At 37.3% G+C, this 266216-nt stretch overlaps 4 protein-coding genes and 2 long non-coding RNA genes across 6 annotated transcripts; 5 read left to right on the forward strand and 1 right to left on the reverse strand.

The window, feature by feature from the left end:
* Nucleotides 1–23034: 23034 nt before the first annotated feature.
* LOC103104377 (uncharacterized) lies at nt 23035–95745 on the forward strand. The gene is made up of 2 exons (XR_457372.3): nt 23035–23746; nt 95382–95745. It is a non-coding gene; the product is annotated as an uncharacterized LOC103104377 (long non-coding RNA).
* Nucleotides 95746–105297: 9552 nt separating this feature from the next.
* Nucleotides 105298–127099, forward strand: MED6 (mediator complex subunit 6). The gene is made up of 8 exons (XM_001368548.5): nt 105298–105449; nt 115171–115330; nt 117853–117944; nt 122772–122854; nt 123192–123300; nt 124397–124512; nt 125974–126001; nt 126703–127099. The coding sequence occupies exons 1-8, from the start codon at nt 105428–105430 to the stop codon at nt 126831–126833; spliced, it is 741 nt and encodes a 246-aa protein (XP_001368585.1). The 5' UTR covers nt 105298–105427; the 3' UTR covers nt 126834–127099.
* A 6219-nt stretch (nt 127100–133318) lies between these two features.
* Nucleotides 133319–136192, forward strand: LOC100025197 (disintegrin and metalloproteinase domain-containing protein 30-like). Its single transcript, XM_007472899.3, has one exon. It carries the CDS (start codon nt 133715–133717, stop codon nt 135896–135898), a length of 2184 nt encoding a protein of 727 aa, XP_007472961.2. The 5' UTR covers nt 133319–133714; the 3' UTR covers nt 135899–136192.
* A 4095-nt stretch (nt 136193–140287) lies between these two features.
* LOC100025219 (disintegrin and metalloproteinase domain-containing protein 20) lies at nt 140288–142804 on the forward strand. Its single transcript, XM_001376193.5, has one exon. It carries the CDS (start codon nt 140487–140489, stop codon nt 142617–142619), a length of 2133 nt encoding a protein of 710 aa, XP_001376230.2. The 5' UTR covers nt 140288–140486; the 3' UTR covers nt 142620–142804.
* Nucleotides 142805–178005: 35201 nt separating this feature from the next.
* Nucleotides 178006–197141, forward strand: LOC130456314 (uncharacterized). Its single transcript, XR_008914984.1, has 3 exons — nt 178006–178437; nt 183551–183636; nt 196938–197141. It is a non-coding gene; the product is annotated as an uncharacterized LOC130456314 (long non-coding RNA).
* Nucleotides 178823–181314, reverse strand: LOC100025236 (disintegrin and metalloproteinase domain-containing protein 20-like). Its single transcript, XM_001376203.4, has one exon. The coding sequence runs from the start codon at nt 181197–181199 to the stop codon at nt 178944–178946; it is 2256 nt and encodes a 751-aa protein (XP_001376240.1). The 5' UTR covers nt 181200–181314; the 3' UTR covers nt 178823–178943.
* Nucleotides 197142–266216: the final 69075 nt, after the last annotated feature.

Genomic DNA, 266216 nt, shown 5'->3' on the forward strand with positions numbered 1-266216 from the left:
AGAATTACTTAGAGATGTCTTTTGTAAATTTGAATTCACTGTTTTAGCTATCTATACTCTGTGTAAAATATCCATTTTGCCTCAGTGCTATTAAAAGCATAAAACATTCCCCTCTAAAGACTGAAATAGCAAGGATTACCTTTTAAAATTTTAAATAAAGTCATTCTTTACCTTTTAATACTTCACTCTACTGGGGGAAATAAGGAGGAGAAACTTCCATTGGAAAAGATTATAAGAGACTTGGAGTTATATGGGCAGATCTATGTTTTAGTTAAAACAAGGAGGTAGAAGGCATATTAGATCTAACAATAATTGGAAAATTTGAAGCTGCAGGGCTTTTTTTTGGCTAATAGAACAGGACTTCCATAGAATATAGTAGAATGGGCTATATATTGGATTAAAAAATTAGAAGTCTTTTTGGGGAAGGGTTGTTGTTTAGTTGTTTTTCAGTCCTGTGACTCTTTTTAATAGTTTTCCGGCAAAGATTCTGGAATGGCGTGCCATTTCCTTCTCCAACCCTTTTTACAAATGAAAAAAATTGAGACAAACAGGATTAAATGACTTGCCCAGAGTCACATAGGGAAGTAAGTGTCTGAGGCAAGATTCAAGCTCATGGGGTTGAGTCTTCTGGACTCTAAGCCTGGTACTCTATCCATACTCTATCAATTATCTGTGGTGTATGAATGCAATGGAATATTGATTTGCCATAAGAAATACAGAATAAAATTCTGAAATATTTGGGGAAACTTGCATGAACCTGTATGATATAACCACTCAAGATGTGTGGCTTGCTCCTTGTAGCACATATCCAGTGCCAGATAACATTCTTCCAGGGAATGCTATGTAAAGGGAGCCCCTTTCCTCCCAGTGTCATGAACTCTCTGCTCATCAGAGCCAGTCCATTAGTGTGGCTGGAATGCTCCAAACAGAAGTCACGGGTTAAGAGTCCTAGGAACATGACTCAGAACCAAGGGTTACAGGTTCGGGTCAGAGGAACTTTGATTAGTTCCTGAGATGTGATAGACTAGTGCACAGGGAAAAGGAAGTGACTTGTAGAAAGAGGATTATAAAAAATTAGATGGTAGAGGAGATTGGGCTCTTCTCTGGAGGTCTTTGGCTGAGGGTCTTTCTGTGATTTGGCATTGGTGGCTTGGGTAGAAGACATTCTTGTGGGTTGGTAAGATTAGGGTGGTAGGTTAGGAAATATTTTTTATTTCTTTCCCTCCTTATTTCTTTCTTAGACTATACTTATATTAAAATTAAATTGTTAAAAGCTACTATCATCCTTGGGACTTAAGGTTTAATTATTTTATAAATGGTGACCACAATAATTTTTTTTATTTCCAAACCAATTTTTAAATATTACATTTAGCATATTATTAATTTTCAATATTACAGTGCTGAGTAATGTAAGCAGAACAAGGAGGCCAATTTATACTTTGATCACAATAATGCAAAAGAAAATAACACTGAAAGACATCAGTACTCTGATCAATACAGTAATTAATTTCTTTCTTTCTTTCTTTTTTTTAAATAAACCCTTACCTTCTGTCTTGGAGTCAATACTGTGTATTGGCTCCAAGGTAGAAGAGTGGTAAGGGCTAGACAATGGGGATTAAGTGACTTGCCCAGGGTCACACAGCTACGAAGCATCTGAGGTCAAATTTGAACCTAGGGCGTCTAGTCTCTAGGCCTGGCTCTCAATCCACTGGGCTACCCAGCTGCCCCTGATTTTTTTCTTTTTAAAAACTCTTACCTTCTGTCTTAGAAGTGATACAAAGTATTGGTTTCAAGGCAGAAGGTCAGTAAGGGCTAGGCAATAGAGATTCAATAGAGAAAGAAAACTAGATCATAGCTTCACATTCCATTATAATTTTTTTCCCTCTATCCCATGTAAGATTAGAATTTGCAAAAGAGAGGAAGATGCAAAAGAAGAAAATCTGATCCAGTAAAGCAAGAAGCAGCCACGTGGGGGAAGGGCAGAAAGGAAGAGACCCAGGATTCCAGGGTGAGAACAAAGGCTGAGTAGAACTCAAAACTTCCACTTCAACTAACTCCTTCATCCGAGAGACTGGCAAGAGGATCTCTGAGGCTGGAGATCTCTCTCTGGACACCAGCTGCTTTCTAGTGATCCCTAGAAGTCTTTTGCTCATCTCAAACATTGTAGATTAGACTTTGAAAGAAGCCATCTACTGAGAAAATCCTCTCCAAGGATTTCCTCCACCTCTTTATCCCCAAATTGTCCTGAACTCCAGTAATTTAATTAGATTAGCTCAAGAATAGGGACAACCAGCAGCTGACCAGAAGAGGGGTCGGGGCCGAGAGTCTGGACCCCTGAATTTTTTGGGGGGGTCAGTCTGCCAGTCTCTAGAGACTTCTGCTACCCACTTTCCTTACCCAACTTTCAATTTCCCTTTCCTGTGTGGTTCTCTATTAGAAGTGTTATTAGTTAGATCAAGTCTGCCTACTTTCTGACACCAAAGAAGGGGACTGAAGATTTGGGGGAACCATACCTCTCCCCAAAGAGGAGGACTAGCTCGAGAACAGGGCTGAGGAGTGAACTCAGATCTTAAAGGGAAAAGTGGTAGTTGGGGTACTGAGAGGATCCAGAGGTAGGAAAATCTATCCTGCCTCTCAACAATAGCTAAGATCTAGAAGGGAGGCAGTGGGTCATTTCCCTAAAGCCCTCTCCTCCAGTCCTTAACCTCCACCTCCCAACCCCATTCTCTGAGGAGACATATTCTGTCCCTCAGGGAGTCAAACTCAGGTTGTTTTCACCAAGGGGAAGAGAGGGGAAGATCAACCTCTTCTCCACTCTCATTCTCTCAACGTTTTTTCTCCCTCTCCCCAATTCACCAGAGAGATGGGTGTAACCTCCCATATTGGCCTATATTACATCCATCTACTAGAAAAACAGAAATATCTTGCCATAATTACACAACCAATCACCAAACATTTGTTAAGTTCCTAATATGTGCCAGGAATTGTATTGAGTCCTGACAAAAGGAGGCAAAAGACAGTCCCTGCCCTTAAGGAAATTATAATCTACTGAAGAGGCAACATACAAATGCAGGGGATCAGTTACTGGTCTAAGATTAACATTGATTCCAGTTGAAAGACGAAATGACTGGAGAAACAAGAGTTTGAGCTGCCAAGCATTTTAATTTATTAAGCAGTGCATACCAATTACCTAACAAATTGGGTCCAGGTCCCTTCCTTGTCTTAGGGCTAAACTGTAAATACAGGGGATGAAAGATCTGTAAACATTAAAAACTATCTAGTAAGGCCAATTAATTAAAAGAAGATATAATTTTAGGTAATCTGCTTTCTAATTGAAGGAAAGATTAGGAATTTTCTAAGTGAACAAGTACAATTCTTTGAACTCAGAAAAAGAAGTGTCCTAAACAAAACCAATGGAACTAAGATTAGAAGGAAACAAAAACTGGGAAAAACATTTTATAACAAGTATCTTTGACAAAGGCCTCATTTCTCAAATATATAGAAAACTGAGTTAAATTTATAAGAATATGAGTCATTTTCCAGTTGACAAATGATCAAAGGATATGAACGGGGAGTTTTCAGATGAAGAAATTAAAACTACTTTTAGTCATTTGAAAAAATGATCTGAATCACTATTAGAGAGATGTATATTAAAATGACTCTGAGGTTCCATCAGACTCCTATCACACTGGCTACTATGATGAATAAAGGAAAATGAGAAATGTTGGCGGGGACATGGTAAAACTAGGACACTAATACACTGTTGGTGGATCTGTGAACTGATACATTCATTCCAGAGAGCAATTTTGGAACCATGCCCAAAGAGCCACCAAACTGTGCATACCCTTTGACCTAGCAATACCATTAACAGGTCTGTACCACAAAGAAATCAAAGATAGGGAAATGACTTAATTGTTCAAAAATATTTGTAGCAGCTCTTTTTGTGGTGAATTGGAAAATGAAGGGATGTCCATCAGTTGAGGAAGGGCTAAACAAATTGTGGCATATGTCTGTAACAAAAAAACATGCTATCATGTCTTAAACAAGATGATCACAAAAAACTTTGGAAAGACTTATATGAAATGATACAAAGTGAAGTTAGCAGAAGAAAACATTGTATACATTAATAGCAATAAAGTATGAAGATCAACTTCAAATGACTTGGCAATTATTAGCAATGCAAGGATCCAGGACAATTCTAAGGGACTCATGATAAAAAAGGTTTTTTACCACTGTAGAAAGAACAGTAGTCTGAATGCAGTTTAGAACACATCACTTCCCTCTATTTCCTCCATGAAATTTTCTCTAGTGTCTTCTTTTGCAAAATGATGAACATGGAAATATGTATTGTATAATAACACATGTGCAACCTATGTCATATTATTTACTGTCTTGGGGAGGGGCACAGATGGGAGGAAAGGAGAGAACACTGATCACAGCCCCCTAAGCTCTTTCCCCAATTTCCAGGCCACCTCTACCCACAACATCCTCTCTTACATAAGAACTTGATTAATTTTTGTAAAGCATAGCTCTGACATCACCTCCTCCAATCAGTTTTTTGAAATCTTGCCATCCTTCAAGTCTTAGTTCAAAAGCAATGTCCTCCATGACGGTCAGTGAAGTTGGATGGGAAAAACAGTACATCTTACTTTTCACTAAGCTCTAACTGAAATGGAGGATTTCCTTCCATTATAAATGTAGGCAACAAAACAATATTCTGAGAATAGTTCTATAGACTTCATTAGCCTTCCAAAGGGGTCCAGGCCATGCCAAAAAAAAAAAAGTTAAGAACCCCTGACCTATGGCCTGTGGCAGGGTTAGTAGTAGATGTAGGTCAAGTAGTGTAATGAAAGTTTGGTGAATGGTCAGACCACCTAAAATGGCACCATCCATTTGGAAGATTTGGGAATTTCTTCCTATTATAGGGTCTGTTGCTCTCATTATTTTGTCTCAGTCTGTCAGTCTCATTATTATTGGTTTAGGGGCCTTCCAGTGTCTCAGGTCCACTATTGCCTATTCAATACAAATTTCCCAATATAGTTTGCCTGAAGGAGCATGCTCCCATTCAGTGAAAATACCAATTCTGTGTTTATTTTATGTCTACCAGAATGGGTATGACCTCAGCTTTACTCACAGATGAAGTGGTATTTCTGGGTATAATTATGACATCCAGTTTCTTTATCACAATGCATCCTGTGATTGATTAGGTGAGTTCCCACCTCTTCAAGCAATTCTTCATTTTCAGAGGGTGTTCTAGCATGAAATTCTCAGCATCAGGAAGGAGATCCTTATTGTTTTCTGTATGGATGATGCCACCTTAGGTGCTCTGGGCATTTGCCAAATCAACTCCACCCCTCATGCAATCATGGAGCAACAATGCCCCAGGGTACAGAAGCTCCTGAGAAGCTTATTCCCTTCAGGGAATCTCTCTGTCAGAACCTAAAGTACTTGTTCTTAAGGTTATCTTTTTGAACTAAAGTATTATTATCAGAAAGTAGCTTTAGAAACACTAACATAAGAAGTGAGTGAGGCAATGTATATATCCCCAACTTAGTATCAATCATTATTTTTTCCTTCTTTGAGAAAGAAGGGATGGGGCAGGGGAAGCAAAAGATAAAACTTCCTCAACCCTGGTATTTCATGATGTAGAGAACTCCCAGCTTGGAAACTGCCTCCAGTAATACAGATGTGCTACTAATCTATAACTTTCAGTGTTAGTTTCCAAGGGTATTGAGTGGCACTGTGATTTGGTCAAGATTACATAGCAAATATATTTTACATCAGAGATGCCATTTAAACTCATTTTCCTAACTCCAAGGTTAGCCTTCTATTTGCTAAGCCATCTTGCCTCGCCAATCCATTTTTATTTAATGGTAAAAGTATTTGTTAAGCTCCTTGCCATTACTACATTTTAATGACTCTCTCAGATTATCTAGGAATGGGACTCAGCACAGGCAAGTTTTGATAGAGGAGGGTCCAGAGCTTGAGGAGGAGTAAGGACAGACCTTGGGTAGCCATTTACAGTTTGAAGGAACACTGGATATTTGAGGAGGTGAGAGGAGGCTACCAAAAGGGGTAGCGAAAAGGCACCAAAAGAGGAGATGAGACTCAATTTTCACACTTACTCAAGTTTCCTAACTTTGTCTAGTTTCCAAAATGTAAGATTAGTCATCAGTGAAGCTCTACCTCATTCCACACCAAAATCACACTCATACCAACTTTTCTGCAGTACAAGAAATGAGATACATGAGAGAGATGCTGGTTCCCTGCTGGGATGAATCAAGAGAGGTCCAAGATTCCCTTTTGATACTGGAAAAAAGAACACTCCATCCCTCCTTGCCCCAGGTACAGCATAGGAAATAAATGGGATATTCCATGAAGAGTCAGAGCTTCTAGTGGTTAAGAGGATATTCAGCAGTTAGGTGGCTCTGTGGCTAGAGAGCCAAATCTAGAGATAGAAGGTCCTGGGTTCAAATATGACCTCAGAAACTTCTCTAGCTGTGTGATTTTGGACAAGTCACAACTCCCATTGCCTAGCTATTTTCACTCTTCTATCTTGGAATCCATATACAGTATTAATTCTAAGACTAAGGTAAGAATTTTTAAAAAAGGTATTTATCTAGCTATAGACTCCTATATCACTTTGTCAGTTATGATGCTGGCATAACCAATAAACCTGATATAATCAATAAACTTATATTCTTACTTCCCCTCCCAAAGGAGAAGGCATTAGGCCTTGAAAGTATTTTATAAGCAGTGGAGTGGGCTTCTTGAGAATGAAGATTTGCCCTATGTAATAAACAGGCCTCCACAGAACAGTATTGGCAGTAAACAGGGAAATCTGGAATTAGAAGTTATAGAAAGATGGGCTGCCAGCTAAAATCTTCATCAACAAGCCTAATTTATCTGACTTAAAATCTTAAGGTCAATTATCTGTAGAATGCAACAGGAAGCAGCTAAGTGGCACAGGGGATGGAGTGCCAGACCTAGAATCAGGAGGGATCATCTTCCTGAATTCAAATGTGATCTCAGACACTTACTAGCTATGAGACCCTGGGTAAGTCTCTTAACCCTGTTGGCCTCAGATTTCTCCTTAGGAAAAATGAGCAGGAGAAGGAAATGGAAGACTTCTCCAGTATCATTGCCAAGAAACCTTCAGATCACAAGGAATGCAGTAGATGGGGGAGGCTTTTGCCCATTCCTCAGATGTTGTTGACTACCCTCTCCTCTGAGAGAATCCTTCCTTTCTGGGTTTTCCTGACTGTTCTTTCTTGGTTCTCCTACCTCTCTCATCTATCCTTCTTGATCTTCTTTGGTGAATCATCATCAATATGCCTCTCCCTATGTCTTGTTTCTCTCTCTCTCTCTCTCTCTCTCTCTCTCTCTCTCTCTCTCTCTCTCTCTCTCTCTCTCTCTCTCTCTCTCTCTCTCTCTTTCTTAACTCTTTTTTCTTGATGGCCTCACTGGCTCCCATAGGTTTAATAATGTTTGTCGCTTCTAGGTCCATCTTAGTAAACACACTTAAAAAAAATCTAGTTGTGTTCAGAACTAAACTATTATCAGCAAAATAAGGTTCCAAGAGAACCTCAAAGGACATATAAAAAATGCTATCCATAACCAAAGAAGTAACTGTTGGAGTCTGATAAATGAGCAAAGCACACCATCTTTCACTTTATTATTATTTTACTGATTTATAAATTATTCATTTTATTTATTATATATTTTATTATATATAATATTTATAATATAAATGTAGTAATGTTATATATTGTTACAATCAAGAGTTTTCTTATTGCATGTATAATGTGTCTTCTGTCATAGGATGAGGACTATGGAAACAATGTATTGCATGAAAGCATAGTGTTAACCTATTTGCTACCTTGGGTAGGGGGAGGAAGGAAAGAATCTAAACACAAGAAGATATGTGGGTATTTTTTAAAAGAAAATGTTTTCAGAAGAAGGAAAGGGACTTGGGTCACTATTTTATCAACTGAGGAACAATGTTTGGGGAAGGGAAGAATCAGAGTTAGCTGACCAAGGGTATAAACATTGGGGCAATTTAGGAGAATGTGGTCTCTCTCAGTCCACCTCCTTGTATATATTTAGTCTACATTCAAGCTATTAATGCATGTGGCAATCAAGAAATTTGTCATTAATTAGAGATAGTTTCTGCCTCCTCATTTTTGTGACCCTACAAGAGGAATAGACTTCCTGGATGGACTTGAGACAGAACAGAAACATCCTGTAAAAAAGTAGCTACTTTTGAGGGCAGCTAGGAAGCTCAGTGTATTGAGAGTCAGGCCTAAAGATGGGAGGTCCTGGGTTCAAATGTGACCCATTTATTTACTAGCTGTGTGATCCTGGGCAAGTCACTTAACCCCCATTGTCTAGCCTTTATAGCTCTTCTGCCTTGGAATCACTACATAGCATGAATTCTAAGACAGAAAGGTAAGAGTTTATTTATTTATTCATTTATTCATTTATTCATTCATTCATTCATTCATTCATTTATTTATTCATTTATTCATTCATTTATTTATTTATTTGTTTGTTTGTTTATTCATTCATTCATTCATTTATTCATTCATTCATTCATTCATTTATTCATTCATTCATTTATTTGTTTATTCATTCATTTATTTATTTAGTTGATTATTTATTTATTTATTTATTTGTTTGTTTATTTTTTAAGCCTCAAACCAGCCACTACCAAGCAGGAAAGTGATTTCTATCTAAAAAGTCTTCCATGGTTGCTCCTGTTCTGCCAGCCATGAAGAGAATCTAAAGGAACTAAATTCCACATAAGAGGCATCTGGGCTTATTATTACATGTGCTCAGGGGATCTGGACAGTTAAAGGGACCTTCAGGGACTCTTCTAGAAGAGATGATTTTGTGTTGCGAAATCCAAACTGACCTTTTCCTATGGCCTCATTAATCAAAGGGAAAATGGTATAAAGAGAATGAAACCTTTCCTGTGGAACTTTCAAGGACTTTAATCAAACATAGGGTCTCCCTCCCAATTTAATAAGCAGCAATTGTACATGGAAAGGTGGTGGAGAGGGGAATAGGTAGGAAAGAAAAGGCAAGGAGACAGGGCAGTTATAAGTGCGAGGCAAAGACTGGAAGCCCAAAGTTGCTGTGGTTCAGCAGTTCTTCTCCATTAGTGGAGTGGGCTTAAGGCCCTCTTGGATGGTCACCCTCATTCTGAGTCACTCACTTCTGGAGACCCCCAGCTGCTGACAGGAAACAAGTATCATTGAGGGGGTACCTACCCTAGCCTTGAAGTACTGAGGGGCAGTCCAACCCAGGGGCCTCAAGGACAAGATCCATATCATAGAAGGCAACCAGGGTAGAATTTTAGGAATTCTTCTCCAGGGCATCTGCATCTCCATATCCTTCCCTGGGGGTACAGGCGTCTAAGGTACTCCCTGGAGTGAGGATGAAAGGGCAGGCAGAAGAGGGGACTTGAGGCAGGCAGGAGCAGCGCCACAAAGCAGCACTGACTTGACAGTTCTGGGGTGACTTGGAGGAGGTTAAGGATGGATACAAAGCTGAGAAAGGCCATGGGATAGTAGAGAAGCCCACTGGCAAAGATGAGCCAAACCACATGCCAATGGCACAGTCCCACACAGCTCCAAAGAGTAGAGACTCTGGGAAATGGCAATAGTTTGATTTATTGATTGATTGATCTGCTTATTTATTTGTTTATTTACTTATTTTAGCTTTTAAATTTTATATAATTGAATAATTAAGAGAATTTCTCCATAGTTACATGATTCATGTTCTTTCCCTCCTTTCCTTTCATCCCCTCTCCTGTAACCAATAAGAAATTCTACTGGATTTTACATGTGTCATTGATCAAGATCTACTTCCATATTATTGATATTTACACTAGAGTGATCATTTAGAGTCTATATCCCCATTTATATCCCCATCGACCCTTGTGATCAAGCAGCTGTTTTTCTTCTGTGTTTCTACTCCCACAGTTCTTTCTCTGAATGTGGATAACATTCTTTCTCATAAGTCCCTCAGAATTGTCCTGAATTATTGCATTGCTGCTAGTAGAGAAGTCCATTACATTCAATTGTACCACAGTGTATCAGTCTCTGTGTATAAGGTTCTCCTGGTTCTGCTCCTTTCACACTGAATCAATTCCTAGAGGTTGTCCCAGTTCACATGGAATTCCTCCAGTTCATTATTTCTTTTAGCGCAATAGTATTCCATTGCTAACAGACACCACAATTTGATTAGTCATTCCCCAATTGAAGGGCATTCCCTCATTTTCCAATTCTTTGCAACCATAAAGAGTGTGGCTATAAATATTTTTGAATGAGTCTTTTTACTTATTATCTCTTTGGGGTATAAACCGAGCAGTGGTATGGCTGGATCAAAGGACAAACAGTCATTTAAAGCCCTTTGGGTATAATTCCAAATTGTCATCCAGAATGGTTGGATCAATTTACAACTCCACCAGCAGTGCATTAGTGTCCCAATTTTGCCACATCCCCTCCAACATTTATTACTTTCCTTTGTTGTCATGTTACCTCATCTGCTAGGTATGAAGTGGTACCTCAGAGTTATTTGATTTGCATTTCTCTAATTGTGAGATTTAGAACACTTTTTCATGTGCTTATTGATAGTTTTGATTTCTTTATCTGAAAGAAATATTTGTTTATCTGAAAATTGCCTATTCATGTACCTTGTCCATTTATCAATTGGGGAATGGTTTGATTTTTTATTCAATTGATTAAGCTCCTTATATATTTGAGTAATTAGATCTTTGTCAAAGGTTTTTGTTGTAAATATTTTTTCCCAATTTGTTGCTTCCCTTCTAATTTTGGTTGCATTGGTTTTGATTGTACAAAACCTTTTAAATTTAATGTAGTCAAAATTATTTATTTTATATTTTGTAATTTTTTCTAACTCTTGCTTGGTCTTGAAATCTTTCCTTTCCCAAAGATCTGACAAGTATACTATTCTGTGTTCACCTAATTTACCTATAGTTTCCTTCTTTATATTTAAATCATTCACTCATTCTGAATTTATCTTGGTGTAGGGTGTGAGATGTTGATCTTTACCCAATCTCTCCCATACTGTTTTCCAGTTTTCCTGATGATTTATGTGGGTTTATTTTGTATCCTGCAACTCTGCTAAAGTTATTGATTATTTCCACTAGCTGTTTGGTGGATTCTCTAGGATTCTTTAAGTAGACCAACATATCATCTGCAAAGAATGATAGCTTGGTCTCCTCATTGTCTATTTTAATACCTTCAATTTCTTTTTGTTCTCTAATTGCTACTGCTAGTGTTTCTAGTACAATGTTAAATAATAGAGTTGATAATGGGCATCCTTGTTTCACTCCTGATCTTATTGGGAAGGTTTCTAATTTATCCCCATTGCAGATGATGTTTGCTGATGGTTTTAAATATATATTGTTTATTATTTTTAGGAAAGGCCCTTCTATTCCTATACTTTCTAGTGTTTTCAATAGGAATAAGTGTTGTATTTTGTCAAAGGGTTTTTTCTGCATCTATTGAGATAATCGTGTGATTTTTGTCAGTTTGCTTGTTAATATGGTCGATTATGTAGATGGTTTTCATAATATTTAACCATCCTTACATTCCTGCTATAAATCCTACTTGGTCATAATGAATAATGACTCTCATGATCATTTGCTGGAATCTTTTTTTTTTTAAACCCTTACCTTCCATATTGGAGTCAATACTATATATTGGCAGAAGAGTGGTAAGGGCGAGGCAATGGGGGTTAAGTGAATTGCCCAGTGTCATACAGCAGGGAAGTGTCTGTGGCATATTTGAACCTAAGACCTCCCATCTTTAGGTCTGACTCTCTATTCACTGAGCCACCCAGCTGCCCCCGGAGTCTTTTTTGCTAGTATCCTATTTAATATTTTTGCAGCTATGTTCATTAAGGAGATTGGTCTGTAATTTTCTTTCTCTGTTTCTGATCTGCCTGGTGTGGAATCAGTAACATATTTGTGTCACAAAAGGAATTTGGAAGAAGTTCTTCTTTGCTTATTATGTCAAATAGTTTGTAAAGTATTGGGATTAGTTGTTCTTTAAAAGTTAGATAGAATTCACTTGTGAATTCTATCTGGGCCTGGGGAATTTTTCTTATGGAGTTCTTTGATGGCTTGTTTAATTTCTTTTTCTGATATGGGGTTATTTAAGTATTCTATTTTTCCTGTTAATCTAGGCAATTTATATTTTTGTAAATATTCATCCATATCACCTAGATTGCCATATTTATTGCCATATAATTGGGCAAAATAGTTTTTAATGATTGCCTTAATTTCTTTTTGATTAGAGTTGAGGTCTCCCTTTTCATCTTGGATACTGTTAATTTGGTTTTCTTCTTTCCTTTTTTTATTAGATTAACCAGTACATTTTCTATTTTATTTGTTTTTACAAAGTATCAGCTTCTAGTCTTATTTATTAATTCAATAGTTCTTTTACTTTCAATTTTATTAATTTCTCCTTTAATTTTTAGGATTTCTAATATATTTTTATCTGGGGATTTTTAATTTGTTCTCTTTCTAGTTTTTTAATTTGCATGCCCAATTCTTTGACCTCTGCCCTCCCTAATTTGTTAACATATGCACTCAAGGATATCAATTCCCCCCCTGAGTACTGCTTTGGCTACATCCCATAGATTTTGATAGGATGTCTCCTCATTGTCATTCTCAGCAATAAAATTATTAATTGTTTCTATGATTTGTTTTTTAGCTGATTTTGGAGAATCATATTATTTAATTTCCAGGTAATTTTTTATTTGTCTCTCCATGTACCTTACTAATTATTATTTTTATTGCATTATGATCTGAAAAGGTTGCATTTAGTATTTCTGTTCCTTTGCACTTCTTTGTCATGTTTTTATGCCCTAGTACATGGTCAATCTTTGTGAATGTACTATATGCTGCTGAAAAGAAAGTGTATTCCTTTTTGTCCCTATTTATTTTTATCCACATATATATTAACTCTAATTTTTCTAAGATTTCATTCACATCTCTTACCTCCTTCTTATTTATTTTTTGGCTTGATTTATCTAGATCTGATAGAGGAAGGTTCAGGTCTCCCATTAGTATAGTTTTACTATCTATTTCCTCCTTAAGCTTCACTAGTTTCTTCTTTAGATATTTGGATGCTATACCATTTGGTGCATACATGTTGAATACTGCTATTTCTTCATTGTCTATATGGCCTTTTATCAGGATATAATTACCTTCCAGATGGAAGAAACCAATAAGAAGTTTCAATGGCTGAGAGGGCAATGCAGCAAAACACTGTGGAGTGCTTAGGGCGTGTTGGAGCACAAAAGACAACATGGCCATCCAATGCAGCTGAGGAAGTCTCCAGGTGTAACGATTTTTCGTGCCAATGGACCCAGGCTTCCAACACCGAGAGAGTGGGACTGACTCTGTGCACCGACTTTTCCACTTAAATCTCCTTCACGCACAAGTGTTTTTGTGCACACTCATCTACATCACAGATGAAAGCGCACAAAGACAATCATCATCCTTGGTTACCAAGAGACTACTACTACTAATTACCTTCCCTATCTCTTTTAATCAGATCTATTTTTACTTTGGCTTTGTCAGATATCATGATTGCAACTCCTGCCTTCTTTTTCTCAGTTGATGCAAATAGTTTGCTCTAGCCTTTTACCTTTATCCTGTGTGTGTGTGCCTCATGTGTGTTTCTTGTATGGTTTGGGTTTTTTGTTTGTTTGTTTTTTGGTCTCTAATCCTATTTCTGCTATTTGCTTCCATTTTGTAGGTGAGTTCATCCCATTCACATTTAGAGTTATGATTACCACTTGTGTATTCCCCAACATTGTGATTTCCTCTTCTAGTTCTGCCCTTTTTTCTTTCACTATTTCCTTCTACATCAGTGGTTTGCTTTTAATCAGTCCCCCTAATCCCTACCCTTATTTACTTCCCATTCAGCCTCCTCCCTTTTTATCCCCCTCTTATTTTTTAGAGTCTATTAAATTTCCTCATCCCTTTTTTCCCCTCCATTTTTGTACTCCCCACCCCACTCCCCCTACTTGGCTTTTCCCTTCTCACTTTCCCGGTAGGGTAAGATAGAATTTGATACCCCAATGGATCTAGATTCTCTTTCCTCTCAGAATTGATTCCACTGAGAGTAAGGCTTGAGTATTACCTATTAGTACTCTCTTCCAATCCTTCTTATAAGAGTATTCTTCCCCTCCCCCTCCCATGCACCTCTTTGTATGGTATAGATTATCTTATTTTTATTTTTTTTTCACATTTCTCTTGGTGCCATTTTCTATTCCCCCTTTTTCTTTTCTTTTCTTTTTTGCATATCATTTTAAACCACTTAGGACCCCAAACTCTACCTATGAATAATTCTTCTAACTATTATAATAGTGAATATAATTTTTGAGAGTTACAAATAATATTTTTCCATATAAGAATATAAGCAATTTGCCCTTATTGAAGCCCTTAAAAAATAAAAATAAAAATAAAATTTCCCCCTCTCTTTTTTATTTACCTTTTCATGTTTCTCTTGATTTTCATATTTAGATATCAAATTTTCCATTTTTAGATCTGGTCTTTTATTTACAAATATGTGGAAATCTTCTATTTTGTTGAATACCCATACTTTCCCCTGGAACTATATAGTCAGTTTTGCTGGGTAGGTTATCCTTAGTTGTAGACTCAATTCTCTTGCCTTTCTGAATATTTCTAAGCCTTGTGACCCTTGTAAGGATAATTTTTAGTGTTTTGACTTAAAATCTAAAATAAGTGATTGCCATGGGAAATCCCCAAATATGAAAATATCCAAGTCAGCTGGGATTTATAGAGATTTTAATTAATAAAGAAAGAAGGAATTAAAGGGAGAAGAGAGAGAGAGAGAGAGAGAGAGAGAGAGAGAGAGAGAGAGAGAGAGAGAGAGAGAGAGAGAGAGAGAATTAATTTAAACTGCTGAGCCAAGCAGTAGAAAAAGGCCTAGGCCAAAATGGCCTAGGCCTGAGCCCAAGGGAGAGTGAGTCAGTCTTTATCACTCACCACAAGACCATCTCCAAGCTGGGTTCTTCCACTCTGAACTGAAATTACTCTCCAAACTGAATTACCTTTTGTTCCTGACTTTTTACCCCTTCCTTTTAAAGAAATTTTCTCTTATGTCACCTCCCCTAAATTTTCACATCTACCAATCACAGTAGACGCTTTTCCCCAGGACTGCCCATTCTTAGTTTTCACCTTCTTTGGTTTTCACCTTCTCTGGTTATATTAAATCTTCTGAATACTTCACACCTCTTTGTTAAGCTTGCCTTTTGTAAGTTACTTGACCTTTTTGTGATTAATCTAATTTTTATAGGTACTTAACACCTTTTTGTATTAGATCTAAAAATAGACCTAACTTAAGGTTCTAGCTTTACTATAAAGTATGAGTTAGGGACTTTCAGTGTTCAATCAGGAGTTTACAACTTTATCTTCTCCTAAGGCACTGTCTGAGAAGGGTGGAGTAATTTCCAAGTTCACACCCTTTAGTGTGGAGGCTGCCAGATCCTTTGTTATCCTGATTGGTGCTCCTTGATATCTGAATTGTCTCCTTCTGGCTTCTTGTAATATTTTATTCTAAGCTTGAAAGCTCTTGAATTTGGCAATTACTTTATGGGGGATTTATCTTTTGAGGATTAATGTAGAGGGTGATCTATGGATTCTTTCAATATCTATTTTGCCCTCTTTTTCAAGAATATCAGGGCAGTTTTCTTGGATATTTTCTAGTAGTACAATGTCAATATTTCTATTTCTGGGTTTTCAGATAGACCAATGATTGTTAAATTGTCTCTTCTAGATCACTTTTCCTGGTCAGTCATTTTCTCAGTGAGATATTTCATGTTTCCTTCTACTTTGTCATTCTTTTGACTTTGTTTTTATTAATTTTTGCTGTCTTGTGAGATCATTAGCTTCTACTTGCCTAATTCTGGTTTTTAAAGACTGTTTTCACCTATGATTTTTTTATTTTACTTTTTGGTTTGGTCTGTCCTGCTTTTCATGGTTTCCAGTAAGTTATTTCTAGTCTTCAATTTGCTTATAATTTCATTTGATTTCTGGACTTCTTTTTCCAAGTGGGAGATTCTGTTCTTTAAGCTGTTATTTTCTTTTTGAATTATTTCCCACTTTTCTTGCCAAGTTTCTCCTATCTTTTAAATTTTGTTTTCAAATTCCTAGCTTATTTCTTGGAGAGCTTGTGATCAATTTCCATTTTGGGGAGAAAGCTTGGATATGTTTGCTTGTTTGTCATCCTTTGCCGTCTGCTCTGTAGTCTGAATTTTTTCACCATACAAATTATCCAGGGTCAATGCCTTTCTTTTGTTCTTTTTGGTGTTTGTAGATTGTATTTCTTGGGTGGCCATTGTTTGTTGGTTTTTCCTTCCCTTCCCAGCCAGAAGTGTGAGTGAGGAGGGCAAGCTCTTTGTGTACTGAGCTAAAGAGTCATTTTTGCCCTGATGCTATTTTTTCAAGTCTCTGTAGCATCTGTTATGTGTAACCCTGCCCTGTCTCTGAGCCCAAGCTCCATGTTCCTTAGCCTTCTGTGGTTCCAAGTCTCATTGATCTTAGGGGTAAGTCTATGGTGACCCAAGTCAACCCCTGAGAACCTAGAGATTTTTCTGCAGAAGTCTGAGTAAGGCCGGTAGGCAAATCTTTGTATTGATTTTCAGAGAGATTTTTCCTTGAGGCTATTTTTCAAGTCTCTGCCACAGAATCTGCTGTATGCAGCTCTGCTCTATCTCTGAGCCCAAGGTCCCCATTCCACAGCCTCCTGGGGTCCCAAGTCTTGCTGCTATTGGAGGCAAGTTTGTGGTGTCCTCAGCCAGCCCCCAAGAACCTAGAGATTACCCCACACTTGTTCTGACTCTGGCACTGTAGATATAGTGGGGGAGGGGTGATGTGTTCATATTTTCCTGGGAGTAATTTTGCCCCCTTTTTAGCATGGAAATGCCCCAAACTCTTCCTTCCTTCAATGCTGTACCCTACAGTAGAGTCCCTTCACTCATCTGATTTTGGTTTTGTCCTTTTGAGGTACTTTATATTGGTTGGTGGAGAGTAGAGGAAGAGCTTTGCTTCTCTTCTGGGATCATCTTAACTCAGAAGTCTAGTACAGCTTTGATTTAGGCACCCATGACAACAGGGAATAAAGTGAGTTCATCATCCCCGAGGCCACAGAAAGACCTAGGGTTGCTGGTCGACCCTTAGGAAGGTGTAGGCCTGGCAAAGAAAAAATGACCCAAAACAATGATGCCATCAGCTATTCCAGCATTACATAATCCAGGGAACCAACTTGGACACTGCTAAGGAGGGAGATTTCCCAGACACTTAATCACAGGAAATGGAGATGTTTTACTGTATAGCAGCCAGAGTGAACAACAGTGCAGAGGCCTTGGAGGCAAATACAGTCAGGAAGCCTGTGGCACTGACAACCCAGTCCAGTCTTTCATCATGCCCCATACTGGGAAACTGGCCAACTGTGGCCAGCAGGCCACAGGAGATGCCCATGAGGGTGTTGGCACTAGCAATGACTCCCACTACAAACTTGACAGTTGTCAAAAATGATTTCTACATGCAATTGAAAAAAATTAAAAAGTTAAATAAAAAGAATCAAAAGCTAGTTAAGTGGGACCTAGGTGGCTCAGTAGATAGAGAATCAAGCCTAGAGGTGGGAGGTTCTAGATTCAAATCTGACCTAGATACTCCCTCGATTACATAACCTTAATGCTTCCTTACTACTCTTCTGCCTTGGAACCAATTCTTAGTGTAGATTCCAAGACAGAAGGTAAGGATTTTTTTTAAAAAAGCAACTTAAGAGGGTGAAGTCAAAATGTTAGCCTAGCAGTAACAAAACTGGAAACCACTCTGAATGTCCTTCCATACCAATCTTGTAAAAGTATTTCAAAAAGACAGGAACCCCAAACCCAATAACAAGACAGAACCATGGGGCTCTCCCACTAAACACAATTTGAAAGGTAGGCAGAGAGAGTCAATTTTCACAGGATAAGTGGGGGCGGGGTGGAAGAGGGAGACCAGCAACAAAACTACACACAGAAGTGCTGGCTGCCCCCTAACTCCCCCCCCCCAACAAATACCCCCTGCACCTACTGAGCTGGGTTCTTTTATTAGGCATAGGCTGACTTTGGTATCCTGAGATGAAGGCTTCTCTGTAGAGGAGCACATCAGTCACACCCCTGGAGGTCCTGAGCTCTGACAACAGGTGTCAGGGAGGACCAAAGGTCCATATGACTAGGCACCTTTGGGTCTCAGTAGCTGATGGCAATGAAGAATTATCCCCACGGAAGATTAGCTCAACTGTCCTAAATTCAGTAGACCAGTAGAGGAGAGAGATTCAGCAAATTTACAACCCACAGGCAAAAAACAACAATAAAAGGCTGAGAAAATGAGTAAACAACAGAAAAAGAAGATATAACTATTGAAAGCTTCTATAGGGGAAAAGAGCAAAGAGAAAAACCAGCAGAGGATTATGGGAGCTGTGAAGATTAAATTAACTCTCCCCTTCCCATTTTTAGATTTAATCACCAAAAGCATATTCACTCCACGCACTTGAGTGAGGGAGGTCTGTGACCCACATGTGACATAGTGGGTGACGATTCAGATTCAACTGACTGTCCCCTGGGAAGTCCTAAGCAAAGCTATAATTGGCACATGTCAAATGGAAGAAAGTCACAGGAAGTGACGAAGAGGAATGATCTTTAAAAATGCCAAGAACTTCCTGTGAGCTCTCTCTTTGGTCTTTCATCTTCAACTTGACTTTGGAGGAGCTTGAGACCTTGGATTGCTCTTGAACTTAGAACTACCATGTGGGGTGGGTGAAAAAGACCTACTCCTTTCCTGGATTTTCTGAAGGGACTAGACTCAGGAGAGACCTACCCTCTTGAGAGAGGCTCCCTGTATCTCCAGGTCCTTGGTTCAAGGTATAGGCCTCTCCTTCTAGGGACTAATTAGCCCTGCCTGAGTTGAGCCCAGGGCCAGAGCAAAATACTTAGTGCTTAGGTTAGATATCATACCCTATCCTTTCTCTGATTTTCTTACTTTCACTCTTTTATATTTTATAAATAATTTGTTAAAATAAATCTCTTTGGAATTAATTAAAATTCCTGGTGACCCTATTCTTGAAGAATCCAGTCCAACCATTTATAAAAACCTTACATTTTCTACCCCTAACAGAGCCAAAGAACTACAAGCAAAACCTCAAAGAAAAAAGCCCTGGGAATTGGGTTCATGCTCTGAAAGAACTCAAAAAAGAATTTAAAATCAAATAAGACAGGCTGAAAAAAAACAGGGAAAGGAAAAGAACTTAAAAAGCAAAATTGGTCAACTGTAAAAAGAGGCACAGAAATCTAATGAAGAAAAAAGTTTCTGAAAAACCAGAAGTGACCTACTGGAAATAGAGGCAAAAAATATATATAATAAAAAAGGAGTGTCATAATAAGAAGAATGGACCAACTGGAAAAGGACGATCAAAAGGTAATGGAAGAAATTCAGTCTTAAAAAATTAGAATTGAGCAAATCATGAGATATCAAGAAACAATAAAACAACAGATGATTTCTAAGAATTCCTGAAGAAAAGATCAGACAAACAGAAAATTTGATGTCCAAATACAAAATTCAAGAGAAGCATAAAAAGGTAAATAAGAAAGAGAAAAAATTTAAGTGCTTCAATAGGGTCAAATTGTTTATATTCCTATATGGAAAGATGATATCTGTAACTCTTAAAAGTTACCATTATCATTATGGTTAGAAAAAGTATAGATAGAGATTGTGGTAGTAAACTGTTTGGGATGATATGTCAAAGAGATACAATTAGGGGTGAAAAAGAGGATAGCACTAAGAGAAATGTGAAGAGAGAAGTAAAATGGGGTAAATTATATCACAATGAGAGGTGTGGTGTTGGGGAGGGAGATGACTAATACAATGAAAGTGAGGAAGAGGGCAGGGACAGGTAATATTTAAAGCTTACTCTCATTGGAATTGGCTCACAGAGGGAAGAACAGCCAGATTCATTGGGGTATAGGATCTAATCTTAACCTATGGAAAAGTAGAAGGGCAATAAGAAGGGAGGTGGTGGGAAAGGGAGTAAGAAAAGTGAGGGGGAAGGGGAAACTTATTAAAAGCAAAACACTGGAGGGCAGGGAAAAAGTGAAAGGAGAAAGCTCAGGATTAAAAGAGGAAGTCAAAATGGAGGGGAATACATAGGTGATCATCATAACTGTGAATATAAATGGGATGAACTCACCCATACAATGGAAGCAGATAGCAGAATGGATTAAAAATCAGAACCCTACCATATGCTGTTTAAAAGAAAGAACTGTTGGAGTAGAAATGCAGAAGAAAACATATGATTTATCACTTGTTTATATGGGTATATGATTTGGGGTTTTGGTTTTAAAAGATTATTATAAAAATGAATAATATGGAAATAGGTTTTGAGTGTATACTGTAAGGATAATTTAGGGTCATGACCTAATCTAAATTTAATTTTGGTCACCAGGGGATATCCCAAATAAAAATGCCCAAGTAGATTTGGAAATACATGGTGGTTTAATTGATATATAGGGAAGAAATCAAGGAGAAGAGAGAGGGAGAGGGTGTAGGATTTCTCCCGCCTGGGGTGTGCCTGGGGGAGTTTAAAATCCTCCACCACAAGGTTTCTGAAGATTAGAGGCTTCTAAGTGGATAGTGTTTGGAAGGTAAAAGAGAAAGAATAAGCCTAAAACTCTGAGAGATCTCAGAGAAGATGCTTCACCAAACTAGGTTACTAGGCTTCCTTCAGTATGGTATCAAGGAAAACTTATCACTAAACCCAGACAATAGCAGCCGCCACGCCAAGATGCTGACATGCTCAGCAAGCTGCCACCAGCCACCTCTCTACTGTCAAAGACAACTGAGAGAGGAAGTAATGTCAAATATATAGACGGTTTTACGTCACTTTCCTGTATCTCACATGTGCCAATGATATTTTAGGCTTGACTTAGGACAGCCCAGGGGTCTGTCAGTTGTTTCTGATTTGTCATTTGCTAGCACATGTCTGTCATAGGCAATCCTCCTAAATACTTAATCCATAAGTAGGGGTGTAGACATTCCTTATTTTGTTATACTAAGTAAGGTAGAGTAATCTAAAGTTCACAATCCCCCTTGATGATGATTGGGAGACTAGCCTCCCCAATTGATCACTAAACATAATCATCCTGAACCTTCAAATTTTCTAACTTCAAGTGCATACATAATTTCATCTTCTAAGAGGAAATTACAATAGTTAGAAGAGGGAAATAGAAGAAAGACAGACAGCAAAACCAATGTTTGCTGGGCGCATTGACAAAAAACAGTTAGGGGGCAGTCCCCTTTTGGCAAAGGAGTATACATTCAAATAAATGTTCAATCAAACTTCAGTTCAATCAACCACACCCAAAGTTCATTCTGGATCTTCTTGATGTAGTGTAGGTTTTCTGGCATCTTTCTGCAACAGTTGATTCTCTGGATTTAGGAGTTAGCAAGCTTCTTCCTTAAAGATCTTTTCTCAAACAAAATTTCAAAATCTTGGATTTTTTTATTAAAATACAATATATGTATAATAACCCAGTGGAATTTCTTGTCAACTCTGGGAGTGGAGAGGAAAGAGGGGAGGGAGACAACATGAATCATGTAACCATAGAAAAAAATTAAAATAAAACAAAAAAAGTCAACACATTGGTGGGGGCTCATAAGCAATAGTTTTGAATTACTGTGACCCTACAGATCATTTTAATGTGTTGTAGCTTTTCTAGTCACTGTTGTGAAAAGGAGGATCCAAAGTACCAAATAAAGAAAACTCAAATTCTAAAAATAAGCAATGGACAGCCATGTCAGGAAGCATGGTGGTGGGGGTTTGTGAATTATATAGCATGCATAATAAAGAACCCCCCAACATTTTTAGGGTGTCCTTAAAGGGTGTCTAAGGGAGATGAAATCATTATGCCCTAGGTACCTCATGTGTTACAAGTGTTCTGTAATTGTAGTTTTTTAAAACTCTTTAGTATGCCATGGTAGATTGATGGCCAGATCTTTTGTATATTTTAGTTATATTGAATGGGATTTCCCATTCTACTATTTCCTCCCAGGTTTCACTATTATTATATAAGAATGTTACTGATTTTTGGAGATAAATTCTACATCCTATTATTTTGTCAAACCTATGGCATGTTTCTTTGCTGATTTTTTTTTATTTTAAAGCAAACCATCATTCAATACTTTTTTGAATACCTACTATGTGCTATGTACATTCATCACCTTATGCCCAGACTTTTAGACTCTACTCACACTGATAATAGTGATGGCTCCTGTTCAGAAAGTCTCAATGACTCCTGATTACAAATAGGATAGACTTTATGCTCCTTGGAGTTGTATTCAAAATTGTCTACATTCTATTTTCCATCAGAATTTCCTATCTTTTGTGGTTCTACTGTTCTAGCTAACTAAAGCACTGGCCCTAGTCGGAATGACCTCCTTAACTGTCCTCTGAATCTACTTTATACATTTGTGACTCTGTTGAGCTATCCCTTTTTCCTATTCCATTTCTTATTTTATTTTGCTCATTGGATTCTTAGCATCTTTCAAGAGCCATCTTGTATACTGACAGGTGATACTGTTATAGTTGAATGTACAGGGGTAAGGAAGGGCTGGTAACAGGGAATGGAGGAGTTGAAGAAACAGAGGGAATATGGAGGTTGGTGAGGTAAAAGGAGAGGTTATAATAAGGAACGGAGGAGAAGGGACAGAGGTATCCACTGGGGCTGAGAGACTATCTTTGTAATTTCCTCACACTCAATCCACAACAGAGATACGCCTGGGTGAGGTTAGGTTAAGGATGATAGGACCAGTGTTTTGAGTGAACTTCTGGTAATGGGGAGTTTACTCCTCAAGGCTTGTCTGGTAATTAAACCCCCCCAAGTTCCCCTTGTCAGGCAGACAGACTGTCACTTTTGGCTTTTGTTGTTTAACCAAGGCTAATATGTAGTTTAGCCACCAACCTCTCTTTCTTTTTTCTCCCTTCAATATGAATCTGACTGCAACCTTCTAATTTTAAGTAGTTTAATAATTATAGTAAATCAAGAAAGGGGACAGGTAGGTGGGAATAGGAGACCCTTGCTTTTTCTTCAGCTGAGTCAAAATGGCTCAACTTCAGCTTATCTATCTTCTTAGTCACTATCTCTATCTCAACTAAACAAATGACAAGCATCCTTCTTTGGAAGGTCAAGGGATGGAAAGGATCTTCAGGGTGATTCCCTGGAGTTAAGGGATCAGCCCCTTTAAACAGCTGTAGATGTTTGGTTCTTCCTCTAATGGATGCTCTCAAACAAACAGGGATCTACTTCTTCAGGGTAAGGGGAATGGAGGCACGGTTTTTCCACAGGTTGGGATCTAGAGCTCCTGGTCTTTGCTTCACACTCAAATGAGTCCAGAGGGCAAAGACCCTTTCTGTTTATCAGTTTCTCCCACAATTCTCTTTTCTCACTCCAACTGTCACTCCCCCTCCCATCACATTCCAAATGATGTCTGTTCCATCTCAATGGGAAGAAATGTAAAAGCTTGATTCACAGTTTTCCTTTCCTCAATACTGACACAAATTTGGGGGTCCCAGAGGTGAATCAGACATGTGAGAAGGATGACACACATCAGGAGGACCACTGAAGCTGGTAGCAATCAGAGGTGAGGTTTATTGATCACAGGTAGTATTTTATAAAGTGACATAGGCTAAGTTTTTGCAGGAACAATGGTTAGTAATGATTTACAAGATAGAGACAATTGATTTAGATTACCTCAGTGGCTCTAAACAGAGTTTTCTATAGGATAATAAATCTCAGGTAAATATGTAACCATCTAGTTCAGATTCTCAGGGAAATATTTGCTTCAGTGGGTTTTTTTCTATAACAGTCAGTTATTTACCAAGTATATCAGAGAGGGGTGGAAAGGAGGGGTTTGGGGGCCTCATGTGAATAGTGATTCTGGCCAGACCATGACTTTGATTTTACTGGAGTCCACCATCACTACTGGGGGCTACAGTGTACCTTTCAGAAAACTTGCTTAGTCAAAATCATAAAACTACATAATAACAGATTTAGTTGAAGAATATATTAAAGACCACATAGTTCAACATGTAGCTGCCCAAATTTAACTCAATGATCTGCCTGTCCAGGTACAATTCACAGTTTGGCTGACATGCCTTTTTCATCCACTTTGTCTTCCCAATGTGGACTTTGGAGCAATATTTATTACTATTGCTCTAGCAACTGATACATTTTTCACTAAGTAAATGAATGCTCATGGACTTGGTATGATTAGTAAGCGAAGCATTTGGAAAATTTCACCATCAATAAAAATTTCTTTTTTGTTTAGACTTTTAAATGGCTTCTTTGGAGAACATAAATCACTATGTTCTATATCTTGCTTGATGTTAAATTAACTCAATGGAATAACTGATCAAAGTTATCTCCACATTTCCATCCCAGAAAATCTTTTAATACTTGTATGGGAAACATTTTCATTGCTCTTTTTCATTCTACCCAGTCAAAAGTTCTTTTAAAAAATAAATTGATGACTTCCGGTTAAGATGGCGGCTTAGAGAAAGCTGAAGTTCAGATCTCCGGAAAACCCTTCCCGACCGATCTCAAACTAGAAGCTCCTAAGGCGCCAAAATTCAAAACGATCAACAGCACAGACCCTGGGAACCCTCCTCCTGGACCTGGACCCGGTTCAAAAGGTACGGCTCCCCTTAAAAGCCAGAACCCGAGATCCCTCGGACCTCAGGGGTAGGAGCGCAGAGTCCAAGGCTCCCGGAAGCCGCAGCCTCGCCGGGCTCAGAGAGCAGGGTCTGAGGAACAACAACCCTCAGGGTCTTCTACCCAAGTCCCAGTCCGGGTGAAAGTTACTGCCTGGGGCTTCCGCTGCAGAGAGCCCGTCGGTCTGGGTGAAAGTTACTGCCTGGGGCCTCCGCTGCAGAGAGCTGGTCAAAACAACAGCAACTCTCAGGGCGGGCAAGACAGCCTCACGGGCTGGATCCTGCTATCCAAGTCTCAGTGAAAGTCTGTGCTCTCGGAGCTTGGGGAAGCGGCAGCCCATCCCCCCGCAGGCCGACGAAACAGCCTCACGGCCAGGGATTCTGAAGGCAACTTCCGGAAATCGAGCCAGGGGGAGAGTGTGGCCTCGTGGTCCGACCCTTCCATTCCAGTTCCAGTGAGGCATATTCAGTTTAACCCAGGGAAAGTCATAGAACCATCTGCCCAGGACTAAAGCCTCTGATCACCAGACAAAGACAAGAAAAGCCAATCCTCCACGTTCAGAGATGACAAACTCCACAGAAGCACAGAAGCCCCAAAATACCAAGAAAAATAAGAAGAAAGGGGCGACTCTGGACACATTCTATGGAGCCAAAATACAAAATACAGAGCAGATAGAAGAAGATATACAAGAAAATTCTCCAAAATCTTCCAAAGGAAATAGAAACTCTCCACAAACCCATGAAGAATTTGAATCAGAAAGGACCAAAAAGATGGAAGCCCTCTGGGAGGAAAAGTGGGAAATGATGCAAAAGAAATTCACGCATCTACAAAACCAGTTTGACCAAACTGTAAAAGAAAACCAGGCTTTAAAGCAAGAACTAATAAAGCAAAGCCAAAACACCAAGAAATTAGAAGAGAACATAAAATATCTCACCGACAAGGTGATAGATCTGGAAAACAGGGGGAGAAGAGAAAATTTAAGAATAATTGGACTCCCAGAAAAGCCAGAAATAAACACCAAACTGGACATGGTGATACAAGATATAATCAAAGAAAATTGCCCAGAGATTCTAGAACAAGGGGGCAATACAGCCACTGACAGAGCTCACAGAACACCTTCTACACTAAACCCCCAAAAGACAACTCCCAGGAATGTAATTGCCAAATTCCAAAGCTATCAAACAAAAGAAAAAATCCTACAGGAAGCCAGAAAAAGACAATTTAGATATAAAGGAATGCCAATCAGGGTCACACAAGACCTTGCAAGTTCTACGCTAAATGATCGTAAGGCATGGAACATGATCTTCAGAAAGGCAAGAGAGCTGGGTCTCCAACCAAGAATCAGCTACCCAGCAAAACTGACTATATACTTCCAAGGGAAAGTATGGGCATTCAACAAAATAGAAGACTTCCAACTTTTTGCAAAGAAAAGACCAGAGCTCTGTGGAAAGTTTGATACCGAAAATCAAAGAGCAAGGAATACCTGAAAAGGTAAATATTAAGGAAAGGGGAAAAATGTTATCTTCTTTTACTCAAACTCTCTTCTATAAGGACTACATTTATATCAACCTATGTATACTAATATGTGGGGAAAATGTAATGTATAAATAGGGGGTAAAGAAAGACCAAATAGAATAATGGTTCTCACACAAAGATTCACAGGGGAAGGGGAGGGGAAGAAAACTCCTATAAGAAGGAGAGGAAGAGGGGGGGGGTTTACTTAAACCTCAATCTCAGGGAAATCAACTCTGAGAGGGAAAAACATCCAGATCCATTGGGATCTTGAATTCTATCTTACCCAACAAGGGTAAGGAGAAGGGAAAACCAAGGGGGGGAGGGGGAGAGGGAGAACAAAAAGGGAGGGAAAGAGAGGGGGGAGGGGGAGGGAACAAAAAGGGAGGGACTAAAAAGGGAAACATCAAGGGAGGGGACAAGGGGGACTGATTCAAAGTAAATCACTGGACTAAAAGGTAGAGCCGAAGAAGAAAAGGTTAGAATTAGGGAAGGCAATCAAAATGCCAGGGAGTCCACAAATGACAATCATAACTTTGAACGTGAATGGGATGAACTCACCCATAAAACGTAGACGAATAGCAGAATGGATTAGAATCCAAAACCCTACCATATGTTGTCTTCAAGAAACACACATGAGGCGGGTTGACACCCACAAGGTCAGAATTAAAGGATGGAGTAAGACCTTCTGGGCCTCAACTGATAGAAAGAAGGCAGGAGTGGTAATCATGATATCTGATAAAGCCAATGCAAAAATAGATCTGATCAAAAGGGATAGGGAAGGTAATTATATTTTGTTAAAAGGGACTCTAGACAATGAGGAAATATCATTAATCAACATGTATGCACCAAATAATATAGCACCCAAATTTCTAATGGAGAAACTAGGAGAATTGAAGGAAGAAATAGACAATAAAACCATACTAGTGGGAGACTTAAACCAACCATTATCAAATTTAGATAAATCGAATCAAAAAATAAATAAGAAAGAGGTAAAAGAAGTGAATGAAATCTTAGAAAAATTAGAATTAATAGACATATGGAGAAAAATAAATAGGGATAAAAAGGAATACACCTTCTTCTCAGCACCACATGGCACATTCACAAAAATTGACCATACATTAGGTCACAGAAACATAGCACACAAATGCAAAAAAGCAGAAATAATGAATGCAGCCTTCTCAGATCACAAGGCAATAAAAATAATGATTAGTAATGGTACATGGAAAACCAAATCTAAAACCAATTGGAAATTAAACAATATGATACTCCAAAACCGTTTAGCTAAAGAAGAAATCATAGAAACAATTAATAATTTCATCAAGGAAAATGACAATGGCGAAACATCCTTTCAAACCTTTTGGGATGCAGCCAAAGCGGTAATCAGAGGCAAATTCATATCCCTGAAAGCTCATATTAACAAACAAGGGAGAGCAGAGATCAATCAATTGGAAATGCAATTGAAAAAACTCGAAAGCGATCAAATTAAAAACCCCCAGCAGAAAACCAAATTAGAAATCCTAAAAATTAAGGGAGAAATTAATAAAATCGAAAGTGATAGAACTATTGATTTAATAAATAAGACAAGAAGCTGGTACTTTGAAAAAACAAACAAAATAGACAAAGTACTGGTCAATCTAATTAAAAAAAGGAAGGAAGAAAAGCAAATTCACAGCATTAAAGATGAAAAGGGGGACAGCACCTCCAATGAGGAGGAAATTAAGGCAATCATTAGAAATTACTTTGCCCAATTATATGGCAATAAATACACCAATTTAGGAGAAATGGATGAATATATACAAAAATACAAACTGCCTAGACTAACAGAAGAGGAAATAGAATTCTTAAATAATCCTTTATCAGAAATTGAAATCCATCAAGCCATCAAAGAACTTCCTAAGAAAAAATCCCCAGGGCCTGATGGATTCACCTGTGAATTCTATCAAACATTCAGAGAACAGTTAACCCCAATACTATACAAACTATTTGACATAATAAGCAAAGAGGGAGTTCTACCAAACTCCTTTTACGACACAAACATGGTACTGATTCCAAAACCGGGCAGGTCAAAAACAGAGAAAGAAAACTATAGACCAATCTCCCTAATGAATATAGATGCAAAAATTTTAAATAGGATACTAGCAAAAAGACTCCAGCAAGTGATCAGAAGGATCATTCACCATGATCAAGTAGGATTCATACCAGGGATACAGGGCTGGTTCAACATTAGGAAAACCATCCACATAATTGACCACATCAACAAGCAAACTAGCAAGAACCACATGATTATCTCAATAGATGCAGAAAAAGCCTTTGATAAAATACAACACCCATTCCTATTAAAAACACTAGAAAGCATAGGAATAGAAGGGTCATTCCTAAAAATAATAAACAGTATATATCTAAAACCAACAGCTAATATCATCTGCAATGGGGATAAACTAGATGCATTCCCAATAAGATCAGGAGTGAAACAAGGATGCCCATTATCACCTCTACTATTTGACATTGTACTAGAAACACTAGCAGTAGCAATTAGAGAAGATAAAGAAATTGAAGGTATCAGAATAGGCAAGGAGGAGACCAAGTTATCACTCTTTGCGGATGACATGATGGTCTACTTAAAGAATCCTAGAGATTCAACCAAAAAGCTAATTGAAATAATCAACAACTTTAGCAAAGTTGCAGGATACAAAATAAACCCACATAAATCATCAGCTTTTCTATATATCTCCAACACAGCTCAGCAGCAAGAACTAGAAAGAGAAATCCCATTCAAAATCACCTTAGACAAAATAAAATACCTAGGAATCTATCTCCCAAGACAAACACAGGAACTATATGAACACAACTACAAAACACTCGCCACACAACTAAAACTAGACTTGAACAATTGGAAAAACATTAACTGCTCATGGATAGGACGAGCCAATATAATAAAAATGACCATCCTACCCAAACTTATTTATCTATTTAGTGCCATACCCATTGAACTACCAAAATACTTCTTCACTGATTTAGAAAAAACCATAACAAAGTTCATTTGGAAGAACAAAAGATCAAGGATATCCAGGGAAATAATGAAAAAAAACACATATGATGGGGGCCTTGCAGTCCCAGACCTCAAACTATATTACAAAGCAGCAGTCATCAAAACAATTTGGTACTGGCTAAGAAACAGAAAGGAAGATCAGTGGAATAGACTGGGGGAAAACGACCTCAGCAAGACAGTATACGATAAACCCAAAGATCCCAGCTTTTGGGACAAAAATCCACTATTCGATAAAAACTGCTGGGAAAATTGGAAGACAGTGTGGGAGAGACTAGGAATAGATCAACACCTCACACCCTACACCAAGATAAATTCAAAATGGGTGAGTGACTTAAACATAAAGAAGGAAACCATAAGTAAATTGGGTAAACACAGAATAGTATACATGTCAGACCTTTGGGAGGGGAAAGGCTTTAAAACCAAGCAAGATATAGAAAGAATCACAAAATGTAAAATAAATAATTTTGACTACATCAAACTAAAAAGCTTTTGTACAAACAAAACCAATATAACTAAAATCAGAAGGGAAACAACAAATTGGGAAAAAATCTTCATAGAAACCTCTGACAAAGGTTTAATTACTCATATTTATAATGAGCTAAATCAATTGTACAAAAAATCAAGCCATTCTCCAATTGATAAATGGGCAAGGGAAATGGATAGGCAGTTCTCAGATAAAGAAATCAAAACTATTAACAAGCACATGAAGAAGTGTTCTACATCTCTTATAATCAGAGAGATGCAAATCAAAACAACTCTGAGGTATCACCTCACACCTAGCAGATTGGCTAACATAACAGCAAAGGAAAGTAATGAATGCTGGAGGGGATGTGGCAAAGTAGGGACATTAATTCATTGCTGGTGGAGTTGTGAACTGATCCAACCATTCTGGAGGGCAATTTGGAACTATGCCCAAAGGGCGACAAAAGAATATCTACCCTTTGACCCAGCCATAGCACTGCTGGGTCTGTACCCCAAAGAGATAATGGACACAAAGACTTGTACAAAAATATTCATAGCTGCGCTCTTTGTGGTGGCCCAAAACTGGAAAACGAGGGGATGCCCATCAATTGGGGAATGGCTGAACAAACTGTGGTATATGTTGGTGATGGAATACTATTGTGCTCAAAGGAATAATAAAGTGGAGAAGTTCCATGGAGACTGGAACAACCTCCAGGAAGTGATGCAGAGCGAGAGGAGCAGAACCAGGAGAACATTGTACACAGAGACTAATACACTGTGGTATAATCGAACGTAATGGACTTCTCCATTAGGGGCGGTGTAATGTCCCTGAACAACTTTCAGGGATCCAGGAGAAAAAAAACACCATTCATAAGCAAAGGATAAACTATGGGAGTGGAAACACCGAGAAAAAGCAACTGCCTGAATACAGAGGTTGAGGGGACATGACAGAGGATAGACTTTAAATGAACACTCTAATGCAAATACTATCAACAAAGCAATGGGTTCAAATCAAGAAAACATCTAATGCCCAGTGGACTTACGCGTCGGCTATGGGGGGTGGGGGGGAGGAAAAGAAAATGATCTATGTCTTTAACGAATAATGCTTGGAAATGATCAAATAAAATATATTAAAAAAAAATAAATTGATAAGTACAGCAGAATCTTATATTCTTCATGCTGCTGTCAATTGTTTTATTGTGAAGATGTGGTTTCCTTTAATATATCATTCATGAGAGTCTGTCTGCTCCCACTTCATATTGCATTAGTAGTTAACATTTATATAGTATCTTAAAATTTCCAAAGTGCTTTACATATGTTCTTATTTGAATCTTATTTCAGCCTTGGGAGATAGGTGTCATTATTATCCACATTTTACAAATGAGAAAACTGAGGGAAACAGAGGTTAAATGATTTGCCTAGGATCACATAGAGACTAAATATCTGAGGTAGGATTTGAACTAGAACTGCTTAACTTCAATTTGATACTCCATTCTCTTCATAATCTATTCTAACTTGTACAATGAAAGTGTGAATCTTTGTCATAAAGATTTTAAAATAATAAGAAAGTAAGTACCTAGGCTGATAGTTGTTGATATGCACAAAGCCACAGAATTGTACATTGGAACTAGAAAGGAACATTTGATATTCTATAGTCTAACTTTGCAGCTAAAAAAACAATAATCCAAGATTCAAATGGGAGAATAGGGCAGGAACTCTGAGCTCTCCCAAATTCATCTCTAAAATAAATTTTAAAAAATACTTCAAAACAAATTTTAGAGTGGTAGAATCAACAAAAGGATGTAGTGAAACACTTTTCTTTCCCAAGACAACTTAGAGGGTCTGCAAGAAAGTTCTATTTTACTGAGATAAGAGGGAAGTACAGTCCAACAAATCACTATGAATTAGAAGTAAGGTTTTGACCAAGCAATTACAGGAGCCAGATTCCTATATTCCCTAGTTGTGAACTGACCAAATGTTCTGGAGAGCAATTTGGAACTATATCCAAAGGGCTAAAAAACTGTGCACATTCTTCAATCCAGCAATACCACTACTAGGTCTGTATTCTAAAATGATAAGAAAAGCAGGAGATGATCTATTTGTGCAAAAATATTTATAATAGTTCTTTTTTGTAGTGGCATAGGATTGGACATTGAGAGGATGTCCATCAAGTGGAGAATGGCTGAAATTGTGGTATATGATTCTAATGGAATACTATTGTGCTATAAGAAATGATTGGAGAGAGAGATAAAATCAAACTACATAAATCATCAGCATTCCTCTGTATTACCAACAAAGATCAGCAATAAGAGATAGAGAAATTCCATTTAAAATAACTCTAGAAAATATAAAATACATAAAAAACTCTAGAAAAAAATAAAATGCCAAGACAAACTCAGGAATTATATGAACACAATTGCAAAACATTTTTCAAACAAATAAAGTCAGATCTAAACAACTGAAAAAATGTTAATTTCTCATTGGAAGGCCAAGCTAATATAATAAAAATGACAATTCTATCAATCGAAATTAATTTACTTATTCAGTTCCATATCAATCAAACTGCCAAATAACTATTTTATATAAGCAGAAAAATAATAACAAAATTCATCTAGAAGAACAAAGGGTCAAGAATATCAAGGGAATTAATGGAAAAAAATGTGAAGGATGGGGGCCTAGCAGTACCAGATCTCAAATGACTGTAAAGCAGTAGTCATCAAAACAGTCTGGTACTAGCTAAGAAACAGAATGGTAGATCAATAAGAACAGATTAGATACACAATATACAAGGGTAAATGACTTTAGTAATCTAGCTTTTGATAAATGTAAAGATCCCAGCTTTTGGAATAAGAACTCATTATTTAAAAAAAAAAAACCTGCTGGGAAAAATTGGAAAACAGTTTGGTAGAAACTAGGTATACACCAATATCTCACACCCTAAACCAAGTTAAGATCAAAATGGGTATATGATTTAGATATAGAGTGATACCATAAGTAAATCAGGGGAATACAAAATAGTTTACCTGTCAGACCTATGGAAGAGGGAAGAATGTGTGAACAAGTCAGAGATAGAGAGCATTATAAGATGTAAGATGAATAATTTTGATTATATTGAATTAAAAAGCTTTTGTTACAAACAAAACTAATCTAACCAAGATTAGAAGAAGATTAGAAACAACAAATGGGAAAATTTTTTATAATTTTACATTTTTTACATTTATAAATTTTACATTTCTCTGATAAAGGTCTAATTTCTCAAATCTATAGAGAACTAAGTCATAAGAATACAAGCCATTCCCCAATTGACAAATGGTCAAAGAGTATGAACAAATAATTTCAGATGAAGAAATCAAAGCTATCAATAATCATATGAAAAAATGTTCTAAATCAATCTTTACTAGATAAATACAAATTAAAATAACACTGAGCTACCACCTCAAAACTATCAGATTGACCAAATTGGATAGCATAGTGATAAATGTTGGGAGGGGATGTAGCAAAATTGGAACACTAATGCATTGTTGGTGGAATTGTGAACTGATCCAATCATTCTGGAGGGCAATTTGGAACTATACCCAAAGAACTATAAAACTGCATACCCTTTGATCTTGTAACACCATTACTGAGTCTGTATCCCAAAGAGAGAATAAAAAAGAGGAAAGAACCTACTTGTACAAAAATATTTATATAGCAGCTCTTTTTGTAGTGTGTGCAGGTGGAAAATTTGCTACTCCTGAGCTACATTCCCAGCATCTTTTTAAGTTATGTTTAAGTTAACTTTAAGTTAAGTCCTCATTTATATAAGGAGGCTTGGGAGATAAATTTGGCTGAGACCCATGCTGAGGGGCTCTTTTTCAGGAACTTGTGCTTTTGGTAAAGTGCTGCAGGCGTTAGTCTCTGGCTCTCTTTGCTCTGCTCACTTGACTGAAAGAATCCTTTTTTCCCTCTCTTCTTTGATTATTATTAAAAATCCTATATATTTTTAAATACTAGAAGTATTTATTCATTTTTACTTCTACATTTTTTGGCAACCACATAGGAATTTCAGAACTAGAGGAATCAGATTTCTTCTCCTGCCTCCCTCTCCCCTCCCCCTTCATCCTTCATCCTTCTCCCTTCTCCCTTCTCCCTCTGGGAAACCCTTCAAAGCTTTTTCAGGCTCATTGCCTACACCTGCCCACCAGGAGAGACTGGGTCTCTCCCTAACAGAGACTGTTCCTGCTAATTCCTTCTGTTATTACTGCTGCTTGCAGTTGCTGCTACTTATAAGCTTTAATCTCCCTGCCCCAAATCCCAGCCCAGCAGAGGGGGATCCTTTTTCCCTTTTCAGGGGGTTACTGGTTTTCTCTCCTTAGTCCTTTTCCAAAACACTCCACCCAGCTTCCTATACTCCCTCTTAGCTTGAAAACCGTTTCCCACTCCAGCTAAGAGGAGCCCTCACCCCTAAAACCAGCCCATAATCCTTGACTTAAACCTCCTCACCCCTGCCAGTAGAGGCTAGTATTGAGCACCCAGTTTTGTCTTTTTTATTGAACTGCTACTCCACAAGAAACCTTTCCTTCAATTGGGAAACTTAAGTTTTCAGAATGCCTCATTCTCCTTATGTTGTTAGGAAGTTTTCTTTATCAATTCTTAAATATTAAGGCACAAAATCTCATGATGTACAAAATGCAAGCTAAAATGCAAGCTGACATTCGATTTCAACTGGATGATTTTAAACATCCCTTAAATGGTCCAGTGGAAAACAAAGATTCCATCCAAATTATATCTGATTTTCCCAAACCTGTTCCTGAACTACCAAGAGAGGAAAATTCTATTTCTACTGAAATAGAGATGAAAGACCTCTCTCCTATGTCTCAGATGGAAAACCTCCTCTCTCGTATTGAGCAACTCTTGGCTAAACCTCCCTCCCCTGCTCCTTCTCCCAGTGCCCTGTCCTGTTCTGTCCCTGTGAAAGGATGCCCATTATTTGGGGAATGGCTAAACAAACTGTGGTATATGTTGGTTATGGAATTCTATTGTGCTATAAGAAATGATAAGTAAGATGATTTCAGAAAAAGCTAGAAAGATCTGCATGAACTGGTGCAGAGCAAAATAAGCAGAACCAGGAGAACATTGTACAAAATAATGGCAATACTGTATGACAATTAAACTATGAAAACTTGGATATTCTTAGTAATACAGTTGACAGGGCTAATTCTGAAAGAATTATTATGGAAAATGCTATCCACCTCCAGAGAAAGAACATTTTGAATCAGATGGATGACAATCAAAACACACTCTCTTTCACATTAGTGTGTTTAGTTTTATTTGGGGTTTTGTGTGAGTGTGAGTGTGCTCTTAAGTGTATTTTGCATGATAATATATGCCTGTCTGGCCCAGATCAAATTGCTTACCATCTCTGAGTGGAGGAAGGAGATGGTTTGGATCTCATAATTTTGGAATCTTTATGTTAAAAATTATTACATGTAATTTGAATTTTAAAAATAGAAATAATGGGAGAGAAGGGGGAAAATAAGATAGATTTTTGGACACAGCTAATGTGAGAATTTGTTTATGTTGGATACGCATATTTATTACAATTTATTACATACTTATGACAAATTATATATGTGTATATATATATGTCTATATACATGTATATTTATATACATATATTATTTTTTTCCTGAAAGAATATTCTCAGTTTTACTGGATAGATGACTCTGGGTTATAAACCTAGATCATTCACCTTCCTGAATATCATATTCCTTGCCTTCCAATCCTTTAATATGGATGCTGCTAAGTCCTATGTGATCCTGATTGTAGCTCCATAGTATATGAATTGTTTTTTTATGCCTGCTAGCAGTAGGTTCTCTTGGCTTGGGGAGGTTTGAATTTAGCTATTATATTTTTGGCAGTTGTCATTTGAGGACTTTCTGGAGGTGAACTGTGGATTCTTTCAATTTCTATTTTATTCTCTTGTTCAAGAATATCTGGGTGGTTTTCTTTCTTGTATTACAATATTCAGGATTGTTTTTTTAAACATGGTTTTCAGGTAGTCCAATAATTCTTAAATGGTGTCTCCTGGATATATTTTCCAGGTCAGTTATTTTTTTCAATAATATATTTCATGTTTTCTCTTTTATTTCATTCTTTTGTTTTATTGTTTTATTGTTTCTTGATGTCTCATGTGGTTATTAGCTTCTAGTTGCCTAATTCTAATTTTTAAGTAATGATTTTCTTCCATTGCCTTTTGAGTCTCCTTTTTCTTTTGACCCATTTCTTCTTATATTTCCTTTATTTTTCCCCATTTTCCCTCTGCCTCTCATAATTGATTTTTGAAATCCTTTTTTATCTCTTCCAGAATCTGAATCCAATTCATATTTTTCTTTTGGACCTTGTATGTGCTTGCTTTGCTTTCACTGTTCCCTTCTGTCTGCCTTGTTCTCTGTCTCCATAAAAATTCTCTATGTTTAGATTTTTTTTAAATGCTTGCTCATTTCCCCAGTCTTTTTAAAGTTAGGCTTCATTCTCCTAGAGGTTAAGGCACCCTCTTAAACTTTAACCTTTCCTGGATGCTACTCTTAGTCTTATTTCTGGGTTTTGCAAATTTCAGTTCTTCCAAGATGGTATGATGGCCTGTGGACTAGGAGCTCTGAGAGCCACCTCCAACTGCTGATTCAATTATGCACTGAGATTGCTGATAGCTTAAATTCTAGCTTCATGCTTGGGTAGGCTTTTGGTCTCACTCTGGGCTTGATCAGGTCAGACACCCAGAGCACAGCAATGTGTCTTGCCCTGGAGTTGCACCTTGAGCTTTGGCAAGGGTCAGCCAGGCTCCCTCAAAACTCTGGGGATTGTCCCTGTCAGAGATGGGATCTATGTCCTCACCACAAGGCCATGTTGAGACTCCTGGCCTTGCTCTTGGCCCACACAGATCAGGCTATGTACAGTGCAGATTGCCCCAGTTGAAATTCCAGACCTCACTGCAGATTTTCTTGGAACTTTAATGTATGTGCATTGGATTGGACACCTATTGGCCCAGATAGGGTTTCAGGGTCTGGATATTGGCTTGGACCCAGTTTCAGGACCTTGGACAGTAGATGTGGGTTGGGGGTGGAGGGCTTGCTATTGGCTTGCTGCTTACTCCTTGCTGTAGCCTCTTACTGGCTGTGCACCCACTTACCCCAATGCCTCAGATATTCACTGCCTACCTTTCAGTTTGTTCTCTTCTTGAAAGTTGCTTCACTCTGTCTCCTTGTTGATTCTTTCACTCCTGTGTTTGTTTTGTGGTATTATTTTAAGATTGGTTGGAAAGGATTTTCTTGTTGGTTTCAAGCTTTCCGGCTTCTACTTTGACATCTTGGTTCTGGAACCATAAATCATTTTTTATTTTTATGATATATATTATATTATGTTTAAATATTTATAACTAATAGTAATTAATAATAGTAACTAAAAAACGATGAACAATATGACCTCAGAAAAGCCTAGAATGACTTACATGAACTGCTATGACATAAAGTGAGCAAAACCAGGAGAACATCCAGCACTGTCAACCTTGAAAAACACAGAACCACTGAAGTAGTTAGAAAAAACAAGTCTTTAATCAGAACAAGGAAAACAATGCTCTGGTCAGTCACTACATAGAGTCAAGTGCTAGATAACCACACAGAGACAAAGCTCTGAGACTCTGGGAACAATGTCTCTGGGGGGGGGGGGGGGGAAGAATGAGCCAAAGAACTTGGGATCTTATTTATCTTTTGGGGAATAAAGAACAGGAAGATTCAATTGACTGGCTTTAGAATAGATACAAGGGAAGTAGAAGTCTAGCTGGACTACCTAGGAGAGGCCTCTGACACAGTGGGAGAAAATTCCAAGACAAAAGGGTACTTACGATTTGATTATATCTACTAATTCTATCCAAGCTGAGACCATTAGGTACTTTAAAGTTTATTATTCAGTTTAAGTTAAGATCAGTCTGGGACTTCTCTTAAAGCAAGTTCCCAAGGGACAAAGGCAAACTTGGGGGTTCCATAAAAACAAGTTCAACAACACAGTAACAGTAACATTGTAAAATCAATTGTAAATGACTTAGCTATCTCAGCAATACAGTTATCCTTGACAATCCCAAGGACTTACCCTACAATGCTGTCAACCTCCAGAGAAAGAACTGATGAAGTCTGAATACAAATTGAAACACACAATTTTTCACGTTATTTTCTTGGTGGGTTGTTATTGTTATTGCGTCTTTTTGATATGTGTCTTCTTACACATGAGTAATATGGAAATATGTTTTGCATGAATACACATGTATAACATATAGTATCAGGGAAGAGGAAAAAGAGGGAGAGAGAGAGAAATAGGAACTCAAAATTTTAGATAATGAATGCTAAAATTTTTTTAAACATATAATTGGGATAAAATAAAAATGTTAGGGAATAAAAAATAAAATTGAACCCTGAGTGAAAGACAAGACAAAATGAGGACCACAGTAGCCTCTAGGAATTTCCACTGAACCAGGAAAGCTAAGATATCTATAAAAATAAATGGATTATAAAAGATTATGATTAAGACAATAAATGAGTAGAGGCTAGAAAATTGAGGCAAGATACCTACAAAATAAACTTTTTGTATTATCCTCTTTTTATATTCCATTTCTTCCTTTGTAGACCTTCCTCTCCCTCTTCTCAGGCAGCTATCACATCAAAGAAGACATTATCAGACAGAAGACTGATACTGTCACTATGTTTCCAATTAGAAACCAGATCATTTCCACCTAAATCTCTGCTAGTTGGAAGGATTGATTGAAAGTAAGGCAATATTGATCTAAAGTGCCTAGGTGTGAACACCATTGTGAATCCTGTGGCCCATAATTCTGAAAGAGATAAAAAGTGATAGATAATTAAATCTCTTGCAGAGTCTAGAAGTACTTTGGGACATAGGAATCATCAACTTTGGTGGGAGGAGTAAAGGAAAGAGCTAAAAGGGAGAACCTGTTTTAAAAGGTACCAACAATTCAATTCTAAAATCTTTACCTGGAAGAGTCCTGAGGAAAGCACTAACTTTATCATGTTTCTGTGTGAATATCTGAGAAGAAAAAAAATCAGAGGTTATGTCTCTTTAGAAAAAATTTAAAAGGAAATTGGTAGAATTCCTTCTTCGCTGATTTTTCCAAATGGTTTATGTGGTATTGGAACTAATTGTTCTTTAAATTTTTGGTAGAATTCACTTGGAATCTGGTTCTGGGGCTTTTTTCCTAGGAAATTTACTGATGGTTCATTCGATTTCTTTTTCTGAAATGAGGCTTAAATATTCTGAGCATTTTTCATCTGGGTAATTTGTATTTTAAAAAATATTTATCTATTTCACTTAGATTGTCAGATTTATTATCATGTAATTGGGCAAAATAATTTAAGAATTGCTTTAATTTCTTCATGGTCATGAATTCATTTTCATTTTTTATATTGGCAATTTGTTTTCATTCTTTCTTTTGATCAAATTAATTGGTGTTTCATCTATATTATTATTTCCCCCCTCATAAAACCAGTCCCTTGTTCAAAGGTTTTCTTATTTTTAATTTTATTAATTTCTCTTTGATTTTCAGAATTTCAAATTTGGTGTTTAATTGGAGATTTTAAATTAATTCCTTTTCTAGTTTTTTTAGTTCCATGTCCAATTAATTCTTATTATATATTATTAATATATTAATATTAATATATATTATTAATGCTTATTCTCCATTTTATTGATGTATTTAGAAAATTTTGGTATGCTTTCTCCTTGTCATTCTCTTTAAGGAAATTATTGGTTCTTTCTATGGTTTTTCTTTGATCGACTCATTCTTTAGGATAAGGTTTTTTCATTTCCAATCAATTTTTAGTCTCTTTTTTTTTCTGCAGTTCTTTGTTGAGTGTAATTTTTATAGAATTATGGTTTGAAAAAGATGTTTTTAATAGTTTTGCTTTTCTTCAGAAGGGGGGAAGGAAGAAGGGCACAGAGAACATGAATAGCAAAATATCAGAAAACAATTATTAAAATTGTGTTGTCATGTAAAAAATTAAACAATTTAAAAAATATTTTAAAAAGGGCATTTTGGTCTAATCACTGATAAGGGATCAAATAACAGCAAGGGGGCAAAAATGAGAGCCTGAGGAGAAAAATACTTAAATTTAGTGCATATGTTTGTTATGGAGGGAGGCAGTTTGGAGAACAGAGAAAATAATTTGAGATTTTCCTTAACTCATAACATCAGAAATGCAATTGTCCTGAGGCTTTGAAATAAGATCTGGTTGTTCTTAATGAACCAATAAGGTAGACTAAATTGGAGGGAGATCTTTGGTACTACCAATAGGATGTAAAGATGTTTTCTGCAAGAGATGGTGATGATGAATTATGGGATAAAAATAAAGGTCAGAACTCTCCCCTATCAGAGAGACTGGAAGCACTATCCAAAAACAGGGGTTTTCACCTATTGTGGGTGGTATAAAGGGCTAAGCAAAAACAGATACATATTGTAAAAAGGAAAAGGGGGAGACCTTTTCCTTCTTTAAATGAAGAGGGGTTGAATGGTTTGTCTCACTGGAAAGATGTAAACTCCAGTGAAACAGTGGAGGGGAAATGAGGTAAGGAGAATATGGATGCTGAGGTGTCAGCTGAAAGTAGGAAGGGAAAGATGGCAAGATCTCTCCCTCCCTGAGGTTAGCTGACAACAGAGCTTGAGGCAACCTTAGAGCAACAGAAAGAAACTTTCTATCTCTCTTCCCAAAGGATATTTCTACAAACTATACCCTTTGAGTCCTAATGTGAGTACCATTGCAGGGAAAGATGTTTATATCCCAGACAGCTGTTTCAGAGCACAGGATTTGTAGTCAAGCCCTCTTTTATGGAGATTGGTGGCAAACAAGGTCTAGTTTGCCACAGATGGAACAGGAGTTAGCCTTTGGATTCAATTCCTTATCACTCAACCCCTTTCTGTTGATGACAATGGGCCAAATCCAGATCTGACTTAAACTAAAATTTATTTTGGGAAAAGGGAAAGGACAGTATTGATGGAAAGGGGGAAAGGATGCTGGACAAGCTAAGCCCCCCAATAGCCAGGTCTAGAGGTTTGAGTCCGAGTCCCAAAGGACTTTGCCTCCTTCCAGCTGTCAGTCTTCTTATTTTCTAAGTTAATATCTCTTATCTTTCTAAGTCCAAGTCAAATTCAAAGAAGGCAAAAGGGAGACCCAGAAAGGGGTATGCAGGCTGGCTCTGATGGGAGAATCCAAACCAAACTCTTCCCGAGTCAAGGGTTCTTGTAGGCAAATGGAGGAAAGGTAATAGAAAACTCCTTAATGGAAACAGGTTCACAGATAGACAGGAGAATCTGGCTCTTCTCCCTCTCGTGGCTTCAGATCACCCTCAGCCACCCAGGAAAAGAAGTCCTAGGGCTGGCCAGAATTCTCCTCAGCTCCCAGTTCTCTATCCACAATCCTTTGCTGTCTCTCAACTGCCACCAAGCTGCTTGTCCATCAAACGTGCAGAGTTCTGCCAAGCTTCTCCCTTGCTATCCTTACAACATAAAGACCCCAACAACTCAATATTATTCTCTTTTCCTGCCAGAGCTCAAGTAAGAGCTAGCATTTGCTATGCTGAGAGAAATATCTGAGACAAAGGAATCAGAACATGGATGCAAGAAACTTAATTGAAAACCTCAAAGCAGTTCTCACTTGCTCTGTCTGCATGGGTTATTTCATTGACCCAGTGACTGTCAGTTGTGGCCATAGTTTCTTCGTAGTGTCTTCTCCAGTGCTGCGAGGGAGATAATGCAAAGGTTACATGTCCAGAGTGCCAAGGAGTCATCAACTACAGAGATTTGGTGCCCAACAGGAACCTGCAGAATTTGTCCATTACTGGCAAAATGCTCAGACCTTTTTTTACTACAGAGTATAAGCCCGACCACCTATGATCAACATGGGGGAAAAGAGAAACTCTTCTGTGAAGAAGACCACAGAGTCCTCTGTGATTCCTGTTTATTAGGTCCAGAGCACAAAGATTGCTGAGTCTGTATCTTGGAAAAGGCTTTTTCCAAATTCAAATTCCAAATTCAAGGACAAGCTCTGGGAGATCCTGAATATCTTAAAGAAAGAAGAGAAATTTAAAATGGAATTAGGAGTACTGAGAGGAAGAGAAGCACAGTGTAAGAAGTTTTTGGATACTTGGAAACAGTTAGTTATTTCTGAATGTGAGAAAATGCACCAGTTCTTATGGGATGAAGAATATCTATACCTGCAAAGACTGGACCAGGAATCCAGAGACAATCTGACTATGCTCAGGGAAAACAAGTCCAAACAGTCACTATGAATCCACAATCTACAGCAAATGGCATTAGAAGTAGAAGAGAATTTGAATAGGGTGCCTTTGGAGATGCTCCAGAATTGAAAAGGCATTTTGGGAAGGAATGAGAAGCTGCTACATCAAGAACTGGTTATTGCTTCCCCTGCCTGGACCACCTGCTCCATCGCCGGCATGAGAGAAATGCTCATGTGTTTTACAGAGAGATATAACTCTATGCCCTGAAACAGTCAATCCTCATCTCATTCTGTCTGAAGATTTGAGGACAGTTGCATATAGAAGTGTCCCACAGGATCTTCCTGACAGTGAAAAAAGATTTTACTCTGCTCATATTGTATTGGGGGCCCAGACCCTCACCTCTGGCAAACATTATTGGAAAATGGAGGTAGGAGATATGGAAGAGTGGGAAGTGGGTGTCTGTAAAGATTCAATCAGCAGAAAGGGGAAAATCTCCTTACTTTCTGAGAATGTAAGGACACTAGCAAGCTTCAAACATGGAAATCATTTCTTCCTCTGGAATTCAGAAGATAGTTATTCTCTGAGCCAGTGTATACAGAAAGCAAGCATTTTTCTTGACTATGAAAAGAGACATATAGTATTTTATGTCACAGACAGAACCTTGTTTATAGTGCCTCAAACATAGCCTTCAAAGGGCCTCTTCACCTTTAACTCTCTCCTTGCTTTCCTCCTGAAGAAAGCATCTCCTAGATCACTACTTATCTATCCCAAGAGGAATCTGTAGAGGGCCATCAATGATGCTAATTACTCTAGAAGACTCAATAAAGAGTAACTGAAAATGGCAATGAAAATGACTTTCTCTTCATTTAAACTCAAGTTAAATTGATCAATAAAGTTATACTGATGATCAAAACCAATGAGAATTAGGTCTCTCTCTTTTTTGTACTTGTGTGTGTGAGTGTGTGTATGTGTGTTTAAAGAATCTAAGCTCCATAGTGTTCAAATAACCTGGCCAAGGTGACACATGTAGTAAATGGAAAAGCCAGCATTTAAAATTAATTCCTTTGACTAGAGGTCAGACTTTCCCCCGCTCTATTGGGGTAGAGAGGATTGTCTATGAACTCACATTGTTATTGCTATTATTATCATCATCTAGAGTCTACTGCACACGAAGTCTGACCTGGGTTATCTCAAGTGCAAGGTCCTTAAACTCTGTATTCAGCAATAAAGGTAATGATCGCTTATATAGGGACATTAAATCCATTCACTTCCCTCATAGCATTTACCTAGTCTCATTATGCTAATTATACTAACCTCACCTCTAGCCTTCTATGATATGTTCAGTTGCTGATACATCTCTCAAGGGCATGTGCCATTGTAGTAGAAAGACCTCGCTCAGCTTTAACCACCCAGAAAAGACTATTCTTATCTAATTGCTGTGAAGATTAAAATTCTCTGTAGACTGTATCTTAATTTATCATTTCTTATTAAGTAATAAAAAGCAGGCTAGAGAAAAAGAAGGCAGCAGCCATATGTGTCTGGCTGTTCCCTTGGCAGCCACCTCTGTGAGATGGCTATGGCAGCTTCAAAGCCAATCCTCAGGCACACTGGTGCTCCCCTAGGCAGCCATGAGCCAGATTTCCCATGCTGGCACTCCCAATCACTTCCCAGAACCATTTGCACAGCTAGTCCATGGGTGCCCAAGGCAAGAGACCTACTTCCTTCCCCTACTCCCAAGCCCCTCTGATTTGGTAGATTCCTGCCTTAGTTCAGATAAGGGGTGGGTTTTCTGGTTGTCAGGAGTCACCACATGGTCTTAGTCTTTAGAATGGCCATTGGTAAAGCATCTCCCAAGATGTTTGGGAAGACTCCATCCATTGCCTCAGAGAGATATCATTCAGGGTTTAGAAGTAAAATCCTTTGCTTTAAAATCCAAAGGTTGTCTTGGGGTGCCAAAAAAAAGGGTACAGATTTGTGCTAAATTTCCACATTGCTTATAATAATGAGACTTAATTCACAGAGGAAAGCACACTGATGGGGGCTCATTAATTACAACATTAGAAATCCATTCTCAATATCTCTGGGCTATCCCAAGAGCCCAGAGAAGCTTTCTTACCATTTCTCAGTGTCCACAAATGCAAAAAGGAAAGAGTTGAGGAAAATGAATTGTATGACAGACAGTTCATTTTCTTCTATAGGAAGAGATTGAAGTTTACAGTGAACCTAGAATGCTGTAGAGGAATTACAAGTATTTTTTAAAAGAAACTTTAGTTTTAATGAAAGATTTAAAGGATAGTATATCCAGCAAATTTGACTATTTGAGCTCACTCATTGGTACAAACAGGAGCAAGATTTTAAATTCCTGGTTGACACCATGCTTATGACCACAAAGTGGACTGCAGTGACTGTCATCTGGAGCCTTAAGCACATCCTTTGCATATTTGTGTCAAATGTCTTATTTTATATATATGCTCTCTAGCTCATGTATAAAGGTTAACGTATGATTGTGTACATCGGTGTTTTGGTCAGGTTTAGGATTTTAAGGAATATATATGGTTTCACACTCATTTATTCTAAGGACACTCACTAAGGCAGAATATTCAAAAAATCTTATTGAATTTGTGAGATAATTTAAAACTGCATTAAGATTGTTGGAACAGCCTGTATGCAAACACTGTGGGCACACTCATAAAAGAAGGGCACATAAATTCATCTGTGTTCTGCTTCATTGTCATCATCATTGGGCCTTTGTCTGGCTTAGGGAAATGAAGTCACAAATATAACTGCTCCCAAGAAGTGAACTCTGTCAAAACTATTAGTCCTAGCATTAAATGGGTCATAGATTTTAGGACCAGGGTACTTATATGTCGAGATAGGAGCTGAACCTTTATTTTAGAATTATACCACATCTTAGGGAAAGTAGACCCCAAGGACTTTTGAATACAGTAACCATAAATGTAGATCAAAAGACAACTAAACAAATTGCTTTCCAAAATGGCTGCATCAATCATTGCTCCACCTGGCAGCCACTTTTCTCTTTTTCTAGTCTTATTTTGATTCATCCCAGAGAGCAGAACTAGAACAATGATAGAGTTGTAATGGTAGAAGTTTTAAAGAGATAAATTTAACCTCGATGTCCAGCAAAACTTCCTAATGATTAGAGTTCAGAGGAATTAAAAGCAGAGGTTGCAGAGGTCATCTAGTCCAACACTTTCATTTTATACACTAGGAAACTGAGATCTCAAATGAAGTGATTTGACTGAAATCATTAAGAAAGGTCAAGAACTATCAACTACTGATCAACTGTGAATGACCTAGCTGTTTTCAGCAATGCAGTGATCCAAGACAATTCCAAAGGGCTCATGATGAAAAATGTTATCCTTTTCCAGAAAAAGAGCTGATGGAGTCTGAATGCAGATCAAAGCAAACTATTTTTCATCTTGGTTATTTTGCCCATGTTTCTTTTTTTGGTCTGCATTTTCTTTCACAACATGACTAATATGGAAATATGTTTTGCATGACTGCACATGTATGACCTATATCAAATTGTTTACTCTCTTAGGGGGAGGGAGCAAAGAGAGGGAGAAAGAAAATATGGAACTTAAAACTTGAAAAAAAATGAATGTTGAAAATTGTTCTCACACTTTCTTTACATTTTAGTGGAGTTATCAAATACCTGAACCGTTTTTCAATCTCATGTCTTCTGTCTCTAAGTCTATTTTTTCATTGCACTGCTCCCTCTTAGTGAAAGAAAAAAGGATACTTTAGCCCATTTGTTTAGTGATAAGTGAGTAGAGTAGCTTAAATCCCAATTTGTGGTGAGGTAAGAACAAACAGGACTATTGGACAACACTATCACAGGATGGTCATTCCCCAAATAGTATTATTTACAATGTGACATCATATGAAACAGATCCAGGAAAAGTCAAATTTTGGGGGTGAGGCTTCGGTATAAGTCCCCCTTTTATCACAGTGTTAATCCATTTCTGTTACCAACAAATTCAATAATCTATCAACTTACGATGTACTGCATCTCTATAAAGAATGTCATGGAAAAGGAAATGCAAGATACCAATTTAGCAGTCACAAAACTTGCTTCATGTTTTCATGTCTTGATGTTGTAAATATCAAACTCCCAGAAGAATATAATTGTTGCTGCTGTTTGTTCACATTTTTCTGTCAACGCATATTTAGGATCTTGTGTGTGTTAGGCACTTCTTTTGTGTGGAGGAAAAAATAGCTTCTCACATACTTGATCTATCTTGTATATTGAGTACCTTTCTATTTCTCCTTTTGTAGAGACCCTAGACTCGAGCCAAACCTAAGCTTTAAGTAATTTTTCTTGGGGCTCTAGGGAGGGGTATAAAAAGCCTGAAAGAAAGAGACAAAAAAACCTCACTCCTCTCTTTGGAGATTATGATCTTTTAAGTCTGAATGCAGTTCTAGACCTTATATGAGTCTAGAGCTAAGAAGAGTTAGTGGATCAGAAGAAGGCACAGTGCCTTAGCCCTACTGAACTCAGCACCAGTTATTATTATACTTGTAAATGTATGCACTGTCTCCCCAGTTTCAATGTAAGCTTCTGAAAGGCCCCTGGATTTTTACCTTTGACTTTGCAACCTTAGCACTTAGTACCGAGTTCAGTACCAAGGATTCAAAGGACATAGCTTGATCATTGATTGGTTATGTTTCTATATTTATATATTTAAAATATTTTAACATCAATATTCTTCCAGTGATATCCTATAGCTGTGTTACAAACTACCATAATCTCCAAGGAATGAAAATTGAGGATCATCCAAATGGCAGTGGAGAAGTATATGTTGAGTGTAAGTAGGCTGCAACATATTCCTAATGGAGAACTATGCAGAATAAGCAGTGTTATAGATAACATCAGAGAGATAAAGGACCAGAGAAGCTTGGATAGATTCTATAAAGCATATGCATTATGTAGTGAATGTAAAGAAGGCTGAGGAAGGCATTCACACCCCAAGCATATAGAGTATATACTCTATGGATTTATGGGAAGATGTGAATTAGAGAAACAGACATAAGATGAGAAGGTTTGGTTGGGTAGTAATCTGCACCATGGAGAGAGTATCCACATCAGGATTAGAGCATCAAAAGGTAGTGGAGGTGGAGGTTAATTAAGGGATTACTGATCTGTTGAATTTCCTCAACCCATTTGAAGACATTATATGATATAAGGGAGAGGTAAGAAAGACAAAAAGGTATTAAGGTTTTTTTTCCCTTTCAGACTCTGAGATTTACAGGTTGTAAAGTGCATGAAATCTTCAGTGACTCATACCCTAAGGGACCTACGTTCAGACTGTAAAGGATTCATCCCTTTCAAATTGATGGAATAGTATAAAGGAAGGTAAATAAATATAATACTTTATTTCTTCAGAAAGCATGAATCAGATTTGAAGGAATTAAAGGATGGTTAGCCATTGGCTGGCTGAAGGATCAGCAATCTCTCTAGTGACCTTTCAAAAGCAAGTTTATTGGCTCCAGTCTAGACAAGAATAATTCATAGTCAAAGAGAAAACAGGAACCAGCTAAGGAGAAAGGACTCAGCCTTTGAGAGGGAATTACTCTACATTTTATCCCTTTTGCCTCTTTTGAAAGTCCAGGAGAAGGAAGGGAGTTTCTCTCTTTCCTTCTCCCCCATTTTTACTGTACTTCTAGTCCTAGTTCCCATAAGCTTAGAGTCACGATTGACTTTTCTCTCTCTTTCCCATTACTGTAATGAAGTAATTTGGATCATTTTTTGTTGATCCTGCCTCCTCGATATCTCTCACATCCAACCCCTTTTCTCTATTCATATTTACAATATCTTAGGTCAGACTTGCATCACCATTGGTCTGCTGTACCATTGCAATAGCGTCCTGATTTGTCACCTTTCATTTTTCTCCCTTCCATCTATTCTCCATTTAGCTTCCAGGTGTCCATTTATCTACTGGTATGTGCATATCACTCAAAAATCTTCAATGATTCCCTGTTGTCTCATCTCCTGATCTCCTCATTCAGGGTTCTCAGTTTCCTTGGTCACCTTGAGTTTGTTTATCTTTTGACCTATTGTATCCCTACAGTAAAATATAAGCTGGTACTTTTTTTTGGTCTTTGCATCAATAATACTTACTATTGTGCTAGACGCATAGAAAGTATTTAATAATTTTTATCAAGTTGGACTATTTCTAAGTTTCTCCCCCCTCTTTTTTTGTATTTGGTTTTATTTTATTTTTCCCCCCTACACTTACATATAAAAATAGTTTCCAACATTTCCCAAGGAATATTGAGTCTTGAATTACCTCCTTCCTTTCCTGTCTACCCCATCAATATCCTTCTCCTTAAGAAGGTACAAAATCTCATGTAGATTTTACATGCACAACCATATATAATATGTTCCTGTATTAAACTCTTTGGGAAAGGAAATTCAAATAAAAAACTAAGAGAGGAAATGAAAAAGTTTTCTTTGACTTGGATTTAGATTCTATCAGTTCTTTTCCTCTGGTAGATATGGCATTTTTTATCATCAATTCTTTGGGATTTTGGGTTTTGGATCATTGTATTGCTAAGAATAACTAAATTATTCATAGTTGTTCATTGTACAGTATTCCTGTCATGGTGTACAATGTTCTCCAGATTCTGCTTAGTTCACTCTGCTTCAGTTCATGTAAGTCTTTCCAGGTTTTTTTGGAGCTCTTCTTGCTTGTCATCTCATAGCACAATAATATTCCATTACAATCTATATTATAACTTACCCAACTATTTCCTAGTTGATGGTTATCCCCTCACTTTCCAGTTCTTTGCCCCCATAAAAAAGAAATGTTTTAAATATTTTTGTACAATTAGGTTTTTCTCCATTTCATTTTTATATTTTTGAGATACAAACCTAGCAACAGTATTGCTAGATCAAAGGATATGCACTGTCTTACAGCCTTTTGAGCATAGGTCTAAATTGCTCTCTAGACTGGTTGACTTAGTTTACAACTTCCCCAACAGTGCATTCATGTCCTAATTTTCCCAAATCCCCTCCAAGTTTTGTCTTTTCTGTCATAATAACCCATCTGATAGGGTTGGTGTGGTACCTCAGAATTGTTTTAATTTGTAATTCTCTAATTAATAGTGATTTAAAGTATTGTTTTTGCATGACTAAAGAGATTTAATTACTTTTTCTAAGAATTGCCTGTTCATATTGTTTAACCATTTATTAGCTGGGGAATGGCTTGCATTATTATATATTTGACTCATTTTATTATGTTTTTGAGAAATAAGGCTTTTATTAGAGAGACATGTGCACCATTGAGATTGTTATGTATTACTACTCTCCATCCTATTTCCCCTGTTTAGTTTCTGTCTACTGTCTCCCCTAATTTACTCTCTTTTCTGTGAGCCCCACTCCACTTCTCTTATTCACTTCCCTTCCTGCTTTTTTGTAGAGTAAAATATATTTCTATATCCTATTGTGTGTTTTCCCCCCATTGAGCCAATTCTGATGAGAGTAAGGTTCACATGTTCCCCTCCCCACTTCTCCCATTTCCCCTTCCACTGTAAAAGTTCATTCATGTCTTTTATGTGAAATAATTTGCCCCATTTTATTTTTCCTTTCTTCTCCTTCTTCCTAATGCATTCCTCTTCCACATGCATTAATTTTATTTATTTTTATATCATCCCATTATATTCAATTCACACCCTTGTCTTCTATGTGTACTACTAACTACCCTAATAAGGATACAGTTCTTTGGAGTTACAAGAATCATCTCCCCATATAGGGGGGCACATAGATTAACTTTATTGAATGTCTTTTGATTTCTCTTTTCTGTTTACTTTCTATGATTCTCTTGAGTCTTGTATTTGAGAGTCAATTTTTTCCAGTTAGCGCTGGAATCAGCATCCTCTATTTCATTGAATACCCATTCTCTCCTCATAAGGATTATGGGCAGTTTTGCTGGGAAAGTGAGGTCATAGCTCCTTTGCTCTCTGGAATATTATATTACATGCTCTCTTATCCTTTAATGTAGAAGCTGATAAATCATATTATTCTGACTGTGGCTCCATGATATTTGAATTCTTCTTTGCTATTTGAAATATTTTTTCCTTGATTTAGGAGTTCTGGAATTTGGCTACAATATTCCTGGGAATTAACCCTTTAGGATCTCTTTCAGGAAGTGACTGGTGGATTCTTTCAGTTTCTAGTTTGCCCTCTTATTCTAGAATATCAGGGCAGTTTTTCTTGATAATTTATTGAAATATAATGTCTAAGCTTTTTTTTATCATGGCTTTCAGGTAGCCCAATAATTCTTAGATGATATCTCCTGGATTTATTTTCCAAGCCAGTTGTTTTCCCAACGAGATATTTCACATTTTCATTCTTTTGACTTTGTTTCTTGATGTCTCAGGAAACATTAGCTTCCATTTGTCCAATTTTAAATTTTAAGGCATGCTTTTCTTGAGTGGACCCCCCCTTTCTATCTGGCCATTTTTTTGTGATGAGTTCTTTTCCTCAAGGAATTTCTATACCACTTTTTCCATATGGCCAATTCTAGCTTTTTAAAAGTTCTTCTATTTAGTGACTTTTTGCATATCCTTTAACATCTGGCCAATTCTCTGTTTTTTTTTAAATGAAATTCTTCTCTTCTTTGGATTTTTGTGCCTCTTCTTTGGCCTATTTCTTAAAGATATACATTTCTTTGCCATATTTTTGTTTCCTTTACCAAACTTTTGACTTTTTTCATGTTTTTTCCTTTATCACTCTCATTCTTTTCCCCAATTTTTTATCTATCTCCCTTATTTGATTTTTTTAAAACCTTTTTGAGCTTCTTCATTTATTCTCTTTTGGCTTAATAGAAATTAGTATTTTTCTTGGAGATTTTGGATATAGCAGAATTGACTTTGTTTTCTTCTTCTGAGTTTGTGATTTGATCTTCCCTGTCACTAAAATAAGTTTCTTTTTTGTTGTTTGCTCATTTTCCAGCCTTTTTCTTTTCTTTTAATTTCTAAAACTATTAAAGTTGACCTCCATAACTGTGGTAAAGGGAACACTGTTCCAGGTTTCAGGTTCTTTGTGCAGTTGCCTCCAGAGCTAGCTCTGGTGCTCTATCTGCTTTCATTTCTTCCAAGGTGGTATGATGTATGGAAAGGTATATTTAATCCTCTCTTGGCCTTTGCTCTGGTTCTGTGAGTAACCACAAGCACTCTTTTACCCCTTGGAATTGTGACCAGGGTCCCCTGCTCTCCTGTGGCCTCAAGTGTTGGTGTATGTTAGTGCTCCTTTTCACCCTGAAATCTCACCCAGGATTGTTACCTGAATCTGTGTATGGACAATACAACGAGTCTTTCACTGAGCCCCGACCCCAGCCTTTACTGTCTGTAGCTGAGAGCTCTGGAAGCCTTTGCTGCTGCTTCAGCTGGGCCCAGCACCTGTTGCCTTGGTGGTGATTGCCCTGGCATGCTGCTTTGTGCTCTACCTCCCCTGGCTGAACTAAATTGCTTGTGCCAGCCTTATAGGTTATACTGGGCTGAGAAATTACCGCACTCCATCTCTTTGTGGGTCATGCTGCTTAGATTTCATTCTAAGGTGTTATATCATAGGTTTTTTTTTGGAGAGTAATTTGGTAGAGATCAGATGTGTCCCTGTACCTTCTCTGTCATCTTGGCTCTTCTATCTCCCCATTCTTAACACAACTTTCATAGAGGGAATTGCAGTCTTTCTAGCACTGAAAGCCAAAGTCTGGCAAAGGGCTTAAATGCTTTAGTGTTGTGTACTTAAAGACCCAGGCAAAGGAAAAACAATAAATAAATCAGACTTAGATGAAGCAAGAGATTGAGAGAGATGAGAATGAGGAAGGGAGGGGGGGGGAAGAGAGAGAGAGAGAGAGAGAGAGAGAGAGAGAGAGAGAGAGAGAGAGAGAGAGAGAGAGAGACAGAGAGAGAGAGAGAGAGAGAGAGAGAGAGAGAGAGAGAGAGAGAGAGAGAGAGAGAGAGAGAGAGAGAGAGAGAGAGAGAGAGAGAGAGAGAGAGAGAGAGAGAGATTAAGGGAAGAACAAATGTATAATAATAACCTGGTTTCTCCAGAATATTTTCTTTACCAGTAGTAGAGGATGAATGCTGAAATTATGAGTCATTTGTTGATGGTTCACAATTATCAAAATGAAGATCTCTGTGCAATTACCTTTAATTGCTATTACCACCCTCAGAAGCTCATGATAGAAGTAACTCTTCCCACACAATTTCAAAAAGAAGCAAATGTTGTTTAGACCTGAGAGGGACATTATAGATCATTAGAGGGACAACCCTCATTTTATAGATGAGGAAATTAAACTATAGTAGAGTGAAGTGACTTGTTTGTAGCAGACTTACTTGTTAACAGCAGAGTAGGATTTGAATTCAAGTCTTTTGACTCCCTAACCTGAGAATATGTTGTTTCCTTTATTAAGTCTAAACATGGATTTATAAAATCTATCCTGGTTACAATTGGTGGGTAGACACTGGTTTATCTTTGAACTTCCTGATGAGTAGAATAGGATAGAATTATGCTCTGCAAGACCATAAGATAGAATTGTTGGACCTGTGGGAGTTTCAGGAATAGGTGATATCCTGAGTGATGAAGGGAGAGGTTTGGGATATAACAATCAGAATTCTTCCACATTTGGAAAATATAGGCTAATATGTAAAGGGATTAAAAAATGTTTTCTATTATTTATATAATGCCTTTTAACACCTCTGATAGGAAAAAATGTCATTTTTATTTCTGAATTTAAGACACCAAAATAAGACCAACTAATACAATTTCCTTGTTGCATCTGATTTTTGTTGGAAAGTCAATTGTTTGCCTTTCCATTTATCCATATGACTCTGGGGGCACTTCTATCAAGCAGGATCAGCCTGAAAAAAATATTTTTTTATACCTAACTTGACTCATTTATAAAAGTAGCACAGAACTCTGCTGAAGCCTTTGGTTACACGTAGACAATGTAAAGGCTATGAGAGTTCACAGTAACCTGAGTACATGTGGTATTGAGATACTTGAGATCCTGGTTCTGTCTTAACAAGTAGGAGGTGTTGCCACTTAGTCGGTGTCTATTTCAAGGGAGTTGATAATTGGCAAAGGTAACCTGATCTAACAATTATCAAGGCTGCCAAAGGGTTAGGACTTTTTGGTACCATTTTCAGTTGGGCAACCAGTGCCTTGAGGAACAATTCTGGTTAATATTGGTGTTTCATCAGACTCTCAATTGTTAATTAGATATTCATGTTTTAAAATATGATTCTATGACATTGGTAATAGGCTGCAGCCTCTTTTTTACCTACCATACACCCCTCCATTGCTTTTTTTAGTGACTTACAGTTTTACTTCTTCTCAGACTATGATATTTCATATTTGATAGCCATATAGCATCATAAGAAAAATGTTTCTGTTAAAAAAAAATAGTAATGTGATATAGTAAGAAGAGCACCAGCTCCAAAATCAGGGGGCTTGGGATCAAATCTGTCTAGTAACTGTATTACTTTGAACAAGTCATTTAATCCCTTGGACTTCAGTTTCCTTATCTGAACTGAACAGTTTCTGAAATGTTAACCAAATTAACCAAATCCCTCCTATTCAACTCTGAACCTTTTTATTTCCCCTACACATAGTATCTATCAAAGATATGTGTGCTGATGGATCATTATAAGGACTGTCTTTTCTACTGCAAGTCATCATCTGGACAAGAGTCATTCTTCATCTGCTTGGTATTTCCTGTGTGATAGGGCGAACCTTTTGAATAATCCCAGATCTCATTTGGATGGCTATGGAATGCTGTGGGATTCATTGTAAAAGGGGCAGTGTTATCTAAGAACAGGGGTCTCCATAGAATCTCATCAACTGTAGAGAATCACCACTCCATTTAGACTCCATGCTGGGCATCCTCAGTAATAGTGGCAGCATTCTCCATAACAATGTCAAATATATCTGGCTAGAGTAACAATATTCAGTGGGGCAGTTAAATATACCTCTAGTCCACTATCCCTTCTCTCTGAGAAGAACAAAGTATCAAGTTTTTGGTGCCAGTTTCCAGCTTTCCTTCCTGACTGGTATCCATTTTCCTTGGAGAAGGGAAAAGGAAGAGTTTCTAAAGATATCTATTCATGCTTCCCTAAGAGTCACATGTAGATAGTCCCATGTGGATACATATAACCTACATGTGCAAAACATAAACATTATAAAGACTCATCAAAGCAGGCTAGATGAGGACTCCTTCTTCCCTTTGTCCTCTAAATCCTAATGGGAACCTGAGAGTCAAACAAAGCAGACTCTTTGTTGCTGTCTGTCCAACTCTTCCAGATTACACAAAACTCTTTTCTCCCTACAATTTATCTAACAATACCCTCTTCTCCTGTCTCCTTCTCCACTGGATGCTTAAAGAGTTTTTTGATAATTGCTCATTTTCCATTCTTGACTGTTAACAGCTTATTTAAAGAGGTCATGTTGGAGTTTTAATTACTTGTCATATCTCATTTTATTCTTTCTTTTAATTTGTATCAATCTTAGATTTTGTTCAAACAAATCAGTATCTAATTGTACAGAGACAGTGGAAAAAGTGTTTTTGGACTGAGAGTTATACCCTGTCTGTCATAATAGAATAAATTTTGACTCCTGGTCACATGACCAACAAAATGAAAGATTTGTTACTTTTCCAGGTCCCTTTAAATATCTAACCCTAAAAAGGGTGGGGATTATGCCCAGATCTAGGACAGTTACAGCCAAATCTACAAGTCAAAGGAGAAAGTAACCCCACCAAGGTAAAAACCTTACTATGATGGTAGGGTTGAAATCACTCCACCCCATTTTATAAACTTGATATCTTAACTAGGTGAGTGCATGTCTCATTCAATCACTCATTCATAGGTCTTAGATTTAGTATGAAAAGCCTTTAAAAGCTATAGGACAAAATAAAACGATGCCACACAGGAAATTTGTTCTAAAAGCCTGGGAAAATTGCTCATACCTCTAGGAATTGTCTCTAAATTACCAAGAAAGTTGAGAACAGAGAAACTTTTGCAGAAATCAGAACATTTCACTTTCTAGCACACTGCTGAGTAGGAATTATTTCAGATGAAGTCTTGGCTTTAGCTAGGGTTCTTCCTGCCTCCCCTTTCAGTCAGTCAGTCAGTCAATGTGTCAGGCACTGTGCTAAGGTATGGAGATAGGAAATAAGTTAAAAGACAGTCCCTGCCCTCAGTGAGCTAACAATCTAATGTAAGGGACAATTAGTTAATACATATGTATAAGCAAGCTATATACCAAAAATAAAAGGAAATAATTAAAAGAGGCACTAACATTTAGACAGATTGGGTCTAGAAGATGGGATTTTAATTGGGACTTGAAGGGAAATCAAAAGATGGAGATGAAGAGAGATAGAATTCAGGTATGGATGGCAGCCAGGAAAAAAAAATGCCCAGAGCTAAAAGATGTATGATCTTGTTTGAGGAACTGCAAAGAGGTCAAAGTCACTGTATTAAAAAGTACCGGGAGGTGAAGTAAGATTTAAGAAGCCTGAGAATGTAGGAAAGAGAGATTATAAAAGACTTTGAATGCCAAATAGAAGTTTATGTATTTGATCCTGGAAATGAAAGGGAGCTACTAGAGTTTATTGACTAGGGAGGGTGACTTGGTCAGACCCATGATTTAGAAGAATCACTTTGGTGGCTGGATGAAGTATAGAATGGATTGGGAGAGACCTGAGGCAAGCCAACTGACACCAAGGCTACTCCAACTGGGAGGTGTTGAGGATCTATAGATCTTGGGATCTTGGGTTCTTGGGATCAACAATAGGACAGTAAAAAGGTTAATGCCTTTCGTGGTGCCTGTCATTGCCAGGCATTTGCTTTATTTTATAATTTCATTTCACTTTCTTCAATGAACAAAAATTTTCTTTTCTTTCCGTTCTCTCCTCCAGTTTGGGGGAAAAATCAGAATCCTTGTGCAAATATGCATAATCAAGCAAAACAAAATTCTTTCTTTTGCTATGTCCAAAAAATATGTCTTATTCTATATCTATGTCTAACACTTCTCTGTCAAGAGAGTTCTAGTTCCTTGACACTACAAAAATTACTAAAAATATTTTTTGCACACATTGATCCTTTTCCTCCAGCTTCTAGTCTTATTTATTAAATCAATAGTTCTTTGACTTTCAATTTTATTAATTTCTCCTTTGATTTTTAGGATCTCTAATTTAGGCTTCATCTGAGGATTTTTAATTTGTTGGCTTTCTAGTTTTTTAATTTGCATGCCCAATTCATTGACCTCTGCCATTCTTAATTTGTTAATATATGAACTCAAGGATATCAATTTCCCCCTGAGTACTGCTTTGGCTGTATCCCATAGGTTTTGAAAGGATGTCTCATCATTGTCATTTTCTTCAATGAAGTTATTAATTGTTTCTATGATTTGTTCTTTAACTAACCGGTTTGGGAGAATTGTATTGTTTAATTTCCAATTAATTTTTGATTTACCTCTCCATGTACCTTTACTAATTATTATTTTCATTGCATTATGATCTGAGAAGGTTGCATTTATTACTTCTGCCCTTTTGCACTCATTTGCAATGTTTTTATGCCCTAATACATGGTCAATTTTTGTGAATGTACCATGTGCTGCTGAAAAGAAGGTATATTCCTTTTTGTCCCTATTTATTTTTCTCCACATGTTAACTAACTCTAATTTTTCTAAGCTTTCATTTGCTTCTCATACCTCTTTCTTATTTATTTTTTGGTTTGATTTATCTAGTTTGGATAGAGAAAGGTTCAGGTCTCCCACTAGTATAGTTTTTCTGTCTATTTCATCTTTGAGCTCCTCTAGTTTCTCCTTTAGAAATTTGGATGCTATGCCATTTGATGCATACATGTTAAGTACAGATATTTCCTAATTGTCTATACTGCCTTTTATCAGGATGTAATTACCTTCCCCATCTCTTTTAACTAGATTTATTTTTACTTTGGCTTTGTCAGATATCATGATTGCAACTCCTGCCTTCTTTTTATCAGTTGATGCCCAGTAGATTTGGCTCCATTCTCTTACTTTCACCCTATGTGTATCTATCTTCCTCACATGTGTTTCTTGTAAACAGCATATGGTAGGGTTTTGGATTCTAATCCACTCTGCTATTCGCTTGCATTTTATGGGTGAGTTCATTCCATTCAAATTCAGAGTTATGATTACTAGCTGTGTATTTCCCAGCATTTTGATTTCTTCTCCTGGTCCTGCCTTTTCTTCTTTCACTATTTCCTTCTATACCAATGTTTGTTTATAATCAGTCCCCCTAGTTCCTACCCTTTCTTATTCCCCCTTATTTTCCCTATAGTTTTTCTAAAATTGCCCCCCCTACCCTCTCCCTCCCTTGTACTGCTTCCCTCCCCACCAACCTGTTTGTTACCCTTCTACTCCCCTATAGGGCTTAAATCTATTCTCTTCCCCAATGGATTGGATTGTTCTTCTCTCTTTGGGTCAGTTTCAAAGCATGTAAGAATTGAATATTTCCTATCTCCAACCTCTTTATCCTTCCAGTGTTTTGATATTCTCCCCCATCCCACCATGAGCTTCTTTGTGACATGTAAATTTACCCCCATTTGTATCTTTTCCCATTTTTTTAGTATTAATCTCTTGTTTTAGCTCTAGTTGTATATATATACATATATACACACATGTATATGTATTTATGCATGCATATATCTATATACCTATTTATGTCTTGTCCTTTCATCCTATACGGTTTGTCACTGTTCCCTCTGTTAGATTTAAAATAGTTTTGAGCGTCAAATAGTTGTAGATAAGAGAGTGGGAGTCATAAACTGTGATAATTAAAATGGTTGGGAGAAAGGAAATATATATATCAATTATGACCGCTGAAATATGTTTTCTACTGTGTCTTGGTTTTATATAAATATAAGATGGTCACCAGGGAATATATTCCCAATTTATGAATATGCCCAAGCCAAGTGGGTTTTATAGAGAAATTTAATTTATAATACACTGATTAATCAATAGAAAAAGAGAGAAAGTAAGAAAGGAATAAGAATGAATAAATCAGTCAGTTGGTTTTATCACTCACCCAAGATCTCTCTAGGTAAGGCTTCTCATGCCAACCTCAGGCTCCACCTTCAAGAGAGCCTCCTTTCAAGAAATGTTTCCAGAGAATTCTCCTCCTTCAGAGCCAGCCTTCTCTCCTGGTCCTCCAACAGAGCAGTCCTCCTCAGTCCTCCTTCAGAGCCACCTCGCTCAGAGCAAAACCTCCCAGAGCAAAAAACTCTCTTCTCCCCCTGTCCTCAGACCCCGCTATCTTTAAGGAAACCATCTAAGTTCCCTCCCCTCAGTTCTCACATCTACCAATCACTGTCGATGTCTCCCCTGTGCCAATGGTGGCTCTAGTTTAACCCAGGACCGCCCAGAGGTCTGTGGCTTTGCACATGTCTGTTGAAGGTCATATTCTCAAATAATTAAATCTTGATCTATGCTGCAGCCCTTCCTAAATCCTGTTAATCTAAGTAGGGCGGAGATTGTATTTTCCAAGACCTGGTTCTGTCATTCCAAGTATCTCTATTGTATCAATTCTAAAATCAATCATGACTCAAAGAACTTCCTGTTCTATGCTTAAGCATAGGTCAAAGCCCTTTCCATTGTTTATCAAAAGGTTTCTGTCCTAAAGTAGTCTTAAGTAGGGAGGAGAAGGATCCTCCCATGCCAAGGGGGTTCACATTCCAATAGAGTTCTTACTATCAGTAGGAAATTTTTTCCAAGTATGAAATTTTCCAATGGTGAAATTTCCAACATTCATAAGTCTAAGAAATTTTAAGGTTTATACCTCTGAGTGTAATTCTTCTAGCTGCCCATGTGATAGCAACAATTTTTAAGAGTTGCCAATGACCTCTTTTCTTATAGGGATACATATCATTTTAACTTATTGAATCTCTTAAATTTTTTTTGTTGTTTTGTTTTGTTTTGTTTTTCTTTTCCCCCTCTTTTTAAATTACGTTTTGATGATTTTCTTGAGTTCTGTGCTTGGACATCAAATTTTCTGTTCAGGTCTGGTCTTTTCTTTATGAATTTTTGGAATTCTTCTATTGTGTTGAATGACCATACTTTCCCCCTGTAAGAATATAGTCAGTTTTGCTGGGTAATTGATTCTTGGTTGTAGACCTAGTTCCCTTGCTTTCTGGAATATCACATTCCTTGCCTTTTGGTCATTCAGTGTGGATGCAGCCAGATCCTGCATTATCCTCACTGTGGTTCCGTGGTATCTGAATGACTTCTTGGCAGCTTGTAGTATCTTTTCTTTGGTCTGATAGTTTTTGAATTTGGCTATAACATTCCTGGGTGTTGTCAATTGGGGATTAAATACAGGAGGTGATCTGTGGATTCTTTCAATCTCCACTTTCCCACCTTGTTCGAGGATATCGGGGCAGTTTTCCTGGATAATTTCCTGTAGTATTATGTTCAGGCTTTTTCTTTTGTCATGGTCTTCTGGTAGACCAATGATTCTTAAATTGTCTCTTCTTGAACGATTTTCTAAATCTTCTGTTTTGTGAATGAGATGCTTCATATTTTTCTCAATTTTTTCATTCTTTTCATTTTGTTTTATAGTGTCCTGCTACCTTGTGAGGTCACTTAATTCCAGTTGTTGTATTCTGGTTCTTAAAGACTGGATTTCATCCCTGGCTTTTTGGTCATCCTTTTCCTTCTGGTCTGATTTTCTTTGAAGGTCATCTTTCATCCTCTTTACCTCATCTTTCTTCTCCTTTATCTCATCTTTCATCATCTTTGCCTCATTTTTCATCTCCTTTGCCTCATTTTCCAGCTGGTTGATTTTGGCTTTCAAGACACTATTTTCTCGTTTTAGTTCAAGTGCCTCTTTTTTCCAGATGACTTATCTTAATTTTTAAGTTCTTTTCCCAATTGTCTTCAGCCTCTCTTAATTGTGTTTTGAGTTCTTCCACAACCTGTATCCAATTCGCTGGGATTTCTGATTTATCATTTGCTGATCTCTCCCCCTCTGTTCTGTTTGCTGAATAGAAGCTGTTTATTGTAGTTTCTTTCTTCATTTCCTGTTGTTTGCTCATATTCACCCCTTCTTTACTCCCCATATTTGTCTGTGATCTTGCTCCTCTCATTTTTTTTTGTTTTGGGGGCTTCTGTCAGTCTCCCCTCTTGGAGCTTTAACAGAAGATCTCTCGGTGTAGTCTCTGGGGCAGGGTTGTTGGGGGTTTGAGCTTCCCGTCCTCTGGAGGCTTTTGATTGGATTAAAATCCAGCAGTCAATGAGGATTGGTGTGGAGCCTGGGCTTCCCTGAGTTATGGAGACTTTTGATGGGATTAAGTTCAGCTTAGTTGGGCTGGGTGTGCTCTGAGTCCAAAACCTTCTGGAAGGCTGGAGCAAATATGGAAGATCTCCACAGCTCTGGCCAGTCTGTCAGGTCTATGCTCCCTCTTTAGCTCCTTCCTTGCCATCTGTGTTGGACGCTCTGAAATTGGCACAGCCCTTACCACAAGGTACACCCTCCAGACCAGCTCCTTTGCCCACCCAGAAGTTCCCACTGCCACTGGAGTCTCAATGCTCTAGGTGGGGGGGGGGGGGGGTCCTGGGACTTTCCTTCTGTCTTCCCTTTAAACCCGCATGTTCTCAGATTCTGGCTTTTCAGGGGGCGTATCTTTTGAATTAAGTCCAGCAGGAGGGTTCCTTGGCTCTGTCTTGTTTTTAAGTTTGATTTTTCAGTCCCCTAGGAGCATTCAGTTTGTGATCGGTAAGGAAGGGTATTCAGAGGTCTGAACTTCTGCTCCTTCTAGGCCGCCATCTTGACCTGGTATTTTTATTAATGAAACAACCTCTTGCCTTCAGCATTGATTCCAGATATTGTCTGTTTTCCATTAATGGGCTTAATCAGTGAGAATTACTTAATGTTGATAACCTACTGTAGGCTCACTAATATGGTAAATTTTAATTTTTTTCTTGATGTGGGCTTCAAAGGGGATAAATTTTGTCATTATTTTAATAAGTTAAAAACTCTGTACGTTTGTGTGAATTATGTGGGAAAGAATGAGCAGAAGACCTCTAGAGTAGTAGATGGAAAACAAGACTACATGATCTGAAGCAGGTCCCAGCTCCAGCAACTACAGACCACTCTTTTGTATGCATGAGTCTCACATATCTGGATGCCTGATCTCTTCCTGTGTACATGTGTTTTAATATATTATTGTTTTTGTGGTTTCCTTTACTCTGTTCAAAAGTAGCACTGTCAAAAAAACCACTAACACTTACGGAAAATCCTGCTGTAGTCTTGAATTGAACTGTAATTTGGAAAAAAAAAAAGAAAAACAATGTCTTTATTTTGTGGAATTCAGTTTTGGGGCATTCTGAAGCCTAATGCCTAGATTTCCAAGTGTATCACCCACAAGCAGATTTGAATTACAAACAAGTTCAGTAAGAGTGTCAGAGTAAACATTTGTCTTCCCCATGGTTTCCTATCTTCATGCAGGTTTGTATAAATGCCTTCCTCTCTCACACTATACCTGCTCTCCACTCCAGTGGTCACTCATTCAACAACCATTTATTAAACATTACTTTTTAGGCACTATGCACTAAGGATACAGAGAGAGGCAAAATCTAGGGTCTGCCCTCAAGGAACTTACAATCTAATAGGAGAGACAACATGCAAACAGAGCAAGTTATATGCAGGACAAATAGGAAATAAAGCTTTTTAAACCCTTATCTTCTGTCTTAAAATCAATACTGTTTATTGGTTCCAAGGCAGGAGCCTAGTAAGGGCTGGACAATGGGTGTTTAGTGACTTGCCCTGGGTAAAACAGCTAGGAAATATCTGAAACCAGATTTGAATGTAGGATCTCCCCTCTCTAGCCCTGGTTGTCAATCCACTGAGCCACCTACCTGCCCCCAATAGGAAATAATTAACAAAGAGAAGGCACTAGAATTAAGAAGGACTGAGTAAGGCTTCCATATAGTCATTCAAAACAACAACTAACTCTTCTAACACATCCCATCAGGAACATATCCAGGAGTTGGATCTAGGACCACCCTACCACTTGACCATCACATCACCAGTGTCAAAAGAACATCATAATGCTGTTATTTACCTGAGGATATGTGGTGGCAATGGTAGTGCTGATGGTGGTGGTAACTCATCATTGTGGACAGTTATTTAGGTGCTCTATCCTCCTGGCACAACTCCATGTATTCCCTCCATTGATCTTAAACCTAACGCCACTGCCAAATTATTCATGTTAATTTCATGCTAGTGGTCAGAGAGAACCCAAGTGGAAAGCAGAAGATGCAGAGTCAGGGGAAATGTAGATTTAAATACCATCTTTGAAATGTACTACCTTTTTGAATTTCAGTTTTCTCATCTGGACATATGTAATTTGAGATACCTCTTGGGCATGAAGTTAAAAATATCTAATAGACATTTGGTGCTGTGGGAATGGAGTTCAGGAGAGATACTAGGGATAGGCATAGATATCTGGGAGTCTCCTACCTGGAGATGATAACTGAATCCAGAGGAATTGATGAAATCATTCAGTAAGAGAGTTCAGAGAGAGACTAGGAGTTGGCCCAAGACAGAACCTTGTGAGGATAATAATATTCATACCAATAAAATTCATACCAAACCTTAACTTTTTGCATAAATGTGAGTGGTTGTTGCAGCTATCTAATGTAGTTAGGAAACTGGCATTTAGGAGCTCCAAATTCAAGTCCTATTGTTGACTCCACTACAATCTGTTGTGGGATAGAATCAGGTCATCTGATTCTCAAGAGCTTTAGTAACCCATCTCTAAAGCAAGAATAATCATACTCATCACTGACTACCCTATACAAAAGACTAGGCTCCAGTGATGAAAGCTCTTATGCAAATGCATCCCATTGTTATTCTGATTTGTCTATTCAGCCTAGCGAAAATCAACATTCCAAACTGAAAAAAAGGAAAAGGAAAATCCAGATGTACACCACAGTATTTTAGATAGTCTAGTAAAGCCTCCCAACTCTCTCTTACTTTCTCCCTTGCTTTGTCTACAGAATAATGTGACTAATTTTGGCTGGTTGCAACATGATTGTGCTATAGTTACATACAGAGTGACTGAAGTACAAGGTACCAGACAAGGATTCACTGCACAGCTTTAGATTATACAAATGAGGTTCTGCGCGAAAAAGAGTTTTAGTGATTTTCTTGGAAGATATCATACTGCTTTGTACAGGAAGTTTAAATAATTCCATACTTTCTGAAATTCTGGCTGAAGAATACTAAAGGATGACTCCCCATCTGCATTGGCAAAGAAGAACCCATGGCCTGGAGCTTCAGTGACACATGGCATATTCAGGAGGAATGGAAGCCCAATTAGTTGCATTTTTCCCCTCTCACCAACTAATTATATTCTATGAAGAACATATCTATAGGCCTATAAGTAGGGACAAGCTATATTTGGTCCTAGTTCTAGGATAATAGGAGTTCAGGTACTTCTCTCAATGGGATAGTCCACTAAATTAATCTACCTATCTCTACATCATAATGTTTTTTTAATATTTTGATGGATCTGAGATCTCACTGAAATAAGTGCTTCTCACAATGGTACAAATCATAATGCATACATCCCTTCTTTATCCACATCTACTCCTAAACCTCCTGTGTATGTGTGTATGGATGGGGATCCACCCAATGTGCTGGAGGTTTTCCTCTAGTTCCCTTGATATTGCATCATTCAATGCATGAATAGTCCACCTCCCTTTTCCAATTATACTTCTCATTGATGATATACATCATTTCTCCTACCCAGTTCTTCATATATTGTAGCCAACTTATGCCTACCATTGTGCCTCTTTATTGCTCTTTGGGTAATCCTAAATTTAAATTCTTCATAATTCATGACAATAGATAAATAGATGGATAGATGATAAAAATTATAAGATAAAAATATGTATATAGAAGACAAATATATATATGTATATATATGTATATATATTTATGAGATAAATACAGAGATACATGAATAGATAGATCTTGCCTGGGTTCAGACCTCAATAGCAAGAGGACATTAACATGGTTTGTATTTGAGAAACCAAAAAATGATTTCAATTTCAAACCCATTGATGCAAAGTTCAATTTCCTCACTTTAATTAAACAAATACAAATTACACATTACTTATAATATTCAATGAACTCTTGTACTATGAGTACACAGAACAAAGCACTGTATTTAAAATCAATATTTTCCTGGTAAAACCATATGACTGGAAATCATGGAGCACTGTGATATCACAAGAAAAAAAAACTGTAGATGAACCAAAGGAAAATGGAAAGATTCATAAAGATTTTAAGTAAATTGTAGAATTTTATTAATATAACCCTGCTTTCTAAGACTCCCAAAAGGACCAGGGTAAAAAAGGTTTATAGAGATTTATATAAACTAGAAAATATGTACGTGGATATATTTCTCAGAGTTTTTAGGTTTCCATTTCCTTCATCCCTGGAGGGACTTCCACACAGAATTTTGGGAGATTTGGAGCTCAGAAAGGAAGAAGTTGTTTCCTCATATCACGTTGAACTGGGCATGCTGCTCCAACAGCTACAAGCAAGGAAAAATAGAAAGAGAACTGAGGTCACTAAGTGAAAATGTTGATGAACTTGGAGCAGAATGGAGCAAGTTGAATAGGCACAAGATGAGGAGGAGATCAGAGTAATCCAGCAGCTGCCATTGGAATTCTAACAGAATTCCAGTCCACAGTTTCTTACTCCCCTCTCTCCTCAGGATTGTTTGTTGAGGAAGCACATTAACTAAATTTAGACCTGCCTAATTTTTGTCTTTTTCATGTTATGGATAAGTAACTTTTTTGCTTAACGGTTAGATGGTTACATGTAGTGTCTCATTTCATTTCAGTCACAAACCTAAGCCATGCAGCACCACATCACGTGTGGCCCACAATAGAGGCCACGATGTGAATTTTCTCCTATAGACCTGTAGTCTCTAGGGAGCTCAAATGATGTATAGATTCACACCACAATAAAGCAAGCCCTAGATCTATTCAAAAGTAAACACTGAATTTTTTTTTTTTACAGATGAGCTCCCACAATGTCCTTTAGGTGAATTGAAGGACACCATTATTCTAGGGACACATCCTCCATAATAATAATATCAGTTTCCACACTTGCAGCATAGGTAGTAATTCAACATAAATGAGTATCCTTAATATTTAACTCTATAAAAGTTATCTCAAAGAAACTTGTCTGACTTTTAATAAAACATACTATTTTGTTGAATGCCCATACTTTCCCCTGGAAGTATATAGTCAGTTTTGCTGGGTAGTTAATTCTTGGTTGGAGACCCAGCTCTCTTGCCTTTCTAAATATCGTGTTCCATGCTTTGCGGTCTCTTAGTGTGTTAGCCGCTAAGTTATGTGTGATCCTTATGGGAGCCCCCTTATATCTGAAGCTCTTCTTCTTGGCTTCTTGTAGGATTTTCTCCTTTACTTGGAAGCTCTTGAATTTGGCAATTACATTCCTAGGCGTTGTCTTTTGGGGATTTAGTTAAACTAGACTTGAACAATTGGAAGAACATTAACTGCTCATGGGTAGGACGAGCCAATATAATAAAAATGACCATCCTACCCAAACTCATCTATCTATTTAGTGCCATACCCATGGAACTTCCAAAAATTTTTTTTACTGATTTAGAAAAAACCATAACAAAGTTCATTTGGAAGAACAAAAGATCAAGGATATCCAGGGAAATAATGAAAAAAAAATACAAAGGAAGGGGGTCTTGCAGTCCCAGATCTCAGACTATATTACAAAGCAGCGATCATCAAAACAATTTGGTACTGGCTAAGAGACAGAAAGGAGGATCAGTGGAATAGACTGGGGGCAAGCAACCTCAGCAAGACAGTATATGACAAACCCAAAGATCCCAGCTTTTGGGACAAAAATCCACTATTTCATAAAAACTGCTGGGAAAATTGGAGGACAGTGTGGGAAAGATTAGGCTTAGATCAACACCTCACACCCTACACCAAGATAAATTCAAAATGGATGAATGACTTGAACATAAAGAAGGAAACTATAAGAAAATTAGGCGAACACAGAATAGTATACATGTCAGACCTTTGGGAAGGGAAATACTTCAAAACCAAGCAAGAATTAGAAAGAGTTACAAAATGCAAAATAAATAATCTGGATTACATCAAATTAAAAAGTTTTTGTACAAACAAAACCAATGTAACCAAAATCAGAAGGGTAGTAACAAATTGGGAAACAATCTTCATAAAAACCTCTGACAAAGGTTTAATTACTCAAATTTATAAAGAACTAAATCAATTGTACAAAAAATCAAGCCATTCTCCAATTGACAAATGGGCAAGGGACATGAACAGGCAGTTCTCAGCCAAAGAAATCAAAACTATTAATAAGCACATGAAAAAGTGCTCTACATCTCTTATAATCAGAGAGATGCAAATCAAAACAACTCTGAGGTATCACCTCACACTTAGCAGATTGGCTAACATGACAGCTATGCAAAGTAATGAATGCTGGAGGGGATGTGGCAAAGTGGGGACATTAATTCATTGCTGGTGGAGTTGTGAATTGATCCAACCATTCTGGAGGGCAATTTGGAACTATGTCCAAAGGGCGATAAAAGACTGTCTGCCCTTTGATCCAGCCATAGCACTGCTGGGCTTGTACCCCAAAGAGATAATGGACAAAAAGACTTGTACAAGAATATTCATAGCTGCGCTCTTTGTGGTGGCCAAAAATTGGAAAATGAGAGGATGCCCTTCAATTGGGGAATGGCTGAACAAATTGTGGTATCTGTTGGTGATGGAATACTATTGTGCTCAAAGGAATAATAAAGTGGAGGAATTCCATGGAGACTGGAACAACCTCCAGGAAGTGATGCAGAGCAAAAGGAGCAGAACCAGGAAAACATTATACACAGAGACTGATACACTGTGGTACAATCGAAGGTGATGGACTTCTCCATTAGTATCAATGCAATTTCCCTGAACAATCTGCAGGGATCTAAAAAAAAAATACTACCCACAAGCAAAGGATAAACTGTGGGAGTAAAAACACCGATGAAAAGCAAATGCTTGACTACAGGGTTGGAGGAGATAAGACTGAGGAGAGACTCTAAATGAACACTATAATGCAAATTCCAACAACAGGGAAATGGGTTCGAGTCAAGAACACATGTGATAACCAGTGGAATCATGTGTCGGCTATGGGAGAGGGAAAGGCGGGGGGGGGGGGGGGGGGGGGGGGAGGGGAGGGGAGGGGAGGAAAAGAAAACAATCTTTGTTTCCAGTGAATAATGTATGAAAACGACCAAATAAAATAATGTTTAAAAAAAAAGAAACTAAAAAAAAAAGAAATAAGTCAATATTTCAAAAGAGCTGGAATTTAAGTGGGGTAAAAACTACAGCTGTATAGATCTCAGCCCCTTAATGTATTAGTAGATGGTCCTTGTAAGTTGTTGTAGACAAGTTACAAAAGGATGCTTAATAGCTTCTATTAAAGTCAAATAAATGAGTTGGCAGAAAAAACAAAACAAAACATACTAAAAAGAATCAACTGTTAAACCATAGTGCTAAAACAAAACAAAAATTCTGATTTTTCTCTGGTGGTGTTCAATTACAATTTATTGTAATACAAGGGTGTTCAAAAGTACAGGATGAGACTTCCTTTACTGATTTCCTAAAAATGTAAAAGGCATCCCAAATGTACTTCTGATATCCCCTCACAATGTATTTCTTTCTATTGGGCTACTCTCTGAGTCATTGTTAATTTGGTTCTTCAATATATTTGTCTTTATGTGTATGTGGGGATGAGGACAGGGCAAATTCAAGGAGGGAGGAGAGATTAACTATGCCCAGGATCAAAGTACCTTTTGAGGCCATGCTACACATATGTGAGGTTTTTTTATGTAGCAAGAGCTGTGTTCACAATAGATCAGTGAAATTTCTTTTCACAGCTTTAGTGTGAATTACTGAATATGTTTAATTTATATTTCAAGAATGACAAAAAACTTCTAACTTTTTAACAAGTATCAAATTTGTTTTGAAGATAACTACTTTGTGGTATAATTTGAGATCTGGTCCTGGTAAGTTTCCTTCCTTCCATTTTTTTCATTATTTCTTTTAAGATTCTATTTCATTTCATCAGATGAATTGTTATTTTTTTGTAGTTCAATAAAGTGAGGAAACATTGGTAGTTTGATTAGAATAGCTAATATGTTACTAATTTAGATATTACTGTATTTTTAATTAAATTATCCCAGTTAATTCATAAGCAATTAATTCTTCCCTAATTAAGTCATTATTTCTGTAAAAAGAAATTTTGTAATTGTATTCATACAATTAATCTGTCTGTCTCAGTAAGGAAAGTCCTAGATATTTTACACATTACAGTCTGGAGAATAGGAAAAAAACATAATCTGACACCCAGTGTTGAGACAGGAACTAGGGAGGGAAGTGGCTAAACAATATGCTCTCTCTAGGGAAGCTTCAAACTTGATGGTGCTGCTTGTCACTGATTCAGCACAATGCGCTAAATCAGAAGAAATTTTTCTTTCTTTCTTTCTTTCTTTCTTTCTTTCTTTCTTTCTTTCTTTCTTTCTTTCTTTCTTTCTTTCTTTCTTTCTTTCTTTCTTTCTTTCTTTCTTTCTTTCTTTCTTTCTTTCTTTCTTTCTTTCTTTCTTTCTTCCTTTCTTCCTTCCTTTCTTCCTTTCTTCCTTCCTTCCTTTCTTCCTTCCTTTCTTCCTTCCTTCCTTCCTTCCTTCCTTCCTTCCTTCCTTCCTTCCTTCCTTCCTTCCTTCCTTCCTTCCTTCCTTCCTTCCTTCCTTCCTTCCTTTCTTCCTTCCTTTCTTTCTTTCTTTTGTTCCTTTCTTCCTTCCTTCCTTCCTTCCTTCCTTCCTTCCTTTCTTTCTTTTGTTCCTTCCTTCCTTCCTTCCTTCCTTCCTTCCTTTCATCCATCCATCCATCCATCCATCCGTCTGTCCATCACCGAAAGAAGGTGTAGAGAGGGACAGTACCATGCTAGAGTGAGTTCACTTTGTTTTTTTTTTTATCCTTCCCTGCTTCCTCCCAGCACCTGAGCCTTTTGTTATTGTTCAGTCATATTTGACTCTTCATGACCTCATTTGGGATTTTCTTGGCAAAGATACTGGAGTAGTTTGCCATTTCCTTTTCTAGCTCATTTTACAGATGAGGAAACTGAGACTAACAGAGTTAAGTGATTTGCCCAGGGTCACACAGTTAGCAAAGATTTGAGGGAAGATTTGAACTTGGGAAGATGAATCCTCTAACCCCATGCCCAGTGTCCTATACACTGCACCACCTAGCTGTCCTATATGAGCCTTACCATGTCCATTTCTGATATGGTACTAAATTAAACATGTATACTCTATTCTTGGGAATCGTACATTTTACAACTTATGCATAGGAAACAGAATAGATTCACAACCTGAGAAAAGGCATAAAGAAGAGCCAAATTTAAATCCTCCTTCTATTATAAAGACTTGTTTGACCTTGAGTAAATTCTATAACCTACCTAAACCCTTATATCATTTGTAAAGGAAGGTGACTGTAAAAGTAACATAGGAAAGGCATTTACTCACTCTATGCAGAATTCAATTCATACAGGGTCTTGAGTTGAAATAAACTGGATTGTAATTTGGAAAAAAACAAACAATAACCCAATTCATTGAGGTATTATGAAGGTAAGAGAGGTCCTGGACCTTTTATTTTCTCTCAAGTCTAATATGCATGTTTTTATATAAGCATATTATACAAGGAAGAAGGAAAAGGAACCATTTCTAAATGGGTTTCTGGGAGGAAACACATATACATGATGAAATATAGATTAAAAATTTTTAAATGCAAGAATAACAAGGCAGGAAACATTTATTAAAAATATGAAAGCAGGTAAAATTAGTAGGAGAGAATGGCAGGGATCAGGGTTACCAAGCAACCAGCCCCCAGAAAAGAGTCATGAAAGGAGAATGAGGATGGAATCATCCAATCATTATGCAGCCTGAGCAATTAGGTGTCTGAGCAGGAGATGAAGTGAATGTATTACCACTGCACAGAGGTTTAGGAAATCTAATCCAACAAGTCAGCAGAGAGGGGACTGAGGGAGTGGGCCTATTTGATTACAGAGACATTCTTAACACCTCCAAAAATTGCACGTTCAAAAAACCATCAACACCTGGAGGTTATTCACACAGATAGAATAAGCCAAAAGGGAAAACAAAAAGCTCATCTTTATTCCTCTTTCCCCTCTCTCCCTTCTACTTCCCCTTCTCTGATAACACTGCTAATGGTTTAATTTCTTTTTCAGCTATGAAAGTGAAGCTAGATATGTCTGCTTCATTTTTTCTTCCCAATAGATTTTCTTCTGTGAATTTTTAAGCATAGAAATTCATCCATTCAACAAGTATTTATTGAAAAGCAAATGTGAGAGGCAATGTGTTATTGTGTAGCATCTGTCTAACTTCACAGCAAGAACTGGAATCAGATCTCACCCTTGATATTTATCAGCTGTGTGACTATGAGCAATTCATTTAACCTCTCTGAAGTTCTCGTTATCTTTTTTGTACAAAAGGGTCCCTACCTCATAGGGATGTAGTGAGGATCAAATGAGATAATATATGTAAAGCTCTTAATAAATGTAGTTTTTTAAAATGTGCAAAGCATTGAGACAGGCTGTGTTTGGAAATAAAAGAAGTCCCTTAAGCAGCTTAAAAATATTATCAGGGATATAAAATATACACACATGAACCATCAGAAAAATAATCTAAAGCAGGCAATTGCTAAAGGAGTGTTAATCCAGACAATACATGTGGCAGGGATTATTCTGAAGAGAATTAGGATTGGTTATCATCATTTCTACTGAAAAAAATAGGATTAAGCTATTATTTGAGAGATTTAAAGGAGACATAAAATTTAATTTCCTGATAGTGAGACATATTAAACACAGGAATTGGTTTATAAAAGAGTTTATGGTTTCTCTTTCTCTGGAAGCCCTTAAAAATGGGACAGTTGCTTATTAGACTGGAATGATGGAGGGTTCGAAGTGATGGACCTGTTAAGATACTTCCAGAAGACTCCTCTGTATGTATGTGTGCATGTAAAATTTATTTTGCTTGCCTGTGCATTTTTGTCATAAACTTATTTTTCTATATATTTCCTAAATGAATGAGGTGAGGAGAGAAAATACATTTTTATTCATTGAAATGAACAGTTTCAGTTGAACATTATTGATCAATTAAATGTTAATTTCATAGGCCAAAAACAATAACTTGGAAACAAAGACAGTGCCCATCAATTGGCAAGTGCTGCATAAATGTAATATTATTGTTCTAAAAGAAATGACAGAAACAATACAGGACTCAAAGATCCTGGGAAGACTTGTACGAACTGATAAAGAGTGAAGTGCACAGGTACTGGAAAATAATTTATACAATGGCAAAAACATTGTATAGAGAAACAAGTTGGAAAAACTTAAGCATTTGTATCCATGCAATGAACAACAACGACTCCGATAAAGTGTGACAGAGGTTGTTGAATTCAAAATATGGAACAAAACATACATTTCTGGACATCGAAAATTATGTGGAATTTTTTATGCATGTTCAATTGTTATAAGGCTTGTGTTTTTTCCCCCACTTTGCTGAGGAGGGTCTGAGTAAAAAGAGAAAAAGCACCATTGAAACATTTTAAAAATACACATTAGAGAAAAGAAGGAAATTTAGGAGGAATCACAGATAAGCACGACAAATTTAGCAGTAAAATATTGAAGTCATATATATATATATGTTCACATATTATATCTTTGTGATATCTATATGCCTATACATCTTTATCTGTATGGAACAGCATACATATTGATGGACAACTCTCACCTCCAATTGTACTAGGCACTGTTTTTGAGTAACATCATCAAGATGTCATCACACTGCTTCCCCTGGGTCTACTATCTACTATTCTTAGAGTCTCTGCTGTACAAACAGATGCTGATGTGGTAGATGCCACTTGCCTGTAAGTGAAGGCTCTAGTAGGCACTGATCAGAGGGATATGTAGTTCCTGATACATATTGCTCTGCTGAATAGGTAACACTGGATACTGTTTGGGCTTAGTTGCAGCCCTTGGCTATTTCTTCCACCACAAAGTGTGAAAATTCTTGGTATTTGTATATTATGTGCCTGGCACTTAGTAGACACAATAATTATTGATTTGTTGATAGCATTATGGTTTTCCCCAGCTACCTAGGATCAACCCAAAGTCTCATTTCAACATATGATTTATCATTTGTTTATTTGGGTATGTGTTTTGGGGTTTTGATTTTACAAGATAATTCACTTACAAAAATGCGTAATATGGAAATGTGTTTTGTGTGGTAATATATTTATAACCCTGAAAAAAATGTTTAAACTTAAACAAGGTCTTATTTCAGATTCTACCTTGTTCTCTGAGTTCTGGCTACTGCTACACAATCTGAAGGGAGGAAGATAAAGTCTACTGAGTAGGTGGACCTTCTTGGATCAGTGGCCAATAATACCCTTTGACACAAGGACCCTTGTCACTGTCACAAGACAAAGAGACCAATGAGGGGATTGTTTTAAGATCCTAAAGAACAAGTCTTTAAGTACTGAGCTATGTATGTGACTAGAAGTGTCCAGGTAAGCATAGCTCAGTTCCATGCATGTTCTAATGGGTTATGCTCTAGCCAAAGGATATGATAGGGGCCCCTGATTATCTCTATCACATGATATTCCAAAATTTCTTGGTGGAAAAAAGTTTTATTCTTTTCAATGGGTAATTTTTAACTTATGGACAATTTATAGTAGTTCACATTATGGAAATAAAAATAATTTAATATTCCTTTGTTGGGGATATTTAAGCACAGAATGGACATGCATGTAGTTGAAGGCAATTTATATGGAATGCTTCTTTTTTTTAATCAACTGTTTTCAAGAGATCCATCCAGGCAGTTAGATGGCACAGTGAATAGAGTGCCAGGTCTGAAGACTGATCTTCTGAGTTCCTGCCTCTGACAATTATTAGTGGTGGAACTCTCTGCAAGTCGCTTAATCCAATTTGCCTCAGTTCCTTATCTGTTAAATGAATTAGAGAAGGAAATGGCAAACCACTCCAGTATATTTGCCAAGACCAAACAGGGTGTCAAAGAATTGATTATGACTGAACAGAATTTTAAATTTTAAAAGAGTTCCTTCTGAATTGCCCCTTCCTGATTTGTGGCAAGGTCAACTAAAGTGAGGTTTATAATATATTCCATGTCTTGTCTCCATGTCTCTTTTCATAATAAATATAGCTATATTTGCTATTTAGAATTTTTGCAACTACAAATTCCATCGTCCCTCTGTGAATGAAAGTAGACTAATATTATTTGCTAGACAATGTATTCATGCATTTGCATCTTATTGTAGCCATATTGGTAAGTAGAGGTCTTTTATTCCCTAATATCAAGTTTCTGAAGTTTTCCCCTTCCCATGTTGTTTAGCATTTATAAATAGAATCCAGGCTTTATTGTGCTCCACCGAAGATTATTCATCAAGGATATTTCCCTTGGCAATGCAAAAGCTATTTATAAGATAAAGAAAACTTCTTAGAGTACTTGATTATCTTCCAGCTTACCTACTTTATTATCCCTTAGTAATTTGCCTTTCACTCCTAAAATGAGAAAGATTCCTCTTTGCTTTCTGCAAATTACAATAATGCTTATCTTAGCTCAAATGGATTGTTTTTATCAGAGGTGTCAAAGGAGACCTCAGGCCATCAAAAATCCAACCCCTCTCATTTTACAGATGAGGAACCTGAGGTATTAAGAAGCTAAGGGACTTCCTTAAAGTCATAAAACTAGTAAATGCCAGAGATAGAATTTTAACCTAGATTTTTCAACTCCAGTAGTTTTTTTTTTAATAGCAGACTAGTCTTTATAAATAAGTGATTTTTTCATAGTAAACTAAGAAAAGCATTTTAATTCTATGCAGACCATCCTATGTAGCCAATAATTTACCTAGAATCTCTAAGAACAAGAAAAATAAAATGCTATCAACCTCCAGAAATGGGACATATTCAGCATAAGAAGGGAGCTTTATTAGGTATCTTGGGTGTTGGCATCCCATCTGGAGTGCTACCACCCTCTTCTAGCCATCAGTGACTGCTATCATTCAATTTTTTGTATGGGAACTCCCTGGAACTGTCAAGGAGTTGCTTCCTTCTCATTGCCTTGTAACACAATTGGGAAAAAAGAGCAGTGAATAAAACTACCATTTAATGTCCTTAAATTGCACCTTTAAAACTTGGCAGAAGTGTAATTCTTACTAAATAAGAACAGAAAAAAAAATCATAAGAATTATGTGGTTTCAAATGAATAATTATATTATGCTTTGTTCATTCTTTAAAAACCAATTTCCCTATTATTTAAGTTCTAGCTACGATTGCTAATAGAAATATATCTTTATCTTTGTAGTGGGAGTTGTATCCCATGGAACATGTGCTGAGTTCATATGGTGATTTCTGAATCATGTGTCAGTGCTAGATTTGAGATGATGAAGCAATCTCATTATTGGTTACCAGGCAGGAGCCATTAAGTCAGTGGCTTCTGTCTCTCTTTCTTCCCTCAACTCATTGTGTAGCAAATATTTTTCTTTTTTAATTATTTTTTAATTTTAAAATATCTTTCCATGTTTCCATAATTTATTTTCTTTCCCTCCCCTTTTCCCTCCACCCTCCCAGAGCTGACAAACAATTCCACTGGGTTGTACAAATGTTATCACTTGATACCTATTTCCATATTATTCATTTTTGTTATAGAGCGATTTTTTAAAGCCTAAACCCCAAATCACATGCCCATATATACATGTGATAAGTGATGTCATATATTTTGCTTTTGTGTTTCTACTCCCATAGTTCTTTTTCTCAATGTAGATTTTTTTTTTTACACAAGTCCTTCAGGAGGGTCCTGGTTGGTTGCATTGCTACTAGTAACAAAGTCTATTACATTGGATTTTTCCATAATGTTTTACTTTCTGTGTACAATGTTATCCTGGTTCTGCTCCTTTCATTCTGCATCAGTTCATTGAGGTTCTCCTAGTTCATACAGAAATCCTCCAGATCATCAATCCTTACAGCACAATAGTATTCCATCACTATCATATACCACAATTTGTTCAGCTATTCCCCAATTGAGGGACACCCCCTCATTTTCCAATTTTTTTGCCACCACAAAAAGCATGGCTATGAATCTTTTTGTACATGTATTTTTCCCTATTATCTCTTTAGGGTACAAACCCAGCAATGCTATGGCTGGATCAAAGGGTGTGCATTCTTTTAAAGTCCTTTGCACATAATTCCAAATTGCCTTCCAAAATGGCTGGATTAATTCACAACTCCACCAGCAATGCCTTAGTGTCCCCATTTTTGCCACGACCCCTCCAACATTTATTATTTTCCTTTACTGTCATATTGGCCAATCTGCTAGGTACAAGGTGGTGCCTCAGGGTTGTTTTGACTTGCATTTCTCTAATTTTGAGAGATTTAGAAAACTTTTTCATGTGCTTATTGATAGTCTTGATTTCTTTATCTAAATCCATGTCCCTTGACCATTTGTCATTTGGGGAATGGCTTGATTTTTTTATACAATTAACTTGGCTCCTTATAAATTTGAGAAATGAGACCTTTGTCAGAGGTTTTTGTTATAAAAATTTTCTTCCAATTTGTTGTTTCCCTTCTAATTTTGGTTGCATTGGTTTTGTTTATACAGAAACTTTTGATTTTAATATAATCAAAATTATTCATTCTATATTTTGTAGTGTTCTCTGTCTCCTGCTTTGTCTTAAATTCCTTCCTTTCCCATAGATCTGACAGGAATCTCAGCTAATTTGTTTATGATTTTCCTCTTTATATTTAAGTCATTTACCCACTCAGAGTTAATCTTGGTATTGAGTGTAAGATGTTGAACCAATCCTAATTTTTCCCATTCTGTTTTCCAATTCTCCCAGAAGTTTTTGTCAAATGGTGGGTCCTTGTCTCAAAAGCTGGGATCTTTAGGTTTATTGAACACTATCTTGCTACTGTCATTTACCCCAAATCTATTCCATTGATCCGCCCTTCTATCTCTAAGCCAGTACCATATGGTTTTGATGATCACTGCTTTATAGTATAGTTTGAGATCTGGTAAAGCTAGGCCTCCATCCTTCACTAGCAAGTAGAAAATATTTTTCACTAGTGGTCTTGGGCTTCTAGTAAGGGGGATGGAGGGAGTTGCTCTTTCCCATTTTAGCATCATGTCAGCTAAAGAGCATGTGTTGACCAAGGCAAACCACAACCTAGACCCTTGGCTTCCTCTCCTGTTCTGAAATATTTATTTAAGCATAGGTGACTATGCAGTAGTTCCTTGGTGGATGTTCAAGATCTTAAGTAAAGTCTTAGGCAATTTTGTGAGTTAGAGAGGCCTAGAGATTGTAAATCCTTTCATCAGAGTTGATTGGCAGCAAAAGGACTTTCTTCATAGGAGAAGATGGTGATAGGATAATAAGCTCTATCTCTGGCCTGATTTTTATCAGGACACATAGAACTGGAGGGAATTGTTTAGATGATCCAGAGCTGAGGTGAAATGTGAAATATTTACTCAGTAGCCCCATAATCTGCTTCATGTTTTGATACTTTATCAGTCTCCTGGGATAGTATAACCATATTTATTAGTTAGTTATTCTGCTTTAAAAATTCTCTTTCAATGTATGCCTCTGAGTCTTGTGTAGAGAAAAATAAATAGTCTTCATATTTGATTTACATTTTACATAAAAATTTTCAGGAGATCTTAGACATTGATCCAAAATCTAATTTAAAAAACTATTTACTTTTTAAAAATTCAGCCCCACCTTCTTCTCCCCATACCATAGAAGGCAACATCAGGCACAAAAATTCAATTTTAAATAATTTACCTGGTGGTTAATTTTCTTTCCTCAAGGGGTTTTAAGATGAGTTATGAGAAGAACCTAGTCCCTAAGTGTCTGGATCTAGGGCCTATTGGTAGAGAAAGAAAAGCCAAGAGTCTCAATTCCTCTGTACCAAGTTGTGATTGTGTTATCAGGCAAAAGTAAGTCAATAACATTTTGCAATCCATGTTTTCTCCCCCCTTTCTACCCCTCACTCCTTCCCAAGAAGGCAGACAATATTATATTAGCTGTATATGTATTATCAGATAATATATATTTCTATGCTTGTCATATTGTGAAAAAGACAAATATTGCTTACATTAGAGAAACATTCAGGGAGGAAATAAAGAATGGTATATATATATTTTAAATAAGTCAATAATCATATATTAAGAGCCTACTATGTGCCAAGTATTGTACTAAACACTAAAGATAAAAAGAAAGGCAAAAGATACTCCCAGATCTCAAAAAGTTCCCATTCCAATGGGGGAGACAACATGTAAATAACTATGTACAAACAAAATCTATGGTAGATAATTGGAGATAATTAACAGAAGAAAGGCACCATTATTAAGGGGAATTGGGAAAGGGTTATTGAAGAAGGTGAGGTTTTGTCTGGGACTTGAAGGAAGCCAGGGAATCTGGGATAGGGAGATGAGGAGATGGAGAAGAATTCCAGATATGGAGGATAGCTGGTGAAAATGTTTAGTTGGGAGATGGAGTATCTTGTGTGAGAAACAGTAAGGAGGCCAGTGCCAATTCATCAGAGCACATGGAAATATGACTAGGTTTGGATGGAGGGAGTAAGATATAAGAAGACTAACAAGATAGGAGGGGGCCAGATGATGAAATGTTTTGAATACCAAATAGAGGATTTCAAAATTTGATTTTGGAAGTGATAGGACATCATTGGAAGTTTATTGAATGGGGGAGGCATATTCAGACTTCTGCTTTAGAAAGTTCAATTTGACAGCTGCTAGACTAGAGTGGAGAGAGATTTGACAGAAAGAAACCAACCATCAGGTTGTTGTCATAGTATATGCATGTGATGATGAGAGCCTGTATTAGAGGGGAGAAGGAGGCATACAGAAGAGATGTTACAAAGGGAAAATTGACAGGAGTTGGCAGCAGATCGGATATGTGAGGTGAGAGAGAATAAGTCAAGGCTGACATCTAGGTTATGAGCCTGACTGACTGAGTGGATGGTGTTGCCCTTTACAGGAACAAAGAAGTTGAGAAAATAGGAACACAAGTCCAATTTTGGACATGATGAGTTTAAGATGTATATGGGACATTCAGTCAGAGAGGGAGTTGAGGTTAGGAGAGAGACTAAGGATGGATAAGCAGATCTGAAAATCATCTGAATAAAGATGATAATTGAATCTATGGGAGATAATGAGATTAGCAAGCAAAATTTAAATTTATATGTATATATATATATATATATATAGAGAGAGAGAGAGAGAGAGAGAGAGAGAGAGTTGTATAGTGGTAAATGTTTAACAACTGGTTCTCTTGGGGGAGAAATGTACACTTGATATACTTTTAAGTTTAATTTGCATCATTAACACTTTCTCCATCATTTTCTTAAGTGTAGACATCAGCCAAACAATAAATCAAGCCCCAACTTGTAGCATTCATTGATTTCCAACGTGTAAATGAAAATTTAACAAAAATAGTATCTGGGGAGAAGAGGGTCCAGGGTAGAGCTTTGGAGTGTAAATAGGTACAACCTGGATTAAAATCCAGGAAAGGAGAATAGAAAAAGTCAGGTGAGGAGGAGGAGCACCAAGGCAGAATAGTGTCATGAAAAACTGGAGAGAAAGAGTATCAAAAAGAAGAGAGTGATGAAGACTGTCAAGAGGTGTGGAGGTCAGGAAGGATAAGTATTGAGGAAAAGCCATTAAATTTGTCCTTTAAGAGATATTTGGCAAATTAGGAGAAAGAAATTTCAGTTGAATGTTGAAGACAGAAACCAGACTGTAGAACGTTAAGAAGAGAGTTAGAGGAAAAGAAGTGGAGGCATGACCTCCTCAAGAAATTTAGCTTTGGAAGAGAGGAGAAAAAATAAGACTATAGCTATTGGAGATGGACAGATTAAATAAGGGTTTTTTGAGGATAGGAGTGACAAAAGGGCAACGGAAAGCAGTCAGGAGGCAGGGAAGGATGGAAGACAAGAGAAAGAATAGAAATGATAGTGCTAGAGAAGGTGGGAAGGCATGAGATCATTTACACATGTAGAGGGGTTGACCCTCAGCAAGAAGAACCACCTTGTTATATGAGATTGTGGTGAGGGAGGAGAGAGTGGCCAAAGGCTTCTGAGTAATATGAGATGAGGGACAGGGGGGAAGTTGGACCTCTTCACAAGTGGCCTCAATTTTTTTCAGCAAAATACGAAACAAGATTCTCAGCTGAAAGGGGGTGTGGCCAGAAGAGGATTAAAAATATTTGGAAGAGGCACTACAGTGTCAATTAGAAGATGTGAAAGTATTACCTTGGCACAATAAAAGTCCAGTAGAGATTATGTAATGTAAATTTGTAGTTGACCCAGTCAACACAGTTTCAATTTTTCCTCCAGCTTTGTTGAGAGCACTGAGTAGAAGTGAAGGCAGAGGATGGTGGGAGTAATCCAAGGCTGAGTCATGACAGAGAAAGATAAAGAAGGATAAGAGAGCAAGGGATTTAAGAGTACAACATAGAACTAAACTGGTTTACCAAAAAGTCAAGGTAGGAGGAGAGTGTAGCCAGTTGATGGTTAATGGACTGGAAAGAAATGAGGGCTTGGAGGTTGTGGTGAGAATGAAGGACATGGTTTAGGATTTCAAGGCAGAGGTATACTGTTAAATATGTATTATCTACATGTTATTTATTCTTTAGGATTTCTCACTTGTACTTGTAAATTTTGTTATAAAAACACTTCTTACAAATGCCAACATGCCTAGTACCTTGAATTAGTTGTCCCTAATTTAAGAAGAAGAAAATAATTTTTTCAGAATGAAAAATAGAATTTACCACAGCTTCCTTACTAATAGATTGCTTTGGCTCCTCATTTATTCTATTTTCTCATGGAATTTTTAATGTGATCTGGTGACCTTCAGAAGGAAGCATGTTTTTGTGGCCTCAACAGTGATCGGATTTTGAAATCAGTGCCATGTCTACTGCTGTAGTCTACTACTGTCCCCAATGGCAGCTTCTGAATTTGTACCCAAATGAAGCAAATTCTAAACCAAGTAATGTTTTGTGATCAGAATCAATAAGAGAGCTTGAGCCAGCATTGCAGTAAATCTTAGAATACAGTTTATCATAAATAAAAATCCCCCAAAGTTTCACAAAACCTATTAATTTGTTACATTTTGAGTGAATTTGAAAGAATCTTAAAAGTTGGGAGGATTAGCTACCAAAGGGGATGAATTAAATGATTCAAGCACATGTAAGTAATTTGTTCTAACCTGATCTTTCTACTTCTTAAAGCAGCATCTTTAAAATGTGATACAGTGGGTCTTCTTTCCTATTTGCAGATATGAAAAGGAGACAGGTGCATTCCTTTCAAGGACAATTCTGAAACACCTATTGCATACTAGGGAGAGAATATTGAAGGCTCACATTATAGTGATAGGAGGATTTGCTTTCCATTATTAAAATGGTCTCACATATGAACGATCCATTGTGCTTGGACTAGTCTGAATTTGAGAATTACAATTGTGACATTTCCTAGGAGATTATAAACTCGAGGTTAGGGACTGGGTTTTTTATTTTATTTTATTATCTTTTATTTTTTGCCATTTTATGCTTTGGCATAGGCAATGTCTTAACTTAGTAGGTTAAGCAACCAGGTGGTACAGTGGGTTAGAATATAAAACTTAAGAGTCATGAAGATTCAAATTCAAATCTCTCCTCAAACACTTAGCTAGCTGTGCTCTTGAGTTAAGTCACTTAACTCATTTGGCCTCACCTTCTGAATTTAGAAAATGGGAATAATAATAGTACCTACTTCATAATGTTATTATGAGGATCAAATAAAGTAAAAGTAAAATATATATGCTTTGCAAAACTTAAAGCACTGGGTTGGTTGCTGTTCTTTGCACTCCAAAAGGAGGTGATATCTACCATGCAGTGTATGATCTTGGCATCTTTAATGTGTGTCCAAACTCTATGCATTATTAAAAAGGGCTTGGAAAACCCTCATATCAGTGGTACTAGTCTTCTCTGACCATTCACATACCCTCTGTGTAAATAGGTGCTTAACAAATGGGTTTTTTTACATTAAACTAAAGCTTATCACAACCTGACTTCAATCTCCTTCACATAGTCTTTGGTCAGTTAAACTAGTCTTCTTGCTGTTCCTCTCATATACCATTCCATCTCTTATATCCATGACTTTGTGTCTTACATGCTTAAAATATATACCTTCCTCCACTTTGTCTCTTCATATTCCTAATTTTCTTCTATAGTAAATATTTTCTTCACTCTAAGTTGGCTATTAGGATTCTGGGAGTATCACTTAGGGATTGCCAAATGACTTGAGCCTCATTCTGGTATTTGCCACTATCACTAATCCCAGGTCCATTGAACCAAGTGACATCAAAAAGCTTTTTACAAAGGGATATTTGCTTTGAATATATAGCAAGGGCCATTTAGGGAGGACTAGCACCTTTGTGGGAGGGTTTGCTGAGCCCTTTTCAGGGATGCTCATGGACTTTTGGTGTCTACTTTTCAACCAACTCTCACCTGTGGCTCCAAGAAGCTGAATCATTTGAAGACCAGACACACTCTAGTAAAATGGTCTGTGAATTTTACATTTACTCCACCCTGCTTAGTCTAGCAACCAGGAATGTATACACCCCTATTTGAGAATTAAGTGTTGAGGAGGATGGCCTATGACAGACATGTGCTAGCAAGTGACAAATAAGAAACAACTGACAGACCCCCTGGGCTGTCCTAAGTTAAGCTTAAGATACCATTGGTACATGTGAGATGCAGGAAGAGATGTAAAAAACAGTCTATATATTTTTCATCACTTCCTCTCTCTGGGCTCTCTGGTGGAGAAATGGCTCTCGCTCTCATGCTCCTTTGTGGAGATGTGGCTCTGGCTCTTTTGTGGAGACGTGGCGCTGGCTCTTTTGCAGGACGTGGCTCTCGCTCTGTCTCTTGCTTGTGAAGACGTTGGTCTCTATGGGCAATGTGGGGAGTGCTGGGTGGCATTTGGTGTCTTGGGTCTTGGTGGCTTGGTGGCTTGGCGTGAGCGTGCTAGGTGAGTGAGTTTAGGCTGATTCCTTTTTCCTTTACCTTCCAAAACCCTATCCTCTTAGGAAGCCTGTCTTCTGAGGAGGCCTTGTGGCTGAGTCCTCTGAACTTCCCTTGGCTTAGGCTAGGCTGGAGAAATCTTATACCCCTTTCTCTCTCTCTTCTTCTTAATTCCTTCCCTCTATATTAATTAAACCACCATAAAATTCGCAAACTGACTTGAATACTTTTATTGGGACTTGAATTAATCCCTGGTGACCAGAAGAATAATATATTCAGTAAAAAACAAACAAACAAACCTAAATTTACCTCTTACAAGTCTTGGCAGATGGCAAAATCAGGTTGAGGGGAACTAATAGGTCTCAAACACATAGGTGAGTTAAAAAGGATGTCTACTCCAAGCATGTGAAGACTTTCTCCAATGGATGAGTAGAGAAAGGTGGCTGAAGTAGGCACTGAGGACTGTTTAGAGCTTGGTCAGTCACTGAAGATACCAAGGTCAATCAGTACATTCTGTGCTATCGCCAGTTGTCCTACATTTTGTTTTGCCACTGGATTTTGATGACTTTGGAAGAGAAAATAAGGCTGATGACTGTGCAACTCTGTCTCACTTAAATCTAATTCACATGCAAGTCAAGATATCACTCATAATTTCACTGGTTCTCTTTGAAAAATGGAGAAACAATAATATAGAAGACTGTGTGCCCCCAACATGCTCCCCTAAGTAGTCCCTGAGAAAAGTAGGCCCTCATTAAATATAGTTTCTACATAGTATTGGTCTCATCAAGTTCACATGGAAATTAGGCATCAATGCCAAATGAATCCTCCTCTTAGCTACCACTGACTTGGGTTCCAAAGGTTGCTTCTTCAATTTTGAACTGGATGCAAAACCCAAAATGGCCTCAACACTCAAGAGGGTAAAGGGAGGAACGAAGGCCTTATTCTCCTGTCTTTTGAAACCCATAAAGTTATTGACTCCAGGCTCATTTACTTAAAACAAAAGAACAGTCTGCCAAGTCATGTGAGCAACAAGATGGAAGACTAGACATATTTTCAGAACCTTGAATCCTTTCAAACCTCTCCAGAATAGAAACTATGCACAAGAGATAAAGTACATTCATCTGTCTCCATTCTTCCATGCTCTAAGACATCTACAACCCATACCAGGAAAAAACCTGATAGAGTAACAGTAGAGAAGGCTATAAATACTGAAGAAAGAAATCAAGGCCTGTTATCACAGGCCACAAGTTGTCCATTGGGAAGGGTCCCATGCCACTCTCTTCACAGTATTGTTTCTCTTTTCTCACTGGTACTTTGACAACTAGAAGTCAGACAAAATGAAAGGGCAAAACCCTGGTGGCCCATGACATTTTGGATGTACCCCTAGTTCTAACTACTCAGACAATAAAAAGGCCCCTATTCATCATTTCAAAACAAACTAGAACAAGTTGTAGAATATTTGTGTATGTTCCCAAGTCTCTCCAAGGTATTACAATTACACAATATTACAACCTTCTAGAAGTAGGCTCTCCAACTTCTTCCTTCTGGGGAAATTGCATCAGTAGTGTTCTGTGAATACTTACAAGGGCTCAGTGTCTAGTACCCCATTAGACTTCAAAGTTCTGCTAATATTCCATCTCCTAGGTAATACTTTCCTGACACGTCAAAGTGCTAGTATCTCCCCCACAAACTTACCTTGCATTTATTTTATAAATACCTATGTTAATATAGACTTTCCCAATAGACTATAAAACTCATTGAAGGCAAAGACTGTTTTTTAAATTGCTATTTTCTTTAACTATTCCCTTTCCTTCACTTCTCATATTCAGCTACCAAATTTATTTATTCTACATTTTCAAAATTTCTCAGATCAGTACACTTAACTTTATTCCCGTGGTCACATCTTAATACAAGGTTCCATCACCATCTATAGAAATTATTGCATTAACTCCTAACAAATTTTTCTACCTCCATTTTTTCTCTCCTCCAATTCATCCTTCATATTGCTACCAGAGTAAAATTACTTACACATAGATCTGCTCATCCCTGAGAGAGTGGAGTGGATACACTAGACTTGGAGTCAGGAAAACACTATATTCGAATCCTACCTCAGACACTTACTGTCTGTGTGACTTTGGACAAGACATTTAACTTCTTGGAGCCTCACTGTCTTCATCTATAACACGATGGAGTTGGTTTCAGTCTCCTCAGGGACCTCTCCAACTCTTTATGTCTGATTCTATGAGTCTATGATCCTATTTCACTTCTCTTCACAGTTAAGCAATGATTTCTACTGTCTACCAAGTAAAGTTCAGACACATTGCTTGGCGTTCAAGACCCTATATGATATAGTTTAAATAAAATGTAGCTATATTACCTTTCTAGGCTTATAACATATTACTTCATTCTATCTACTCCACAATCCAGTTAAATTCAACAACTTTCTGCTTCCCAAACACATGCTGTGTTCTTCTGTCTGCATGCCTTAGTTTAGAATAGAATACTCCCTATGCTTATTCTGTTCTCCCACCATCTTCCATTGTGGAATTCCTACCCATTCTTTAAGGCCCAACTCCTCCAGGGGATTCCTGACTTCTTTCTCTGAATGTCATAGTATACTTTGTTTTGTAATTCTCTGGTGAACTTACTGTGGAACAGTAAGGTTGAAAGTTCATTCGGGCAAGATCTTTTGCCTGTCATTCTAGACTGACAGTTTGGTGGGATTTGTTTGCTTGGTTTTTTTTTTTTAATCCTGATTCTGTTATGCCATTATGTTAGCTGTCCCAACTTTGTAGCAGAAGAAGCATTAGAGGACTTCCAGGCTAAGATGGCCACAGAATAGAAGCAAGGGTCTTCTTCTCCTTACCACCAACCAATATAAAGTGTCCCAAAAGGACAAAAATCAAAATCAGGTAAAGGAAGGGGCTCTACCATAGGATGCAGCCTTGAAAGTAGGCAGGGTTTGGACATTTCCACGCTATAAGGGGGTAAAATTACTCCTACCAAAGTGTGAGCTGATCACCTCTACCCCACTCCACCTATGGCGCCAGAGTCAGAGCGAGCATGGGGAAATCTCTAGGTTCAGGGGGGTGGGGGAAGGGTAGCTGAGGATACCACAGACTTACTCCTGAGATCAGCAAGACTTGGGACCCCAGGAGCCTGAAGAACACAGAGCTTGGGCACAGAGACAGAGCAGAGAGGAGTTGCCCACAGCAGATGTGGTGGAGTCTGAAAAATAGCCTCAGGGAAAAAAACACTCTATAGCTCGATACACAGAGACCTGCCTACCCTCCTCACTCAGACTTCTGGCTGGGAAGGGAAGAAAAAAAACTAACATAACAATGGCTACCAACACCCAAGAACTACAATCTTCAACTACCAAAAAGAATAAAAAAAAACTCTAACCTTGGATAACTTCTATGGTGAAAAGCTACGGAAGAGACAGCAGAGGGCAACAAACAAGTAAACACATTCGAGCTTTCAAAAAAAAAATGGAAATTGGTTACAAGCTCTCCAGGAACTCAAACTGTAGGTGGAGAAAGAAGTAAAAAAGTTAGAAGAAAGTTGGCAAGAAAAGTGGGGAATAATTCAAAAAGAAAATAACAATTTAAAAGATAGTATCTTTCACTTGGAAAAAGAAACCCAGAAATCAAATGAAATGATAAGCAAATTGGAGACCAGAATTGATCTGCTGGAAGCCATGAAAAGCAGGATAGACTAAGCCAAAAAGGAAAATCAAAAGATCATAGCTGAAAGCCAGTCTTTAAAGACTAGAATTGGGCAAGTAGAAGCTAATGATCTCACAAGGCAGCAAGAATTTATAAAGCACAGTCAAAAGAATGTCAAAATAGAAGGAAACATGAAATATCTCATTGGGAAGAGGACTGGCTTGGAAAACAAATCCAGGAGAGACAATTTGAGAATGACAGGTCTACCTGAAAACCTAGAAATAAACAGAAACATTGAAATCATACTACAAGAAATTATCCAAGAAAACTGCCCTGATATTCTTGAACAAGAGGGCAAAATTGACATTGAAAGAATCCATAGATTACCCTCTATATTAAATCCTCAACAGACAACCCCCAGGAATGTAATTGCCAAATTCAAGAGATTCCAAATTAAGTAGAAAATATTGCAAGAAGCCAGAAGGAGACAATTCAGATATCAAGGAGCACCAATCAGGATTACACAGGATCTGGCATCCTCCACACTAAAGGACCACAAGGATTGGAATATGATATTCAGATAAGCAAGGGAATTGGGTCTACCCAAGGATCACCTACCCATCAAAACTAACTATATACTTTCAGGGAAAAGTATGGACATTTAACAAAAATAGATTTCCAAGTATTTGTAAAGAAAAGACCAGAACTAAATAGAAAATTTGATGTCCTAATACAAAATTCAGGAGAAACATAAAAAGGTAAACAAAAAAGAGAGGGGGAAAAATTTTTATGGGCTTCAGTAAGGTCAAATTGTTTATATTCCTATATGGAAAAATGATATTTGTAACTCTCAAAAACTGTATTCACTGTCATAGTAGTTGGAAGAATTATTCATAGATAGAGGCTGGGATACTAAGTGGTTTAAGATTATATGTAAAAAAAGAAAGGTGGGCACCAAGAAGATAGCACCAAGAGAAACTTGAAAGAATAAGAAAAACAGGATAAATTATACCACATAAAGAGGCACATGGATGGGGGAGGGGAAGTATACTATTATAAGAAGGAGAGGAAGAGAGTGCCAATAGGTCATACTTAATCCTTACTCTCAGTAGGATCAGTTCTGAGAGGAAGAGTATCTAGATCCATTGAGGTATTGAATTCTATCTTACCCTACAAGGAAGTTGAGAGAGAAAAACCAAGGGGGGGGGGGGGAGTGGGGCAGGAAGTACCAAAAGGGAGGGAAAGAGAGAGAGGAGGGAATTTAATAGACCCTAAAGAAAAATGAGGGGAATAAGAAGGGAGGGGTTGGAAGGAAAGTAAAATAAGGGTGGTGATTAGGGGGACTGATTAAAAGCAAAACATTGGTGCAGAAGGAAATAGTGAAAGAAGAAAGGACAGAAGCAAAGCTAAAGCTGCAATTGGTGATGTAAAGAACTGTCTTTAAAAAAGGTGGTAACTTACTGTGATCAGTTTTTTCTCCTTTGAATTTGGCCTTGGAGGAGCTCCAGCTTGGGACTTCAGACTGCTCTTGGATCTTCTCTTAGGAATGCCATGTGGCTGAGTGAAAAGGCTGACTCCTTTTCCTGGCTTTTCTGGAGATACTAGCCTCCAGAGAGGTCCCTCATCTTGGAGGAGGCCTTGTGCCTAGAACCCTTGTTTAATTTACCTCTGGGCCCCCTTTTGCTGGGGCTTCTAAAGCCCTGCCTAGTTTGGATCAGCCAGAGTAATTATCTCTTTCTCTCATTTCCCCTACTTTCACTCTTTCTATTTTGTAAATAAACTACCATAGAAGTCATTCTGACTTGAATAATTAATTTTGGTGACCATATTTTTCATATATTTAGTCCAATCCTTTAATTTTTAACCCTTACACATGATTCATTTTCTCTCTCTCCCCTTCCTGGAATTGACAAACAATTCCACTAGATTATCCATGTATTATTGCTCAAAATCTATCTCCATATTACTCATATTTGTAATAGAGTAATCTTTAAAACCAAATCCCCCCAATCATATGCCCATATAAAGAATAAATTATATGTTTTTCTTCTGCATTTCTACTCCCACAATTCTTTCTCTTGATATGGATACCATTCTTTCTCATAAGTCCCTTTGGACTGTCCTGCTATTAGTAGCAAAGTTGATTACATTTGATTGACCCATGTTTAAGTTTCTGGGTACAATGTTCTCCAGGTTCTGCTCATTTCACTCTCCAGTTCATGGAGGTCTTTCCAGTTCATATAGAAATCAAGTAGTTCATCATTTCTTATAGCACAATAGTATTACATCACCATCATATACCACAAGTTGTTCAGCCATTCCCCAATCAATGGACACCCCCTCACTTTTCAATTTTTTGCCTCCACAAAAATGCAGCTATAAATATTTTTGTACAAACATTTTTCATTAGCTCTTTGGGGTTCAAACCCCATAGTGGAAACCCAACTTTTTCAGATAAGTTCATTTGAAGCAATAATTGAGGGGATAACTATTCTGGGAACAGTTGTGAGAAAAGACTTTTTCAGGAAGGGAATGGACCATTTGGTAGTTTCCTATTTTACAAAGGATGATATAGTGGTTTTGAAATCAGAAAAACTTGGGTTAAAGTTCTGCCTCTGCAACATACTGGCTGTTGGGATCCTAGGCAAGTCATTTAATTTCTCAGGACCCTCAGGAAACTCTGTAAAAATTAACTAAAGAGAAGGTGCCAATCCTCCTTTATTTTTTACCTATCTGTTGTACTTTGGAACTTTTCTGATTGATTTCACTACACTCTAGGAAACTCATTATTGATAATGATGATGAGATAACCTCATCATCCTATAAAATTTCCTCTTCCTTGCTACTCTACATCGTAACTTTTCTCTACCCCATTTTATTGGAGGATTGGGCCATGAATTCCAAACCTCTGTTTTAGAAGAGATCTCAACTCAACTGAACCAAAATCTTATTTCTTACTTGCCTGAAATACTTTGGAATTCCTCTGACAGACTTTTCTTCCCTTTCCAGTTCCGTTTTGTGTGTTATTTTCCTCCAGTAGATTGAAATCTCTGTGAATTTAGGAACTGTATTTTTTATATTTGTGTCTCTAGTGCTTTGGGACAGTGCCTGGCACATAGTAGATACTTATTCAAAATTTATTGATAATTATTAACTACTGATAGAGGAAATCTCTCACTAGGAGCACCCTATACCAATGAAATCACTGATTCAGTTCCCCAAAAAATATCCGTCAAAATTTTCCGTTTGCTGAAGGATTACAAGAGATGTCAGTTGTCTTCAACACTTAGTACAGTGTTTGGCATATAACAGGCATTTAACAAATGCTCATTGATTTATTACTAGTGTGAAGCACCTGGGATTTTTCTTTATCCAAGATGTTGAGAAATTCAGAGGACACTGACAACAGATTGAACAGATTTTTGAAAAAGGAAAAATCATTGAGGAATGTCTGAATACATTAGTGAAAAGCAAAGAATATATCGATCCCTCCTTCTGCCCTAAAATTTGGGGGAAGTAGGAAGAATGACAACCAATGGCAACCAAAGGTTACAAGGGATGTCTTATTTTTTTTAAAGTCATGTTTTGATTTAAGAAAGGAGGTGGAAAGAATATTGTTTGGAAACAGAATAGTTTGTTAACTGTGGTGTTGGGGCTTCGAAGGGCATAGTGGAATATATTAGGTGAGGAGTGAACTTGATTGGAGTGAGATAACTAGGGATTTAGAAGTAAGGGAAATGTATGCAAGTACTAAGGGATAAGGTCTAAAAATTAATTTGGGCCCCATTGTGGGCCAAATTGAAAGAAATATTGAATTGAATTGGCAATGGGAAGGGTGTTGTTTTTTTTTTAATGTATACAGTGGCAACAGCACTGTGTAAAATGGATTGAAAAGAAAAAAAACTAGAGGCAGAGATTGCTTATATTTTGTGTCTATGTGATTTTGTTAATATGAGTACTTAAACCATTGATGTAGATTACAATTCCTCTACACTTGACAATGTAGATAATGGCCATCATGGTGAAGTCTCTTTATACTTACTTTACAAGATCCTCACAAGACAGATTTACTAGGCAAGTATTTGAAACTTCCATTTTTGTAGGTCCAGCATGGCATTTTGGAAAGTATAGGCTGAGTTTGGGTTCAAATCCTGCCTCCATCACTAAATGTACAATCTTGAGGAAATTACTAGGTCTCAGTTTCCTTATCTGTAAAATGTCAAGGTTGGACTAGATGGTTTCTCAAATCCCTCTAAGTTCTAAATCTATGATTTCCACAAATCCTCATCAATTTCCAAATATTCTTCTCTATTCATATAACCTTCAAGACCTCAGAGTCAATTCCATTTTATAATGAGGCATCAGAGTTTTAGTGGAAGACCTTACAATATAAAAATATGGTATTCTTAATTTTAAAAAGTCATATTCTTACTCCACTGTCAGTAGGCCAAACATAGATTGTAGTCTTAATAGATGGCAGTCTGCATGCTGAAATTATTCTTGAGTTTAATTTAGGACTTGACTTCTTGATAATATCTTTAAAGTTAAAAAATTACTTTATTCACATATACAATAGTGGTAGTGACAAAGAACCTATTGATTCTTAGGGCTGTCTAAAGGCTTTAAAACTGAATCTTTGCCTAAATTCTTTGAGGGCCTAAGAGAAAAGGTGTTAGAGAAGTGCTAAGCTAAAGTATTTTTAGACCATGATAGGAATAGTCTCCCAAGAAAACTGAAAAAATTTACTAAATACACATTTATTTTAAATATGTCAAAAAATGATAGTATATCATGGGCAAAATATCATGAATTTGGACACTTTTCATGATATTTAAAAGACAACACAGTACAATTCTTGGTAGAGAATTGTACCACTCAGCTGAGCTCAAAGAGGCATTAATCCTCAAACCTTCCTTGTTCTACTGGCAACCATTGTAGTTTATAGACTGGGTGCTGTGCAGGGCAGACCTGCCTCTTAATGAGGAAATTACACTCCCTTTTCTCACATGCAAAGACATGAAAAATAAACCCACCTGGGGATTGATTGATTTATGGACTATATTTTGTACCTTCCCCCAAATAGGGGAGTAAAAAAAGGTACTTAATGATATTACAAAGCAGATAAATGATAGTCAATTTATTCCTCCTCACAAAAAAATGAAACAAACATAAAAGAATCCCAATGTATGGTCATCTAGGTAGCACAGTGGTTAGAATACCAGGTCTGGAGTTGGGAGGACCAGGGTCCAAATCTGACCTAGCAATGTGGCACTAGGCAACTCACTTAATTGTGATTGCCTAGCCCTTGACCCTCTTCTATTTTAGAATTGATGCTAAGACAGAAGATGAATTTAAAAAGAAAAAAAAAGAATTCCAGCGTATTATAACAGAAAGGGTAGAGCAGAATCCAGTAACTTAACTTACAACTATCAGATAGAAGGATAATATTTAAAATCCACAAGGAAATAAAACAGTTTGCAGGACTGCTAATGAGTCATGTTGTCAGGCTTGATCTGATTATCTTGACAGTAGGTACCATCATTTCTGATGTAGAAGCTTTCCTTGTTGCTAGCTAATTCCACACTGGATCTTAGGGCCTTTAGCCCAATAAAAAACACAAAGTCATATAGATAGTCGCTTTTGTAAGAGTAGCTATTATGTACTTATGGTAATTTCCCCTTTTTCCACCAATGTTCTTGACAGAGGTCAAAAGAGTTCTGCTTAGAAGTAGGAAAGGAAGACAGAAATACCAAAGAACTACATTTGTACAAACACTGAGTACAATCAGCTCTTCCAAAGCAGTAGTCTATTAGGGGACTCTTCATCACCTCCCACTGCAAGTTCCTGGATCATGCATGTCTGGAAGCAAGCCTTCAATGCTCTCACATAGTCAACCAGAATCAGGCAAAGACAATCTGCTCACATTCTTTACAACCAACATTATATATAGTTTTTGTCCAATTTGCTAGTTGTATAGTTGGTAAAATCATTTGTAAAATTCTACATCCAGAGATCTCTTGGACTTTGACTGAAACTTCAACTGTTTCCTGGAATAGTTATATGTTTCCTTCCTTATGTGTGGAATGAGGTCACAGAGAGTAGACCCCACTGCTGAAAAAAGTTCATAAACATGGAGCTCAGAAGTCAGAGAAGACAGCAATTTATTCTTTGGCAGAAGAGACATTCCACAGCTTTAGGTGCCTACGGAATGTCAAAGTATTGAGTCCAAAGATTCAATTTATGGTGTCTCCAATAAAAGAAACTTCTTTCCCCTCCCATCTCCCACCTTTTGTTCCTGTCAGAGTCCTTATCTTTGACATCTTTAGAAGATAAGTGAATGACTAGGTTGTACAAGATAAGTGAGTTTAAACTAAACAATGTCTAGTTTAAAGATGAGTGAGATATACTGGGTTGTAGATTACAAAATTTGATGGATTGTAAATTACTCCACCCCTCAAGGTGGGTGAAATGTGAAAGGTCACATTTTTTGTTTCGTTTTGTTTTTAGAAGGGGGTGGGGTGTTCTAAAAGGAAGGGAAAGTACAAGTACTTCTATCTAGTATCTAACTTCTGTCTAGGTACTTAGCACTTCTTATGAGAAAGACACAGATTTTATCCCATTCACTTCTCTTAGGTGTATCTGCACACACAGTATCTGAGAACTGAAAGGTCATAATGCCAGTGCTGCGGAAGTACCCAAGTCTGTGGTCCTCAGTTTAAATTCATGTGACTTGATAGAACTGGGGAAAGTATTTTGAAAATTGGCTGCAGGAGTCAGCTAGGTGGGTCCTAGGTTCAAATTTGGCCTCAGATATATTTCCTTGCTGTGTGACCCTGGGCCCTTTCTGCCCTTCTGCCTTAGAACCAATATCTAGTATTGATTCTAAGATAAGGTAAGGCTTAAAAAAAAGTGGCTGTTATAGGAGTAGCTAGATTGTGCAGTAGATAGTCACTTAATCCTGTTTAATTGAGGGGTTGAGGGAGTGGGGAAGGGAAGGAGAGTAGGAAGGAAGGAAGAAAAGAAAGAAGAAAAGTGATTACTATTATCTACTCCAAATAAGATAGGTATGGATTTTGAGTCCAATCTCAAAGAAGATATGAAGTTATTGCACATATTAGTCTCTTGTCTACACACTCAAGAAATAGGAAACATTGTTTAGTTTTAAGGATTTCTTAATTGGCATATATATATGTATACTTAGAAAATAAAGTTAATACATCCAAAGTGTTAGCATTAATCAGGGAGCACAAATTAGCCTAGTATTCAGAATGAGTCATTTGAAATTTAGTAAATGATATTAAAAAGTAGTGTTATGCATTTATAACTTTTACTGTTTAAATAAGCTTAATATTTCTTAAGATTAATGATATGTTCTTATATAATATTGTGCCAATTGAGAAATAAAGATAAAACTGTAAACCAATGATAAAAGTAACTAGGATAGCAGCAAAAGTAATCTTTATAGGGATATATATTCTTAAAAAAATTCATGACTAGTGCCTTGAAAACAGGCAACTACCAAATCAACTAAATTCCTACCTTCTGAAAGAAACATCAGTGCCTGCTCTCTGAGAATACCTTCCATGTAAACTGTATATACCTTGCTTATACATAGTTTAAAAAAAAACAAAAAAAACAACAAAACCCTTACCTTCTGTCTTAGAATCAACACTATGTACTGATGCCAAGGCAAAAGAGCAATAAATGCTAGGCAATGGGGGTTAAGTGACTTGTCCAGGGTCAAAGAGCTAGGAAGTGGTTGAGGTCAGATTTGAATCTAGGAACTCACATCCCTTGGTCTGGCTCTCTACTGAGTCACCTAGCTCAGTGCCACCTAGCTGTCTCTTACACATAGTTCTTTGCATGTTGTTTCCCCTATTAGAATATGATATCCTTAAGGATAGATCCTGTTTTCACCTTTTTTTTTTGTATCTCTGGTATACATATATATATAAAAAGATATATATATATATGCCTGGTATATAATGAGGATTTAATAAATACTTGTTGATGGATTACCACAGTGAGTAACATAGCAAGAATTCAGTAAGTATTGAGTAGATGGATGTAAAGAAGTCCAGGAGCTATATGACAGGCAAATAAATATATCATTCACTATAAGAAATCCACAGGGTAGAATACTGGAAGGATATTTCCACTATTCTACTTTATGGATTTAGATATAGTTTGTTGATGAGATAAACGTTTTCCACTCTCTGTCCCCATCTAAGTAATTAAGGAACAAGCAGCTGAAATGTAATCACTATAAGATAATTGGTAAATTTAGATATTGTTTCATGCTTTGAAAATAAAATGTACTGTAATGAAAGTGGGGTTATAATTATAAAAAAAAAAGAGCAGTTGGGCAGTCTGTATGAGGTTCTGTGAGGGATTAAATGGAGAGTGGAATTTAGCTGATATTTTTCCAATATCATTTGGGATGCCCACATGGTAGAATATCTTAACTTCAGGGCCAATAGTACAATCCTGTTTTCCAACATAGAACGAGCACTTGGAATGTAGGTCCTTTAGCTGTCCAGGGTGGCTTATATCAGTAGAGCAATCCATCAGTTAGAAAACAAGTTATCTACCAATTAGAGTTTTTTCATAAACCCCTGATAAGCAAGTGAGGAAGCATCATAAGCTTTAACCAAGATGACATACCACAAGTGGTTTTTCTAACACCCAACTATGTTACATGAGTCCAGCCAAAATTTTAATGGGTCTTTTTAAAATAGAAAAAAGAAACAGGAAAGGATATTTTCAGTTCTATCTGCCCCCTTAAAATGATAGTTTTCCTACATGGTCAGCTGCAAGTGAGGGCAAATCATTCATGTATAAGCAGCACCAACCAAATGAAAGCAACCCCCCCCCCCCAAACCCCAAGATAAAGAATGAGACCTGCTCCTTCCTTCTCTAGGAAATTACAACCATATATAATTTTATCCAGAGTTCAGAGGGCTATATAAGTTTAAAAAGTTGGTTGGTTGTTGTCCTTCTATGTCAGAGACAATGTCCTTAAAGGGAAAAAAATAGCCTCATGATCCCTTGTTATTGTTTTGTTTATAGATAATGATAAGTCAATTATATATACACAAACAGAATTAGATACACACAGTTCAATTATTTAGTAAGTATTCAGAGTACTCCCAAGTAACTAGACAATGCTAACCAAAAGGAGCATTTGGTCAGTTCTAGTTCACTTCTAAATGGAGCTCAGAGCTACCATCAACTTACTTCAGGTACCCTAAATTAATTAAATTTCATTTCTAAGAATTCTCAGAATTGTTTAATCATAGTACTGAAATTTAACATAATTACAGTCTCTAATGTACTTATTTTATTCTGCTCTTAGGTAAAGGAGTGTTGGAGATGGAATGACTGTGAGATTTAAGAGATCAGAAGAGACACCAGAGATCCAGTGACAGGAGTCCATGGCAGAGACTGCTATAGCCACCATAGTCAAGTCAGATTAAGGATACATTTACCCCAAGGAATGAACTATGGGATTCAGCCTAGCAGTAAACAGGCTCAGTAGCTGAGATTCTGTATCCTGAAAGCAAAGAATTAACACTATTGCATCAGCGATGTCCCATTCAGAAATTAATTGGATAGGGCAAATACTTTGTAGCAAGTAGTTTCTTCTCACAAAAGTTTGGATACTCCTTGTTCAAGTTATTTATCTTTTCTTATTAAAGGTCATGGAGTTTTCTTTTTTACTCTTCTTTACATACTCATCTCAACATCGATGAAGAAGTTTTTGTTGGTTGATTTTGCATTTGTAACATATTTCTAGTTGCTCTGAAATTCTCACATGTTATCGGGTTAATTGAAGGAGTAATAAATGGCAGGTTCATTCAATGTCTGCTCTTTTATTAGGCAGGCATCATATTATTAGGCAGGAATCTAAATCAAAAAGGAAAGTAATTAATTGAGACAGAGTAGCAAAGTAAACAAGAGGGGAAAGTTAAGCAATAAAATTATTCCTAACCCTTGAAACACAAATGAGTACAATTGCCAGTAAATTCATACCTATTTGGAAAGGGTTTATGACCTCTTCCTAGAGCAAATCCTCTGAAAACTCATGCTCTGAATGAAGGAATGGTTTGGGCTTCAGTGCCATCTGTGACTAGAAGACTTTTTTGTTTATGTCCTCTTGGCTCTGACTCTTGGCAGCCTTGTTGTTTCTTGGCTTTTCCTTTCACAGTTTCTTTGACTGGTCCAGGAATTCCCTTGCTACTGCTGTTCTGATTTAGCCTCAGGAAGGTACTAGAAACATTGGAATGTAAAGGGCAAAAGGATGTGACTTCTTCCAGCATTCAGGCCATTATGGCAAAGCTCATGTCTAAAATTAAGATTTTTAATTAAGAAAATTTTCAAGGAATGGTTTTGTGAAAATAACTATTATTAATTATATAATAGTTATCCTATATTTCTTCATAGTAATTGAAACCCAGAAGTTCAACATTAGGTATAAAGGCTGACCTTTATCGTGCTTTCCTTTTAAAGAAAAATGGGTATATTGATGGGTCTGCCAAGTATGACAAGTATATGAATAAGCATTATTACTTATTTTTATGAAGATAGGGAATGTTTGACATGATTTATATGTATATTTAGAATATAAGAGAAAGAATGTTAGGATAAGGGGAGAATAAGAATGAGGAATGGGGTATTAAGTATATAAATTTAAACAACATATGCTTGTGTTAGGAAAAAAAATTATGTAGCTGGAGGTTGATTTTGTGAAGGAAGGTGAATATAGCACAGTATAAATTATCCACATGGATCACTTCCTGTAAACAGTTAAATGTCACCCTCCCATACAGGATAGATTGTTTTTCACACAGTACTTGCTCTCTCACACATGAATACAGAATTATGTGACTCCTCAAATTCCCAAAAGTTGAAAGAAGGCTGCAATGATTTATAGTGTAAACATAAAATGACCTGGTACAAATATAGTCCAGTGTTGTAAGAAAGTAAAGAAAAATAATTAATTTGAAAGAGAATATGGATACAGAGCCCTAACAAGATCCGAAACAACATTAGTTCCCAACATCTTTGCTGTACATTTAATGCATACACTTCTTATTTTCTTTTAGGACTGAAATCTTTAGGGACCAATGTCAGAAACACAAAGTGAAACACAAGATGAGTCTTGAATTCACAGGCCCAGATGAGACCACCAATAAATTTCATGTAGAAGACTGTGACTAACAATCCATTTACACATGCACACTGGTTATATTTGAACTGTGCACAAGAAAGCAGCAGCTTAAAATAAATTCAGAATTAGCCTAAAAAATGTAATCTCATACTCATTTCAGGGGAAAAGTGAGCTATTTTTAAAACTGTCATCAAAAAAAGGAGATATCTAAGTCCTTTGGACCTTCAGGGTCAAACTCTTTTCACAGGCTTACTATTTATACAGTTGCTCAAAGTTTTGAACAAGCAAAAGAATCTGGAGGTTCTAATACAAGGAAGCTAATTTGACTTCACAGGTGTCACTCAAACTTAATATGTGTTATAAGGAATTTATTTAATGTTTGCTCTGTCTCCTTGGAAGCAACATTTCTAGGTTAGGGAAAGTTAAGTAATATCCCTTTGTTGCTTTAAGAGACAGATCAGATAGCTCTTACTTTCTATCTCTTTAAGAGGCTCTCCATAAAAGAGGAAGAGCAGTTAGGTCTGGGCTCCATATTGCTCTGACTTCCTTGGGAGCAGAGTTGCTGGGTCATTCTCTCAGACAAAGAAGATTCGTTAGTGACTTTTGAGAGAGTTAAAACCCTTTTAAAGCTCCTCTATGAATTCTTTTTGGACTTGAGAGCAATTCATATTTTTCTTGGAGGCTTTGGATGCAGCAATATTGACTTCATTGTCATCTTCTGAGTTTGTGTTTCAGTCTTCCCTACCACCAAAATAACTTTCTATTTTGAATTTCTCTTTTTTGTCATTTAGTCATTTTCTAGTCTTTTTCTTATCTTTTCACATAAAAAAAAAACAAAACTGTTAAGGTTGGTCTCTGTTCCACTGGTGAAGGGAGCACTATTCCAAGTTTTAGGTTCTTTGGGTAGCTGCCTTCAGAGCTAATGCTAAGATTCTAGAAGCTTTTCAATTTTTCTTAGCTGGTATGATCCAAGGAGAAGTATATTTAATACTCTGCCAACCTGTGCTCCAGTCTGTGAGCAAACACAAATACTCTTCCACTTTGGATCTGTTACCATGGTCCCCTACTCCCTTGTGGCTACAAGCTCTGGTGTGTGCTACTGCTCTTCCTTACCCTGAGACTATTACCTAGGAGTGCTACGTGGATCTGTGTATGGGCAATGTGACAAGAGACTTGCACCCAGAACCAACAAAGGGACCCCTGGAATCTCTTTCTGAGCAGTTGTCTAATCCTTCCTCCTTTATCATCTGTCACTAAGAACTCAGAAAGTCTTTGCTGTTGATTCAGATGCTTCCAAGGCTATTGTCTCAGTGGGGACTGCCCTGACATGCTGCTTTTTGCTCCATTTACACCCCAGTGGAATATGTCTTTTGTGCCAGCCTTCTAAGGTGTTTTTGGCTGAAAATTTTTTTTCCCTCTCTTCTGAGTTATGATGCTCCAGAACTGATTTTGAGACATTGTATATAGTTGTTTGGAGGGTAATTTCAGAGAGATCAGGTGTGTGTGTGTGTGTGTGTGTGTGTGTGTACCTTCTCTGCCATTTTGGATCCACCACCACTCAAATATCTTTCTCTTCTAAGTTATTGGAGGTTCTAAGGAAGTCTGGAGCACCAAACCTTCTATATAACTTTCTAAAATACTGTTGCTTATTTTTTTTTAAACCCTCACCTTCTGTCTTGGAGTCAATACTGTGTATTGGCTCCAAGGCAGAAGAGTGGTAAGGGTAGGCAATGGGGGTCAAGTGACTTGTCCAGGGTCACACAGCTAGGAAGTGGCTGAGGCCGGATTTGAACCTAGGACCTCCCGTCTCTAGGCCTGGCTCTCAATCCACTGAGCTACCCAGCTGCCCCCTACTGTTGCTTATTTTTAACTTTCCTCTCTTGCCTAAGCTTATTGCCAGCTTTGGCAATCCTTAGAGTATTGGGAGTGAAGCAGTGGCTGGAGGTGGGGATCTGGAGGTGGGGATCTGGAGGTGAAGACATTACAGCTAGGTGTCATAGTGCATAGAGTGTCATATCTGGAGGCAGAAAGACCTGAGTTCAAATTTGACCTCAGATATTTACTAGCCATTTGACCCCAGGCAAGTCATTTAACCCTGTTTGCCTCAGTTCCTCATTTGTAAAATGTGATGGAGAAGGAAATAGCAATTCACCCGTATTTTTGCTAAGAAAACCCTAAATGGGGTCCAAAAGAATCAAAAATGACAACCACCACAACCAGTATTTTTACAGGACCAGAGCATGTACTTATTTATATAACCTTCTGTTTTTGCCTTGTATCTTCTGTAAATTTCATTTTAAAAAATAAAATTATTAACATCTTTTAGTTTTATTTCCTAATATATCCTTTCCCACTCCATCTTACAAAGCTCCATCCCTTAACTATGTTGGCAGACTCATGGCACATGTGCCTCCACATACTAGAGGGGGTTGTTCAATTTAGAGACACAATGAAAGGAGAAAGAAAAGAATGAACATGAGAGGAAATAGAATGGAAAGTAGTACACAGTAATAATATTGAAAAATTTTTACAAGCCTCTAATAAAAGCCTCATTTGTCAAATATATAGAGAAATGAATTGAATGTATAAGAATACAAGTCATTTCCCAGTTGATAAATAGGCAAAGTATATGAACAGGCAATTCTCAGACAAAGCAATTCAATTTCTCTTTAGTCATGAGGGAAAAAATTATCTAAATCATTATTAATTAGAGAAATGCATATTAAAACAACTCTGAGGTACCAACCCATGGCTATCAGATTAGCTATTATGACAGGAAAGGAAAATGACAAAACTTGGAAGGAAAGTGGGAAATTTAAGGCACTCTAGGGGAAGCTGTGAACTGATTCAGCCATTCTGGAGAACAATTTGGACCCATGCCCAAAGGGCTATAGAGCAGTACATACCCTTTGACCTAGCAATACCATTACTAGGTTTGTATCTGATAAAGAATAAAAAAGGGAAAGACCTATATGCACAAAAATAATATAAAGCAGCTCTTTTTGTGGGGCAAAGAACTGGAAAGCGAGAAGGTGACTATTGTGGAAAGGAAAACTAAAACAAGTTCTGGACTTACTGCCACTGAGTTGGAACAAACAGCAGTTGGAGTGTTAAGAGAGAAGATATTGACAAGACTGACAGTTGGTGGGAGAAGGGGCAACTGGGAGTGGCAGTTGGTCTTGTGACTAGCTCTTCCTTCCTGGCCCTGGAACTGGTAGGAGGCCTTTTTCCCTGTCTCTGGATAGAAGTGGCTCTATTCCTGAATGTCCTAACTGTTGTTCTACCTGCATCCCTGGGATCGTGTTCATCAGACAAAAGGACTTAAGGGAAGCAATTTGGAATGTAAGGCAGTCTTTAGGGGCTTCAGCCTGAAGAGACAGGCCCAACCAGCTCTGAAGATCAGAACTTTTCTTCCTCTTGCTGTCTACTGCTAAGACTTTAAACTTAAGAAAACTAGCACAGATTAGCATAGATAGGAATAACAGAAGCCCTCCACCAGCCTGTGGGTCTGGCCTCAGCTCAAAAGCTGATAGATACTCAAACCTCATCTAGGGAAATCCCTCTTCCCTCTTCCCTGATACCTCCCCAATCCAAACTTGTTATAAAATTTTATCTTTATTTGAATATCTCAGTCAGATAAGAGGATTAACATTTCAGGGGACATAGAGGGAATTGAACCTCAGGACAGCCATTCAACTATACATGGTCCTTATTGGACCCCTGCTGGGCGACTAAGTCTGGGAGGGAGGCTTGTCCCTCAGGAGGGTCTGTGGACCCTTACCTGCTCTGGGGTATCTGCAACATCAATCTATATAGAAGACATCCCCTCAGGATATCATAAGTGGCCCATTTCTCAGGAACCCCATTTTTCAAAAATAGCCTCTCGGCAGGGGGCATCTCTCTCCTTCAACTCCTCCATTCCTTGCTACAAAACCTTCTGTATGCCCTATTATTCAATCCCACCCATTTTCCCCTATAAATATTACATTGTCAATTGGGGAATGGCTTAGTCAGTTATAGGATATAATTGTAATGGAATATTATTTTGCTATGAGAGATGATGAGCAGGAAGAATTCAGAAAAACCTGGAAAGACTTATATGAAGTGAAGCAGAGAACAGCAAGCAGAACCATGAGGATATTTTACACAGTGACTGCCATACTATATGATGAACAACTGTGAATAACTTAGTTATTCTCAGCAATACAATGATCCAAAAATAATCCTAAAGGACTCATGATAAAAAAATGCCATCTGCTTTCATTTTAAAAAAATTAATTTATTTAGTCAATTTAGAAGATTATTCCTTGGATACAAGAGTTACATTATTTCCCTCCCTCCCCTCCCCCTGCCCTTCCTGCAGCCAAAATGCAATTTCATTGGGTATTACATGTGTCCTTGATTAGAACCTATTTCCATGTTGTTAGTGTTTGAATTAGGATGTTCATTTAGAGCCTACATCCCCAGCCATATCCCCTCAAACCATGTATTCAAGCAGTTGTTTTTCTTCTGTGTTTCTACTCCCACAGCTTTTCCTCTGAATGTGGATAGTGTTCTTTCTCTTAGATCCCTCTGGATTGTTCAGGATCACTGCATTGCCACTAATGGAGAAGTCCATTACATTTGATTGTACCACAGTGTATCAGTATCTGTGTATAATGTTCTCCTGGTTCTGCTCCTCTCACTCTGCATCAATTCCTGGAGGTTGTTCCAGTTCACATGGAATTCCTCCAGTTCATTATTCCTTTGAGCACAATAGTATTCCATCACCAACATATACCACAATTTGTTCAGCCATTCCCCAATTGAAGGGCATCCCCTCATTTTCCAATTTTTTGCCACCACAAAGGGCACAACTATGAATATTTTTGTACATGTTTTTTTCCTTATTATCTCTTTGAGGTAAAAACCCAGCAGTGGTATGGCTGGATCAAAGGGCAGACAGTCTTTTATAGCCCTTTGGGCATAGTTCCAAATTGCCCTCCAGAATGGTTGGATCAATTCACAACTCCACCAGCAATGAATTAATGTCCCTACTTTGCCACATCCCCTCTAGCATTCATTACTTTCCATTGCTGTCATGTTAGCCAATCTGCTAGGTGTGAGGTGATACCTCAGAGTTGTTTTGATTTGCATTTCTCTGATTATAAGAGATTTAGAACACTTTTTCATATGCTTATTAATAGCTTTGATTTCTTTGACTGAAAACTGCCTATTCATGTCCCTTGCCCATTTATCAATTGGAGAATGGCTTGATTGTTTGCGACAGAAGCTATCGATTGTAATTTTTTTCTTTTTTGTTGTTGTTTGCTCATATTTACCCCTTCTTTACTCCCTGCTGTTGCCTGAGTTCTTGCTCCTCTCATTTTTTGTGTGTGTGTGTGTGGTTTTGGGCTTTTCTTTCCACCTTCACCCTTGGTGCTCTGTCAGCAAATCTCTCAAAGCAGTCTGTGGGGGAGGGTTTTTGGAACTTGAGCTTCCCTGTCCTCTGGAACCTTTGATGGGGTTAAGTCCAGCAGTCTGTGGGGGCGAGGTTTTGGAGCTTGAGCTTTTCTGCCCTCTGAAGGCTTTGATGTGATTAAGTCCATCTGGGTTGCTAAATGTGCCCTGAGGCCAAGTCCTTGGGAAGGGATGGGTGTTGTAAAAAATAGACTCGAATACAGGACTACAATCCCCATGAGCCTTTGCTCCACTTCCCCAGAATGCCTTGTAATCTCACCTGGGCCGAGATTGAGAAGGTATTTAAGCGGATTCAAAGGCTGTTGAAGGGGTCTTGGCTTTTTTTTTGGACTTCCGTTTTGGAGCAGAGGCGTCTCTTCCATGATGTGAGGTTATTTTGTCTAGGCCTCTGGCCTAGGCACATGTTTCTTACTTGTATATTCTTAATCTTTAACCTTTAATAAACCTCTAAAAAATATAATACTCCTTGCAGAGAGAAACTAATTTCTGCCTCAGATGCCTCAGTCTCCCCATCTCCCCTAAATTTTAATCTTTACAGTGTACAATATGGAGTGTTTCCAGTGCTGCAACTATGCCTCCCACTCTGAGCTCTGCATTTTTTCTCTAACTGCTTTCCCACTGTCTGTGTTGGATGCTCTGAGCCTGGCACAGCTTTGTCCGCAAGTACTCCCTCCAGACCAGCGCCTTTGCCTGCCCAGAGGTTCTAGCTGCCACTAGAGGCTTAGTGTTCTGGGGGGGGAGGGGTCCCAGGACCTTTCTTCTTCCTTCCCCTTAAACTGGAGTGTTCTTGAATTCCGGCTTTTAGGAGCATACCTTTTATGCATACCAGCATACCAGCAGAAAGGTTCCTTGGCTCTGTCTTGTTGTTAGGTTTGATTTTCCATCCCCTAGGAGCATTTATTTTGTAATCAGTAAGGAAGGGTTTTTAGAGGTCTGAACTTTTGCTGCCTCTACACCACCATCTTTACTCCGCCTCCCCCATCTGCTTTCAAAGAAAGAACTGATGGAATCTGAATCCAGGCCAAATAAAACTTTTTTTCATTTTCTTTCATCATTTCTTTTTGTACAAAAATATTGTTGTGGAGAAATGTTTTACATGATTGCACATGTAAAATCTATATCAGGGGTGTAGGGGGTGCTCAGGAAAGAGTAGTATCTCTGGTATGGAGGGCTTGTCGTACCCTCCTAGGGCAGCTCTCCAGTCTCTGACCCTCACCTGAGACCCAGCTCTCACTTGTGGCTCCTATTAGCTGCTAGCATCCTGCAGCGGCCACACCCCGGGCAACAGCTTCGACAGGCTGGCTAAACCTTGTGAGGGTAGCCATCGGGACATCGTGGACCCCTCGTGAACCAGGGCTTTGCTCACCCAGCATGTGAAGACTGTTTCGGCGGAACAGGCGGAAGAAACCAATAAGAAGGTTCAAAGGCTGAGATGGCGATGCAGCGAAGCACTGTGGAGTGCTTAGGGCATGTTGGAGCACAAAAAGACAACACGGCCATCCATTGCAGCTGAGGAAGTCTCTAGGTGTAACGATATTTTTTGCCAATGGACCCAGGCTTCCAACGCCGAGAGAGTGGGACTGTCTCTGTGCATCGACTTTTCCACTTAAATCTTCATGCACAAGTGTCTTTGTGCACAAAAACTCCCAAAGACAATTGTCATCCTCGGTTACCGAAAGACTACTACCATTGCAATAGCCTTTTGGGTGGTCTCCCCGCCTCAAATCTCTCCCCATTCCCATACATTCAGTCAGTTGTCATTGTAATTATCCCCAAATGTATTCTGTGTATGACTTGATTTTATATTGTTTCTTGCCTGTTATCTCCCCTTGAGAGCAGGGGCTATTTTTACCTTTCTTTATATCCCTAGAGCTTTCCATGGTTCCTGGCAAACAGTAGCCACTTAAATATTTGTTGACTGACTTTAAACATCAAAATATGAAGCAGCTTTCAAGATTGCTAGATTTATATTTCCATTCAGCCATGTCCTTATTCCAAAACAACTTTTATTTCTTTTGGCAAGTAAAGCCAGGGCTAGCGCACATCCTTCAGCCTTGGTCATCTCATCCTCCAAAAATTGTAGAAGAAAGTGATGGAGAAAAATGTCGGTAATACAGATAAAACTTTTTAAAAAGTGCCTGGTATTTGTTAAACAATCATTAGCACAATCCTGGGTAGTCTCATTTCTGACATTAATTTGCCAGACTCTGGACAAGTGTTTCTAAATTTTTGAGGCTTCAACTCATCTCTTGTAAAATGGGAACAAACCTTGCCTTGGAAATGTGAATAATAATATCTACTACAGGGAATCGGATTGGTGAATGATTTTTGGTGCAAAGGGTAGGGAAGATAATGATCTACCAGGATGTGGAGCCAGCTGAGGCTGGAACATCTCTAGAGAAGTCCCCCCCCAAACAATTTGGCCTTTTATTCTTCCCTGACTCCCCCTCCACTTTGGCCAGTACCTCACATCAGCCTTTTATTCTTCCAGGTCCATTCCTGTCCCCACTGAGCCCACCTCCCTTCACTTCTTTCCTTCCTTCTTTCCCCCACCCTTTCTCCTTTTCCCTCCTCCCCTTCCCCCTTCCCTAATCTCTCCACCTCCTCTTCCCTCTTCCTCTTTCCTCTCCTCTCTCGCAATTCAATCTAGCTCCGCCCCCTTAGGTCTTTTTTCCAACCTCTTCTGACTTTGTAAAACGGCGTTGGGTTTCCCCCCTCTGACGTCTTATTCCGCGCCGGAAGTGAGTAGAGACGGCGGTGAGTTTGGCACTATGGCGGCGGTAGATATTCGAGGTAACTGAAGCTTTTTTGTTTTATTCGTCTTTGTAATTTTAGCTGGGTTTCTCTGCCTCCTTCCTCCCTCCCTCCCCCGCAGCCTCAGTCCTGTAGTCCTGTCCCTTCTTTTCTCCCCCTTCTACTGCATTTCTGTAAGGGGCCCTTTTGGTTACGGGAGAGGAGGAACTCGTCTCCCGTCAACGAGGCAGTTCATGAACTGTCAGAAGCCTCAGGAAAGCAGAAGGGACTATAGTGAGAGGAAACGGAGGTGTTGGGCCTGTGGTATTTTCCTGTAGCTATTTCTCCGTCCCTTCCCGTCCTCCAGCCAGTCAACAAGCTTATTAAGTACTCACTATGTGCTGGAGCAGAAAACTGTCTCTCCACCCAAGAAACTCTAGTAGAAGATAGCATGAAAACAACGGCATGCAAACAAGATATGTTTTGCTAAGCGAGGCCACTTGTTAGAAATCAAGAAATAATAATTTTGAGACTGGCTGGCAAGGGGGACAGTGAAAAAGATTTATTTAGATGTTCTTTCATGGGAACCCCTTTCAAATGCCCTTGAGGATGGCTTTCTATTTGCTGTCAAGATTGCATATTTATTGTATTTCTCACCTCCAAGCTCAGTGATGCCCCATATTTTTGTCTTCTGTGACCTTTATCCAGACCCTCTCATAAAGGGAGACTGGGAGGAGTGGTACCCAATGTATTATAGGTTTTCCTCTGAATCTTTTAAAATTATGTGAAGAGCTATCGAGCACTCTGGCTGTCCATCCGTTATCCTTTGCTTCAGCTACATTAGCATCCCATTTCATTTCCCAGTCTATTTTATATCCTGGATGATGTCTTTTACACCATCTATCTTGTACAAATTATCATTGGTGATGTAATATAGTCTTTTTATACACACTATTCATAATTCAGACTCACCAGAAATGAGGCATATTCTTTGAGAAATTTTTCCATTGATTATGATTTATATTATCCTCTCCATTCTCACCTTACCTTCCCCATTCCTAAGGGAGCAGGCATTATTAGCAATATAGTTGGTTACTTAGGAATGCATTCCTTATTTATAGAACAAAGTTAATAGATAGCTGACAATTATATAACATTTTCAGGTTTGCAGAGAGCTTACACACATTATCTTATTTGAGTTTCACAACAACCAGGACAGGTCCTGCAAGGCACAGCTATTTGTCCACAGTTAATTTGTGCACCTGGGGATCAAACCCAGAACTTGAGCTTCTTAAGTGACTTAGCTAACCAGTTTCATACCAACCTTATTTGGTGATTTTTATACTTGATATTTGCTGAAAATAGAATCTGTATTCATCTACTAATTTGTCAACATTTTCCCTATTCCTATGTAGGTCTAGAACCATAAAATATTAGGAAAGGCTGAGTAGTGAAGTGGTTAGATGATTGGATGTGCCATTAGGAAGACTTGCTTTCAACTCTTTCCTTCCAACTCTCTGACTGTGAACAAGCTATCATATTATTATTCTCATAATCAACAATTGGTTCTGATAATTTCCTACCTAAGCAAGTTTGAAGGATTTTATATGCAGTTAAAAATTTTTTTTAAGTTCATTCATTTAATTAATTAATTTAGAATAGTTTTCCATGGTTACATGGATCATGTTCTTTCCCTCCCCTCCTTTCATCCCCCTCCTGTAACCAATGAGCAATTCCACTGGGTTTTACATGAGTCATTGATCAAGACCTATTTCCATATTATTAATATTTGTACTAGGATGATCATTTAGAGTCTACATTCCCAATAATATCCCCATCAACCCATGTGATCAAGTAGTTGTTTTTCTTCAGTGTTTCTACTCCCATAGTTCTTTCTCTGGATATGGTTAGTGTTCTTTCTCATAAGTCCCTCAGAATTGTTCTGGATCATTGCATTGCTGCTAGCAGAGAAGTCTATTATATTTGATTATGCCACATTGTATCTGTCTCTGTGTATAATGTTCTCCTGGTTCTGCTGCTTTCATTCTGCATCAATTCCTGGAGATTGTTCCAGTCTCCATGGAATTCCTCCACTTTATTATTCCTTTGAGCACAATAGTATTCCATCACCAACAGATACTACAAATTGTTTAGCCATTCCCCAATCAAAGGGCATCCCCTCATTTTCCAATTTTTTGCCACTACAAAGAGCAAGGCTATACATTTTTTTGTACAAGTCTTTTTCCTTATTATCTCTTTAGAGCATAAACCCAGCAGTAGTATGACTGAATCAAAAGGCAGGAAGTCGTTTAGAGCCCTTTTGGCATAGTTCCAAATTGCCTTCCAGAATGGTTGGATCAATTCATAGCTCCACCAGCAGTGCATTAATGTCCCAATTTTGCCACATCCTCTCCAACATTTATTACTTTCCTTAGCTGTCATTTTAGCCAATCTGCTAGGTGTGAAGTGGTATCTCAGAGTTGTTTATATTTGCATTTCTCTGATTATAAGATATTTAGAACACTTTTTCATGTGCTTATTGAAATTGCCTATTCATGTTCCTTGCCCATCTATCAATTGGGGAATGGCTTGACATTTTGTACAATTGATTTAGCTCCATTTAAATTTAAGTAATTAGACCTTTGTCAGAGGTTTTTGTTATAGAGTCCCCCCCCCCCAAAAATTGTTGCTTCCCTTCTAATACAAATTTTTAAAAATTTCTATTGAGATAACAATATGATGTAACCAGAATTTTGAGTTGAGATTCCTTTAGATGCAATCTAATCCAATCCATAACCAAAAGAAATCCCTACATTAACATGTTAAATAAGTCATCCAACCTATGCTTAAATATTCATAGTGAGAGGGAAGCCACTATTTCTCAAGGTATTTACTCCTATTTTTTTCTTTTTAAACATTATTTTATTTGGTCATTTTCATACATTATTCATTGGAAACAGAGATCATTTTCTTCCCCCTCCTCCCTTCCCCCCCGCAACCCCTTCCCTAGCCGACACGCGATTCCACTGGGTATCATATTTGTCCTTGCTCCGAACCCATTTCCTTATTGTTGGTATTTGCATTAGGGTGTTCATTTAGAGTCTCTCCTTGATCATGTCCCCTCAACCTCTGTAGTCAAGCAGTTGCCTTTCCTCGGTGTTTTTACTCCCACAGTTTGTCCTCTGCTTGAGGATAGTGTTTTTTCTCATAGATCCCTGCAGATTGTTCAGGGACATTGGATTGCCTTTAATGGAGAAGTCCATTATGTTTGATTGTACCACAGTGTATCAGTCTCTGTGTACATGGTTCTCCTGGTTCTGCTCCTCTCACTCTGCATCACTTCCTGGAGGTTGTTCCAGTCTCCATGGAATTCCTCCACTTTATTATTCCTTTGAGCACAATAGTATTCCATCACCAACATATACCACAATTTGTTCAGCCATTCCCCAGTTGAAGGGCATCCCCTCATTTTCCAATTTTTGGCCACCACAAAGAGTGCAGCTATGAATATTCTTGTACGTGTCTTTTTCCTTATTATCTCTTTGGGGTACAAACCCAGCAGTGGTATGGCTGGATCAAAGGGCAGACAGTCTTTTATAGCCCTTTGGGCATAGTTCCAAATTGCCCTCCAGAATGGTTGGATCAATTCACAACTCCACCAGCAATGAATTAATGTCCCTACTTTGCCACATCCCCTCCAGCATTCATTACTTTCCTTTGCTGTCATGTTGGCCAATCTGCTAGGTGTGAGGTGATATCTCAGAGTTGTTTTGATTTGCATTTCTCTGATTATAAGAGATTTAGAGCACTTTTTCATGTGCTTATTAATAGTTTTGATTTCTTTGACTGAAAACTGCCTATTCATGTCCCTTGCCCATTTTTCAATTGGAGAATGGATTAATTTTTTGTACAACTGGTTTAGCTCTTTATAAATTTGAGTAATTAGACCTTTGTCAGAGGTTTTTGTTATGAAGATTGTTTCCCAATTTGTTGCTTCCCTTCTAATTTTAGTTACATTGGTTTTGTTTGTACAAAAATTTTTTAATTTGATGTAGTCAAAATTATTTATTTTACATTTTGTGACTCTTTCTAAGTCTTGCTTGGTTTTAAAATCTTTCCCTTCCCAGAGGTCTGACATGTATACTATTCTGTGTTCACCAAATTTACTTATAGTTTCCTTCTTTATATTCAAGTCATTCATCCATTCTGAGTTTATCTTGGTGTAGGGTGTGAGGTGTTGATCCAAACCTAATCTCTCCCACACTGTCTTCCAATTTTCCCAGCAGTTTTTTATCAAATAGTGGATTTTTGTCCCAAAAGCTGGGGTCTCTGGGTTTGTCATAGACTGTCTTGCTGAGGTCATTTACCCCAAGTCTATTCCACTGATCCTCCTTTCTGTCTCTTAGCCAGTACCAAATTGTTTTGATGACTACTGTTTTGTAATATAGTTTGAGATCTGGGACTGCAAGGCCACCTTCTTTGTATTTTTTTTTCATTATTTCCCTGGATATCCTTGATCCTTTGTTCTTCCAAATGAACTTTGTTATGGTTTTTTCTAACTCAGTAAAAAAGTTTTTTGGAAGTTCAATGGATATGGCACTAAATAGATAGATAAGTTTGGGTAGGATGGTCATTTTTATTATGTTAGCTCATCCCACCCATGAGCAATCAATGTTTTTCCAATTGTTTAGATCTAGTTTTAATTGTGTGGAGAGTGTTTTGTAGTTGTGTTCATATAGTTCCTGTGTTTGTCTCGGCAGATAGATTCCTAAGTATTTTATATTGTCTAGGGTGACTTTAAATGGAATTTCTCTTTCTAATTCTCGCTGCTGAACTGGGTTGGAGATATATAGAAATGCTGATGACTTATGAGGGTTTATTTTGTTTCCTGCAACTTTGCTAAAGTTGTTGATTATTTCGACTAGTTTTTTGGTTGATTCCCTAGGATTAAGTAAATCATTATATCATCCGCAAAGAATGACAGCTTGGTCTCCTCATTGCCAATTTTAATACTTTCAATTTCTTTTTCTTCTCTAATTGCTACTGCTAGTGTTTCTAGTACAATATTAAATATTAAAGGTGATAATGGGCATCCTTGTTTGACTCCTGATCTTATTGGGAAGGCTTCGAGTTTATCCCCATTACAGATGATGTTTGCTGATGGTTTTAGATATATACTGTTTATTATTTTTAGGAAAGGCCCTTCTATTCCTATACTTTCTAATGTTTTCAATAGGAATGGGTGTTGCATTTTGTCAAAGGCTTTTTCTGCATCTATTAAGATAATCATGTGATTTTTGTTGGTTTGCTTGTTAATATGGTCAATTATGTGGATGATTTTCCTAATATTGAACCATTCTTGCATTCCTGATATGAATCCTACCTGGTTATACTGGATAACCCTTGTGATGACTTGCTGGAGTCTTTTTGCTAGTATCCTATTTAAGATTTTTGCATCTATATTCATTAGGGAGATTGGCCTATAGTTTTCTTTCTGTTTTTAACCTACCTGGCTTTGGGACCAGTACCATGTTTGTGTCGTAAAAAGAATTTGGTAGAACCCCTTCTTGGCTTATTCTGTCAAATAGTTTGTATAATATTGGGATTAGTTGTTCTTGAATGTTTGATAGAATTCATTTGTGAATCTGTCTGGACCTGGGGATTTTTTCTTAGGGAGTTCTTTGATGGCTTGTTCAATTTCTTTTTCTGATATGGGGTTGTTTAGGTAATTTATTTCTTCTTTTAGTCTAGGCAATTTATATTTTTGTAAGTATTCATCCATATCACTTAGATTGCCATATTTGTTGCCATATAATTGGGCATAGTAGTTTTTAATGATTGCCTTGATTTCCTCTTCATTAGAGGTGAGATCTCCGTTTTCATTTTGGATACTGTCAATTTGGTTTTTTTCTTAACTTTTTTTAATTAGACTGACTAGTACTTTGTCTATTTTGTTTGTTTTTTCAAAGTACCAGCTTCTAGTCTTATTTATTAAATCAATAGTTCTTTGACTTTCAATTTTATTAATTTCTCCTTTGATTTTTAGGATCTCTAGTTTAGTCTTTATCTGAGGATTTTTAATTTGTTCACTTTCTAGTTTTTTAATTTCCATGCCCAATTCATTGACTTCTGCCCTTCTTAATTTGTTAATATATGAACTCAAGCATATAACTTTCCCCCTGAGTACTGCTTTGGCTGCATTCCATAGGTTTTGTCACCATTGTCATTTTCTTCAATGAAATTATTAATTGTTTCTACAATTTATTCTTTAACTAGCTGGTTTTGGAGAATCATATTGTTTAATTTCCAATTAATTTTTTATTTATCTCTCCATGAACCCTTACTATTTATTATTTTTATTGCATTGTGGTCTGAGAAGGTTGCATTTAGTATTTCTGCCCTTTTACACTTGTTTGCAATGATTTTGTGCCCTAATACATGGTCAATTTTTGTGAATGTACCATGTGCTGCAGAAAAGAAGGTGCATTCCTTTTTGTCCTTATTAATTTGTCTCCATATATCTACTAACTCTAGTTTTTCTAAGATTTCATTCACTTCTCTCACCTCTTTCTTATTTATTTTTTAGTTTGATTTATGTAGTTCAGATAGAGGAAGGTTCAGATCTCCCATTAGTATAGTTTTTCTATCTATCTCATCCTTGAGCTCCTCTAGTTTCTCCTTTAGAAATTTGGATGCTATGCCATTTGGTGCATACATATTGAGTACAGATATTTCTTTGTCGTCTATACTGCCTTTTATCAGGATGTAATTACCTTCCCCATCTCTTTTAACTAGATTTATTTTTACTTTGGTTTTGTCAGATATTATGATTACTACTCCTGCCTTCTTTTTATCAGTTGATCCCCAATAGATTTGGTGCCATACTTTCACCCTATGTATATCTACCTTCCTCATGTGTGTTTCTTGCAGACAGCATATGGTAGGGTTTTGGATTCTAATCCACTCTGCTATTCACTTGCGTTTTATGGGTGAGTTCATTCCATTCACATTCAGTGTTATGATTACTAGCTGTGCATTTCCCAGCATTTTGATTTCTACTCCTGGTCCTGCCTTTTCTTCTTTCACTATTTCCTTCTACACCGATGTTTGTTTATAGTCAGTCCCCCTAATTCCCACCTTTATTTTACTTCCCTTTCTACCCCCCTTCCCTTCTTATTCCCTCCCGTATTTTCCCCTGTAGTCTTTTTAAAATTTCCCCTTTACCCTCTCCCTCCCTTGTACTGCTTCCCTCCCCACCAGTCCATTTTTTACCCTTCTACTCCCCTACAGGGCGCAAATCTATTCTCTTCCCCAATGGATTGGATTGTTCTTCCCTCTTTGGGTCAGTTTCAAAGCACATAAGAGTAGAGTATTTCCTATCTCCAACCTCTTTACCCTTCCAGTGTATCAATGTTCTCCCTCCTCCCGCCATGAGCTTCTTTGTGACTTACTCCTATTTTAGACAGCTCTAATTTTTAATTGTTTTTTTCCTGACTTTAAACCTAAATTTGCCATTTTGGAACTTCTAAGCATATCTGGGGCCCAATAGAACAAATTTTATGCCATCTTCCAGGCTTATAACCTGGGTGTTTACTTCAGCTCTTCATTCCTTCTCATTCTTCTTTCCCTCAACCCCTATAGCCAACCATTTTCGGGTCCTGCCATTTCTACCTTCATTATATCTCCCATATATACCCCCTTCTCTTACATTGTCACCATCCTTATGTAGTCCCTCAACACTTCATGCTTAGACTATTATAATAGCCTGTTGATTGTTCTCCCTGCCTCAAGTCCTTCAATCCATCTTCTAAGTCAGCTGTCATACTGACTTTCCTAAAGTACAAGTCTACTCTTGTCTACCTTTTCATTCTTTTACTTTACTCCCCTCTATATGTTACATGTTCCAGTTATACTGAACTCCTTACTGTTCTTTGAACAATAAACTCCACTTCCTGTCTCCTGTCATTTTTACTGGCAATGCCCTGTGCCAGGAAATCTCATTCCTTGTTGTCTACTTCTCTCTAGCTTTCCTTCAGGTCTTGGCTAAAATCTCACATCTCAGCCTTTCCCATTTCCCCTTAACAATAGTGCCTTCCCTTTTAACTCCAAATTAATCTGGTCTACAATATCTCATTTGTACATAAGTATTTGCTTGTTTCCTTTATTAAACTATAAGCTTCTCTAGAGTTGGAGTTGCCTTTTGCCTTTCTCTGATTTGACAGCCTTTAGCATAGTACTTGACACATAGCAGGTGCCTAATGACTGTCTTGAGTTCTCATGACAACTCTTCAATTATTTGAAGATAGCTGTCATGTCCCCATTTAATCTTCTCTTCTTGAGGCCTAGTTCTTTCAACTAATCCTCGTGTGATTTAAATTCCATGTCTTTTACTATCCTAATTTTTGTACTCCTCTAGATGCTTTCTAGCTTACCGAGCTTCTTTCTAAACTGGAAGATCCAAACACATATACTCTGTATTTTTAGAGTATAAGAAACAATCATCTTTTCCTTTCACCTAGACCAGAGCTCTAGAAATTTGCATTTGGAGTCAGTCCAAGAATTTAGCAGCAAGATAAAATTTTCAACTTTTTCAGGGAACACAACAGAATGCTAGTGGTAGATTTAGCACATTTGTTGCTGTTGATTTCCAGTTGATTTCCAGCTTTTGCTTGGAATGTTCTCCTTCCCCTGCTCCAATTACTCTTTTCTGCCTTCCTTTAAGTCCCAACTGAAATCCCACCTTCTACAGAAAGCCTTCCTCAACTCAATCCCTCTTAATTCTAGTACTTTTCCTCTGTTAATTATTTCCTATTCATCTTGCTTGTAGTTTATGTATATACATATAGTAGATATTTGTTTGCATGTTGTTTCCCCCCTTAGATTGTAAGTTCTTTGAAGAGTTGAACTGTTTTTTGCCTTTTTGTTACCTTAGTGCTTAGCACAGTGCCTGAGTAGTAGATACTTAATATTGATTGATTGAATTATGCAAATAAAATGACCGAACTGTACATGCTCATTGGCCAAGAGATTCCATGACTGGGCTTCTACCTCAAGAAAGCCATTGCTAAGAAGAAAGCCTTCCCACTCCTCCATATATATATGTATTTTTTTTTTAAAATAACAGCACTTTTTGTGATATCAAAGATGCGTGGAAATAAAATAGATGTTTATCAGTTGAGAAATAGCCAAATAGTGTGCTGTAAGAAATGATGAATGTAATGAATACAGAGAAGCATGGAAAGATCTATATGATGTGATTAATGTTGAATGAAGTGACAGAACCAAGAAAAAAAAATACATAATAGCTACAGCAATGTGAATGGAAAGAATAAATAAACACAGAGCTTAAAGTGAATTTTGCAAAACTATGAGGAACAAGTATGGCTCAAAATGAGAGGAAGCTCCCAACTGACTCATTTGTGGAGATGAGAGGTCCACAGCTATTAGATATTGTACATGTTTTTCAACTTTTTAGGGTATTGACCAACTGTGGCATTTTTTCCCCTTTTTTTCCTCTCTAAAAAATGATATTTTTTACATGGGATGGCTCCCTGGAAGGGGAGATATGCTTGGGAAAACTAAGATGATGTTTAAAAAGATGTTAATAAAAACTCATTTTTTAAAACCCTATCATCCTTTTTAAAAAACTGTTCCACTCTTTTGAGGTGAGAGTAACCTGATGGGAAGAGGATAAAAGGAAAGCTGATAGTTGTATATAATTTGCTTAAAACATGTTTCCATCTTTTCCTTGATTTCTCCTCTCTTTGTTTCTCTTCCTTAGACAACCTGCTGGGAATTTCATGGGTTGACAGTTCCTGGATCCCTATATTGAACAGTGGCAGCGTCTTGGACTATTTCTCCGAACGAAGTAACCCTTTTTATGATCGTACGTGTAATAATGAAGTGGTCAAAATGCAAAGGCTCACATTGGAGCATTTAAAGTAAGTTATTGTAAGAACACAGCATTGTTGCCAACTAGAAGGACTACCCAGTTGACCTGCTAATTCTATAGTCATAACTCATGAATTACAGAGAAGTCATCAGGAAGCATATGAGTCTTACATAATATTAGGAATAGATAAAATAGCTATAAAAGAGAATTCCCAATTTCTGGCTTTTAATTAAAAAGCTTTCCCTGGAGAAAGGTGTATCCTATCTGAAATGATTGTTTGCTTCCATGAAAACATGACATTAGGTGAAAACAATATAGGGTGCATTTAGTTCCATGTAAACAGTATCAGAAATGGTACATTCAGTCCTGGGAGGCCAAAAGTTGGACTTCAGAATCTAAAATAGAAACAAAGAAATACATCTTTTATCTGCCTTGGAAACTCTTTTCTTATTGGAGTGAATAAAAAAAAGCTTCCTGGATTTCCCAGCAACTATTTTCTGATTGGCTACTCACTACTCTTTGCTAGACCAAGGGTGGAATTCTGCGAAGGGAGCATTAAATGTTGGGAAATTGGGACAGAGTATGTTTGTAATACATTAATAGAGTATTTGTAGGGGTAGCATTATGCAAAGTATGCCTATAAAACTAATTTATTTCCACCAGTTAAACATAAAATGAGGTGATTGGACTGTAGTCCTAAGGTTCTGTTCACCTCCAAAGTCTGTAATCTGGTGGGTAGCAATGATTTTGGTTAATCTGATATAAGGGAGTGTTTTAACAATGGAATCATTGTCATTTATATCAGTTGGACCTTTGCATTAACTCCCTAAGAAAAAAATCACCAAGGCCAGATGGATTTACAAGTGAATTCTATCAAACATTTAAAGATCAATTAATCCCAATACTCCACAAACTATTTTTTTTAATTATTCATTCATTCATTCATTCATTCATTTATTTAGTTTATTTAGTTAATTAATTTAGGATATTTTTCCATGGTTTCATGATTCATATTCTTTCCTTTCCCCTCCCATGGCCAATGAACAATTCTACTACTCTACAAACTATTTGAAAAAATAGGCAAAGAAGGAACTTCATAATTCTTTTTATGATACAAATATGGAACTGATTCCCAAGCCAGGAAGACCAGAAACTGAGAATGAAAACTATAGATTGATATCCTTGAACATAGATGCAAAAATATTAAATACTAACTAAAATGCTACAGCAAATTATCATAAGGATTATTCATCATGGCGAGGTGGAATTTATGCCAGGAATACAAGACTGGATTAATATTAGGAAAACCATCTGCATGATTGATTATATCAACAACCAAACTAATAGAAATCACATGGTTGTCTCAATAGATGCAGAAAAAGCCTTTGACAAAACACCTATTCCTGTTGAAAACACTAGGAAATATAGGAATAAAAGAACCTTTCCTCAAAATATCATTGTACTTTTGCTTGTTCGAGGTTTCAAGTATGCTCATCCAAGTACTTGATGTACATAGGACAAGACTTTATTTGAGAGAAAAGACAGATACATTTTAGCCTATTGAACAAAGAGATAAGCATGCTTTATTAGAATTCTTTTTGGGGCAATAGGGTAGGTTTGGGAACCTGCAGTTCATTGGTGTAGGAAACTCCCTCTACCAATGCAGATTGATACCTGCTCTGCGCTTTCTAGTCTTGGTTATTTGGGACACTAAAAGGTAAAGTGATTTGCCTAGAACTTGATTTGCAGACTTTTATCCTTTATATATACTACCTCTCATTAGTCAATCAAAAAGCATTTATTAATTTATGCATGGCAGGAAATAAAAAATAGAATGTAATAGAGTATTATAGAAATAAATAGAAATCAAAAGAAACAATTCCTTCTGTCAAGGGTTTGTCATTTTGTTACTGGTCATTAAGATTCTCCTACATCTTAAAAGATATCACATAATAATGTGTTATTTCTTTCATTTCCCAGGTAAATATGAGAACTGTTCAAAAAGTACATTTATTTTGGTATTTTTTTAAAGCTGATTTTTCATGTAAATGGTTATTACTTGCACTTAAATAATTTACTAATAATTCTCAACATAGTCCATCATAAACATTTATTATTGTCTTTGCACAAACTTTACAATTGCAAGTGAACAAAATATTGGATCCTTAGTTTGCATTTGTTGATATTCTATGACCTACAACATCTCTCTTGCATTGCTTTATTTCCTAAAACTGTGCATGCAAATTCATTATACTTCTTTAATTGAAGCTGTTTTATTCATAAACTTCAGAGAGGTGAAAATGAATTTCCTGAGCAGACACTTTTTTTCATTTTGAAGTGAGAATGATTTCAACTGGAGATACCATCTAGGGCTTCAACCCTAGTTTTAATTGTGGATCCACCAAGTTACAGAAGTGTTTTTCTTCATGCTAGTTACCTTTCATATCTTAAAAATGATGATGATGTTTTACCATTTAAATTATTGTATCCTGTCAGTATCCTGATAATCTTATGAAGTTATTTTGAAATAGCTTTTATAGATTTCTTAATTCCAAGTGTTTTGTTTTTCAGTCAAATGGTTGGAGTAGAGTACATCCTTTTGCATGCCCAAGAGCCCATTCTTTTCATAATTCGGAAACAACAGCGGCAGTCCTCTACACAAGGTAAGTTATATATACTTTAGACCATTTTTTCTTTTCAAAATTCCATGGCTTCCTTATTTTATAATTTCTAGGTTCTTTTTAGATTACTGGGAAGTTCTGTCAATAGTATGTTTTTTTTCCCCCCCTAAAATCATATCCCAAGCATGCGGCCTTTTCCAGAAAGAACAGAGGTTGCCCTCTTGTGGCAAAATGTTAACTGTGCAAAGAAATAGTATTTGCTCATAGTTTCAAATGCTGTTTATGTTGTGTAAAATACATCCTTATTCTAATGAGGGACATAATTTTTTTTTGTTTTGTATATAATTTTTTTTGCATTTGTTTATGTAAATTTTTTGTTATTTAAAAAATTTAAAAAGTTTTATTCAAAGATATTTTCTCAATTACATGTAATAACAATTTTCAACATTTTTTAAAAATATACAATCCAAATTGTATCTCTTCCTTCTCTTCTCTCCCCCCTGTTGGAGATGGTAAGCAATTTGATCGGTATCATGATCATGTATTATGCAAAACATTCTTTCAGATTAATTATTGTTGTAAGAGAATATTCATATAAAACCCAAACCCCAAAATAAAACCATAAATAAATTGATATGAAAAATAGTATGCTTTAACTGTATTCTAACTCCAACAGTTCTTTCTTTGGAAGTGAATAGTATTCTGTGTCATAAGTCCTTCAGAATTGTCCTTGATCATTGTATGACTGAGAGTAGAGAAATCTTTCACAGTTAATCATTTGTACAGTATTGCTGTTATTGTGTACAAAGTGTTCTCCCAATTCTTCTTATTTTGCTCTGTCAGTTTCTGGGGATCAGTGATGGTGAACCTTTTAGAGACACAGTGCCAGGCCCCACCCCCTCTACCCTCCCAGACCAAGTGCCATGCCTGCCCTCCCCCCCCCCCCTCTTACTCCACACAGGGGAGGGATGAAGTGCTTCCATTGGGCTGCTGGGCAGTAGGGTGGGTGAAATGAGGAATATCTTTAGTGAGTGTAAAGAGAGGGAGGGGAGTGGCCTGAGTGCTCTGCTCCCTTCCAGCTCTTACCCACTGTGCACTCCTATTGAGCTATTGGGAAGAGGGGCAGGTGATGTGAAAAGATGTCATCAGGTGCAGTGGAAAGGGAAAAGGGAGTAGCTCTACCCTGAGTCCCTCTGCCTTTCTAGTAATGAACTCTGGGGGAGAGGGTTGGAGGGTGAGTGGGAGGGTGGCCTACATGCACATAGAGTTTTCTGTGTGTCATCTTTGACACCCATACCATAGGTTTGCCATCACTGATGTAGGTCTTTTTAGCTTTTTCTGAAATCATCCAGTTCATCATTTCTCATAGCACAACAGTATTTCTTCACCAACATATACCACAGTTTGTTCAACCATTCCCCAGTTGATAGACATCCCCCTCAGTCTCCAATTCTTTGCCACCACAAAAAGAGCTGCTATAAATATTTTTGTACAAGTAAGTCCTTTCCCCTTTGTTTAATGATCTTTTTGGGATATAGGCTCAGTAGTGGTACTGCCGAATCAAAGGGTATGTACAGTTTTATAACTCCTTGGACATAGTTCCAAATAGGAGGATCAAAATTTTTGAGAATTGGTTTAATCGATTAAAAGAAATCTAAAGTTAATGTCAGATTTCATGGCCTTAGTTTAAGAACAAACTAATAAACCTAAGTAATTTGTGATATTGAGAACTGAATATTAGAAAAAGTTCTAATGTTACCTTTGAGGTGTTAATTATTCTTAAAAATGGTTCAGCATGATTTCTGTGTTGATTAGTTTTGTAGGTGACATCTTCTATGTTCTTCCTTGTAGGCCCTTTCATTATTAATATAAACATGGAAATTTCATGTCCCTGGCATTTCTAAACCTAGCTAATTAGATTTTTCATTTGCACATTCATTGCAATTTTTTTGAAATAAGTTTTTGTTGATGTCTTTTGTTATATACATTCTTAGTGTTTCTCTCCCAGAAAACTGTCCCATATAATAAAGAATAAAAAAGAAAAAATAAACTAACTAGTACTATTATCAAGTCTGTCATCCTGCATAGTGGTCCATACCAGTGGTGTTAGGTCCTTGCAGGTGGCATGCTGACTTAGAAAGCCTCAAATTAACATTCTCTATGATGTATTTTTATTTATTTTGTTAAACATTTCATAATTACATTTTAATCTTGTTTGAGCAGTACTAGGCAGTTTTGTCTCTTATCCACAGTCATAGCCCTTCTGCAAAGAAACAAGGGTGGTAATTTCTTATTTTTTTGCCTTTGGGGTCAAGCTTGATTATTATAATTTCACAGTGCTCAGTTTTGGTTGTCTGGTTCTTCTCTTCATTTTCATTTTTGTAGTCATTTGTAATTTTTTTGTTCTGCTTACTTTGCATTTATTCATCTGTATTTTCTATGAATGTCTGTATGAATCATAGCTTCTTATATCACAGTACTTTCATTATTCTTGCACCACAGCTTGTTTAGCCATTCCCTATTCAGTTGATACCTATGTTGTTTCCAGTTCTTTGCTATTGTGAATTTCAAAACTACTCAACCCTGTTCAAACCATTCTTTAGAGGATGGGATTTGGCTATTTTCTGATCAATAACAATAGAGATACTTGGAATGACAGAATCAGGTCTTGGAAACTACAATCTCCACCCTACTCAGGGTAACAGGATTTAGGAAGGGCTGCAGCAAAGCTCAAGATTTAATTATTTGAGAATATGGCCTTCAACAGACATGTGCAAAGGGGACAGCTCTCTGGGCGGTCCTGGGTGAAGCTAGAGCCACCATTGGCACAGGTGAGACACAGGAAGTGAGGTAGAGGACAGCTGAGGAGTTCTGGGGACTTCCTGTGTGGAGGAAAGTGGGTGGTTGGAGCCTGGTGCTTGTTGTGGAGGAGCCCTGAGACTGTTTCTCCATTTTGGTCACATGAGTGATAGGGACTGATCTCTTTTCTTTGCCTCGGCTATCCAGGGCCTTGGGCCTTTGGCTCAGCTTAAGCAGAGTGGGTATTTAAGCCCTATTCCCTTCTCTCCCTTTTCCCCCTCTCTCTCTTTTCCTCTAATACTTTTCTTCCTCCTGTTTGTAATTAAAACACCATTAAAAAGGTTAACAGCTGACTTGAGTTTTCATTTAGGAATTACATAGCTGAATTCCTTGGCGACCTTAAATTAATATATATCAGTCTTTTAAAGTGATTTCCATATCACACTATTTACAAAAAGTACCATTTTTATTTCAGTTTGTACAAAGGTTTTTCATCATTGACCCCTGTGTATATACCTGGTAAATACTGATCTTATCATATGGATTTTCCACCAAATCTGAAAAATTGAGGTCATCTTGATATTTCTATGATTTAGTTTAGTTTCCCTTTTGATCACTAAGTTTTTAGACCCCATTAAGTTCTTATTCTCTTCTCCTTTCCTTTCATATGATTCTTACAGCTCTCAAATTCCATCTTCCTGTTGAGTGCTTACTGTGTGCTAGTTGTTGGAGTCACAAAAATGATTATAACATGTGGTCCAAATAGAGGTGAGCACTGGAGTGCAGAGACTTTGTCCATAAATAGCTGTTAAATGAGCAGAGTGATAATCAGTGCAAAAGGAAGATCCAGTCAGGGAGCTATGAAAAATTTGAAGGTATGATAGAAGGCTTCTTGGAGGAAGTGACCCTTAGGTTGAACTTCAAATATTTCTCAGCAGATGAGAATGCAAATATGAATCCATTCCTGACACTATGTGTCACATAAACATGAGCTTTAGAGGAAAAGTCTCTTGAGACACAGGAGCGGAGGATAGACCCAATTTGTTTTCTGGAAGTATGTGTATGTGAAAGAGGTAGTAGCAGAAGATGGGGCTAGAAATATATATTGGGGAGAGAGCATGAAATTCCTACATCTGGATGCTGTTTGAATGTCAGGGAAGAGCCCCCTATCCCTGAGGGAGATCATGTTTCAAGCCAGTTTGCATTTGTGCTTGCTTAGCATTGAAGTCATTTGGGATGACTAAAAGACTGTCTCAGGTCTCCTAAATTATTCTTTTGGGCTTTCAGATGTTACTGATGTGTTATGCTTATTTTATGCTTTATACACACACACACACACACACACACACACACACACATATATATAGCTATATACTACATATGATAATACCTAATTAATAAACATTAGCTTTTGTAGGTGGGGCATTTTTTAAGTGCTTACTGTGTGTCACCAAGTGTGCTCTGTGCTGGAGATACAAACACAAGAAAACAAGATAGTCCCTGTCCTCAAGGAGTTTACATTTTAACAGATGACGGCTATGCATAAAAGGGAGAAGAAGGGCAGAAGATGCTGCTGTCCTGGAGGTAGAAAAGACTGTGATCCAGTATAATAGTGGTAGTAGCTAATGGGCAGAGTCATGGCCATCTCCTGGGTGAGAAGGCTGCTATTGTGAGGAGATGGGAAAGGAAGTAGAGAACAGATCTCATGAGAGGATCTTTTTGCCAAAGGAAAAGGACTAGAGAAAGATAAGATTGCAGTACCAAAAACCTTAAAACTGCATTAAGACTTTTCAGACACTCTATTTTTCTTTATGTAGCAAGTATATTCTGGCCCACTTTCCCAGAAAAATGATCCCTAGATTCTAGCTTTCCTAAAGGAGGCCAAAAGTCTGAGCATTTGATGTCCTTTCATGTCATTGGCTTGGGCATTGCTCTACATTACATTTCTGTCAAATAATTTTTTTTTACTGTTACACAATTTTCTTCTTATCTTTTAACAAAAACTGAGCAATATTTATATTTATCTCTGTCACATACTGAAATTTCAGGAATGCTTTTTTATTGTTTCAGTTATTCCATTAGCTGATTATTATATCATTGCGGGAGTAATTTATCAGGCACCTGACTTGGGATCTGTCATAAACTCCAGAGTGGTAAGTGTTTGCAGTTTTGTAAGGGTTTGGGGTTGGGGTGAGTGGTCAGGGAAGGGAACCAGTGAGTTGAACACTCTTTAAGTGTTAAACAAGGATTTCTCTCTTTGACAAACTTCCCTAAGAATATTTACTTTTGAAACCTGATCTCCATGTTGGCCAAGGATAGCTATGTTCTGAGTCATTTCTAAACCTGAATACCAGAAACCTAGCTAAATAGTTTTATTTTTTTTTTCTGGAGAACCACAGAAAATATTGTACTTGTAAGAAAAACATCATTTTTTGGATTACTCTTGTAATTTTTCACCCAGTAAAGAACTCAACTTCCTTCTTTTGTAAGCTCACTGCAGTACATGGAATTCAGTCGGCTTTTGATGAAGCTATGTCATATTGTCGTTACCATCCTTCCAAAGGGTACTGGTGGCACTTCAAAGATCAAGAAGAACAAGGTAGGACAATCAAAGGCATTTTAGGGGATTTTGTGCAAATGATGCAAATGCTGTCTTAGAGAATAATGTATACTTTTAAATATGTTTTTTCCACCCCAGGGAGAAGTATTTACAGAGTAAAAAAAAAAATCATTGCAACTGAAACTGATGAGAGAACTAGTTTAATTTGGAATATTAGTTTCTATTATTTCAAATGTGATTTGATTTACTCTATGAAAGGATATCTTGGGAATGAAAGGCAAAAGAGTAACCAAGAAAAAAGCACAAAAAAATAATCCAGGTGACATCTAAATGAAGATCTACTCATCAGTATGATTTCTATCTGACATTCTCTCTCCTAGCCTAAAACATATGTATAATTTAATGACAGCTTTCTGGTATAAACCCTATTAAAGACACTTTTCTCCTTTGGATGAATCCCACAGAAGGGGCTTAGAATCCTTGTTATTTTTTTTAATGTATTAAAATTGACTCAACATTAGTGTTTTTATTGTTATTAGGGAATTTTTTTTTAAATGGACCTACTTGTTCTTAAAACTAGGGAAAAGGAATCTAAAATTTTTTTATACGGAAATAATAAAAATTATATATACTTCAGTCCATACCAAGGCCATTTAAGAAAGAGAAAGAGGGAGAATTTGGGAGAAGTGGAAAAGAGTGGGGGATAAGGCAAGTTGGGGGAGGAAGATCAAAAGAGTTTAAGGGGAAAGATGAACAGGAAGGGCAGGAAAGTCCATTCTTTTGAAGTCCTCCCTCATAATGCTTTTGGTTCTACCATCCAAGTCCAAGATCAATAGGTTGATATTGAGTCCAAGGTTTTATTGAGCACTTCTACTTATTTGCATATTAACAATTACTTTACTAAGTTTTGGGATTGTGTTATGAATAATTGAGATGTTTCTGCCTTTCCATATAGATTTAAATGCTATTATTGCTAGAACTTTTTATTGCAAGAAGAAAGCTTAGTTTGTTTGTTTGACTGTTTGACATTAGATTGAGTGGCCACAAAATGTACTTAGTTGACAGATAATGAATACAAGGCACAATTTCTTATCTGGTTATGGTATTATATCTTAAACTTTTTTTCATGTTACAGATAAAGCCAAACCTAAAGCCAAGAGAAAAGAAGAACCAAGTTCTATTTTTCAAAGGCAACGTGTAGATGCTTTACTCTTAGATCTGCGACAGAAATTTCCACCCAAATTTGTTCAGGTAATAACTTTTGCTGATGGTTTTTATTTTAAATATGCAATCTTTAACACTTAAGCATCCATTATGTCTGATTAGTGAGATTATTTTTAGTTAATGTATTTTATATTTGTTTCTGATGACTTGTCTAGAGAAAAGAATGGGAAACAGTTATACATAATGGATCCATAAAAGGAATCCTAACATGATGGGAAGATTGACAGTTGTATGGAGAAAATGAGATTTTATATTCTCTTAAGATGATGGAAAGGATGGAAGTTTTGAAATTTAGGAAGAGAACATTCCAAATGTAGGTTATATTGTAGGAAAATAGGAGGGGACAGGCATAGAGTGATTGTGTGATGGGAATGGTAAATAGGTTGCCAAAGGAACAAAGTTGACATGGAGAGGAATAAGGGCAGATGTGAATGTATAGTATAGAAAAGACCCTTAAAGATGAATAAGGGAATTAATAGGAATTCTGTGCCCCACCAGGAAACATTTATTTATTATATACTATATGTTAAGCACTGTGCTAGGCATGGAAGATACAAAGTCAGAATCACAAAAGTCTAAGCACTCAGGGAGCTTACAATCTAATTGTGGGGATCAAATATATAAATATATACAAATTAAATACAAAATAATTGGGTAGGGCATACTAGCATCTGTGTGTGGAGGATGGAGATTCAGAAAGGTTTATGTGAACATCATTTTACTTCACTTCATTTCCTCTTACTCCATTTCCTCTACTACTTTGAGTAAGACTGTTGTCACTAGAGTGGGGTCTTTGTTAGGTATATCAGGATTGGTTGTTTTTTGGGTTTTTTTTTGTTGGAATGAATTTGATGATAATTTTGCTCTGATTTCCCTTTAGGTTTTTTGACAGAGGATGGGAAATTTTAGTCCTAATGAAGAAAAATGTGTTAGAGGATAATGAAATTTTTGCTTTTTTAGAATCAGTCATTCTAACAGTGTTGCATAGATATCATTGAGGCAGTTATAGCTTGTTTAAAGTTTGGAATAGATTTTTAGTACAGTATAAAAGCAAAAACAAGAAGGAAAAAAGAATAGTATAGGAGTTTGAGAGTCAGGGTACACATTTAGATCCCTGCTTTGACTTTCTAGGTCTGTGACTAGCTCATTTAACTTCTCTGATGCTTTGTTTCTTTATCTCTAAAATAAAGATAATAACATTTATACTTTATACTTCCCAGGATGGTTGTGAGACTCAATCGTTGAGTTTATTAAGTGTCTACTCTGTGCCAAGTACTGTGCTGGGGATACATAGACTGTGCCTTCCCTCAAGGAACTTAGAATCTAATGGGAGAAACAACAGGCAAACACATCTAGCATTATGCAGGATACATAGGAAATTATTAGCACAGGGAAGGCTAAAATTTAGATGAAAAAGGAGTTGGTTTTAGTAAATTTTAAAGTGCAGTATAATTGTTATTAATAAACTGCCTCTTTCTCTTGTTGCAGCAAAAACCTGGAGAAAAGCCTGTTCCAGGTATGAACATCTTACCATTGCTAGCAAATTGGAAAGAAAAATAGTTTGTTGAGAACAAAAGTAAATGCACTCATTAACATTGTATTTGATGGGAGAAGTGGCAGATTATAGGCTATATGAATAGCTAATCACTTTGTCTTCCTAGATTTACTGCATTTTATTGTTTCCTACCTCTAAGGTCTTCTGAATTGTCAAGGAAATGACATAAATATTTTATACAGTTCTTTCATGGAAGTGGCAATTGCGCCTGCAAAGTGAATTATATTTTGAGTTTGAGTGAGAGTGTTTATGTGTGCATGTATACATAATATTAAAAATTCATTTTATATATAATGCATCATATGTGCAATACATAATGAAATAATACATTTTGAAAATGTTCTATTTTTCATTTAACTCTAGGAAAGAATAGAACTTTAAATCAGATAAGATACTTTTTTTTGTTTTTTAAGGACAGTTGGACTCAGAATTACAATAAAATAATTCTGTGCCACACTTAGCTTTAAAAATCCCAAGTGCTAAAAAGGAAAAGGGCAGAATCTCAGTATTTTAGGAATTTAAGTGAATTAATTTAAGTGAACTCCTTCCCCTCCAAATAATTGTATTAGTTATGACATGTTTTTAGAAGGAATTAAAAGAAAATTTGAACTTTCTGAAACATACATTTAACCTCACCCTCAACATGGTGTTTGTGTTATTAGTGGATCAAACCAAAAAGGAGCCAGAGCCTACACCCGAAGCTATAAAAACTGAGGAAAAGGAGACTCCCAAAAATGTCCAGCAGACAACTAGCACTAAATGCCCTCCTGAGAAACGAATGCGGCTACAATGAATGTCATTTCCTCAGCATCAAAGAGAAACATTCAAAATTCCCTCTCTCCAGATGACATCAGACTTCTGTAGCAAAGACTGTGTATATCATTATAAGATTTAAAATTCCTACTTTTTTCTTTATAAGAAGCTCTGGTTCTCTTAAAAAAGGATTTCATCTCCCTTCTTTGTATATTAGGTTTTTTTCCCATTAATCTTTTATATACTTCCCCACATTAGCCTTATGTGTATATATGTGTTTATCAAATAAAATAACTTTATAGATTATTGGGTTTTAAATGTTTTCTGTTCGTTTGCTTCGTTCCCTCAATACTACATTTTGGTACTTTCTAAGTGTCTAGATCTTCAACCAGGTAACTTCCACTGACCATCTTTTGTATTATCTTGTAATTTTTGTACTTTGCAGACAAATTGTCATCATTATGATTACCCAAAAGAAAGAGGTATTTGTTGTTAACTTTAGAGCTGACCTGTTTCATTCAGTTTAAATGATTCTGATACTTTGCTGTTTGTTCTTTTCTATTCCATTTCCAATTACTATGAGATATAACACCAAAAAAATCTCCATTAAATGAGCTATGGGATGAATGTGGGATTAGAAGATGAAACATGAGTTCCCATATGAATGAATCTAAAAATAAGGGTTCTGGGAAATGTGGATGTCTGCTCATTTGGGACTTATTGTAATGTGTAGGGTTTGTGAGTATAGAGAAGACTTATCAGCCAAGTTAGACATGAAGAACTTTTAAAAACTTGTTTTTTAACTTTTCCTTTTTATTATTATTAAAAATACGAATATTGACATATACAAAGACAAACATTAAAAGGGGGATGTATGCAAAGCCACAAATCTGTAGGTACAGCTTGAGTAAATATATTCAAGTTTAAAATGATAGTTCTAACATTCTTGTGCTTAACAATATCTCCTGAACTTGTGATCTCTTCTGTTTATTTTTTAGTGATTCACTGATGCTCCTTGATTTCCTTTTTTTTATTATCACTATCACAGGCCTCACATATCCCGTCTAACTTCTCAAAATAAAAGCCCTGTCTTTTAATAATTGTAGTCATGGGGCAGGGGGGAGGCTGGAAAGAACCAAACATTGGTCATATCTGGAAATGAATGTCTCTTTCTCCATCTATAGTCCATTACTTTTTTACCAAGAGGTGGAAAGCATGATTCTTTATTAATTATATGGCATCAACATTGGCCATTGCACTCATCATATGTTAAATCTGATACTATCGATTTTCTTTACAATGTTAGTCATGTTGTTCTGATCCTTTTCATTTCATTTACCATCATTTCATGTAATTTCTAGGTTTCTGTGAATCCCTCCCTTTATTTTTTATGTTATGACATTATATTTTATGTATCTTAATTTGTTCAGCTACTAATTAATGAACACCTCCAGTTTGTTTTCATTTAGTTGCTATAACAAAAATTGCTGCAATTAATATTTGTGGATATATGGCTATTTCCCCAATGTATTTTATCTATTTGGTGGCATAATCCTAGTAGCAATATTGCTAAGTCAGAGATCATAAAACAGGTTCTTGATTTTCTGAGCAGTCTCAAATTGCTTTTAAAAACGATTGGACCATTTAACTCTACCACATTTGTCTTCCCAGAGCCCCTTCAACAATTGGCATTTTCCATTTTTGTCACTTTTGCCAGTGTGATGGGTATGAGGTGGAACATAAGAAATTTTTAAATTTTACTTTGCATGTCAGTGATTTGAAACTTTTTTCATATGGTTGTTAACGTGTTTTCCTTGAGAACTATTTCATTTGATTAAGAATTGTCCCCCCTAGAAAAAAAACACTGACAAAAAAGAACTGCTTGATCACATGGGTCGGTAGGGCTATGACTGGGAAAGTAGACTCTAAAAGATCACCCTAGTGCAAATATTAATAATAAGGAAATGGGTCTTGGCCCAGTGGAATTGCACATCAGATATGGGAGGGGCTTGGGGGGAGGGGAGGGAAGGAACATGAGTCTTGTAACCATGGAAAATTATTCTAAATCATCTAATTAAAATTAAAAATAAAGTAAAAAAAAAATTATCCCCCCTACAAGAATTGTCAGATCTAAACAACTGGAAAAAATATTAATTGATCATGGGTTGTCTGAGCCAATGTAATAAAAATGGCAGTCCTATCTAAATTAATCGATTCAATGCCATACCGATTTAATTCCCCAAAATCATAGTCAGGAAAAATAATAAAATTCATCTGCAAGAACAGAATATGAAGAGAATCAATGAAAAAAATGTGAAGGTATTTTAGCCTAGCAGTACCAGATCTCAAACTGTCTTATGAAGTGGTAATCTACTATTGGCTAAGAAATAGAATGCATAGTAACTAATGACTATAGTAATTTAGTGTTTGATAAACCCAGAGATCCAAGCTTTTGGAATAAGAAATCACTATTTGACAAAAAATTCTGGGAAAATCAGAAAAAGGTAGAACAGACTGGGTAAAAACCAACATCTCACACAGTATATAAAGTCAACATGGATACATGATTTAGACAAAAGGTGATAACCATAAGCAAATTAAGCAAACATGGAATAGTTTACTTGGCAGATCTATGGCTCAGGAAAGAATTTATGACCAAATGAGATAGTATTCTAGAATGTAAAATGGATAATTTTGATTATATTAAGCTAGGGGTTTGCGCAAACAAAACCAATGTAATTAAGATTAGAAGAAAAGTAGAAATGTGGGGGAAATTTATTTACAAAAAATATCTGAAAAAGACCTCATTTCTCAAATATATAGGGAACCAAGTCAAATTTATACCAATACACATTATTTCCCAATTGATAAATGGTTAAAGGATGTGAACTGCCAGTTTTCAGACAAAGAAATTAAGGCTATCTAAAGACACATTACAAAATGCTCTACACTTTCAAAAACCATCACCTTCTTTCTTAGAATCAATACTAAATATCTGTTCCAAGGCAGAAAAGATATAAGGGTTAGACAATTGCTTGATCAGAGTCACACAGCTAGGAAGTGTCTGAGGCCAGTTTGAACCCAGAGCCTCCTGTCCCCAGGCCTGGCTTTATTTACTGAGCCACCCTCACTGCCTTTCTGAATTATTCTTGATTAGAGAAATGCAAATTAAAACAAATGAGGTACCATCTCAATTCTATCAGAATGGCTAATATGAAAAAAAGGAAAATGACATGTTGGAGGAAATTTGGGAAAATTGGGACACTAATGCACTATTGGAGTTGTGAACTGTTCTAACTATTCTGAAGAGCAATTTGGAAGGATGCTTTAAAAGACTTTAAAACTGTGAATTCTTTGACCCTTAATAACCACATAATTATTGTCTGTATCCCAAAGAGATAAAAGGGAAAATGGGAAAAAAATGTCTATTCATACAAAAATAAAGCTTCACTTTTTATGGTAGCAAAGTTTTGGAAAAAGAGGCAATGCTCATGAATTAGGGAATGACTGAAGAAGTTGTAGTATGTGATTGTAATGGAATACTACTGTGCTGTAAGAAATGATGAGAAGGATGATCTACATAAATTGATATAAAGTGAATCATTTACAGCACTGTTTTTGATGAACAATTGTTCATCATGACTTAGCTTTACTTAGCAATACAGTGACTGAAGACAGTCCCCAAGGACTCATGATCCAAAAATGCCATCCACTTGAGAAAGAGTTGATGAATTTTAAATACAGACCAAAACATACTATATTTCATTTTCTTTATTTTTTTGTTGTTCAAGTTCTCTTCCACTAAATGACTAATATGGAAAAAGTTTTACTTTATTGCACATTTAATTTATAATGTGTACACTGCACATTCTTGCTTTCTCAGGGAGTGGGAAAGAAGAGGGAGGATTTGGCTCTAAAATTCAAACATGTTAAAAATTGTTTTTACATGTTACTGAAAAAAAACCTGTTTTAAAGATTGTTTCCCTATTCAGTTTTGAAGATATCTCATTCCTGCCTCTAATTTATTTATGATATGGTCTTTTATTTTTCATTTGGAGCTTCTTGTTTCCAGACCCAGCATCCCTTCTATTAGACAAAGTGTCATCCCATCCACTGGTCTTAGTCTTCCTTTGACAAGTCTTCAGGGTGCCATTGAGGTTGAAACAAATATCCTTCCTCATGTAGAGGTGCTGGGACTATGAGTGGTAGAGTTGGCAATGGCAGCTACTATATAAACTGGTCTTTATTTTGGTGATTTTTCTTTCTTTTGAAAGTGGCTTTTGAATCTCAAGATTCTACAACCTAGGATAGATATTGGCTTAAAGAAATTTCTACAAGACCAGAGCTTGAATTCTGTAGTTTTAAAGACAATGCCATGCTTGGCCTTCAATGGGAATACCAACATAAATGCGTTCTGACAATTGGGAGTCATTTGGGGTCCCCTTTGTTGAAAGAACTGAAGTTTCCGTAGGGATCTAGGAGGAGGTGGAAAAATTTAAAAGTGACTCTACACTATAAAAAAAAGCATCGGTAAAATATTTTAGGAATATCTTCCCTCATGTCCGCTGAGTCAAGCCTAGCCCTTCTCCCTGTTTTCCATTTGGTTACCTAGCTTCATGATTTGATCAACCATACTGCCAGATCTTCAAGAAAAAGATTCACTTTTTGAGAGTCCTTGAAAAAAAATAACTTATACTAAGAGTTCTTATCTTTTTTTTTGTAGTATAGATCCATTTTTAGAATATTTTTTTTAATAATTGAAGGAAATGCAAACTTCTAGTTTATGTTAGTGAAACGTAAAGATGTAATTTCCACTCCAAGTTCAGACCCCTCAAAATTTGCCCCTGGATTTCCTGGGAAAGAAACTATGGACCCCAACATAAGACTTAGAACCTTCCAATGTAGTTTTATCCAAAATGGTCAGAAGACCAACTCCTTCCAGCCCCAAATGGTTCTTAGTTGTCAAAACCTATTACCTAAGCTAATGCCATTAGCATGGCATTGCCCTTTTTACTGCTTTTAAAACTAAAGCCTTGTAGAAATGTCTGTAGGCCAATATTGATCCTAGGTTTTAGAAACCTGAGTATCAAGAGCTCTTTTCAAAAGAGTAATTTAAAAAATTTAAAACTTTGCTGTGCCTATGATGAGAAAGATGAACGCACGTGTGAGAATTCTGTGCAGCCATTAATCTCTGCGTAGGCTAGGACCACTATTTACTTGCTGTACAAAATCCAGGCAAGCATTACTTTTTCTGGATTTAAGTGCTCATTTTGCTTCAAATGGGCTAATACACAGAAAGTCAAGGGATAGAGAGTTCCTATTGCTGTTTTCTGGGGGAAATCAGAACAAAGAAAGTCATGAGAGTTTGAGACTAGGAAAGCAGGGCAGGATTGCTTTTTACTATTAGCCCAGAAACACCTCATCCTTTGCTCATAATATTAAGGAAATAAGGAAAAATAAAGGTTCCATCATATTCCTTGCACTTGCTCATACTGAGCTTGGTCTTCAAACTCAACAGCTAGGTACAGCTAACATGAGTTTAAAGCCTAGCCCTTAGACATTCATGAAGAAAAGGCTATCAGGTGTGACTTCCAGGGAAGATGCATTCATTTCCATAATGGAAAGCAAAAATCATTCAGTATTTATCCCCCCTGCCCCACTCCATTTTTTCTCTCTTTCCAGATATTTATGTGTGTTTATCCAGATAGTTTTTCCTTTAAGGATTCTGTCTGTCTGTCTGTCTGTCTGATCTCATCTCATCTCATTCAGAGGAATCCAGTTCACACTGGGGTGAAAAACAACAACAACAACTCAGGAACTACTTGTTTCCAACTCAGGAGTCCCTTCTGTAGTGGTGTTGGGTTAGCAAATAAGAGAAAGGGAAAAAAATAGAAACATTCAGTAACTCCCCCTTAAGACAAGTAGGCTAATCCCAATACTTCTGGACTGAAGACTTATCCTTTGTGGACAACTATAAAGAGGAAGCAGTGATTAAAATGAGCCCAAATGGGTTGATCAAGAAAAGTTCAGGCTTTCCAGACTCACCAATCAGCCACAGGATAGATATTATATACTTGGATAAGGGCATTGATAGCATTTCTTGTGATAACTTATTTTATTTTTTTATCAATTACATGTAATACATTTCCACATACATTTTCTGAAGTTATATGATTCAAATTGTCTCCCTCCCGGCTTCTCTCCCCACTCCTGGAGCTAGCAAGCAATTCAATCTGGGTTACACATGTATGTGGTAATTAAAAAAAAAAAAAACCCTTATCCTCTGGCAAGATCAATACTAAGACAGAAGAGCGGCAAGGGCTAGACAATTGGGGATAAGTGACTTGTTCCGGGTCACTCAGCTAGGAAGTGTCTGAGGCCAGATGTGAGTCCAGGCACTCCTAACTCCAAGTCTGGTGCTTTGTGAATTTCGTAAGCAAACTGTAGCTCTTCAAGATTCTTCTCCAGACTGGCACGCTGACATCCACTCCCTAAATCAGCTGCCACTCACTGGACAATAAACACCTGAGTTCAGAGTCTTGACTGAATCGTGGCGCGGTGCCAGCTGAACCTCCCCCAAGAGGCGGAGTGGGCAGCTTCTGAAACCTCCCGTAGCCTCGCGGTGGAACCCGTGCTCTGAAGGCGGTTATTTATACTGGTCAAGGTGTTGTTGAGAAGCGTGAGAGGGCAAAGAGGGCAGCATCCTCACTTGCCCGCGGATTCCAGTTTTTTCTTGTGCATGTCCTCAGAGGGTCACTAGATGACTGTGGCGATACTAACAGCCAAGGTTCGCAGACATTCGAGCTTCAGTGCGGAGCGCCAGGTCTCACTACTCTCTCCCTCTTTGACCGTGGTCCTGCCTTGCGTCTCTTGCTCTTGTCGTCTGTTGCCTGGCAGCTGTTGTGGTGATCTTCTCCTGCCATGAGGGCGGCTGTAACCAGTACTGCTCTCTACCTGAGAGCCCCTCTCTTAGTGCTTGGTCTGGAAGTACTTCTGGTCTTAGCCAACTGCCTCGACTTGTCCCTAGTGCTTCCCCCAAGGTCAGCTGAGCGAGTGATCCCCAAGGAAATAAGTCCCCCGACGTGGGGTCCGAAGGTGTCTGGACAACTCTCCTACAGTCTGTACATCACAGGCAAGCAGTATATCTTGCACCTACTACCGAAGAAGCTGCTGCTACCCCGGCACCTGCCCGTGTCCATCTACACCACCCAGGGAGTTCTGCAGGAGGAGGATCCTTTCATCCGGAACGACTGTTACTTCTATGGCTACTTGGAGGGGGCCCTTAAGTCCATGGCTGTCCTCAGCACCTGCTTGGGGGGTCTCTGGGGAATGCTCCAGGTGAACGAGAAATACTATCAAATCCAGCCCAACCGGGCTTCCTCCACCTTTGAGCATCATCTCTACCGAGTGGCAAACATAGGCACTAATAATCTGACTCGTGCTTTAGCCAAAGAGGAGCTATATAAGAACTTCTTCCAGGTCCACTGGACCACAGCATCCCAACACAGGTCCTCTTTGGATGATGACCAATTGCAGAGACAGTATGTGGAGATGGGAGTTGTAGTGCACAATTCAAAGTTCAAATATCTGACGGACAACCTAACTGTGGTGCTACAGGACATGCTGTTCACTCTCAACCTGGTGGACACGCTATTTATGCAGATCAAGGCACATGTGTCTTTGTCTTCTTTGGAATTCTGGATAAATCCTAGCCCAAAGAATATAGTCAAGAAGCTGGGAAGAATTCTTGCTAATTTCCCCAACTTGGAAAGCAGGAGCCCTGTGGAGCAGCAATATTGCGATTTTCTGCATTTCTTCCAGGAGCACAGTTTCAAGCCCATCATTGGAATAGACTGGAGGTCCACAGTATGCAACCTTTCTCCTGGTGTGGTCATTAAGACTAATCTTAGATTCCTGATCATTTTCTCTGTCCTCATTTCTCGTGAAAGGAGGAATAATTTAGGGAAGCCTAATCTAAAGGAAAACTTGCAAGGTCAAAAGAAATCCTTCCTCTTGGGCAGTAGGACCCAAACCTCTGGATCCTCCAAAAGTAGCTGTACTTTTGGGGGTCATCTGGCTTCAATAGGCAGTTGGGCTGACTGTCTCAGTGGCACATCTATGGTGAGGATGGAAAAACGGAAATGTGGAAACAAAGTTGTGGAAGAAGGAGAGGAATGTGACTGTGGCTCTAAGGCACAATGCAGAAATAATCCCTGTTGCCAGCAAGGCTGTATTCTGTCCAAAGGGGCCGAATGTAGCACTGGACTTTGCTGTAAAGATTGTAAAATTCTTCCAGCTGGAAGGGTATGTCGAGGACAGGCCAATGAGTGTGACCTCCCAGAGTTCTGCAATGGAACTTCAGGGTTTTGCCCAGATGACATATACAAACAAGATGGCATACCATGTAGTGGGAAAGGATATTGTTACAAGAAAAGGTGTGGAAGTCATCTTCGGCAGTGTCAAGCTCTTTTTGGTCAACAAGCTGAGAATGCTCCCCCAAAATGTTATCAGGAAGTAAATAGTAGAGGTGACAGGTTTGGTAACTGTGGACCTGGGCAAGTGTCCTTTTTCAAAAGCTGTGATACCCAGAATATCTTATGTGGAAGAGTGCAATGTGTCAATATTGACACCATTCCTCGGGTACCTAAATATTATACCCTGATTCAGACTTACTTAAAAGAACCACTTGCAAAGGAAGGAGTCTTGTGTTGGGGAACAGCTTTTAACAAGACTGCAAAAAAGAAGGGTTTAACTGATCTTGGAGCTGTGGAAGATGGCAGCTCTTGTGGTGAAAAAATGATATGTGTTAACAAGACCTGCCTCAATATCTCTAGCATCCATCAGGAGTGTGTCCCAGAGCAGTGCAACTATCGAGGTGTGTGCAACAACAGAGGGAATTGTCACTGTGATCTTGGATGGGCCCCTCCTTTCTGTCAGAAGCCTGGCTATGGAGGAAGCAATGATAGTGGACCATTAGTAGATCCTGGGAGTGAGACTAACCCAAGTTTCCTATCCTGGAGGACTTATTTAATTCGAGGTAGCATTTGCTCAAGTTTTGTAATGCTTAAGTGGGCTGTGATAGTGTTGTATAAAAAGAGAAAGTAGGAAAAAAAAAACTTAGGGAGAAAATTAGTTAGGCAGTCAAAGCAGCCTAATCCAAGATCTCATGAAAAACCTACTCTGATGCATCGGAAAGTTTGCCCCACAAATGAGACTTCAAGGTTAGTCTATCTATCATCCATTAGAATTCTAGCAATACTACTTCAAGAAGATGAAGATTTTAGCACTGTTGTCATGTTAGAGTACCTTGTTTCTCAAAGGCTCCAAGAATGTTCATCCATTTACCCCATATTTTTTCCTTTTTCTGCTTGAAAAATAAATGCTCTTTATATCTTAGAATCCAATGGAAATCATGCTTTGGGGGTTTTAAAATCTATTGTCTTTTGTTTTAAAATTCCCGATTTACTGTCCCCAATTCAACAACCAATAAGCCACATTTTGTAACAAAGAAAAACAGTGAAGTCTTCCCACTCCCCTCTCTCCTTAGCAGTCTTGAATGTGGCCATGGGAAGCTGATTGAGGGTGCATTTCAAATCTTCACCCAGTGTCCCAGTTCTTGTTTTCAACACAGTTTAAAGAGTTTCCTAGAGTCAGTGAAACTTGGGCTCAGTTCTTTCCATGTACCTCAGGGAAAAGGAAGATTTCCTTTATGAAGCAACTAGGCAGAGTAGGTAAGAAAACTGGACTTGGAATCAGGAAGAGCCAAGTTTAAATCTTGTCTCAGATATTTATGACAAATATGATCCTGGTCAAGTCACAGGGTTGTTATGAAGATTAAAAAAACAACATATGTTAGCTATGATTGTTATAAGCTTTAACTCATGGTACCTTATTCCCAGGAAGTGGCCTCTAGTCAAGATTGTAGGAAATAATAGCTTGGCCTTATGGAGCAATATAATTAGAATTATTGATGTTTTCCCCTCTCAAAACACTCAAGAAAGATGACTGAACTATGCAAGGCGTGCTTTCACAACACAATTTCTTCCCCTTAGTAACCCTTAACCCCTACTTTTGTCATGCTAGGTGGAAAAAGCCTAGAGGGATCCTTAAGCACCACAGAAATGCTATTCCCTTTTCAGCTTTTCTTCCTTTTTTCTCTTTTCACTCTTTCGTATCTTCTCTAACTTTTCTATTAGAGAAGTAAATGTTTATTGAGTATCTTCTGGTGCTATATTGAAGGAGACCAAAGAAATATTTTTATTTCTCCTTTCAGGTTTCACCCTAGGATTTTGCTACTTATAATCAATAAAAATACCCTCTTAGAATAATAGTCCACAAATACTTTTTTAAAGCCTCATTAACTCCCCTTTCCCCCCTTGCCTCTCTCTTCCTCCTGCCTCCCTTGAGTGCCTGTCAATCAAGCAATCAAGTGTTTATTGAATAACTAGTATGCTCCAGGGGGCAGCTCAGTGTTGAAGTGGATAGAGCTCTGAGCCTGAAGTCAAGAAGACTTGAGTTCAAATCCTGCCTCCAGCACTCAATAGCTGTGTGACACTGGACTAAGTCACTTAACCCTGTTTACTTGTTTTCTCATGTGTAAAATAAGCTAGAGGAAGAAGTGGCAAACCACTCCAGTATCTTCACCAAGAAAACCCCAAATAGGATCACAAAATTGAATATAAACAAAATGACTGAACAACAGTTATATTCCAGGCACCTTATTAGTTACTGGAAATAAGAAAAGGCAAAATTCCAACTCTAGGAATTTAGAGTATCAGAGGAGACAAGATTTACAAAATAAATTTTGAATCCTATGTAAAGAAAGAAGCAATAAGGTGGGTGTGCTGCAATTGTCTGGCTTAGAAATACTTAAGACATGTAAAATCTGAAAGGAACGGGTCATATGAAGTGTGGCTATATTTCAGTTACTTTGCCAAAAAATCTCTCCTATCACACTGGTCTGACTATGCCTGCAGTTTTATATTCCTTTCCAGGAGGAAACAGGTTCAAGAAAAGGAAAACAAGGGTGCTCAAGATGAGGATATATAAAATCATTTAATAGGAGAACTGATGGAAGGAAATGGAAAATGAATAATACATAAATGCTAAAGAGCTTATATTTAGAATTGGCCCCCATAAAAGTTCAGTGCCTCATTTTGACATGGAACAGACTGTGAATAGAATATAAATTCTGAAAGATCCTAACAAACTAGAAAGGCATTAGATAGGGTCCGAAAGACTAGCCTAGCCAAACCTGGAGAAGCATATTGCCAGGGGGCTTGTCACTAGGTGATAAATTCTTAGGTAATGGTAGTACATTGAACTGAAAGATGTACTTAACTAAACTCATCTAGCACAGACCAGAGGCCTATGAAAGTTGGCTTTCAAAAGACTAAATGTGTTTTTGACTCATGACACGTCCAAGCCTACCTTTTATTAATGCAATTAAAGTAAAAAAAAATTTGAGTTGGATAAACCTAACAGACCAATCAAAAGAGAGAACATAAAACTAAACAAGTATTTAGAGAAAATTGATAGGGAAATGTCTCTTTAATGGAATATTAAATACTTTCAAATGATGAAAAGTAACTACTCTGCAATACAAACACAAGAGTTCAGTGAAACCGAGAAAAGTAAATTTAGTTGAATGGACCATAGGATGATTTAGTGTGAGCATTCTAAAAAGGGGGAAAGAAACAGGTGTCCCTTCATAGCTTTACTGTTTTCAGAAGACACTGAAGGAGCTAAAGAAGAAAAACAGAGGTCCTGGGAAGGTAGGGGAATTTGGTTCTGTTCTGAGGGTCTGAAGAGGGGAAAGAAAAAGGGCAAAAGGAATACACTAGTGCAGAAACAAGAAAGAAGAGACTAGAACTTGTTATTTTTCACAACTGGGACACATGAGAAGAACATAGAAGAAAGTGTAGGAGGAAGTAGACATATCATCCTGTTATCTAAAACAAAGGCAGACTGAAAAAGTACAGTTTGGTATAGAAATACATCTAACTATAGAGAAATAAACAGGGGATAGAATATAGAGTTAAGGAAGATATCAGGAAGGAAATAGTCACAATTAAAAAAAAAAACTTCCTCCTCTGTAAGGGAGTACAAAGGACACCCCCAAACAACTAGAAACCAAGGGGGTGTCTTAGACTGCCATTTTGACAGGGAATGGCTGAACAGATTGTGGTAAAAGAATGCAATGCAACAATATTGCCCTATAAGAAAAAAAGAGACGATTTCCAAGAATTTTGGCTAGTACGAACTGGTGCAAAATGAAGTTGTAGAACTAGGAGGACCTTCCTCTCACCACAACCCCGCCCAAGAAGGACAATATATAAGGAAAAACAACTTTGAAAGACAAAAGAGTTTTGACCAACTTAAATGACTATTTAAACGACAGAGTGAAACTTGTTGCCTACCTGACAGATAATAGACACATGGTGCAGAAATACATATTTATGGACATGACCACTATAGATTCATTTTACTTGATGATGATGCTTATTTGTTACAAGGATCTCTTTATTTGTTACAAGGTTTTTTAATTTGGGGAGGAGGAAATAAGGCTTTAGCAAAATGATTCCAAATAAAGGGCCATTGAAAAAAAAGTTTAAATAGACAAAATACAACAAATGATGGGACAGTTGTGAAGATGTGTAGAATTTATTTTTCAGCCATATCAGACACTTTGTGAGCCCATTTAGGAGTTTCTTGGCAGTGATACTGGAGTGGTTTGCATATTTTCTTCTCTGGCTCATTTTACAGAGGAGGAAATGGAGGAAATTATCTGAGGCTAGATTTGAACTTAGGAGAATGACTTTCAGGCCTCTCTATCCACTTGTACCACCTAGTTGCCCTGTAGAATTTGTATAATTTTATTTTTTAAAGAAAAACTACATATGAAATCAGTATTCATGATTTCATATAAAATCTTTTGTGTGTGTTCTGACATATATATAGAAATGATTTTGTTTTTGGTGTTCAGTTCATAATTTGAAAAACACAATCTAATAAAAAAGACTATGCCTTACAAGCTCAGGGAAATAGGAAGAAGGAAAGGAGGGAGGGAGGGAGAGAGGAACGGAAGAAAGGAGGGAAGAAAAGAAGAGAAAAAAATCCCGCCTGGAAAGATTTATATATATAAAGGGACATAGACACAAGTATGTTCTAATAAGATCCCATCCCCACTTTTTCCCCTTCCCTGTGTGCCCTTACACACTCTTCTTTTGCAACTTAAAAAAAATTAATTTTAAGGAAATAATTTTTCCTTGAAAAAAGAAAAAGAAGATCCTTGTAACAACCATGTATAGGCAAAATAAAATAAATTCCGGTACTGGTCATGCCTCTCACATCTGCATTCTGCATCCATTCCCCTCTTTGGCAGAAGATGGGTGGCGCGCTCTGGAACCCAACCGTGGACTCAACAGATATTTCCATATGACTTTCTCCACCCCACTCCCATCCCCCATCTTCCCACCCCCTTCTCGCGCCAGGTCCAACTGTCCCTAGTCCCCAACATCCTCTGGCCAATCTTGCCGATGTCCTAGAGCAGTCAGCCGGGCGGAGCCCGCGGGCTCGCAGCAGGGCGGGGGTGGAGGAACTTTTCTGTCTCGCGCCGCTGCCTTCCGCCGTCTGGCGGCCTCTGCAGCTGGGAGCTGCTCGGTGATTCCCGTTGTTTCTAGGGTCAGTGCTCATGAGCACCGCCAGGGTCCGGCCCCACCTGAGCGCCCCACTCCTAGTGCTCGAACTGGGGGCGCTCCTGGCCGTGGTGGGCGGCCTCCAGCAACGGCCCAGCCGGCGCCTCGTCTCCTCGGAGGTGGTGATTCCCTTGCAGCTGAGCAGCTTCAGCATCGCGGAGAGGCCTAGGCGACTGTCCTATCTGCTGAGTTTCGGCGGCAGGGAGTATGTGGTCCACCTCCATCTCAAGAAACTCCTTTTTCCCAGGCACCTGCCAGTCTTCACTTATACAGAGCAAGGGTCCCTCCTGATGGACCACTCCTTCATCCCTAAAGATTGCTATTACCGAGGCTACGTGGAGGGGGCGCTGGGCTCCCTGGCTTCCCTCAACACCTGCCATGGGGGTCTCCAGGGGATGCTGCAGGTGAACTCTCTTTTCTATGAAATTGAGCCCTTGCCTGCCTCTCCCATATTTCAGCATCTGGTTTCTCTAGTAGAGAATAAAAAGCAGGGTCCTCTCTGGAAGTGCGGCTTAAAGGAAGAGGAGATCAATCGGCTGGCTTTGGAGAAAAAGGGGTTGAGACCATCAATGTCTAGGGTAGGGTCAAAGGACAATGGGTGGCCAGGAATCAGGTTTGTGAAGTTGGTGGTGGTAGTAGATAATTTTTGGTATAAATTTGCTCGGGGAAATGAAACGGAGGTAATATACCAGGTATTGGAAGTGGTTAATATGATCGATTCTCTGTATTATCCTATGTTTATCTATGTAAATTTGAATGGAGTAGAAATCTGGACAAGTAACAACCTAGTGGAATTCAGTAAGGGCATAAAAGTAACTTTGGATGTGTTTTCCCATTGGAAACGAGCAATTAATGACTGGTTGCCGCATGATGTTACCCGCCTCTTTGTTCGATATAACTTTGGTATAGAAAAGAGTTTATCTTATGTTGGTACAATATGCAACAACGTAACATCGGCTGGCATTGATGCATATGTTGAGGATAACTTGTTGGAATTCTCTATCACTGTTGCCCATGGACTTGGTCACAACCTTGGCATGCTTCATGACTATGACTCCTGTATCTGTGCACAAAAGCAATGCATCATGTATGCCTATTTCGGCTTAACTGATGTCTTTAGCAAATGTAGTTATGACAGTTATTTCAGTCAGTTTAGGGGACGTTTTCTAGATTGTTTAACAAGTCCACTAGAGCCTTACAAAGTTTTTCCTACAAAGCAATGTGGTAATAAGGTGGTTGAAGAGGGAGAAGAATGTGACTGTGGATCAGACGAAGACTGTAGTAAAGATTCTTGTTGTAAACCAGGTTGTACCCTGAGGCCCCATGCTGACTGTACTTCTGGACCGTGCTGTATAAAATGCAAGATTGCACCAGCTGGAACACTTTGTAGACCCCTTAGTTCACCATGTGATCTTCCAGAGTACTGCAATGGAACTTCAGTACTGTGCCAGAAAGATTTTTTCATGCAGGATGGAACTCCATGCACTAAAAATGCTGTTTGCTATAAGAATATTTGCAGTGACCGCATTCAACAGTGCAAAGCCATCTTTGGTGAAACAGCTTATGATGCTCCCCTCATCTGCTACAAAGAAGCAGACATGGTAGGTAATCAGTTTGAGGAATGTTCTTCAGATGACCAGATACATGGGAAATGTGATGATTCCTATACTTTGTGTGGCAAGCTGCAATGTACTAATGTTGACCACATTCCCAATTTAAAGGAATCTGATTCTATACTCCAGATTTATGTGAATGGAGTTATGTGCATTGGAATGGACTCTCACAAGGGGATGGGAATGCAGGACACTGGAAATGTACATAATGGCGCAGTATGTGACCATGGAAAGATCTGCTTGAACAAGGAGTGTGTCAATTATTCTGTATTAAATTATGATTGTGTAGCCAAGAAGTGCAATTCTAATGGTATATGCAACAACAACAAAAATTGTCATTGCCTACAAGGGTGGGAGCCCCCATTCTGTCTCAAAAAAGGAGCTGGTGGAAGCATAGATAGTGGCCCTCCTCCAGAAAGGAAAGCAAGTTATACATTAATTATTTACTGTCTAGTTTCTCTCTGTTTGGGCTTCTATGGAATACTAATAATGCTTTTCTTTTTAGCAAAAAAGTAAACATTTGTCATCTAGAAAGGAACAACTTTTGTATAAAGTCAGGAAGAATCTATCTGTATCAGATAATATCCATTATCTGAGAAAAATTTACATTGAGAAAACAAAACAAAAAATTGCATCAACAATAGATATTGCAAACTGGTATAAAATAAAGCTTCTGAAGGCAGTGTTGTCATGGAGTTGAACCAATTAGGCTTGACCCTTCAAATATCTTTTATAAAGTAAGGCTCAGGTGACTTTAACCATCCTAATGACTCCTCACTTCAAACAAGAGGAGAATAATAATTTGCTACAATCTAGAACAATTGCACCGTCAGAAGAGATCCTGGTCATTGCTCACTCTTTCCACTCTAGCCAGAATCTGGCCTTTGAAGCAACATTTGTCCATGGCCTTTAGAGCCACACAGACTAAAACTGAAACGAAGGGAGCCCTAACACTTACCTACTATAGGTAGGACACCGAACTTTTCCAATCTCTTGGTCTATCCACCTATCCTGTCACTATACAATTTGTTCATCACTCCATATGCACCAATTTGATTAATGGAATATCAGTTCTGTTCCCTCTTCCTCTCCCTCTACCAACCTTGACTAACTATATAGCCTTAGACAGAAATGCTAAAGTGATCATTCCATATCTTACCCCGACTATTCCTTATAGTTTGGGTGGGGCAAAGGCATCCTAGAGCAGTCTAGAAAATAAAGCTTGTAAGGACTTCAGGTATTCTCATTGTGCTCCGGGATATACCCACTGGTGGGTTATGGTTGGGATGGGTGGCAGGGAGGGAGGATTTAACATTGGACCTTATAGGTACTAAAATACAGGGTCAACAATATAGCCAAGAATGACCAGATTCTATGGAAAGAGCACTAGATTTAGTGCCTTGAGACCTGGGTTTGAATCTTGATTCTTTTAGTTAAAACTGTTCTCAACTCACTATACTATTCTGTGCCTCAATTTCTTAATATGTAAAATAAGTAGATCATAGACTTAAAGTTGAAATGTAGCGCATAAGGCTCTCAGAGTCTAACTCTTTCATTTAAAAAGAATGAGAAAACAAAGGCATAGAAGAGTTAAATAATTTGCTCTAGGAAACAGATCCAGCATGTATCTAAGGCAGGTCCTCCAGAAACCAAGTCTAGTACTCTATCAAATCACTTTGCCTCTTTAAGATTTGAATAGATGATATATTATGTCCCTTTGACTCTAAATTCTATGATCATAAGAACTTATGTAAACTCTAAAGGCAGTGTTATATGGAGATGCATATGACTTATTGGATAGCCTTTTGTAATTGAAATAGAGAAGACCTGAGTTCAAATGCTGCCTCTCGCTAGCAGTGTGGCCATGAGCAGGTCAGTCCCTCTGAGCAATTGCTTTCTCATCTGCAAAGTAATCATCATGGCAAATGTCATTTGAGGGTAGTTGTGAGGCTCCAGTGAGATGTCTTAGGATGCTTTGCAAACCTTAAAGGTTTTTGAGCAAGAAGAACATGGTCAGACTGGTGCATTAAAATTAGTTTTATAGCTACCTGATGAAGAATGAACTGGACTGGAGAGGAAATAGAAATTTAGGCTACAAACGATGTATCCTAACAAATATGGTAGCAGAGAGGAGTCAGTAAGGAAATATTTATTAAGCACTTAATATGTGCTAGGCACTGTGCAAAGTCCTGGAGGTACAAATCTTTGCTCTCATGGGTAAGACCACATGCAAACAACTATGGGCAAGCAAATCACATAGAGGAAAAACAGGAAATAATAGAGGAAGGCACTAGAATTTGAAAGAAATTTCCTGTCGAAGGCAGGATTTTATATGGGACTTTAAGGGAATCCAGAGAAGTTAGGAAGTGGAGATTGAGGAGGGAGAGCATTCTATGGATGAGCAAATGGCCAGAGACAAGAAGATTGCCTTGTGAGGAATAGTAAAGAGAATGGTGTCATTGGATTGAAAAGTATATGTGTATGTGTATGGGATGGGATATAAAGTATAAAGAATGGGGGGAGGGCTAGGTTATAAAGGGCCTTGAATGTTAAACCAGAGATTTTGTATCTTTTCCTTGAGATGATAAGGAACCATTTCAGTTCACTGAGTAAAGCACATAGTTGCACCTACACTTTAGAAAAATTACTTGGGTGACTGAGTGGAGGATGGACTGGAGTAGGGAGGGACTTGTGTCAGGCAACTAACCAGTAATCTATTGCCAAATAGTCCAGGCATGAGGAGATGAGGACCTACACCTGTGTTGTGACAGTATCAGTAGACTGGAGGCTTATTCAAATGATATTAAAATGTAACACCAGCAAAACAGATCTTGAGCAACAGACTAGATTTAGGGTGAGAGAGAGCAAAGAGTTGAGGATGACATCTACATTGTAAGCCTGAGAATGATACCCTCCACCATAGTAGTGAAATTTGGAAGTGGAGAGAGTGTTTGGGGTGAAAGATGAAATCAGTTTTGAAGATATAGAATTTAACATGTCTATGAAAGATTCAGTTAGAGATCTAATTAGCAATTGAAAATGAGAGAATGGTAGTCAGCAGAAAGGTTGTGGCTGGATAAGTAGAGCATCATCAATATAGAAATGCTGACTCCCTGGCAGCTAAAAAGATCAAGTGAGATAGTATATAGAGAGAAGATAAGAGAACTTGGGTCAGAGCCCTTTGGAATACTCACACTAGGTATAATCTGGATGACAGTTTGGCAAAGGAGAATAAGAAGGAGCAGTCAAAGAGGTAGTTGAACCAGGAGAGAGACAGTATCAAGGAGAAGGTGATCAACAGAGCCAAGAGCTACAGAGAAGTCAAGAAATGAGAATTTGAAAAGAGGCTATTAGATTTGCAAGTAAGAGATCACTGGTAACTTTGGAGAAAGCAATTTTGGTTAAATGGTAAGGTTGGAAGTCAGATTAAATAGTTAAGAGTGAGAGGAGAGGAAGTGGAGGTGCCTATTTTAGCTAACCTTAAGGAGGTTGACCACAAAATGCAGGAGAGGTATGGAATGATGGTTGGGGATAAAAGGATCAAGTGAGGGTTTTTTGAGGATAAGGGCATGTTTGTAGGTAGTAGGGAAAGAGCTAATAGGGAGAAATTGAAGATGAGTGAGAAAATGAAGGTGATAGAGGGGGTAATCTGCTGGAGTACATTGGATGGCAATGGATAACTAATTCATGTAGAACAGTTGACTTTGGCATGAAGAAGCACCACCTCATGTGAGATAAATAAGAGGAAATAGTGGTAGATAGTATCTGGATGAAGTGAGATAAGGAGCTCAGAAGAGGGAGCTCTCATTGAATGATCTAATTTTTTTTTTCTCAGTAAAATAGGAAGCAAGATTCTTAGCAAAGAGAGTTGGGGGTGGAGAACCATTGGATGTCTGAGAAGGGATGAAGGTGTTTGAGAGGGCTGCTGTGGTGAGTGGCATAGTGAGTTAATTGGGGAGATGTTAAAGGATTGCCTACCAGCAGTGAAATCCAGCTCAGGTTATTATGTACAGCAAATTTGTAGTGGACCCAGTATGGATGGTTGGACGATTTCATCCACTCTCGTTGAGAAGCATTTGTAGGAGCGAAGGCAGAAGATTGTGGGAGTGATCAAAGGCTGAATCTTTGAATAACACAATTGGTAATATGATTGATAGAGGGCCAGGGATTCAAGAGCAGGGGAAAGTATGGTGTTATGCTCACCAAGGACTAATATGAGGAAAAGAGGACAGTGTAGTCAATTCAGTCTTTCTTAAAGGAGTTTGGTCTGTTAAGGAAGACCAAATGGAGGAAGATAGGACATTCTGGCAGAATTAATGGTATGAATAAAGGCTTGGAAACAAGAGTCAACAAGACATGTGCAAAAAACAAGAAGTAGATTGGGTTAGCCAGAGCTGAAGGATCATAATTTTAAGATATGAAAGGATGCCATAGAGGTCCTGGGTACCACTGACATAGGACTTTAAATAGCTAGCCATTGACTTTTGCATGTGAAACAGGAAGTAGTAGGAAACCACTGCAAGAAAAATTAGAATAAAATGACATAATCAGCTAATATTTCATTTATGTTAGTTGTTTTAAGTGGGTCCAACTCTGACTCCATTTGGTGTTTTCTTGGCAAAGGCATAGGAGTAGTTTGCTATTTCCCTCTTCAGCTAATTCTCAGATGAGGAAACTGAGGCAAACAGGGTTAAGTGACTTGTCCAGGGTCATATACTGCTGTGTCAGGAGTGACCAGATGAATCTTCCCAACTTTAGGCTTATGCCACACTATCCACTGTGCCAGCCAGCTGCCCCATTTTATTCTTACTTATGTCCAAAATAAATATTTATTGAGTAAATATTTGCAAAGTACTATCCCAGGTGATAGATACTTAAGAAAAAATTTTCTTCTCTGTAGGAGCTTCAAAACTACTTAGGAAGATGACCCCTTAGAGCATTTAAAACATAGAGCAGTTAAAAAACAAAGCAAGATAGTGTATTGAATTAATGTATAGAGCCATTGTGTCAAACTCAAATAGAAAGAAGTCACTGATCTAAATTAAGATCCTTGCAGGCCACATACTAAGCTTTAAAATATATTCCCTATATTTTGTTGTATTTTAATTTATTTTGTTAAATATTTCCCAATGACATTTTAATCTGGTTTGTGCTGCACTGGAAAGGTGGGAGGTTTGGGAAATGGATTTGACCCTATAAATATTTAAGGAGAAACTCCACTTGTAATCGAATTGTCCTTAGGAATATGACCACTCTATATGAAGCCTGTCTTATGTTAGCTTCATGGACTTGTTGACGTAGATCTTGGATGTATATGCACATATATAGTATATATTTTATCTACAATATATAATAGATATAGCTTACATATAGTATATGTATTATATACAACACAGATTATGGTTCTCTAAATCCTTTCAGTGTTGATTTGCAAATAACCCAACCCAGAGACTTCCAGGTAAGCATGGAGGCAGTCTAGACACAGGACACTTCCTCTCCCCAGCACACACTGACAAAGACCACCTCAAAAGATCTTAAAAATCATTTTCAGAAGAACAGAGAAACTGTACAGTAGGGCGCAGCATTGAAGGTACGTGAAATTGGGGCATTTCCAAACTATAAGAGGGTAAAAAAGCTTTCACCCAAATGTGAGCCGATCCACCCTCCCCCACTCCATCTACGGAGCCAGAGCCAGAGCCAGCGCAGGCCAGAACCAGCGAGTGAGCAAGGGGCACTTCTAGAGTGAGCAAGGGCCACCTCTAGGTCCTTGGGAGCTGACTAGGACAGCCGGGGACCTACCCCTGAAAGCAGCTAGACAGGAAACCCCAGCGGGCTTGAGGGAGTGCAGACCTTAGGTGCTCAGAGCCGGCGTGCCCACCAGAACCAGTGAGTGAGCGAGGAGCACCTATAGAGTGATCAAGGGGCACTTCTAGGTCCTTGGGAGCTGACTAAGACCACTGGGGACCTACCCCTTAAAGCAGGTAGACTAGAAACCCAGGTAGGCAGGGGAGCACAGACCTTGGATGCCCCTGGGAAGGTAGCACAGAGAAGAGCTTCAAAGGACTGTGGAGATTCGAGAGCTTGCCTCAGGCAAAACCCTTGCTCCTCAACTCCATACATAGGGAACTTGCCCAGCTCACTCAGATTTCTGACTAAAAAGGGAAGGAAAAACATATATGGAAATGGCTAACTATGCACAGGAGCCTCAAAATCCTTCCAACCCCCCCAAAAAAAGACTGTGACCCCCCGAGAATTTTTATGGAGGAAAAACCCAGGCTACAGAGGAAATACTGGATGAAATTCAAACAAAGGCAAAACCTAAAAAAAAAATGGAAATTTTCCACAAGCCCTGGAAGAATTTCAATTGGAGCTTATAAAAAAGATGGAAGCCTTCTGGCAAAGGAAATGGTAAATGGTTTAAAAAAATGAAGAAACCATAGCTGAATACCAAAAGGTTAAAGCAGAAAACCAGGTCTTAAGGACCAGAATTGAGCAACTGGAAACCAATGATCTTGCAAAACAGCAAGAATTAATAAAGCAAAGTCAAAAGACTGACAAAATTGGAAAAAAAAACATAAAATATCTCACTGACAAGGTGACAGATCAGGAAAATAGAGGAAGGGGAGACAATCTGAGAATCATTGATCTACTTGAAAAGCCAGAAATAAGCAGAAATCTTGACATCATACTACAAGAGATCATCCAAGAAAACTGCCCTGATGTTCTTAAACAAGGGGGCAAAATAGATAATGAAATAGTCCATAGAACACCCTCTACACTAAATCCCCAAAAAACAAGTCTCAGAAATGTAATTGCCAAATTGCAGAGCTTTCAAGCTAAGGATAAAATTCTACAAGAAGCCAAAAAGAGGAAATTCAGATACCAAGGAGCACCAATCAAGATCACACAAGACCTGGCAGCTTCCACATGAAAGGACAGCAAGACCTGGAACATGATATTCAGAAAGGCAAGAGAACTGGGTCTTCAACCAAGAATTACCTATCCATCAAAACTGACTACATACTTCCAGAGGAAAGTATGGACATTCAACAAAATATAAGATTTCCAAGTATTTGTAAAGAAAAGACCAGAACTAAGTGGAAAGTTTGATATCTAAACACAAAAATCAAGAGAAACATGAAAAGGTAAATATGAAATAGAGGGAAAAGGAGAAAAATGTTTTTTTTATTCAAACTCTCTTCTTTAAGGACTACAATTAGAGCAAATTATATATACTAATATATGGGGAAAATGTTATTTGTAGATCTCAAAAACTGTTTTCATTATTATAGTAAAAAGAAAAATCATTCATAGGAAAAGATTGGGACATGAAAGGCTATAAAATGATATGCAAAAAAGAAAAAGAAAAAAATAAAAAGGGTCGGGGGCAATCGATGGTACCAAGAAATACTTGAAAAAATAAAATAAATAGAATAATCTTTGTCACACAAAGATACATATGGGAAGGAGATGGGAAGAATACTCTTATAAGAGGGAGAGGAAGAGAGTACTAATGGGTAATACTTGAACATTACTCTCAGTGAATTAAATTCTGAGAGGGAAGAGCATCTAGATCCATTGGGATCTTGAAGCCTATCTTATCCTACAGGGTAATGAAGAAGGGAAAACTAAGGGGGTAGGGGGAAGGAGTACAAAAAAAGGGAGGAAAGGAGAGGGGGAGGGAACTTAACAGACCCTAAAAAAACAAGAAGGGAACAAAAACGGAGGGGTCAGAAAGGGAAGCATATTAAGGGAGGGGAATAGGGGGATTGACTAAAAGTAAACCACCAGGTTAAAAGAATATAGCAAAGGAAGAAAGGACAGAACTAGGAGAGGATATCAAAATGCTAGGGAATTCAAAAGTGACAATCATAACTTTGAACGTGAATGGGATGAACTCACCCATGAAACATAGACAAATAGGAGAGTGGATTTGAATCCAGAATCCTATCATATGTTGTCTACAAGAAACATGAGGCGAGTAGATACTCACAACGTCAGAATTAAAGGTTGGAGTAAGACCTATTGGGCCTCAACTGATAGAAAGAAGGCAGGAGTTGCAATCATGATATCTGACAAAGCCAAAGTAAAAATAGACCTGATTAAAAGGGATAGGGAAGGGAAATACATCCTGATAAAAGGGAGTATAGATAATGAGGAAATATCACTAATCAACATGTATGCACCAAATGGTATAGCATCCAAATTTCTAATGGAGAAACTAGTAGAATTGAAGGAGGAAGTAGATAGTAAAACTCTACTAGTGGGAGACCTGAACCTACCGCTATCAAATATAGATAAATCAAATAAAAAAATAAACAAGAAAGAGGTAAAAAATGTGAATGAAATCTTAGAAAAATTAGAGTTAATAGATATATGGAGAAAAATAAAAAGGGACAAAAAGGAATACACCTTCTTTTCAGCAGCACATGGTACATTCACAAAGATTGACCATATACTAGGTCATAAAAACATGGCATACAAATGCAGAAAAGCAGAAATAATAAATGCAATCTTCTCAGATCATAAGGCAATACAAACAATGATTAGTAAGGGTACATGGAGAGCCAAATCAAAACTAATTGGAAATTAAATAATATAATTCTCCAAAATCGGTTAGAGAACAAATCATAGAAACAATAATTTCATTGAAGAAAATGACAATGATGAGACATCCTTTCAAACTCTATGGGATGCAGCCAAAGCAGTACTCAGGGGAAAATTTATATCCTTGAGTTCATATATTAACAAATTAGCGAGGGCAGGAATCAATGAATTGGAAATGCAAATCAAAAACTTGAAAGTGAACAGATTAAAACCCCCCAGAAGAAAACCAAATTAGAAATCCTAAAAATTAAGGGAGAAATTAATAAAATCAAAAATGATAGAACTATTGAACTAATAAATAAGAATAGAAGCTGGTATTTTGAAAAAACAAACAAAATAGAGAAAGTATTGGTCAATCTAATAAAAAGAGGAAAACCAAATTAACAGTATCATGGATGGAAAGGGAGAACTCACCTACAATGAAGAGGAAATTAAGGCAATCATTAAAAACTATTTTGCCTAATTATATGGCAATAAACATGCCAATCTAGAGTATATGGATTAATTTTTATAAAAATATAAATTGCCTAGATTGAGAGAAGAAATAGAATTCTTAAATAATTCCATATCAGAAAAAGAAATCGAAGAAGCCATCAAAGAACATCCTAAGAAAAAATCCCCAGAGCCAGATGGATTCACAAGTGAATTCTATCAAACATTCAAACATTCACAAGTGAATTCTATCAAATATTCAAAGATAATCCCAATACTCTGCAAACTATTTGACATAATAAACCAAGAGGGAGTTCTACCAAATTCCTTTCATGACACAAATATGATACTGATTACAATGTCAGACAGATCAAAAATGGAGAAAGAAAAGTACAGACCAATCTCCCTAATGAGCATAGATGCAAAAATCTTAAGTGGGAAACTAGCAAAAAGACTCCAGCAAGTGATCAGGAAGGTTATTCACTATGATCAGGTAGGATTCATACCAGGAATGCAAGGATGATTCAACATTAGGAAAACTATCCACATAATTGACCATATTAACAAGCAAACCAACAAAAATCACATGATTATCTCAATAGATGCAGAAAAAGCCTTTGACAAAATATAAAACCCATTCCTATTGAAAACACCAGAAAGTATAGGAATAGAAGGATCTTTCCTAAAAACAATAAAACAGTATCTATCTAAAACCATCAGCCAACATCATTTGTAATGGAGATAAACTAGATGCATTCACAATAAGATCAGGAGTGAAACAAGGATGCCCATTATCACCTCTATTATTTAACATTGTACTAGAAACACTAGCAGCAGCAATTAGAGAAGAAAAGGAAATTGAAGATATTAAAATTGGCAATGAGGAGACCAAGCTATTATTCTTTGTGGATGATATGATGGTTTACTTAAAGAATACTAGAGAATCAAACTAAAAATCAAACTAAAAAGGTAGTCGAAATAATCAACAACTTTAGCAAAGTTGCAGGATACAAAATAAACCTTCATAAGTCATCAGCATTTCTATATATCTCCAACACAGCTCAGAAGCAGGAATTAGAAAGAGAAATTCCATTTAAAATCACCCTAGACAATATAAAATACTTAGGAATCTATCTGCCAAGACAAACACAGGAACTATATGAACACAACTACAAAACACTTTCCATACAACTAAAACTAGATCTGAGCAATTGCAAACACATTAACTATTCATGGGTAGGATGAGATAACATAATAAAAATGACCATCCTACCCAAATTAATTTACTTATTTCGTGCCATACCCATTGAACTTTCAAAAAGCTTCTTTACTGAATTAGAAAAAAACCATAACAAAAGTTCATTTGAAAGAACAAAAGATCAAGGATATGCAGGGAAATAATGAAAAAAAAAATCAAAAGGAAGGTGGCCTTGCAGTCCCAGATCTCAAACAATATCATAAAGCAGTGATCATCAAAACAATTTGGTACTGGCTAAGAGACAGAAAGGAGGATCAGTGTAATAGATTTGGGGTAAGTGACCTCAGCAAAACAGTTTATGACAAGCCCAAAGATCTCCGCATTTGGGACAAAAATCCACTATTTGATAAAAACTGCTGTGGAAATTGGAAGACAGTGTGGGAGAGATTAGGTTTGAATCAACATCTCACACCCTACACCAAGATAAACTCAGAATGGGTGAATGACTTGAATGTAAAGAAGGAAACTATAAGCAAATTAGGTGAACACAGAATAGTATACATGTCAGATCTTTGGGAAAGGAAAGTTGTTAAAACCAATCAAGAGCTAGAAAAAAAATCACAAAATGTAAAATCAACAATTTTGATTACATCAAATTAAAAAGTTTTTGTACAATAGAAATTAGAAGGGAAGCAACAGACTGGGAAACAATCTTCATTACAAAAACCTCTGACAAAGGTCTAATTACCCAAATTTATAAAGAACTAAACCAATTGTACAAAAAATCAAGCCATTCTCCAATTGATAAAAATGGGCAAGGGATATGAATAGGCAATTTTCAGTTAAAGAAATTAAAACTATTAATAAGCACATGAAAAATGTTCTAAATCTCTTATAATCAGAGAGATGCAAATCAAAACAGCTCTGAGGTATCATCTCACACCTAGCAGATTGGCTAACATGACATCAAGTAATGAATGCTGGAAGGGGTGTGGCAAAATAGGGACATTAATGCATTGCTGGTTGAGTTGTGAATTGATCTAACCATTCTGGAGGGCAATTTGGAACTATGCCCAAAGGGTGCTAAAAGACTGTCTGCCCTTTGATCCAGCCATAGCACTGCTGGGTTTGTACCCCAAAGAGATAATAAGAAGGAAAAAGACTTGTACAAGAATATTCATAGCTGTGCTCTTTGTGGTGGCAAAAAAATTGGAAAATGAGGGGATGCCCATCAATTGGGGAATGGCTGAACAAATTGTGGTATATGTTGGTGATGGAATACTATTGTGCTCAAAGGAATAATAAAGTGGAGGAATTCCATGGAGACTGGAACAACCTCCAGGAAGTGATGCAGAGTGAGAGGAGCAGAACCAGGAGAACATTGTACACAGAGACTGATACACTGAGGTACAAGCGAATGTAATGGACTTCTCCATTAGTGGCAATGCCATGATCCTGAACAAAGTGGAGGGATCTATGAGAAAAAAACAAAACGAAACAAAACAATATACACACGCAGGGGAAAACCTGTGGGAGTAAAAATACCGAAGAAAAGCAACTGCTTGACTACAGGGGTCGAGGGAATATGGTTGGGGATGTAGACTCTAAACTAACATCCTAGTACAACTACCAACAACATGGAAATGGGTTCAGATCAAGGACACATGTAAAACCCAGTGGAATTACGCATTGGCTATAAGAGGGGTGGTAAGAGGGGAGGGAGGGAAAGAAAATGATTTTTGTATCCAAGGAATAATGTTAGAAATTGACGAAATATGATGTTAGAAATAAAAGAATAGTCATACCACACTAACCAAATAAATAAATAAATAAATAAATAAGCCGGCCCAAATATCCAAGCTAGATGTCCCATCCATCTGTTGAGGCCAGATTTCTGGCTCTGCTGAAGCCTCCTGATAAGCTCCAAAAATACATCTATGTATTCTCTATAAAAGAATTCTTTTTAAGACAGTTTAGATCTCATGTGAATTCTTACCTTTGTGGAGAAATCTCATAGGATTTTGACCTGCTCTGAGATATTTCAAACTCTTATTTTCCCACTATGATTATCTCAAATAAATGCTCAGATTGCTGCAATACTTTTAGTGAGGGCTTATGATTTAATAGAAATGAATCATTATTTTTAACAAAATGGTGTCAGAAGTGGGATACTATACCTGTATAGGACTTCCAATTTATCTGGAATGACCAGTTAGAAAATCCTTTATTGTTTTCATTCACAGCTTGCCTTGTTGGTTCTGGGCCAATGAAGCAGGCTTCAATAACTGTAGCCAAAGATCCTTACCTTAATCACTTTAGCCTTACACAACAAACAAATCCCTTTTCACTTCTTCTTACATGAATTTCACTCTCTTTTTGGATTATGCTTCCCAGAATCAAAAGGAAGACAGAAAAGATGGGTTCAGGCCAAAATAAGGCTAGCATATACTTTAAACTCATTTCTCTTGAAGAAACTCCCACAATATGACAACAGTAATTTTGGTTCTGGAATTAAAATTAATTTCCTTAAGGACTGCTTCAAAAATTGGGACTTGGATAGCTTTTAATAGGTAGATCATAGAAACTAAACTTTTTGTCTCCTCAGTCATTTCGATTTTTAATATATAGATTACTGAGGCTAAAGCAGGTCAGAATCTTGACCTAGTCAATAGCCTCCTAAGAAATCTCTTTCCTGCAGGACTGCTTCTGAAAATTTGGAAATTCTATTTCAGATCTCTATTTTTTTCTGATTAAATTTAGATTTCATTTAAAAAAATTTCATCTTCTTAAATTTAATTAAGGCTTGGTTGACTTGCCCAGAGATCCATTTTGGGTTGTACTTCCCTGTGTAAAATGGCAGATATTAAAAATTCAGACAGGAATAGGTTATGGGTTAGAACTAAGTTCAGTTTTGGCAAAGAAAGTCTAAGAGGGAAGGACACTTCCCCACCGAAAGGCACCAGCATAGGATTTATGTTTCATAATGGGATGCCTCCCAGATAAAGCAAGTAGGCTTGTAGTAAATACCTGCAGTTTTGTTTTGTTTTTCACATAGGAGGACCAGAGTAAACTGAATCACATGCAATAATATCTATAATAACTTGAGTTGATAATTTTTATTTTGTTTATTACAAACAGAAAAAGGTAAGGCTAGCAAGTATGTGATAATCTGTTATTTTTGACCCTTGAAATATCCTACTGTGATCCCATGAACTATTGGGGTTTTTTTTCTGTGCAGTTTTAAGTAATGGTTTTTGCTTACATTCCCCCTAAGGGGTTTCTTCTTTATATCATATCTATGTATTTGTTTTATCATTTTGACTGTGCTTTTGTCCTTTTGTTTTTTTGTCAAATGTTGGAAAATCTTTGTTTTATATCTTGTTTAATGTTACCTTAAAAGATGTTAAAAGGTTAAATGCAGCCAGTCAAAAAAAGATGCTATAAAGCTGCAGTCAGAGAGTTTAGTATGCTGAAAAAATTTAATGAAGTTTCATAGTTGGATGTTGTTTCAGCAAACAGGACTAGCTTCCATTTTTAGGGTTTTTAAGTGGCAAAAATTAAGGAAAAGGTGATGCTGCCCTCCACCTTCAGCTGAAACTGTTGCATCCTGCCCTTCCTTCTAGGGTCCTCTTGTGTGTGTGTGTCCTGTCAGTGCTGTCCTATCTGTGCTAAATTTAAACACTAATCAATTGGAAACCTTGCTGTAAATTATATCAGATTCCTACCTATTTTGTAATTTCTTTGAGTTTGAATTTTTAAAACCATATTGTTCCCCTCCATTATATATTAAAATAAAAAAATATATTCCCAATATAATCCCAGCTTTTGGGATAAGAGCTCACTATTTGAAAACTGCTGGGAAAATTGTAAAACAATATCCCTGTCTTCTATTTATCCTCTCTTCCCTATCACCCTGTTTCTCTTAGTCCCTCTATTTTTTCCCCACACTCCCTTGTCTCCCACTTCCTCTTCTTCCTTCTATTTTTCTCTCCATCCCCCTCTCTCTCTTTCCCCTATCTCCCCCTCCTCTTTTCACTACTTTCCTCCCCTGTCTCTCTCTTCTCTCTCTGTTTATGTCCTCATGCCTCTTGCCTTCTGCCTCTCACTTTCCTTTCTCTTCCTCCTCCTCCTTCCCTACCTCGCTTTAGAGCTTAGCACAGTTTCTGTGCTACCCTTGAATAATGATCTGAATTAAATGCTCACTATATCTGTTATTGTGAATTTCAAATGAGATAATTCATAAGAGACTGTAAAAGAGACTGTATAAGCCATTATTAATATTTGATCATGTTTCCTTGAAGTACAAATGAACACATCAACCCCTTAAGAGGTAACAGTGCAGCTTAGTTGACACCTAATTGAATGAGAAGAAACACAAAATGAGCATTTAGTTGGGGTCAGGGCACTGGTAATATTGAAAAATGAGGCGAGAGTATGACAGTGTAGCACTTTACTGGCTACACTTTTTTTTTAATATAGGACAAACCCTTCAAATAGTGGTTTTGTTCTAAGAAGTATATCTATAACTTAAAACCTAAATCATCTGTGAAAATAGTTCTCATTTCTTTTTTTTTCTCATTTCTCATTCTTACTTCTTGAGGGAAATGGTAGTTTTACTTGCTGTATCCTCAATACCTAGCATAATAATTTACATATAAAAGGAACTTAATATTGTCAAACTTAATATTTGTTGGAAGAGGACAACACATGAGCTGAGGAGTCAAACTCCTGCCTTGTCTGACACAAACCCCTTTTTCTTTCTCTTTCTTTCAGCATTTAACCCAGGAATCTCTTTCTTGTTGGGAATTGAGACATTCTTTCACTTAAAAAATTTTGAAACAAATATTTTATTGATGTTTTTACAAATGATCACTTTCATTTCTCAATGTTGCCATTGCTTCAATCAAATTTTGCCTTTAAAAAAAGAAGTATAGTTATCCCTTCCACATTACAACTGTCTCCATCATGGTTTCAATATATTGTGGGTCAGCAGAAGAAATTATATGCTGGGGGGGGGGGTTTGTCGGAGCTTTAGATAGCATGTGAAGGCCAGCATACTACACAAAAAAGTTTAGAAACTTAGAAATGCATACTTAACTCAAAATTTGCAATTAGGTACTGTAAACACCCTATAAAAGAAAAAAAAAATAGACTCCTTCTCTAGTACGAAGGAAAGGCCAAAAAATTTTACATGAATTTTCTAGATCATGGGGGTACTCCATCCCTAAACCCCGATGATATGTAAGGAATAATTGTATAGTTAAATAAATCAAACTAAAACATTGGCATTATAATTCAACACTTAGCCCATCCCATACCTTTAGATATTACTGTCTGCCTTCTGGAGTCAAGTTTAATGGTCACAGTAGCCAAAGTTCTTATATCTTTCAGTATTATTTTCTTTTACACTATCATGTTTATTGTGTAAATTGTTTTCAAGGTTCTTCTTACATTATTCTTAATTACTTCATATTGATCTTCCCAACTATTTCCAAATACTTTTAAAATTTGGATTTTTTATTTTAATAACAAATTTCCAAATAAGTTTTCTGAAGTTTATGAACCATATTGTTTCCCTCCTTCCTTCCACCCCTCTCCCAGAGCAGACAAGCAATTCAATCTGGGTTATACTGTATTACCACACAAAACACATTTCTACATTATTCATTTTTATAAGTGAATAATTTTATAAAACCCAAACCCTCAAACATATGCTCAATTAAACAAGTGATAAATCATATGTTTTCATCTGTATTCCTACTCCCATAGTTCTTTTCCTAGATGTGGATAGCATTCTTTTTTCACAAGTCCCTCAGAATTGTCCTGGATCATTATATTGCTATTAATAGCAAAGTCTTTCACATTTGATCATTCCACAACATTGTAATTACTGTGTACAGTGTTCTCCTGGTTTTGGTTATTTCACTCTGCATCAATCCATGAAGGTCTTTCCAGCTCTTTCTGAACTCATCCTGTTCATTATTCCTTATAGCACAATAGTTTTCCATCACCAGCACATACCACAGTTTGTTCAGCCACTCTCTAATTGAGAGACATCTCTTTAGTTTCCAATTTTTTTTTTGCCACCACAAAAAGAGTACTTATAAATATTTTTGTACAAACAGGTCCTTTCCCATTTTTTTTTATCTCTTTGGGATACAGAGTGGGTTGTGGTATTACTGGATCAAAAGGCATGCATTCTTTTATAGCACTGTGTGTATAATTCCAAATTGCCCTTCAGAATGGTTGGATCAGTTCACAATTCCATCAGCAATGTAATCATGTCCCAATTTTGCCACATTCCCTCCAACATTCATCATCTTCCTTCACTGTCATATTGGCCAGGCTGATAAGTGTGAGGTGGTACCCTGGTGTTGTTTTAATTTACATTTCTCTAATCAAGAGGGATTTGGAATATTTTTTCATATGATTCTTGATAACTTTGATTTCTTACTGCCTATTCATATCCTTTGACCATTTATCAATTGAGGAATCTCCAAATTCTTTGCAGTTGTCATGAGGCACAACAACATTCCATTATATACATTTTCTACATTTGTTCCACTGTTCTCTAACTGATATGTAGTCATTTACTCTTCAGCCACAAAACTGCTTCTATACTATTTACATGGGATCTTTCCTTCTGTCTTTTATCTCTTGGGATATAAACTCAGAAATGGTACTATAAGTCCATTTTAGGAGGCAGAGCCAAGAGAGAGTAGAGGGAGTATTCTGGCTCTTGCAACAGTCCCCTCTAAGCAACTTTAAAATGATGCATCCAATCAAATTCTGGAGTGGCATAACCAACAACAGGTTGAAGTGAGATATTTTTGTGTTGGGGTATAACTTGGGAAGTCAGAAGGAGAGGTTAGTAACACTGGAGTGCGGGCTGGGAATGAAGCATGGAGATAACACCAGCTTTGGGCCTCCACGGTGGTAGTGATGGTTAGAGGAGCAGCAGTAATAACAGTATCAGGAGCTCTCCCTACCCAAGACACCAAAGGGATTGGACACTTGTCAGAAAGATTATAGGAGATCCCTGTGCAGGTACTAGGAGTAAGACTGGAAGCTATTTATTCACTCCCTTGTTCATTACCCAATTCCAGATCACAGCTCCAGGGAGGAGAGGAGTATTTGTAGGCTCAAGGAAGCAGGGGGGAGTGGAGTCAAGATGGTGACTTGGAAACAACGAAAGTTGAGTCTTCTGTGAAAACCCTTCCACACGATTCAAAAACAAAGTGCTTCGAGGGGGACAGAAAACCAAATCCAACAAGAGGACAGAGCCAGGGGACCCTCTGAAGATGGGATTAATCACCAGAAGTGTATGCACCCCACTTATCCTTAAGTATGAGGAGGTCTTTGACCCGTGTGTGCTCTAGCAAGTGACAAATCAGAATCAACCGACTGCCCCTGGGCAGTCCCAAGCAAAGCTTTAGCTGTAATTGGTCCATGTAAAAATGGAAGGAAGGCACAGGAAGTGAGGAAAGGAATGGTTTTTATAGGTGGCAAGAACTTCCTGTGAGGGTTTTTTGCCTTGAAACTTGACTTAAATGACCCTTGGAGGAGCTCTGGCTGAGGACCTTGAACTGCTTCTATTTTTTATTAAGACTCCCACATTGGTGAGTGAAAAAAGACTGATTCCTTTCCCTGGCTTGTTCTGGAGGTACTAGCCTCTGAAGAGGTCCCTCGTCTTGGAGGAGGCCTTGTGGCTAAAACCCTTGTTTAATTTGCCTCTGGCTCCCCTTTACTGGTACCCCTTAAGCCCTGCGGGGCTTGGACCTGGCCATAGTAAATATCTACTATCTCTGATTTTCTTACTTTCACTCTTTCTCCTTTTGCAAATAAACTACCTTAAAAGTCATTTGGAATTGAGTGATAATTTCTGGCTACCACACTCTTAAATTTAGTCCAACTCTTTTATTTCCCCCTTTAAAACCCTCCTGCTCTATTCATCTTAAAAGGTATGCAGAGAAGGTTGAATTCTCAGGTTTAAGGAAAAGAAAGAAGGTCCTAGGATCCTTACCCCACTTTTGCTGAGACTCCGGAGGTGAGTGGGATCTTGGGATAAGGGCTCCAGCCCTAAGGGAGTGCTTTGCTACCACAGCCACTTGAGACTCAGGGGTCTGACCATAGTTGGCAGGGAGGCAGCTGGAGGAGAGGCGCAGAGAAGAAGGAAGCCTAGATGTAGCCTTCAGTCCCCACTCTTCCATTTTGGGCCTTTGACCCTAGAAGTTTTGGCCTCAGGGCACATCTAGCTCTGTAGATCAGCTCAACTGCCTTAATCTAGCCTATCAATAGTGCAGATAAGAAGCTTCCAGAGGGTAGAAATGCTCAATCTCCAACACCCCTACCCCACCTACCTGTGCTGAGGCCCTTGGTAAGAATCTGGTTGACTGGGATCCCAGGGCAAAGGCTATAACCACAACAGAGTGCCTTAGTACCACCATGAGCTCAGGGCTCTGGCTGGGCAGCTGTCAGGGAGGCAGCTCTCAGAAAGGAAGAGAGGAGGACTGAGGGTAACTACCTTCAGGCTCCACACCTTCACTTTCACCTTCAGCTTCTGCTGGCAGCTGGGAAAGATCTGGCCTCAGGGCTCATTAATAAAATAGATCAGCTCTATCAGTCTAATCCAGTTAATCAGCAGAGCAGCTAGGAAGCCTCTTCAGGACAAAAAAAGCTCAAACCCCAAGATCCAGCAAATAAATAGAGGAGCAAGAATATAGCCAAGGGGGGGGGGGGGGGTCAGGGAGGGAGAAGGAAAGAAAGAAAAATATGAGTAAACCATAGAAAAAGAAAAAATCAACAGCTGCTATCCAGGTAATGAACAAAGAGCAAATGGAAGAGAGGAAGACCAAGGAACACCAAGCAAAAACTCAGGAATTCCAGTGAATTGGACACAAGCTTTGGAAGAACTCAAAATACAGTTCAAAAAACAATTAAGAGAGGCTGAAGAAAATTGGGAAAAGAACTTAAAAAGCAAAATAAGTCATCTAGAAACAGAGGCAAATGTATTAAAACAATCAAGGAAGCAGGGGCTCTTGTTCTTAGTTCCAGGGCACAGAGAGAGTAGGGACCCTAGTTCCCAGTTTTGAGACAGAAAATAGTACTACCAGTTGTGGTTACAAGAGAATAGGGATCCTTCCTGAGTAAGGATCAGAATACAGAGCTGGAGAGCAATAACTCCAACCTCTCTCTGGATCATACCACTTTGGAAGCATTGAAAATTACAAGTTCCATACCCAAAGGGTGATAAAAGACTGTCTGCCCTTTGATCCAGCTATAGCACTGCTGGGTTTGTACCCCAAAGAGATAATAAGGAAAAAGGCTTGTACAAGAATATTCATAGCTGCACTCTTTGTGGTGGCAAAAAATTGGAAAACAAGGGGATGCCCATCAATTGGGGAATGGCTGAACAAATTGTGGTATATGTTGGTGATGGAATACTATTGTGCTAAAAGGAATAATAAAGTAGAGGAATTCCATGGAGACTGGAACAACCTCCAGGAAGTGATGCAGAGCGAAAGGAGCAGAACCAGGAGAACATTGTATACAGAGACTGATACATTGTGGTACAATCGAAGGTGATGGACTTCTCCATTAGTGGCAATGCAATGTCCCTGAACAATCTGCAGGGATCTAAAAAATACTATCCACAGGCAGAGGATAAACTGTGGGAGTAAAAACACTGATGAAAAGCAACTGCTTGACTACAGGGGTTGAGGGGATATGACTGAGGAGAGACTCTAAATGAACACTCTAATGCAAATACCAACAACAGGGAAATGGGTTCGAGTCAAGAACACACGTGATAACCAGTGGAATCGTGCATCGGCTATGGGAGAGGGAAAGGTGGTGGGAGGGGGGGTGGGGAGGAAAAGAAAATGATCTTTGTTTCCAGTGAATAATGCTTGGAAATGACCAAATAAAATAATGTTTAAAATAAAAAAAAAAGAAAGAAAATTACAAGTTCCCAGAACTAGTGAAAAGAGAAGGGCAAAAAGTTTGAGATTTGGGGCAGTGATCTTCCCCTTAAGCCCCACCCTAAGTGAACATACACCAACTCTAACCTAAAGTTTAATGTGAAGAAATAGAGAAAATCTAAATTCTAAAATGTAAAAAAAAAATTGTTTCTACATGCAACTGAAAAAAAATAAAAGAATTTGGAAAAAAATTTAAGAGTGGTAAAGGAAAAGTTGGGAAAAAACATGAGAACAATATATTAAAATTATAAAAAGAGAATTAATGGCTTGATATAAGAGGTCCCCCAGACACTGAAGAAAATAAAAAAATAATAAAAAGTGATAGTCAAGTAGAAAGAGAAGTACAAAACTTTACTTAATAAAATAGTTCCTTAAAAAATTAGAATTGGTCAAGTGGTAACTAATAACTCCATGAGATATCAAGGGAAAAAAATAAAACAATGTCAAAAGGATAAAAAGAAGAATTTGTGAAAAATCTCATCAGAAAAACAATGACCTAGAAAATAGGCTAAGAGATAACTTAAGAATTATTGGACTACCTGAAAGCCACAATAAAAGAGTGTAGACATTATATTTCAAGAAATTATAAAGAAAAAATTTCTATATATTTTACAACTAGAGGAAAAAAATAGAAATTGAAAGAATACATTATTCACTTAAAAGAGATTCAAAAATGAAAACTCCCAGGAATATTATAGCCAAATTTCAGAGCTCACAGGTCAAAGAGAACACAGTGAAAGCAGACATAAATAATTCAAATACCATGAAACTAGATTCAGGATTACACAAGATTTAGCAGTTATCTTGTTAAAAGAGTGGAGGGCTTGAAATGATATTCTGGAAGGCAAAAGAGCTAAGATTATAACCAAGAATAATTTGTTCAGGAAAATAGAATCTAATCCTACAGGGGAAGAAATGATATTTAATGAAATAGAGGACTTTGTTATTCTTGATAAAAAGACTAGAGCTGAATAGAAAATATGAAGTTCAAACTTGACTCAAGAGAAGCATAAAATCCACATGAGTGAGAAATCATGAGGAAATTAATAAGGGTAAGCTGTTCATATTCTGAAATGGGAGGATGATAAATATAATTCCTCAAGAACTTTATCATCATTAGGGCATTTAGAAGGAGTCTGTCTGCTTATATAGAGGTCATAGGTATGAGTCTATTTTGTTGGGATGATCTTAAAGGAAAAATGGAAGGTTGAGTGATAAAATTAGAGAAGGGGAAAGGGAGAAAAAAATGGGCAAAAATATCTCACATAAAAAGGCATGTAAAAAATTTTTTTTGTAAGTAAAATTTTTACAATGGAGGGGAAAATAGGAAAGATATGGGCAATGAGTGAACCTCCCTTTCATTTGAACTGGTTCAAAAAGGAAAGAAAACACACACAAGCACACACATGCACACACACACACACACACACACACACACACACACACCCCGTGTTGGATAAAAATCCATATTTCCCAGCAGGGAAGTAGGTGACAAGTGGCTAAAAGGAAGGTAGGGATGAAAATGGGACAGTGGATTAAGGTAGGCAGTGGTCAGAAACATAACAGACTTTTGAGGAGATACTAGGTTTAAAAAAGAAGGTAAATAGAAGATAATAGGTAGGAGGGAAATATAGTTAAGAATCATAATTGTGAATGTGAATGGGATGAATTCAGCTACAAAATGGTAGCAGATGGAAGAATGAATTAGAAACCAGAATCCACCAAAATATTGTTTACAAGTACAGTTCAGTGTCTTAAAAAAAACAAACAAACAAATAAAAAACAAAAGCCGAACACCCTTGCCTTCCATTTTAGAATCAACATTATGCATTTTTTCTAAGACAGAAGAACAGTAAGAACTAGGCAATGGGTGGTTGACTTCCCCAAGATCACACAGCTAAGAAGTTTCTGAGTTTAGATTTGTACTCAGAACCTCTTGTTTCTGGGTCCCAGTGACTTTTTTAATGTAGTTCCAAATTGTATGTCATTGTGTACATCTACCCATAGAATCAGTAATTTAGGGCCAAAATGAACCTTAAAGGTCATCTAGTCCAATGCCATTATAGTTACAAAAAAAAGGAAACTAATACACAGAGAAATTGACTAAATTAAGTCCACATAGGTAGTAAATGTCAGAACCATGCTCAATTCAAATGTACATAATTTTCATCTTTTATCTTCTATATGAGCTTGGTAGGTATGAGGTTGTCTTGGATAAAATTACCTAGATTACCTTGATTGAGATTCTTTTATTGATGTTGAATATAAGTACTTTGTACTTATTGTATGAAAAAGAGAAGTTCACTACTAATGAAGCCTTTCCTCATTCTGTATAGCTAAGATTCAGACTTGGTCTCCAATACACCTCTGATCCTTTCTATTCAATCTGGAATCATAATCTGGTATAAGCACAACCTATTTTCTAGGTGTATTAAACCACTCTAGCTTTTTTCTGACATTTATCAGTGACCATCCTGATCAATACAAATAATAATTTGATCAAGGTACCCAAATATGTTCATCTTAAGCATCCGAATTTCAAGATGTCAAACACTTTAACAAGTTGTTTACATACTTGTATATTTGAAATGTGCATACTTATTACAAATTCAAGTTGGAGAGGGCAGTTGGATAACCATCCATGTATTGAGAGTCTGGCTGTGTGACGCTGGGCAAGTCACTTGACCCCCATTGGCTAGCCCTTACCACTCTTTTGCCTTAGAACCAATACACAGTATTGATTCTAAGATGGAAGATAAGGGTTAAAAAAAAAGACAAATTCAAGTTGGAGTTGCTCATGTCAAGAGACCATCTATGACAGAGGTAAAACCTCAGATTTGTTTTAATTTATTATTAATGATTTGGAGCATTCTTTTGAATTGTTCATAATTTTCATTTCTTCTTTTGAAAACTGCCTATTCATATATTTATTATACCACTTATCTATTAGGGAATGGTTCTTATTCTTATATATTTATATCATTTCCTTGTGCATTTTTAACATCAAATCTTTATCAGTGATAATTGATGCCAATATTTTCCTTTAAATTGATAGGTTCTTTTCTTAATTTAGTTTCCCTGATTTTGTTCACATAAAAGCTTTTTAAATTTCATGTTATCAAAAGAGCCTAGTTTATCTTTTATCATTATCTCCAACCCTCATTAGTTTAAGAATCCTTTCCCAGATCCTAGAAATATATATATATATATGTATATATATATATATATACACACTAAAACTGTTCATAAAACTGTGAATTCATCCAATCACTCTGGAAAGCAGTTCAAAATGATGCTAAGAAAGTGACTAAAATGATTATATTCTTTGATCCAGAGATCTTACTGCTAGACTTATATCTGAAGGTCAACTATAAATATAAAAGTTCCATTTATGCTAACATATTTATAATAAATACTTTTTGTAGTAGCAAAAACCTAGAAACAAAGTAGATGTCCATCAATGGAAGATTGGCTAAATGAATTGTGGCACCAGGGTAATGGATTATTAATATGCTATAAGAAGTGATTGCTAAGAAGAATACAGAGAAGTATGGAAAAACATATAAACTGATGCAAAATGAAGTAAGCAGAACCAGGAAGTAATATACATAATGACTTCAACAATGTAAATAGATATATTAAACAAAATCAACCTGTATTCAAGTCCCTGCTCTGAGGTTAACTTATTTTTTATTCACTTAATCTCTCGAGGCTTCAATTCCACATGTGTAAAAGAAAGAAGTTATACTAGATGATCTTGAAGGTCCTTTCTAACACTTGAATCTATAAATTGTGCTGTGGACAACTTGAGCTCACATACTAATTTATATTATAATTCATATTATATTATAATAAATATCATATTTGTTAAATTCTATTTTATTTTCTTATTTGAATTTTCCAATCTTTACATTGTGCTATAAAAAGGCTAATTAATTAATATTGACTAAAATGTCTTCTTAGCCCATGCTCAACTTTACTTCTTTGGAACTCCTCCTGTATACTTTGATCTCCAGCACCTAGCACAACACCTAGCAAACAGTAGCTACTTAATACATATTTATTAGTCAATTGATGTTTGTGTCCTTCATTAAGCACATTACAAATGTTTTACATTAATCAGAGTTTGTAAGGTCTTCAAGAGCAGGGATTATTGACTCACTTATGTCAATAACTGAGGATGCTGCTAGAACAGAGGTAGTTGCTCTCAGATAAATACTTATATAATTGGTCTCTTGAAGAGCATCAAGACAGAGCTTTACTGCTGCTGTTTGGTAGTTGAGATTGCAAGAAAAATCTAATTATATAGTATATATTACATATATTAAGTATATATTAGGAAGTATAAAACCAAATTGATGTTGTGGAGAATGGATTGTGATGGTGTTTTGCAGGGATTTTAGAGAGAAGGTAAGTATCACTGTGGTGAGGGATTTCAGTATTCATATGTCAAAGAGAGAATAAGCAACTTTCCAGGGCAAGTCTACAGACTAAACTGTGTGTCAAGGGAAATTCATCCCCCTTCCCCTCCTGGAGGGCTGACTGGTTGATCAACATTCCACACCTACCACAGTTGGGTTCTGAACTTCAATAAAAGAAAGGGGTTAGAGCTCACCTGGGTCTTTTTTGGCATGGACTTTGGGAGAGAGCAGACAGGGGAGGGAGAAAGATTTATGGAGAACAGGCGACACATGAGCTGAGACTTTAGAATAAGGCAGAGACTTTAACTCCATGCTTATCTATTAACAAACTTTATGAAAAATAATAACTGGTAGACATATCAATTTTAATTATAACAAATGAGAGAGAGAACATGCAGAGTTGGTAAATTAGAGGAGCTACTCTTCTCTCCCTTTTCTACCCCCTTCCCCTTTCATCACAAAAGGGCAGTGAAGGCAGTAATAAAAATCTGTTATGATCCGATTTTTGTCTCTTACAATTAATCCTAATTATAGATTTTTTTGGAGTCCTTCCTACTTTTGCTTCTGAAATAGAATTCCTAGAGTCAGTGTAGACCCTGTATGACACGATATTAGCTTGAAAATATTGTGAGAATAAAATTTATTTTCTTGCATTTTAAAATTTATTTACAATTCATATCTTTTGTTTTGTGTCATAATAATTTCTGAACAAATCTCTCCACTTCTTCTCAGAGAGCATCCCTTATTAGAGTGATTATAAAAGAAAGAGGGGAAAAACAATTCAGCAAAACCAATCATTACATCTGCTATGCCTCATAGCATATGCAATAGTTCTTCCTATATAGTCACTCACCACTTCAGTGAGGAAAAGAGGTGCATTTTCTCAGTTTTTCTCTAAGGCCACGGTCAGTCATTATTGTAACCAAGTATTCAATTTTGTTTTTTCCATTTCCCCATATTGTTGTAGTCTTTTTGTTTGTACATGGTGTTCCTGGTTTTGCTTAGTCCACTTAGCATCATTTCAGAGGATTTCCCATTATTCTCTGAATTCTTCGCTTTTTTGTTGCTTATGATGTGGTGGTCTTTTATTATATTCCCATGCCATAATTTGTTTAAACATTCTCTATTCTATGGGCATCAACATTGTTTCCAGTATTTGTTACTCCAAAGCAGTACTTTTTTATGGCTCATTATACTTTTATAATTTGATTGAAAATTCCTTGAGTACAATTAATATATTTCTACAGCGTCAAACAAAACAGTACTGTTATGAATATTTCAATGAACATGGAACCTTCTTTCTATTTTTAAACCTCTTTGAAGTATATGGCTTAGCAGGTAGGTTTTTACAGCTTGAGCAGATCCCAAAGTGCCAGGATCATATGAGCAGCTTTCTTCCAAGCCAAAATATAGGCCCTTGTGAAGAAAATGTCCCAGACAACTCAAGCAGAGTAGCTCTACTTTGATGGGAAGACCTCAATGCCTTAGAGATTTGATACTGACTTCTGCCTATATTGAAACACAAATGGAGGGACATTAGATTCTGAGTGATGGCCCAAGATTATATCTAAAGCTAAAGGTATAAGGTACAGCCAGCCAGGTGGTTCAATGGATAGGATATGGATCCTGGATTCAAGAAGATCTGAGTTCATATTCAGCCTCACTCCAAGGGAGACAAATCTCTACCGGCAGGGTGAGTAGAAAGTTGAGGCCAAAAGCTACTCTGCTCTCCTCAGGGAAAAGGGATACTGGACAAGAATTATATCTATTTTCTCCCATAAATATTGTTATTTTGGGGGATATGATTGGGTTCAATTTAACTTCTGTCTGCTGTGTCATTTTGGGGAGGAAAGGGGGACCTCAAGCTATATTATAACCAAGGTTTGACCCCTTTCCCACCAAATATCAGTTCCATACACATAGTAAATAGCAAAGTCTATTTACAAAGAATAAAAAAAATCTAAGTCATAGCAAAATGGAAATAAGAGAAAGTATACGTAGAAAAATATATATCAGGCAATACAGAGCAAAGGAGCTCTCCCTTTGGGAGTGAGATAATTTAGCTCAACCAAGACAGAGTCCTGAATCTTACCCATAGCGAAATTACCCAAACTCTCTAGAGTAGCAAGCTAGGGAGGACATGTTTGAGACTGCTACCTCCTCTCACATTTCCCCATAGTTTTCTCCTTCAGAGACTTGAAGTGAGTTGGCCTCTTTCATCCTCCTTCTAGAAGCTGGAAGAGAGAAGTGCTTAGAGTGACTTGTATCTTGAGGAGTTTTTAAGGGGACTGAAGAAGACTGTAGTTCTACTCTTACCAACTCCACCCCATCCCTTACTTAGAGCAGGGCACTCCTCTCCACCAATGAGGACAATGTCCTCTACCAATGGGCTTTGGGAGGGGTTATATTCCTCCCTCTTTGCAGTCCCTTACAAAGATCATTTGGGCAGGTCCAAAACCTGTAAGTATATAATAGAACCAGAAACATCAATGTTGCAAAATTAATGATGCTTTTCTTGATGTCTCTGGTCACCAACCCTTGATATTATTGAAACTAAAATAAAACGAATGCACATTAAGAGTACATGCAGTAGATATGGCATTAGGCAGAACTTCACTTGAAAGGATTTAGGATGTAACACACATTTCATAAATACACTTATATTCATAATATTCAAAACATAATATCCACAATTGAGCAATTAATCAAAAACAACAAGCATAAAAAGCAAGGCTAGCCAGTTATCTCTAATAATATCAATATCAAAAGGCTTCTATATAAAATATGACTTGACTATAAGCAGTAGCTTATGTGTTCAACAATTAGTAGACATTGCTATAGCATGAGCATAATAAAAACAAAAAAGCATACTCAAATATGCAGTAATTTGCATACATGGCAGTAAACATGCAGTTAAATTCAATACATATTTCACATGGGCAACCTCTAGCTTTGTTGTTGTAAACCTTAAAATTTCTTAGACTTATAAATGTTGGAAATTTCACCATTGGGAAATTTCATACTTGGAAAATTTCTTACTGATAGTCTATTGGAATGTGAACCCCATTGGTATGGGAGGTTCCTTCTCCTCCCTACTTAAGATTACTTTAGGACAGAAACCTTTTGCTGAACAATGGAAAGGGCTTTGACCTATGCTTAAGCATAGAACAGGAAGTTCTTTGAGTCATAATTGATTTTAGAATTGATACAATAGAGATACTTGGAATGACAGAACCTGGTCTTGGAAATTACAATCTCCACCCTACTCAGTCCTAACAGGATTTAGGAAGGGCTGCAGCATAGATCAAAATTTAATTATTCCAATCTCCACCCTACTAAGGGTAACAGGATTTAGGAAGGGCTGCAGCAAAGGATCAAGATTTAATTATTTGAGAATATGACCTTCAACAGACATGTGCAAAGCCACAGACCTCTGGGCGGTCCTGGGTTAAGGTAGAGCCACTATTGGCACAGGGAAGACATGGACAGTGATTGGTAGATGTGAGAACTGAGGGGAGGGAACTTGGATGGTTTCCTTAAAGATAGCAGGGTCTGAGGACTAGGGGTGGTTGGTTGGAGAGGTTTTGCTTTGAGAGGTTGTGCTCTGAGAAGCTTGCTCTGAAGGAAGCTGGAGGTGGAGGCCCCTGAGACTGTTTCTCCATTTTGGTCACGTGAGTGATAGGGACTGATCTCTTTTCTTTGTCTCAGATATCTAAGGGCTTGGGCCTTTTGGCCCAGCCTAAACAGAAGGGGTATTTAAGCCCTATTCCCTTCTCTTCCCTTTCTCTCTCCCTCTCTCTATCTCTAATACCTTTCTTCCTCCTGTTTGTAATTAAACTCCATAAAAGGTTGACTGCTGACTTGAGTTTTCATTAAGGAATTACATAGCTGAATTCCTTGGTGACCTTAAATTAATATATATCAGTCTTTTAAAGTGATTTCCTTGTCACATTGTCTAGATATAAGTACATTTACACTCAACCTAGACACTGATCTAAGAAGGCTTAGTTCTCTTGTCGCTAAATAATATCTCAGCTCCTTTACCCAAGCTAGTTAGTTGCTATGGAATGACCATTAGGATCATTCTAGAATTATATGTCCACACCTGGGCTGACAACTGTGTCAGGTTGTCTCTTAATATTTTCCAAGTTCTGTGGGCTGAATATGCACCCGTTAGTCTTTTTTGTAGTTTGGGGGAAGAATGGAGTTGCCTCTGGATTCAATATACAGTTTTCTTCACTGGATGCATTACTCTCAGTGCTAGTAGAAGAGTCAAAAAGCCTATAGCTAGTGGACAGTCTCTTTTTATTAACCTTTTCCTAGATTAATATTCATCAATTATCTCCATCTGCTTATTTTAAAGTCCCTCAAACTCTGGGCATAGATGGTTGCTGTGAATAGTTTTGATAGGCTCTCTTCCATTCTTTAGGGGCATTTTGTAAATAGACAAGTTGTCCAATCTTGACAATTACTTTGTGTGGGTAAGCTTTCTATTGATCAGATAATTTGTGATTCCCTTGAATGCCAAGGTTTCTTTTTTTTTATGTGAAAATTTTTATATTTTATTTTTTTCCAGTTAAATGTAAAAACAATATGTTTAAAGAATTTTGAGGTCCAAATTCCCCCTCCTTCCTTCTCCCTCTTCCTTCACTTCCTTGAGAAGGCAAGTAATTTGCTATCCATTATGCAAGTGCAGTCATACAAGATATTTCCATATTAACCATGTTGCAAAAGAGAACAGACTCCCCCCCAAAACAAAACCCCAAGAAAAATGAAATAAAAAAAAGTATGCTTCAATGTGTATTCAGACTCTATCAGTTTTTTTCTCTGAACGTGGATAGCATTTTTCATCATTTGGAATTGTCTTAGACCACTGATTGCTAGAAAGTTAATCACAGTTGATCATTGTATAATAATACTCTTACTGTGTACAATGTTCTATTGGTTCTGCTTAATTCACTTTGCATCAGTTCATATGCTTTCCCAAGTTCTTCTGACAGCATCTTGCTTGACATCTTATAGCACAATAGTAATTCATCACAATCATATACCACAACTTGTTCTGCCATTTCCCAATTGATGGGCATCCTCTCAATGTCCAATAGCAATATTATACAGTGATCAGCTGTGAATGATTTATCCATTCTCAGCAATGCAATGTTACGAGACAATTTCAAAGGACTCATAATGAAAAAATGTTATCCACCTCCAGAGAAACTGATAGAGATTGAATGCACTTTGAAGTATACTGCTTTTCACTTTATTTTCTTCATATTTTTATGCTTTTAATTCCACAAAATGACCAGCATGGCAATGTTTTGCATGATCATGCAGGAATAACCTAAATCAAATTGCTTACTGCTTCAAGGAGGGGAAAGAGGAAGGAAGGGGTGAATTTGGAACTCAAAATTTTAGAAAATGAATGTCAAAAATTCTTATATGCAATTGGAAAAAATAAATTACATTAATATATATATATATATGTAAGGAATGGTGAGTGTTGCCCATGTCACCTCTGTGTGTGTCTAGCTATGACTACAAGAGAAGACATATAAAGTCTCTTCTGTCCACCTCTCTTAAGGGATTCATTAATTCTGCCAGGAAGGGAGCAGAACATTGGCACCAGAGGCTGCTTACTCTTCCCTCCTAAGAAAAAAGGATCTGATCTAGAATTATATCTATCTACACCCCTTCCCCCATTTTGTTAGTCTAGGGCAGTGATGGTGAACCTTTCCAAGACCTTGTGCCATGCCCCACCTCCCACCAGATTCTGGGCATGCTGTCCCCTTACCCCACATAGGGAAGGGAGAAAGTGCTCTCATTGGGCTGTTGGGTAGAGGAGTAGGTGAAGTAAGGAATTTCTTCAGTGAGTATAGAAAGGGGGAGGGGAATGGCCCAAGCACTCTGTTCCCTCTAGCTCTGCCACACAGGGACAAGAAGAAGTGCTCCCACTGGGCTGCTGGGTGGAAGGGCAGGTGAAGTGAAAAAAATGTCCTCAGCACAGGTGAAGTGGGGGAGGGTAGCGGCCTGAGCACTCCACTGCCCTGCAGCTCTTCTGTCTGTAAGCTTTCTACCTTACCCATTGTATGCTCCCATTGGACTGCTGGGCAGAGTGGCAGGGGATGTGGAAAAAAATGTCATCAGGCATGGTGGAGATGGGGAAGGGAGCAGCTCCACACAAGTCTTTTTGGTAACTAACTCTGGAGGAGTTTGGGGGAGGGTGGCACACATGTTCACAGAGAGCACTCTGTAAGCCATCTTTGGCACAAGTTCCATAGGTTTGCCATCACTGCTCTAGGGGGAATGATTTTTAGGTTCACACTGAGGTTTTGATTATGATACCTTATTAGGAAGGAGTTCCTCAAGCTATATATTCAAGTCTTGGCTCCCTTCCCAAAAGCCAGATTCACAATGAACACATAAAACTTGAGTTCAAATTCAGCCTCAGAAACTCCCTTCACTGTGTGACCCTGGGCAAGTCATTTAACTTCTGATTGCTTGACAAAAGAATACACTTTCTGGATCTACTGGAGAAGGAAATGGCAAACTACTCCAGTATCTTTGTCAAGAAAATTTCACAGACAGTATAGTCCATGGGGTCAAAAAGAGTTGGATATAACTAAACAACAACAAAAAGTAGTAAACAGCAGTCAGAGAAGGCATGTGTATATACATACATACATATATATGTGTGTACACACAGATGAGATTAACCAGACAATATACAAAATAAATCAACTCTTCCATTGGAGGAAAGATAGCTCAGCCAAAAGCATTCCAGATCTTACCCAAGGAGTAGTTCCCCAAGTCTCTAGTGAACCAAATGGGGACAGAGAAATGATAGAAGCTCTGATTCTTCTACATGTCAACTTCTTCCCAGAGGTCTTTTCTCCCTTCAGGGACCAAAAGAGAGAGTGGAACAATATGCCTTTTTCTTGGAGCTGAAAGTCAAAAGGCCAGCATCTCTTTTCTCCCAAGCTCTTGCCAACTCCACCCTCTCAATAGCAGTACAGACCATCTTGAAATCATCATGGACCATCACAAAAATTTTCTGTTTGAAGGGGTGAAAAACTGAATAATCAAAACTCTACCAATGGGAAGAGTCTATCCTCTTGGGTTTTGAGCACTGAGATTCACAAATATAAGTTGTACTAATTTTGGTGTCCTAGAAGTATTGAAAAAATCAACAAATAAACCAGAGGAAGATCTCTGCAATGCTGGATGGAACTTCTGTTGATGAAGGAAATATATGGAATTTATGGAAGGAAACATATTCAATCCACATATTGTAGAGAATGAGAAGGTATGGTATGTTTGCATATATGTCTCATAGTGAGATTATTAAAATATCCAGGGATTCTGGTATTAGGACCAGATTTCTGATTTGATTGATGTAAGGAGTGCAAGTGTATCAGTTTTTTGCAACTTTCATTCTTAGAGAATTACCTGGGGAGCACTGAGAACATAAAAGATTTCCTAAGGGTCATATAGTCAGTTTATGTCAGAGACAAGGATTTGAAACTAGGCTTTCCTGACTCTGAGGCCAGCCCTCTATCCAGTATTCTGTACTGCCACACAAGCATAATGTATAAATCTTATCATCAGTGTATAAATATTAATTAAGATGACCTGCAAGAGAATTTTAAATGTTTATTGAATTTTAAATAACTTTAAAAGCTTTAAGAATATTTGAAGTAATATTTATACTGTAGTTGTATGGCCTTGGGAAAGTCACTTAATCTCTCTAGGTCTCAGTTTTTGAACACATAAAAAGAAAATAACAATAGTGCCTTTTTCAGATGGGTATTTTAAGGATCAAATGAGATTCATGAAAAGAATTTTACAAGCCTTAAAAAGTTCCATAAATGTGAAATAGCATTTGTCATAAGGGTTAGAAAAAATTATCTTTCCTTCAACCCTGTGAGTAGTCTCCAAATCTCTTTCCACACCTTTATTCTTTCCTTTTGCATCACTTTTCCATAATTTCGTTCATTTCCACAACTTCATCAGATTATAGATTTAAGGGTTGGAAGGGATTTTTAGAGGTCATTTCATTTTAATCATTTATTTTACAGATGAGGATGGTGAGGTCCTGGGAAGTTGAGACTTGTTCAAGATCACACTTAAAACTCTCCTTTATGTATGTATAAGTAAAGTGTATGTCTCTCTATATTCTACCCCAACATCTGATAATAGTTCTAGACTCATATTTTTAATTAATGATCCAGGATATCCCTGAAAACCTCCAATTTGAAATATCCTTACCAGAATTTTATATTCCTTGTCCCCACACTGACACTTTAGTCTTATGTTCCTATTCTTGTCAAGGTTACTCTCCAGTTTACTAGGCACTCAAGCTCAAGTGGTCAATATTATTTTTTACTTTTTCCATTTCCTTACCATATCTATTTTCTTACCTAAGTTCTGTCTTTTTTCCCACCTTATAACTCAACTCCATTTTAATTCAATAAAGAGCAATTTAAACCCCAATGATTCTGTGCAGAACAAAATAGTAGGTACTAGGGAAAAAATACCAAGAGTAGGAAGGATGTGATCCCTACTTTCATGGAACTAGCATAATCTAATAGGCACATATGATGCATACATAAATTGCCAAGATTAAATAATGTTCTGATAAATATTAAAATGCTCTTCTATGCTCTTTTCTTTTGCCCCTAATTAAGTATAAATAAATCTTATAAGATTGCTGCTTATCTTTTTTTTTCCTGGTCCAAAATAGACCTTTAAAATAGGGATTCTTACTATAAACCTCTTCAGAATATCTCAAAATAATGGAGGAAAAGTATTCATTTCAGTCAAAGTTTAGTGAAAATAAAGATGAAAATTTTTTTTCTAGTGCAAGCTTACAGAACTCCTAAAATCTTTCCACTTGATTATGAAACTCAAACACTATCATTTTCTATATCCAAATATGTGTGAACATTTAAAAATCTCCTATAAGGGTGAGGGTAGTTGAATAAATTATTTAAACTACTTAAATGTCAAGGTGGTAAGCCCCAATACCTTGAATAGGTGACACACATTTTCTTTTTTAAAAAATAAAATTTTATTTTTCTCCAATTACATGCAAAAACAATTTTTAAACATTCACTACATTTTTTTGAGTTCCAAATTATCTCCCTCCTTTCCACCTTCTCCGTTTCTTTTTCTCATCCTATCTCCCCCAAGATGATAATCAACCTATAGATTTTACATGTGCAATAAGGTCAAACATTTTTTCCCATTAGTCATTTTGTGGAAGAGATCTCAAACAAAAAGAAGAAAGCGAAATACAGTATGTGAAATATAGTCTGCATCCATACTCAATCTTTTTCTCTGAGAGCAGATGACATTTTTCATCAGGAATCTCTGGAATTATCTCGATTACTGAATTATTGAGAATAACTAGGTCATTCACAGTTCATCAAAAATTACTGCTAACACTGTGTACAATGTTCTTCTGATTCTGCTCACTTCACTTTGCATCAATTCATGTAAATCTTTCCAGATTTTTCCAAAATCATCCTGCTCATCCTTTCTTATAGAACAATAATATTCCATTGCAATTGTATACCACAACTTATTCAGCCATTCCCCAATTGATGGACAGTCCCATAATTTCTTTGCTACCAGAAAAAGAGCTACAATAAATTTTTTGTAGAGAATCCTTTTCTATTGAACCAATCATTCATAGGTTTTTGACCAGTGTTTCCCAACTTATGTTACATAAATCCCTTTCAGTAACAAATATAAATGTGTTGTGAAATCTCCAGGATATTTTTATATACTTCTTGTGATATTCTTTTAAACTTATTGCCCCCAAAGTTCCAAATTAAAATGTACTTTGTATAATTATAATATATTTTATTCCACCAATAATTATGAAAACTTTAAACATAAAATTATAAAACCAATGATAAAATAATTAAAACTTTCATGTAGTACATTCTATAAGAATGAAAAGAAGTAATCCAGCAAGACCTTGCATAATTACTATTATCCCTAAGATTTCAAATTAATATCTTTATTTTACAAATTTTGTTGGTTAGAAACATTTTAATGAAATAACAACATAGAAGAGGTTTAATGTCATGTAATATTCACATAAAAACTTTAATGTTGATTTTTTTTATTTAAATAAAGTTTGGGAATATTTGGTTCACCAAGTCTTAGATCTGATTCTGCATCTAGTTTATTTGATTTAAAATAAGAATGAACTGAAAGTGCTTGCCCACACAAATGTGAGGTGGAAAATGGTGGGAGAGTTTTATAAATTCTCTTGCTGATTTTTATATTTTTATATATATTTATTTTTATTTTATATATATTTCATGTATATAATATATAATTTATATATATTTTAAATATATTTATATATATATATGAAATTTATATTTTTTAAAATTTGTCACCTATTCAATTAATTAAAATGATAGCTAGTTATCATATAAAATATTTATTTTTCTACTGGCTAATAACAAGCACTACATTAAATGATAAATGTATATAAAGAGTAATTGCTTTTTCTGTTTTTAACAATGTTTGTATATAAACTAATTTTTGTAAGGAAAGAATCTCTTCAAATATGACTTTTACTGTTCTGCTCTTAGCATGTTGGCTACTCTTATGTTGCCAACCAGTCACTGAAAAACTTGCTAGATAGAAGAATAGTAACACAAGTGAAGGATAAATTTTAATCAGAAAAGTCTTGTTATTGCAATGAAAGGCAAGAAGGTTTGTTTCTGCAGAATGTTCTGAATGGTTCATGATAGTTTCATGATGGTTTGTAATGCATATGCCCAGAAATCAGTTTTCAAACACCCTGACATTTGGACATTGTGCTACAGCAACACAAATGTTTGTAATATTTCAATTAAAGGACAAATGCTGATGAAATACAATGGATTACAGGGGTAACAGGCATGAAGCCACTATTCTGGTGCAGTGTACAGAATGCAAATGAAAGTATGCTTATACATCTGTCCATCTATTGGGAACTGGTCTGCCCTCAGATGTCTAACCATTATCACAGTTTGGAAATAACTTGCCTGATAACAATGAGAAATTTATTGAGAAATTTGATGAGAAATTTCAAAGATTCATTGTGTTAGAAAGAAGTTGTCTAAGAGTTTGATGTCATCTCTGAATAAACAACACCAAAATCATACTCATTGTGTACATTATCATGATGATTTTGAATCTCTGCAGAAACAAACCCATAATACTTCAAACATGGACATGGATGTTGTCACAGAAGAAAAATATATTTGTAACATACTTGGGCCATTATTTGTTGCTTATGTTGCCAGGGAAGAAATTTTGCAAGAGTAGTCCAAAGACCATAGGCTCAAACCCCTACGAGGAATGACTAAATGGTGACCATCTCTTTAGACTAAGTGTATTGAATTGCCTGATTTTATGAGGAAACTTGATCACAGCCTATGGGTTACCTGTAAAATATCAGTAATATAAAGATATCAAAACATCAGTTCTAGCTCAAGAGATTTTGAGTGTTTGACAATGGAGAGGAAAGACTTTTTCAGTTAAAACTCTAAGAAGGAATCATGGGGGGGGGGGTTGGAGAAGAGGAAGATCAGAAACCCAGGACTCAGTCTCAGCAGTCTTCCTTAACCCACGCCATTCCTTTTGGCCCTCTCTTCCTCACTGCCAGATGTTGGAGATCTCTTCTTGGGCAGGTATTGGTTTTATATTTTATAGACAACCCATAGGATGTGACCAAGTTTCCTCAGGTAATCTAAATACACTTCTAATGCAATGTCATTCCAGTTGATCAAAGATTTTTTCTCATTTAGTATAAAACCTATGATGGATTGACTCAATAGAAGAGTATTCTTACCTAGAGAAATCAGAGCATAGCATCTTGACCCCTTAATTAGGAGACTACAATGATTTGATTGATTTACTCAATTCTCCACCTTCACACAGAGATAATGCTTAAGCACCTAATTTGGAAAAGTGATTGCTTTTGCAGAATTCTTTCATTCCTCCAACATGGCATTAAAAAGTATAACCAAGTCAGATGTGAGAAAACTATTTCAGCACATAGATCACAACCAAGCATCAAAAAAAAAAATTTATTTTCCATTTGCAGAATCAAATCATCCAGTTTCCAGGATGTTCATTTTGTCTTTTCAAGTGTCTCAAGTTGTCGTTGACTGTCTTAGGAAGAAAAAAAAAGACCCTAGCGTTTGCGCAAAAGCTTTTTTTTCCGGACATATGTAAAAAATGCAAAGCTGAATGCTATAATGAACAGAATGATGCGAATGAGGATAAAAATAAAAAGTGAAAGAATGGTAAAATAATGCTCATATTTTTCAGCAGGTCCACTGTCTAAGCTTCCACCATAACCCAACAAATCACAAAATGGTGGGGACCAACCAAACTGGCAATGACAATTCTTCTTGTTGTTGCAAACACCTCTATAATTACACTTTTCAGGTGTACAGTCAAAATGCAACTGAGCTATAGGCACACACATATGATTTAAACACATTGTGTTTTCAGTACACTTTGATCCATCCCACACCATTCCAGCATCTAGCTGCTGTGCCCTTATGGGATAGTCTATCCCAAAGCAGATAAGTTCCTTTTTGTCCTTCTTTACTCGTAATTCATAAAATGTAATGTGCTTATCTAATCTCGGCAGTGTCTTCATACCTTCACATTGCAGCCTTCCACAGAAGATAGTTGATTTTCTACATGGCACAGTTTCATATATCACTTCTTTCTTCTGTTGTCCTTCATATGTATACACATATGTCACTTTTGGCTTAGATCCACAGTTTCCAAATCGATCTCCTTTTACATTCAATTCTTCATAACAGATATCATCAGCATTTACAACTCCATCATGACCAAACATTTCTCTGCATTGTATGTGCCGGTCAGTACAATTCCCTTTAAAGCAAATGGCATTTGATGTGCATGGTGTTCCATCTTGAACATAGGAATCCAATGGGCAGGAGGACTCGCTTCCATTGCAGAACTCTGGAAGATCACAGTTGTTCACTGCATGTCTGCAAACGACTCCCACAGCACTAAATTTACAATTATTGCAGCATGTTCCAAAAGCACAGTCAGAACCAGCAGAGAGGTGACACTTCATGTCACAACATGGATCAGCAAGACATTCTTTAACTGAGCCACAGTCACACTGTTCTTGAAAGTCTAGCCTCTTGTTACCACACCAGTTGAATGCATAAGGGTAATTATCATACATATTTGGAAGTCTGCTCAAACACTGATCCCAGTAAGTAACTAAATTAAGAAGCTGTCCATAACTGCAATTACTGAGGGAATCAGAAAAAGGTGGATGGTCTTCCATGAGACAATGTGATCTTTGGATACAACGACAGTAAATTTGATCATGACGCAGGCCAAGATTGTGACCCACATAATGTGCCAAGATTATTGAATAATAAAATATTCTATTATCCTGAAACCATAATAGGATTGCTGCTCTGTTGCCATTGCATATTGAGTTTGGAAAGGTGGCATAGCCAGTTTCTCCTGCCTTGTTTCCAGTAATCAGAGCTGCAGTATCATGTGGAAAGCTGTTAAAGATCACTAAATTTTTCCACAATCCATAACGTTGGGCTATTTCAGATGAAGAACCTGTCAGTGCTACTTTATCGGTATATTGCCAAAAGTACAGGAAAACAAGGATTGTAAAAATCCGAAATTGCTTATAAATAGAATCAACTAAGTGAATCAAAGTTATCATTTGTTCGATGTGAATGGTAAGATTCTTGTTATGAGTGGCCACTATGGAGCTGCTAACGCAAATTCCAATTTTTAAAAAGTGGATATGTGGCCACCAGGGACTAAGGGGAACTGTCTTAAGACCTTTTCTAAACTCTGAGTTGGAAAACTGCTCATTCATTTCCTCACTGGTTAAACTGCATCGAAAAAGACTCTGCCCAACCTCCCCTTCTTGTGGCACGAGCTGGGATAACACATGTTCAAACCTGGGAGAATTGTGGAGAGGCTCGATTTCATAGATGAGGTCATCCAGATGCAGAGTCCCTCGGAGACCCCCTTGGCAGGTGTTCAAAACAGCCATGGACTCCGGGATCCCTTCCAAGTAGCCATGGTAGTAACAGTCACTCTGGACATATGGATACTCCTCTGGGGAAGCTCCGTGCTCATTGTCCACTAGAACCGGGAGGTGTCTGGGCAATAGGAACTTCTTGATCCGCATATGGACCACGTACCTCTTGCCACCAAAGCGCAGAGAGTAGGAGAGCAGTCCCGGCCCTTCAGCAACGACGGCTTTGTTGGGTCCTCGGAGGCCAGTTCGGCTCCTTATTTGGTTAGGAATCACCACTTCCGAGGAGGAGAAGCGCCAACCAGGATGTTGCCCACGGCAGCCAGCAGGGGACAGCAGCACTAGCTCGAAGGCCAGGAGGAACCCGGCCCTGACCACAGAGGTCCCCATGAGAAGCCAGGAGCAAGGAGTGGAAGGGGATAGACTGAGGAACCTTGGAGACAAAGCCGAAGGGTGGTTTAAGGAGGCGCCTCCCGGGATTCACTGGGAGCCGCAGGACCACTCGACTAACTCTCTCAATAATCCCCTCTCCCTGGTTACGCAACAATCTGGGGTCAAGGCTGGGCTGGCTACAGTGGTCTGGGGGAAGGCTCAAATGGAATAAAAGGAGCAACACTGTATCACTTTTCTCCCTCTCAGCTTTATGTGGTCTGTAAATTTAAGGAGCATACTATCCGTGCCTTTATCTAAGACGATGTTAAAAAACATTAAACACGAGGCCCTTAAGTCCCTAGGTACTCCACTGGACATTTCCAGGCAAAGTTATATTAAACCATTAGAACCCAGCCATCCAGGCAATTCCAAATCCATCTGTTCTTATAATGGTCGAATTCATCTATCTTTTCTTCAGTATGTAGCATTACTATAATTGAGACTAATATCTACAGTATATCCCCTAATTCATTAAATTAGTAATGCTCTAAATAAAAGGGGGGACAGACATGAGCTTAATCTGTCAGGACTTGTTCTTTTTATTTTTTTAAAATATATTTAATTTTCCCCCAGTTACATGTGAAATATTCTTGACATTATATTCCAGAAATTTGAGTTGAAAATTCCCTCCTCTTCCCCATCTAAACAAACAATTTGATTTAGGTTATACCGGTGTGATCATGCAAAATATACTTCCACATTGGTCATGCTGTGAAGAAGACATAGAAAACAAAAACAAAACCCCTAAAAAAATAAGTTGAAAAAAGTACACTTTGATTTGCATTCAGACTCCATCAGTTCTTCCTCTGGAAGAGGATAGCATTTTTCATCATGAGTCCTTTGGAAATGTCATTAATCATTGCATTGCTAAAAATGGTTAAGCCATTCATAGTTAATATACAGTATTGCTATTACTATGTGCAATGTTTTCCTGGTTCTGCTCACTCCACTTTGAATCTTTTCATTTAGGTCTTTCAAGTTTTTTTTTTTTCTGAAATCATCCTACTCATCATTTCTTATAGTACAATAGTGTTCCATTACAGCCATATACTACAACTTGTTCAGACATTCTTCAGTTGATGGATAGCCCCTAATTTCTAATTCTTTGCCACTACAAAAAGAGCAGCTCTAAGTACTTTTTTGTACAAATAGATTCCTCACACCCCCCTTTTTTATCTCTTTGGGATGCAGACCTAATAGAGATAGTACTGGAATAAAAGGTGTGCACAGTTTTATATCTTTTTGGACAGAGTTTGAAATTGCTCTTTGGAATGGTTGGATCAGTTCATGATTTCACCAAAAGTACCTTAGTCCCAATTTTTCCTCATTCTCTACAAAATTTATAATTTTCCATTTCTGTCATATTAGTCAATCTGAGAACTGTGAGTACATACCTCAGTTGTTTTAATTTGCATTTCTCTAATCAATAATGATTTAGAACTTTTTTATATGACTACAAATAGCTTTGACTTTTTTTAAATCTGAAAGTTGTCTGTTCATATCTTTTGACCATTTATGACTTATATTGTTATATATTCAACTCAGATCTCTGTATACTTGAGAAATGAGGCCTTTATTAGATAAACTTGCTGTAAAATCCACCCACCTAAGCTTTCTGCTTTACTGCTATTCTTGATTACATTGGTTTTTTTTTTACAAAAATTTTTTATTTGATATAACAAAAATTATTCATTTTATTCTTTGTAAATGCTTTCTATCTCTTGTTTGGTCATAAATTCTTCCCTTATCTATAGATCTGACAGATAAACTAGTCTATATTCCCCTCAATTTGCTTATAGTATCACTACAAATGTCTGAATCATATACTCATTTTGATCTTATCTTGGGATATGGTGTAAAATATTGATCCATGCCTAGTTTCTACTATACTGTTTTCCAATTTTCCCAGACATTTTTGTCATATAGTGAGTTCTTTTATCAAAAGCCTGAATCTTTGGGTTTATCAAACACTAGATTACTATAGACTTTTGCTATTATATAGTTAATGTATTTCATTGATCCCTCATTATATTTCTTAACTGGTATCCGATTGCCTCGATGATTATTGCTTTATAGTATAGTTTGATATGGCTAGGCTACCATCCTTTTAATTTTTTTATTACTTTTCTTATATTCTTGACCTTTTTTTCTTCTAGATACATTTTATTATTTTTTATAGCTATATAAAATAATGTTTTGGTAGTTTTATTGGAGTGGCACTGAATAGATAAATTCATTTTGGTAGAATTATGATTTTTTTATGTTGGCTCACCGATTTATGAACAATGAATATTTTTCCAATTGTTTAGGTTTGATTCTATTTGTGTGAAATGGATTTTGAAATTGTGTTCATCTAGTTCCTGGTTTGTCTTGGCAAATAGACTCCCCATTACAGGTAATGCTTGCTGATGATTTTAGATAGATACTACTTCTTATCTCAAGGAAAGCTCAATTTATTCCTATGCTCTCTACTATTCTTTTTAAATCTTTTTTTCCTGATTGCATACAGATACAATTTTTAATATTCATTTTCTGATATTATGTAATCCAAATTCTCATCCTCCCCTCCCCCTCTCCTCTTCTCTCCTCAAGGCAGCAAGCAATATATGTTATACATTTGCTGTCCTACTAGATATATTTCCATATTTGTCATGTTGTAGAAGAAGACATATCTCCCATTAAAGAAAAAACTCATGAAAGAAATAAAACGGAAAAAGGAAATGCTTCAATCTTCATTGAGACTCCATCAGTTCCTTCTACGATGGTGGATAGCCTTTTTTTTTTTATCATGTGTCTCTTGGGGTTCTCTTGGATCCTTGCGTTGCTGATTTTTTTCCTGAAAATTTAGGTAGGGGGTCCAAATCATTGAGAAGCATTCTATTGTGTGCTACCATCTCTTAAAAGTGTGAACCATTTATTCTGGTCTATGCTTCATGTCTGTCTGCATGTATATATAAATGTGACTACCTTGGTCCCCATTTCATCTGTCCCCAAGGGTCCTCTGGTACCTTTATGGGGGGTTGAGGTTATCTAGTCTTTGTCATTGACAAAGATTGATTATGTTTTTCTAATTTGAAGATTCCCTCATACCCTGTTTCTTATACCTTAATTCTACTTATTTCAATTCTATTTAACCACTTAATATCAGATTAACTTTTGTAAAAGAATATTTACTTTGAAGGTATAACAAGAACAAACATACAAACTGTCCTCCTTCCCCAAACCTGGGCATAAGCCTCTCTTATACTCTTTGTCCCTGGAAAGGGAAAGGAGGTTAGGGCCACAGCTTAGCTCAGTTCTTATAGTACAATCCTGCCAAGTTTCTAGACCAAAGCCTACTTCATGTTCAAATCCCCATACCCTGGCTTCCCAGAACTTCCCTCCTAGATAGAGATTTGAACTTCCCTTCCATTTGTTTTGAATTTGGGTCCATCAGCAGCCATAAAATTGATTCCACAGGCACTGCCCACCTGGGTGGTGCCAGGCTAATTGAGGAGCTGTGATTGGTTGGGGGGTGGGAATGTAGGAGAGATAGTAGCTATAGTGAGGACTTATAAGATGAGACCCAGCAGGAATGGGGGGGGGGAGTTATGTTATTTTCTGAGGCTGAGATTCAGAGACAGACACTGAGTTGTTAGGCTCTGAATTATTAGGCTAGGAAATTCTTGGCCTCCTTTCTATATTTCTCTCTTATTTTCTTTTTCTTACTAATAAATCTAGCTATTAATAGTCTTGTGACTTATGGTTAATTACAATTTTGGGGACCACCCATTCTAACCATTACACAGCATTGATTCTTAGAAGGTAAGTTTTAAAAAAATGAAAATAAAAAAAATTACAATTTTATTATCATATCTTCCACAAAATGACTAATATGGAAAATGCTTTACATGATTGTACATGTAAAATCTATATCGGATTGCTCAAGAAGGTGGGAGAGATGAGAAGGAGGGAAGAAAGGAAGGAGAAAGAGAATTTAGAACTCAATTAAAAACGAATGTTAAAAATGGTTTATGCATGTAATTGGGGGAAATATTATTGAAAGATAAAGTTTATAAATAAGAAAAAATAAAACTTGTCTTAGTGGCCAGGGACACTGAGAGGTTGTAAGTTTTCAAGGGTCACATAGCCATTTATATCAGAGGTAGGACTTGAACCACAATCTCTTAACTCTGAGGTCAGTTTTTTATCTACTATATCTGGCTGCCTGTCTTAAAATGGCTTGTTACATAGTAGTAAAGAGACCTGTCCAGGCACAAGGATGAGCTCTTTGGTCCTTGCTGCAAAAGTCTGTGCCCATTCAACTAATTTGATCATCTTATTTGTTACAAAATAATGAGTAAGGTTTGTATTAAGGTGCCATTCCTGGTCAAATACCATGTGAAAGATTGTTTCAGTAAGTAATAATAACAGAAATGCAAATCCAAACAACTCTGAGGTTTTATTTTATACCCAGAAAATCAGAAAATTAAGCAAATTGTGCAACATGAATATAATGGAAAATTCTTGTGGCAGAGGCATGAAGGAAGCATTTATTAAGAGCTCACTAGGAGGGGAAAGTAAGTGACTCAGCAGAGAGACAGCAAGCCCTGGAGACAGGAAGCCATGGGTTTAAATGCAACCTCACACTTCTTCACTGTGTGACCCTGGGCAAGTCACTTAACCCCAAATGCCTAGCCCTTGCCATTCTTCTGCCTCAAGACAGAAGGTTAGGGTTTATTTCTTATGTTCAAAATGGTGGGGATACAATAGAAAAGTCAGATAATTCCTGCTCTCAAATAGCTTACATTATAATGAAAGAAATAAAATATATGAAAGATATAAGAAACAATAAATATGAATGAACAATGCAAAGAAGCATAGGAAGATGAATTGATTCAGAGTAAAGTAGGCAAAATCAATTCAACAATGTACACAGTAACTATAACAATGTAAATAGAAGGAATAACAGAAATAAAATAGTAACTATAAAGACCAAGCTTGGCCTCTGCAAGGAGTTTGAGAAAATGGAACTCCCTCTCTTCATTACAAAGTGGGGTACTAGGAGTAGATAATATGGCATATGTAGGCTGACATCATTAATATGTTGGTTGGATTTGCTGACTTACCTTTTGTTTTTGTTTTATTCTTTGTTTAAAGGGATGGCTGAGGAATGGGATGTGATAGATAAATATATATACATTTATACCTATGCGTATGTTATAGGGGAGCTTTTACAAAGAGAAATATTTCACAAATATACAAACATACTCCCCTTAGGTCAGGACAAATGTAATCCCTTTCCTCTCTACTACTTCAGTCAGAGGAGAAAGATATTCGATTTGGAGCTTAGTATTCCATCACAATCATATGCAACAACTTGTTTAGCCATTTGCCAATTGATGGGCATCCCTCAATTTCCAGTTCTTTGCCACTACCAAGAGAGTTCTATAAATATTTTAGAACATGGAGGCTCTTTTTCTTTTCCCTGGTCGTCTTAAGAAATAAACCTAATACTGGTATTGCTGGGATAAAAGTTATACAGATTTTTAGAACTCTCTCAGTAGAATACCAGATTGTTCTCCAAAATGACTGAATCAGTTTATAATTCCAACAACATCGTATTAATGTCCCCACTTTTCCACATACCCTCCAACATGTCATTTTGTCCTTTTTTTTTTTATCATTTTAGTCAATCTGATAGGTGTGAGATGATGTCTCAAGAGTTGTTTTGATTGCTTTTCTCAAATCAATAATTTGGGTCCCACAGTGGGATTGTGGGAAAAAAATGCCACACAGTTCCACAGCACCACTTTTAAAGGGACAGGCAGTCAATAAAAGAGGTTACCTCCACCCACATGGTTGGGTTGCAGTTGCCTCTACCTTTAGCAAATAAGGCATGCTCAAAAGTCAAGTTACACACATATTATTAGGAGGACACATATATTATGGGACAACTAGCTGGCTCAGTGGATTGTGAGCCAGGCCTAGAGAGGGGAGGTTCTGTATTGAAATCTGGTCTCAGATACTGCCTAGCTATATGACCCTGGGCAAGTCACTTAACCCCCATAATGTCTATCTGCCTTGGAATCAATACACACTATTGATGTTAAGACATAGGGTAAGGGTTTCCAAAAAAAATTAGATAACCATGTGCATATAGAAAAGTACAAAGTGATGGGGTACAAATAGAAAAGACAGACAGTTCCTACTCTCAAGGAGCACATATATAAATATGACATCAAAACAAAATGTTGATGAAAAGATAATTTTATTTTTGGTTTTTGTTTTTGTTTTCCCATTTGAATTAGTTTATTTAGTCAATTTAGAACATTATTCGTTGGTTACAATAATCACATTATTTCCCTCCCTCCCCTCCACCCACCCTTTCCACAGCCAATGCGCAATATCATTGGGTTTTACTTGTGTCCTTGATCAGAACTTATTTCCATGTTGTTGTTTGCACTAGGATGATCTTTTAGAGTCTACATCCCCAACCATATCCCTTCGATCCATGTATTCAAGCAGTTGTTTTCCTTCGGTGTTTCTACTCCCACAGTGTTTCCTCTGGATGTGGATAGTGGTTTTTCTCGTAGATTCCTCCAAGTTGTTCAGGATTACTGCATTGCTACTAATGGAGAAGTCCATTACATTCGATTGTACTACAGTGTATCAGTCACTGTGAACAATGTTTTCCTGGTTCTGCTCCTCTCACACTGCATCAATTCCTGGAGGTTGTTCCAAGCCTCATGGAATTCCTCTACTTTATTATTCCTTTGAGTGCAAAAGTATTCCATCACCAACATATACCACAATTTGTTCAGCCATTCCTGAAGGGCATCCCCTCATTTTCCAATTTTTTGCCACCACAAAGAGTGCAGCTATGAATATTCTTGTACAAGTCTTTTTCCTTATTATCTCTTTGGGGTACAAACCCAGCAGTCAGTGCTATGGCTGGATCAAAGGGCAGTCTTTTATTGCCCTTTGGGCATAGTTCCAAATTGCCCACCAGAATGGTTGGATCAATTCACAACTCCACCAGCAATGAATTAATATCCCAACTTTGCCACATCCCCTCCAACATTCATTACATTCCTTTGTTGTCATGTTAGCAAATCTGCTAGGTGTGAGGTGATACCTCAGAGTTGTTTTGATTTGCATTTCTCTGATTTTTATTATGAGATTTATAACACTTTTTCATGTGCTTATTAATAGATTTGATTTCTTTAACTGAAAATTGCCTATTTATGTCCCTTGCCCATTTATCAATTGGAGAAAGGCTTGATTTTTTGTACAATTGGTTTAGCTCTTTATAAATTTGAGTAATTAGACCTTTGTCAGAGGTTTTTGTAATGAAGATTGCTTCCCAATTTGTTGCTTCCCTTCTGAGCTTGGATGCATTAGTTTTGTATGTACAAAACCTTTTTAATTTGATGTAATCAAACTTATTGATTTTACATTTTGTGATTTTTTCATCTCTTGCTTGGTTTTAAAGTCTTTCCTTTCCCAAATATCTGACAAGTATACTATTCTGTATTCACCTAATTTGCTTAGTTTCCTTCTTTATATTCAGATCATTCACCCATTCTGAGTTTATCTTGGTGTAGGGTGTAAGATGTTGATCCAAACCTAATCTCTCTCATACTGTCTTCCAATTTTCCCAGCAGTTTTTTATCAAAAAGTTGGCTTTGGTCCCCAAAACTGGGATCTTTGGGCTTATCATAGACTGTTTTGCTGAGGTCATTTATTCCAAGTCTATCTACTGATCCTCCTTTCTGTCTCTTAGCCAGTACCAAATTGTTTTAATGACCACTGCTTTATAGTATACTTTGAGATCTGGTACTTCAAGGCCCCCTTCCTTCACATTTTTTTTCCATTATTTCCCTGGATATCCTTGATCTTTTGTTCTTCCAAATGAACTTTGTAATGTTTTTTTCTAATTCAGTAAAAAAGGTTTTTGGTAGTTCAATGTGTATGGCACTAAATAAGTAAATAAGTTTGGGTAGGATGGTTATTTTTATTGTGTTAGCTCATCCTACTCATGAGAAGTTAATGTTTTTCCACTTGTTTAGATCTAGTTTTAATTGTATGGAGAGTGTTTTGTACATGTGTTCATATAGTTCCTGTGTTTGTCTTGGCAGATAGATTCCTAAGTATTTTATATTGTCTAGGGTGATTTTAAATGGAATTCCTCTTTCTAATTCTTGCTGCTGAAATGGGTTGGAGATATATAAAAATGCTGATGACTTATGTGGGTTTATTTTGTATCCTGCAACTTTGCTAAAGTTGTTGATTATTTCAAGTAACTTTTTGGTTGATTCTCTAGGATTCTTTAAGTAGACCATCAAATCATCTGCAAAGAGTGATAGCTTGGTCTCCTCATTGTCAATTTTAATACCCTCAATTTCTTTTTCTTCTCTAATTGCTACTGCTAGTGTTTCTAGTACAATGTTAAATAATAGTGGTGATAATGGGCATCCTTGTTTCACTCCTGATCTTATTGAGAAGGCTCCTAGTTTATCCCATTGCAGATGATGGCTGCTGATGGTTTCAGATATATACTGTTTATTTTTTTTAGGCAAGGCTCTTCTATTCCTATGCTTTCTAGTGTTTTCAATAGGAATGGGTTTTATATTTAATCAAAGGCTTTTTCTGCATCTATTGAGATAATCATGTGATTTTTGTCAGTTTGCTTATTAATATGGTCAATCATGCAGATAGTTTTCCTAATACTGAACGATCCTTGCATTCCTGGTATGAATCCTACCTGATCATAATGTTTGGAAATGACCAAATAAAATAATGTTTAAAAAAATAAAAAATAAAATAAAAAAAGGAAAGAAGAAAACCAAATTGACAGTATCCAAGATGAAAAGGGAGACCTCACCTCTAATGAAGAGGAAATTAAGGCAATCATTAAAAACTACTATGCCCAATTATATGGCAACAAATATGGCAATCTAAGTGATTGCCTTTGTGATGACTTGCTGGAGTCTTTTTGCTAGTATCCTATTTAAGATTTTTGCATCTATATTCATTAAGGAGATTGGTCTATAGTTTTCTTTCTCTGTTTTTGACCTGCCTGGCTTTGGGATTAGTACCATGTTTATGTCATAAAATGAATTTAGTAGAACTCCTTCTTTGGTTATTCAATTAAATACTTTTTATAATATTGGGATTAGTTGTTCTTTGAATGTTTGATAGTATTCACTTGTGAATCCATCTGGACCTGGGGATTCTTTCTTAGGGCTTGTTAAATTTCTTTTTCTGATGTGGGGTTGTTTAGGCAATTTATTTCTTCCTCTGTTAGTCTAGGCAATTTATATTTTTGTACGTATTCATCCATATCACTTAGATTGCCATATTTGTTGCCATATAATTGGGCATAGTAGTTTTTAATGATTGCCTTAATTTCCTCTTCATTAGAGGTGAGGTCTCCCTTTTCATCTTGGATACTGTCAATTTGGTTTTCTTCTTTCCTTTTTTTATTTTATTTTTTATTTTTTTAAACATTATTTTATTTGGTCATTTCCAAACATTATTCATTGGAAACAAAAATCATTTTCTTTTCCTCCCCCCCTCTCACCACCTCTCTCATAGCTGGCACATGATTCCACTGGGTATCACATGTGTTCTTGACTCGAACCCATTTCCGTGTTGTTGGTATTTGCTCTAGAGTGTTCAGTTAGAGTCTCTCCTCAGTCATAACCCCTCCACCCTTGTAGTCAATCAGTTGCTTTTCTTTGGTGTTTTTACTCTCACAGTTTATCCTCTGCTTGTGGATAGTGTTTTTTAGATCCCTCCAGATTGTTCAGGGACATTGCATTGTCCCTAATGGAGAAGTCCATTACCTTCAATTGTACCACAGTGTATCAGTCTCTGTGTATAATGATTTCCTGGTTCTGCTCCTTTTACTCTGCATCACTTCCTGGAGGTTGTTCCAGACTCCATGGAATTCCTCCACTTTATTATTCCTTTGAGCACAATAGTATTCCATCACCAACATATACCACAATTTGTTCAGCCATTCCCCAATTGAAGGGCATCCCCTCATTTTTCCAATTTTTGGCCACCACAAAGAGTGCAGCTATGAATATTCTTGTAAAAGTTTTTTTTTTTCCTTATTATCTCTTTGGGGTACAAACCCAGCAGTGCTATAGCTGGATCAAGGGCAGACAGTCTTTTATCGTCCTTTGGGCATAGTTCCAAATTACCCTCCAGAATGGTTGGATCAATTCACAACTCCACCAGCAATGAATTAGTGTCCCTACTTTGCCTCATCCCCTCCAGCATTCATTACTTTCCATAGCTGTCATGTTAGCCAATCTGATAGGTGTGAGGTGATACCTCAGAGTTGCTTTGATTTGCATCTCTCTGATTATAAGAGATGTAGAGCACTTTCTCATGTACTTATTAATAGTTTTGATTTCTTTGGCTGAGAACTGCCTGTTCATGTCCCTTGCCCATTTATCAATTAGAGAATGGCTTGATTTTTTTGTACAATTGATTTACCTCTTCGTAAATTTGAGTAATTAAATCTTTGTCAGAGGTTTTTATGAAGATTGCTTCCCAATTTGTTGCTTTCCTTCTGATTTTAGTTACATTGGTTTTGTTTGTACAAAAACTTTTTAATTTGATGTAATCCAAATTATTTATTTTGCATTTTGTGACTCTTTCTAAGTCTTGCTTGGTTTTAAAATCTTTCCCTTTCCAAAGGTCTGACATGTATACTATTCTGTGTTCACCTAATTTTCTTATAGTTTCCTTCTTCATGTTCAAGTCAATCACCCATTTTGAATTTATCTTGGTGTAGGCTGTGAGGTGTTGATCTAAGCCTAATCTTTCCCACACTGTCCTCCAATTTTCCCAGCAGTTTTTATGAAATACTGTATTTTTATCCCAAAAGCTGGGTTTTCTGGGTTTGTCATATACTGTCTTGCTGAGGTCACTTACCCTGAGTCTATTCCACTGATCCTCCTTTCTGTCTCTTAGCCAGTACCAAATTGTTTTGATGACCGCTCCTTTATAATATAGTCTGAGATCTGGGACTGCAAGGTCCCCTTCCTTTGTATTTTTTTTTCATTGTTTCCCTGGATATCCTTGATCCTTTGTTCTTCCAAATGAACTTTGTTATGGTTTTTTCTAAATCAGTAAAAAAAAAAATTTGGAAGTTCAATGAGTATGGCACTAAATAGATAAATGAGTTTGGGTAGGATGGTCATTTTTATTATATTGGCTCATCCTACCCATGAGCAGTTAATGTTTTTCCATTTGCTCAAGTCTAGTTTTAGTTGTGTGGAGAGTGTTTTGTAGTTGTGTTCATATAGTTCCTGAGTCTGTCTCGGGAGATAGATTCCTAAGTATTTTATTTTGTCTAAGGTAATTTTGAATGGGATTTCTCTTTCTAGTTCTTGCTGCTGAGCTGTGTTGGAATTATATAGAAATGCTGATGACTTATGTGGGTTTATTTTGTATCCTGCAACTTTGCTAAAGTTGTTGATTATTTCCATTAGCTTTTTGGTTGAATCTCTAGGATTCTTTAAGTAGACCATCATGTCATCTGCAAAGAGCGATAATTTGGTCTCCTTCTTGCCTATTTTAATGCCTTCAATTTCTTTTTCTTCTCTAATTGCTACTGCTAGTGTTTCTACTACAATGTCAAATAATAAAGGTGATAATGGGCATCCTTGTTTCACTCCTGATCTTAATGGGAATGCATCTAGTTTATCCCCATTGCAGATGATATTAGTTGATGGTTTTAGATATATACTGTTTATTATTCTTAGGAATGATACTTCTATTCCTATGCTTTCTAGTGTTTTTAATAGGAATGGGTGTTGTTATTTCCTTTTTTAAAATTAGATTGACCAGTACTTTGTCTAGTTTATTTGTTTTTTCAAAGTACCAGCTTCTAGTCTTATTTATTAAATCAATACTTCTTTGACTTTCAATTTTATTAATTTCTCCTTTGATTTTTAGGATCTCTAATTTAGTCTTCATCTGAGGATTTTTAATTTGTTCACTTTCTAGTTTTTTAATTTGCATGCCCAATTCATTGACCTCTGCCATTCTTAATTTGTTAATATATGAGCTCAAGGATATCAATTTTCCCCTGAGTACTGCTTTTGTTGCATCCCATAGGTTTTGAAGGGATATCTCATCATTGTCATTTTCTTTAATGAAGTTATTAATTGTTTCTATGATTTGTTTTCTAACCAATTTTGGAGAATCACATTATTTAATTTCCAATTAATTTTTGATTTTGCTCTCCATGTACCCTTACTGATCATTATTTTTATTGTCTCATGATCTGAAAATGTTGCATTTATTATTTCTGCTTTCCTGCATTTGTATGCCATGTTTTATGACCTAGTATATGGTCAATCTTTGTGAATGTACCATGTGCTGCTGAAAAGGTGTATTCCTTTTTGTTCCTATTTATTTTTCTCCATATATCTATTAACTCTAATTTTTCTAAAATTTCATTCACCTCTTTTACCTCTTTCTTATTTATTTTTTTTATTTGATTTATCTAAATTTGATAGTGGTAGGTTCAAGTCTCTCACTAGTATGATTTTAGTATCTTTTTACTCCTTCAATTCTACTAGTTTCTCCATTAGAAATTTGGGTGCTATACCATTTGGTGTATACATGTTGATTAGTGTAAAAATTCTTTAGAGTTAGGCGCTTTTTTGTTGTTTGCTTATTTTTCTGTCTAATTATAGTTAGACTGTTTTCTGGGAAGTTGATGTATCCTCTTAAACTTCAGTCCCTGCTTTTTCAGCTTATTTTCTGGGGCTGTGGGCTGAGAACTCTGGGAGTCTCCTCTTGCTGATTCAATTTACCCTTGAGATGCTGATGGCTTAAGGACTTGCCTCAGGTTTGGGCTTAAGCTTCTGATTTTCCTCTGACTTTGATCAGGTCAGGGGCTGATCCACATCTAAGCCCCAGGCTTAGGCTCAAGTTTTTGATCTTGCTGTATACTTGATCCAATCAGGCATACCCTTGATTTCGCTGTCTTGGAGTGCAGCCCTAAGCTTTAGGCAAAAACATCAATACTTAGTATTATCAACCACCCCAACCTGTGTACTATGTCATTATCCCAAGCCCAAAATGAAAAATTTTGACTTTTCTCTGGGTCCACATGGATCAGCCAACTTCAGCCCAGACTGCCTGGCCTGGGACTCTGGACTTCTCCACAAGTTTGCAATTTCAAGGGATGTGCAATGGCTTGTACTACTATTTGCCCATGTAGGATCTCTGAGTCTGAATGTTAGCTTAAACTTAAGTTCTGAACCTGAAGAAGCAGATGTTGGGTGGGGGAAGGGAGGTGGCTTGCTCTTCCCTCCTTGCTACAGCTTCTTGCTGACTCTGCTCCCCTCTCATGCTAGTTCCCAGATGATCTCTGCCTACCTTTTGTTTTTTTCTTTTCTTAAAAGTTGTGTCACTATCTCCTTGTTGATTCTTTCACTCCAGTATTTATTTTGTGGCAATATTTTAATCTTGGTCAGAGAGGATTCTTATAGTGACACAGAGCAACTTTGGTTCATTCCTCCATCTTGGCTCCGCCCATGAAAGTCCTCTGTGTTTTCGTTTCTGATGCTGTTACTTCTTGTGAATGAAGTATGCTGGTACAACAAATTCCTATACCACCCCACATACTAGAAGCCATTATACATTACTCTGTGGTTTTAGATACAATAAGGAAAGATGGAATAGAATTGGGACCATATTGCCAGGGAATTCTTTTAGAGGTCTGTGGAAGTGAAACTATTCTCTTTAAGCATTGTGCAGCTTTTCCCAAATCTCAATATCTTTGAGTGTTAGGTCACTCATTAAGACACAAAAATGGGGGGAGGGGGGAACAAAATCTATAGGTGAGTAGCATCTTGAGCAATTCTCCTGCAAGTATCTAGGATGAGCAAGTTTGTATATGTGGAAGAATTACACTGTGGATATTTGAAAGATCCTGTTATCTGTCTGGGTCCTCTTGACTTTTTGGGGCCCATTTACTCAGAACATCCTTAAATTTTCATATAGAGTTCACTCTTTAAAAAATTTAAATGTTCAATTAGCAAGTATTTATCTTTTTCTCCTTCCTACTCCCCACCATTGGAAGGAACAAAAAATTTCTTGTAATATATAAGCACAGTCAAGCAAAACAAACTCCATATTGCTCATGTACTAAAATGTATGTCTCATTCTGCATCTTGAATCCATCACCTATCTGTCAGAATGTAAGAACACAATTTTACACCTTTTGAGGAAGAAATATTACAGACTATTGTTTACTAAGAAAAGTTAATACCCCCTGACTAGTAAAACTGGACTAAACTTTTTTTATTTTAAAATTTTATTCCAAAGGGAAAACAACCAAATGTGAGGCTTTACAAATTTTTTTTGGGGGGGGGGGTTAGAGGTGAGATGAGGGTGAAAATTTGACACAGATGAACACACTTTATAATTATGACCCAACAACAAGTTTAATAAACAACAACAAAGGATCTTTTTTTTAAATGGTCATCTCTAGAAAGTAAAAATATAAAAAATTCAATAGCAACCATTTTAAGAAACCAATTATTACAGTCAAATCCTAATAATCTATATTTTCATTGATGAATCAGTTGATGTTAGGTGAACTCTATTAAATAACATTACCCTGACTGAGAATTCAAAGTGGATCAATGTGGTTGTAAGAACAAGAAAAATGGAGGTCAATCCAATTTAAAGAAATAAGAATTTAATGAATTTCTTTTGGAGGGCAGGTCTGCTGTCAATGCTTCCCCCATAGCCTTTCAAAATACAATAGGGAGGCTTCCATCCATAGATACAATGACAATTCTGATTATGGTCACACAGGCCTCTATTGTGGCATTTTGTTGCATTACATTTATTCTTCTCCTCTGTAATATCAATATATTTCCTATTCTTTTACATCTTCTTCAGTCCATACCTTGTTCCTTCTTTCACTTCTCCAATATCAGTATCTGTCATCCCAAACTGATAATCTATTCCCCAGGAGGTGGTATCATTAATGCTCATCTGAATAATACTGACAAAATTCTTCATTACAGGGATTTGTGTTACATTTCCACACACTATTCTTTCTCATAAAACATGATCTTTGGCACATTACATATATTTGTTCCCCCAAAAGCCACAGTTACCAAAACAGTCTCCTTTTGTGTTTACTTCCCTGAAACATTTCAAGGATGCCCTCTTTGCCTTTCTGCCAAAGATGCTTTTGTACTGTTTGTCAAGGCTTCAGCAATATTTCTCTTAACAGAAGGCTCCATGTCCACAAGGACTACTGCTTAGCACATATGTCAGTTGGGTACAATGGTGAAACTCCTTTGCAGAACTCTAGAAGGACACAGTTGCTAATCTGAGCTCTACATAATTTTCCTGCTGGAACCACCCTACAATCTTTACAATTATCTAAGGCACAGTCAGCACCAGGAGACAACTTACAACTGGACTGGCAACAATGATCTTTTTTATAATCCTTTGCTGACCCACAGTCATATTCTTTTCCACTTTCCACCATCCTATTACCACAGTGCTTGAAAAAGGAGACTCATTCTGCTGGGAGGGTCAGCCAAACAATGTGCATTGCTGTTCAGTCTGTTGTAAAAGTTATTATAACTACAATTACTGAGGATCTCTACCTTAAATACATTATTATTCATGATACAATTTCTTCCTTTACATCCAAAGGTTTCCATATCATGATGCATGCTGGAGCAAAAAGGGAAGCAAATAAAATCAAGATGTTATCAAAGAAAGAAGAGCCGGGGCATGATTTTCACTACAAATGTTTCCTACGTAGCCTAAACCAACCCTATGAGTTGAAGACAATTAAATGAACAGTATCATATTGTAAATGTCCTCCTCCAAAAGTTTTCTGTTGCCATATGTGAAAATCCAAAGCAAATATCCACATAGGACGTATGATGTCAATCAGATTGCTTTGAGTCCATATTTCTAGTCCTACCAAAAATACATGAATTTTCAGTGGGTCATACAGGATGTTAGTCATATGAACTATGTTCAAAATTTGCTCTAACATTCTTTTTTGTTTCTATTTAAGAAGACAAATGGTTAGTGGTCTACCACCACAACCAGCTCCACAAATCTAAGGGGTGTCCCAGCATCCTCCTTAGTTAGGATTTCTGGTATTAAGTCTGGCAGTGCTTGGAAGCTGCGATAATTTAGTTCATCATCAGTTGTGGCGCACTTCTCATTAAGTCTACTGTTCTCCAGTTCCTCCAAATGATGTATTAGATGTTGAAAAGTGATCGTGGTGGAGAGAGGCTCAATCTCATAGGTAAGTCTTCCATTTCCAGCATCCCACGGAGACCTCCAGAGCAGATGATAAGGGGCACTCTGGGATCCCTCCACAAAACCCTGGTAGTAGCAGTCATTGGAGATGAAGGTCAGGTCCACTGTGAGAATTTTCTGGTCGTTATAGGTGAACATTGGGAGGTGTCAGGGAATCCAGTTTCCTAACTTTCAAGTGCAGCACTTGTTTCTGACCCTTGATGTACAGAACGTATTCATGCTTTTCTGATGCCTTAGTGACACCCGTGAGGGGAAGTTCCTTTCAGTGAATCATTACTTCATAGGAGGCTGAGCATCTGCCTGGCAGGGGCTGGAGGCAGTCTGTGGTGGGTCAGGAGAACCTTGAGGTTGAACACCAGCAGAAGGGCTCTTTATGCCACCTCCATGAACATTCTCCCGTGGAAGTTACAGCGAGAATGTGAGCCAAAAGGTGGATCTAGGACTGGAGTTGTTCCTGGGAGTAAGAGCTGGATCAGAGAAGCATCTCCAAAGTTTAGAACTTGTACCTGAGCCCCTCAGCGCTGTCCCCACCATCCAGTCAGCACCTAGTTTCTGGCGTCTTAGCACACGCCTCAGTATCTAGGACCATTATTGACCTAGCACATGGCCTAACAGGACAGGAGAGTCAGTCCCAAACTCCCGCCCACCATCCCTGTGTGTCTCTCCTCTCCGAAGAACCACGTTCAGGGTTCCAAAGTCAAAGAGCCAGTGAGTGTTTGAAGGAGAATTTCAACTCAGTTTTTCCTGACTCCAAGTCAGGCACTCTGTTTATTGCGCCAAATAGCGATATCTATCTATCTATCTATCTATCTATCTATCTATCTATCTATCTATCTATCTATCTATCTATCTATCTATCGTTCCTAAATAGGAAGTGGGGGTACTTCAATATTAATCTCTGCCCTCATCTATTTGGATACTTTTTTCAGCCATGTAGATGGACCTGTTCATAATGTCTCTCCTTAGGGCAATTCATTCTGTGATATTCTGAGGTTTCCCTTAAACACAACCATAGTAGGAGATCTCTGAAAGTCTTCTTTTAGGATTTTTATTTAATATGTAATGGAGGCCCCTCTATACTTTTACTGTCCTTTGCTTATTTTGTCACATAGTTTGTATTGTGTTGGGATTGATTGTTCTTTAAAGGTTTGATAGAATCCACTTGTGAATCCATCAGGCTCCAGAGATTTTTTCCTAGGGAATTCATTGATGGCTTGTTCAATCTCTCTTTCTGAGATGTCTCCCATTACTTTTTAGGTAAATTACAATTTATATTTTTCAAAAAAAAGTCACATTCCTTGATTTTTCAACAATAAAGCACCATTGGAATAATATTGATGTTTCTTTTTTTTTAAAGTATATTAGGGAGTCAGAGAAACCACTGCATGATCCCCCAAATTCATTTGAATCTTCAGTATTCCTCCTCTTCAATTAGAGGTTTAACTCATTCTCCATGCAATATATATGTAGTGATAGATTAATTCAATGGGCTTCCCATCTAATGGCATGGACTGTTGTTCATTTATTTTAGTGGTGTACAAACTCTTCATACCACATTTAATGGTTCCTTGGTAGAGATACTAGAGTGGTGTTCTATCCTCCAGAATGGTATGGAATAGTTTGGAAATAGGCATTCTTCATCATGGTTTTTCCTGTGTTAATCCCCAGATCCGTCTTTTTTGAGTAGCCATGGCTCTTATTGAAGGACTATATTATTTCGAAGTTTGATGCAATTAGCACAATGTTATGTGGAAAAAGGATGATCAAAAGAATTTTATATTATGTAGGGCTCCAGTTTCCATTTGGACTCTATGTAGGACTTCATAACTGTGGTATGTGTGATGTATAATTTAACTTTCTTTGATGATGATTATTGAATTACTATCTTAGTGATTCCATAAAAAAATGGAGAAAGTAAATATGGTTGAGAACACTTGAATGAAATTAATGGAGACAGAAGCAGAAAATATATTATTATTATTGGAGAATACAACAGACCAAAAAAAATACTGAATATTTAGAGAAATAAATCACAAAGCAGTCACAATTATATTTAATGATTTATTGGAAATTTCAATATCTATATATCCTTTGACATTCATTTTCTCTGTCAAGGGCAGAATGATTAATAATTTCTTGAATTGCCTCAATTATAATTTCAATCTCCCAAAGGTAGAAGAATCCTCTTAATCATAATTAGTTTATCAAACTTTACTAATTCATGAAACTTTTCCAATTACATGTCCTTTAGATTGATGGATATAGGGATCTAAAACACCTTCTGATTGACTCTTAATGTCCCCCCTCCCTCACATCCTGTGAATCTTCCCAACAGAAGCCATCAGACCCAGAGTTCTGGGCTCTTCCATGGGTATGAATCTCAACAAAGCTGGAAACACCCTTAGGGGCACCTGGAATTAAATACACCCACTTATGCTTGCCAATGGGACTGAAGGGCTGGTGAGGCACATACTTGTAAGTCTGTGAATAATAAACTTCCTGATTTGTGATCCTTTGAATACTTGTATTTCTTCATTGTATCTCACCCATAATCTCTCCACAATACAAAAGTATGTCTTGGTCTTGTCAGAAGTGTCAGAGATGCTAGAGCCTAAAATATATATGCAAAACTATCAGATAAAAATGTGGCAAATAAAAATTAGGGAAGTTCTATATTTAAAAAACAATCAGGATAGTAAACCATATTCATAACAAAATCAACAACACTGCTTAAACAAAACCACAAGATTGTTAAAATCTCTACTGATTTATATCAATAGAGAGAGAAAAAGCCTTTGATAAAATTTGATACTCATTTATTTAAGTTTAAAACAAAAACATATTACATCCCAAAGTCATCAATATTTATATATATCACTAATAAAACCCAGAAATTTTGATAGAAAATATCATTTATGAATGTTTATTATATTGTTATATGCAATATACATAGTATTGTTATATACATATTACATATCTATGGCTATGCCATGTTGGATAACATAGGTAACTAAATGATTCAGTGAATAGAGTGCTAGGCCTTGAGATGGGAAATTCTGGGTTCAAATCTGGGCTCCTGGACAAGTCGCTTAACCCCAATTGCCTAGCCTTACTACTCTGCCTTGGAACCAAAACTTAGTATTGATTCCGAGACAGAAGGTAAGAGTTTTTTTTTGTTGTTGTTGTTTGCTTGTTTTAATTAATGATTACTTTGAGGTGATTCATATGGACACAAATAATATTGTTACCTAAAAACTATTGCCAAAGATTATGGAGTTTTGAGCAAGAAACTAAAAATTATAGGGGTTCAGATTGCATTTTACTCACTGTTGTCCATTAAAAGCAAAGGGTATAGAAGATAAAATTTGATTTAGGAAATGATTAGCTAGCTAAGAAAGTAGTGGCTGAGAATAATAGGATTTAGACTTCCAAATAAATGTAAAGATGGGGGTCACTAAGTTAGTTGATCAGTTGTCCCACCACTGATTCCTTAGTCAGGAGGTAAGAATACTTTTCTATTGAATCAGTCAAATGAAAGCCTTAGATTAAGCATTTGAAGGGAAAGTTCTGAATCAGCTGGAGTGATATTGCATAGGAAATGTATTTATCTTAGCTAAGGAAGCTTGCTCACTTCCTATGGGCTGTCTATAAAATATTACACCAGTTTGGGGCCAAGAGATTGGTGACTTAGATAAGAATCGGAAAACCTTAAGTACTGGGCACCCTTGTGTACTCTTTTATAAGAACCTATATAAGTACAATCATAGAACAGCATTTTTTTTCTTTTTGCAATATTAAAGGAATGGTTAAAAATTGGAGAAGAATTTAATGTAGATGGCTGAGTCCTACAAGGAAAGATGACATTACTATTTAGTCTATGGATTTACCTACCAGTGAGATACTTCATAGAATTAGATTAAAATAATCTAAAAGTTTCTATAGGAGAATTTTTTAAGGCTAAAGTATTTATAAGAAGAAAAGGGGCAATCTCTACCTTTTTAGACCAAATTATACTGTAAAGTAGTTATCATTAGAACTGTTAATAGACAAAAATAAACAGAAATAGAGATCTATAAAATAGATTAGATAACTGAATAAGAGCTATATGGACATAAATAATATTGTTACTTAAAAACTATTTCCAAAGATTATAGAGTTTTGGGCAAGAAACTAAAAATTGTAGGGCTACAGATTACATACAATGGAATGCATTCAATGGAATAATTTTTGAGAAGTATAAAATCCATAAAACAATTTGGAAGAAATTCATTATTTTATAGAAAATGATTAGGTTGGGAAATTGGGTAACAGTATAGGGAACAATGAAATCAGATATACATATCACCATCATATGTTTCTGAATTTTAATGTATTGAAGATTATATTCTATAATTGGGGGGCAACTGGTTGCATAGTGGATCTGACCCTAGTTCTAGTATCAGGAAGACCTGAGTTCAAATTCAGCTGTGTAATCTTAGGGAAATCTGCCTCAGTTTCCTCTATAAAGTAGGGATGGTAATAATACTACCATTCTCACAGGGCTGTTGAGAGAATAAAATGGGATTATATATATATATATATATATATATATACATGTATGTATATATATATATTAATTTTTTAAAAAATCCTTACCTTCCATTTTGGAGTCAATACTGTGTATTGGCTCCAAGGCAGAAGAGTGGTAAGGGCTAGGCAATGGGGGTCAAGTGACTTGCCCAGGGTCACACAGCTGGGAAGTGGCTGAGGCCAGATTTGAACCTAGGACCTCCCGTCTCTAGGCCTGGCTCTCAATCCACTGAGCTACCCAGCTGCCCCCGACAATATATTTTTTAAAAACTATGTTTGGCTTATGTTTATGCCCAGGCTCAGATCTACTGCTAGCTTCAAACAGGTATGTGGTGGCCCAATGCATGTCCTGTACATAGAGAGGTTCAGAGAAAATAATAGAGTAGAGGAGAATTCACTCTGCTAGATTACCAACTTACTCCACAAAGTTAAAATTTATATAAAAGTACAAAGAGAAAATATTCTTTATAACTCCTAATAATTGCTTTAATTTCATCTTCATTGGTGATATATTCACCCTTTTCATGTTTAATGGTATTATGTGGTTTTCTTCTCTCTCATCAGATTAGCCAATGGTTTATCCATTTTGATGATTTTTCATAAAATCAACTCCTAGATTTATTTATTTCTTACATTCAACTTTATTGATCTCACTTTTAATTTTGGGAATTTCTAATTTGGTGTTTTGTTGGGGATTTTTAATGTGTTTTCCTAGTTTTTAAATTTTCATTCCCAATTAATTAATTTTTTTTCTATTTTATTAATATAAACATTTATAAATTTTCCTCTACTGAGCTTGCTGTATCCCATAGGTTTTGGTATATTGTCTCATTATTATCTTTCTCTTGAATGAAATTATTTATTGTTCCAATAATTTGTTCTTCTACCCCCTCATTCTTAACAATTAAGTTATGTAGTCTCCAGATAGCCTTTACTTTTTGTTTCTAGAATCTCTTGTTATTTATCATTTTTATCACATTATTGTCTGAAAAGGATGCATCAAATGAGATAATAATTGTAAAGGGCTTAGTACAGTACCTACCACAGAACAATTGGTACAAATTGCCCTTCTTCTTTTATAAATACCTTTAACTTTATTTTTTAAAAATAAACTCTTACCTTCTGTTTCAGAATCAATACTAAGAAGTGGTTCTAAGGCAGAAGAGCAGTAAGAGCTAGGCAATTGGGGTTAAGTGACTTACCCTGGGTTATATAGCTTGGAAGTGTCTGAGAGGGCAGATTTGAACCCAGGACCACCAATCAACCAGCAGCCCCTAATGCCTTTGACTTAAAATGTTTTCCATCACAAACTTTTAAATAATTTTATCTAATTTGATGAAGTGAGATGATAGATTATGTCTTCATAATTCTATTAGGATCCAATGAGATAAACATGTATAAAGCATTGCAAACCTCAAAGTATTATACAAATGCTAGTTATTACTACTACTGCTGCTGCTGCTATAGTATTATTACTTCTACTACTATCATCACTACTGCTTCTATTAAGACAACCACCACCATCACCATCACTATCACCACCACTACTACTACAACCACTATAATTACTACTACCTACTACAACTACCACTTCCACCACTACTACTACTACTGCTTCTTCTACCACTACCACTACTACTGCTACTCACTACAACTACTACTACCACCATTATTATTACTGATACTATCATTATTACCACTACTACCACTATCACCACCATTCCCACTACTACTACTACTACTACAACCACTATTACTACTACAAATACCACTACCACCACTATTATTATGAATATTATCACTGTTATCATTATTACCACATCACCACCACCACCACTACTACTACTATGACTACTGTTACGACTAACTACTGCAACTGCCACTACCACCATTTACTATCAGTACTATCACTGCTACTACTACTACCCCTATAATCACCACCACCACCATCATCACCATTATCACCACCACCACTACTACAACCACTGCTATTACTAATACCTACTACACCTATCACTACCACCACTACTACTTCTACCACCATCACTATTACTACTAGCTACCATAACTACCACTACCACCACTCTTATTACTGTTACTTTCGCTAATATCAGCAGTACTACTATTACCACCACCATCATTTCCATGACTGTAACTATAATGCAATTTTCCAAATATGATTCGATCCAGTTTTTTTCTTCTATTCAATCCTCAGCTCAGTAAATTTCCATCTGTATTGCATACCCCAGAGATATGTATAGATCCTAAACCTAATCTGATGAACACTGAGCCATGCCAGATAATCTTCCACAGAGGCATAGATATCCTGCTCCTCTCAACTAGGGGGATTGGGGTCAGACTATCCCAGCTGATAAGAGATCTAGCTGGCCCCAGGCTTAATTGCATTTCTTTGAGTTGATGATCATCTGCTTTTCTATTCTGCCACCCAGCAGATACTGGATCTCTTTTCCCTTTTCAGCTCTGCTTCTTCATCTCTTTCATTCTTATTTTGTTCATTCTTCATCTTCCTGCTGGTAACTGTCACTACCCAGGAACTCCTACCTTGGGGATATATAATTGTGATGAATGAAAGGTCATTGCATCCAGTCCATCCCAGACCTGTCCATACCATCTTCAGCCATTTTTCATCTTGTATTTCTGTTTCTGCTGCTGCTCTTGCTGCTCTCATCTCACAGGCCCTGGGGCCAGACTGAGCTAATTAGTGAGAGCTTGCTATATTTAGCTGGCCCATGATTCTCTCATCTTCTACTCTGTCTCTGGTACATCCTTCTTTTCTACCTCTAGCTCTGGGAACTATAATCAAATCATCACTACTATTGCTTTTGGAATGGGCTTGTCAATTGACTACACTATTATCCTGCTCATCAACTTTGTTCCCATACCGAAATAGTCTTACTTGACCTTTACCGGTATATATATGCTATCTCCTCCTACAAAAAGGTGAACTACTTGAATGCAGGAATTCCCTTTTGGTATTTGAATCTGCAGTGCCTGGCACACAGAAATATTTAATAAGTGCTTTTTCTTTCATTCACATATAAAAATAAATTCTAAATGGATTGATGACAAATGTTTTTAAAAACCACTCACATGAAAATTAAAGGATAATGAAATATTCTATATTTGACAATCTTGGAGAGTTAAAAATTTAATAAAAAAAGAAATTACAAAAAGAAGTGATTATAAAAAAACAAAGAACATAATGTAAAGCTATGCATCAAGGAACAAAAGGAAAGAAAGATAGGAAAAAAAACCCTCTGTAATAAACATTTTTGCCCTTGTCTTTCTTCTCTAACTTCACTCTCTCTGATAGTGATCATATTGGCTCCCATGGATTTAAGTATCTCCTCTATGTAGATGACTATGTATTTAGCCCCAGTTTCTCTCCAAAACTCCAATCGTATATTACCGACTGCTTGTTGTGCATCTCTACCAGAATGTCATACTCAATAATTCATATACAATGAAAAGGAAATTATTAGGAAGTATTTCATTTGCACTAAACTCTGATTTCTCCACAAACCCAACAGCAGCTATAAAGAAACTAATAAAGTTTGCATGGCTCTGCCAATCAAACTAACAAAATCCACTTTATGTGAATAAAAAAATAGCAAAATTCATTTGGGGAAATAAAAAGTCAAGAATCCCAAAGGAAATAACGAAATAAAAAAGTGGGAAGACAGAAGCTTAGCAGTACCAGAGCTCAAAATGTATCATAAAATGGCAATTATATAAATTTACATTAAAAACTATTTGGTACGGGGGCAGCTGGGTAGCTCAGTGGATTGAGAGCTAGCCCTAGACATGGGAGGCCCTCGGTTCAAATCTGGCCTCAGACACTTCCCAGTTGTGTGACCCTGGGCAAGTCACTTGACCCTCATTGCCTAGCCCTTACCACTCTTCTGCCTTGGAGCCAATACACAGTATTGACTCCAAGATGTAAGGTAAGGGTTTAAAAAAAAAACAAACTATTTGGTACTTATAAAAAATAAAAAAGTTGCTCAATGAATAGATTAGTTGCATAAGACTCAGATACAATCTAATAGTAGCAATGTTTGATAAATTTCCAGGATGTTAACCACTAACATAAGGTCTCATTCCGAGGGGAAGATCTAGGAAAGCTGAAAAGTGGTTTGGCATAAATTTGGTTTAGATCAACACCTCTAACTATACGCCATAATATTCTTCAAATGGTTATAAGACCTAAGGAGGTTAGGCCATAAGCAAATTAGAGGATAGGGAAATTTTGGCATCTGTAAGCAGGGAAATAATCCTTGAACAAACAAGAAATAAAGAGTTTGACAGAAGATAACCTGGAAAATTCTGATTACATAAAATGGAAAAGTTTCTATGAAATAAAATCCATTCAGTCAGAATTAGAAGGGAAACCATTAACTGGGAAAAACATGTGGGCAGCATATTTTTCTTATAATACTTGATATCCAAGATATATGGAAGATCGATAAAAATATCAATCAATAAACATGGAAGGGACTAGTGCTAGAAATACAAAAAAGCCAAAAGATAATTTCTGCCCTCAAGGAGCTCATAATCTAATGGAGGAGACAACAAGCAAACAAATATGCCCAATAAGTTATATACAGATAGATGAATAGTAAATATTTAACAGAAGGAAGGTACTAAAATTAAGAGGGGTTGGGAGAGACTTCCTACAGAAAATGGGGTTTTAGTTAGGACTTGAAGGAAACCAAGGAAGTCAAGGAATAGAAATGAAGAGGGAGAACATTCTGGGCATGGAGGACAATGGAAATGCCTAGAACTGAGAGATGGTATGTCTTGTTCAAGAAACATTAAGGAAGCTGATGTCATGGGATCAAATAGTACATATCAGGGAAATGTATAAGAAGATTAGAAAAGAAGGTCAGGGAAATAGAATATGAAGGACTTTGATTGCCAACCAGAAGATTTTGTATTTGATCCTAGGGGTAATTGGGAGCCACTGGAGTTTACTAGCTAAGTAGGTGATGTTGATTGGACATGACTTTAGAAATCATTTTGGTTTTAAAATCAAGCAAGAGCTAGAAAAAAATCATAAAATGTAAAATCAATAATTTTGATTACATCAAATTAAAAAGGTTTTGTACAAACAAAACCAATGCAACCAAAATCAGAAGGGAAGCAACAAATTGGTAAACAATCTTCAGAATGAAAACCTCTGACAAAGGTCTAATTACTCAAATTTATGAAGAGCTAAACCAATTATGCAAAAAAATAAAGCCATTCTCCAATTGATAAATGGGCAAGGGACATAAATAGGCAATTTTCAGTTAAAGAAATAAAATCTATTAATAAGCACATGAAAAAGTGTTCTAAATCTCTTATAATCAGAGAGATGCAAATCAAAACAACTCTGAGGTATCACCTCACACCTGGCAGATTGGCTAATATGACAGCAAAGGAAAGTAATGAATGCTGGAGGGGATGTGGCAAAGTCAGGACATTAATGCATTGCTGGTGGAGTTGTGAATTCATCCAACCATTTTGGAGGGCAATTTGGAACTATGCCCAAAGGGCACTAAAAGACACTCTGCTCTTTGATCCAGCCATGACACTGCTGGGTTTGTACCCCAAAGAGATAATAAGGAAAAAAGACTTGTACAAGAATATTCATAGCTGCACTCTCTGTTATGGCAACAAATTGGAAAATGAGGGGATACCCTCCAATTGGGGAATGACTGAACAAATTGTGTTATCTGTTAGTGATGGAATACTATTGTGTTCAAAGGAAAAATGAAGTGGAGGAATTCCATGGAGACTGGAACAACCTCCAGGAATTGATGCAGAGTGAGAGGACCAGAACCAGGAGAACACTGTACACAGAAACCGGTACACTGTGGTACAATAGAATGTAATGGGCTTCTCCATTCATGGCAATGCAGTGATCCTGAACAACTTGGAGGGATCTATGAGAAAAACCACTATCCACATTCAGAGGAAAAACTGTGGGAGTAGAAACACAGAAGAAAAACAACTGCTTGAACACATGGGTCGAGGGGATACGGCTGGGGATGTAGATTCTAAAAGAACATCCTAATGCAAACACCAACAACATGGAAATGGGTTCTGATCCAGGACACATGTAATACCCAGTGGAATTGCACGTCAGCTATGGGAAGGGTGGGTGGAGGGGAGGGAGGAAAATAATATGATTCTTTTAACCAATGAATAATGTTATAAATTGACTAAATTAATTTAAATTTAAAAAGAAATAATTTTGGTGATTGAATGGAGAGAGACTTAAAATACTTAAGGTAGGCAGATCCACAAGCAAGCTATTACAAAAGACCAGGCATGAACTGATGAAGGCCTGCATTCGAGTGGTGACAGTGTCAGAGAAGAGAAGGGGGTATATTTAAGAGATGTTGCAATTATGAAATCAATAAGCCTTAGCCACAGACTGGATATGGAGGGTGAGAGATCATGAAGAATTGAAGATGACTCCTTGGTTGTGAATGTGGGAGACTTGGAGACCAGTGGTGCCCTGGAGAATAAAAAGGACATTTAGGGGAAGGGGCAGGGGTTGCATAGAACAGGTGCTGAGTTCCCCTGATAACTTCCAGGGAAAGCATGGCTCAACAATGTAAGACTTATGGTTGAGAAATCAAAACAATACCCATATCAGACAATGAGCATGGAAGAGAGTGACTCTGTCCTCTGTCTCCCTCTTTCTTTGACTCAATGTGTAGGGGCCACTCTTCCCCAAACCCAACAGTAATGGTGACTGAAAGCATACATCAGAATAAGTATTGACTTAGGCCAGCCAGAGCCTGGATTTTGGGCCACTGACTGCTTCTTCTTTTTCAGTTCATTTCCTAAGGAGTGATCTTGAGATGGAGGTTTTCTTGTTAGTTTAAGAAGTCTGGAGGTCTTGGGTCCTTCAACTGGAGAAGACTGGCAGGAAGATAAGTTTCTGTATCAGAGAGGATGGCAGGAGGAGCCCATGTTGAGGGCTGTATGAAGCCTATGAAATGGCAAAATCCTTCATGATAAAACTTAAGGAAAAAAGAGACCTCCTCCAGTTTTGCCCTTAATTTTCAAAGTGTTCCTGAAATACACACACACACACACACACACACACACACACACACACACACACACACAAAGAGAGAGAGCCTACTTTTTTCGTAAATAAAATCTTTTTACCCTAACCACCAATATAATAATTTCAGAAACTTATTCATCTTATAATCTACTTCCTTGGTAGTTTTGTGGATTTGGAAATTTCATCAGAACCAGTATTCCATCCACTCATATGAGAAGCCATCCCCACCTGCCTTCTTGCCCTCCTTTTGCCAGTTATCCTCCTCTGCCTCTCTGAGGCAGAAACTTATCCTCCTGCCAGTTATCTCCAACTGAGGGACCATGATCGTGGACATGAAGGGAAACTATTTAACAGTATAGAGCTAAGGTGAAATGTAAAATGCCAATTTAGCTGTCCCACAAATTGTTACATATCCTGACATTTGAGATGTCACCATCTTGGAAGAACATAATAGTTACAAAGTACTGTGTCCTGTTTTGAGGATTTGTCAAAGTGTACCCATGAGTCTTCTGAGCCAAGCAAAAATTTTGCATGTGGAGAATAAAACTAATTTATAGTTTAGAGGATAGATAGAAAGAGTTTTGGGCAAAAACATAATTAGCACAATATAAATGAAAGGTATTAAATGTAAGAAAGCCTGCCCTCCTCTGCCCTGGAGAAATTAGCTCCAGAGACAACCAGTAAATGTAAAATAGGATGCAAAAAATACTGGAGCATATAATTCAAAGACAAGCAGCATATAGCATAGTGAAAAGAAACCCAGGCTCAAACCCAGGAAGACGCTGGTTAAAGTCTTGATTCCTCATGCATGACTTTGAGTAAATCATTTAATCTCTCAGTGATCAAGGTGACTCTCTCAGACTAGGAATTGCAGGGAAGGTTCTACATTTGTATAGGGAATTTCCACACCAGATGTTTCTATACCAAGGAAATCACAGGTACCTCTCCCTATTCCTAAAATTTTATGTATCTGAAATTGCTGCAAGAGTAAAATTAAAGGAAGAATGTTATGTGGTAGGACTGGCTGGTTAAGGGCCCATAAAGCTCTGTTCCATTTTGAGCCCTACCCACACTACACAATTCTTGGCTGTCTGAGAGGAAAGTGGAGGGCAGGGGTGGGGGGCGAGGGCTGGGAGGGATGTGGAGGGAGGGCATCACTCTTGGCCTTGTCTCAGTAGCAATTGCAATTTGGGAGTAATTCTGAGGGTACACTGCCAAAGAGTGTTAGAACAATCCAAATTGGTTGCTGGGTGGAGGTGGTGTGTCTAAATTCTTCTTGGATTAACACCTGTATTATTTTCCTTTTACATAGTCTGAGGAGAGAAAGGAGGCTGACTAGTGAGTTTGAAACTCCCCCAAAGTTAGCCGCACTGGACAAGTGGTCCACGAGATGGCAGCATTGGTTCCCCGAGGACCACAGCCACAGGGACAATTCAAGTTCCTAAGTGAGGCAAGGGTATTAAGGAGAGAGAGGAAGGCGATCTGCTGTGTGTAGCCCAAGTTGAGGGACTCTTCAAGGGGAACCTTAAGGAAAAAGAGAAACCTCCAGTTTTGCTCAACTTTCAAAACTTTGCTCAACAATCAAAATGAAAAAATGGAATCTTTTCACTCTATTACAAATATGAATAATAGGGAAATAGGTTTTGAGCAATAATAATGTATAATACTTGTATAACTCAGTGGAATTGTTTGTCAGCTCTGGGAGGAGGGAAGAGTGGAGGGAGGGAACACAAATCATATAACCATGGAAAAATATTGTAAATAAAATCTAAAAATAAATAAAATCTTTAACTCCAGCAACCAAAAAAATTTTGGAGACTTACTTTACTCTAATTTAATTCCTTGGTATTTTGGTGAATTTGAAATTTTATCAATGCCAATATTTCATACCCTCATAGGTGGCCACCCCTGTGTGATTCTTGGTCCAGATTTTATCATTAATTCTCCTTCTGAACACTTTAGTTCTGAGTTCCTGTCTTTCTCACCCTATACAAGGCATCTAGGTAATTCAGTGTTTAAAGTACTGGGCTTAGAATCAGGAAGACCTGAGTTCAGATGTAGCCTCAGACACTACCTGTATGACCCTAGATAAATCTTTTAACTTCTGCCTGCTTCAGTTTCTTCAACTGAGAAATGGAAATAAGAATATGTATCTTCCAAGGTTGCTGTGGAGATGCAATGAGATAAATATATGTAAAGCCCTTAGACCAGTGCCTAGCTAGCTATTTATTGGAATCCAACATTACAGGTGTTTAATAAATGTATGTTTCTTCCTGACAGTGCCAAGGATTTTGGTGGCAGGAACTTTCTTTTTCTAGGACTTTAATAGATGTGACTGCTGATGAAACAGTGTAGCCCTTGCAGAAACAAGTGCCAGGTAACATCTTCACAAAGATTCATTTTTCCCTAGGAAAATGTCTCTAACTATTCTGGAGAGTTCTGCCCACAGGGCTTTAAAACTGTACATACCCTTTGATCCAGCAATGCCACCACTAGGTCTGTATCCCAGAGAGATCTTTTAAAAGGGAAAGGACCTGCTTGTACAAAAATATGTATAGCAGCTCTTTTTGTGGTAGCAAAAAAGGGAGGTCCACCAAATGTTGAATGGCTGAACAAGTAAATTGTGGTATATGATTGTAATGGAATACTACCATACTACTAGAAAAGATGAGCAGGAATTCAGAAAAACTTGGAAAGATCTACATGAACTGATACAAAGTGAAGTGAGCAGAACCAGAACATTGTACAGAGTAAAAACAATATTATATGATGAACATTTATGAATGACTTAGCTATTCTTAACATTAGAGTGATCCAAGAAAATTCTGAAGGACTCATGATGATAAATGCCATCTGCCTTCAAAGAAAGAAATTATGGAGTCTGAATGCAGACTGAAACATACTATATTTCATTTTATTTCTTTCCTTTTTTTGGTTTGCTTTCTCTTTCACAAAATTACTAATATGGAAAGATATTTTACACTATTACACATATAAAATCTTTATTAGATTTGCTTGCTATCTCAGGGAGAGATAGGGAAGGGAAGGAAGGAAGATAAGAATTTGACTCAAATGTTTAAAAAATGAAGATTAAAATTATTTTTTCATGTTTGAGGAAAAAAATTAAATACATGTCTCCAAAAGTTGGGTTGGAAACAGGGGCAGTGTGTGTGTGTGTGTGTGTGTGTGTGTGTGTGTGTGTGTGTGTGCATGCACATGCGTGTACGTGCATGCTCTTGCTTGGTTTGTAAGTCTTGGGCTGTAGCCTTCAGCATCTGAAGGGAGGTGGTGGCCATGGTTTGAATTATCTAACACATGCTTCCTCCTGTCTATTCCTCAAGGTGCCTTTCTGCTTCAACTAAGCTAGTTTACCCACAGTGAAGGTGGCAGCTGGTTGGCATTTGGTAGGAATGGTGGTACATTTTTCCATGGAATTTCTCCCTTGTATGATCACTGTGGGAGGTTATGCTGAAAGCAGGAGTAAGAGTATGGTGGGCTATGTTATTCCTTGAACTCTTGGGCTTACTTTCCTGACTGTGGCAGCTAATGGTTGATGTGGCAGTGGCAAATCTGGATCAAAGATAACAAGTCCATTATCTATAAGAATTGCTTCCCTGAATTATATTTGCAGAAACTAAGCCAGAAGCAGAGGTGATGGTTTGAATGGGAGTGGGGAGGGAATGCTATTCCCAAGGCTCTCAGAGTTCAGAGTATTGAGCTTTCTCCATTGGTTCAGAGGGGAAGTGGTCATCAAAGTGGTGGTGGTTTACCTGACAAAAGAAGTCAGAAAGAGAAGAAAAAACAGGTTTGAGGGATAGAGTTGAAGGAAAATATTATAGATTTTTTTTTCCAGAACCATTGCTTAGAAAAAGTGGAACATAATAATAAAAATAGCTGACATTTATGTAAAGAGTCCTTAATTGGCTTAGAAATCACTTTACATACATTATCTTAACATTTTTTAATGTATTATTTTTTAAACATTCTTTTTCATTTAAATGTTGAATTTTAAATGCTCTCTCTCAGGGCAGGTAGGTGGCAAGTGGATAGAGAGCCAAATATGGATTAGGGAGGATCTGGGTTCAAATATAGCCTCAGACACTTCCTACCAATGTACCTGGGCAAGTCACTTAACCCTGTTTGCATAGCCCTTACCCTTCTTAGAGCTGTTATTAAGACAGAAAGAAAGGATTTTTAAAAAATTCCCTCCCTCCCTCTTCCTTCTCCTCCACTCACTGAGAAGTCAAGCAATATTATATCAATTATACATGTGAAGTCATGCAAATAGCCATTAAAAAAGGCAAAAAACAAAGTAAGAAAATTATGTGTTAATTTGTACTCAGAGTTCATTAGTTCTCTCTGGAGGTATTTTAAAATTATGAGTCTTTTGGAATTATCATTAATCATTGTATTGATCAGAGTAACAAAGTCATTCACATTTGATCATCATTACAACATTGCTGTTACTGTGCACAATGATGTCTCAATTTTCAATTCACTTTGCATCAGTTCATATAGGTCTTATCATGTTTTTTTTCTGACCCATCCTTTGTTATTTCCAAGAGTACAATAGTACTCCATCAAAATCATATGCCACAGGTTGTTCAGCTATACCCCAATTAATGAGCATCTTTTCAATTTCCAATTATTTTCCACTTCAAAAAGAGATGCTCTAAATATTTTTGTACACATAGGTCCTTTCCCTTTTTCTTTGATTTTGTTAAGATACAGACCTAGTGGTGGTATTGCTGGGTCAAAGGGTATGCACAGTTTTATAGCTAATTGAGCATTGTTCCAAATTGTTCTCCAGAATGGTTAGACCATTTCACTGCTCGACCAACATTTCATTAGTGTATCTATTTTTTCTTCATCCTCTCCAGAATTTATCTTCTGATAAGTGTGAGGTGATACCTCAGAATTGTTTTAATTTGCCTTATATCCTTTGACATTTTATCAATTAAGGAATGGATAATATTTTTCTAAAACTGACTCAGTTCCATATTCAGTATACAAAAAATGAAGCTTTTAGCAAAGAAACTGACTATAAAAATTTTTTATTTCTTCATTGTCTGTGGGATCTTTTAGCACTATGTAGTTTTCCTGATTATTCCTTTTAATTTGGTCTCTTTTTGCTTTTACTTTTGACTGAGATTCTATCCCTGCTTTAAAAAAAAATACTCTTTGTGGAAAAGTAAAACTGAATCAAGTTCTGGACTTTCTGCCACTCAGGTGAAACAAACAGCAGTTAGAATGTTAGAGAGAAGATATTGACAAGAATGACAGTTGGGGGGAGGGGCTCCTGGGAGTGGTCTGGGGACGCTGTCTTTTCTGGCCCTCGGACTGGAAGGAGTGTTCTCTCCCTGTCTTGGGACAGAAGTTCCTCTATTCCTGGATTTTCCCAACTGTGTGCTCTACCTGGATTCCTGTGATTGCATCATTGAACAAAAGGATTGAAGGGGAGCAGTTTGAACTGTAAGGCCGGTCTTTAGGGGCGTCAGCCCAAAGAGACCAACCCAACCAGCACTAAAGGTCAGAACCTTTTCTTCCTCTTGCTGTCTACTTAAGAAAGCTAGCTCAGATTAGCATAGACAGGAATAAAAGAAACCCTCCACCAGGCTGTGAGGCCTGGCCTCAGCTCAAAAGCTGATAGAGGCTCAAACCCCATCTGGGGAAAAGTATAAGGAAATCCTTATTCCCTCTGCCCTGATACTTCCCCAATTCAAACTTGTTATACATTCATCTCAAGTTAAATAACCTGCAGTCAGATAAGACGACTGTCATTTCAGGGGAACATAGAGGGAGCTGAACCTCAGGACAGCCATTCAACCATAAACGGTCCTTATTAGACCCCTGCCAGGTGACCTTGGGCAGGGGGGAGGCTTGTCCCTCAGGAAGGCCTGTGCTTACCTGCTTTGGGGTATCTTCAACATCAATCAACAGAGAAGACATGCCCTTAGGCTATCATAGGTGGCCCATTTCTGGGAACCCTATTTTTCAAAGATAGCCTCTCAGCAGGGGGCATCTTCCTTCTTTTACCTCACCAGCAGCCATATTCCCTCTCTCCCTTTAACTCCTCCATTCCCTGTTACAAAACCTTCCTTATTCCCTGTACCTCTTATATCCCTACAATTCCCTTTAAATATTACACCTTGAAGCATATTAGAAGCTGCTCTGGCCTTTTATTTTAACTCTGTGCCTCTGTTTCAAGTGTGGCTCTTGTAAACAAAATATTTCTGGGTTCTGGTATCTAATCCATTCTGCTATCCATGTCAGTTTTGTGGGTGAGCTCATCTCATTTGCATTCACAGTGTATTTCCCTCTATTCTATTACTCCCCTTTTCTACTCCCACTTATCCTACTATATCTTTCATATTTTTCCTCTGTTTTTTTTTTCATTCCTTTTATTTTGCTTTCTTATTTCTTGGTTTCTCATGAAATCATTGGTTTCTAGATGGTCAATTCTGATTTTTAAGACCTGATTTTCCTCTGTCCATTTTTGGTTTTCCTTTTTCAATTGACCCATGTCTCCTTGCATCACTTTCATTTCTCTTTACCACTTTTCCTCTGCCTCTCTTAATTGGTTTTTGAAGTCTTTTTTGAGCTGTTCCAGAATCTGTGTCCAATCATATATTTTTTTTAGATTTTGTGTGTGTTTGCTTTGCTTTCACTGTCCCCCTCTGTGTTTGTACCTTTCTCTTTATCTTCATAAAACTTCTTTAGAGTTAGGTGCGTTTTTTGTTATTTTATCATTTTTTCCTATCTAATTATAGGTTAAGTTCTGTTTTCTGGGATGTTGGGGTATCCTCTTAATCTACAGTCCTTCCTTGATGTTTTTTTTAGCTTATTTTCTTGGTATTTTTTCCAGTTTCAGTTCTTGGAGGATGATGTAATGGTCTGAGGGCTAAGAGCTCTGAGAGCCCCCTTCCCCTGCTCATTCCATTGACTCTTGAGATTCTGATAACTCAAAGACTTGCCTCAGGCTTGGACTTAAGCTTTTGATTTCACTCTGACCTTGATCAGGTCAGGGGCTGATCAAATCCTAGTCCCAGGCTTAGGCACAAGTTTTTGGTCTCATTGTGTACTTGATCCAATCAGGCACACCCTTGTTTGCCCTGTCCTGAAGCCCTGCCCTGAGTTTTAGGCAAAAAGATTTGGGGCAATCCCCCATTAGTACTATCATCCACCCCACACTGTGAACTATGTCTTCACCCCAAGCCCAGACTGGGATTCCTAACTTCTCTACAGGTTTTTGCAAGGGGTGTGGGTTTGCTTATACCACTATTTGCCCAGGCAGGATCTTGGGATATGAATGTTAGTTTGGACTTAGGTTCCAAACCTGTGACAGCAGATGTGGGGTGGGGGTATGTAGCTTACTTTTGACTTGCTCTTCCCTCCTTTCTACAGCCTCTTGTTGATCTCTGCTCCCCTCTCACTCCAGTGCCCAAGACATTCTCTGCCTACTTTTAAGTTTTTCTTTTCTTAAAAGTTGTTTCACTCTCTCTCAATCAAAGGCTAAAACAGAAGTTTTCACTGAGAGAAAAGGGAAGGGTGAAATAGAATGGGGGTAAATTAAATCACATAAGGAGGCATGAAAAATCATTATAGATGGGGGGGGATAAGGGTGGTGACAGGTAATTTTTAAACTTTACTCTCATATTAACTGATTCAGAAAGGGGAAAAACAGGTATACTCAGTGGGGTATAGAATTCTATCTTACCCCATAGAGAAGTATAAGGGGAATAAGACAAGGGAAGGGGGAGGTAAATGAAGGGAGAGGGATATAGGGGAGTGGCATAAAGCAAAATACTGGTGAGGAGGAACAAAGTGAAAGGGAATAGAGCAGGATCTAAAGGGGATAATATGATGGAGGGCAATACACAGTTAATAATCATAATGCTGAATGTGAATGGGATTAACCCATAAAATGGAAGTGGGTTAAAAACCAGACTCCTACTATATGTTGCTTACAAGAAACACATTTGAGGCAGGGTGACACACACACACATTCAAGGTAAAAGGCTAGAGCAGAATTTATTACGCATCATCTAAAGTTAAAAAAAAAAAGCAATAGCAGCAATCATGATACCAGACAATGCTAACGTAGAAACTGATCTGATTAAAAGATATAAGGAAGGAAATTACATTTTGCTAAATGTACTATAAACAATGAAGTAATATCATTATTAAATATCTATGCAACAAATGGTATAGTATCTAGATATCTAAAGGAGAAATTAAAGGAGTTTAAGGAGGAAAAAGATAGTAAGGCCATACTAGTGGAGGATCTTAACTTTCTCCTTTCAGAACTAAATAAATTGAGCCAAAAAATAAGTAAGAAAGAAGTAAGGAAAGTGAATTAAATGTTAGAAAAATTAGAGTTAATAGCTATCTGGAGAAAATTGAACAGGGATAAAAAGGAATATACCTTCATTTCAGCAGCAACAGATCAACCATATACTAGGGCATAAAAATATTGCAAACGCATGCAGAAAAGCATAAATAATAAATGTAACCTTTTCAGATTATAATGTGATAAAAATTATAATAAAATTATAAACTCTTTTATCTACCCACTAACTCTCACATGTCATATCTCAGGAAGCAATCACAGTGGTTTTTTTTTTTTTAATTTGCCTGGGCTGCCCAGGAGGGCAGTGCCTGTGGAATCGGTTTCCTGTCTCATTAATTCCTTGGTTATTTAACTTCCTCTTGTGAGGCTCATCTATACCTCAATTTACTCAGTGGTATTTAACCTCAAGGTCACTGGAAGATTACATAAAAAACACTGGAGAGAGAGAAATTTACTTCCAACATATGGAAAGGAAATTTAAAATTAATTGAAAACTAAATAATCTAATTCTTCAAAATTGGTGGATCAAAAAAGAAATCACAGAAATAATTATGGACTTTGTTAAAGAGAATGACAATGAGGAAACAACATATTAAAATCTGTGAGATACAGCCAAAGCAGTACTCAGGGGAAAATGTATATCTCTGAGTGCCTAAGTGCCTATAGCAACAAAATCAAGAGGAAGGAGATCAACGAATTGGGCTTACAACTTAAAAAAATTAGAAAAAGAACAAATTAAATATCCCCAGATAAAAACTAAATTGGAAATCCTAAAAATTAAAGGAGAAATTAATAAAATTTGAAGTAAAAGAACTATTGAACTGATAAATAAGACCAAGACCTGGTACTTTGAAAAAACAAATAAAATAGATAAAGTACTAGATAATTTAATAAAAAAAAGAAAGAAGAGAATCAAATTAATAGTATCAAAGATGAAAACAGCAATCTCACCTCTAATGAAGAGGAAATTAAGGTAATTATTAAGAACTATTTTGTCTAACTACTTGGTAATAAATATGATAATCTAGATGAAATGAGTGAATATTTACAAAAATATAAATTACCTAGATTAACAAAAGAGGAAATAGAATACTTAAACAATCCCATCTCAGAAAAAGAAAATGAACAAGCCATCAAGGAACTTCTTAAGAAAAAATCCTCAGGGTCAGATAGATTCACAAGTAAATTCTTTCAAACATTTAAAGAATCCCAATGCTAAACCAATTATTTGACAAAATAAGCAAAGAAGGAGTCTTACCAAATTATTTTTATGACACAAATATGGTACAGATTTCAAAGCCAGGCACACCAAAAACAGAGAAAGAAAACTACAGACTAATTTCCTTAAAGAATATCGATGCAAGAATAATAAATAAAATACTATCAAAAAGACTACAGCAAGTTATCACAAGGATTATTCACTATGACCAGGTGGGATTTACATCAGGAATGCAAGGATGGTTTAATATGAAGAAACCATCCACATAATAGATCATATCAACAACCAAACTTACAGAATTCACATGATTATCTCAATGGATTCAGAAAAAGCCTTTGACAAAAATACCACACCCATTCCTATTGAAAACACTAGAAAGTATAGGAATAAAAGGGCCCTTCCTCAAAACATATATATTAAAACCATCAGTAAGTATCATTTGCAATGGGGACAAGTTATAAGTCTTCCTGATAAGATCAGGAGTGAAGCAAGGATGTCCATTATCACCTCTATAACTTGACATTGTACTAGAAACATTAGTAGTAGCAATTAGAGAAGAAAAAGAAATTGAAGGGATTAAAGTAGACAATGAGGAAACCAAACTATCATTCTTTGCGAATGATATGATGGCCTACTTAAAGAATCCTAGAAAATCAACTAAAAGGCTAGTAGAAATAATTAATGACTTTAGCAAAGTTGCAGGGTACAAAATAAGCCCACATAAATCAGCAGCATTTCTATATATTTCCAACAAAACTCAGCAGGAGGAGCTTGAAAGAGAAACTCCATTTAAAATTACTCTAGACGACATAAAATATTTGGGAATCTATATGCCAAGGCAAACACAGGAATTATATGAACACAAATACAAAACTTTTTTGCATAATTAAAACTAGATCTAAACAATTGGGAAAACATTAATTGCTCCTGGGTAGGATGAGCTAATATCATAAAAATGACAATCCTATCCAAATTAATCTATTTATTCAGTACCATACCTACCAAACTACCAAAAAACTTTTTTTTTATAGAATTAGAAGAAATTATAACAAAGTTTATCTGGAAGATCAAGAGATCAAGAATATCACGAGGAATAATGAAAAAAGAAGTGAAGGATGGGGGCATAGCAGTACCAGATCTTAAACTATACTTTAAAGCAGTGGTCATCAAAACAATATGTACTGGCTAAGAAAGAGAAGGGTGCATCAATGAAATAGACTAGGAATAAACTGGCCTCAGTAAGCTAGTATTCAATAAACCCAAAGACCCCAGCTTTTGGAACAAGAACTTACTATTTGACAAAAACTGCTGGGAAAATTGGAAAACAGTATGGGAAAAATTAGGTTTAAATAACATCTTATACCCTATACCAGGATAAATTCAAAATGGGTACATGACTTAACTATAAAGAGTGAAATCATAAATAAATTATGTGAACGTAGATTAGTATACCCGTCATATCTATGGGAAAGGAAGGAATTTAAGACCAAGCAAGAGATAGAGAATTTTACAAAATGTAACTTAAATGACTTTGATTATATCAAATTAAAAAGTTATTGTGCAAAAAAAAAAACCCAAATGCAACCAAAATTAGAAGGAAAGCAAAAAACTGGGAGAACATTTTTATGACAAAACTCTCTGAAAAAGGTTTAATTTCCCAAATATATAAGGAACTAAGTCAGATTTACAAAAATCAAGCCATTCCTCAATTGACAAATAGTCAAGGAATATGAGTAGGTAGTTTTCACATGATGAAATCAAAACTATCAATAATCACATGAAAAGGTGTTCTAAATTCCTCCTGATTAGAGAAGTGCAAATTAAAACAACTCTGAAGTACCACCTCACACCTAGCAGATTGGCTAATATGGCAGCAAAGGAAAGTGATCAACATTGAATGGGATGTGGCAAAATTGGGACACTAATACACTGCTGGTGGAGTTGTAAATACAACCATTTGGAAGACAACTTGTAATTATGCACAAAGAGCTTTAAAAGAATTCCTACCCTTTGATCCAGCCATACCACTGCTGGGTTTGTATCCTAAAGAGATAATAAGGAAAAAATATTTGTAGAAAAATATTTATAGTTGCACTCTTTGTGGAGGTAAAAAATTGGAAAATGATGGGGTATAATACTATTGTCCTGAAAGAAATGATGAAGTGGAGGAATTCCATGTGAACTGGAATGACCTCCAGGAATTGAAGGAGAGTAAAGGAACAGAACCAGGAGAACACTGTATACAAAGACTGATACATTATGTCACAATCAAATGTAATAGACTTTTCTACTAGTAGCAATGCAATGACTCAGGACAATCCAGAGGAACTTTTGAGAAAGAACGCTATCTATATCCAGAAAAAGAGCTGTGCTAGTAGAAATGCAGAAGAAAAACATATAATTGATCACATGGTTAGATGGGGATATGATTGGGGTTTTGGCATTAAGTGATTAAATAAAATGCATATTGCAAATATGCAAATATGGAAAAGTGGAAATAATTTTTGAACAATGATACATGTATAACCCAGTGAAATTGCTTGTAAGCTCTGGGAGTGGGTACGGAAGAGGGGAGGGAAAGAACATGAATCATGTAACCACAGAAAAATATTCTAATAAATTAAAAAGAAAGATGGAATTTTAAAAATCACACTTTAGATAAAAGCTCTAAATTGCTTACAGTTTAATATTAGTCAAAAATATACACAGACTTTCACAAAATAATCACAACACGATCAAACTTGTTTTTATAGAGATATAGCTAATGACTTGGATACTTGACTTAAAATAAAAAGGAAATCCCCAAGAAGTTAAATGACTTGGCAAAGGTCACACAACCAGTATGTGACAGAAGCAGGACTTGATCCCTGGGGCTTCTTGCTTTTGAGGTCAGTTTTCCATACATTTGCTTCTGTGTCCCTTATAGTACCTTTTTCTTCTATGTACAGAAGCAGCAATATTTATTAAGTACCCACATAGGCAGGCTAGGAAAAATAAAGGTCAATTACCTCAATTATGATCACCATGAGGAATCATGGATAATTTCTCTTAGTACTCACTGTGATGGCCTATGTCCAGAAGGAACTTCTAGATCATGCCCTCTAGGGATTTATAATCTGAGGCTGAGGAGAGAGACAGACCCAGAGAGCCCAACTGCCCAATAGAGATGAAGAGGGGGAAAGGGGAAGGAAGGGAAGTTGGTGAATAGTAGAAGGAACCCATGAGGACAAAGAGATGTCAAAGTCCTGAAGAACTAGAGTTTTGAGTTGTCTTCCCACCACGGTAGAAGAAATAGCGGTAGCTGCTTTCACAGGAGCTCTACCTGTCTTCTCAAGCATGCTCCATTTTGTGGAATCAATGTATGGCATTTCAATTCCATTCCACGATCTTATTCCACAATTCTGCTGCTACTATGTACAATGTTCTCCTGGTTCTGTTTATTTTAGCCAAAAGCATTAATGGGCAGTATAATATTTCGTTTTTTAAGGCAGCTAAGAGGGAGGTTATTATTGATTACATAGAAGAGAAAAATATGCAAAGAGACAGAGAGTCAAAGCACAAGAGAGACAGAAAAACAGAAAAAGAGAGGAGAGTGAGCAAAATTATTTCAAAATAAATTTTGGGGTCTCAGATTTGGGGCTCACATGAACCAATGAGAATGCATATATTATATCCATTAAAAGGAAAAATAAAATAAATCTAGACTCTTCGTAAATTACCCTGGACAAATAACCTGAGTGGTATAAGAGGGAAAGAAGCTATTTAGAGTACCACAGAGAAAGGTACCCGAGTTTCCCCTGTCTTTATTTTTCTTTCTCTTTCTCCATGTTTTATTTTGGTATTTTGAACTTGACAATTATGAACAAACATGAACATTTCCATACAAAAAGACCACAAAAAAAGGATTGTACATGAAACTATGAATCTCTATTAAATACAACTTATATTTTTAAAAAAGAATATAATGCATTCAACATGTTAGTTTCAAAGTTGCTTTGTCTGCCTCCCTCTGTACTTCCTTCTCTTCTCTTCTGTGCATTTAAAAGAATGCTTCAATGATCCTTTTTCTTTTCTTTTTCTTGGTTACTATTACTAACCTCTCCCTTTCCCCCCTCCTCCATCATATTGAAACTCTCTTTCGTAACAAACATAGTCAATCAATACAAGTCCATACATTGGCCATCTCCAAAAAGATGCATCTCATTCCTTACTTCAAATCCATCACATCTCTATCAAAAGATGGAAGGCATGCTTTATTGTTCATCAAGAGGAATATATATATATATATTTTTCATCATCCCCTATACACCACCTACTTATCACTCCTGCATCTCAAAATTTTTCTGGTCCTCACTTGTCCCCTAACCAACCATCAAATTGCCATGTATTCAGTGTCTTTAATTACTGTTTTTATTTTAGAGCCAGCAATCTGACATCTGACATCTTTATTAATGGAAGGGGGAATGAGGAAGGCAAATGGTGAGGGGGTAGAAGAGAAGAAAGAGAGGGAGGGGGGAGAGAGAGAAGAGAGAGAGAGAGAGAGAGAGAGAGAGAGAGAGAGAGAGAGAGAGAGAGAGAGAGAGAGAGAGAGAGATCCAGTACTAGGGAGAGCACCAGAGATACAAAACTTAATTTAATCACAGAGCCCCATGCTCAATTTAACAGACACAAGGACTCAGAATGGGGTCCCTGTGCAGAGAGTGGGAGGAGCAAGCAGCCCAGAGTTCCTGGGAAAGACTTAATTGTGGATGACAATGTGTAAACAGTGGGGATGAATAGGGCTTGCAGGTGTGAGCTGCTGGGGCCTACTTGGGGACTTTTTTCACACGAATTTCAGCCCCTTCACTGATGACCTGCTCCTCAGAACGTGATTAGTGTCAGCAGTTGAGAAACCGTTGAAAGTGTCAGGAGTTGGCACTTATGACTAGCTGGGGACAGAGGGAAAGGGAAATGGAGGGGGGCAGGGTTGAGAATGAGCCTCAAGAAGGAAGAAGCCTGCTTGGAAGATACATTGGGGGTATGCCCCAGTGAGCAGGAGTGGACGTTAAAGGGGCAGCGTATCTTTTGTAGTACAGGGATTTTAGACAAAGTCTTAAGAGTTCCAGCGGAATGAGATTCTGTTTTAGAGGCATCTAATAATAATAATAAATAATAATAATAATAAACACAGACTGTAAACCAAGGCTTGGCATCCTCCAATCAATTGATAAAAGAAAATGATAGAAGAACTGGAGGGGAAATGCCCAGTCTTCTTGTGGCAAGGGTGGGTGGGTAGGAAAGCTACCAGGATTGTACTTTTTTCCCTGTTCTTTCCAGAAAACAAAAAGTTGGCCTTTAGAGGGCTGGGGTTCCGAGATTAGGTGAGCCTTTCTTGTTTGATGTGACTGAATTCTGGATTGAAAAGTCATAGTAGTCCTGTATGAGTCTGAGCTATGGGGATGATCTTTTGGGATTAGAGAGGAAGGATATAAGAATTGCCCAGAGGTCATTCTGAATCCCACTGTGTTATTTAGAGTGATCTGGAGATCTCAGCAGTCAGTACAATAAAATGAAAAGTGCTGTATTTGGAGGCAGGAGAAATCTGGGTTCAAATCCTTGCTCTGAACACTGTATGACCCTGGACAGACCACTTAACTTCTCTGAGACTGTTTCCTCATCTATAAAATGGAGATGCTTAGGACTACTGATCCCACAATAATGTTGCAAAGAAATTCCCCTACCCCAAACTGTGTCCTGGATATATCCTAGTCAATTTAGCTCAAACTGATTTCTCCTATAAATTATATCAACCATCATAATCTGTATCATATGATTTCGCACTTATTTTTAGTATTTTGTGTTGTTTGTATATTTGTATCTTTTCTCCCCAATCAGATTATAATTCTTGGAGGGCAGCATGCTATCCTATATGGTCCTCTTTTCCAAAGTCCCTAGTTAAGCAAGGATTAAGTACTCAATGAATATCTATTATTTTTTGTGACTTGAGGCCAGTTTGGCAGAGATTATTTTCCTCTTCTCAGCAGTCCTCAAGAAGGAAGAAGAGAGCTCAAGAAAGACTTTTTGCTTTGGGAAACAAGTAGCATCCTCTACTGGGATGAGGGAGATCTTCCCTCTCTGTTGCTGCTCTTCATCTCCAGGCATTTTTTCAAGTTTTCATCACTCACTTGCTGTGATTAGACTGTTCCATAAATTTCTCAGTCCTGCAAAAATGGAGAGATGGTTAATAAGATGAGGGCTGTAGCCTGGGATTTGAATCTTTCCCCTCCAATTGCCCTCCTTATCTTTCATGAGGTCCATCAACTAATCTAGGGCATGTCACTTCCCTTTATTCAACTAAATTCAACCAACACTGATAAGTATATAGAAGTGGCAAAGGACTGTGCCAGACAGTGAGACTACAGAGATAAACGTGAAATGTTGTTCAGTTGTTTCTGTTGTCTTCATGACCCCCCTTTGGGGTTTCCTTGGAAAATTACTGGAGTAGTTTTCCATTTCCTTCTCTAGTTCATTTTATATATGAGGAAACTGAGGCAAACAAGGTTAAGTGATTTGGCCAGTCATACAGCTAGGAAGTATCTAAGGTCAAATTTGAACTTGGATCCTCCCAACTACTATACCATTTAGCTACCCAAATATGAAATTGTCTCTACACTTTAGGAATTTAACCTTCTAGTGGTGGAGCTATGGGGAGGGGTAGTGTCCCCAAAGTATTAGTTCAAATACCTTAATAGTTTAAACTTTGGGGTCACACAGTACAAGGCAGGGAATGTTAGGGACAAGGAAGACACAAAGTACTTTAGACAAAAAAGGAAAGAATCAGAAGCATGTTCAAATGCTGTAAGTCAGAACTTGATTTATTATGTTATCTCGACAAACAAGTGATAGAGAAAATGTTAATAAGGCAGATTAAACTTAAAAAAAAGATAACTTTCTATTTTTTTAAACCCTTATCTTCCTGATTAGAATCAATACTGTGTTGATTCCAAGGCAGAAGTGTGGTAAGGGCTAGGCAATATGGGTTAAGTGACTTGCCCAGGGTCACAGAACTGGGGGAAACTTACTATTGATTCTAAGAAAGAAGGTAAGGAATTAAGAAAAAAAAGGTGTCACACATACAATTTCTACTCACATACCCCAAGCAGGTTGTTAAATGATTATCAGCATATCATTGGTGGAAAACATTCATTTAAGCCTGTTTTCCTATGAATAAAAAGCGATACTATGATGATCATGGCCAATAAATGGTACTGTGACCTTTGGAGAGATTGGAGTTGAACCGAATAAACTTAAGGAAAAAATTCTTTATATTCTGTCTTAGAATTGATACAGAGTATAATTTCCAAGGCAGAAGAATGGTAAGTGCTACACAACTGGGGGTTAAGTGACTTACCCAGGATCATACAGCCAGGAAGTATCTTTCCCTACAACCAGGACCTCCCATCTCTAGCCCCAATTTTCTATCTACCAAGTCACCTACTTGCCCTTGAATAAACTTTTAAAATAAAACTTTGCAGGATTTAAAGGCAAATGCCCCATGTACTAACCCCATAATCCACCACCAAACCAGCTCATCTTGCCATTTAGTTGAAAATTTTCCAATCTTCTTTTAAATCTGATTAATTTGTCAAAGAAGCCTAAATCCAGGACAAAAAGACACCTTGGGAGCAAAATTGGTCCAACAACCTTCTTTTTAAAAATATTTTTTAAACATGATTCATCATGTGGCTCAATGGGAATATGATTAGGGTTTTGATGTTAAAAGATAACTCTATTGCAAATATTAATAACATGGAAATAGGTTTTGAACAATGATACATGTATAACCCAGTGGAATTCCTTGTCAGCTCTGGGAGGGGGTAGAGAAGAAGGGAGGGAAAGGACATAAATCATGAGACTATGGGAAAATATTCTAAATAAATGAATAAATTTAAAATTTTGTTATGAACTTGACAGTAATCAACAAACATGAATTTTCCATTTACAAAGAACATAAAAATAAGATTGCATACAAAATTATGAATCTACCCTGGAAGGTTTTAAATAAAATCCACATCAAATTTTAACAGTAGTACCAATTCTGCCCTCTCCATCTATGACTTTTCTACAGCCTTTATTCCATGTATTTTTATGGATTTCATTAATGCTATTTTCTTTCTCAACCCACTCATTTTACAAATAAGGAAACCAAAGTCCAGGAAGGTTAAATGCCTTGTCCCAGACAGCTCAGTAAAGTAACAAGGGGGTGGGTGGGAGGATTCGAATGCATGATTCCAGAACCTGTGTTCTTTCCCTATACCTAGCTTCTTCCACTTTAGTCCTTGATTTTGCTCTGCTGTTGTCTTTTCTCCTGTCTGTCTGGCATTGAGGTTTAAGAAGTTGGTATTCTCAGGGAGAAGCACCCATTAGAAGGAAGGCCCTCTTGAGCCACCTTGCCCTGGCTTCCCCCCCTAAATTAAAGCTTCCGTCTGAGAATTCACTGTAATGAAGAAAACTAATAATGCTGAGATCCATCAAAACATTTCTTTTTCTAACATGGAGTTAGAATACAGATGAAAGCATATAATTTTTCACTTGTTTACTTGGGTTCATGTTTGGGGGGGGGTTGGTTTTTATAAGATTATTCACTTACAAAAATGAATAAAATGGGAGGCAGCTGTGTAGCTCTGTGGATTGAGAGCCAGGTGCTGGGTTCAAGTCTGGCCTCAGATACTTCCTAGCTGGGTGACCCTGAGCAAGTCACTTAACTCCCATTGTCTAGCTCTTACCACTCTTCTGCCTTAGAATCAATGCACAGTATTGATTCTATGGTGGTAGGTAAGGATTTGAAAAAAAAAAGAACATTTTTTTTAAACCCTTACCTTCTGTCTTGGAGTCAATACTGTGTATTGGCTCCAAGGCAGAAGAGTGGTAAGGGCTAGGCAATGGGGGTCAAGTGACTTGCCCAGGGTCACACAGCTAGGAAGTGGCTGAGGCCAGATTTGAACCTAGGACCTCCTGTCTCTAGGGCTTACTCTTAATCCACTGAGCTACCCAGCTGCCCCCCAAAAAAGAACATTTTTTACATAATAATACATGTATAACCCAGATTGAATTGCTTTCTAGCTCGAGGAAGGGGGAGGGAAGAACAGAGGAAGACAATTTGGATCATATAATTATGGAAAACTTACATGGAAATTTATTACATATTATTGGTAAAATTTATATATATATATATATATATATATATATATATATATATAAAAGAACATTTCTCTTTCTGCTGTCACTCATAGAGAATCTTTAGGTGATTTGAACAGAAGCACTAAGTAGGGAACAAATCTTCAAGGGGTTTAACAGCCATTTTTTTTAGAATCCTTATTTTCTGTCCTAACAACAACTCTAAGATAGAAAAGTGGCAAAGGGTAGGCAATTGGGATTAAGTGACTTGCCCTGGGTCATACAGCTATCCAGATTTGAACTCAGGACTTTCCAACTATCCCCTGTGCTACCTAGTTGTCCTCAGACATTTCTTTGTGCTCACATTTTTGTGATAAAGATTGGTTCTGATGAGAAAAGGGAGAAATATTCACAAAGAGTTTTCCTGAAAAAAAAAATTGCACAGGGGATATGTGAATATCAATGTCAATATGAAAAATGCATATGAAAAAAAATTAGAAAGTCCTTTAGGTTTTATTCAAGGTCTTTGGTGTAGCCTGGATCCCTAAGCAATGAAACATTCTGTGACTGGCAGTCAAGCCAAGTCTGCATGTCTGCTTTGAAAACTGTCTCTGTCCCTGGGGAAAAGATGATAAGAAATGAGACTATACAGAATGACCCATGGCTACGGGCCCAGGTATGAAGGAAAAAAGCAAACAACCCAAAAACCACTCAGGTGAAACAGGAAGAAATTTGAAGAGCATTTGCAAAGCTGAACCACGTCTTTGTGACTCATATATATATTAAGAAACTTGAGACGTTTTTTAAATAAAAAAAAATTTAAACCCTTACTTTCTTACCTACTAATAACTCTAAGACAAGAGCTAGGCAATGGGGCTTAAGTGACTTGCCCTGGGTGACATGGTTTGGAAATGCTTGAGGTCAAATCTGAGCCCAGGTCCTCCCAGTTCCAGACCTGGAAGATCTAAATTAATATCAATAACTCCAAATATTAATTTTATAAAGTTTATTAATAATCACTTGAAGTAGAAGAAATAAAAAAAATAGAAGCTCAAAATCTAACTTTCTAACTAAAGTAAGACCACTTTCATAAATTCTCCTGCTTGGCTCAAAGCCAGCTTCAGCAACTGTGTTAAGGGGGGAGGGGGGAGAGAGAGAGAGAGAAAGAGAGAGACAGACAGACAGACAGACAGACAGATGGACGGGCAGACAGATGGACAGACAGACAGATGGACAGATAGACAGATGGACAGACAGACAGAGAGAGAGACAGACAGACAGAGACAGACAGACAGACAGAGGAGCGAGACAGAGAGAGGAGACAAGGTCACACCAGAATTTTATCCTTCCTACGTTCACACTGTAGCATAAACACACAAATGGGGTGCTGGGTAAGAGAATCCTGGGGAGCAAATTCTATCCACACAAACTCTATCCACTGTGCTATTTAGCTGCCCTGGAAATGCTTTTAAAAACTCTTATCGGTCTTTTTATTTTGAAGTGACAAAAGGGTAATGCTCCAAAGATCCTTCCTGAATCAGTAGGATAGAGAGAGGCTGTAGATCTTTATCTTGCCCTTTTCCCTCTTCCCCCTACCAAATCCCTTAGGAAAACACAAGTCAATTGCTTCTCATCAATCCCCCCCCTCCTTTTTTAATCCTTATCTTCCATCTTAGAATCAAGACTTTGTATTGGTTCTAGAGCAGAAGAGTAGTAAGGATGAGGCAATGAGGGTTAAATGATTTACCCATGGTCACACAACCAGAAAGTATCTGAGGTCAAATTTGAACTCAGGACCTCTCATCTCTAGACCAGAATTTCTACCCATTGAGTCACCCAGGTGCCCCTGTATCCATTTACTCTTAGTGTAGCAAGATTAAGAATCATGGCAATCATTCTAGAGCTAGGAGCGACCTTAGCAGACATCTAGTCTTATACTCTCCTTTTACAGATGCAGAAACTGATGTGCAAAGAAGTTGTCTGTTGCCATTGGGGTTTGGGGCTATGGTTGGCAATCTACTTCTTTCATGCCAAGCTGAACCTATGAGGGCAAATAGGATGTTTTCTAGTGTCTTGTTAATGTCACCCTTTGGTCTCTTGGCCAATAGCCTGGTGCTAATGAGGCCAAGCTAGTCTGTTTGAGCCTGCTGTCACCTGGTGTACTTTGCTCAATTGCAAGGACACAAAATGTGCTCCAGTCCTGGTCAGACAGGTGACAGCTTGTGGGTATTCCACTCCTGGGTACATACTTGCATGATGGTGGTTCAATAAGATTTTCATAAAAGGCAGCTGATTTATCTTCCCCCGTGACAAATAGGGAACAGGAAGTCACAGAAGAAATAAAAGACTGAAAGTCACATCATAAACTGAAACTATGAGTGCAAAATAGATCTTATGATCCCCAGAAATGTACACATTCTATTGTTGTTCAGTTGTGTCCAACTCTTTGTGACCCCATCTGAGATTTTCTTGGCAAAGATACTAACTAGAGTGGTTTGCAATTTCCTTCTCTAGCTCATTTTACAGATGAGGAAACCAAGGCAATCAAGATTAAGTGACTTGTTCAGGGTCATATAGCTATTAAGTGTCTGAGGATCGATTTGAACTAAGATCTCTGACTACAAACCGGATGCTCCTTCTAGAGTGTGACTTGTCTGGCATATTAAATGGAAGTTTTAATTTGGAGATGAATGGAAGAGAAGCTAGTCCCCTAGAATTATTCTTAGAAAAGGAGGTATATTCTATTATCCCCTGGATAATCAGAAATGGTCAAAATATGGCATTAGAAGGGGTAGGCAGAGATATAACTAGTGATTTTTGTACCCAGTGCAAATGACATGAAATACTCCATGAAGAAGACCACAAACAGGTAGAGGAAGCTGAATGAAGCTGGACTAGGAAGGGGGTCAATTGAGGTACAGCAGATAGGGTGGAGAGAAAGTACATTCTATCTTGTAGCTTTTCTTAGCTAATTAGTCTTGCTAGGGTGGTGATAAAACCCAATGTTTTCAAGTGTCTTAAGGTCTGCCAGTGCTACAGGCACCACAAAATTCAGAGCTCTGGGTCAAAGTTATCATTGCCCTTCCCTAGTTATGACTGTGATGGTGGGGTTTTGCCAAAGGGCTACCTCTGAATTGGAATCTTTACTAAGAACCTCCTGCTTGCTATGGAAAAAGAATTCTTTTTAGATCTCTTATCTCTCTATAAATTAATTGGGATATAAATAAGATGAGAAGTAGTTCATTTATTAAGATTGTTTGGAGTCTTTACTCTTCTTTAGAATCCAGAAAAAAAAGGAAAGTGAAAGCCCAAAATTAACAGAAGAATTAAATAAACCTTATAAAGAGAGGTAGAATGGAGCAGGTGATAATTTGTTTGGTTCCAAGAGACCAATCTCCTCCAATGAGGCTGCCTATGATACTTCATAGTCCATTTTGATTCATTCTTTTAGCTTAAGCTATTCATTTGCAAGATTCTCTTTTAAAATAGGGGCAGTTAAGTGGCTCAGTGGATAGAGTGCTGTGCCAGGAATCAGGAAAACCAGAGTTCAAATTCAGCCTCAGACATCAAGTTGTCTGTGTGACCCTGGGCAAGTCACTTAACCCTGTTGGCCTCAGTTTCCTCATCTGTAAGATGAACTGGAGAAGGAAGTGGCAAACCACTCTAGTATCTTTGCCAAGGAAATCCCAAATGGAGTCATGAAGAGTCAGACATGACTGAACAAGGATGAACTTTTAATATGCCAGGGTCTTGGTAGAGGAGGAATATGCATAATCAGTCTTAATGTTACTGACTTCAAGAATGTGATTTTTGGATAGTGAACTAAGAGAGAATGGGAGTTCTGATTTGGAAAGGAATGGAAGAGAAAGTTATTCCTTTAGAATTCTTTTTAAAAAAAGGAGGAAGCACTTGTTGACGAGGGTATTTCTGGGTAAGATGGTGCAGTGAGTTGCGTGAAAATAATGGGAAAGAGTGGAGAGATCACCTACTTTAATAATTATGAATAGATTGTACTTGATGAGAGGTGGCAGAATGCATAGTCCAATGCTCAATGCTAGAGGCAAGAGTAATTGAGGAAGAAAGGAAGCAAATAAGTATTTGATAAGGCACTACTATTCTCCAGGCACTGTGCTAAGTACTTTACCAATATTATTTCACATGATAATCACAATGACCACGAGAAGCAGATGCTATATTCCTATTTCAGAGTTGAAGAAACCAAGTCAGGTGGAATTTAAGTGGTTTGTTTAGGGTCACACAATTTGTGTCTCAGGGCAGATTTGAACTTTGGTTTTCCTGACTTCAGGCCCAGTACTCTATCTACTGTGCCATCTTGCAACAGAAATATACCTGGATGACAGACCATTTATAAAATCTTAATAGTTTATCAACTATATTTGTATCTATCAGCTCTGATGTTTCAATTCCTTGGACTATCAATCTCATCATATTCTTCTACCTGATCTGACTGACTTCCTGTTACTCAAAGATACCCCACCTGCCCTAATCGTCTTCTCTGTCTCCATCTCTGACACCCAGATCTCATAGATTTGTAGAATGTTGGAGATGGGAGGGATAGAGATCATTCAGTCCAACTCTCTTACTTTATAGATAAAGAAAGAAGATCAGAGAAACTAAAGGATTTGCCCAGCTAAGTTGACAGCAGACCGAAAGACTAGAAAACAAGACTCTAGTCACCAGTTCCAGTGTACTTTCTCCTCTACAAAAGGAGATCGCTCTCCTGGAAAGCTATTTGCCTCTAAGAAATAGCCTCACCAGAAAAGAGTTTTCAGGCAAGCTATTCAGCCAGGTTCAGGGATTGAGCTTTTGGCAAAAGTACTTTATAGATCATTATGGAGGAAAGAACATTGGCATGAAAGCTACAATGCCTAGTTCTAGTTCTAGATAATTAATTCTGTCACTCTGGATAAGTCCTTCCATCTTTCTGGGCTTCTTTCTCCATCTGTAAAATGAGAGAATTAGGTTTGGGGATCTCTATTTGATTCCTATAAAATGGTGAATACCAGAGTCTATGTAGATTCATTGGATTCTAGAGTTGGTAGGAATCCTAGAGATCCAGACGAGGAAACTGAGGCTCAAAGACTTTATATCTCATTTGCCAGGATGTTTGGGTTTTGCCCAGTTCTTCTACTTCATTTTTAGGTACTGGATTTTTTCTGTGTGGAAGCATAGTTGGCACACCCCAGAGGTGAGAATTACTAATTGGAAGTGGTGGCAGGGAAATCCCCAACCCTGCCCCCTTCCAGAACAATGGAAGAGAATAATGGCTGGGTGGAGGGTGAAGGTGGGGGTGGGGGAGAAGGTTAGAGACCTTTCAAAAATGGAAACCAGATGAGCAGTTCAAAAGGTAGCGAATTCTTCACGGGAGCCCTCCTTTGTTGGAACTGTTTGTGGCGGGAGCAGCTGGACAGCTTTCTTCCTCGCCCTGACAGCATCTACAGCGTGGACACGGATAACTGCATTAGATGCACTCGGCTCCTTTCAATAAAACACTCTTCTGGAGTTACAATAGAGGAAAAATGGCAGCAACCTAAGGTTGAAGTGGCGATCTCTTCTCTCCCCGCTCTTCCCTTTTCTCCCCTGACCCCTCCCCATCTACCCCCTAGTGAAATCATCCGGAATTCATTCTCATGATTCAACTAATCAAAGTTTAGCCAATGTGTTGTTAAAAAGAAAAGAAAGAAAAAACAGCTCTTTTAGTCCACTTCCACAGGAAATGGTGACCTGGTGAGAGGGGAGTGAAAGTTCTCCTTAACACTGGTTAGTTCTCAGTATGGAGGACTGGTAACAAGAAGTATTCTCCACTGGAGGAAGTATTTTTCAGACGTTATCTGCCCTCTCTCTCTCTCTCTCTCTCTCTCTCTCTCTCTCTCTCTCTCTCTCTCTCTCTCTCTCTCTCTCTCTCTCTCTCTCTCTCTCTCTCTCTCTCTCTCTCTCTCTCTCTCTCTCTCTCTCTCTCTCTCTCTCTCCCCCCACCACCACCATCTGTCTGTCTTCTCTCCCTTTCTTGTGCAAAACCTGTGGCTCACAGGAACCCCAGCTCCTGCACAGGTATTTAAGGTACTATATACACATTGGTATGAGACAGTCTTTCTTTTACCCCATGGAAAATGCATATGATGCAAAGGACTCAGAAATACATAAAGTACACAAGTAATCCATTAAAGTTTTTTGCTTTAGGGCTGGGGGTGCTGCTGAACAAGCTGTCAAGACCCTTTCTGACCAGACCTGAATGGTTTAAGCAACTCATGTGAATAGGAAGGAAGGGAGTCAAGGTCCAGCTCTCATGACACGCCTGCCCCCAACCCTCAGGGACATGTCTCCAGTCTTCCTATAGGAGCCCCATTGAAAATCCTTACCCTTCTTTAAGAAGTACATTATTCAGTAAATCTCTCTCTAGGTCAGAGAGGACACAAAGGTTTTTGTGTCACAGATGCCTTTGGCCATCTGCTGAAGCCTATGGACTTCTCAGAATAATTTTTTAAAAATCATTGAAAGAAATGCTAAATTGATGGTATGCCTTTGATGGTGGTGGCAGGGGTATCATTTTTTCCCCCATTTAAATTCATGGACTTTCTGAAATCTAGCCAATGGTCCTAGTAAGAATCCCTGTACTGAGATAATGATTCCTGAACTCAATAAATTGGCAATTCTTAAATTTCAGATAATCCTCAAGGTGACCACTCTGGCTGGGAAAGTTCACTCTCAGGCTCTCTCCTCTTAGGCCACATGTAAGCATACAACCATCTCTGTCATGTGCTTCTGCAGGAATTCTATTAGTGGCACCCTGCTACAAATAAACATGCATTTACATTGTGCTGGGTGTGACTCAAAATGATTTTTTAAAAAGTCACTTTGAGTTTTCATTTCCTAGTATAATACACTTTTAGTTAAAGCAAACAAACTTGTATTTTTCATTAAGTGCCAAATTATATAATACAGATATAGAGATGTATAGAAAGCTGAGGTTCCCCATGGCTGCCATGCCACGTTAACATTTGTCCTCCTTTCTCTTTCTCTGACTACTATTCTAGAGAATCTTTGACTTAACATCAGCAGTGACATCAGACACACCCTTCCTGTGGCAGGTCATCTTTGTCAAGAATGTTCTTCTGAAGTAGCATGATAAACTGGTGGATTTATGCTTTAATTCAGAAGATATACTCTTTAAATTTTAAGATAAGCAAAAGAGCAGGCAATCCAAGTCATAATGAATATGTTGATAGTAGGATAGTCCTCAGGATCTTCGGTGTTCCAGTGGGAGGAATAAACTAAACAGAAGCAACTAAAACAGGTTGCCTCAGTTCTGGTCAATATGGTCTCTATTTCATTTTGTTGGTTTTTAATTTGTAGTTTAAAAGCTTAGTTACTGATTTTTTTTTAAAATTAAGTTTTAGTTCAGTTTCAAATTATTTTTTAGGATGAATAATGACAACCTGGATAGAGCTAACTCAGGCCACAAAATACAATGAAAATGTCTTTGCCCATAACAAAAGATAAAAAAGATACAATTCCTAAGGTTAAAAAGAAAGTAACTGGGGAAAAAAAGCTATTCCCCTCCAGTTTTACATTCACCATGGCAACTAGACATGGTAGGTTGGAAAGAGCAGTAGGGATTTCCTAAAATCTTTGATATCAATTCCTCATAGGCTGGTTCTTTTTGGTCTCAGGTGGCAAGGAAACCAAGCAAGTTCGAGTCCCACTCTGTATAGCACAGTGACTAGCACACAGTTAGCTCTTAATAAAAGCTTGCTGCCTTCCTGGCAAAAACAGTATTTCTACTACCTTAAAAGAAAATCAGTCCAACCTATGTAAACAGGTGTTACTCCCACCACATCCCACCCCTAAGTGTCAAGATAGCAAAAATATTGTAGGGACTATCCACCCCTAAAATCACCTTCAAACAATCCTAGTATAAGTAGCACTGGTGCAGCACTTAATGCAAATAATAAAACATAAAACACTGCAAGCTATTCTTTTAAAAGCATGGTTCATACAATGGTGGTGGGGAGAGCATTAATGTTGAGTCTCTTGGTGTAAAATAAAACACGATAGCCTTGAGTAGGACTAGAAACACAAGGTTCATAGCATGTAAGACACCTCTAACATTTTCACCTGTCCACATCATACATAGATCTGAGTCCTAGTCTTAAGGTAGCTAAAAAGTCATAGACATCTTGCAAGCAACCTGTCCTGGGATCTGAGTTGATAAGAGGATTGCCCCTGTGCTAACGTTACCACTAAATGCTCTCTGACATATCAGCCTAAGCCTTTTTATCTCTGGGAGCTCCTTGAGAGCTTCCACTGATGGTCTATCTCTTGTACTGTGAAGTTTGAATAAAAATTCACCCTCAGCTTCATTTAAAACCTCAAGACTTTTACCAAATAAGCCAAATCAACCCCTTTCTTTTAGGTCAATTCTTGTTTACAAGACTATTTGAAAAAAAAAAAAAAGCTTTATTTCTCCCCTAGCATTAAAAAAAAAAAACCAAAGCACCTCCTAATTCTACCCCTTCGATTCCCTAAACCTTTTCTAATGAATTTTCAGACCCATAGTTGGGGAAAAGAAACTTGACAATAATGGAGGACCTGAAATTTTCCTAGAATAAATAGAACTTTTAAAGAGAGCAGACAACCCAAAGTCCAAGAGGGGTCTCTGTCTCTTAATTAACAACCAAAGCACTTATTTATTTCATGGTATTCTAGATCACTGGGCAACCTCAACTACTTGGTCTCCATAGCCCTCCTACCTCAGTCTCCAATGTTTGCTAGAGGGAAAACTGGGTGCTAGCAACTACTTGGAAAATCATAAGAACACAATTTTAGTCAATCAGTCAGTTATTCAGTCAATAAATATTTAAATGGTGCTAAATGTTACAGATACAAGAAAAGGCAAAAAGACAAGGACCTCACAATTTAATGGGGAAGTATATATAAACAAGTATGTATAAACAAGCTATACACACAAGAATAAATAATCAACAGAGGTAAGATATTAAGATTAAGGGGGATCAGGAAATCATTACTGTTTAAGGCAAGATTCTACCTGAACTTTTAAGGAAGCTAAGAGGCAGAGATGAGGGCTCCAGGAATGGGGAACAAACCAATGAAAGCAGTTTAACAAACCAGTGTCATTAGAGTACATGCTTTTAAAGGACCTTGGAGTTCAACTCTTTCATTTTAGAGATTAATTAATCAATAAGCATTTATTAAATGCCTAGTATGAACTGAGCAATATGCTAGGTTCTCGATTTACAGGCAAAAAAATGAAATAGTCCTGTTCTTGGAGTGTTTCTGTTCAATCAGATGAGACCAAAGGAGATTAGGTGACATCCTCAAGGTTTCATGGATAATATGGCACTTGAGTTCTAGTCTAAAATCCATGGTAACTTTGCAATCTTGTCCAAGTTACATAGATGTCTCTGACCCTCAGTTTCTCTATCTGTAAAACTGAGGAATTTGAACTTGACAATTTCTAAGTTTTTTTTTCCAGAGTTAAACCTTGATAATTAAAAAAATAGATTTTATTTATATTTTTTATTTTTACATTGCCTAAGTTTCTCTTTGTATAATGTATTCTCTCCCTGCCTCCTTTCACCCAGAGAGCCATCTCTTATGACAAGGACTTTAAAACAATGAAATAATAATACAGAAAAATCAATAAATACATTGAAAAAATCTGGCATCATATGTGTTATTCTACACATGAAAATCCAACCTCTGCAAGGGATTGGAGAGGTTCTTTTTTATCATTTTTTGGTTTTTCTTTTCATTTACATTGTTGAAGTCATTGTCTATTATTTTTACACTGTTTCTTTTACTTGGCGCCATCTGAATGTCTTTCCATATTGTTCTGTATAATTTTTTTGCTGTTTCTTATAGATTGTTAATATTTCTTTACATTATTGCCTCATCTGTTTAGCCATTCCCCAATCAATGAGCATCAATTTTGTTTCCAGTTCTTTGCTAACACCAAAAATGTTACTATAGGTATTTTCCTATACCTGGATTCTTTTGATTTGTCAAAGATCTCTTAGAGGTATATGACTAGCAGTAGAATCACTGCTATGGGTGAATATTTCAGCCATTTTATTTGTTCAATTCTAAATTGCCTTTCAGAATGATTGCTCTAGTTCACAACCCCACCAAAAAAACAAAACAAAACAAAACAAAACTCATTAGTGTTCCTTTCTTTCCAGGTCTCCTCTAACTTTAATTAATCCCATCTTTTGCCATCTTTGCTTGAGTACTGGTTAGGAAGTGAAACCTCATTGCTTTGATTTACATTTCTCTTATCATTAGTGATTTGGAGCATTCATTCATAGAACAATTAATAGTTTGCAGCTCTTCTTTTGAGAACGGTTTGTGCAAATCTTTTGACTACTTATTTCTTTTTCTCTCTCTTTTTTAACTTTTTAAATTAAAAAAATGTACACATAGAAACAATTTTTAACAATTTTTCCTGAAATTTTGCAATTCAGATTCTTTCCCTACCTTGGGGCTAAGTAGGCTGATATCGGTTATACTAGTGCTTCCATGCAATAAATATTTCCATATTGCTCATGTTGTGAGAGAAGACACATATCACAAATATTTAAAAAACGCATGACAGAAATAAAGTGAATGACGACATGCTTTGATCCACACTCAGATTCCAACAGTTTCTTCTTTGGACATGGATAGCATTTTTCATCACGTGTCCCTTGTAGATATCTTGGTAACGTGCTTTGTTGTTAATAGTTTAATCCTTCTCAGTTGATCATTATACAGTATTTCTGTTGCTGTATACACTGTTCTCCTGGTTCTGCTCACTTCACTTTGCATTGGTTCATGTAAGTCTTCCCAAGTTTTTCTGAACTTATCTTGTTTGTCATTTCTTATGGCAAAACAGTATTCCATTACAACCATATACTACGATGTATTTGGCCATTCCTCAATTGTTGGTTACCCTCTCAGTTTCTAATTTTTTGTCATTTCAAAGAGAGCTGCATGTACATGTAGTTCTTTTTTCCTTATTTCTAATCTCTTTAGGATATAGACCCAGTAGTGGTATTATTATGTCAAAGTATATGTATGTTTTATGGCCCTTAGGGAGTGGTTTCCCATTGCTCTCCAGAATGCTTGTCTCAGTCCTCAATTCTACCAATAGGGTATTAGTGTTCCAATTTTCCTATATTCCTTCCAACATTTATCATTTTACTTTTTGGCCATATTGGTCAATCTGAAAGATTTGAGGTAGTATCTCAGAGTTGTTTTAATTTGCATTTCTCATCAATAGTGATTTGTAGCATTTTTTTCATATGACTATAGAAAGTTTTAATTTCTTGCTCTAAAAAATTCCTGTACATCTTTGACCATTTGTCAATTGGGAAATGCTTTGTTATTCTTTTAAATTCCAGTCAGTTCTCTATATATTTGAGAGATTAGGCCTTTGTCAGAGATACTCACTATAAAAGTCCTGCCCCTCCCCCCCCATTTGTTGTTTCTTTTCTAATCTTGGTTGCATTGGTTTTGTTTATATAGAAACTTTGTAATTTAATGTAATAAAAATTATCCATTTGATTTTTTGTAATGTCCTCTTTGTCTTTATTTGGTCATAAATTCTTCCCTTATCCATAGGTCTGATGGACAAATTTTTCCATGCTCCCCTAATTTGTTTATGGTGTCACCCTTTATTTCTAGATCAATTATCCATTTTGACTTTATCTTGGCATTGATTTTGATCTATGCCCAGTTTTTTTCACACTGTCTTCCAGTTTTCCCAGCAGTTTTTGTCAAACAGTAACTTCTTTTATCAAAAGCTTGGATATTTGGGTTTATCAAATACTAGATTACTATGGTCATTACCTGTTATGTGTTACCTAACCTATTCCATTAGTTCACTACTCTATTTCTTGGCCAAAATTGTTTTAATGATTGCCACTTTATAGGATAGTTTGAGATCTGGTATAGGTAAGCCTCCTTCATTTTTTTTTCATTAATTCCCATGATTAATTCCCTTTTGTTCTTCTGAATGAATTCTGTTATTACTTTTCTAGCTCTATGAAATAATTTTTGGGTAGTTTGATATGGAAATAAGTAGGTAAATTAATTTGGGGTAGGTTTTTCATTTTTATTATGTTGGTTTGGCCTATCCATGAGCATTTAATGTTTTTCTGGTTGTTTAGGTCTTATTTTATTTATGTGAAGAGCGTTTTATAATTGTATTCATATAGTTGCTGGATTTGTTTTGATAGGTATTTTATATCCTCCAGATATTTTATATCACCTACAGTTATTTTGAATGGAATTTCCTTTTCTCTCTCTTGCTGTTAGACTTAGCTGGAGGTAAATAGAAATGCTGATGATTTATGTGGATTTATTTTGTAGTCTGCAACTTTGCTAAAGTTGTTATTTCTAGTAGTTTTTTGGCTGATTTTCTGGGATTCTCTCTATATATACTGTTTTTATGATTTTTAAGAAAAGGGGAAAGGAAGGTTACACAGAGGGAGAAGGCACATATAAATAAAATTGAATTTATTAACAGGTAAAGGAAAGGTTTTGGGAATGGAATAAGGGGAAAAGGTTAGCGATCTGACTCTTATCCCTCTGTATTTAATGATCTAATTAAGCTTACTCTGACTACCTATCTAACTAAAGACTATCAAGGCTAAATCCCATAGCAAACCCAAATCTCACACACAGAATCAATGGTTGATCAGATTGCAGGAATCCCAGGTATAGTGTTCACAGATGGTCTCAGCAAAGCAGAGTTCTGCTCTCCATTAACTGTCCACCAGAAGATTAGAGATTTCCTCTTACCACAGCCAGTAGATCCTCAAAGACCAGTTGCTTGATGAATGGATTTCCAGGATGTCTCAGCTATACACCTTCCTTCTTCACCTTTCAGCTCCAGAGTGGCAGTTGGCAAAACTGTTCCTTGGAACTCTGATTCAACCAGCTCAGGCAAGATTCTATGTCTCAAGACCTGTCAATCATTCTCTCCCTTGCTACAATACTATCATGTAAGCTGCAAAGAATGATACCTTTCTTTCCTTGTTGCCTATTCTAATTCCTTCTAATTCTTTTCCTGCTCCTATTGTTATAGTTAGCATTTCTAGTACAATATAAAATAATAGTGATGATAAGGGCTTCACCCCTGATCTTACTGGGAAGGGTATTTCAGTTAATCCCAATTAGAGATAATGCTTGCTAATAATTTTAGATAGATGCCATTTATCACTTTGAGGACAGTTCTATTTGTTTCAATATTTTCTAGTGTTTACATAAAATATGAGTATTATATTTTGTCAAAAGCCTTTTATATACTTGTTGATATAATCATTTGGGTCTTGTTTGTTTTTTTTAATTGGTATAGTTAATTATGCTTATAGTTTTCTTAATGTTGACCCATCCCTGCATTCCTAGTATAAAACCCATCTGGTTCTGGTATATGAAGTCTGCAATATAATGCTATAATCTCCTTGCTAGTATTTTATTTTAAAATTTGTCATCTATGTTCATTAGAGAGATTGGTTTATAGTTTTTCTTCTCTGTTTTTGCTCTTCCTGGTTTAGTTATCAGTGTCATACTTGTGTCATAAAAGGAATTTGGAAAGATTCTCTCTTCTACTTTCCCAAATAATTTATATTGCATTAAGGTTAATTGTTCTTTGAGCATTTGGTAGAATTCACTTGTGAATCCATCTGGTCCAAAGACCTTTTTCTTAGGGAATTCTTTTATGGCTTGTTCAATTTCATATTATGCGATATGGTTGTTTATTTTGGGTAGTTTGTTAATCTGATGTTTTTGTAAATATGGCTCTTTTTAATGTAGAGTGTCAGATTTATTGGCATATAGTTGAGAAAAATGACTTCTTATAATTGCCTTAATTTTACTTTTTTCATTTTTTATACTGGTAATTTGCCTTTCTTCTATCTTTTTAAAAATCAAATTAACCAATGGTTTACCAATTTTATTTTTTCCACAAAACCAGCTCCTTGTCCTATTTATTAGTCCAAAGATTTTTCTTGCTTTCGATTTTATCAATTCCTTCTTTGATTTTTAGGATTTCCAATTTGGGGTTTAATTGAATTTTTAAAAATTTGTTGTTTCCCAGAAGGAAGATAAAATTTATGTTGACAGAAACAACCAAAGCAACTGGTAATCACATGTAGTATAACCACTGAACTTGGAAGAAATTGTATCAATCTTATTTGGCTTACAATTGAAGGTGCTTACAAAAATGCTTATTGACTGAATAAATTGCTCTATTCCTGAGATTTTCTCCCTATGGACTGCTGTATTTGTTGTTTATTTACTAAAATGTAGAGAAATATAGAGAACTCTTAGGAAGAAGATAGGGAGCTGACCAGTTCTTAGTTTGGCTGTGCCTCTTTGCATCCAAGAATTAGGATAAAAGTTTAGGATGTGGGGTGTTCTTGAGGCATGATTAGCAAATATCTTGACTGCATTCTTTGTTCTCATAACAATACATTACAGTTTGGTAAGTTCTCTGAGTATGATCCATATCTCTCCCTTCAAATTAATACATGAATCATTACAATGGCTAACCTTTGATGATGTCTTTTTCCAAACTAAGCTATAAGGGTCCTTGGAGAATAGACACACCCAGTGAGTCACAGGGCTCATAATCAAAGCCTCTCCCATTGGTAGGACCAGTCAGATCTTGTGCTCTACTCGCAGGGCCCATAAGGACTCAGGGTCACTTATATGCTGTGATGAAGCATTAGGGTAGGGTTTTAGTGGAGGGAGTACAAATACACACAGATACAAATAAACTCATAGGAATATATGAATGTACATACAAATATGTTTATATTTAGGAATATATATATATAAATATATATAAAAGTATGCACATATTGAAAAATATATAAAGTATATACATTTGGCATGCATAAAAGTGAACCCATTAAAAAAGATTTACTCACGTATTCAGTTTTTTTCTCTTATACAACTTACATTTTCTCTATTTGCCCCTGTAACCACTATATCTTGTAATTTAATTTTCATTGCTAAAAGGAACATTTAAAAAAATAAGGGCTTTCTTTTGTTTGAAATACAATTCATCAAAGAAATCCCAATGTAGAGACACCATAGGCAACACTCTGCTCCCACTGTCCTACACATCTGTTGAGAGGAGGAGAGAATTTTTATATACTCTTTGGGATGAAGATCCAATCATAGGATGGTAGAATTGGAAGCTGCCTAGTTTAAAGGCCTTATTTTATATCTGAAGAAAATGTAGTCTTAAGGCAAATTAAATGACTTGTCCATTGCCATAGGTCAGTGGTGGTGAACCTTTGGCATGGGTGCCAAAGATGACACACAGAACACTCTCTGTGGGTACTCAGTCACCATCCCTCCCTACCCCTCACCTCCCAGAATTTGTTACTAGAAAGGGAGAGGGACTTGGGCGGAGCTGCTCCCTTCCCCCTCTCTACTGTGTCTGCAGACATTTTTTCACATCTGCCTCCCCTCTGTCCAGCTGCCCAATGAGAGTGCATGGGGGAAAGATGGGCACCTCATAGGCTGCAGAGCTGGAGGGAAGCAGAGTGCTCAGGCTGCTCCCTCTCCCCTCTCTACACTCCCTGAGGACATTGTCACTTCACCCTCCCCTCCATCCAGCAACCCAATGGGAGTGCTTTCTCCTTCCCCTGTGTGGGGTAAGGGGGGCACCACTGCCCAGTATGTGGGGGTGGGGTCCAGCAGTCGGTATCTAAAAGGTACATCATCACTTGCATAGGTAGTAAGAAGCAAGATAGAATTTGAACCAAGATCTTCTGACTTCATAGTTCTTTATACTATATCAATGTATCAGTACCTCTAATCAATAGACCACTTTGTTTCCAGTTTTCTACTTCCATATAAATTATTCCTGTAACTATTTAGACTCTTACTAACTGAGTGACCCTGGGCACTTAACTTCACCCTGTATGCCTCAGTTTCTTCATCTGTAAAATGAACTGGAAAAGGAAATGGTAAACCACTATAAGTATCTTTGCTAAGAAAATCTCCAAATGGGGTCATGAAGAATCAGACAACTGAAATGACTAACCAATATCTATATATTTTAAGGCCTATTAGACCTTTGTTTCTGGTTTATATACCTCACGGAGATATGTGCCTTGCTTTGGGATAACAGGTTCAAAGGGTATGAATGGTTTCATGATTTCTCTCACATAATTCCAAATTATTTTCTAGAAAGAACTATTTTAATTCATAGTCAAAGGACATGTTTTTAAAATAGAGAAGACATGGGAATGTGTCATCTCTTTCCCCCACTTCCTCCTGCTTGGTTTCCCTCTCCTCTAAGAGGGTTAAGCTGGCCTCTTTTGCAGAGATAAATTGCAATCTCTGACTTCATTAGCTGTTCTACACCCCACCCCTCCCATCTCCTGCTCCCCATCCTGGGACAAAAAAATAAGACTTTACTGTTCAAAAGCACACATGGAGTCCCATTAATACTAGCCCTAATTGTGTCAATTCAAAGCCCTTAATAGCTCTAATTAAAACCTGTCTTGTGCAGAGCACTGAACAGTAACAAAGCTGTCATCCCAAACAATCACACAACAGTGGGAGCAAAAGCGGGAAAAATGTTACTCCTGCAATTTTGGGTGGTGGTTGTTTTGGAAAGGGTCATTGGGAGAGGATTAAGGTGGTGGTGGTGGTGGGGGGGGATCTTTCAAAAGTGTTCCTACCGTTGGATCTCAGTTTGAAATCTGAAGACCTTTAACTGCTTTCTCCCACCCCCTTTTATGTCCCTTGCCTTGCAAGTAACACCTGCAAACAAAAGTCCTAGGGGCCACGGTCACCAGACACATGGATACCACAAGTTGATTGAAACATCTGAAGGCAAATACAAATATGCACACCACACACCAAAAACAGAGAGAGGGGTTCCTTCTCCCTACGACCTTGTCCTTTAGGATCCGGCGGGGCTTTCCTGTGCCTCATAAATAACTCCTGCAATTACCTTAATTGGTTGCATATTTGTTGACACGGAAGGAGGGAGAAACCCTTGCTGTTGGGGAGGAGGTGAATTTCAGCTGCAATTGAACCCTTCTCCCCTCAGCCTTCCCTTCATTCCTCACCCCTGGCCACTCCACGTAGTTGGTCCTGACAGCAGGGGGACTGGGGAATTGACGGGATCTTTTACTGAATGAGCTTTGACAGCCCCCACCCTCCACCAGCCAGATGCACATCTGTTCTGTTGGCTGTCCCTGGATAGGTCTATCAATCAATTGGAAAGTTTATATCCCCCCCTGGGATCATTGAAGAGCCTGGTTCCTGGCAATAGTAAATGGTTTTTAATCCCCCTCCGAGGGGTAGGGTGTAATGGGGAGGGGTGGGGAACTTGGGGAGAGTAGGGGGTGGGGGGAATCCGGGATGTTGTCAGGTAACTTGTTTGGGTCAAGTGAGAACTGAGCCAAACCTTTACATAAAACCACAAGCCACAAACTGCAATGGTGTTACTCACCCAGAGGTTCTCATCTGACATGTGTTCTACAGGTTTGACAAGAATCTTAAATCAGACGCCCTGGGAGGCCACCGGGATGTGTGTATGCTAGCATGCTGGATAAATCAATGTGGGGGAATTGGAAGACCTAATTAGAAAACAGGACCCCCAACTAGAATCGTTAACTAAAGCCGTATGGTTGGTCTTTTGTTCCATGGTACCCCCATTTTGAGAATACTGAAAACTCCCCATATCAACCCGTACCCCAGGTGAGTTGTTCTCTCTCCATTCCGGGTACAAAAATCCCTCCTTAGAGCTTTGTCCCCTGTAGCAAGGATTGGAGCCCAAGGTCCTATGAAGGAAGATAGTGGGTTACAGTAATACAAGCAGACCAATGGGAATCAGACTCAGCGCCAGCTGTTTGGGCCTCAGTATGAACTCTTGATCACAGGCTTTGGCATTTCCCAAGGTGTGGCTGGAAGGAGGGATCCAGATGCTATTTTTTTCCCTTAGCCAATGACATGATTGAATTCTTGTTTTTCTTCTAGCAACTCTAGGTAAATGATCACCCTTTTCTTACAGAATGAGCAGAGGCTAAGATCAGTTCTGGTTTTTTAGTTCTCTGACTCCCTCAGATGGAAGGAACAATGTTAATTTGTCATAATATTGTTTACTCTAGTCCAGATTGCTGTCCTTGACTCTCTCTCTCTCTCTGTCTCTGTCTCTGTCTCTGTCTCTCTCTCTCTCTGTCTCAGTCTCTGTCTCAGTCTCTGTCTCTGTCTCTGTCTCTGTCTCTGTCTCTGTCTCTCTCTCTCTTTCTCTCTCTCTCTCTCTCTTTCTCTGCAATCTTGTTTAATTCCCCAAACAAGCAAATTGTACATCATAAGAAATTCATGCTTTCATGTACATGCCTCTCTGGGTTCTACTGTCTATTGAAATGCTTGTCTCAGATGGTCTTTGTTAAGCTTAGAGTTTTTAATTCTGATCTTTAATTCATATTTTTAAAAGGGGGGAAAGAGATAATTTGGATCATATAACTTCAGAAAATTTATGTGAAAATTTGTTTTTACCTGTAATAAGTAAACATATCTTTATAAAAATAATAAATAAAATGGGGGAAATCGTGCTTGGTTCTAGACTTTCAGCTATTATCTCTATACAGATGTCTCTAGGTTCTCTGCCCTACCTTCCACACTCCTTTGAGCATCAGTCCTTCCCTGCCAAATGCCCTTAGGATACTCCTAACCCGCTGTCCAGTTGATACCACAAAGTGAGCTCTTATCTGTCTTTCACCCAGAAACATGGTCCTCCTTCTAATTTCCTGTTTCTGTCAGTGGCATCACCGTTCACCCAGTCTCCCATGTTCCAGATATTGGTGTTATCTTTGGTTATTTCCTCTGCCTCACCTCTAATCAGTTCCTATGACCTGTTGATTCTGCTGCCACAATATGTTTGACATCTGTTCCCTCCTTTCTGTTCCCACTGCAGGCCCTCATTATAGCTGCCTGCACCATTACAAAAGCTTTGCTCCTATTCTCTCTTCTCTCCATTCCAATTTTTATACTGCTGAGACTAATCTTTCTCAGAATAGAATGGGTCATGTCACATTAAAAAAAATCAGTGGCCCCCTCTGTCCTACCAGAGTGCATCTTTACATGGAACTCTAGGTCTTCCAAAATACAGCATCATGTTACCCATGGAAACTTTATCTTTTATTATTCTTACTATTTAGTTTGTATTCTAGCCAAATTATTTTTACTCTTCTTAGGAAATGCTCTGGGTTTAGTTGCTTTGCCTCACATTGTTCCCGATGCCTAGAATGCTCTTCTTTCCTTCCCTTGCATATTAAAATTTTACCTATATTTTAGCGCTCAGTCCAAATGCCATCTTCTAGAAGCCTTCCCTTGTTTCTCCATTCAACAATGATGCTATCTCCTTGGACTTCACATTATACCTTTTTTATTTCTATATCTTTCTAATGTATTTATCATGAATTGTTTTATATTCCAGTTATCCATATATGTATTCAATGCCCTTATTAGTCCATAAACTCCATAAAGAGGGAGATTGCCACATAAAACTTGATATTTCCCTCAGCAAGAAGCATAACATTTGGTACACAAGGGCTCTGAGGAATTGATATTGTCTTTGCCATCAAATTATTCCTTCTTTACCTCTAGTCCTCAAAGCAACTTAATGGAGAGAATCACCTTTTGAATCCAGGTCTCTTTATTTCTTCTCTGTAAAATGAGATTTAGCAAAAGCAATTGGTCAAATAACAAGGATTTTAGTGGAAATGGAAAATAAAATCTATAAAACAGAACTGAGTTATTTTTGCTATAAATGTTCCAATGAGGCTGGATGACCATGACAGAAGGGAATCTTACAAGGATGGGATTTGACTTCAGACTTTTTCATGATCAAAGATTTGTGAATTTGTCTTTTTCTAGACAATTTGCACTCATTCCAAATGGATGGACCCTCTCTATGATAGTGGTATAATTGGGGCTAGGCAGTGCACTGGGATTATAGATTGAGAGCTAAAGAAGACTTGAGAGACCATCTAGTTCTATTCCCTCATTTTGCATGTCATCTATGATCCAGCATTCCCCAAGAACTTTCAATTCACCCTAACCAGGCTCAGTCCTGAGGGCTAACCAACAAAGTTCACGCCCCCATTTAGAGTTCTTCAGGAAAATCTCTTAAGTCTTAGCCATATAGCTAATTTCAATGTTTTCTCAAATCTGAGCAACAGGGGCTCCCCAAATGCATTCAATATAGGCATTAGGTATGAGACAGTCTTTACCCAATACCCAAAATTCAGAATCAAAGGATATCTTGGTGATCTTTATACAGATGATTCTCATTATCCAGGTCTAATTTTTCTTTTGACTCCCAGCTCAGCATCACCAACTGTCTATTGAACATCTCAAACTGGATGTTTGTTGTAGATACCTCAGATTCAACATGGTCAAAATAATTGCTTATTATTGTTTTTTTCCCAAACCCTATGTGATCATGAACAAATTACTTAATCTTTCAGTGTCCCAGACAACTATCTACGACTATAAGTTGTAAAGAGAACAAAAGTTACATTGATAAAGGGAATTTCCTCATTGCAAGTTCCTTATATTAATGAAATATATATATATAGGTATGCATATACATATATGTACATATACATACATGTTTATGACTTTTGGAAACCATGTAACATCCCATAGCATATGTTTTTATCACCTGTAAAATGAAGAGTTGGATTATTTGTTGTATAAGATACCTTCCAACTCTAGCTATATTGAGTCCCATCACTCATGATATAACTTAGTAAATGGTTTTTAAATTTCTGTGGTTAAAAAAAATTATTACCTCTTGGCCAAATTGGTGTCCCTCTTCAATTGAGTGAAACTGTTCATTAGACAACAATGAAATATATTTTATTGGGCTCAAAGATTTTTCAGCTTGGTAGAATCTGTCAGAACTTGCATACCTCTGGCTTAGTTTTCAAGAACCAAAGTCAACTTCATGCCAACAAAAATCTTTTTCTCCCTCTCCCTCTCACTTCTCTCTTCAATCTCCACACGTAAACTTTGAGAAAGAAAGAAAAAAGGAAACTCCTATTGTAAACTTGTATAGTCAAGTGAAATAAATTCTTTCACTGGCCATAACAAAAAAAAATACCTCAGTCTTCAATTTGAGTCCACTACCTCTCTTTCAGGAGGTGAGTAGCATGTTTCATCATGGATTTTTTGGAATCATGGTTGATTATTCTGATATTCAGAGTTTGTAGTCTTTCAAAGTTGTTGATTTTTTTTTACAATATTGTCCCTATAAACTGTTCCTGCTTTTGATCGATTGGTTCTCCTCACTCTTTACATCAGATGATCCATACAAGTCTTCTTAGTTTTTTTTTTCATAATCATTCCTTTCATTGTTGATCATAGCATGATAGTTTTTCATCACATTTATCAGTTGGTGAATATCCTCCTCAGTTTCAATTTCTCTGGCATTGCAAAAAGAGCTAATACAAATATGTTTTCGAATTCTTAGTCTGAGTTTGTTTTGCTTGGGACTATTTCCTCCTTTAATCTACCATCCAGCACTTAACACAATACCTCTCACATAACAGACTTAATAAATGCGTGTTTTCTTCCTTTCTTACTCTTATTCTTCCTTCTCTTTTCTCCTTTTCCCTACTATTTCTCTTTTGAGTGAAATGTATTTCTGTACACAACTGTATAAAGTGTGTAGGTATTTTCCTTCCTTTGACCACTTTACAATAGAGTGAAGTTCAAGTATCCCCTACCCTTTCCTCCTTGTTTATAAACTTCAGAAGTTTATAAACTACTTGTACATCCTAATGATGTGAGATAATTTTCTCCAATTTTCCTACTTTTTTTACCCCCTTATGTTTTCCTCTTACCCTCCTTTTTTGTTGTTGTTGTTGTTGTTAAAAGACCATCAAAATATAACAAAACTACTCTCAGGCCCTCTGTTAATTGGATTCCTTCTAGAACCTCTGATAATGACATATTTGAATATAAGTAGTTTTTCCTTGTTTAGTCCCTTTTGGATGCTTGCTAGTGTTTGCCTTTCTATGTTTCTCTTGTCTCATGTGTTTTCATTTTAAAGGTTCTATGCAGGCTTGGTATTTTCATTGGGAATTCTTGAGAGTCATATATTTCATTAAAAATTCTTTTTTTTTAGCCTTTAGGATTATATTCAGTTTGTGGGGAAAGTTACTCTTTCTTGCCACCCTATATCCTTTGCCTTCAGGAATATTGTATTTCAGGCTCTCTATCTCCTTTATAGATGTGGCTGCTAAATTGTGCCAATCAGTGAATAAATATTGGTTAGATGCCAGTGTCTTTCACTGCATCTCAGGGCATCACCAGTGATCTTGACTACTGTCTTGCCACTGGACTTCAAAGACTCTGGAAGAGAGTGTGAGGTTGACACTATGCCAGGCACTAGGCTAAACTCAGGGGACACACAGAAAGGTAAAAGATAATCCTTGCCCTCAAGGAGCTCTTGGAGTTTTCATTTTAGAGTTTCTTTCAGGAGGTAATTCATTTTTTCCAGATTAGTCAATGTGAGGAAGGATCTGAATCTGAAGGTTAAATGAGAGCCAAGCCCTTTGAAGGGCTTTGAATTTTAAAAGTGTTCAAAAGAAGGAGACATATAATGAATAATTTATTGGCAAATCAAGCTCATAATTGTGAAAATTTTTCTATTTCTGTATTACCCCCTGGTTTTAAAAGATTCAGGTAGTTTTTTTTATGATTTCTTGAAATATATTTATGCTTTGTTTTTGATCTTGGCTTTCAAGTGATCCAATGATTCTTAAATTATATCTCCTTTAATTATTTTCCAAATTAGTTATTAATGCTGTGAGATACCGTATATGTTTTTTCCTATTTTCCCAGTCATTTGACTTTGTCTTACTATTCCTTGTTGTCTCATAGAATCATTAGTTTCTTTTTGAATATTCTCATTTTTCAAGGAGTTCGTTGCTTGAGCTGGATTTTGTATTATACCTCTTGTTGTTATTGTTCATCTTTCATTTTGAAGAAGATCTGCTTCAGACACCTTCATGGCCCCTGGAACAAATTGTTTTCATCTGTCCCTGTTGGACAGATGGGGGAAATCTTCACATACTTGGGATAGATATCTCCCCTAACTCCCTGACTGGCTTTGAGACCTCTTGGTTACCCCTCAACCTGGTTTAGTCCATCAGTCAAAATGGTTTTACTGGACTGTCACTGATAAACTTGCAATAGATTATTGGAGCCACGGATGAGAGTTAGATGAAATGCATAGGGAAAGATAGATGAGAAGTTCTGAAAAGGACTTAGCAAGCCCTCAACTAGAGGTAAAAGTCTTCCCTGAATGCCTTATACACTTTTGTACCTATTGTACCAAGTTATTAATTACCTTTCTAAATCCTACTTCCATACCAATGGGTTTTTTCCATTTTTTCTCTACTATTCTTATTTCATTCATTAATATATTTTTGCCTTTTTTATAAGACTCTTATTTATTCAGGTAATTCTTGTTGAATTTGTATCTAAACTGTATTTTTCTTTGAGGCTTTGCTTGAAGATATTTGATAGTCATCCTTTCCTTCTGGGTTTATGTCTTGACCAACCCATATGCTAGAGTAGGTTGTTTTTTTTTTTGAAGGATGCTTTTTTTATTCCAGCAATTTGTAAAGCCTACTTCTTTATTTAAGACTTTATGTTCCAACTGGGTCCTCTACATTTCTGGAAGAAATTTCTGGTCTGTTCCTCTCTCTGCTTTCTTAGAATATTGAGCATTGAGTTATTCTAGGATCTCAGGGATAGCCTGGGTTAGGGGTCTATAAGCTTTCAGTGTTTCCTAAGTAGTTTGATCCAAAAAAGGGTCTAATTTCTGCCTTCCAGGTTTGGGCTCTGCAAGTTCCTGACATGATTTTGGGTAGAAGAAACAAACCTATGGGTTTGATCCATTTGGAGTTCTGTTGCACTGCTGCTAAATCCAGTCACTGTTATCTAGCTGGAAATCTCTGCTGATTCAGAATGACAGAACTGCAGGCTCTCTTTTGGTCTTAGATTCCTACCCCGGTTATTACCCTGCAGGCTTCATGTTGCCATAAGAGTTTGAAACTGAAACTCTGCTGTGTTCCTAGGTTAAAAGCCACAGAGCTGCTACTAACTTTTTAACTTTCTCTTTGCTTGGTACAAATCCTAGTTCATGTGACCACTCCTTCTCTTGGAATGCCCTCTCTGGATCCCTGACATGAAACTGGTCATGTAAGTAAGTATCTATTAATAGACTGTGAACAAGTTTGGGTCCATCTTTTCTGGATTTGGAACTACTTTTTGCCTTGGTGCACAGCCTGTATTTGTTTCAGAATGTTCTTAGGCACTATTCCTGGTTAAACCTGTTATCGGTATGTCTTCCTATGCCTACCTGAACAAGAAAAAGAACTCATTTTGATTTCATTCTGGGATTTCCTGATCAGAATTTGGTCTTGGGCATTTTCTAGATCAGTTTGAAGGCATTGCTAATGGTTGAGGGAGCTTGAGATATTTCTTCCTGCTAGTTCACTATTTTGTCTCTGTCTCAGAAACATCTTTGTATAATTCTATATACACTTATGCAATATATGATTTATATAAATCTATACCAATTTAATAAAATGTAATTCATACAAAGTAAATACTGATCTTAAGCATAAAGACTTTTAGTAAGAATATTTACATTCAAACAATGAATATAGCAGTTATAAATTATTATCCATGGAATTATTTGTTTTGGCAGATTATATATGTGTTTATATATGATGTATATCATATTTATATATGATGTATATATGATGTGTATGTGTATGCCAAAATAATACTTGCTTTAAAATATTTTCTTTTTTACATGAAATTTTCATTACTTCATCCCTTTACTTCATCCCTGGATGAACACCTCTCCAAATCAGAGGGAATTATGAATTTCATATTTAGAAAACTTTCATATTCATACTTAGAATCCCCACTATAGAGAGAAGAATTAGCATCAGAGGGAGGAAGGAAGAGGGAAAAGGGGGAGGGAATTGAGAATAATAAATAGAAAGGAAAGTGGAAATTTAAAGGAAAAGAAAGAAAAAGAGAAGGGAAGAGGGTCAGAGTAAGACAGAGTAAGAGAAAATTAAGAAAGATGAGAAGAGGAAAAGGAGGAAGAAAGAAAAAAAGAAAAAAATAGGGATGGGGAGCAGTTGGGTGACTCAGTGAACAAAGAGCTGGGCCTAGAGATGGGAGATTCTAGGTTTAAATCTGGCCTCAAACACTTTCTAGCTGTGTGACCCTGAGTAAGTCACCCAACCCCTATTGCCTAGCCTTTACCACTCTTCTGTCTTGGAACCAATATCAAGTATTGATTCTAAGATGGAAGGTAAGGGTTGTTTTTTTTTTTAATGCTCTAAACCACCACTATTAATTAGAAAAATGCAAATTAAAACAATTCTGAAGTACCACCTCATACCTATTAGGCTGACTAATATAATAAAGAATAAAAATGATAAACGTTGAAGGGATTATGTAAAATTGGAACACTAATGCACTGTTGGTGGAACTATGAACTGTTACAACTATCCTGTAGAGTAATCCAGAACCATGCCCAGAGGGCTATAAAACTGTGAATACTTTTTGACCCAACAATATTACTACTATCTCTGTATCCCTAAGAGGTCAAAGATAGGAGGAGAGGACCTATTTGTACAAAAAGATTTATAACAGCTTTCTTTGTGGTGTCAAAGAATTGGAAACTGAGAGGATGTCCATCAATTGGGGCATAGTTGAAGAAGTTGTAGTATATGATTGTAATGGAATACTATGGTGCCATAAGGGATGTTAAGAAGATTACCAAAAACAAACAAGCAAACAAACAAAAAACAAAAACAAACCCGGGAAATACTCATATGAAGTGATGAAAAGTGAAGTGAGAACTAGAATGTTGTCCATGGTAACAGCAATAATGTACAATGATCAACTGTGAATGACTTAACTATTATCAGCAAAGCAAGTGTCCAGAACCACTCCAGGGGACTCATGACAAAAACAGCTATCCACTGCCATTGAAGGAACTGATGCAAATGAAAGCATACCATTCTTCACTTTATTTCCTCCATGAATTTTTCTCTAGTGTAAGAAATATGTGTCTTCTTTTACAACATGATGAATATGGAAACATATATTGTATGATAACACATGTACAACCAATATCATATTAGCTGACATTTTGGGGAGGGGGAATGGATGGGAGGTTGGAAGAAAACATAGATTGCAAAATGTTAGAAAACAATGATTAAAAATTGTATCAAAGTATAAAAAACTAAATATGCACTGCATGCCTCTACTATATGCAATATGATGTTGAGAATAGGATGATTTGGAAAACTTTTTATGTACATTTTTTCCTAAAAGCAAAGGGGAGTAAAAGGGGCAACATCTATTAAGTTCCATGAAATGTGGTCTAGACCAAGCACTGTCAAAGTCAAAATAGAAATAGGGGACACTAAACTGCACATAAGAATCCCTGTGGGTGGCATATTAACCTAAACCATATTTTTTATTAATATAGTTATTGATATATATTTTTATTAATAAATCAATACATTAAAATCAGATAGGAACCTCTTGTTGTGGGCCACATGTGGTCTATGACCTGTATGTTTGATACTTCTGGTCTGGAATAATTTTCCCCCTAAAAGGCAACAGTCCTCAAGATTTGATTGGTTCCAGGCAGTCATACAAGGAAAATGGCCAGCACAAGTCCTAAGCCCAGCACACAAGATGTCATTGGTTCCTCCTCAGGCTTGCCAAAGGCTGGGGACCCAGAACACCATTAGGAAGCTACACCTAACTGAATCGATGTTGTATCCATGCTGAATATAATTTCTGTGCCATGGTTAAGTAAACTTCCCCTAATTAACTTTTAGATGGTCTAGGAGTGGCTCGTTTCATTCTATTACATAGCAGGATTGAATTAGAACAATTTTAAAGCCAAAGTGGAGATGATCAGACACCTTCATTCTGGAGCATTTTACCCTCTGTCCTCTATATTTCTGGGAGTGTTTCTAGTGGTATTTCTGTCCAAATACCTGGAAGTGGCTTTAGAAAATAAATTGTCTGTGGGCATTTAACAAGAGGCAGCTGTGAAATGTTTTGAGTTTTTTAAAAACCTTGCCTTGAAATGATAAATATTGTAAATAAATGAATTTAAATACATTGATATTTAAGAATTATATGAATATCTAGGCCCACCTGGTGTAGTGGAATTCAGTCCTCCTGAGGTCTATTTATTTAAGTATTTTATAAGAATTCTACTGAATAGATGACTTGAGATGTTAGCATTTGAAAGTCCATTAAGACTGTGTCACAGAGTAGACAGGCTGGAGTCAGGAGGACCTGAGGTCAAATCTGGTTTCAGACACTTCCTCACTATGTGGCCCTGGGCATGCCATTTTTTTTTTATTTTTAAAAAAAATTTATTTAATTAATTAATTTAGAATATTTTTCCATGGTTACATAATTAATGTTCTTTCTCTCCCCTCCTCCCACCCGCTCCCATCGCTGCTGTGCAATTCTACTGGATTTTACATGTGTCATTGACAAGACCCATTTCCATACCATTGATATTTGCACTAGGGTGATCGTTTAGAATCTACATCCCCAATCATAGCCCCATCGACCCATGTGATCAAGCAGTTGTTTTTCTTCTGTGTTTCTACTCCCACAGTTCTTCCTCTGGATGTGGACAGTGTTCTTTCTCATAAATCCCTCAGAATTATCCTGGATTATTGAAGCGCTTTTTGTAGAGAAGTCCATTACATTCGATTGTGCTGGGCATATCATTTAACCCCAGTTGCCTAGCCCTTGCTGCCCTTCTCCCTTGGAATTGATGTTGTATTAATTTTAAGACTGAAAGTAAGGGTTAAAAAAAAGAAGAAAAGAAAGAATTGTGTTACATGGGTTTTATTGAGACAGTGCAAGGTACTAGGGGAAGCACTGAGAGAATAGAACTTGAGTTTCCTCAGGCTCCTAGATACCTTTCTAGAATTAGATTGTACCAAATACGTACCAATTGATTTTCTGAAGCTGGGAAGACTATGGCACTTTAAAAGCAGAGACAGCTTCTGTTCTCCTTCTAGAACAGTGGACTGTAGCTCTCTTTCCTGCTGGAACATCCAGCTCTAAATAGGTAAAGGGCTCCAGAAGAGCCTGGGTCCCAGGTATCCTGGAAGAAATGGTAACTGCTCTTGCATGACAGTGCCTGTAGTGTTCTAGACAATCCTGTGACTACTTCTTCTGACTTCTATCTCTTTCCCTAAGTATAGGAGAGTGAACAGCAGTCCCAAGATGAACATTCCTACCCTCTGCTTTTGCCTTGAGAGAAACAAATGCAAGAACTCCTGAGTTTCCCTGTCAGAGATGATAAACACCGGAAGGGTTATTTTGCAAAAGAGAAGATAATTGCTGACAATTGGTAGAGCCCACTTTCTAGCTGGCAGGCCAAAATCTCTTAAAATTACCTGAGCCAGCATGGCATATTTCTGACCTTCTCAGCAGAGTGGAAGCTAGACATGGGCTGTGGGCACCCAAGGTGCACAGTGCAGCACTGGCATAGGAGGTGAATTTTTGATTCAGCAGAAGGGGTTTCACTCAGCCTGGACATAGGGGCCAGTGGCAGTACTTGGGTCTCAGCAGAGGGAGGCATTTCTTGGTCCTGAACATAGGAACGTAAGAAACAACATTCAGTTTCCATAAAGTTTGTGGACTAGCACAAAGGAAGAGTGCTCAGACTGATATGAGGTGGGAGAAGGGCACACCACTGAAGTCTTGGCACAATGGGGGTAGTGCTCAGGAACTGGTGGAATTGAGTGGACAAATATTGAGGGTAGAGTAGGATGTGGCAGGCAGATACATAGTATCTCTTTGCTGACCATAAGATGAAATTCTTTTTATATTCATTTAGTATGTTTTTTAATTGAACAGAATTAATTTCCATTTGTATCAGCCTCTCCCACTCCTCCCTGTACCATTAGGCAAACACATATATGTAGGTCATATCTTTTATGTTTCCATTTCTCCATTCATTCTTTGAAGGTGAGCATTCACAAGTTATTCTTCAAATATTAACTCTGTAGCTGTATGTGCTTTCTTGGTTCTACTTGTTCTACTCTTCATTACCTCATGTAGTTTTTTCCAAGCTTAAAAAAAATAACCTGTTCATCATTTCTTGTAGTGCAGCAGTATTCCATCACAATAATAAACCACACATGCCATTTTCTGGGTTGAAATCTGGCCTCAAGACACTTCCCAGCTGTGTGACCCTGGGCAAATCACTTAACCCCCATTGCCTAGCCCTTACTGTTCTCCTACCTTGGAACCAATATGCAGTATTGATTCTAAGATGGAAGGTAAGGGTTTAAAATTTTTTTTTGAGTTCTGAATTTTCCCTCCTTCCCACTAAACTCCGAAGAAAAATGAATAAAAATTTAAAAATGCTTCAATTTGTGTTCAGAGTTTATCAGTTATTTTTTCTGGAGAGAGATAGCAATCTTCATCACGAGTCTTTTGGAATTGTCTTGATCAGAGTAGCTAAGTCTTCACAATTGAGCACTCTTAGAATATTACTGCTACAATATACAGTGTTCTCTTGGTTCTGCTCACTTCATTTTGTATCAGTCCATATATCTTCCCAGGTTTTTCTGAAACTATCCTCTGCATCATTTTTATAAGCACAGTCATATACCACAACTTGTTCTCAGCCACTCCCCAGTTGATGGGCATCCCCATAGCTTCCGATTCTTTACCATCACAAAAATTTCTGCCACAAATTTTTTAAAACAAATAGGTTTTTCCCCAGGGGTAGGTAGGAGGCACAATGGATAGAGAGCCAAGCCTGGAGTCAGGAAGTCCTGGTTCAAACCTGGCCTTAGGTACTTCCTAGCTGTGTGATCATGGACAAAATACTTAATCCCAATTGCTTAGCCCTTACTGTTCATTTGCCTTAGAATCTATACTTACTATTGATTCTAAGCAGAAGGCAAGGGTTTTTATTTAAAACAAATGGGTCCTTTCCCCTTTTCTTTGATAGGGTAATGGTCTCTTAGCTATTTCACCTAGAGATGGTCCCTATCCAAGATGAGGGTTAGTGACTATGCCAGAAGTGCCATTTTCTGTGGTCCGTATGTTTCTGCTGCCCCTCATCATCATCACTGCTTTACTAAGGTAGACCCACAGTGAACTACAAAGATTTATCATTCTTTAGATCATATAGTTAAGATTCAAGATTAATTTCTTTGAAAGGGGGAGGCAAAACTTTAGATTTCTTCATTCCCTTCATATTTGGTCTTTCCTTCAAGGAAACATTGCTTGTTGTGCCTCTTTTTTTTTCTGTCTTTACACTTTTTGTTTTTCCTTTTACCTGTACTAAGCTCTTCTTTCAGTACTATCTATGCTCGCTTTATCTAAGAACAGTCTTAAAGTCATTTAAGTGATAGAAAGACCTCTAGAAAATCTTCAGGACCTTGTTGCCAAAGGGAGAGATGTAGAAAGAGTAATATCTATTAAGCTTCTTGCCACATTAGTTAGGTTAATTGTTCCTTAAAAGATAATGAAATTATCATTGAGTCTATATTGGTTTAGGGAACTAGGGCTTGCGCTGTTGACATAGCTTCATAGACTTTCTAATTAGTGGTAGCTTGGTGTTCAGTAGAGAGGTCACTGGGACTGGAGTCAAGAAGACCTGAGTTCAAATCCAGCCTTAAACACTGTATAACCCAAGGCAGGGCATTTAATATCTGTCTACCTCAATTTTCTCAGATGTAAAGTGGGGATCACAATAGCATCTATCTCATAGGGTAGGATCAAATGAAATAATATTTCTAAACTCACACATTTTAATCTGGTAACAAATACAAAATAATGGTGCACAAGGAATCAGTATTCTGAAACTTTATTAAGCTTTATGGCTTCAGGTAAGTCATTTAATTGCTTTGAAATTCAGTTTCCCCATCTGTAAAATGGAGACAATAATATGTGTAATATTTGTCTTTTAAGAATTGAATGAGATAATGTATATAACACACTTTGTAAATCTTGAATATATTTTGTAAATATCAGTTATTATTAATGGGTTCAAAAGGCAAAAGAAACGAGTGAAAAGAAAACCTAACATTTTGTGTAAATAAATTCACTTAATCTTGGAAGACCCACATACTTCAACTGAATCAATCAGCCAACCAAAATGTAAGATAGGAGTGAATGAGTTGTTGTTATTCAATTTAAAAGGATTATAGAGCATGTCATTGGATAATTGTTATTGACAAATGATGCCATGCAGAGAAGCAAATTGAAAAGACAAAACTATGCTTCTTGTTATAGCAGGAGAGTCTAGAATCCGCCATTGATGTGGTGAACAAGTCTAGTGATGAAAGATGTCCAATTAGGAAGATTCCATTTCATGCCAAATTTTGAGAAAAAAAATTATTTTGGGAATAGAAGTTCCTACCCCTGTCTATGTCTCATACTCACCTCTCCTCATCTCATCTAACCATTAAACAGAGCCTGAAAGAGTAGTAGACAATGCATCCAGTTGGGACCAGAGAAACTAGAAAGGTAGGAGACAGTATATCCAGTTGGACATGACAATCACAAAAATTTACAGGATGAAAGTTTCAGCAAGAAAGTTAGTGACACCTCATTGTGGGGAGAAATGCTGGCCATGAACACTACAAAAGTATTGAATTGATCCATGGAGTCCAGAAGAGAGTTACACTGATGGGAAACTTTATGAGGGCTCTACAAATAGAGGAAAAAAGACTTTTGGTAACCAGGAATTGTGAGTTATCCATTTGCCACATTTGTTTTTTATAAGTGTATTTTTCTACCTTTATATAGCAAAGGTTCCTGCTCTTCCCACAGTGCCTGTATTTATTTGTGGGAGAGTATGGTCCAGGCTTTGGGGAGGTTAATAGTTTTTTAAAACCTTGCCTTTTGTTTAGAATCTATACTATGTATTGGTTCCAAGATAGAAGAGCAGTGAGGGCTAGGCAATGGGGGTTAAGTGACTTGCCTAGGGTCACACAGCTAGGAAGTTTCTGAGACCAGATTGGAGCCCAAATTTTCTGCCTCTAGGCTTGGTTCTCTATCCACTGGACTACCTTGCTGACCCGGGGGGTTGGGTGGGTGGGGAGTTATTTTTGTAAGTTACTGGACCATTTTAGTAAATACCTTTCCTAAAAAGGTAATTGTCATCAAATTGTTAGTGAGAAGCATATGGATTGGGTCTTATGCATGACAGTACAAGAAACCCAGGCCCTGGGAATTGCCACTAGAACCTTGAGAGTAGTAGTCAACTGCTTTCTGAAGACCCAGCCCACCCATGGAAATGGGAGCTGGGAGAGTCTCAGAGAGGGTGCTCCCATCATCTTTTCCCTCCTTTTTTCTGACTGAGTTTTTGGTAGGAGATAGCAAAGGAACTCCAAACACTTCTATGATCCCTGTTGGCTAAATCCTATTGTGTCACAAATGGCAGAAAATGGGGTGAGTAGAAGGGAAGGATTTGTTAATTAAGAACTTTATACTGCAGACTGAAGCACTGAAATGAGGAGATTCAGGCTTTCTTTTACAAACTCACTCTGTAGCCTTGAATTCATTTATCTGAGGTTCAGTTTTCTCATCTATAAAGCAAGGGGATTGGGTCAAATAAGTCTTCACTATCAAGCTTCTATGACATATCAAGAAGGGAGCTAGGTGTCACAGTGGAGAGAGTACCAGGCCTGGAGTTAGGAACTCATCTTCCTGAGTTCAAATCCAGCCTCAGATATTTACTAGCTTTCTGACTCTGAGGGAATCACTTAACCCTGTTTGCCTCAGTTTCTTCATCTTTCAAATGAATTGGAGAAGGAAATGGAAAATTTCTCCAGCATCTTTGCCAAGAAATCTCCAAATGGGATCACAAAGAATTGGACATGATTGAAAAACAACTGAATAACAAATATACTAAGATGTTACTCTTGGTTCTCTTATGTTTCTACTGAGGTTCTCATTCAATATTTCCTCTAATTTTTAATATTTCTAAATATGAATAATCTTGATAAAATTACTTTTTTAAATAGTAGGGAAAGAAAGCCAGGACTATCTCAGGAAAGGCTTCTTGTAAAGGGTGACGCCTGAGTTGAGCATTGAAGGAAGCATAGAATAATAGAAATGATCCTGGATATGGATGGAAAAATGGGAAAAAAATCATTTGGGTTCAGAGAGCCTTATTTATAAAGTAAGGAGATTGGGTCAGATAAGTCTCCACTATTAAACTTCTATAACATATCAAGAGGGGGACTACTGGTTCAAATACTCATCTTGCTATTTAATTTTACCTATGTGACGTTGAGTTACCATGGCAGTTAGGTGATAGATAGAGTGGATAGAGTACCAGTCCTGGAATCAGGAAGACTCATCTTCCTGAGTTCAAATCTGGTGTCAGACACTTAATAGGTGTGTGACCCAAAGCAAGCCATTTTACCCCATTGGCCTCAGTTTCCTCATCTGTAAAAATGAGCTGGAGAAGGAAATAGCAAACCATTCTAGTGTCTTTGCCAAGAAAACTCCATTTAAGGGCAAAAAGAGTCAAATAGGACTGAAACAACTGAGCAACAACAAAAGACTTTGAGAAGGTGGCTTAGCCTCTTTGGGCTACAGTTTACTTATCTATAAAATGAAGGGGTTGGAATCAGTAGCCTTAAATTCTGATTACTCTGATACTATGAAAATATCCCTAAATGAAATGATTGGTTGTGATTATTTTCCTTCTGGACTTGATTTCAAAACTCTTCTAAGTGATACTTCAGAGGCTGGGGAAGAGGTTTATTACTGTAGCCTTCAGTGAAGGCTTGGGAATGGGCGATCAGGTGGTTAAGAGCCTTAAATGCCCTCTCCTAAGACATCTCTCCACTTCCCCTCCCTGTTACAGGTCCTCCCCACTCTGCCACCCCCCCCCCACTCCTCTACCTTCTGCTCCCAGGTTTCCAGGGATGACTTGCCTCAAGCCTTCTGTGGCGCTCCCACCCCTGCCTGAGTGTTTAATCTCCACCAGGCCTCCGAAATGCTGTGGCTGCTGGTGTGTGGTCTTTCACATTGATGTGCCTCAACAGCTGGAAATAGTGAGGAGAGAAGAAAAAAACCCCAACATAAAACCCTGGCACTTTTCAAAACAAAACGGAAAGACTCCAGCTTTTAATCAGTTTAGGGCTGCAGAGGGAGAATTGTGTTTGGTTTTAAATAGACAAAGCCCTTTTTAGGTCTTTGCTTTTAGTGTAGCCAGTGACTGGTCTTCCCTTCAAACGGAGCAGGAGCAGCATGGGCATGAGGTCTCTGGGCTTTTTCTGTCAGAGATTAAAGCTAGGGGCTGACTTGGAGGAAGATACATTGGTGATTTGGGCTTAATCATCCAGGATTGATTTTTTCTGGCATTGATGGGAGTTGGGGTGGTCTAGAAGCTAGAAGTAGTGGACTCTGTTTTCATAAAATAATGCCTTATGGTCCATAGAAGCAAGAGCATTATGGGCTATTTTTGTGCCTTGATTTATATACTGGGTGTACCCTGGGAAGTTGATCGAATGCAGGATGTTAGCAAATTAAAAGGGGCATCTCAGTGGTGCAGTGGGATTGAATACCTAGCCTGGACTTGAATTCAAATCCAACCTCAGACACTACCTATGTGACCCTGGGCAAGTCACTTAACCCTCTCACTCATTTTCCTGATCTGTTCAATGAGCTGGAGAAGGAAATGGGAAACTGTTCCAGAATCTGCCAAGAAAAGCTCAAAAAGGGGTCATGAAGAATCAGATATGACTGAACAAAAACAAAAAGCAAATGCAAATATATGTTAAACAAAGAGGTTTGTATTTAAAGGAGTAAGATTGTGACTCTTTGGGTTAAACAATCACCTCTGCTAATTTGGCTTTTTGGGTGAATTGAGTTTTTAAATCTATCAACTTGACGTAAAGTGAACTGTTTCTAGAGTAAAATCTAGAGGAAAACATTGTTAGAGCGAGACATCCCAATTTTCTTCTTCCAAGTCTGTCTCTATAGGAATCATTCCTTCTCTTATTCTTTGACATCTTTTAGGTTCAACTTTGTTGTCCTTCTTAAGTTTCTACCTCTGGCTCTGTCAGCCAGGTACTCAATGTACTTCCTTACTGTTGTTTCTTATCCTTTTAATAGCTCAACTCTTGATTTCTCCCTCCTCCCCAATCACTTCCTTTCCCACCCCAGGGTGAGGGGGCTCTTTCATCTTCACTCTTACCTCAGTTCCACCCCTTTCATTCCCTTCATCCTTTCCTGACTATTGAAATCCAGAGGCCAGAAAATTGCAGAATTTATGACTCTCCTGCCTCAGGGTCCTCTAATACATATGCAAACTTTTCTGCCTTAAAAAAATCTTTCTTGCTAAGGTGCAGATACATCATCTGAACAGGTGTCAGAGCCTGGATTCGAATTCACATTGAAGACATCAATGAACATTTATCAAGATGCCTACTATATCCAAGGAACAGTACTAGACAGTGTATTATAAATCTAAGAGTGAGATTGTCTCTGACCTCAGGTATCTTACCTTTTTGTGCCCCCTCTGAATAACTCTTCCACCTGTACTCCCTCTAGCAGTGGACTTCTTCAGTATCAAGAGGTTCTATGAGTTTAAACCCTTAAAACAATGGCTCATGAGCCCACAATGTCAGTTTACTTTCAATAATCAGTCAATTGACAATTTAGATCAAATTAGGTCAAAATTAGGTCAAAACAAGGTGTCTTAGGTGAGAATTTTTGTATACTTAGCTCCATAATGATGAATTTTTTCTTTAGATGCTTCTCTAGTGGGGTCAGGAAGGGAGAGAGTGAATTCCTTAAAGAAATGTACTTGTTGGAATAAATTTATTTTGTTCCAATCCTGTATCTTGCCTGTGTCATGAACAATTACTTTTGGGCAGAGTGGCCTTTGAATATGTCAGGCTTAGCAATTGGCTTCACTGGAACAACACTGTGTAGACCTTTTGGGAAAAGGAGTGGGAAATTGGAACATGCCTGGCATCTCTCCAGGAATATACAGCTGTCCACATAAATTGGCAGTCTGGTGGTGATGGGAGTAGCACTGTGTTTGCTGCCATGGTAGGCAGGCAAAGTGTGAGACCATCTTCTCCAATAAGAAACTTTGTGTAAAGCTTTTGAAATAAGAAGTTGGGAGATTACCGATTATCAGTAGGTATTAATAAAACTTTAATATAGTATCTGAAATAAAGGTAGGTCAAACCAATTCTGAGATATAATCTCACATATATCATATTGCTAAAATGACAAAAGGGCAAAACAACATGTTGGATAGGATGTGGACACTAATACAGTGTTGGTAGAACTGCAAATAGATCTAACCATTTTGGAGAGCAATTCAGAATTATACCCAGAGAGTTCTAAAACTTGGACCCAGTAATACCATTGCTATATGGTACCAGCCTATAAGTTCCAAGATATTTATAGAAGCTCTCTTTGTGGTTGGAAAATGATGGGATGTCCATCATTTGGGAATACCTGAACAAATTGTGGTTTATGATTGTGGTGGAATATTACTGCAAGAACCAATGAGATGATTAATAAAAAGCTTGGAATGATCTATATGAAGTAATGAAAACTGAAATGAGTAGAACTGAGAGAACATTATATACAACTATAGAATCAATATTTGAACAATAACTTGGGTATGTCCACCTACAGAGAATAAACTGAAAAATAGAAACATGAAAGACACAATCTATATATGCATATATTTTTGTGGGATGATACTTTCTATGGGGCAGGGAGGGAAGGGAGAAGCTAAAATACATAGCAATAACTTTTTTAAAATAAATGCATTTTTTAAAAGAACCACTAGAGGATTTTTTCTGAATATCCCCACTGAAAACAGCTGTATGTAGAACATGTTCATATCCATCAGAAGCCAGATGCTCCATTCTGAGCTGATTTATCAAGTTGACATTAAAATAATAGTAGCGATTGTGAAGTGGGTCCACCATTAATCTAATTTGGACAAGGGAACCCTGATGCTATGGCACATTGGAGGTGGGAACATATGATTGCCATAATTAAAAATAAAGTGTCTCCTCTTCAATGATGTTTCTTGCACTAATTAAAGCATCTACTTTTGAGAGATCAGGATGGTATGAGTCTTCCAAATGTATTTCTGACTGGTACCTTCTTATCCACATCAGGACAAGAGGTTTGCCCTTGCTGCTTTTAAGTCTTGTTAAGGATATTGCTTTAAGAGCTCGGCCAATTCCTCTACCAAGGAAACCACTATCAAATCTCTTACAAAGCATGCTGTTCTTCCTTATGTCCCTACTCCTGACCCCATACAATTGCCTCTGATCAGATTTCATATTTCACTGCAAAGGAGTTTCAAGATTGAATGTACCTTTGTTACATTGACTAGGATTTGTCCTTTTTTTTTTAACTGTCCCTAAATTGTATTCAATATCATTGAATGCTGGAATGGATCCTTGAAAGAACAGCTTCAACTTCAAACCCTTGATTATAAGGACTGGATGTGCCACCTCACAAAAGCTTTGTTTGGGACAAATCTCTAGGAAGGGAAATGATTCTCCAGACTAACAGTTTCTTGGATGTGAACTCCAAGAATACTTAGCTGATAAGGATGGACTATTTTTGGAAATAGTCCTGGTTGAATTAAAATACTGATTTATTTTGTCTTATGCTTATAGACTTTTGGGTCTTGATTTTTTTTCCTTCTCAGAAAGTTCTGTGAATCTAACAGAAATGATTCAGGATCTCTTCTTCAACTGACAAGTCTTCTTTCTTCCACCCCCACCCCCAATACCCTCCCAGAAGGTTTAGGATAACTCTTATTTATTTATTTATTCATTCATTCATCTATTTATTTACTTACTTATTTATTTGTTTGTTTGTTTCTTCATTCATTCATTTATTTATTTGTCTATTTATTTATTCATTTGTTTGTTAATTAATTACTTTGTTTGTTTGTTTATCTATTTATGCTTTAAATCCTTACTTTCTGTCTTGGAGTCAATATTGTGTATTGGATCCAAGGCAGAAGAGTGCTAAGGGCTAGGCAATGGGGGTTAAGTGACTTGCCCAGGACCACACAGCTTGGAAGTGCCTGGGATCAAATTTGAACCTAGGACCTCCCATATCTAGGCCTGACTCTCAATCCACTGAGCCACCCAGCTGCCT

The sequence above is a fragment of the Monodelphis domestica genome, chromosome 1 (genome assembly GCF_027887165.1).
Source record: "Monodelphis domestica isolate mMonDom1 chromosome 1, mMonDom1.pri, whole genome shotgun sequence".
Classification (NCBI taxonomy): Eukaryota; Metazoa; Chordata; class Mammalia; order Didelphimorphia; family Didelphidae; genus Monodelphis; species Monodelphis domestica.

Bases quoted from the DNA above. Each gene is read 5' to 3' on its own strand.
- MED6 (XM_001368548.5), top strand. From the start codon at position 105,428: ATGGCGGCGGTAGATATTCGAG. The intron at 105,450-115,170 runs GTAACTGAAGCT...TCTCTTCCTTAG, and splicing joins GGCGGCGGTAGATATTCGAG to ACAACCTGCTGGGAATTTCA. The intron at 123,301-124,396 runs GTAGGACAATCA...TTCATGTTACAG, and splicing joins CAAAGATCAAGAAGAACAAG to ATAAAGCCAAACCTAAAGCC.
- LOC100025197 (XM_007472899.3), top strand. From the start codon at position 133,715: ATGAGGGCGGCTGTAACCAGTACTGCTCTCTACCTGAGAGCCCCTCTC.
- LOC100025219 (XM_001376193.5), top strand. From the start codon at position 140,487: ATGAGCACCGCCAGGGTCCGGCCCCACCTGAGCGCCCCACTCCTAGTG.
- LOC100025236 (XM_001376203.4), bottom strand. From the start codon at position 181,199: ATGGGGACCTCTGTGGTCAGGGCCGGGTTCCTCCTGGCCTTCGAGCTA.